Here is a 274,915-nt window from a genome sequence, read left to right as displayed (position 1 = left end):
TGCTAGAGAATGTCCAGTGCTGGTTCTGGAAAATACAGGTGAACCCTACTCATTTTTTCCCCTGTATTTCCAGAACCAGGATCGGCTCAGAGCCCACGTAAAAAAAAATATGTAAATACCGGTGCAGGCCTCACAAACCTGCATCTGCTGCCAGCTACCTCCCCCTGGTCCTACTGCCCACCGCTCGTCCCACTTAGGCCGCTAACGGCAGCCACCTGCTTTCTTCCCCGGGTCTCGGACGTCGCTAACGCCCGCTACCTCCCCTGGTTCCCGGCCCAGCAAATGCCGGCTTTCTCCCCCCCCCCCCCCCCCAGTCCCGACACCCACAGAGGACAGCCATCTTGGTGCACCCAAGTGAAGCCACAGTGAGTACACCTGCCGGAGGTTCCTACTGAGGCTGCGCAAAGAATTGAATCCTCCGATCTCTATAATGGCGCAATTATAGGGTAATAGTTTAAAAACTGCCTGAACACCAAAAGGCCGTACCCTGGAGCAATAGCTACCTAATAAAACAAACACCAAGTCTAAATTTGCCCCCTACCCTGAGTTATGCTTTTCCAAAATTGCCCCATAGAGAACAGCAGGAAAGTGGTCCTAATTGAGAGTGTCAGAAAAAAATGACAGTTGCAAATTGATTAATCCCAAATCCTCATTTTTTTTTTTTTGCCCTGAAATTTGGCATGCAGCACCGAGTGACAGTTCTACCCACCCGTGCCACATTTCAGCTCGGTACTTCCTATAGCTATGAGTTTTAGCCCCTTAAACACCATGCCCTCCCACTCCGGAATTCTCTATGGAGATTTGCGTTGTTTTCAATTCAACCTTAATATAAGGGCACAACTGTGCCCTTAAAATATATATAAAAAATATATATTTTACAATAAAATCCAAACTTGGAGGGCACTCACCACCACAAAAGTAAACAAGTCCTTTATTTGTTACATGCCACCAGTGTCATAATAGTCAGGCTATGTCCAACGTTTTGGTCCCATGTGGGACCTTTTGTTAAGGTAGAAAGATGCCACAGAATACTTAAGCCATCAAGAAAGGTGCAACAAACACAGGTAATCACCACAATTTAAATACCATGAGCACTGCTAACCAGATGAGAGCCATGTAATTGATGTCCAGCGTGCACACCATGCTGGAACGCATGCCCGAGTAGCCCCGTCCACTTAGTGAGGCTTGGCTGCATTTCCTCCTATCAATGGTGTATGTTCTGCAATGTCCATGTGGAATCCAATATGTTGGCCAAACAAAAAGGAAATTGAAAACAAGAGTGGCAAAACATATTTATAACATTAAAAGAGGGTTAAGCATACACAGTATGTCCCAACATTTTGCAGATGTGCACAATAAGGACCCTAAAGGAATAAGGCCCTCATTCAGAGGCGGTCGGAGGATGCAAGCGGTCGCTCAGAAACTGGGCGGCTGCTTGCATCCTGACTGGCCGCCTCTGTTTCGGTCGTTAGGCTGTGGGTTTACACCCACAGCTCTAACGACTGCTAGGGTGATGGTCGCGATAGTCATAGACCATCGCGGCTTACGACGAGACCCAAGGGTAGGGTTTCACTTGTCGTAAGCCCCGGAGAGCTTCTGTCAGAGCCGGAAGCTCTCCACTGACATCACTAGTGATGTCAGTGGGGCCTCCCCCAAACGGCAGGCGTTCCCATGGGAACGCCTCCGTTTGGGCTGCCACCCCCCCGGCCCGCCTTCCTAACGGGGCGAGCTGTCAATCAACATCGACAGCTCGCCCCCTTTGGAAAGAGACCCGCTACGACCGGCGCTGTCGGTCGTAGCGGGTCTCACGCATGCGCACGAAGGAGCCGGCTCCCTCGTGCGCATGCGCACTGGACAAACAACGAGGCCGCCTCTGAATGAAGCCCTGCCCTGATTCAGACCCGGAAGCTAAGCGGCGAACACGCGCTATGGCCGATAATCGCACGTTTGCGCATGCGCGAGTCACTCATTGTGGTCTGGAATTGAACGCTCGTAGGACACAGACTGGACGCTACTTTGAGTGACAGCGCCGTTTGTGGGTGGTAACGGGAAGGTACTTGTGAACGGGGGAGTGGATGTGCGAACGCAGGCGTGTCTGGGCATCTAAACGGCGTTTTAGGAGTGTGCATAATTAGCAAAGAAGCGTCATTGGGCAAGTCACTTGGTTGTATGTTAGCCAGCACTGATCGAAGTGCTTGCGGTGGGGTAGGGTCTACTTCAAGCGCTGCGTGAAGCACCGATGGCTCTCGATGTTACCGATTAATCACACACTGCCTGGAGATGATGTGTGCCAAGAAGGAAAGGTGGGCGGCTTTATACTCCAGCGTGCGTTCACTCTGCTGTCGCTCTCTAAGACATAGAGGGCGTCATTCAACCAGACAGTGCGATCACGGCACTTGCATACTCGGCCTCTTTTAGCTGCGTGAGAGCGCAGCTTAACGTCCGGGTCCGAATGAGCTCCTAAGTTTTTTAGGGATACAAAAAGTAAAACCAGATTGGAGAAGCGGATCTTAAGTAATAGTGTTAAAAAAGAACGACACTAGGTGGATCTACCTACTAAAACACTACAATCACATGGTCTCAATATCGATATAGAACATGGGGTATTGCTATAAATACATTTTAAAGCTCCCACTTTAAACTGGCTTCTTCAAACAATCTTATTCATTTGATTTTATTTTTATTCTTTATTTTTATTATTTTTTATTCATATTTTCTATTCATATTTAGTATTCTCTTTTTTATCTTTTTTTAAAAAAAATATTTCTTTATTGAAGCAAAGTAATTGTGTACATCAATATAACTGTTACACAAACACATATAGCAGTATTAACAATACATCTATAACATATAGACCGATAATATAACATCTTGAAACTGATATAATTAATCAGTATATATTTCCATCAACATAAAAACATTACCAATATAAACAATATTGTTAATAAATTTGAATATTTGCTTTTTATATCTTAATTTTTTTTTTACTATTATATTACATTCAGTACCTATGTATCCTATTATTGAAAGGGACATATGATTCCCACCAAATCGAGGAGATTTTTTGTTTTAACTTCCGTTTTTAAACAAGAACAATAAAGTTTTATACAAGTTTTTCACTATAAATAAGGACCAAGTAACTTCACTAGTTATCTTTGAAAAAGTAGCCAAGTGCTATGAAATGCTTTGGACACATACGGGCAAGCCAAAGCCGAATAATGCTAGGAAACACCAAGCGCACTGCAGCCGAACTACACACGGCATCCAAGAACTTAGCCGCCACGGGGTGGACTGCAGCGTCAGTCTGAAGAACCCGGACCAGGAAGGGTGAGTGATAGGGAAAGTTTTACCGCTATCGATTCTGGGAACAGTTCACCTTTGTCAAAAAGAGGTAAACATTGGCGCTGGAATTTTGTTTATTTCTATTTTATTTACTTTTATTGTTTTATTTGATTTTAAATTGTATTTATTTATTTTTATGTTATTTGTATCCCTCCCTTAGTCCTCCTCTTATTTCTGCTCCTTCCTACCCACTTCTATTTTACACTTCACAATAGCACAAGTACATTTTATCTATCCCTTCCAATGCAAAATACAACGCCCGATCACTGTGTCCAGCAAAATGGGGGACAGATAGGAGCGTAGTTGTTGCCGGAAAGAGGGGCCGGGGACAGAACACTGGCAGCCATGTCAGGGAAGGAAGTGGTGGGAGTGTCCGGGGAAGGAGCTGTAGCCGCCACGCTGCTTATGTAGTTGTGTTATCTCACTTGCAGCCACCCCAGGGAAGGAAGGGGTGGGAGCGGCCAGGAACAGAGCAGCAGTCACAGCTCACAGCCATGCTGGGGAAGGAGGTGGTGGTCCCGCTAGCTGCCTGGGACGGGAAGACAGCAGGGCAGCCACACTGGCAGCAGCCCTGGCTATCAGGAGCCACAGATGCTGCTTGCTTCTATTGAAGACACGGCTACCTGCAGGCGTGCCGGGAGGGGGTCCTGCTGGGTGCCCGATCACTATGGCCAGCAGTGATCGGGACACACTTGCGGGGAATCTGAGGAAGCATAGGGACCAGCAGGTCCCTCTGACATTGGCGGCTGCAGGAAGATTAGCTTCCTGCAGCCGCCAATGCGACCATGTCAGGGAAAGCCCAGTCTGGTGTGGTCGCATTTCATGCCACCATGCCAGGCAAGTGATTAAGGGCAAAAGTAGATCCAACAATGGCCCTGATTCAGAGCCGGACGCTCTGAATCAGGGCCGACCTTCTTGATTTTTAGAGTGGCCTCCTGGACGCAGCTTCCTGGAGCGGCCAGGAAGATGGTCGCTATGGTCAAGACCATCGGGCTTGCGACGAGACCCTTGTGGTAGGGTCTCGTTGCCGCAAGCCCTGGAGAGCTTTCGGCTCAAACAGAGCCGAAAGCACTCCCACTGACATCACTTGTGATATCAGTGGGGCCGGCCCCAGACGGAAGGCGTTCCCATGGGAACGCCTCCGTCTGGGCAGCCACGCCTCCGGCATGCCCACCAAAGGGGGCGTGCTGTCACTCAACATTGACAGCACGCCCCCTTTGGTACGAGACCTGGAGCGATGGTTGCCCATCGTTATCCGGGTCTCGCGCATGTGCACGACGGAGCCGGCTCCGTCGTGCGCATGTGCGAGACCCGGTTAGCTCGTGAGCGGGTCTGAATCGGGCCCAATGTTCTAACCTGGTTGTCGTAATCATTTGGTCACTCAGTGTAGTTTGTCTCATTAACCTTAGAAAGGTTGAAAACAAAGAAATGAGAATCGCACAGGACTGGTGTAATGATATCGGATCCGAAAAAACCCGATTTAATAGATACAATGTCAGCCTGTTGACAATTTCACATTTACCAACTTCAAATATTCATTGCCACACAGTTGACTATGCCAATGTTTGTTGGTGGTGCTCTCCAGAGTCAGGGAAAAGCTCAAAATAAACCAAGAGACAAAAGAAGACTCTTTTTGGGGGCACTACTTAAGTAAGATACATGATCTAATAAAAATTAACCTTTAATAGATAACACTTAAAAAATCGAGAACTAGACACACACACATAAATGGTACAAAACATACATATATATATATACCTAATTCAATAAGAAGATTTTTATCCAGGATAGATATATCCTATACAAGGTCCGATAACCTTGATGTATAAATAGTCTGTGATCAACCCATGCAAATATTTGATATACAAAATAATATATTCAAGTATTCTAGTCCATAATCCAATTTGTCTATAATAATATAGTATAAAGGATATCTAATCATGAACTTACTTGCCTGAACATACACATTCGCACTAACTCTTGTTGGTAACAAAAACTTTAGATTTCTATTTACGTAGCGCTATAGAGATAGGGTGACTTGTATATCTAATTGTCTGTACACCTAATGTATTACCCTTATCACCAATACAAGCAAAGTTGATACAGGACTTGTTGTTTATATGTTCCCATATAAAGATAAGAAGAAGAAGAAAGAGGGGAAAACAAAACAAAATACAATAAAGTTTCTTGTAAACAGAAATACTGCAATACCAAGAAAAAGTTTTCTTCTTCTCATATAAACACACACTTTTTAAAGATGTAACTTGCATCCATAACTATGTCAGTATTAATCAGATTTGCAACATCGTATCAATGTATCTCATATGTTGAAGTTAAGTGGTATAATGAGTTCAAACAATAAACAAAATTGAATTGTATAGTAAGAAAAAAAAGAAAAAAGAAAGGCTATCCGTATATCAAAAAATGAGATACAGTTTGCAACTTATCTTATATTGGTTCTCTGTTTGACACTGCATCCACTATAGCATTCCAATCATCAATGTCTATGCGCATGGAGTATATAGATTCTGGAGGCCAGTGAGAAGTTTCACCTCAGTGAGAGATTTAACCACACGTTATAACCCAGACTACTCCATTATAAGCAAGGTGTATTCAAGCATATGTATAAGTCACAGGCATCGGAGGACGTGGCATCGGCAGCAGGAATATCCCTCTACACTGCACACTAGGAAAATACCCTGCCGCTATCAGTCCTCTACCTGCTGTGTAGTCGGATCGGGGAACACGGCAGAGGCAGCGGGAATGATCCTCCACGCTGCGCTACAGGAAGGTGCCTGGCCGCTTCCAAACTTCTGTCTCGTTAGTGGTCAGGTGTCGGATCGGGGGAACGTGGCAAAGGCAGCGGGAATGACCCTCCACGCTGCGTTACAGGAAGGTGCCTGGCAACTTCCGACCATCCGACCTGTTAGAGGTCAGGTGACGTATGTTTCGCCAAGGCTTGATCACACCTAATGGTGCCTACACACTGGGCGATTAAAGTGGACGACTGAACGATAACGATATCGTTATCGTTCAGTCGTCCATTTTTAACACAAAAAAGATTAACGATGACGACGACGCGCGTTCCCGCGGGTCGTTCGTCATCCTCGTTCATCGGGCTGACATGCAGGCCAACCTGACGACCTCGTCAGGTTGCTGCATGTCAGGGAATGGGTGAGAGAGCCCGGCGCTGAACGATATCGCTAATGATATCGTTCAGCGGCTGTGCTCAATGTCATGAACGACATTGAGCACAGCCTGCCGGGGACACACTAGACGATATCGCTCAGGGAGCATATCGTCTAGTGTGTATGCACCTTAAGTGAGGACCATCGTGAGGAACCTGTAATGGATTCTAATTAGCCGCTAATCACTGTCATCTGTTCTGATGAACATCGTTGTTATATCAATAACGACTTAATTTTAAAATAAAAACTGAGGTTATATGTTATTTGATCAAGCTTCCTAATAAATAAGAATTTACAAAAAAGAGACAGAACAAGGTCATAGGGATCAACAGCAAAAATATCATCATTTTGAATAATAAAATAAATAGATTGAGATGAAGAGAAACTTGCATCTGAGAGCATTAATTATTTCATAATCTTGCAGGCAAGAGAATCCACTTATAATAGGTCTTAACCCCTGCATATGAGTAGAATAGACCTGTAGCAGATATAAACAGGTCGTATAATATTATAAACCATACCATTAAGAATAAAATAATTACGTAACTATGAACAAGGTATGTGACTTGACCATATCACTGCTGTACTCCAGAATATATATATGTATGTATAAAAAGGATTATAATATTCTAAATGAGAGGAAGTACATATCAGAAGTCATTGCCATTCAGATTCATCACTTTTACAAAAATGCCTCAATAGAACACAATATCAATTCAAGAAACAAAACTTACAAGAAATATTGGATACCACATGAGCACAAAATAAAAATACTACCATATAGTCACTTATTATATCCAACATCGAACTAACTATAGTTCCATAATAGATAACCAGACATAGTAAATAAAATAAATTATAATAATAGATAAATACATACTAATACAAATAGCAATAACAATTTAGAAAGAAAAGAAAAAATAAAGAAAAACATACATCATTCGTAGGCATCTTAGTGCCTGTGGTATCCCTACTACTAAATAAAACATCTTCTGTGAATGTATCATTTAAATTAATCAGAGAAAAATTGAGATACATGGTAATTAAATCGTCTCTGAATCATCATGATGTATTAAGGAAGCTACATGATGTGAAACTGGAAGAAGGACAACTACTGGTGAGTCTGGACATAGAGTCTCTGTATACAAGTATCGACCATACCCTAGGAATCCAAGCGGTTGAATATTTTCTCAACATGGAGGGACATGAAAAAGAATTTAGTGAATTTATTTTACAACTATTATATTTTGTATTGCATCATAATTTTTTTACTTTTGATGACAAATTCTTTATTCAGACCAGAGGAACCGCTATGGGTTCAGCTTGCGCTCCCACCTATGCCAACCTGTATCTGGGCTGGTGGGAGCGTGAGCATGTCTTCTATGATGGAAATGAGATTTTCACACAACATGTGATCGTTTGGTATTGATACATCGATGACATCATAATGATCTGGGATGGCGACAAGACCTGACCTGTGTTTATTTAAACTGACAACCCATATTTATTTGTTTATATCTGCTACAGGTCTATTCTACTCATATGCTGGGGTTAAGACCTATTATAAGTGGATTCTCTTGCCTGCAAGATTATGAAATAATTAATGCTCTCAGATGCCAGTTTCTCTTCGTCTCCATCTATTTATTTTATTATTCAAAATTATTATATTTTTGCTGTTGATCCCTAGGACCTTGTTCTGTCTCTTTTTTGTAAATTCTTATTTATTAGGAAGCTTGATCAAATAACATATAACCTCAGTTTTTCTTTTAAAATTAAGTCGTTAATGATATAACAACGATGTTCATCAGAACAGATGACAGTGATTAGCGGCTAATTAGAATCCATTATAGGTTCCTCACGATGGTCCTCACTTAGGTGTGATCAAGCCTTGGCGAAACGTACGTCACCTGACCACTTACGGGACGGAAGTTTGGAAGCGGCCAGGCACCTTCCTGTAGTGCAGCGTGGAGGATCATTCCCGCTGCCTCTGCCGTGTTCCCCGATCTGACTACACAGCAGGTAGAGGACTGATAGCAGCAGGGTATTTTCCTAGTGTGCAGTGTAGAGGGATATTCCTGCTGCCGATGCCGCGTCCCCCGATGCCTTTGACTTATACATATGCCTGAATACACCTTGCTTATAACGGAGTAGTCTGGGTTATAACGTGTGGTTAAATCTCTCACTTAGGTGAAACTTCTCACTGACCTCCGGAATCTATATACTCCATGCGCATAGACATTGACGATTGGAATGCTATAGTGGATGCAGTGTCAAACAGAGAACCAATATAAGATAAGTTGCAAACTGTATCTCATTTTTGATATACGGATAGCCTTTCTTTTTTTTTTCTTACTATACAATTCAATTTTGTTTATTGTTTATACTCATTATACCACTTAACTTCAACATATGAGATACATTGATACGATGTTGTTGCAAATCTGATTAATACTGACATAGTTATGGATGCAAGATACATCTTTAAAAAGTGTGTGTTTATATGAGAAGAATAAAACTTTTTCTTGGTATTGCAGTATTTCTGTTTACAAGAAACTTTATTGTATTTTGTTTTGTTTTATTTTCCCCTCTTTCTTCTTCTTCTTATCTTTATATGGGAACATATTAACAACAAGTCCTGTATCAACTTTGCTTGTATTGGTGATAAGGGTAATACATTAGGTGTACAGACAATTAGATATACAAGTCACCCTATCTCTATACCGCTGTGTCCATAGAAATCTAAAGTTTTTGTTACCAACAAGAGTTAGTGCGAATGTGTATGTTCAGGCAAGTAAGTTCATGATTAGATATCCTTTATACTATATTATTATAGACAAATTGGATTATGGACTAGAATACTTGAATATATTATTTTGTATATCAAATATTTGCATGGGTTGATCACAAACTATTTATACATCAAGGTTATCGGACCTTGTATAGGATATATCTATCCTGGATAAAAATCTTCTTATTGAATTAGGTATATATATATGTATGTTTTGTATCATTTATGTGTGTGTGTCTAGTTCTCGATTTTTTAAGTGTTATCTATTAAAGGTTAATTTTTATTAGATCATGTATCTTACTTAAGTAGTGCCCCCAAAAAGAGTCTTCTTTTGTCTCTTGGTTTATTTTGAACCTTAGAAAGGTTGCAAGGAAATGCCATGGATGGTGACATGAACAGAGGCTAATTGGTAGATATTCTTTTTCTTAGCACCTCTATCTCACTAATAGATGAGGGCTTGCTGAAGGATTTTGTAGATTGAGAAATGGAATGCTGCTAAGAAACTTCATGTTTGGAGAATAGGAGAACCAGTATGGATTATGCTAATCCCAGACCTGCTCCAAAGGTTGGGGCACTAAGTCCAAATCATGATGCTGAAGGATACCTACATGTGAACATACTGATAATGAGAGCAGTATGACATTCAGTTCAGAGTTTCAACGTCTTTTAGGATGGGGGAGTCAAACCTAAAGCAGAAAAGTGGAGTTGTTGCCCATAGCAAACAATCAGCTTGTAGCCATCATTTATTAAGTACATTCTGTAAAATGAAAAGAGCTGATTGGTTGCTAAGTGTACCTTCTTTACCTATCCTCTTTATACATCTCCCTCACAAACTACTCAAGATATTTTCCAGCAACCAGAAAGCTTTCTTGCTTTCATAAATTGCCAAGACAATATGAATACCATTCCAGAAGTTATAACAATTTAATGTCCCGCTCTACAACTGCATGGCTGTTTATCATTGAGCCTCGCTCACATGATCTGGAGCTGGTCAAAGTTTTGGCACCAACATCTGCAAACAGAAAAGCGCTTCTAGCCAATTGACATACAAACTTGTGAAGTACAGGCTCACGGCTCAGATCTTGCCCGCCTTTGGAGATTGAAACACTATACTGACACAGTTTATAGGAGTAACATCACAATTCATACTTGCACCGCTGTGTGCACAATCAATTGATACAAATGAGATCTATAAACACAGTTGGAACATTGATTGGATATATTAATACCAAAGTAATGTAGTATTAGTGTTATCGGGATTACAAGAGTAACTGATCATCTTAAGAAAGTTTGCTATTGCTTATCCACTGGAGCTATATTTCTATATCATGTTAGGCACTTGGCCGGGACTTATGACTGGGGGCTCTTCTAACCATTAATGTATAATAAATACATGCAAATGCTGGCTAGATCAGACAGTACATTAAAACCACTAACTCACCTATAGGTGAATAACATTGATTTTATCGTTACAATGTCAGGAGGTGGGATATATTAGGCAACAAGTAAATACTTGGGGCCTGATTCCGAGTTGGGAATAGAGTACGAAATAGAGTAAGAAAGAGCAAGTAACTGTGCATCTTGGTCAATACCACAATGTAGACTGAAATTACTTCTGCCTTCAGTGATCCATACGGATCAAGTAGGCTTTGTTTTGGGTCGCGAGGTACGAGAAAACACAATTGAAGTGGCTGCGATGTTACTATCAGCTGATGCCGAGAAGACTTTCGATCCCATTAGTTGGGCATTTATGCGCGGTTTGTTAAGCTGGGAACACATATATACAATCATTGGGCCATTCATCCAATATCTAGAGAACGGCCGTTGGATTGTATAGGGGTGTATGCTGTCCGGATGCAGGAGTGTTAGCCGATAAATGGTCGGGATCGGGAGGTCGCATCTTATATACTGTTTAATATTTATCGGCTCAACCTGCCAATCCCATAGAAGCCTGTAACACACTGTGCTACAGTATGTCTGCAAATGACGAAACCAGCCTGGGCTTCAGCTCCCACACTTCCGTACTTATTATGACACAGTTATGCTTGGCAGAATTCTTGACTGGTCCAGGGTAATTTCTGTTAAACAGTGAGTGACTATCGAGGGCTCTTTTTTTACAATCACCCCTGAATGCTGTGCCCTGATTGTCCCGCTTACCTAACATTTTTCATCCGACAATAGGACCTACATTGGGGACTTAGAAACAATTTAGGGGCTTAGACTATATCTCCACGGTTCAGTTCCCTCTAACTCTATTATTTGACAACCCCTGGGGTTTCCAAATTGGCTTTCAAATGTTGGTCGCAGGCTAGATATCTAGGATTGGTCAGTTGTTGGATGCCTCCGGAGTACTGTCTTTTTAAGATACTCAAGCACAATGGTAGTTACCCAACAACCAGATCTGGCGATACCTCCAGGTTAAACATTTTGTTTAAATCATCGATGGTTTATGGCCATTGTCAAATGTTTTTCCCATCGATGGGGAAGAACCAGATGGTCTCCCTCCATCGATGGAAGAACATAACCTTCAAACAAGCTCTCAAGACCCACTACTTAATCAAGGCTTCCAGCTCTCATCCTAACCCACTTCATGCTCTTTCTTTCCTATCTTCCCCTTCTGTGTCACGCCTGTCTGTCTGCCCCTCCCATTTAGAATGTAAGCTCTCATGAGCAGGGACCTCTTCCCTCATGTGCTTCTTTTTACACTTTCTTCTACTCCTTACTCCCCATAAGGGCACCTAACACGTGACTGACAATTCCCTGCTGCTTATTGTGAGTGTTTTAATTGCTATTGCAGCTATGTATATAAACCATGTCCTTGTCCTGCACTGTAATGTACTGTAAGTTACTCGTTTCTTGTTCACTTATTATTTTATGTACTATGTAAGGCGCTGTGGAACACTTGTGGCGCCATATAAATAAAGGCTAATAATAATAACCGAATATTTTTTTTTTTCTCAAGGTGCCGCGATACAGAGCATAGCTCCACAGCCCGACACCCGCAAAGCCGCACCCCCCCCGTTCTGATTATCCCATGGGCCAGTCAGTCATGGAACAGGGATGTCCATCGGTTAGTGAAGCCATCGATGGTCATCCATTGCATAGTTGGGTTCCATCAATGGCATAATAGAAAGTGGCCCTCAATGGAAATCATCGATGGTAATCATCCCGATGGCCATCCCTATTCTTAGATTTGCATATACAGGGCAGTAACTTTGTATATTTAAACTCAGCTGCTGGCACGGAACATTGTCATACAAAATACATACATGTGTATTAACCTTGATGTTGCAGCATTTAAACACTAACCTGACTTCCTAGGACATGATAAACTAGGAGAGTTAACTCATTAATTCTACAATTCTTATTTTGGATACCTTTATTGAAGAGACCACCATATTTGTTTTATTTGTTTTCTTTTTTTTTTTTATATATATATATATATATATATATATCTGTCTATCTTTTTTTTTTAATTTGTTTTCTAATTGTGCATGCACATTTCATATGATTTGTGTGATTCATCTGTATATATAATTCAGTAAATATTTTCTCTTATTACATGTACATATCTCACTGGCATTCTTCCCATACATCCTAGATTGAGCGCAGCAAATTCCCTTTTTTTAATTCATTCTGTCTAGAAAAGCAGGGTTCAGCTTTTTGCCTGCAGCCATCCTAGGTGATACGTGGTGTGTGCTTCCTATACCACTTGTATTTATCAGTGATCAGCTCAGCTGTGCCTGTGGTGGTGAAACAGGATCATGGGAAATGTATTGTATCAGTGTGGAGCTTTACTGAGAAGGAGATACCCCTACATATATGAGTGCTGAACAGTTCACCTTATCAGACCAGACAACGAGCCATACCCAGTTGCTTAGCAGGCAATACCAGGAACTTGCTAGAGAAGAACTATATGACCTAAGTCCGGGGCCCCATAAAGATGGCACCCACTACACCTACGCCAATGCTTGGAACGTTTGGGTGCCTTGCAGAGGATTTCCTCACTAGTTCTGTTTGATAACCTGTAGATTCAATAATAGGTTATCTCTTTACTCATTACCTCTGAGTCCAATACCATTCCTTCTCTGTCACTCTTCACGATTGAACAACCAAACCTAAGTTTAAACAAAAATCTAAAGTGAGGACGAGCTATAGAGTATATTTGTATGGTGATTGTGTTGCCATGAATAATTTTTTTTTTATATATAAGTTTTTATATATTTACAGTATATAGTCCTCATGACCTCTTTATAATATGGTATGACCCATATATCTTGGGTATATTTTGGCATGGGCAAATAATCTCAATGGACACTTTATTAGGAACATCTGTATGCATGTTCGTTAATGCAAATTTCTAATCAGCCAATCATGTGTTAGCAACTTAATGCATAAAAGTGCAGACACGGTCAAGAGGTTGAGTTTTTCAGGCCAACTCCAGAATGGGAATGAAAAGCAATCTATGTGATTTTGACCATGAAATTATTAATAGTGCCAGACAGGGTAGATTGAGTATTTCTGAAACTGTAGATCTCCTGGGATTTTCATGTACAACAGTCTCTAGAAATGACAGAGCATGGGGCATAAAATAAATAACATAATTTGAGCACTAATTCAATAGGTGAAACCATCATGCTAACGAGAAATGTTAAAGGAGAATGGGCAAACTTATTGAAGCTGACTGGAAGGCAACAGTAAGTCAAATAATCGTGGGTTACAATAATCATGGGTTACAACAGTGATATGCCAAAGAGCATATCTGAATGCATAGGAAATCGAACTTTGAATTGGATAGCCTACAGCAACTGGAGACAGGACCTGGATCCAATCTTGTTGGCTAAGAATAGGAAAAAGGTTCCAGTGGTCACAGGCTAATCAAGATTGGACAGTTGGTGAGGTCAGAATTTGGTGTAAACAACATGGAACCATTCTGCCTTGTGTCAACGGTACAGGTGGTGTGATCGTGTGAGGAATGTTTTCTTGGCACACATTGTGGGCCCGATTAAGACCTGGACGCTAAGCCGCGGATGCACGCTATGGGCGATTGTCACCCGACTGCGCATGCGTATGCATCGCAGTGCACGTGCGTGAACCTGTCATTGCAATCGGGAACCGTGCGCTCTTAGCACAAATACTGAGCTCTACTTTGAGTGACAGCGCCGTTTGTGGGTGGTAACAGGGGAAGGTGCTTGTGAACGGGGGAGTGGTGCTGCGAACGCAGGCGTGTCTGGGATTTAAACAGCGTTTTATGGGTGTGCATAATTTGCATGGAGGCGTCATTGTACACGTCACTTGGTTGTATTTCAGCCTGCAGTGCTTGCGGTGGGGTAGGGTCTACCTCAAGCGCTGCGTGCAGCTCCGATGGCTCTCGATGGTTCTGATTAATAATACACTTCCTGGAGATGACGTGTGCTAAGTAAGAAAAGTGGGTATCTTTATACCGGCGTGCATTCACCCTGCTGTCGCTCTCATAGAGGGCATCCTTACACCAGACAGTGCAATCGCGGCATTTGTATACCCAGCCCATTTTGGCAGCGAGAGAGCGCAGCTTAGCGTCTGGGTCTGAATCGACAACTAAGTCCCTTATTGTTTAAATACCAAAGCCAAACTGAGTATTGATGCTGACCATATCCATCACTTTTTGCCCTCAGTCTACCAGGGGCGGAATGGGAATTTAAAATGGCCCTGGAAAAATACCCTGTTAGTGGTCTCACGAAGGCATGCACCTGGAAAAGTGGGTGTGGCCTTGTGGCAAGGTCTGTGGCTTCGTTCGAAATGCCATGCCTGAAAGCCACTCCCCTTGTTTTCATCATGCTGGGGGCATGCCCTCCGCTCTGTGAGCAGATGGATATTCCCCCAGCCCCTCTCTTCAGTGAAAAAAACACAGCGAGCATGTGAATGAGTACTCTCTTACCTTTATCATTTCTCTGCAATGAGGAACATCTGAAGAAATTGATCCTTCCTGTACACGCAGTATTCGCTATTCATGCAGGAAATCACATGGTCTGAAAGCTGCATGTTTGCGTAGGAATAAAGCCAATGTTATCAACATGCAACAGAGGTTCAATCAGATAATACATAGTAACAGGAGTTTTGGTTCAGGGCAAAATAGGAGTTTTCCTGAGCAAACAATATCATCTAAAATATATTTGCTAATTTTGTATCAGTAATACGGTTTCTTTAGAATTGGTGTCTTACTGAAGATTACTGTCCCCAGCCTTTTCTTCTAAACCTACCAGTGGTAGGACCACCTGTGTGTCTCTAGTTTCATCCCCGTGGGTCTCTCTAGTACCATCCCTCATGTGTCTTTCCAGCACCATCCCTGTGTCTCTCTTGCACCATCCCCATGTCTCTCCTCTGTGCCCCCAGCGCCATCTCCCCAGGACCCCAGTGCCATTTTCACAGGGCCTCCAGTGCCCTCTCCTCTGTGTCCGCAGCACCCACTCTGTGACTCCCAACTGCCCTATTATATTACGCTGTGACCCAAAGTCACCTTCTCCAGTATCACCCCATTATACAGTAACCTACCCTGGTATCACCACATTATATACTCGTACATTGTGTCCCACAGTAACTTGCTCCTGTATCACCCACAGTAAGTTCCTCCCCTGCCCCTATATAACCCTCAGTAAGTGCCCCCTGGCCCTATTTCACCTGCAGTAAGTGTCCCCTGCTCCTATATCACCCACAATTAGTGCCCCCTGCTCATGTATCATCCACAAGTATTGCCCCTATGTCCCTGTTTCACCCAATTAGTGCCCCACTGCCCCTGTATCACCAACAATCAGTGCCCCACTGCCCATATATCACCCACAGGAAGTGCCTCCCTCCCCCTGTTTTACCTACAGTTAGTGCCCCCCCTGCCCCTGTTCACCCTCAATTAGTGCCCTCCTGTTATACCACAATTAGTGCCTTCCTGCCCCCCCAATAAGTAAGTGCCCCACTGGATCACCCGCAGTAACAGCCCTCCCCTACGGCCCCTGTATCAGCATGGCCTCAGTAGGCCTTTACCTCCTCCCACAGGAGCCGCTTATCCCAGCTGATGGCTCTATCAGTTTGCGGTCGGGGCTGTCTGTGAGTAGGCAGTGGCCTCTTCATGGATGGCTTCACTGGGTACCCCCTTTTCCTCCTCTCCGGCTTCCTGCTGTACATAGCGGAGGGTTCTTCCACTCCGCCATGATTCTGCTCCTGACTCGGCCCCGCCTACCTCTGACCACTTTCTCGCTGCTACTGGAGCTGGACTGCGCTCGTAGCGCGGCTCCACCTGCATCCCAGACTGTCACCCACGGCCCCACCTCCCATGCTGTCACCAGCGTCCCCACCTCACTCACCTGTTTGTTTGATTTTATTAGGAAGTAAAAAATATAAAAACTGCCTTGACAGGTGGCCCCACAGTGTGTTGGCCCAACAGGAATATTCCCACTGCATTTTATGGCCATTCTGTCTGTGCAGTCTACTTATCTTTCAATGCCCTGTCACAAAGCACAAGTCTCTTCAAGCTGGTTAATACAGCATGAAAATTAGTTCAGTGCACTCCAATTTCCTTCACAGTCACCAGAGTGTAATCATATAGGCCACCTTTGTGATTTGATGCAACGGGAGATTGGCAGAAGGGATGCGCAGCAACTGGGACAAATCTTGAACAGCCTAAGAGAGGGCTTGGATTTGACTTTCCAGAAATTGTACTAGGGATACAGATTCAATAGTGCCAGGTCTAAAATGTCTGTCCTTTTATAATGTCACTAGCTGAAGTACCCGGCGTTACCCGGGTTTAAATCTTCAAGTTATTAAGTTTTATTATGTGATATCATGCAAATCATCTAGTGGAAGGCACAGAACAGGCTCCCTGGGTCAAAGTTCTACACGACGCACTCCATCGTGAGATCCGATCGGGACTCCAACCACTCCATTGGGCATCCCAGACCATTTGTTAAGTTTTCACCCAAATCCATCCGGTGGAAGGCATAGAACAGGCTCCCTGGGTCAAAGTTCTTCCCAACACACTCCGCCGTGAGGTCCAACTGGAACCCCAACCACTCCTTTGGGCATCCCAGACCAATTGTCACCCCTTTAAGTTTTCACCCAAATCCATCCAGTGCAAGGCCCAGAACAGGCTCCCCGAGTCAAAGTTCTGCAGAGCATACACAAACAGGAGGTCTGACTGGGACCTCAAACCCTAGAATGTCTTCTGGGATCCAATGTTACCACTCTGTGAAGTTTTTGTCCAAATCCATCCAGTGGAATGCTCAGAACAGGCTCCCCGGGTCAAAGTTCTGCCCAGCAGACACCAACGGGAGGTCCGACCAGGACCCTAAGCCCCCTAAAACTTGGCCAGGATCCAACTTGCATTAGTTTCATCCCAATCGGTGCAGGGGTGTATCTTCAAGGGGAGGCACGATCACCGGTCCCTGGAGTCAGGTAAGTAAAAAAAAATTTTTACCAATTTTTTTTTCTTTTTTTTAGTAATCAGCTTGCGGTCTGTTTAGACTACAGGTTCTCAAACTCGGTCCTCAGGACCCCAAACAGTGCATGTTTTGCAGGTCTCTTCACATAATTACATAAAAACATGTCAGTGAATAATGAATACACCTGTGCACCTGCTGGGTGACCTGGAAAAAGTGAACTGTGTGGGGTCCTGAGGATCGAGTTTGAGAACCACTGGTTTAGACCACACAGCTGATTACTGGAACCGACTCCCGGCTCTGCTCTCCCCGTTAGAGCAGGGCAGGAGTCCGGTAACCGGGGGAGACCCTAGATAACGCCACCTCCAGGTGGCGTTATTATCACAGGGCTTTCCCCGATATTTTTTTCACATTCATTTTTAGTAACTTTGGTCGGATCACATTTCCCATTACAATTATTGGAAATGCGATCTGATTACTAAAAATAAGTGATACTTAGGGGTTGGAGTAGAATTTTACGAATTCTACTCCAATTGCCCTGTAATAACTATAGGTGATACTAAAATAATGTGAAAAGGGTGTGAAAACACCCCTTTTCACTTTATTTTAGTCAAAATAATGTTAATAAATAGAGCCCCAAATGCTACAATTAAAGTTTGTGTTACAGTAATTCTGTCTGTATTTTGAGATGGTTCAGGGCGTAATGAATGCCTATGCAAAGTGTCAGCTGTGGAGCTAAATCTTAGTGGTGAAAGAACTGTGTAGTAAATAGTGAGTATTAGAAGTCATTTATAGTAGATTAATAATTTTTATAAAAACCAGGTGTTTTGCTCTGATTAAACCTTTCACAGCCACATATCAGCCATGCTCAAGTGAGTGTTAGCATGACAGCACCTGTCTAAAAAGCAGCATTAACTTTACAGGGGATGTAGTCATTAGGATGCCAGTGCCCAGAATGTCGGCATCGGAATCCCGACACCAGTCAGAATCCTGGCGCTGGCAGTAAGTATTGGGGTTAGGGGATAAGGTTAGGCACTAGGGGGGAGGGTTAGCTTTAGGCTGAGGGGAAGGTTAGGTTTAGGCTGTGGGGAGGGAGGGTTAGGGTTTGGGGTAGGGCAAGGGTAATATACTTACCTTCATCTATCGGCATTGTGACCCAGTCAGGATACCGGCGTCGGGATTCTGACCACCGGGATCCTGAGCGCCTACATCCCGTACTCAACTCCTTTACAGCACTTCTCTATGACAAAACTGATAAGAAAAACAGTATGTTAGTCCAATAAACTGCGAGAAAAAAGGGCACTGAACTGGACCTTGGCAGCCTATGATACTTCAAAAATTGTTAAGGGGTTATGCAATTAATTCCTTTTACGATCATCAGACTGAGGGCCTGATTCAGAGCCGCTCGTAAGCGGCCGCTCGTTCGCTCTGAGCGATGTTCGCACAACTGCGCATGCATATGGGTCATAATGCGCATGCGCAAACCAGTCATTGCGGTCGGAAATCGTGCGCTCGCAAAACAACGAGGGGCTGCTAATTTGATTAACAGAATGTACCGTTTGTGGGTTGTAACGGGAAGGTGCTTGAAAACGGGGGAGTGGAGATCCGAACGCAGGCGTGCCTAAAGGTGAAAACGGCGTTTAATGGGAGTGCATAATTAGTAAAGGAGCATCATCGACCACGTCACTTGGTTGTCTTTTAGCCTGAACTGCTCGCAGTGGTAGCGGTAAGAAAAACCTACCACAAGCACTGCGAGCAGTTCAGATGCCTTTCGATGTACCTGAATAATCTAATAAATACCGGAGATGATGTGTGATGCGAACGGCAAAGGGGCGTCTTTACAAAATAGCAAGCGCATTTTTCGTTCGTTCGCTCGCTCAGACATAGAGGCGTCAACAAACCGCAAAGAGTGAGCGCTCAATTTAAATAGCCGGCCCCTTTTTTGGAACGACCGTCCGCAAATAGTGTCCGTCTCTGAATCAGGCCCTGAATACATTGGCAAGTGTGAAGAATTAGCAATTATTACCCTAGACAATATTCAAACCTGATCTAATCCATACAGGAACAAAAATGTCTCTTTGAACCCAGGGCCGCAACTCAGGCTTGAGGGGGCGCTGACAGGGCCAGCTCTACCTACAGTATAAGCATTTTACACAACCAAGTAGGGCACGACGTAGAGGAGGGCACCCTGGCCGTGACATGCTAATTTTAATATACACCGCCGCAGCTGAGTTTGGGCAGACTGTGTCACTGTGACACATCTGCGTGCACAGTGCCACATTCACATTATCACTTTGTTTACACTTTGCCGTAGAGTGCCGGGCAGCCGTCTCCGGGCCTCATTTATCAACGAGTTTTATCATGCACAACGAGTGATAAAACTCATTGTGTATGATAACTGGTGCTGCAGCCAATTAGCTCCCAACTGTCATTTTTCAAATCACTACATTGCCCCGGTTGGCAAAAATCCTAGTTTCGGCCCTGATGTACTACTAGTACTTGTAGTACTTGATTCTGAGAAATTATCTGATTTGATTGCATCTTTATGCACTTCATTATTTATCTCTTACCAGTATATATATATATATATATATATATATATGTAACTAAACGTGCGGCACTCCCTTGTAAAAACCACACAGACCACAAAGGTGATAAGGAATGTTTCAGTGCTTTAAGTACTATCTTCAACCATACAAGACGCAGATACAAATCTTACCTTAAATACACCCATTGCCCAATGTGCATGAAGCGCATCAACCAGACCACGCTAGGCGGGGAATCTCGATGACGTCAGCAAAAAGCGCGTCATCATTACAAGACCCAATTACCTCACCATGGTAACAAATACACAAATCGGACATATGTAGAAATACCAATGCTAGCGATATACTGATAACATAATAATACAATGTACTACCACACACACCTGCATAATCATCATAATACAATATACATCTAATATATAATATTAATTATCATTATCATCAACACAGACAAAGTAAGAAAGCAGAATACACAAAAATAACAGATATAAAATATCACAAACACAAGCATAACAATAATAAATAAAAAAAGACAAATATAAACAAAAGAGTAGCATATTAGAAGCATGATTCATTCAATCCATGTGGTATAACCACATCCAGACGATGAATCCACCTCGCCTCACACTGTAATAACAAATGATTCCTATCTCTAATTCCTACTTCCTAATTCCTAATGTTTCTACTTCAGGGTCCATAGAAGGTCCACAGGAAACCTTGGGATATAGGTGATGACGAAGACATTCGGGCACCATGCAGTTAAATTTTTTCTCCCAGGATGCAACGGGGCCTCCCTCTAAACCCCGCCCCCGGGCAGGAGGCTCCTTAGTTTCGCTTGGTGCCCGGCTGGAGTCAGGTCATTGTATTGCAGTGGGGCTGTTACTAACAGCCCTGAAAATGGCAAGTTTTTTCAAAGTACGGTCAGCATGAACATTCCAGTGGAAGTTTGCACGGCCGCATCATCACCCCGCTGGTGCTGAGACGCCAGTACTGATCCATGCCTCTCGGCGGGCCTCAGGGGTCTTGGCTAGCAGGGACCCCGGAGGATTCCTAGACTGCGGCTAGACGTTATGGGGTGCAGGTAAGCGACACGCAACGCGGTGGTGCATGCCAAGATGCAGTCTTTTTCCTCCAGGGTTGGGGGACACCCTGGGGATGACTGCAAGTGTAGCCAGGCACTGAGTCCTACGTCCACACTAAGCCGCCTGGGACTGGAGTTCTGCGGAACACTCCAGTGTCCCAGGAATTAAACGCTGGCCAGGGGAGGCATTCTTCCCTGTCTAACAGCCGGCTCCTCCCCGCTGCTGAACACGCCTTTCCACTGTGGTCTGGCTTTATCTGTGACAGTTTCCTGTTTCCGGCTCCGCCTCCCCATGAGTTCTTCGACAGTCATTCTCCTGGCTGTGTGTCGCTGATCTCCACAGGCAGTGCGGAGTACGGGTGCCCCTACATACCTCTCCTCTGGTTGGTGGTCAATGTATGTAGCACTTTTGTTCTACTAGACGCTAAGTCTCTGTAGTTGACTTAAGAAAGTGCCATTAAGTGCAGGTATTATTGTTTTCTGCATTTGTTTGCGACTGTATACTAGCACTGTCTGTCTGTTTTCTTTGCTAAAAACTATCATTCTTTTGTTGCTGTCCTTGTACCTATTCTGGGCCATATGCATGGGTGTGGTGCGGATGTGGCACAAGTCGCAGCTGAGACTCAGGACCTCATTCAGAGTCGGTCGTTGCGGCCGCACGGTCGTAGGGGAAAAGGGGCCGGATATGCAAATGATGCACTCGCAAGTAAAAAATACGCCCCCTTCTCGTACGCATTACACGTCATCTCCGGCCATATAAGGATTAATCGAGACCATCGGTAACCATCGGAACTGGTCGTAGAGCTTAAGGTTGACCTTATCCTCTCTTAAGCACTACGATCAGGTCAGTGTACAAACCACCCATGTCACGTGTGCCATGACACTACTTTGTTAATTATGCACTCCCATAAAACGCCGTTCGCATAATTAGGCACGCCTGCGTTCGGGTCTTCACTCCCCCGTTTTCAAGCACCTTCCCCTGTTACCACCCACAAACGCCTCATTCTGTCACTCAAACTACCGACCTGGCTGTGTTCAAGGAGAGAGAAATTTCTGGTCATAGCAGCTAGTTTGCGCACGCGCATTGCGAACTTTATGCATGCGCAGTTTAGCGAACATCGGTGGTGTATGACCGTGCGTCCGCAATGACCGACTCTGAATGAGGTCAGTCTCTGTTAAGTGATCCTCTTTACTATGTCTGGCAGTGAGAGTGATATGACTAAGTTAACCCCTATTAAAACCCCTAATAAATGTACAGCGGTGTTAGGGGCAGGGGACATAGCCTCTGAGGGGTTATGTTTCTGGTGTTACACTGCTCCGGGTCCTTCTGAGACTTCTGCCATTCAGCAGGAGCACTAAAGCACTAACAACCATTGCAGGGCGTTTAGCAGGCCCTCCTATGTGTCCACAGTTCAGTTTTCAACAACAGCACCTTTTGCCAGTGCAAAACCTGCTGCAACCTCCTACACCTTGACAGATGTTGCCCCCTCAATGGGTTAATACAGTTCCTGCTATATTACAGGGTACGACTGACATATGTCAGCAGGACGCACCTATCAGCAGACCAGCTAAAAGGGTCTTGCTATCATCGCAATCTACTGTATGGGATGATTATGATGTGTCATCTGATGATGGACTGCTTCTGGATGAGTCTGACTCTGAGCTACCTCCTCTGGAGGCGGGGGTGAAGTCTAATATATATATTCCAGGGCTAATACAAGCTGTAAAAGCAGCCCTGATCATTGAGGAGGATGAGCCTCCTGCGCCTAAATCTAGGCATGCATATTTCATGGAAGAAAAGGTGACTGAGGCTACATTCCCATTGTCTGACCAATTGGTGAATCACTTGGAGGTAGCATGGAAAACGCCTGGAAAGCAGTATCAACCGCAGAAGCGTCTAGTCTCTGCTTACCCTTTTGCTGAGAATTATTTTTCCAAATGGAAGACTCCACCGGTGGTGGAATCCCATGTCACGCGCTTGGTAAGTAGCGCAACGCTTCCTATACCTTCCATGTCATCCCTGAAAGATGTTACAGATAGGAAGGTAGAGGTATGCCTTAAATCTGTTTATTCCCTTTCGGGGGCTACATGCAGATCAGCTATGGCCATTTGCTGGGTGGCTCGGGCCATGGAATATTGGGCTAATAGCTTTGAAACATCCTTAGCCTCTAATGCTACCAGGGAACAGCTGAATCTGGTGGGAAATCTCAGAGATTCGGCTACCTATATAAATGAGGCAGCTTTGGATATTGGCCTACTAAATGCCAGGGTATCTTCGGCGGCTATTGCGGCTCGCCATTCTCTGTGGCTCCGTTCTTGGACAGCTGATGCGGAATCCAAGAATGGGTGGAATGTTTGCCATATGATGGTAAAGTCTTGTTTGACCCTGATCTGGACAAAATTGTGGATACCTTAGCAGCAGCTAAGTCAGCTTCTCTGCCTTCTGCTCCGGCCTCTTCGGGGGTTCGGACTCCATCCTTTCCGACCTATGGGCCCCAGGTAAGGCTAGAACTCAGTCCTTACCCAGGCCATCCACCACCAAGAACTCTACCAGGCCTAAGAAGCAGCCCTGGAGTACCAGACATCTGGCTGTCAAGCCTGATGACAAGCCCTCTTCTTGACGGGACGGGCCTCCTCCTGGGGGACCCCAGGGTGGGAGGCTGAATTCTTCAGTTCACCCAGTACTGGTGTCAAACTATCACAGATTCCTGGGTGAAGGAAGTGGTCTCTCTGGGGTATGCCCTCTCCTTCTGCAGAAGGCCTCCCCATCAATTCTTTGCACAGGGTAAGAATACTGCCTTTTAACCTCTATATACCCCTGCCTATACATTCTAATATCCTTCCTATAAACTTCTAAGGATGACGCTAATTTGCGTACGCAGTCATCCAGTAAATAAAGACTTCAGACCTAGGACATGTGGTTCCAAAGCACAAAGTATTATTCAAGCAAAAGTACAGCAGTTACACGCTATGATCCTCATATAATCTTAGCGCAAAGAGATTATACAGACCCAAGTACAATTATACATACGCAGCACTCTCTGGTCCAGATGTTAGGCATCAGCAAGAAACCCCTCGTCAATCAGCATTCAGCACAAAGACTAGGAACCCAGGGTCAGAGCACACATATTTGTACCCCCCAGAAATAAACAACACAATAGAGAAGTTTGTTGCTAATACCATTGTTCCTAAAGGAGAGGGCATATGTTACAAGGCATTTAACAGGTTGATTCAAATAGACACAACCCAGCCTCTAACAACTGGGGGTCTCTGGTTTCCTGCCTCATGCAAATCCTAACAGTTGTTCATATAATGTACATTTTGTTGCTTGAAGTCTCTGCGGTCCATAAGTTGAGAATGCATGATGCGATCTCCACACCGATAGTACCAGAATAATGTTGAAAGAGTACGCATCAGTACAATACCAATCACGGCTTACTTATCATGTATAAAACCTTAGTTACCAAATAATCTTTATTTCACAGAATGAACTAACTTAAATCTTATACTTTAAAGCTTATTAAACCTTTTATGTAAATATGTAATGTGTAAGTATACGGGGTGTGATGTAAAGATGCTAGTTAACTTGGGGCAGATGCGTACGCATGAAGCTAATAAACAGCATTTTCATACAGGATCTTATGCATTCGCTAATATGCGATTAGTTAACAGCGCAATTGTGCGTATTAATGTGTGTATGAGAAATGGTGCACTTAAATCTCACTTAAACTAAGTGAACACCTAGCAGTGTGGAATGCTGAGCCTTATAGTTCCATGACTTGCTCATGCCCCAGCAGCCCCCACCCTTTTCAGGCTCCAAAATACTGGTCTTTGTTCTCCCAGGGCCTGTGTGGATGCAAATTAGCACAGCTACAAGACCCAAACCTCAGATAACACTCTTGGCTTTGAAGGTATTTTATTGTAGGAAGCCTGCTAATGTAAGGTGCTACAAACGACCCTCTTGCTGTATTCGAGCAGGGCCACCTGGAGTGAGAGCAGACGTTATGTCCATGAAGCTTGTCTTTACAGGCTAGTTGTCACATGGCCATTTGCTCTGTTTAGCTAATGCAATCCAATTTTGACATACTGTACAGCCATTTCTGAAATATATCCTTTAGGGGAATTATAATAATACACACTTTATCCAGAACACCCAAACTACGTAAAGTCATGAAATGGGCTTTTGATGAATCGCCGTAACTTATGGCGATGGTCACAGATGCAATCGCATGATGCTAATAGTAATATCGCCACATGTACTAAAGTGTGAGTTTATCTAAAATGGCGCTTAGGCGGCCATTCGCAAAATGGCGTCTTGCGATCTCATTCCATGATGGCGTCTTGCGGCCAGTCGCAAGATGGTGTCGCTGTGATTCAATTTTAAACTGATCTTGTCTCAGCCAATAATCCAGCTTCGACAAGGGCTTCCAAAAAACACGGACAAGGCTTTGGCTATTCAACAGGTGGTACAATCCATGCTACAGGCAGGAGTCATTGTACCGGTCCCGATGTCCCAAAGAGGAACAGGGTATTATTCCAGCCTTTTTATAGTCCAGAAGCCAAATGGTTCTTACCATCCTATTCTCAATCTCAGGTCCCTGAACAAATTCCTCAGGGTACCCAGGTTCAGAATGGAGACCCTACGCTCAGTTATACTGGCTATGGAACCTGAGGATTTTATGGTATCCCTGGATATTCAGGGATCCAGGACATAACAATCTACATATTCCGGCTGTTTCAGCTCACCAGTGTTTTCTCAGGTTCGCTGTGTCACAACAACATTTCCAGTTTCAGGCTCTGCCGTTTGGCCTTGCAACTGCACCCCAGGTGTTTACAAAGGTCATGACGGTAATGGCAGCCCATCTGCGGCTGCAGGGGATCCACCTGTTACCATACCTGGATGACCTTTTGCTACTAGCAGGGTCCTTGGAGGTACTTCACCACCACCACCTGCAGCTAACAATATTTGTGCTCCAGGTACACGGGTTCTTGATAAATTGGAAAAAGTCCTCACTGATTCTGTCTCAAAGGATGCTCCATCTGGGAGCCCTGTTGGATTCACAACAGCAAAGGAGAAAAGATCTCCATTTCGCAGATGCGTGTACACAGATGCCTTCACAATCGCTGATTGTCAGTCCACTCAGCAATGCAGTTATTGAGATCCATGGTGTCGACATTTGACATGGTAGAGTAAGCCCAGTTTCATTCCCGTGCTCTGCAGCTATTGATCCTCTCCAAGTGGGACTGATTTTCCCATGATATACGGACTCAAATGATGGTGCTCTCTCCAGAGGTAGGCCTGTTGCTAACCTGGTGGCTACAGATGGCTCACCTCACCAAGGGGCATCCCTTTTGGACCTCGGACTGGGTCCTTCTGATGACGGATGCTAGTCTTCGGGGCTGGGGCGCAGTGATGGGTCCACACTCCTTTCAGGGAAGGTGGACCACAGAGGAATCTGCGCTTCCAATCAATATATTGGAACTGCAGGCAGTCTTCAGGGCTCTGCAGCAAGCCAGACTGTTGCTTCATGGAAAACCCGTGCAAGTACAGTTAGACAGTGCCACGACAGTGGCTTATCTAAACCATCAAGGAGGAACTCGAAGTCAGGCAGAAATGACAGAGGTGTCACGCATACTGACATGGGCGGAAGGCCATCTACCTGCCATATCGGTGGTGTTCCAAGAGTGCTGAATTGGAAAGCGGACTTCCTCAGCCATCACGACGTGCATCCCGTGGAATGGTCTCTTCACAAGGAAGTGTTTCAACTCCTAGTGTACAGGTGGGGCCTTCCAGACATGGACCTCATGGCCTCTCGACTAAATCACAAGCTGCCACAATACGGGTCCAGGACAAGAGACGCCAGTGCTCTCTTGGTGGAGCCTCTGTCAGTCAAGTGGACTTCCCAGTTTGTGTACCTGTTTCCTTCAATCTCCCTCCTTCCTCGAGTAATTCGGAAGTTCAAACAAGAAGGAGTCATGGCCTTGCTGGTGACTCCAGCATGGCCCCGACGTCCATGGTACTCAGATCTTCGGAGTCTCTCCATCCACACTCCGTGGCTGTTGCCTCAATGTCTGGACCTGTTGTCTCAGGGTCCTTGCTTCTACCCAGATCTGAGTCATCTGTCTTTGACGGCGTGGCTCTTGAGACATCCCTCTTAAGGTCCAAGGGTTTTTCCGGTTCTGTAGTTAACACCATGCTCAGAGCATGTAAACCTGCTTCTACTAGAATTTACCACAGGGTATGGAATACCTATTTTGAATTAAGAAATTATTGTGCCAGCCTTTAATTCCTCAGACCTCTCGGCAGGGGAGGCCTCATTGGATGTGGAACGTGCCCTTAGGATTTATGTGGATTGTACCAGTTCTCTTCGGAAATCAGACACCTTGTTTGTTCTTTATGTTTTCCACAAGAGAGGATGGCCAGCCAAGAAACAAACTTTGGCTAGATGGCTTCGCATGACTATCTCTGAGGCTTACATTCATGAGGCCCTTCCAGTCCCGCCCTCTGTTACTGCTCATTCTACTCGGTCTGTAGGCAATTCGTGAGCAGCTAGTCGTGGTGCCTCGCTTGTACAGCTTTGTAAGGCGGCCATGTGGTCTTCTATCCAGACCTTTTTGAGGTATTATGCCTTTGATACCTTTGCCACTCAGGATGCTTCCTTTGGGCGGTGGATTCTCCTTTCTGCACAGGATTGTCCCTGCCCTTGAGGGTACTGCTTTGGGAATCCCCAAGGTTTCCTGTGGACTATGAACCCTGAAGTAGAAAAGTAGAGATATGGTAAGAACTTACCCTTGTTATCTCTTTTTCTACGAGGTCCATAGGGTCCACAGGGCACCTGCCCTGACACACCTGTGCTTCAGATGGGCTTCGCTCTGGTCACCGGTTTTCCATCTCCTTCTGTGTGAGAATGTGATTCTAGTGTGTTCCAGACTTTCTTCTCTCTCTTTTATCCTCCTACAGCCTGTTGGCTTGCTACATAACAGAGGGGCCTTTGGCCCGTGGACGGGGTATACAGGGAGGCCCCATTGCATCCTGGGAGAAAAATTTTACTGCATTGTGCCCGGATGTCTTTGTCATCACCTATACTGCAAGGTTTCCTGTGGACCCTATGGGCCGCGTAGAAAAAGAGATAACAAGGGTAAGTTCTTACCATATCTCTACTTGTATATGTATATATATATATATATGTGTATATATATATATATATACACACACATATATAATATATATATGTATGTGTGTATCCAAACACAATACTTAGTGGGTGCTACCAAATGGAATGTTCTGTACAATTTAATACCAATACAAAATTCACAATGGAGATACCACTGAAAACTTTCAGCTGACAGATATTAGCATTGAAGAATTCTTCTGACTTGGCCACCAAGGTTCTTATTCAATGTGTGAGATGTCCATTAGGTTCTGTGAACATACCCTCTCTTGATTAAATTTAAAAATCATGTTGTCTTGAGAAAAGGGATACGGTCCCCCGAAAATGTTGACCTGAATGTCACATTAAAAGTTACTCCGCAGTGGGTCTTTTGTTCACCATATATTGAAGTCTCTGAGTGCCGCCTCTTTGGATTGTGGACTATATATTGTCATGCTGTTTACATCTGCTGCAATGTCCTGAGGAAGGTCCATTGAGGACCGAAACATTGACCTCTGCATTTTATTTGACTCTATGCACTTTATCTCCATCAAGGAGAGGTAATTAAACAATTATTTTTTGTCAGTAACCTGGTGAGTGCCGAATCTAATTTTATATATATATATATACAGTCAGGTCCATAAATATTGGGACATTGACAGAATTTTCAGATTTTGGCCTCTATTCACCACCACAATGGCTTTGAAATGAAACAAACAAGATGTGATTTAACTGCAGACTTTCAGATTTAATTTGAGGGTAATTACATCCAAATCAGGTGAACAGTGTAGGAATTACAACGGTTTCTATATGTGCCTCCCATTTTTTAAGGGGCCAAAAGTAATGGGACAAACTAAACAATCCTAAATCTAACTTTCACTTTTTAATACTTTGTTGCAAATCCTTTGCAGGCAATTACAGCCTGAAGTCTGGAACGCATAGACATCACCAGACGCTGGGTTTCATCCCTGGTGATGCTCTGCCAGGCCTCTACTGCAAATGTCTTCAGTTCCTGCTTGTTCTTGGGGCATTTTCCCTTCAGTTTTGTCTTCATCAAGTGAACTTCATGCTCATTCGGATTCAGGTCAGGGGATTGACTTGGCCATTGCATAACATTCCACTTTTTAGCCTTAAAAACTCTTTGGTTGCTTTTGCAGTATGCTTCGGGTCATTGTCCATCTGCACTGTGAAGCGCCGTCCAATGAGTTCTGAAGCATTTGACTGAATATGAGCATATAATATTGCCCAAAACATTTCAGAATTCATTCTGCTGCTTTTGTAAGCAGTCACATCATCAATAAATACAAGGGAACCAGTTCCATTGGCAGCCATACATGCCCACGCCATGACACTACCACCACCATGCTTCAATGATGAGGTGGTATGTTTTGGATCATGAGCAGTTCCTTTCCTTCTGCATACTCTTCTCTTCTCATCACTCTGGTACAAGTTGATCTTTGTCTCATCTGTCCCTAGGATGTTGTTCCAGAACTGTAATGGCTTTTTTAGATGTTGTTTGGCAAACTCTAATCTGGTCTTCCTGTTTTTGTGGCTCACCAATGGTTTGCATCTTGTGGTGAACCCTCTATATTCACTCTTGTGAAGTCTTCTCTTGATTGTTGACTTTGACACATATACATCTACCTCCTGGAGAGTGTTCTTGATTTGGCCAACTGTTGTGAAGGGGTTTTTCTTCACCAGGGAAATAATTCTTTTGTCATCCACCACAGTTGTTTTCCGTGGTCTTCCGAGTCTTTTGGTGTTGCTGAGCTCTCCTGTGCGTTCTTTCTTTTTAAGAATGTTCCAAACAGTTGATTTGGCCACACCTAATGTTTTTGATATCTCTCTGATGGGTTTGTTTTGATTTTTCAGCCTAATGATGGCTTGCTTCACTGATAGTGACAGCTCTTTGGATCTCATATTGAGAGTTGACAGCAACTGATTCCAAATGCAAATGTCACACCTAGAATCAACTCCAGACCTTTTACCTGCTTAATTGATAATGAAATAACGAGGGAATAGCCCACACCTGTCCATGAAATAGCTTTTGAGTTGATAGTCCCATTACTTTTGGCCCCTTAAAAAGTGGGAGGCACATATTGAAACTGTTGTAATTCCTACACCGTTCATCCAATTTGGATGTAATTACCCTCAAATTAAATCTGAAAGTCTGCAGTTAAAGCACATCTTGTTTGTTTCATTTCAAAACCATTGTGGTGGTGAATAGAGGCCAAAATCTGAAAATTCTGTCAATGTCCCAATATTTATGGACCTGACTGTATATATATATATATATATATATATATATATATATGTATATATATATAAACAGAAAACCCAGCACTCACCATGTTTAAACACCCACAATGATGTATAAATAAGTAAATAAACAATGGGGATTTGGTTCATGGATTGATCAATGCATTTAAGCCCGCAGCCCACATCATGGGACCCCACTTTCTGCAGGTCCTACACTATCCGTCACACTGATGGAAACCTGGTAGCTGCTATCACATAGTTTAGACTGAAAAAATGTTACCTGGTTTAAAGCTCACCTGCCAGCTAATGGCTTTTAAAGGTAAGGCAGTCACCTGACATAGCTTCTATCACACTACCAAAAAGACAGCTGACACAAGTTAATATAAACGAGTTTGCACATGGGGTGCATGAGAAAGCTATGATCACAAAAGGTTAATAAAAATTAACCGCATAAACAAAGTCAGAAATCCACTGCACTCACCACTCCTAGATTTGGGGTGCAGACCTGCACTCGCCTTTTCCAGGACTGGGGTGCAAGTGGCCTGTGACCACATTGCTTAAATAAATAAAAACAGAAAATCCAGCACTCACCATGTTTAAACACCCACAATGATGTATAAATAAGTAAATAAATAAATACATTTACTTATTCTCTTCATTGTTGACTTTGTGTCAAAGTCAACAATGAAGAGAAGACTTCACAAGAGTGAATATAGAGGGTTTACCACAAGATGCAAACCATTGGTGAGCCACAAAAACATGAAGACCAGATTATAGTTTGCCAAACAACATCTAAAAAAGCCATTACAGTTCTGGAACAACATCCTATGGACAGATGAGACAAAGATCAACTTGTACCAGAGTGATGGGAAGAGAAGAGAAGGAAAGGAACTGCTCAAGATCCAAAACATACCACCTCATCAGTGAAGCATGGTGGTGGTAGTGTCATGGCGTGGGCATGTATGGCTGCCAATGGAACTGGTTCCCTTGTATTTATTGATGATGTGACTGCTGACAAAAGCAGCAGAATGAATTCTGAAGTGTTTCGGGTAATATTATATGCTCATACTCAGTCAAATGCTTCAGAACTCTGTCGAAGCTGAATAATTGAGTAAGACAAGTTCAGTTTAAAATTCAATCACAGTGACGCCATCTTGCGACTGGCCACAAGACTCCATTTTAGAAATGCGATCGCAAGACGCCATTTTGCGAAAGGCCGCCTAAGCGCCATTTTAGATAAACTCACACTTTAGTACATGTGGCGATAATAGCATTAGCATCATGCGAAGGCATCTGTGACCATTATCATATGAAGCAAGTGGCCAGGTGACAACTGGCTTGGGTAGATAAGTTTCCTGCATAGTGTTTGTTCACTACGGGTGGTCTGGCTAGAATAAATAAGCAAGCTTCCTGCAATGACACAGGAAAGGTGGGAGGGCCTGCTGACAGGACATGTAGAACTATCTAACCCAGCATGCCACACTGCTAAAATGTTCACTCAGTTAGAGACAAATGCATTTTCATACACACATTAAATATGTCTTTATACCAAACCCTGAATACCCACACATTTCATATTCATACATAAGGTTCAATAAGCTTTAAAGTGTATGATTCAAGAAGGTTCAGTTAGTTTAAATGCTAAAAAATAAAGATATTTGTGAACTAAGGATTTATGCAAGATAAACACGTCATTCTTGGAGTTGTTCTGATGCATACTCTTTCCACAGTTTCCCGGTGCTATCGGTGAGGAGATTGCATTATGCATTCTCGAGTTATGGACCGCAGAACCTACAAGCAACCAAAATGTATATTTTAGATTCAACTGTTAGGATGCTGAAGAAGGCGTGAGGAGGAAGACCCCTAGCTGTTAGAGGCAGGGAAAGTCTGTTTAAACCAGCCTGTTAGATGCACTGTAATAGATGCTTCACCTCTGAGAACCAATGACATCAGCAATAGACATACCTTTTGTCTTGTTTATACTGGGGGGGTATAAGTATGGGTGCACGGACACTATTTGGGAGTCTTTGTGCTGAATGCTGAATGACGAGGGGTCTCTTGCTGAAGCCTATCTCTGGGTCCAGAAGCGCCTGCGTACATATACTGTACTTGTGGTCTGTATGATTTACTTTTGCGCCTAAATTGTGTCTTGATCAATTGCGTGTAACTGTCTGAACTTTTACCTGAATATCACTTGTGCTTTGGAACCACAGGTTCTATGTCTAAGTCTTTATTTATGGTGTGACTGCGTACGCAAATTAGCGTCATCCTTAGAGGTTTATAGGAAGGATTTTAGAAGGTACAGGCAGGGGTACATAGAGGTTCATTTCTAATATTGTTAGTTGGGGGCTCGTGAAGAAGTCACTTACCTACTCACATGGTACATACGGTCATCGATATTTCAGCAAAGGGTGGAGTGGCCACATGCAGGGTTTGCCTGCAACCGCTTTGTGCTGAAAGATCGCTATCCGTATCCGTGTGAATTAAGGAAGCTGACTAGAATCCAGGGACAAGAGAGGAAAAAGTTTGTTTTCCTCTGTTGATAGAACCTTGTGTTTAGAGGGGTGCCGCAATATTGCGTACGCGGCTAAAACGCATTTTTGCGTACGCAGTTAAAAAGTAATTATACGGTTGTGTCGTAGTCACATAATTGTGTATGCGGCCGTTCGCACAATAGCGTATACGCACTTCCGGTTCTGCAGCCACGTGTTTGAACAAAGCCATTGAGGTTTATATTTTTTTTTCTATTACCAATATCTGGGTTAAACGTGTATTTTTCTGCGCAGGAAAAAGTGTGTAACAGTGAGTGTATTGTTGGTAGGGGTAATTTATTCCCTAAAGTTAAGGGTATCGTATGATCCTTAAGGGCTAGGTGCAAGGGTTAGCCTAGTCGCTCGGTAAGCAGCTTACCGTTCTAAACACAGTAGCAGGTGTACATGTTGTCTTTGTTGTATAGAGGTGCGTGAGAGTGGCCGACATATAAACTCTCATAGGTCTGGAAGTTACCTTACTAAAGCTTATCCGGGTGTGGAAGTGCCCTGCTTCAAATCTTATCCAGGTGTGGAAGTTGCCTTACTAAATCTTATCCAGGTGTGTGGGCGCCGCCAACTTAAATCGTCCACAGGTAAGTGAAAGTGTCTTGATTGTCTTTCACCGGTTTAAATTTTTATTGAAAAGCGTAGGAGTTGTCTCAGAATGGGAGCCACGCAAACAGTAGAGATGTTAGACAATGATGTGCTGCTAATGGAGGCGCCGATCGGATCGGCCCGTCGTATCATGCATACCAAGTACAGTACTTATGCAATAAGGTATTGTGATATATGGTTTAATATGACGAGGAAGAGTGTTAGACCGTTTCCCAGAATTGGTAGTTTTGACAAAAATGTGTTAGATAATGTCCAGGATCACATCATTATGGTGCGATCCCGAGAGAAAAAGATTAAGTATTTTGAATGTTTAAAACTATGGCAGCATGAAGGGGATGCTTGGCTTAAAAATTTGCAAACTAGCGTTGCGAACACAATGTTAGAAAATACATCCACGACGCTGAATTGCAATACGGGCGCGCCGCAAATTGGCGCGCACGTGGGGCAGGGTAGCGTCGTGGAGAGTATTGCCAGCAGTTCACGCTCACCTCCCCCACCTTATGTGGATGGAGGTGCAAGTACAGTTACCAAAAATACCAACAAAAATGTAACAAGTAATTTGTACCCCCTCTTAAGTAACCATAAAGAAAATGTTTATGACGTAGATGATGAGCCTATTGTAATGTCTGCCATTTCCCATGCTGTGCAAATGATAGATGCTGCATCACCACAATCACGGGTGGTGCCGCCATCTCCATCGGTAACAGCAAGGGAAGTGTTAATACACTCTGCACCCATTGAGGAAGTTGTTAAAACCATACGTAGCAGCAGCAGATTAAACCCCCAGCCAGGTAATCAGGTCAGAGGTAGCAACGCTGCCGGTCTGCATCCCATTCGGACAATAACTGTTCCGAATGGAAATGCGGATGCAAACGGTGTAGTGCCCACTAGGGAAGTAGTAATGCATTGTCCATGGACAAGGGCAGAACTAAATTCCATCATAAATGATTTCCCTGATACAAAAAAGGAATTAGCCAAATCTCAAAGATTTTTGAGAAATTTGGGTAGTTCTCATGAGCCCACTAATAAAGATTGGCGTGTAGTGTTAAGGGCCTGTCTACCACGCAATACCGCCATGACAAAATTTATCACGGATTGTGTATTGGATGGCGACGTTCCCTTAACAGACCAAGTAAACCAAGGAAACATTTCCCGCATTGTGACTCAATTGGGTATATTTTTTCGGTAGTAGTTAACTGGAACAAAATCTTCACAATCAAACAAAAGGAGAGTGAAACTGCAGAAGACTATTGCGATCGGGCTCTGCAGGCTATCACCCAGTACACTGGGATAGAAGATATTAAAGATAGCATTCACCACAGGGGAATAATAGTCACGATATTAATGGACGGTTTAAAAGAGAATTTAAAAACTCGGGTTCAGACCTCACAGCCTGGCTGGAGGGGACTTACAATAGATAACCTCATAGAGTCTGCCATAGAACATGACAAAAACATCTCAAAAAAAAGGGAGACCCAGAGCGAAAAATTAATGGCTGTCAGTATACAAGCTCTGGAGGGAATGACGGTAACACCACAGCCAACAGACACGCTTGCACTTGCACACACACTCATGTCAGAACAAGTTGCTCTCAGTAACCCCACTCAACAACAAACACAACTCTATCCTACTAACCCAATGCAACCACAGGTGCCAGGATATCCACCTACTTCTTATCCCCCACAATACCCTTACCCTCCCTATCCTTACCCATATCCACCACCTTTACCCTCTGCTCAAACTCCACAACAACACATGCTTTCACCTGAATCACGGACATGTTTTAATTGCAAACAAACAGGACACTTAAGTAGAAACTGCACAGTAAAAAGAGTATGGACCCCACACCAAGGGAAACCTGGATATCCCCATAAGGGATATGCACAGAGATCAGCAAATATTCAGCAAGCACCAGCTCCAATTGTAGCCGTAAATGCTTTATTGGAGAATGGTAGCCAACGATAGGTGTCAGGTCATACCTGTAGCCTACAGATAGTCAGGTTAACGGGAAGTACTAGGGAAGAACCGGTCTTGATGGTTGATGTAGCTGGTACTGAATATCCTTTTCTTGTAGACACAGGGGCGACCAAGTCAGTGATGAAATCTCCCGTTAATTTACAGGTGACCAACGAGACAATACCAACAATGGGTGTGACAGGTAGAGTGGAACGTTATCCTTTAACAAAGTCCGCAGAGGTTAGTATTGGGCCGTTGCATACCGGACATTCTTTTCTCCTGGCTGCCGCGGCTCCTACTAACCTGCTGGGCAGAGACTTGTTATGTAAAATGGGATGTGTCATATATTGCACCCCTGATGGTGTATATTTAGATATCCCAGAGAGAATGGTATACGAGGTGCGGGATATGTTAGACACTCCTCAAAGGATAATGTATCACTCTACCATTTTAAAAGAAAATCCATCACAAGTAGATGAAATGTTGTCCCAAATTCCAGATTCCCTTTGGACAAAAGATGGACAGGACACTGGATTAATGGCAAACGTAAGCCCGGTAATGGTAAACTTAAAAAGCGGTAGGCAAGCTCCAAAAATTCCCCAGTACCCACTAAAACAGGAAGTAGAACTAGGGGTGTTTCCAATAATCGAGCGATTATTGCAACAGGGAATTTTAGTTCGTACAGCTAGTGTAGCCAACAGTCCCATCTTTCCAGTAAAGAAGAGTGGTGGGAGGGGTTATAGGCTGGTGCAAGACCTTAGAGGTGTTAATAAGGTAGTAGAGAGCCAATTCCCTGTAGTGCCGAATCCAGCTGTCATCCTGATGCAGATCCCACCAAATGCAACCCATTTCACTGTCATTGACCTCTGTTCTGCTTTCTTCTCTGTGCCTCTCCACCCTGACTGTCAGTACCTATTCGCATTCACATACAGAGGTGTGCAATATACATGGACACGATTGCCCCAAGGTTTCATAGACAGCCCCAGTATTTTCTCCCAGGCATTGCATGACTGTTTACAAGCTTTTCAACCTGCCAATGGATCAGTTGTAATTCATTATGTGGACGATTTATTGCTATGTTCTGACTCTTTTATATCATGTGTGAATGATACTAAACTTTTGTTACTTCATCTCTCGCATACAGGACACAAAGTGGCTAAGAATAAGTTACAGCCGTGCCAGCCCAGAGTAAAATATTTGGGACACTGCCGAACCCAGGGGTTACGACATCTCACAAATGATAGAATCCAGGCCATACAAAACATGACACTGCCGCAGAATCAACAGCAAATTCGTACCTTCTTGGGAATGTGTGGATATTGCCGAACGTGGATCCCAGGTTTTTCTATTTTGGCCTTGCCTTTACAGGAACTTCTAGTCTCTTCCTCAAAGCCCAATCGCGTCACACACACTGAGGAATCAGAACAGGCTTTTCTTAATCCTAAGGATAGTCTGACAAAAGCTCCTGCATTGGGAATACCCAATTATGAAAAACCTTTTGATTTATATTGTACGGAAGCCGATGGTTGTGCTGCAGGTGTCCTTACACAAAAACATGTTGATGCCAGTAGGCCCGTAGCATACTACAGTGCCCAATTGGACACAGTAGCAAGATCACTCCCCACCTGTTTGAGAAGTGTACCGCTTTATTGGTGAGTAAAAGTGAGGACGTAGTATTGGGCCATGATATGATTGTCTACACTCCCCATGCTGTATCTGCTCTGTTGAACTCAGCTCAAACCAGACACGTCTCCTTGGCTAGGTTCACCAAATGGGAACTAGCCCTAATCGCTCCTGCAAATATTACTGTTAAACGTTGCAGTACGCTGAATCCAGCAATATACCTACCATATGTACAACATGATGTACAAAGGGTGGAAGGAGAGGAGTTGCTGGCGGGAGGTGAGTTCAGCAGACATGATGACACTCACGATTGTATGACATATCTGAATCAGACCTTTACTGCTAGACCTGACATACATGACACACCTTTAGAGAATGTGAATGTGACTTTCTATACGGATGGGAGTTGTCATAGACAAACAGACACAGGTGAATTATGTACAGGTTATGCTGTTGTAAATTACACAGACATCATGGAAGCTAAACCTCCCGGTCCTCCTCACTCAGCCCAGGTGGCAGAGTTAGTAGCACTGACTAGAGCATGTGAACTGGCAGCAGGCAAATCTGCTAACATTTACACTGACTCGAGGTACGCATTCGGGGTGGTGCACGATTTTGGGGCTCTATGGTGTCTGAGAAATTTTATGACAGCAGCAGGCACACCAGTTGCACACTCCCGACACATAAAACATCTCTTAGAAGCAATCCAACTGCCCAAGGCAGTGGCAGTAATTAAATGCAAAGCCCACACATGTGAGGATGATCCGGTGTCACTGGGCAACAACAGAGCTGATGAAGCTGCAAAATGGGCAGCAGGGTTAAAAATGTCTTCCCCGATTGAAACAATTGTTATTCCAAACCATTGATATGCTGAAATTAATTGAGATGCAAAATTTGTGTTCAATTCAGGAAAAATCCATATGGAAGTCCAAGGGGTGTGGACAAGAGTCCTCTGGGCTCTGGAGGGACGGACATGGTAAGCCAGTAGCCCCCAAGGCATATTACCCCAGCCTGGCTGATGCAGCACACGGTCTGACTCACCTGGGCAAACAGGGTATGTGCAAGTTGGTGAGGGCATACTGGTGCACACCAGGTTTTTCTTCACAAGCAGAGAAGATAGCAATGTCCTGTCTGACCTGCTTGAGAAAGAACATAGGGAAAGCGATCCCTACCGAACCGTCCAACATTCCTCCGACTGATGGACCTTTCCAGGTGATACAAATTGATTTCATCCAATTACCACCCTGCAGGAACCTTAAGTATGTACTAGTGTGCACAGACGTATTTTCTAACTGGGTTGAGGCCTACCCAGCGGCCACTAATACTGCTGCTTTTACTGCCAAGAAAATAGTTCAGGAATTTGTATGCAGGTACGATATCCCTAGAATCATTGAGAGTGATAGGGGTACCCATTTCACAGGTGATGTTTTTCAAAATATGTGTAAGCTGATGGGTATTAATAGCCGACTTCACACCCCCTACCGACCGAAAGCCAGTGCCAAGGTAGAGAGGATGAACGGGACTATTAAAAATAAGCTAAGTAAAATCATGGCAGAGACTGGACTAGGATGGCCAGAAGCGTTACCTTTGGTCCTACATAGCATAAGGACCACCCCTAGGTTTCCTCTGAATCTGTCCCCATTTGAAATACTATTCGGCAGACAATCTCATTTGATTATAAGTCCCCAGGAAGACTTGAAGGGTAACAACGAGGTAACTGTAAAGTATCTTATATCAATGAGTAGGCAGTTAAAGCAACAGCAGCAGAAATTGAAATTGTTGTCTAATGATATGCCTGAAACTAACTGTCATGATGTTGAACCAGGAGAATATGTAATGATCAGAAATTTCTTGCGTTCAGGTTGTTTGACTGATCGGTGGGAAGGTCCATACCAGGTGCTGCTGACGAGTACTACATCGTTGAAGGTGGCCGAGAGAGATACCTGGGTCCATTCCACTCACTGCAAAAAGGTCAATCAACCGGTGGAGAAACAAGGCGGAGACAAGGCTGATAGTGTGGACCTGTCGCTCGCGAACTTGTTCCGGGAGGATTGAAAAGGTTGTAGTGAGATACCTGAACCGAGAGAAATTTTGCAGGACTTGTTGTTAAAATGGACAGGCCTGCTGTGTTCATTCTCATATTCTCTTTTAGAGTGTTCACCATCCTGGTCAGTTCGGGAATATCCAGTGTCTGTGATGGGGGACCGATTGAGGAAACAGGAGCTGATGGCAGTGCTGATGGAGTGGAGAAGGAGGAGTGCAATGCCAATCAGGGGAGTGTCTGACCAATCTTAGTACTGTTATTGTTAAGAGAGCTGTCATTCCGGATACTCGGGGAAGGTGTGGAGGTTTATCGTCTGAAGATTCCTGTATTTGTGAGTTTTGTAGGTCCCTAGTTGATGAGAACTGTATCCAATGGTGCCAACCTAAATATAACCCGTACTGGGGAGGGTATCCTTTAGAGGATTATCACAGCATGGTAGGCAAAGTGTTAAATCAAACTGATTGCTGGGTGTGTTCACATGTTCCACAGGGACAGCATAATGTAGGGTTGTTGCCATTTCCGCTGAATATCACGGAAATTTTAGATTTACAAAAAGGGAAAACTTTGGATGGAAAATTCCTCTCATCCAAACCACCTCATTTCAAACTCTATCAATTCCAAGTAGATAGATCACTTTTGTGTTTAAACATAACCAACCCCTATAAACACGGAAGTTGGGAAGTGACGGGGAATAACCAGACGATGACCTTTTCACAAAGAGCTGATAATAAGTCCATAAACTATGATCTGTTACACTCAATTAAATCAAGTGGGAAACATTTTAGGTACCGGTATACATTGAGTTCCACCAAAGAAATGATTGGTAAAGTACCAGATGGTTATTGTGCTAAAATAATACAACCCGAAACTTGCATATACCAAATGGAAGAGCCTGAGATAGGATTGTTTGCAAGAGAAATGTGTTTAATGATAATGATGCATACTATTCCTTATGTTCTCCCTGATAATGTATATTTTATATGTGGAAGAAAAGCGTATAAATGGCTCTCCCCAAGTTCCGAAGGTTTGTGTTATCTGGGAAGAGTAGTCCCAGAAGTTATGACCCTCACACATGTTGAAATGTTGGGAATACATAAAAACACACCGTCACCATATCTTTACACGCAATATGAACACAGAGGCAAGAGAAATATGATACCTGGTGATATGCATAAAGCCGCACAGTTAATCAGTGAGACAACTGGCTTCCAAGTTTTAGTCGCCCTGGATCCCACCAGAATTGCTAGGGGTACATTAAATTTTAGATATATCCAGGAACTTGCTAAATTAATAGATAATATCACCAAGATGTACGATGACACATTCAGGTACACGGGGAGAGAATTGCAAGCATACAAGAAAGAACTAGTGCAACACAGGCTAGTGTTGAATTATTTAGCCGCTGTTACTGGAGGGTATTGCATAACGTTAGCCACCCAATTTGGAGTAAAATGTTGGACTTATGTCACCAATGACACCAGCGACCCTAAGGAGGTGATAGACCAGAAGATGGATGAGATTCTGCAGCTAAAGTGGGAATTTCGTAAGAACCATAACGCATCAGTGGCTGAAGCAGGGGAAAAGATAGAAGGATGGGTGTCATGGCTGAACCCAGTTAAATGGTTCTCGGGTCTAGGGGAATGGGTCCAGAAAGTGATCACCAGCATAGGCAAATTCTTGATCCTTATACTGATTGTCATCATAATAATTGGCATATGCGTCCGGTGTGTTCCTATTGTGTTGAAGTGTGGAAAATGTAAAAATAGAGTAAAACGAAAGAATGAAATTATGATGGTGGTCAGAAATGATAATATGTATACCAAGGTAGATACAGAACTGCATTACAACCCTGAGCTAGGAAGTACCATCATTTAAATGTATAATATTTAGACATGCATAGAAGATATTATTGAAATGTTATTTATAGAACACCTCAGATAATGTAAAGTCTCAAATTCCCCTTCAAGACTGCTGTTATAAGACTGGTGCATTCCCACACCTGTCACATGATCTCCCAAGATCCGCGGTGTGCTTATAATAGTAGTTTTATGTCCCCACCCAGAGACACATTATTGATGGATTAAGGAACACCTTGTGCCATCCCAGAATAACACTAAATAATATGTAAATGTAAGCCTAAAATAAATTTATATAACAGATTGTGATAGCATGTTGTTTGCTATCAAAGGGTGGACTTTTGAAGCTGAATAATTGAGTAAGACAAGTTCAGTTTAAAATTCAAACGCAGCGATGCCATCTTGCGACTGGCCGCAAGACTCCATTTTAGAAATGCGATCGCAAGACGCCATTTTGCGAATGGCCGCCTAAGCGCCATTTTAGATAAACTCACATTTTAGTACATGTGGCGATAATACCATTAGCATCATGCGAAGGCATCTGTGACCATTATCATATGAAGCAAGTGGCCAGGTGACAACTGGCTTGGGTAGATAAGTTTCCTGCATAGTGTTTGTTCACTACGGGTGGTCTGGCTAGAATAAATAAGCAAGCTTCCTGCAATGACACAGGAAAGGTGGGAGGGCCTGCTGACAGGACATGTAGAACTATCTAACCCAGCATGCCACACTGCTAAAATGTTCACTCAGTTAGAGACAAATGCATTTTCATACACACATTAAATATGTCTTTATACCAAACCCTGAATACCCACACATTTCATATTCATACATAAAGTTCAATAGGCTTTAAAGTGTATGATTCAAGAAGGTTCAGTTAGTTTAAATGCTAAGAAATAAAGATATTTGTGAACTAAGGAATTATACAAGATAAACACGTCATTCTTGGAGTTGTTCTGATGCATACTCTTTCCACAGTTTCCCGGTGCTATCGGTGAGGAGATCGCATTATGCATTCTCGAGTTATGGACCGCAGAACCTACAAGCAACCAAAATGTATATTTTAGATTCAACTGTTAGGATGCTGAAGAAGGCGTGAGGAGGAAGACCCCTAGCTGTTAGAGGCAGGGAAAGTCTGTTTAAACCAGCCTGTTAGATGCACTGTAACAGATGCTTCACCTCTGAGAACCAATGACATCAGCAACAGATATACCTTTTGTCTTGTTTATACTGGGGGGGTATAAGTATGGGTGCACGGACACTATTTGGGAGTCTTTGTGCTGAATGCTGAATGACGAGGGGTCTCTTGCTGAAGCCTATCTCTGGGTCCAGAAGCGCCTGCGTACGTATACTGTACTTGTGGTCTGTATGATTTACTTTTGCGCCTAAATTGTGTCTTGATCAATTGCGTGTAACTGTCTGAACTTTTACCTGAATATCACTTGTGCTTTGGAACCACAGGTTCTATGTCTAAGTCTTTATTTATGGTGTGACTGCGTACGCAAATTAGCGTCATCCTTAGAGGTTTATAGGAAGGATTTTAGAAGGTACAGGCAGGGGTACATAGAGGTTCATTTCTAATATTGTTAACTCATTGGACGGCGCTTCACAGTGCAGATGGAGAATGACCCGAAGCATACTTCAAAAGCAACCAAAGAGGTTTTTAAGGCTAAAAAGTGGAATGTAATGCAATGGCCAAGTCAATCCCCTGACCTGAATCCGATTGAGCATGAATTTCACTTGATGAAGACAAAACTGAAGGGAAAATGCCCCAAGAACAAGCAGGAACTGAAGACATTTGCAGTAGAGGCCTGGCAGAGCATCACCAGGAATGAAACCCGGCGTCTGGTGATGTCTATGCGTTCCAGACTTCAGGCTGTAATTCCCTGCAAAGGATTTGCAACAAAGTATTAAAAAGTGAAAGTTATATTTAGGATAGTTTAGTTTGTCCCATTACTTTTGGCCCCTTAAAAAGTGGGAGGCACATATAGAAACCATTGTAATTCCTACACCGTTCACCTGAGTTGGATGTAATTACCCTCAAATTAAATCTGAAAGTCTGCAGTTAAATCACATCTTGTTTGTTCATTTCAAAGCCGTTGTGGTGGTGAATAGAGGCCAAAATATGAAAATTCTGTCAATGTCCCAATATTTATGGACCTGACTGTAGGTCATGGAGAGCATCCGTGTGTTGTGCTGAAGGTGGATCAGTCAGCGGATGCTCTCCATGATCTATTTACCAGCTGAGATGCATGAGGTCCTTAACGATGACAGATGCGTACTCCCGCTGCCGATAAATTGCATCTATCATCTCTCCAACATGTTGGTCAATTATCACATATAGCTGTACGATATTAGCAATATCGTGCAGTTTATATACGGTAAACGACGAACGGCGAAAGATATTAGCAGCAGCTACAGAGCGCTGCAGAGAAAAAAATCCACTGCCTGAATGATGTCATGAGATATCATTCATCGTTCGTCATTTGCCAAAATCTGTCATGTACATGACAGATATCATTCAGCACAGCCACTGGAATTTTCAAAGGATATCTGTTGTCTTTGATAGTTCAGAAATACATCTGCTAATGGATAGGCCCCTTTACTGCTCCTCCTCAATTAGAGTCTTGATGAACGGAATCTACTCTCCCCTAACATCGAGAGGCAAGACTGCTCCCTCTCAGTCTTGCCTCTTTGTTTAAGTCATAAAGGGGTCTATTTACTAAGCCTTGGAAAGGAGATAAACTGAGATAAAGTACCAGCCAATCAGCTCCTGCCATGTCACAGGCTGTGTTTGAAAAATGTCAGTTAGGAGCTGGTTAACTGGTACTTTATCTCTGTTCACTTTATCTCTATCCAAGTCTTAGTAAATAGACACCCTAGTCATTGGCACTAATCCTGAATCCTGACATCAGTGACATAATACCCAGCCTGTAAAATGACAGTTAGGAGCTAATTGATTGGTACTTTATCTCTCTCCAAGGTTTGATATATCTCCACCGCAGGGGTGTATGTGCCTATTGGCCAGCATGTCACTCACCAGAGGTGCCGGCCAAGGGAAGGGGGGGGAAGGCAGCACCTCTGGTGAGTGACATGCTGGCCAATAGGCACATACGCCCCTGCAGTGGAGATATATAAAACCTTGGAGAGAGATAAAGTACCAACCAATCAGGTCCTAACTGTGGCCAGTTCTGTCTGTGCCGCTATTGAACTCTGAGTCAGAAGCATCAGTGCTAGACGACGGGGAGGGTCGATAGCCGCCTGTACAGCCACAATGGTGACTGTTTACTAACTGCCTGGATCAGATCGCACCCCCCCCCCACTCCCTTGTCACCCAGAGCTGAGGCTTGTGACTGAAAGAGCAGCAGCACAGAGTTTTAGTAGATTGTACTGAGAGCCAGGAGGAAACCGGAGGTGAGGATGTAACAAGCTGCCTCACAGGTGTATCTGACCCATAGGGAGCAAGAACATTTCAATACACCTTTTCTTTTTTAAAAGTGTGTCTAATAGTTATACTTTAGCCAATCAGAGCTGTATCATAGGAGAGTACAAATATACAACTGGATGATATAAAGGCACTGTTGAAAAGGCCAGTATACACATTGCATGCCCAGCCGATAAATGACTGAGGGCCTGATACTGCAAGGATCATAATTGCAAAGCTGCACGCAGGATATAGATATATGATGTGTGCACGCAGGCTATAGATATATGATGTATGCACGCAGGCTATAGATATATGATGTATGCACACAGGCTATAGATATATGATGTATGCACGCAGGTAGCTTTGAAATTGCGATCCTTGCAGATATGGTAATGCAGCAGGGGGCATCACGCCTCCTGTGCATTACTTATCCAAGCTGTGTTGTCCAACGCAGCATCGGATAATCTGCGCACCATCAGCCGGCTGTGGTGACCCATGGGGTCCCACAGCAGGTCTCCGCAGTTTAGAGGAAGAGGCCAGGAAATCTCCATCAGCCGACGTAGATCCTGGCTTCTTCCCTCCCCTGCAACAGCGGCAACCCGAAACGGAGGGCATCGCCGCCCCCAAAGGCAGCAGACTGTCAATCACTGACACACTGCTGCCAGTTTATGGGCAGGCTCGCAGACCCGTTCTGCACATGCGCAGAACGGGTCTGGCACCTGCGCAGATTCTCGAACATTGGGAATCTGCTTTCAGCAGAGCACTAGCTGAATTAGGCCCTGAGAGAGCAGCAGCAGCACAGACTTTTGACAGTCTGTCAAAGCCCTCTCTTCCACTGATCAAGGGTCACATACAGCACCTGTCCCATCCACCAGACATCATACGGGGGGAGGGGGGCGGGCGCCAGTACCTTACCTTGCCAGGGGCACTCTGACGTCTAGATACATCCCTACTCCACTGCAGTCTGTAAAATGACAGGAGCTGACTGGTTGGTACTTTATCTCATTACAATGTTTGATACAGTTCCCCCACAATCTGTAAAATGACAGTTAGGAGCTAATTGGTTGGTACTTTATCTCTCTCCACGTTATGTCTTTCCAAGGCTTGATACATCTCCCCTTTAGTGTCAGTGAAAGGGTGACAGAGTCAGTGTCAAGGCACCTCCTGGTCTTCACCAAGACCCACCGAAAGACGATATGAGCTTCGCTGCCAGGAGCCTGCAGGTCACAGCCCTTAGTAGCTGGAAGGGTAGATCCCGAATGGCAATGTGGAGTGAATTAGATTCTAGAAAATATTCAGGGGAAGTGAAGGTCAGAGTCACAGGCTAAGATTCGTAAATGGTTATTAACTAGAGCCTGAGGTTATGATTACAGACATTAACAGGCAGGGTCTGGTTCATGGAATAGCAAGGCACAAATACAGGAATGCTGGGCAAGTTATAATAAGCCCTAATATTCAAATAGACAATGGTGCGAATAGTACAGTTTAAATAGGCAGGGTGACTTGAAATGCACTCCTAAGTAACGTCAGTGGTTACAGTCACTTTCAGCAGAGGGAGCAAAGGAAGCTAGGACGGATGATCTGCAGCCCAGAAGCTGACAGGCACTGGTGGAACCTGTTGACCTGCGCAAGGGGGGAGACCCAAAGGTCATTGCGAGATATGTCACTGAATGATGTAAGTAGATGCATGGTGACACTGAACACCCCATAAAAGGTGCTAATGTGTTTAAAATGACACCTCTTGTAGCGATAAGAGTATAGAGGAAGAAATATCACTCGATATGTATCTTTAAATCATCTTAGCTGTTCATACGGCACTATGGCCATGTGTCATAATTAACTTCAAAGTTTGAAGTTATTCCATTAACTTGTAACCTTGTAAATGACTGAAAGTATCCTGTCTGTCTTATCATAAAGAGAGGGAAACATTAAAATATAGACTATTACAACGGGGTTAAGCAAATTGGAATCAATTCTAGACTTTCTTAATACCAATAAACCATTTTTCAGCAGCCCTTTGTCCTGTGGGTTCATAGAGATTAATCACACAACTTGCATGAGCTTCAAAAGAATGTCTCCAAACACTGCTGGACATCAACAGGCAAAAGCCTAAGCAAATGTATCTGTCACGCCATACGCAGAGCGAAACTGCTGGATATTTATTCTTTTATTTAAATTAAAATACTATTTTTAATATAGATAGAAATCTCAAAAAGCACAGGAATACATATCAAGAGGGAGATTCAATTGTTTTTTTGGGTGCTCTAAGTAGTGGATGCCCGACAGAGCTATTACCTAACCAGTACTTTAGATGGGTTTAGTCGTTTTATGTGGCTAAACCCGGTGCTTTTATGTGAGACAAACAATTGAATCTCCCCAACTGATGCAATGATGGAGCCCTGGAGTATCTACATACAAACCCATCTTAGAAAAAAATAGTGTGGTAATACAATTTTTCACATGACATCTACCCAAGGGAAGTTATTCCATGTTCTGATTTTAGATTTTAAAACCTAAAAATGTAGCACCTATGAGCAAGATCCAGGGGCGTCGAGAGCCGCGCTGGGCCATGGGAAAAAAATTGTAACATATGCTGGGCTGCTGTGAGATGAGATTGAGGGGGGTAGCGCCGAGCCCCTCTTGCAAGCCCGGGTAATTACCGCATAATGTGTAATCGACAGAGTGCTAAAGTAATTGTAGGTATAATATTAATCTCCACCCTCGTTACATCAGGTCTTGGGGGTCTGTGCGACTACTAGGGATGTGCGCCGACCCCCGTGTTTTGGTTTCGGATCTGTATCTCCTTCAAGGTTTTGAATCTGGATTTGGTTTTACAAAACTACCCTTGCATGTTTTGGTTTTGGTTTTGGATCTGTTTTTTTTTTCCAAAAAATGATAAACAGCTAAAACCACATCATTTGGGCCTGTTTTTGTTCCTACAGTATTATTAACCTTAATAACAATAATTTTCAGGCATTTCCAGGCATTTTTAACCACCTCACAGCTCACAATATTGATTTCACTATTTTTCACCAATACAGGCCAAAGGCTGCAGCGAGCTGGCTGGCTAAAGTAAGCAACAGAGCAGCAGCACAAACGCACGGCCGTTTAAAAAAAATATAGGACATCTGTGAAACATTGCCACACAGCAGTGGCAGACAGGATGGCAGTTTAATAAACTATAATAATGTCAGTCGGCAATGCCCCAAATTGTGCAAGATGTAAATAAAAGAGGTGCAAGATGAAATTGTCCCTCCCACCCACTCTTATGTGAGATATTAAAAAGGACATGCACAGTTTAACAAACCAAGCACTTTAGCGACAAGGACTGACACTTTTGTGACTGAACTCTTTGGTTTGTTTGGGCAAAACATTTTTTGGAAGGACTACCTTCAATTATCAAGGAGGAGGTTGATGATGAGGGTGTTGGTAGTGGAGATTGCATGTGCTGGTCCAAACTGCTGGTAGCTGATACTGGACTACTTGTTATTAATTTGCAAATTATTATAATTTGGTTAAACAAATCGCATGAACTCACTGCAAATGACTTAACAGGGAGGAGGTGTCTAGATGGTTAAGGTCCCTTTCTCTGCTAACTTTGGCTTTACAAATGGAACAGATGCCTTCACAACTGTTGTCAGAATTTAGATTAAAATAATTCCACACCGAAGATGTGACTTTTCTGTCTTTCTTTTTATTACGAGCAAGAACTGCTGCCAATGGTGGCTGATTTACGTAAACCACATCCTCATCATCAACATCCTCAGGTAGAACACAAATTTTCCCCCCATCCTCCTTTTGCACTTCCTCCACACTATCATCCTGATTTTCTATTATTTTACCATCTAATACTAGCACAGCCGTCATGGTGTCAGTGATCCGCTGTGAAACTGGGTGACAGCTGTTATACTTACTTCCTCTATCAAAGGACTGATTAATAGTCAATTTTTTTTTAAATTACTACTAGTAGTAGTCTTCTTGGTCCCTTTCTGGGATGGAGATCCACCCCCAGTAGCAGCAGCAGTAACAGGCGTAGCACTCAAGGATCTTTCTGAGGAATCACGGTCATGCTTACGAAATTGGATGCAGCAGGACTACTTCCGATCACGATTGAGGAGGTTGATGATGCAGGTGTTGGTTGTGGAGATTGCATGTGCTTGGATCTAACAGAGAGACGGAAGCAGCTAGGTGACACTGGACTGATTGTTATGTTTTTAGCCAAAGTTTCTGAATTTTGCAAACACTTTGGAATTTGATGAATGCGCTGCAAGTGACGTAACAGGGAGGAGGTTCCTAGATGGTTAAGGCCTTACCTCTACTCACTTTTGCTTGGCAAACGTTACAGATGGTTTGACAACTGTTCCACACATGAGAAGTGGATTTTTTTGTCTTTTGCCCTGGTATGACAATGGGCTTTTTCATACCATGGGCAACAACTGTTGTCTGATTTACACAAACAACATCCTCGGCATCAACATCCTCATCATCAACATCCTCATCTTCCTTGTTGGCGCCAACTACAGAAATATCCTCCTCATCCTCCTGGTACAATTCCACAGAAGCATCCTCGATTTCTACATCAGCATGTTGACTTGTGCTGCTCATCCCCACATTTGCAGAGAGCACACAAATGGTGGAAGGAGGATCCTCTTCAAATACAGTATTAGAAAGGTCAGGCTCACACATGGCAACCGTGGACACACTTCTCTCCTCGGGGATCCGTGACTTTTTTGAGCACACAGTTGGTTCATGTGCATTAGCGATTTTTATTTTTTTACAGGGAGAAGGGCTTACGTCATCATAGGATGCAGAACCACCAGTCATAAATAAAGGCCAAGGGCTTATCCTTTCCTTGCCACTTCGTGTAGTGAATGGCATATCGACAATTTTTTTGTTTCTCTGCAGCTAACTTAGCCTTTCATTTTTATTCTTTAACACTGTAAAACATCGCTTGTTTGATTTTAAATGCCCTGACTTAAGCCCTTGGGCATCGGCCTTCTTAGAAGACGTTGACACCCTTGCATCGTCATCATCACTGCTGGCAGCAGCTGCAAGACTGGTATGTGGTTCCTGCTCTCCTCTCATTTGATCGTCCTCCATATCAACAATCTTACACTGCAGTCTGACCGGCAGTGTCACTGAACAATATTTTTTTTAACACTGGAGAAGAGCACCTCTGAACGAGGCAGCAGCCCCTTGATGAACAACACAGACAGCACCCCTTCTTTATGGACAACAAAGAAACCCTGCTGAGTGCAGACATACCACCTGCGGAGTCACAAATACGTGGACGATAGACTGCGGTCTGGCCGGCAGTGTCACCATACATTAATAGCGCAGCTAAGTTGCTAACGTACACACACTAAAATATATTTTTTACATTTTTTTGTGAATTGATAATATTAATTTTATTTCACTTTTATTTTTTAACACTGGGGAAGAGCACCCCTGAACAAGCCAGCAGCCCCTTGATGAACAACACAGACATCACTCCTTATTTATGGACAACAAAGAAACCCTGCCTAGTGCGGATAGACCACCTGCAGAGTCACAAATATGTGGACGATAAACTGCGGCAGTGTCACCGAACAATAATAGCGCAACTAAGTTGCTAACGCGCACACACACACAAAAAAAGAAAGTAAGACAAGAAAATATATATATATATATATATATTTACACTGGGGAAGAGCACCCCTAATTGACAGAGCACCCTTTTATGGACTGCAGCCCTAGCCTGATGGACAGGACAAAAACACAGCAGCAGCCACAGTTAATTGACAAGACAAGTGACACAGCAGCTGCAGCACCCACTGAAGGAAGCCCCCTTTATATACTGCAGCCTAAGGACCTCATTCAGAGCCGGACGCTATTTGCGGTCGCTCGTTCAGAAAAAAGGGGTGGCTATTCAAATGAACCGTTCACTCTTTGCGGTCTGTTCATGCCTCTAGGTCTGAATGAGCGAACCAAACATGCGGTCGTTTTTTGGAAAACTACGCCCCCTGGCCGCTCGCATCCTACGTCATGTCCGCTATTTATTAGATTAATCGAGTACATCGACCAGCGTATGAACTGCTCGCTATTCTTGCTCGCAAGATTGCGGTCAGTTCTGACTATAAAATAACCCAGTGACGTGGTCAATGACGCTGCTGTATTAATTATGCACACCCATAAAATGCCCGTTTTGACCTTTAAGCACGCCTGCGTTCGGATCTCCACTCCCCGTTTTCAAGCACATTCCCCTGTTATCACCCACATACGCCTCCTCCTGTCACTCAAAATAGCAGGCATTCGCTATTTAGCGAACAAACGATTTTTGGCCGCACTGACTGGTTCGCGCATGCGTATTACGATCCGTACGCATGCGCAGTTGTGCAAACATCGCTCGGAACGAACGAGAGGCCGCTTACGAGCGGCTCTGAATCAGGCCCTAAGCCCCTTTATGGACAACACAGCAGCAGCCTTCAGCCCAAGACCCCGACTGGACACACACACTGAGTGTTTACACGTCTGCTAGCTTTTCTCTCCACAGCCGGAGTGTCCGTTATGCAGTGCCACCAGAGGTGGTAGTGCCCCTTATGCAGTGGCCCCAGTAGTGGTAGTGTTACTTATGCAGTGCCCTCAATAGTGGTGCCCCTTATGCAGTGCCCCCAGTAGTGGTAGTGCCCATTATGCAGTGCCCACAGTGGTAGTGCCCATTATGCAGTGCCCACAGTGATAGTGCCCCTTATGCAGTGCCCCCAGTAGTGGTAGTGTCCCTTATGCAGTTCCCCCAGTAGTGGTAGTGCCCCTTATGCAGTGGCCCCAGTAGTGGTAGTGTTCCTTATGCAGTGCCCTCAATAGTGGTGCCCCTTATGCAGTGCCCCCAGTAGTGGTATTGCCCATTATGCAGTGCCCACAGTGGTAGTGCCCATTATGCAGTGCCCACAGTGATAGTGCCCCTTATGCAGTGCCCCCAGTAGTGGTAATGTCCCTTATGCAGTGCCCCTTATGCAGTGGCCCCAGTAGTGGTGCCCCCAGTAGTGGTAGTGTCCCTTATGCAATGCTCTCAGTAGTGGTGCCCCTTCTGCAGTGCCCCCAGTAGTGTTAGTGCCCCTCATGCAGTGCCCACAGTGGTAGTGCCCCTTATGCAGTGCCCACAGTGATAGTGCCCCTTATGCAGTGCCCCCAATAGTGGTGCCCCTTATGCAGTGCCCCTAGTAGTGGTAGTGCCCCTTATGCAATGCCCCAGTAGTGGTGCCCCTTATGCAGTGCCCCTAGTAGTGGTGCCCATTATTCAGTGCCCCCATTAGTGGTGGGTGCCCTTTATGCAGAGCTCCCAGGAGTGGTGCCCCTTATGGAGTGTCCCCAGGAGTGATGCCCCCAGTAATAATGCCCCCTATATTAGTGCCCCCAATAGTAATGCCCCCAATAGTAATGCCTTCTATAGTAGTGCCCCCTGTGTAATGCCCCCAGTAGTTATGCCCCCTATAGTGCCGCTTACACACAAAAAAAACAATACTTACCTTAAGCCCCGCTCCTGCTTGCCTTGGGTCTGCCTGGCTGCTCCGAGTACCATGAACTATGGAAGAGACATCAGCGGAGCCGGTAGCCGGAGCTCAAGAGTGAGCTCTAGCCTTTGGCTGCCACTGGCACTGCGGGGAGGGAGCTGGGCACACGCTGGTAACAAAATCTCAGCGGATGTCCGGCAAATGGAGCCTCCCCCTCAGCTCCGAGGTTAGGTGGGTCGGAGGAGGCGGAACTGGTTCTATCTCCAAATAGAAGTGACAGAATGCAGTTCCACCCCACTTTAATCCCTGGGGACAGTCATATATGGAGGGAGAGAGCTATGAATGCTTTATGTTGGCTGAAAGTTGCAGATTCATGGGAAGAAACATAAATCATTTGGCAGTTTTTAATTGCATGTATTTATTACCCATCTCTTTTCCAGACATGCCCAAAACTATCCAGGATTTGGACAAGCACCAACGGAACTTCAAACACCAAGTGGAATGTGCAGTAAGTTGTCAAGGATGCAAGTGCAGGCAGGGTTGCCTTAACAGCAGTGTGGGCCCTGGGCAAAGCAATGCACTGGGGCCCCTACCCACCCATTCACGGGAAAAAATTTAAATGCTCAATAAAATTAAACCGTCCTGCATGCCCATCAGACCTCCCACACATACAGATAGACTCTGGCCCTCATTCAGAGGCGGTCGCTAGGGCGCGATCGATCGTATAATAAAAGAGTGAGAAAATGCAAATCAAGCGCAAAATCGCAGCGCACATCGTAGGCGAGGAAACTCCCATCACAATGAAAACCCACCTCCTGAGTCTCATAAAGGGGTGAGCGAGGACTACAGTTGCAGAAATTTGTCGGTCGCTGGCACCAAGCTATGTGACCATCGTGATTTTTTGTCAAGTTTCCACATCTGCACTTTCGATGGTTCTTTTGCCTATTTCGATGCGGATGCAAGCAGCGTGCAATCGCTTTGTTTTTTGTCTATTCTTCTAATGTAAATTTAGCATGTGTTTTTTGATGTTTGGTTTAAGAAATCTGGCTATGGGCTTTATTATTAAAAAAACAAAGCAAAAACAAAGCATGCTGGGATGTGCAGTACCACAAACCTAAAAAAATATAAATAAAATCTACAAAAACATGTATTTAGCATTTGAACCAAAAAAAGGGAATTATGATTATTAAATGTATTTTAAATGGTTTTGCAAACAAATGTAATATAAATATCACATACCGAGACCAACCAAATGTAATGTTCTTTTAAAAAGAAAACAAAGCCAATTAACGCACCCACTTTGCTGATATACATTGCAATGACAAAAACCTGTTACTTTGTTAATTGACTCCAGACATCGGCAGAGGCAGAAACCATCGCCTGCAGTCGCAGTGCTTGAGGTAGTCCCTGGGCTCACTCAAGCACTACGAGAAGTAGCATCTTAAAGGCTGCGGTATGACGTGTGCGATGACCCGCTCAGTAATTTATGCACGCCTTGAAATCTCTCTTTTTACGACAGACACGTCTGCGTTCGCTGTGCCACGCCCCCGTTCACATGCACTTTCCCCTGTTACCACCCACAAATGGAACTATCTGTCAAACAGAGCTACGACCAAGTAGTGACTGAAGACAGACGCCATTTAGCTCACAAGAACTGGCTTGCGCACGCGCAATGCCGACTACACGCATGTGCACATGACAAAAAAATCACTCGTTGCGTTTGACCGTGCCCTAGCGACCGCCTCTGAATGAGGTCCTCTGTCTGACTGGTCTGAAGCCGGTGGATAAAGTGAAACTGGGACTGAGGTGAGTACTTGTCACGGGGGGGGGGGGGGGGGGATGGGGTGGGAGAGGTTAGATTGGAATACAGTGCACCGGTGGGCAGTTTATAAAAATATCACAAATTTACCAACTGGCTGTGGCTGCAGGGGGGCAGGTTGGTGGTCCCCTACAAGCTTCGGGCCCAACAAGCCCAATGGAAAAGATGGCCCTGAGTGCAGGTACTGTAAATCATAACATGTCTTGGCTTTGTTTATTGTATGTACTTTTTAATGTTGCATGTTTTGTTCTAGTTTTCTTTATAATTTATTGTCAGTTGCTGGTCTGTGGGAGGGGGCTAGAATATTTATTAATTCACTACTTTCTCCCAGCAATGCAAGGAGAGGCCAAGGACCCTTTGCGTCAGCCTATACTCACATCAGATGCGTGGCTAAACACTATGGTCCTAATACAGACCCGTCCGATAAGGAGCGATCACTCGCTGCCAGGCAATTGTTGCTCAGTGCGCATGCGTATAATTCGCAGTGCGCGTGCGCAAGCTAGTCTCAGGGATGGGGAATCATGCGATCGTAGCACACATACTGCCCGCTACTTTGAGTGACAGTGCCATTTGTGGGTGGTAACAAGGGAAGGTGCTTGTAAACGGGGGAGTGGTGTTGCGGACGCAGGCGTATCAGGCCTACAGGCGTGCATAATTAGCAAAGTAGCATCATTGTATACGTCACCTGCATGTATTTCAGCCAGCACTGACCGCAGTGCTTGCATCGGGGTAAGGCAACCCCAAGGGCTGCGAGCAGCTGTGATGGCTCTCGATGTTACCGATCAAACAAACAATTCCAGGAGATGACGTGTGTTGCGAGGGGATAGGGGGTGTCTTTATACACTAGCGAGCGCTCAGTGACGTTGCTCGCTAAGACATAGAGGGCGTCCTTACGCCACGCAGTGGGAGCGTGGACTTTGAATATCGGGCCCCTTTTTGTTAGCGAGTGACCGCATCTTTGCGAGCAGGTCTGAATGAGCTCCTATGCCTCTATCCATACCACTAACCCTCCTGCTTTTGATGGAACAGTCCCACAATTTGGGCACTGTCCCAACATGCCACCCGTGGCCCGCAGGGTCCTATGGGTGGGAGGAGCACTAATCACTGCTGCTTTGCAGAGTAGCAGGTGCAGAGCAGCAACAGCGGATGACAGTCGGTAAGCTGATGCTTAGAATGCTGGTTCAGGAATCCCCACACCTGTCAGAATCCCGGTGCCGGCACCCCGACAGTAAGTACTGGGGTTAGAGTTAGGCACAAGGGGGATTGTTAGGGTTAGGCACTAAGCGGGGAGAGTTAGGTTTAGGGTGCAGGGAGGGGGAGGTTAGGTTTAGGCACTGGTGGGAGGTTAAGTTCAGGCACTGGGGAGGGATGGTTAGGGTAGGGAGATGGGGAGGGTAAGGATACTGACTGACAAGTGTCAGTATCCTAACCCTGTCAGGATGCCAGTTTGGGAGTCTGACCACCGAGTTCTTGAGTGCCGGCATCCTGAACCCTACGAGTAGATGATGTGCACATGTACGGGGTGAGCCTGGGGGCAGCCCAGCAGCATGAAGAGTGCTGGGCACGCCCCCAGAGTGCTGTAAATGGGGGCGTGATGAGAGGCCATGCCCCTTCTAGCAAGACAACGCCCCTTTTCGGACACACGCCTTTGGCATGTGCACGAATGCCCCTACTTCATCCTTGTTAGGATTTGATGCGAGTGTGTCTTTGACCCTATGCCTCGGTCATGTGGGTTTGGACTAGATGAGTGTGAGATGCTGGATGGCTAAATATAGTTCCTTCGCATCAAATAGGATACTCTCAGCTGGGACCACAAGGAGAATGCCAAAAAGATACGATGGGGGGGTACTGTAACTAGTTAGTGTAGGCCCAGAGCAGGGGCGCGGAGTCTTACCCTACCGGTGGTCTTCACCAGGGAAACCAACAGGGGAATTTGGGCTGAGCTGCACCCGATGGGCTGGTTGATGCCCCCTGACTGGGTCACCTGGGCTAGCACTAGACAGTTAGGACTGGGGCAAGTAGAACTAGAGCTGATGGCTGTGAAATATCAGACTTCATCCGATGACTGTGAACTATCTGACTTGAACCATTGACTGTGAACTATCTGACTTGAACCATTGACTGTGGAATATCAGATTTATATAGCGTACGCACACAGTTTCACGAATGTATACTAATCCCTAGCGATCGTAATGCCGCAGCAGCAAAACATAAGGACGCCCACTTCACCTACACGCATATCCGTAATGTTTAGCAAGACTGCGAAAACATCAATCGAGTACCATCGAAGCCTCACGCACAGTTAAGGCAGGTCAGACCTTACTCGGGTGTTCACAGCACTCGCGGAATCTGCGGCGGAGACCACCACTGCCTGGCAAGTCGCACATCTCCTGACAGCCAGAGTATGCCGGCGTCTAACCAGCGGCCGAACTCTGTCATTTTTTCCAGGATCTGCCCCTGCCTTTTCTGGTCAAAGAAAAGTTTTATTCCTTTTTACCCTGTGATTTAATAATTTAAATACTGGGCCCAGACACAAACCTCAGAAGCATGCAAGCTTTCTTCCAATTAAATTTGCAGACTCCATGTGAGAGTAAACTAAAGAAAAAGATAAATGTTCAGCAGCTCAGAGCTTAAACTAGCAGTGGCTAAATTGTATAGTAACCATAAGCGGAATTGGTATGTAATCCCAGCGGCTGAATAGCCGCCAGATCAACTACCGACAGTGGAAGACCGACGGATCAAAATCCCGACTGGGGCTGGTAAGCACCCTAACCCTCCCCTCTCCCTACCCTAACTCTCCCTTTGTGGTGCCTAACCCTAACCTCCCCCGTTGGTACCTAACCCTAACCTCCCCTTCCCGCACTCTAGCCCTAATCCTCCCGGGGGGTGCCTAACCCTAACCTCTCCCTAGTGGTGCCTAAGTCTAACCTCCCCTTCCCCTAGCCTAAGTCTAACCCTCCCGGGGGGTGCATAACCCTAACCTCTCTCTAGTGGCGCCTAAGCCTAACCCCCCTTCCCCTAGCCTAACCCTAACCCTTCCGGGGGGATGCCTAACTCTAAATCCCCCAGGGGTTCCTAAACCTAGTCCTCCATCACCGCGGCTACAACCTAAAACACTCGGCTTACTTTCGTTCGGTATGCCGGGCATTAGGAATTTGTCGTGGGGCTAATGATAGGCGTCGAGATTTCGACGCTGATCTTTAGTCCCATGTCGGGCTTTCAGTGTCGGGATTTCGGCGGCCCCCATAAACAGCTGTGGTATATGCTATCCTCATATACTTTGTGAGAGCTTATTTCTGCAGACAAACTAGAGGTTAATAACCAGCAATGGGATAAGAAAGACAGACAGGCACAAGCAACCATAAGTTTATTAGTTGAAAATGACCAGCTAATTCACTTAGATATGAGACTACAGCAAAAGGCACGAGGGAAGCATTACAGAAGCTGTATAAAATATCCAATTTAAATAGAAGGCTGTTTTCCCTGGGGAAATGATAACATACATGAACATAATAATGAATGCTAATGCAACTTCAATCAATGGGTGAAGATATAAAGTGTAACCACATAGAAGTTATGAAGGAATCAGACACGGTCTACTAATGTGCAGTGGCGTCATGAGGTGACACCAAAATGCGGCTCCTCTGCAGTGACAGGAGCCGAGTGCTGCAGTGTGACATTCTCCTGTAGCACCCAGCTCCTGTCATAGAAGAGGAGCTGACAATGCAGACTACCCAGTCTCTGGGGGCAGCCCAGCATCTCTGGTGATGCTGTGCTGCCCCCGAAGTGATGTTATCAAGATCCCCTACAAGACCACGCCTCTTTCGGCCTGCAGCACCTCCGCTGCACGAGTGGTATTCAGAGTGCACACCAGGTTTCACCAGATCCAGTGACGCCTCTGCTAATGTGCTCTAATACCAACTGGAAAAATCTGGCAATACCAGTATAGGATGTACTGTATGGGCCTGATTCAGAGATGGACACTAATGCGATTGCAGCTGCCATTTCTTACGCAACGCAGCTGTGAAAATACGCTGATTGTAAAGATCAGCCGAGCATTAGGACGCCCACTGCAGCCTTCTTACATGCATACGATGTCGCATACCTGCGTAAATATCGGTAACATTGACACACATCGAGCTGCCATCTTGCACTTGCGGAAGGTCTGACAAGCAGAGCAGCATAGGAGATCGCAAGGGCTAATTTATGCATGGCGCTGTAACAGCGTTTAAATGGTCAGACATGCCTGTGTTTTTTGACCCCCCCCCATTACACCGCCAAACGCTGACTACCTGTCACTCACTTTGCGATGGGTTCCTCTGTGCACCTGTAATCGCAATGCGATCACTGCGTACGTGCAGTGTGACTTATACCATACGTACTGGGAAACAATCGCTCGATCTGTGGGCCTGATTCAGAAAGTAACACACAGGAGAGAACGCACGCACTCGGCCGATGATTATGCACTGCGCATGCCTCACATTGCACGTGCGCAAACTAGTCAGTGCGATCGGGTTACGGTATGCAGACTACACGCAGTGTGTACTCAGACCCCTCTGATATTGATTGACTGGTAGTGCCATTTGTGCATAGAGACAGGGGGGTGGTCAGGCGAATGCAGGCATTATAACACCGTTATAGGGACGTGCATATTTAGGGAAGTGCGGCAGCATGCGCAGCCATACCATGAGCTGTACACAGGAAGAGGGCAAAATCCTGCGGCAGGTCATGTCAACCACTATTATGCTAATGGGTCCGATGGTTCTCGATTTTACCAATGTTTACGCTATCTTGCGTGCTGACCATGCTGTGAGTAAAGGGAGATGGGCGGCATAGTATGGGACTGGGCTTCTGCATCTTGTGCTGCGGTCTCCATGCGTATGATTCATTAGCATATTCTCGCAGCGGACTGGTACGTACATCTGAATCCGTGCGTTTCTTGCTGAATCAGGCCCTTTGTGCGCAATCGCCATTGTGTTCATCTCAGAATCAGGCCCTATGTTCCTTGATTGGAAGGTGGACCCTGATCTGTAAGGTGCTTGGTGGCTAAAGGATTCACCATCAAATTACAAGTGGTAAATTTACTAGTGAGAGTTTTTAGAAGTGGAGATGTTGCCCATAGCAACCAATCAGATTCTAGCTATTATCTTCTAGAAGGTGTTAGTTAAATGTTAAGTAGAATCTGATTGGTTGCTATGGGCAACATCTCCACTTCTAAAAACTCTCACTTTAGTAAATTTACCTTCCAGTTTATTAGGGATGCAGTCAGGAAGCCGACGGTCGCAATGCCGGCAGGGGTCTAATGAAAGGCGTCGGCATCTCGACGCCCGGCATACCGATCGAACGTAAGCCGGGCACAGGGCGCAGATAGCCGTGGGGGGGAGGGTTAGGTTAGGGGCTACCGGGGGAGGTTTGGGATTAGGCACCCCCCCGGGTTAGGCTAGCAGAAGCGGGGGTTAGGGTTAGGCAACCCCGAGGGGAGGTCAGGGTTAGGCACCCCCCCGGGAGGGTTAGGTTTAGGCAGCGGGGAAGGGGGGTTAGAGGGGGGTTAGGGTTAGGCACTAGGGAGGGAGGTTAGGGTTAGGCACCCCTAAAGGAGGGTTAGGGGAGAGGGTTAGGTTAGTTAGTACTACCCTTTAGTGCAGTCGGGATCTTCACTGGTGCCGGGCTTGAGGAGTCGGGATTTGAACCGCCGGACATAGGCAGTATTTCATACCGATCCCATGTATTATCTTGAATGGAAGCTGAATGAATACCAGAGCCAAAGCAGATAAATACCTGCATTATTAACACAACACAGGAACAGGTGAGACTAAGCACACATATACATGATAATTATATGCAGGGCCGTAGTGAGGCATGCCGGGCCATGGTTGTTTTTTTGGGGGGGTGGGGTGGGGGGTGGCCTAATGGCAGTAGGCGTGGCCACGCCTCCTTAATAAAAAGGTTTTTCAAAAAATTGTTTTGCACTCTGTCTTCTTGCACTGAACAGTGGCAGCAGGTTACAGTGGCAGCAGGTTCCCTGGAACCTCCCTCTAGAACTGCCTGTCCATCATGTGATTAGCAGGGATGCTCTTTGCTATCGCGGTACAGATACTCCGTCATAAATGGGAAAAACCTCCCCCTGGAACTGCCTGTCCATCATGTGATTATCAGGGAGAACTTCCAATGGGAAATCACTTCAGGTGGCATATTTTACTGGCAGGGGAGGAGAGGAGGGCTGTAGCCTCGAAGTAGAATCTGCCACTGATCAGACACCTGGCTAAAATGATAAAATAAATGTAACACTTTCCGAATTATCTGAAATTTACTGGAGTAAAGAAGCAATAATTACTACTGTAACACCCCCAATTTGGTGGGATGTCAGTGGGTGGATCGTACCTGCTTGTGACTGTATCGCCAGATGGATCACGGCCGTTCCTCTTCTAGACTCCTCCTACCATGGCAGAGTGACAGGGGACCCCCCAGAACCCAGCGCAGAAACCAGACCAATATAAAGAAATGGGGGTTTATTACTCTGGATCACTTTTCTACTAGGACAATTCTAAATGACCATCAGAACATGTAAAAGGTACACATACAGGATATCACATTAATAAGCTTAGGTTCACTCTATATATACTGTATACTTCTAATAAAACCTCATACTAAACATATGAATGCCAACTTGCTCCCTCTATGTGTTATAGGTAGTTAAACTAAATATACCAAGTTGCAGTTGTAGTTGGCAGAATCTCTAATGGTTCAACTATAAATTCAATAGAAAGCACAATGGGCCTCATTCAGAGGCGGTCCGAGGATGCAAGCGGTCGCTCAGAAACTGGGCGGCCGCTTGCATCCTGACCACCCGCCTCTGTTGCGGTCGTTAGGCTATGGGTTTACACCCACAGCTGTAACGACCGTTCCGGTGATGGAAGAGAGACCATCACGACCATCGGGGCTTACGACGAGACCCTAGGGTAGGGTCTCCCTTGTCGTAAGCCCCGGAGAGCTTCTGGCTCTGTCTGAGCCGGAAGCTCTCCACTGACAACACTAGTGATGTCAGTGGGGCCTCCCCCAAACGGCAGGCGTTCCCATGGGAACGCCTCCGTTTGGGCTGCCACCCCCCCGGCCCGCCTTCCAAACGGGGCGAGCTGTCAATCAATATCGACAGCTCGCCCCCTTTGGATCGAGACCCGCTACGATCGGCGCTGTCGGTCATAGTGGGTCTCACGCATGCGCACGACGGCGCCGGCGTGCGCATGCTCTGTGGGGGGCCATCGACCCTGTCCGAGCGCATCTGCGCTAACGACCGGGTCTGAATGACCCCCAATGTCCCTGGGAGTACTCAGAATTCAGTGTACAGCCTTTCGTTGGTGCACAAACATTATAGATGACGCTGAAGTGTACTACTGGTATCCAAAATAGCGTCACTGTCTTTGCCTGTGGGGTCACTGCACAGTTCTGTGTTATACACTACTGCTGTATATCCTGCTGCAGGCTTGTGTCACTGTACAGCAGTATGCTGGCTGCCCTGAGATCACAGACTTCTATATGCTGGCTGATCTCAGGGCCTGATTCAGAGCCGGACGCTATTTGCGCTCGCTCGTTCACAAAAAGGTGCCGGCTATTTAAATTGAGCTCTCGCTCTTTGCGGTCTGTTGACGCCTCTATGTCTGAGCGAGTGAACGAAACATGCGCTCGCTATTTCGTAAAGACGCCACCTGGCCGCTCGCATCCTACATCATCTCCGCTATTTATTAGATTAATCGAGTACATCGAAAGGCGTCTGAACTGCTCGCAGTGCTTGTGGTTGGATTTTCCTACCGCAATCATGCGAACAGTTCAGGCTAAGAAACAACCAAGTGACGTGGTCGATGACGCTGCTTTGTTAATTATGCACACCCTTAAAACGCCCATTTTGACCATTTGGCACGCCTGCGTTCGGATCTCCACTCCCCGTTTTCAAGCACTTTCCCCTGTTACCACACACAAACGCCTCATCCTGTCACTCAAATTAGCAGGCACTCGCTATTTTGCGAACACACGATTTTCGACCACACTGACTGGTTGGCGCATGAGCATTACGAACCATACACATGCGCAGTTGTGCGAACATCGCTCAGAGCGAACGAGTGGCCGCTTACGAGCGGCTCTGAATCAGGCCCTCAGTCATTACTGTGGTGCTTCTCACATGACATGTGCTGTAATGCTTGGGGTACCTGTGCAGATGCCAGCACTTGTCTTTGTAGCATGCATACTCTCTCCTCTCCCTTGGGCTGCAGCAGCTGTAATAGATGTGAGTCCTGTCAGGTTCTCTTTTCATCAGGGCCGGTTCTCCCGTTACGCATGGTACGCAGCTGCGTAAGGCGCCACATAGTGAAGGGCGCCTCAGCTGCGTACCATGTGGGCCGCGGTGCAGACTGTGTCTCTGTGACACAGCTGCACCGCGTGTGTAGCGCTGACCGGATGGAGTTCGGTCAGCGCTACACAGCACAAACACACAGCCACCGGCGCCGGCAGCTGTGTGTTTGCTTTAGCAGCTGATGAGAGTCAGACAGACTCTCATCGGCTGCTGCTGCTCCCACTGCCAGAGCCGGACATCTTCCGGCTCCCGCAGTGGGTAATGGGAGTGACATCATGACGTGACATCACTCCCATAATGCAAAGTGGTGGACGGAGGAGCTGGTATCGGCGGCGGGACCAGGAGCGGGTTTCAGGTAAGTGTTTTTTTTTTAATTTTCATTACGTCTCTACTGCGGGGGGCGGGGGAAGGTGGAATACTACTGGGGGCACTACAAGGGAGGATTACTAGGGGGGAATACTACTGGGGACACTACAGGGGGTAATACTACTGGGGGGCACTACAAGGGGGGATTACTGGGGGGAATACTACTGGGGACACTACAGTGGGTAATACTATTGGGGATACTACAAGGGGGTAATACTACTGGGGGCACTACAGGGGGTAATACTACTGGGGGCACTACAAGGTGGAGATTACTAGGGGGGATTACTACTGGGGGCACTATAGGGGGTAATACTACTGGGGGCACTACAGGGGGGGAATACTACTGGGGGCACTACAAGGGGGGATTACTACTGGGGGTACTACAAGGGGGGGCTACTAATGGGGCACTATAAGGGGGGCTACTACTGGGAGCACTACAAGGGGAGATTACTACTGGGGGCACTACAGGGGGGAATACTACTGGGGGCACTACAGGGGGGAATACTACTGGGGGCACTACAAGGGGGAGAAATACTACTGGGGGCACTACAAGGGGGGGATTACTACTAAGGGCACTACAAGGGGGGAACCACTACTGGGGGCACTATATAAATGGCACTGCATAGTGGGTACCACTACAGGGGGCACTGCATAGGGGGGGGAGTACTACTGGGGCACTATATAAGGGGAATACTACTTGGGGCACAAGGGGCACTGCACAGGGAGGACCACTACCAGGGGCACTGTAAAAGGGGTACTGCATAGGGGGTACCACTACTGGGGGCACTGCATAGGGGGACTACTACTGGGGGCACTACAGGGGGTAATACTACTGGGGGGCACTACAAGGGGGGATTACTGGGGGAGAATACTACTGGGGACACTACAGTGGGTAATACTACTGGGGATACTACAAGGGGGTAATACTACTGGGGGCACTACAGTGGGTAATACTACTGGGGGCACTACAAGGTGGGGATTACTAGGGGGCGATTACTACTGGGGGCACTATAGGGGGTAATACTACTGGGGACACTACAGGGGGTAATACTACTGGGGGCACTACAGGGGGGGAATACTACTGGGGGCACTACAAGGGGGGGATTACTACTGGGGGTACTACAAGGGGGGGACTACTAATGGGGCACTATAAGGGGGGGCTACTACTGGGAGCACTACAAGGGGGGATTACTACTGGGGGTACTACAAGGGGGGGACTACTAATGGGGCACTATAAGGGGGGGCTACTACTGGGAGCACTACAAGGGGGGATTACTACTGGGTGTACTACAAGGGGGGGACTACTAATGGGGCACTATAAGGGGGGGCTACTACTGGGAGCACTACAAGGGGGAGAAATACTACTGGGGGCACTACAAGGGGGGGATTACTACTAAGGGCACTACAAGGGGGGGACCACTACTGGGGGCACTATATAAATGGCACTGCATAGTGGGTACCACTACAGGGGGCACTGCATAGGGGGGGGAGTACTACTGGGGCACTATATAAGGGGAATACTGCTGGGGGCACAAGGGGCACTGCACAGGGGGGACCACTACCAGGGGCACTGTAAAAGGGGTACTGCATAGGGGGTACCACTACTGGGGGCACTGCATAGGGGGACTACTACTGGGGGCACTATATAAGGGGAATACTACTGGGGGCACAAGGGGCACTGCACAGGGGGGACCACTACCGGTGGCACTGTAAAAGGGGCACTGCATAGGGGGGCACCAAAAAATTTGGGCTAGGGCCGGCCCTGCTTGTACTGCTGCCATACATGGAAGGGGTCTCCTCACAGTCACCCCGACCAGCTGCTGGTCCCTGCTCTCTGTGCCCTCAGTCACAGCACTCTCCAGCACACACCATGGCTCCTGTCACGCTCCTCTCTCTCTTCCCCTCATTTCACTTTCAATCCTGGGCTGTGTAGTGCTGCTCACAGTTGGCTGCTCCTGGGTCCTAGAGTTCCTCCTCACTGCAGATCCAGAACATTCCCAGCACAGGGCAGCACATAAAAGTCCACATAAATGAGATTCTTATGGGGTACCACACTACCTACTTGCGAAACAGATTATTTTCTAACAGTGGAAACAACATTCTATAAACTTTCACATGGTGAGAAACGTAGCATAAAACACATGAATGCCATTGGGTGCAAAGCATTTGTTTGTAATCAAGAAAAAAAGTGCATAGCACGCTACAAAACCAAGCAGTGGAAGGGATTCTTGTTATATACAGTGAAAGTTCCAAAGGATACAGAATCCTAGAACCAAAAATGGTGAGGTAACTGTAAACAGTCAGGGCCAAAACTAGGATTTTTGTAACCCGGGGCAAGGCCATAATTTAGCGCCCCCCCAAAAAAAATACAACATAGAGGACGAAAAGGGTGTGTGGTTTTATGACTCATTAATGACCCTTATAACACATTATGCCACACAGTAATGCCCCTTATAACACATTATGCCACAGTAATGCCCCTTATAACACATTATTCCACACAGTAATGTCCCTTACAACACATTATGCCACAGTAATGCCCCTTATTCATTAAGCCACAGTAAGGCCCCCTATACATTATGCAACAGTAAGGCCTCCTTTACATTATGCCACATTAAGGTCCCCTTACACATTATGCCACAGTAAGGCTCCTTACACACTATGCTACCTTAAGGCTTCTTTTACATTAAGCCACAGTAAGGCCCCATCTCCCTTCTCTTACCTGCCAGGGCCGTGCAGTGGGTGAGTGTGAGACGGTGCGGGACAGGACAGAGCTGCCACATGCTGGGGAGCTGTCAGTACTGCCGTTATTGTAATGTGGCACCGCACGCGAACCAATTGGAGCTCATGGACCGGCAGCCTCTGCTGATTGGCTGCCGGTCCGCGAGCACTGATTGGCTTGCGACTGGCGCCGCATTAGACTGACGGTGTCTCAGTTCCTCTCAAGGCCAGGATGCAGCTCCAAACCCACAAGAGCAGCAACCTAGCCTCCCGGCAGCCTTTCCCCGACACCCCCTCAAGTCCAGCACCTGGGTCACATGCCCCCTTAGGCCCCCTTAGTTACATCCCTGAAGCAGTAGCATGGTTTTATTATTATTATTATTATTATTATTATTATTATTATTATATATAATTGCCCGGGGGTGCGGAGAACTACCCGAAAAAGTAGGCAAAGTGGATTTATAAAGACCAACAATAAGAGTTTGTGGTTACAAGACCATGTGCATATGAAGTAATAAACAATATGACAACAGTAAATATATAACGGAACAGACAATATGCAAGTACAGCTCAACCGAGAACAATTGCAAACATATAGAGAATTAGATAAGATATGTAACAGAAAGTTTAACAGGACATTTGGTAAGGAAGTTTAGCCAATACTATGTTCATCAGATTAAGTAGCCTATTCATAATCACTTAAATTTGCTTTTTCACAATTGTTTCATGCAGTTTTCTCAGTTTTAGGGTACAGAGCCATTCATCATTCCTGTAATGCAGGAGATATCACTCATATCTCCTGGTTACAAATCTGCCCCAGTAATTTCCACAGTCCCCATACTTTAGAATGGGGGGAATGGGATTGTTTTACCGGCCTCCCTTCTCCCCCCCTAACCCTAACCCACCTTTAGGGGTGCTTAACCCTAACCTCCCCCCATAGTGCCTAACCCTAACCCCCCTTCCCCGCTCCCTAACCTAACCCTCCCGGGGGGGTGCCTAACCCTAACCTCCCCCCGGGGGTGCCTAACCCTAACCTCCCCTGTGTGCCGAGAACAGGGGTGTGACATGTGGTCATGCCCCCTAGATTGGCAAACATGAGGGGGCATGGCTTCGCAGCACAAGGCCACGGCATGCAAAAGGTTGCCTGCCAGCCACACCGAGTGTCACCAAGGTCAGTGACGGCACTGTCTCAGCATAACTCGCTGTAAGGCTAAACTGGGCTCCGCGTCCCTTCCGGCTCCAATGTAGCAGCCGCCACTGTCTGTCTGTGTGCAAAATGGGGATATCTCATTGCACCACGGGGGTCTCTCAGCATAACTCACTGCAAGGCTACACTGCCACTTGTAAGTGCTGTTTACCTCAAGCCCTGCATTGTCTGATGACATACTGTGCTTGTGCAAAATGTTAGCTAAATATGCAGACAGTAGGAGGAGAGTGCATCTGAAAACTGATTCCGCAGAAAGAGTAGCTTTTCGGAAGTGATACTTTTGTTAAAGAGGCATGATGAATGCTTCCGAATTCTTCATCGAACTTGCTGTGAGTTTAAACCATAAATATCACTAATGTTATTTTTATCATCATGAATAGGCAGCTATGAGAGGCCAAATGGCCATAAAATGAAAAAGTCAGGGGAGTGAAGGTATAAGGGAAGGGTTGTGAAGGAAGAATAGTAGGTGGGTACAGGAAACTGATAAGGACAGATATAGAAGGGTGAGTGCAACAAAAATTAAGACTTAATGGATCAATTAAAGTCAGGAAGATATTCAGGGGTCTATTTACTAAGCAGTGTTAGGAGACAGAGTGAAAAGTGATAAGGTGCCAGCCAATCCGCTCCCAGCTGTCATTTTTCAAACACAGCCTGTGAGATGACAGTTGGGAGTTGATTGGCTGGCACCTTATCACTTTCTGATCACTTTTCACTATGTCTCCTAACACTGCTTAGTAAATAGACCCCTCATTGTAATATTAATTCCAATGGTTCCAGACGGTGTGGAACTTGTCAACTGAATTTTTTGGAGACTAGACATGTATTCCATTGTAGAGATAAACCAGATTCTATTTGTGAGTTCTTAATAGGTAGATGGATTGGGATTCTTCCACTTATGGGCCAAGTGGTACTTAGCAGCACATGAAATATGAAGTACTGTATCCATTTATTTTGTTTCCCTTTATTTGTGGCAGACTGGGTTACATAGTAGCAAGTTAGCAGGAGAAAGGGGAGTAGTCAGAGGTGTCATGCAGGAAATAATAGACTCGATTGTTGTTCAGAATTGCACAATGTACAGACAAGTACATCAAATGTGAAAGAACATGTGGCAACAACGTCTACAGGACAGGTTGAAGATGTTAGTATAGATCATATGACGCTAAATACCATCTAGTATATACTTTGAAAGAATTATCTAATAGAGACACTGATAGAGTAAGAGACAGATCATCCACAGCGTAGGTGGGGGCAGAACGGAGGGCCACAATCTGTGGGCTTTATAGCAGAGAAACCTAAATGCCCTTATGGGAGTCACTGGTGAAGAATGGGAGTTTGTTGGACTTCACCCCTCAGCTACAATATTTCCAGGTCACACTCAGATTAGTGTAAGTGAAACGTCTAAATGATTCTATTTATATTGTACAATTGTCCACGTTAGTAATGGGAAATTTGGCTTTGGTAACTGCTTTTCCCTGCAGTCACGGCATTGTACTTACTTTTATATCCTAATATATCTAAAAGTACAAGTCTATCCAGCCCACTGTTCTAGCATCAACAGATGCAGCTATCAACCCTAGTATTGGCACTTGCTTCATGCCCCATTCATCTGAAACTGGTGTCCGTGCTTACAGCTCAAGATCACACAGAGATGTACATACACACCCATGACACTCCCATCACAAACAGCCACTCCGTGTGTCTTGATACTTGTTACCCAGTTGCCTCCGAGAAATGCCTGCTTCACACTGGTCTCCATTCCAGGGGCGGAACTAGCGGCGGTGCAGCCGGTGCCTTGCAACGGGGCCCGCTGTGATGCAGGGGCCCATGGCCGCCTGCATCCGACAGTGCCGCTGCCCGCCGACCTGGTCCCCATTACCTAAATGGTTGGAGCTGGAGCGTGCCCGCTTTGGCCGCTCCGGCTCCAACATGAGAGACACCTGCCACGGCCTGGCCCCTTGCTCCAGCAGCCCGGCCCCTTGTTGTGACACAGTGCGCGTGACGTCATGACGTCACGTGCTCCGTGTCATAACAAGGGGCCGGGCTGCTGGAGTAAGAAGATCGAGAGGAGCCACGGATTGAGAGGAGCAGAAGAGAAAGAAATAAGGTAAGTGGCGGTGGTATGGAGGGGGGGAGGGTCAAAGAGGCTGACACATACGCTGGGGGGGAAAGAGGTTGAGACACACGCTGGGGCTGGGAGGGGGGGAGAGGCTGAAACACATGCTGGGGCTGGGGGAAAGATGCTGACACGCTGGGGGGAAAGAGACTGATACGCTGGGGCTGGTGGAGAAAGAGGCTGAGACACATGCTGGGGCTGGGGGGGAAAGAGGCTGACCCCCCCGGTGGCTGGGGGGGAAAGATCCTGACACGCTGGGGCTGGGGGGGAAGGAGGCTGAGACACACGCCGGGGCTGGGGGGGAAAGAGGCTGACACATTCTGGGGCTGAGGGGGAAAGAGGCTGACACACACTGGGGCTGTGGGGGAAAGAGGCTGAGACACACGCTAGGGCTGGGGGGAAAGAGGCTGACACACGCTGGGGCTGTGGGGGAAAGAGGCTGACACATGCTGGGGCTGTGGGGGAAAGAGACTGACACATGCTGGGGCTGGGGGGGAAAGATCCTGACACGCTGGGGCTGGGGGGGAAAGAGGCTGAGACACATGCTGGGGCTGGGGGAGGAAAGAGGCTGACACACGCTGGGGCTGGGGGCGAAAGATCCTGACATGCTGGGGCTGGGGGGGAAAGAGGCTGAGACACATGCTGGGGCTGGGGGGAAAGAGGCTGACACATGCTGGGGCTGGGGGGGAAAGAGGCTGACACACGCTGGGGCTGTGGGGGAAAGAGGCTGAGACACACGCTAGGGCTGGGGGCGAAAGAGGCTGACACATGCTGGGGCTGGAGGGAAAGAGGCTGACACATGCTGGGGCTGTGGGGGAAAGAGGCTGACACATGCTGGGGCTGTGGGGGAAAGAGGCTGACACACGCTGGGGTTGGGGGGGAAAGAGGCTGAAACATGCTGGGGCTGGGGGGGAAAGAGGCTGACACATGCTGGGGCTGGGGGGGAAAGAGGCTGATACATGCTAGGGCTGGGGGGGAAAGAGGCTGACACACGCTGGGGCTGGGGGGAAAGAGGCTGACACATGCTGGGGCTGGGGGGGAAAGAGGCTGACACACGCTGGGGCTGTGGGGGAAAGAGGCTGAGACACACACTAGGGCTGGGGGGAAAAGAGGCTGACACATGCTGGGGCTGGGGGGAAAGAGGCTGACACACGCTGGGGCTGTGGGGGAAAGAGGCTGAGACACACGCTAGGGCTGGGGGGGAAAGAGGCTGACACACGCTGGGGCTGGGGGAAAGAGGCTGACACATGCTGGGGCTGTGGGGGAAAGAGGCTGACACACGCTGGGGCTGTGGGGGAAAGAGGCTGACACACGCTGGGGCTGGGGGGGAAAGAGGCTGATACATGCTGGGGCTGGGGGGGAAAGAGGCTGACACATGCTGGGGCTGGGGGGAAAGAGGCTGACACATGCTGGGGCTGGGGGGGAAAGAGGCTGAAACACGCTGGGGCTGTGGGGGAAAGAGGCTGAGACACACGCTAGGGCTGGGGGGGAAAGAGGCTGACACATGCTGGGGCTGGGGGGAAAGAGGCTGACACACGCTGGGGCTGTGGGGGAAAGAGGCTGACACATGCTGGGGCTGTAGGGGAAAGAGGCTGACACATGCTGGGGTTGGGGGGGAAAGAGGCTGACACACGCTGGGGCTGGGGGGGAAAGAGGCTGACACACGCTGGGGCTGGGGGGGAAAGAGGCTGACACACGCTGGGGCTGGGGGGGAAAGAAGCTGATACATGCTGGGGCTGGGGGAGAAAGAGGCTGACACACACGCTGGGGCTGTGGGGGAAAGAGGCTGACACATGCTGGGGCTGGGGGGGAAAGACACATGCTGGGGCTGGGGATGAAAGAGGCTGACACACGCTGGGGCTGTGGGGGAAAGAGGCTGACACATGCTGGGCTGGGGAGTAAAGAGGCTGAGACATGCTGTGGCTGGGGGGGAAAGAGGCTGAGACATGCTGGGGCTGGGGGGGAAAGAGGCTGACACACTGGGGCTGGGGGGGAAAGAGGCTGATACATGCTGGGGCTGTGGGGGAAAGAGGCTGACACACGCTGGGGCTGGGGGGGAAAGAGGCTGATACATGCTGGGGCTGGGGGGGAAAGAGGCTGACACATGCTGGGGAGGAAAGAGGCTGAGACATGCTGGGGCTGGGGGAAAGAGGCTGACACACGCTGGGGCTGGGGGGAAAAAGGCTGACACACACGCTGGGAGGGAAAGAGGCTGACACACACTGGGGCTGGGGGGAAAAGAGGCTGATACGCTGGCGCTGGGGGGGAAAGAGGCTGACACGCTGGGGTTGGGACACACGCTGGCAGGAAGAACGAGGCAGAGACATGCTGGGGATGGAGGGAGAATGAGGCTGGGGCTTGGGGGGAGAACGAGGCTGACACACTCGGGCTGGACAGACTGAATTTATTGCCGGGGGGGCAGTGAGGGGTGGTGAGAAAACAAGGCTGGGCAGCAGGACAGACACTGTATTTAATTACTGGAAAGGGGTGAGGGGTGGTGAAAAAATGTTGGGGTGCCAGGAATGGGTGGGGTGCGGGGGGCCAGAGCATATTCTTGCACCTGGGCCCACCACTCTCTAGTTCCGCCACTGCTCCATTCGCACACCATGCAGCACTTGTGCACACTGTGTTTAGATACATGCGCAGTTGGCTCGAAAAACGGAGATCTGCCCATTTTCAAAAATGTGTCTGACGCAGAATCAGAGACATCTTTGCATTATCTTGCTCATTGAGTCAGTCCCTTAGTTAGCTTTGGAGGTCTGTATTATGTAAGTTAGAACAGCATATTTGGAACATTAAGTTCCCCTCTATGGGGCATATTCAATTTGAAGCGAAAAGCCTGAGGTCGGACTTTTCGCCATCATCCCCGTTTTTCCAGGGATAAAGTATCGGGCGCGTGCCCACTTATCCCCATATTCAATTAGGATCCGGCGAAAACGGGACCCGGTGGAAAGGTAAGTAGCGAAAAGTCCTGACAGTTTTTGGGGAAATCATGCTGTCACCCCCCAAAAGATTTCCTGACATGGGGGATCACTATGGGTACCCCTGATTTGGCCTGCTGAAGGTAGTCAGAGTTTTTAAATAGCCGCGGCAGGTGCATAAATGCGGCTTTAGAAGAAGTGATGAAGAATAGCACTTAGGTTTTTTTTGGGGGAAAAATAACTAGTCCCATCAAATTTGGGGTACATGAAAATGGGTGCAAGCATATTTTTAAGTCCCTACAGTCATTTTAAAAAATTCTTACAAAATCCACCTGCATACATGGGGACCCCCCTGAGTCAATTTTGCTAGTTTTAAAGTTTGTCCACCAACATTTTTTTTTCACCTCCAAAATGAAAGTATATTTTTTGGGGTGTCCTAAGGATTTTTTTTTTTCATTTGACACAGATTACATTAAGGGGACATTCCAAAGGCTGCTGGCTATTTTTCTTTATTCTGCACCCCCAAACCCCAATTCTGCACTGTTTTTCGCCACCTAAACAGTGGTGAAAACGTATCCCCGTTTTTTAACAAAGACTATTCACACCTGCACATGTATTGTAGGCTGCTGGCCTGATTCAGAGATGTACTCTAACCCGATGGTTAGCATACATCGCAGATGGTGAGGGGTTTGCGCATGCGCAGGACTCATTCTGTGCATGTGCAGAGGGGGTCCTTCAATTTTGCCTGCAGACCCTCCCAAGCTGCACCATGATTAATATGTACGTAGGATGGGGTAAGGGAGACAATGATTACGAGGACAGTTTCTGTTCACAGCAGGCATTTTTTATGTGCAACTCAGAATCAGGCCCTTGTTAATAATATGCAGGGCCGTAACTAGGGTAGTGCGACCACAAAGCACCACAGGGGGCGCTGTTTGGGCCGGTCAGTTATCCTGATTATTATCATTCTCACTTGTAGCTTCCTCTTCTTTTATCCTCAGCATGTCCTGACTTCTCTATCTCTTCCCTTCCCCATGAGGCCATGGCCCTTTTTCAAGTGCAGTATCTTATGCCCCCATTTAAAAAATGCCAATGCCAATGCTTTCTCTGGCACAGGGCACCAAAAAGTCTAATTATGGCTCTGATAATATGGGTAGGTTCTGTATTAGATATAAGAGTTTGGGGAAAGTATTAATTTTTCATTAGGCGTGCCCATCTCGAATATAATAACTGGAGGTGATACCAAGATTCTGCAGCATGACATTGTTAGCGACAGTAGGGCTGTCGGGTGATGTCGCTAGTGATCCGCAGGAGTGCGCATATTATGGGTACACACCAGACCAGTGGTGGCGAACCCTGGCACTCCAGCTGCTGTGGGTCTACATATCCCGGCATGCACTGCTAGGGTTTTGCTATTAGGGAATGTTAAAACTGTGGCAGGGCATGCTGGGATATGTAGTCCCACAGCAGATGGAGTGCCAGGGTTCGCCACCACTGCACTAGACGATGATCCATGTGATCAGATGACACCTTTAGATCTAAAAGGCAGTTTAGCCTACATATGATACTGCACATCTTTTGGCACTCAATCATGACAAATATAGTCTTACTAATTAGGTGTAATGTTTGCCAAAACAGTATGTAACACTGTACATATCTGTTAGTCTATTAGTACTTCAGAAATCACTATGACACAAATAGTGATGACAACTCCAACGTTGAAATAATCTTTGCATATGTCAACTGTATATACTTTATGTCATTATTAACCAGCTACCATTTTGCAAGTAGAGATTAAAAAGATAGCTGTACCACTTTGTACTTTGAAAATGATCCCAAACATTAGACAGTTGATAATATTCTGAGCATATCTACAGTAGCTAAACTAAAAGCATACAGATAATATTTGTATTATACAGCCCACACATAGTATAGTTTTGGGGATGATGCGGAATTTGGACTCTAGTCAGTTTTGCAGATGGATCTTGCATGTTTTCTTAGTTTGCATGCATCTACTGGCAATTCATAGTCATAGGGGCATAACTGGATAGTAACAGGGCCTCTGCATGTAGGTAACGCTTAGCATACTTGCTGACTTCATCTTTCTCCACTCCGGGAGAAGCCTGGAGAGGAGATGCAGCTGATCACTATGTGGACGGGCTCTTCTAGTCATTAGGCCATGATTCCCAGTACTATCTCCCCATGCTGCCCATTTCATTAGTTGAGTAGGTATGTTTAGTGATGGTGAGTGGAGTTATGTGTATGGGCTAGTGAAAGTGTGCACTGATAATGATGACATTTATGAAAACAAGAGGATGTATCAGGGGGAAATGCAGAATTTGCAAGGGGGGAGTTTCCGTATATATGTTATAGGGAGGGGATGAACCCAAAATTATGTGATCAAAAGAATTGTGGCATATTGGCCCTGCCCCCTCTGCAGACACCTGTGAAGAGGGATAAGACATCAAAAGAAAACATCTGTAGTACTGATGTTTTTAACATTGGTCATAAAACATTTTTTAGTTCTAAACATTGGTTTGGGAACACAGATGGTTTCTTATGTTGACCGATGTTTCTAGTTTGAAGTAAACTAGCTACTTTAGAACACTCCAAGCAAGGGGTTTGAACATCAAACCTCCTATACCATATTCATACACTTACCTTATGAGCTACCACTAACAGTGCAAATTGTGTGCGCCTTGTCAATAATAACTTTTAGCTAAATCCCCCTGTATTTAAAACAGATAATACTCAGCACGCCATGCAGGGAACTCAAACTTCCAATCTTGCATACTATAATCAGCCACTTAGGACCAAATGTAATAGGGTGAGAGTTTAGAAAATGTGGGAGTTTAACAATAAAACTCTCACACTAATACATTGATCGAGTTGTATTTTCAATACAGGAAAAACCTGGATCATAAATGCCTACCCTCCCACATCCCGCGGGAGCCTCCCGCTTTAAGGTGGGAGCACACGCTACCCCGGAAAGTATAGTCAATCTCCCGATTTCCCCACTGCCATGTCTAAATCCTTATCTGCGCATGCACGATGAACGGGGCGGGGTTCAGGCATGACGCTTGCCGTCATTACACTTAATATAACTGTAGGCCGGCCACTGCGGGGTTGTGGGAAGCGGTGGCCGGGCCGCCTATCCCATACAGTCTCCGTGTTAAGGTTCTCACAATGTGTTCCAGGGAGCCCGGTGCCAGTGAGTGCGGCTATGTGTCAACACATGCAGTAGCTGGGCGGGTGGTTGGTAGTGCTGTGCTACTGCAGTACAGCCTGTATGGCCACATATCCCTTACCTTTGCTTTCCGATGGCTCCTCCTCACAATGCCAGCGGGACCAGCTTCCTTCTCCACGGCAGCCACACTGTAATTGTCAGAGCATGAGTCATGAGCTGGTGACACACTGGGGAGACTGCACACTGACCGGGATTATACAGATGACTCAGGCAGTGCTAATCATCAACTCCATGAGGTATTATTTTTATTATTTACTATAGAGGGGACTTTATAGTGATATATGAGGGGAGGGGGACACAGCTCCTAGCAAACACTGATATGTGGCATCATTATATAGAGGAGAGGGGATTATAGTAATTATGAGAGGTAATAACACAGCTCCTAGCACACACTATGGGCCCCATTTACAAACGAAGGGAAATACCAGCGGGAATTTTCGTTTAGTATCACTGTGATACAAACGAAAATTTCACTGGTATTTAGTAATACTTACCCCTCCGGTGAGGTCCCGCGAAGTCCAGCGGAATCCTCGTCCTCGACGAGGTCCTCAGCTGGGCTGCTGGCAGCCTAACACTGCCAGCGACGGGGCTCCAGGGCATGCGAGACGGTCCGTCTGCACATGTGCATGACAGGGAGACCTGGCAGTGCCTGGAAGGCTTCGTTGAAGACGGAAAGGCACCGCCGGGTCTCCATTGCCGGCAATGGGGCCCGCATCGCTCTCGCCATCTTTTAGATGGCGAGAGCGATGCTGTACAAACAGTGGTAATCTAAGAATACTGCTGTTTACTAAATACAGCAAGATGGTATAACCCCTTTAGCGAGCGCTAAAGGGGTTATATTTCGTTTGTAAATGGGGCCCTTAATGTGGTATTATTATTATTATATAGAGTTGAGGAAACTACACAATAATATATGACACATCCTCACCACCAACAACAGCAGTGAGACACCAGCCCACACAGCAACTGGACAGCAGTGACTCTTGCCCACAGCCCCCAGGACCTGCATTCCGCAGAATCCAACCCCGATATCCCATTATTTCTGGCGTCCCAACCCTGAGTAGCAATCAGGGTTGCCTACCCTCCCGATTTTAGCGGGAGTCTCCCGGTTTTTAATAAAGCCTCCTGCTCCCCTGCAAACATTTCCTTAACTCCCACTTTCTTTAAATCTTTGGACTGCGCATGCGCAATTCCGGACTGAGGGGGGGGTGGGGCAGAGTCTGCAGGGGGACGTCATGATGTCACATGGCGTGACGCCATAATACTTAAAGGCCGGCCACTGCGGGGTTGTGGGTAGCGGTGGCCAGGCCAGCTAGTGAGCGTTGAGTGCGCACATGGATTGTGCTTGGGCGGTGGCGACAACAACATCAGGCAGAGCCGAGCCTGTTAACAGCAGCGCAGCACTGATCAGGGACATCAGCGCAGGTATATGGTGGCCTTTTCTCCCCCCACGTTGGCCTCAAATATAATTTGAAGTGGCCAATGAGACTTGCGACTGTGTCATATACAGTGATGGTGGCTGGGCTGGGTGCTGAGTGTCACAGGCATTATTAACTGCACTTTGAAAGGACACTCACTGACAGAAAATAAATGGATAGCTGTCACTGACAGAAAATAAATGGATAGCTGTCACTGACAGACAATAAATGGATAGCTGTCAGCGAGTGCCCTTTCAGAGTGCAGTTAATGCTTGTGACTAACTGGATATATCACAATAAGGGAGCTCTGACTAAAAATACAGCTGCCCCCTCTGAGCACATTTCATTTCTTCACACCCAAATCATTGGCAACTATTGTCTGGGGAATAGTCAAGAATGTATTAATATTTGATTTATATATTTTTTTAAACAGGCAGCTGTACTTTCAGGAGCCTCCTGCTAAAATGCTGCTGTTAGTACTAAAGTTTTCACCTGCCACTGCAGAACACGCCCCTAAATGACTAGACACACCCATAGGTGAAGCTAGACACACCCCCTGGGCGGGACATGACACGCCCCCTCAGCGGCATGCCGCGCGGAGCGCGGCACATTATGCTACCACCTGCAATCTCCCTGAAACTAGTTTTCAAAAGTAGGCAAGTATGACCTGGATGAGAGTTTAAATCTTGAGAGTTTTTTAGTCTGAAAAACATGCAAATTTGCATGTTCTGTGACTTTATTACATTGGCTGAGTTTAAAAATGTGAGTGTTTTCTCTCACAGTTTTTAAGCTCTCACCCTATTACATTTGGCCCTTAACATTTGTTAATACAGATGGATTCTCAAACAGCCCCTCTCGTCGTGCCAGGTCTCTGCTAGCGTGGGACGTCTTGTTTTAGCTAAAAATGCATCTAAGTAGCAATGCGATGTGACTAGGGTGCATCAGGAGACACTCAGTAGTACATCAGACAGGGAGAGAGAGGAGACCAGTGAGAAGTACAGCATAATGTGCTATACTACATAAAGGTGCTCCCTGCAAGAGTTACCTGAATCTTATATGGGTCGCCAGCACATTTGGAAGTAACTTTTTTCTGAAGTTCTCCTAGTTTTTCAACACTGGGACCAAAAGTATTACAGCATGCGCAGCCCCTATTGCTTATTGCGAAAGGGGTGTATTGTTTATTTTTGGGGGGATGCAGTCAGGAAGCCGACGGTCGAAATAACAACCGCCGGCTTCCCGACTGTGCAATCCCGACAGGGGACTAATGATAGGCATCGAAATCCCGACACCTATCATTATCCCTACGCGGGGAGCCCTGACGTCCGGCATACCGAACGAAGGTAAGCCAGGCGGTGGGTGCGGACAGCTGTGGGGGGGAGGGTTAGGGCTAGAGCTCCTGGGGGGGACTTAGGGTTAGCACCACCCAGGAGGGTTAGGCTAGGGGAAGGGGGGGTTAGGGTTAGGCACCCCCGGGAGGAGGTTAGGGTCAGGCACCTCTCCCCGGGAGGGTTAGGTTTAGGCTGCGGGGAAGGGGGGTTAGATTTAGGCACTTATGGGGGGGGGGAGGGCTAGGATTAGGCACCCCTAAAGGTGGGTTAGGTAGGGGGGAAAAGTTAGGGATAGTTACTTACCTCGTCGGGATCTTCACTGCTGACAGTCTTCTGGCGTCGGAATTTCAACCATTCATTTGTCATTCATACCGATCCCATTTTTTTGTGTACAGTTTCCTTCTATAGTATTATGATGTAATGTAGACAATCTGGATGCAATACAATAATGAGTATCCTTTATAGCATCAGTGGTGGAACTAGTGAGTGGTGGGCCCAGGTGCAATAATGCAACCCCAACACACACGCCGTAGGCATGCGCCAGAAAAGTAGGCGTTTTCTTGTGGGGAAGGGGGTGTAGCCTCTCAACACACAGGGTATCAGAAGCGCCATATAATGCAGAGTGTTGCAGTGATCTCCATTGCATAAATATACCACCCCCCTAGATGACATTTTCATACCTACACTGGCACTTACCTGTCCAGAAGTAGGTTCTGTGTGGTCCCTGTTGAGCTCCATGGCACAGGAAAGGAGATACAGGTTTAGACTGGAGAGGACGGGACGGGGACTCTGTACTCGGGGCTAAGGGGTGGGGTATCAGGCTGGGATAGGAGGTTGTACACTGTAGAAGGATAGACAGGAGAGGAGGGAGCAGGGACTCGGGGTTAGGGGGCGGGGTCTTGGTCAGGGATAGTAGAGGTAGTACAATATACAGAGGAGAGGAGGGGTGGGGACTCCAGTGAAGGAGCTGAGGGAGACAGAGTATGTAGATAGTCACTCCAGACTAGAGTGACAGGTAGAAGATATGAAGGGGAGAAGCCCCCTCCTTTCCTCTGGCCGCACCACCTCATCCTTCATTAAGGCCCGCGGCCAGCCACAGCGTACTGTAATAAGTCAGTTTGACTCATTATTAGTACTGTACTGCTCTCTTATAAAGCTGCTGTCTGCAGGCCCCTTGATTGTCGCGGGCCCTGGTGCAAACCACTGTCTGCACCGCCGGTAGTTCCGCCCCTGTACAGCATGTATAAGTGCACACAAACTTGTGACTATATATTTAATTTCTCATGTGCTTGTAGGGGATAACTGTCCCCACATCAAGCATATTAAGATAAACTAATAATGCTATTCCTGCCTGATGATGCTGAAGCATGCGAAACACACAGTCTGCATGCTGTCAGCAGACAGTCTCTAGCAGTCAAAACATCCGCCAAGACTTTCAAGTTATGTAAGTACATGAACGAAGAGTGAAAATGTAGACTGAAATCATTGTGTGTGAAGTCCAGCCTTCTAATTATGTCATCTTCTGCTCTGAACAGCTTAGAAGTTTCACATATTATGACATATATTGGCATAATTGTTCATTATTAGTAGTTAAGTTTGCTCAGATAAGATTACGTTTGATTCTTCTCTCACAAGTAACCTTGTTTTTATTTTAATTATCAATAATGTAATGACATTTTTATGGGAAGCCCATCATGCATAGGTATTTGACATGCTAGAATGAAACTGTACAATGCAGTAACCTAATGTGGTAAAATGTCATTGTCTTGTGTTTTTTTATATTATATTAACTTTTGGGAGCTCTAAGACTCTCCCTCACTTTACACTTTGCCATTTTACAGATGTTTTTCTTAGCCCCTTGACAAATGGGACCAAGAAATACTGGAGGTTTGACTCATTTATATTCATATATTTAATATTTAATTATTTAAATAAACATTAAAAGAAAGTGAATGTATTACTTTTATATGTAGTGTCATTTTTCTTATTGAGGAATATTATTGCAGAAATATAACCTGTTTACACTTAGTTTACCCCTAACAATCCCACACAAAGTATATACAATGACAATAATATATTCATTGAAGTGGTCTTCAAATGTAAGATTATATTTGTGATCAGTTAGGCTGCAAAGCCATAGGCTCCTATAGTCAGTATAAAGGTGCCCATCCACTAGAAGACAGGCAAAAGACTGCACGATTACGACATTGTAATCGTGCAGTTGTTTGTCTGTGATGTGCCTACACTGAACTAGCAGTCGTTCATTGAAGGCACATCAATCATCTGCAAACATGTTGAACCTAATGATATCGTCAGGTTGTTCAACATATTTGTACAATGATATATGTCTAAACGACCAGTGTAAGCGCGCATCGCTGGTCGTTTTAGACATTCTTTAAACAATCTGCAAACGATTTTCAAACGATGTTGATACGATTGAACGATATCGTTATCATTCAATTTAATCATCTAGTGGATGTGTGCCTTTAGGATCAAGGTGTTAGATTATAAGTGTAATTACAATTTGATAACTAAAAGGGAGTTACGCCGGAGTTAAGCTGGAGAAAAACTGAAGGAGAACATCCTGAAAACCAGAACTCCTTCTGAAGGACATCATATGACATACTTATGTGAATTAGTTAATTCACCATCACTAAAACCTGCTGTATGTATGTCTAGTAAAACTCCTTACTGCACTCCTGGCTTGGACATTTCAAGTACTTCCCAATCTACGTGCTGTCCTTACTGATTGCTTTTGTTGTTGAAAACACCTCAGACTGGATCGGCTCTATACAATGTCATTTTTGCCTTCATACTACTAAAAATCCTGTTTGTACTGTACTGCCTTTTTTGATAGCATCACATCTAGCTACTTTAAACATTCTTTATTTTAGTAACTAATTCCTGCACACACTACTCACATACTTCTCTTTATATTTCACTTTTGGAGCTGTGCTCATACATTAGCAGCACTGTTCTTTTACCTGTATTTTTGAAAATGTTGCTACATTTATCTACACTGTCTCTATATCACACAGCCTCCACTCATCTCACTTATTACCTCATCCACAGCATGAACACCCTTACTTCAACCACCCCTCTTATTCAGTGCCCACATTATCCTTTACTATACCTACTCTTTCCACCCCTATCCTCCCCATTTAAGCAGGCCATACACGGTGCGATAAAAAGACGTACAATAAATATGTCTTATAAGATTTACCTTGAAATTTTCCATGCGATGTGTTCAAAAGGTGTACGATTTTGCATATGATCGTACGATCCGATGCTTCATTTCATAATTACAAATCGTAAACAAGCGATCTTTTGCACATAAACCATTACGGATGGCATTACCTGCCAAAAGTGATACGATGTACGTGGTAAGATAGGTCGCCCTCGTATGGTTTTCCGGTACAAGAGGCAATCCAATTATACGACTGCAGGGATGCGCATCGCCATCGTATGTACACCAAAATAACATACGATGTGTACGATCGCTCGTTACTATCGATCAAAATTGTACGCATCGTATAAAAAAATCTTACACTGTATGGCTGGCCTTAAGGGGTCATTCAGACCCGTTCGCTCGCAAACGGGTCGATGTTGCCCCACTGCGCATGCGCACGACGGAGGGAGCTCCGTCGTGCGCATGCGCGAGACCCGGACTGCGATAGCCAAGCTGTTGCTCCGGGTCTCGCACCAAAGGGGGCGTGCTGTCGATGTTGATTGCCATGGGAACGCCTACCGTCTGAAGCCGGCCCCACTGACATCACTAGTGATGTCAGTGGGAGTGATTTTGGCTCTGATAGAGCCAAAATCACTCCAGGGCTTGCGGCAGCAAGACCCTACCGCAGGGTCTCCGTTGCAAGCCCGATGGTCGCGATGGTCTTGACCATCGCGACCATCATCATGGACGCTCACTATAGCTGTGGGTGGTCACCCACAGCTATACGAGCGTCCAGGAGGACGCTCCATTTTCATGGAGGAGGGCCCTGATTCAGAGCGAGCGCTCTGGTCAGAGCATCCGGCTCTGAATCAGGCTCTTAGTCTCCTCCACTTGCTGTTCCCACTTTCTTCTCTCCTCAGTCTCTCTTCCAGCTCTCTGCTTCTCTCCCACAACTCTCCTGTTCCTCCACTCTCAACCACCTCCTCATCTCTATTTGGTCAGTTTTGTTCGTATCGTTCAAAAATTAATTGTAGGCTGGATCCTAATATGGAGGAAAGTTATTAGTGGTTAAGTCCCGGAATAATGTCCAGAAATGAATAGAGACGTTACCAATCCTATAGTGGTTTGCAAGGTGTCCTCGCAAAAGTGTCCACAAATGACCACAAAGTTAGTGGAGTCCTCCTCAGGTTAATTCAGCATACAAATGAGTGAAGTCAAATTCTCATGCAGATAGATGGTACCAGATCCAAATGAGTGGTACCAGGCTCAACGCGTTTCCGTGTGGAAGTACCCACACCTTCACCAGGAGCAAGTGTGTAAATGACACTGAGTGTGTCTGATATTTATACCACTTAAATAAGTAAATTGTAAACAGATGTGTGAAAGAAGATTGTACAGCACATATTAGGATCCAACCTACAATTAAGAGTTAAACTCAGTCAATTGGTGCACACCTATACTTTCAAATGCGATTTTATATAAGCGTGAGCTTATACCATTGTTCCTTTTTAGGAAGTGATTTATTGTTAAATTGTGTTTTATACGTCCTATTAAATGTTTTTATTTGAGCCAGATGCCATTATGTTTAATTAACATTTAGCACCTAGGGTTGATTTCTCAAACCCCACCCACTAGATCTAAAGACTCCACACTAGCGCTATTTTTTCTATTTTTCCATACTGGTCTAGTGTGTACCCGGCTTTACAGGAAACTTGAAGGTAATATGCTGTTATTTACTCTATATCATTTAAGACAACATATTTAGAGAGTACAAGAGGGAATAATGAAGTCAAAGTTCAAGAGGTGCAGATTCATCACATTTACAAGACAATAGCTTAATTATATGGAAGATTACAGTGCAAACCTTCTGTTTACTTACCCATGTTATTTGCAGAAATGTTAAGGGTAATATTAGACAATCTACTGACTTCTGGTATTTCATTTTGGAAAATAACAGCAAGAAAGTGATATTATAGTGTGCTAAAAGAAGATAAGATATTTGTCTGGGGGGGAAAGCACTGAATCTGTTTGTAGAATACAATCCTAAGATTAATTTAAACAAATAATGAAAACACTATCTGTGGTTTGGCTACAATAGTGTTTGCACCTCTTTCATTTTAAGATAAGCGATTTGGAAACAACAGAGAAAGTTACTATAAGCCCAAAGTACTGAAACACTATAGATGGGCTTCTTACTGTATCATTCCCCTAGCAGTATCCAATAGGATCCTTCCCAGTGTCACTCGCAGCTCACACATACTCTGGCCAAAGGCTGTGCATGATGCGGAAGGACTCCTGGGTTATAATCCCAGAAGTCCTCACCCCACCAAGGACAGCTCTTATTGCAAGAAGCGTCCTTTGCAGTTTTAAATGAAATAATACAACATGCATACGGCATTACTAAACGGGACTATGCATAGGATACGAGGCTGGATGTATTACATTCAAAATGTGTTGCTTGATGCACCCCACCCAGAAAGAGAAAGTGGAGAAATTGGTCATAGGGCCTGATTCAGAGGCACTGGCAAAAAGCGAGCACTCGCTCTGAATCAGGGCGGGCGCTGGTTTTTTAGGAACGGCCCCCTGGCCCCTCGCATAGCTGTGGGTGACCACCCACAGCTATAGTGAGTGGCCATGATGATGGTTGCGATGGTCAAGACCATCGCGCTTGCGACGAGACCCTCGTGGTAGGGTCTCGTGGCCGCAAGCCCCTGACGTGATGTCAGTGGGGCCGCCCACAAATGGCAGGAGTTCGCTCGGGAACGCCTCCATTTGTGAAGCCACCCCCCGGCCACGCCTACCAAATGGGGCGAGCTGTCAATCACCATCGACAGCTCGCCCCCTTTGGTGCGAGACCCGGAGTGACGCAACACCCGTCGCTAGCCGGGTCTCGTGCATGTTCACGACGGAGCCGGCTCTGTTGTGCGCATGCCCAGTGGGCAAACATCGACCCGGTTGCGAGCGCTCAGCGCTTGCGACCGAGTCTGAATCAGAGGCCCATAATACCAACCAATCAGCTTCTAGATATCATTTATCTAGCACAGTCTATAATATGACAGTTAAAAACTGTGGTTCCAATGAGCAACGTCTCCACTTTCCCTGTCTATAAAGTTTGACAAACCTCATCCCTGTGTCGAAATTTTGACAAACCTCATATTAATCAGATGTCTTTTGCAGAAGAAAAGGAGGCTCTATGAGAAGTCGTGCCTATCAGTGTCACAGTGCTGTATATACTATAATTAAGAACCAGTGCCACCAGCACTGCAGCAGGGCTGTGCCAGTGGCATATGTGAGTGTGGCCCTAGCAGCACCGGACAGGGGACTGGGCAGTGGGACTACTACTACTTCACAGCACCGGACGGAGGGTAGGTCAGAAGCCAGGTGGGCGTCTCCGTGGTGGGCGTAACCTCCACCTCCTACCCATCAGTCAGTCAGTATCCCGGTGGGACAACAAACTGCGGGGGGAGGGGTGCAAGCGCCTCACTCACCTGCAGGTGGGACAGGCTGACTCTCTGTGCTGCTGCTGAGCTGAGTTACATTATTACCCTGGGAACCCGGGCAGGAGACAATACGGTGTAAGTGATAGTCTGTGCTGCCTGGCACAGCCTGCACCTGAAGGTAACAGACACAGCATGTATACCCACAGTAATGTGCAGGCCGAGGTTATTATACAGCAGGAGTCACACACTGCCGCTGTGTAGCTGGGGGAGCGGGAGTCTTACAGAGCAGCCAGGACATTGCTGAGGCTGCTGCACTTAGTAAGTTCTAGGAAAGTTCTATTAAGTGTGAGAGGTGCGTGACTAGTGTGTCATTTCGTGTATTGTGGCTGAGATTCTGCAGCATTAGGCTTTGTGTATCCTGCATGTTCCCCGTGTGACTGTCAGCTCAATGCAAACATTTGTAAAACTCTCCCAGGTTGGCTTTTGTGAAGGCAGTGCATTGTGTATGGGAATTATTAAGTATACTTGTTTAAAAGTAATTTGGAGCTAGTAAATGAGTTCTTTGCAATGTAACATTTTCTTTTATTGTAAAACAAACCTTTTTTTTTTTTTTTTTTTTTTAGGGTAAATTGTTTTCGCTTGTTTGGGATAGGTGGGATGTCAAGTTGCACTTCCAGTTATTCTGGACTGTGAAGTGCCCATTCTCTATGAATGGACACAGTGTTTAATATGTATATCATGCCAGAACCATGAGAACCTTGCTGTGGGCTGCTATTTATTGTATGTAGGTTTCTTGTTTGAGCTTGTAATGTGTTCTAGCATGCAGATGTTAATTTTATGTTTTCACATGCAAAATGTTTGCTTTGTTTGTGAGAACATTGTTATTCAGTCAGTGTATGACTTGGATATATTTTTTTGGTGGGAATCGTTATGAATGACCGGTGGAGGGGATGCCAGCAGTCAGAAGACCGACAGCGGCATCCCGATGTGCAAAATACTGAAGGGCCAGTAAGTAGCCTAACCTTCACCCCCCTAACCCTAACACCCCCTTCCCGCACCCTAAACCTAACCCTCCCCGGTTGGTGTCTAACCCTAATCCACCCCGGGAGGTCCTTAAACATGCCCCCCGCCCCCTCCCATCCCAGGCTACCCATAATGCTAACCCGCATACTTAACTTTGGGATGCCGTATCTTGACCTCTTCAGGATAGCGGCGCCGGCATTCTAATGGACGTAGGGATTCCATTGTCTGAATCCTGACATCCGGCATCCCATCTACTGGCATCTTATGCGGATCCCATTTTGGTGTATTTCTCATTTAGTGTTACGTGCTGGACTTGCATTTTATTCTCATGTGATAACTTTGTGCATTGCTGTGCACAGAATATTTGGGTACAGTCTCCCTGGCATGATGAAGTTGTAATCTGGTGCTTGTAGTACAGTAAAACAGTGGCTTGTTCATGGTCAGAACACTAGCACAATGGTTAGCATTATTGTGGCGCATGATTTCTCCTCTTTAGGTCCATTTATCATTCAATATTTGTGATGTATTCCCTGAAAGCAGCCGCAAATAATAAGTATCCCCCTAATGTATTATGGAGGGATCGCAGCAGATATCTCCGATATTTACTGCTGTCCATCCATTTCCACCGCCACCTCAACCCTCATAGGTTTTTATGGGGGATACAATGCGATCAGATTTATCAAGACACGGAATGTGAGGCATCCCCGGACCTCGAACCCTGCAGCTTAGGTCATCTGAGGATGGTGTAAGACGCTGTAGCCTGTGGGCTGCACATGATAAATCTGTGATGGCCGCAGCGCATTGCAGGGACGAGCTCCTTTTGGAGTCCTTGTCCCTGCAGATGCAAATTGATTCATCTGGGCGGTATGATCACATCCGATCATGGGTGCTAATATGGTGCCCAGATCGCATTGCAAATGCGGTTATTAATAAATGGGCCCCTGGTCTGGGCATTATGTTTAATTGGTATGTCCTCTGTTTGTTTGCCACACTTTCATCCCATTATCCAAACCACACTGGTAGTTATAATATTACTATGGGCTCTATTTACTACAATCCTCATTAAAATGCAGATTGTAGTGTGATATTACCGACTGAATTTGCAATGAGAATTCAGGCAATATCGCATGGATTTATTCAAAACCCCTTGCAGGAACAGAGCTTGCGATAAAGCTCTGTCCCTGCGAATCCCCTCCGCAGCCTTATCACTGTATTTTTCTGAAAAAAATACAGTGACGAGGTGGCTGCGCATGCTCCGACCGGCCGCCGCTACACCACTCCGCATGACAGTGGTTACTGCAACCGCTGTCCATGCGAGTTCCCCTTTGTACATAGCAGGGATATTTTCATTAAAAATATATTCCCTGCGATATGGATAGATAATCGTGGCAGTTCCATGTTTATTGTTACTTATACCTATTTTCCACTGCTGCAATAACCCAGGTTATTGCTGGGTCTTCCCGGGTAGCGGCTCAGTGGAAAAGGGTCCCTGAAAAATAACCTGGTTCAAGTGACCTGGGAATCCAACCTGTAGCTACCAGGGTTGGACCCGGGATTAACCTGGGTAATAGTGCAGTGTAATACTGCTTTTATACCTAAATTCCGGGTCTGACCCGGAGGTTGGAACAAGGTTCCAAACCGTATCAGATCCGGAATTTAGCTTGCGCTGACTCAGGAAATTCCAGAGTCGGCGCCGTTCACACCGGAGCCGGGTCTGCAGTGATCCGGCACTTCCGGTGTGGAACAGTCACCTCCCACTTTTTATAACCTCACAAGTTTAGCAGGGCAGACCCGGGTTCAGTGTGAACGGGGCTGACCCAGGAATAATCCGAATCACAGGTGCAGTGTACTACCCCTTTTACACCAAAGTCCCGGGTCTGACCTGGGATTTGGAACATGTTTCCAACACGGATCAGACCCCCTTTTACAGCCCGTGTCGGCACCGCTTACACCGGAGCCAGGTCAGTACTGATCCGGCTCTCTGGCGCAAGTGAGCAGAGCTTCTTACCCTCCCTCCGCGACCCCTTTACCTTACTCCGCAGCGGTCCAGAGGCAGGGAGGACGGGTGGGATGCGCTGCTCCATTCTGGTCAGACCGGTAGTGGACGCTTGGAGATTGTCCAGCCGCAGTGGCGCTTAGAGATGACAATCAACAAAAAAATCACGATGACCCGGGTCATGCCGTGTACACAGCATGGTGACACAGAAACGACCTGTACTCAACCCTGCAAGCCAGCCAGGTCTGATCCCCAGACCACTGGACCCATCTTGATCAGTTTGAAACGACAAAAATCCCAGGTTGATGCGCGTTCACGTGCATCAACCCGGGATTTTTAAATCTGTGTAAAAGGGGTATTAACGGGGTCTGACCTGGGTTAGAAACATGTCTGAAGACCCAGGTCAGACCCGGGTTTGTGGTGGAAAATGGGTATTAGACTCCTAAAGCATTGTGTAATATGTTGGCAATACTTAAAGAAAGGTTAATATTACTGGACTTGAACCATGGTCTACTGTAAACCTTACAGCCCTTTCATACGTGTATTTTGAAGATTTGGGAACTGTAAACGCACTCACGTAACTAATGTGCATTTGGTCATGTAATCCACAAACTGAAAATATCTGCATCTTTTTAATGTCCTATATGTTGACACTTCCTGGTCCTGAATATAATAAAATATTGGTATAACTTTTAATGTCCTTAATTGGGCAATTCATACTTTCCTCAAGCATATTTATAAACCCACAATTTCTACATAATACACAAGTGATATATGTGTGAAAGGGCTTTGGGCTATATTTATTAAAGATAGGTTTTTCTAAGCTGACTATTTACAGTGGCTTTGTGGTCTGGTTTTAAACAGGCGATAGTAATACATTCAAAACCAGCCTAATTTTGCGTGTTTTGCTTTTGCCTTTTCAACTCCAGCCTTCAAAGTCACCGAGATTTGGCATCTTTGTAAAAAATGATCTTTAGTAAATATAGCCCTTTGTCTCTTTGTTTGTTAACTTAGTGAATTATAATGAGTTATATTTTTCAATAATTAACTCTTCAGTGCATTCACATAAAGTTTACTCTATTATACTTATGCTTCCCTGTGTGTTCCAAACCCAGCAAACTCTTGCTGCTAATTATCCTGAGAGTAAATAATCTCCGTTTAACAATGTGTTTCTATGACATCTTGAACTCTACTATAGGTGCATAAGTGTTATGGCTTGTGTTTTTTCATGTACCTACATTTTAGGTGGGTTTGTAGGTTACAGTAAGTGAATGCCCCCACAGTTCCAGGGGGTATTTAAGCATGTTTATGTTTACTCGTAAAGAATAACTTTTCTAAAAATAAATAAAAATAAGTGGGTTTTTCTAGTTACATAGGCACTGGGTTTACTCTGCTGCTAATTGAACGTGTTGCCGGGTTCAATTAGCTGTTGGAATCCCGTGCACTAAGTCAGAGGGTGGAGTTTTTTTCCTTGCAGCCTTAAGAGGTGCAAGGAAAAAATTGACATTAAATGCACACCTTGCATTTAACATGTGGAGCAACCAATAGATTCTAGCACTTTGCACACAATCTATGGAGAATAATTGAATAGCGGCTTTTCCCTGAGTGGTAAATCCTGTGCCTTTTAGCATGTCACAGGTACAAGGAAGTTGGTGTGGTTCCACGTACATGACATGACAATTATAAATGCTAAATAAGTTTATAATTCATATAGAATAGTGAGAATGCAAAAATCTTCATATGGTTACCAAGTTCCCAAGAGTAATGTTGTCAAGTCTAACATGAAGCACTTCTAAAGTTCTAATTGCTTAGTAAAGAATATGGGCAACAACATTGTAAACAATGTAATCTGTATTCATGTTTGTTGTTTCTTCTTTATCATTGACTGTTCATATTATAGTTTCTGTATTGATTGTTTGCAAAACTGTCAGTGTAATAAACTTGTTATTTCTGATTTCTTTACATCTAAACACATCAATAGAATTTGTTATGCATTTTTGTTTTGATGAAAAGTCATACTTGTTTCTGTTCCTCAGATTACCATGGAGTGGAATGAAAATTCGGAAGTCTCATGCGATTTAGCATTTTCTGAAGCACAGAGATGGGTTGAGGTGAGGCTGTTAATTTACACTTTGCATGTATTTGCAGCAGACAAACATTGAGGTGGATTAGTGAGGGTAGTGGTTAAATTCTGCTGTTCTTTCAAGGCATGATGTGTGAGACACAAATGTATGACAGTTCTTTTATTGGATGCATGTTTCATAATACAGGAATGAAGGCGTTTGTTAGTTTTCAAGGCTCAGCTATGAAAGCTAAACAATATCCATGGCCCTTACAGAACAGTGACAGAAAACTTGAAGTCTGGTGAACTTTTTTTTTTTTTTTTTTGCTGAGTAGTTTTAACTAGCTGCAAAGAAATGTGTGATGGGATGAGACAGTTTACAGCTAAATAATATGAGGCTAATCACCAGATGTTGTAATATCATCTTGGCTCTTAGCCAAACATGATTAAAATTATCCATAAATCAGGAGGCCTTAATATATTGTAATCCACACAAACATTCTTAGAGGTGGGCACCGTGCACGTTGACAATTATTACGTGCCAGCACATGTGCCCCAAAAAGAATTATAGACCTAAAGCTTTGGAACACTATACGATGTGTGTATCCAGCAATGGAGCAACTCGTTGCAACAATATATTGTGCGCACCATACACACTACATGATTCGGTGTACGACTGTGTGATCTATTGTCAAATGCTGCATGTAGCAGCATGACATTGTCCATTACATCATCCCATCTACCATGACATAGTCCATTACATTATCCCATCTCCTATGCAGCACAGCTGATGGGACAATGCAATGAACGACCGCCATGCACGCGCAGTCAGACGTACACACTATACGAGTTGCACGATATATCATTACAATCCCTGATCAGATAACTTATAGCGTATACCCAGCTTAAGATCAGAATGTTTTGCCATAATGACCATCTGTATCTTCAGAGTAGCATTACACACCAGTCAATGGGCGGGATGTACTAAGGTTGCGGTGTACATACCGCCAGTCACCGCGACCTTACTGATTAGTATCGCAAAGGACCGCTATTGCAATAAGAGCTGCCCTTTGCGAAGCACCAGACGCCGAGTGAGAAGGTCTCCGTCTACGAGCCTCGGGAACTTCCTGCTGGTGACCTGTGCAGGAAATCCTTGGCTCCTCCTCCCAGCACCCAGAAGAAGAGAAGGAGGCGGAGGACCCAGGAGGAGCATGGGCTGGCGACCAGGACACTAAGGTGAGTGAGGGCCAGTGCTGGGCGGCGGCAAATCGTCTGGAGCTGGATGCTGTAAGAAGCCCATAGGCTTCTATAGGGTAACGCCAGGTTTTTCTGGCGTTACCCTCTGCAATGATAAAAGGGTAGCCGGGGCTTAGTATATATGGAAATGCGGTAAAAACCCTGAAAGTGAGGTTTTTACCACATTATTCCTTTAGTACATCCTGGCCTTTGGCTCCCCAAAAAGGCATTACGCCTCCCCAAAAAGGCATAACAAACAAACAAAATCTATATTAACTATACTATTCCCACTGGTTACTTCCCTACCCTGTTTCCTGACATCTTAGATCTTCGAAACTTATCATTAGCCATCTTGAAACATTAGTACTATTAACAAGTCCAAAGTGGGGTTTGTGAAGTCTGTGTTTCCAGGAACTTTATATCTCTGGAAAGAATTCCTCTCTGAAAAGAATGCTTACTTCATATACAGTTGGGTTATCTGTATAATATCTCAAGTCTGCAATATACACTCCTATAATGCCGACATCAACCCATGGCCTGAAAGTGTGCTCTGGTGTCAGGAATATAAAGTAGGCTTAATGTTGTGATTCCAATGTTAAGACTGCTTTCTATAGATAGGGCTCATGTTTTCTTTCAGAGGCCAGCTCCTGTGACATTGGGGCTCCATATTTGGTAAAACAGCAGAACTCTTTCTTGTGGTATGCCTAATGAATAGTGGCTTCTTCTCTAACTCACATTTCATGGTCAGTGTAGTTCTGGATATACCATAAGTGCATCCATCACTTCAGAAAATGTGCAGTATGTGCTTATATATAGATAGGTAACTTGTACAACGCCTTTATATAAACTATTGCATTGTGGACGCTCTGTCTTTCTAAATGTTTCCTGACTTCTATCTTGCTTTTTATACTACAACATATTTAAGGGGTAATGTATCAAATCTTAGGGGCATATTCAATTGGCTGTACGATTTTTGCGGTAAAATTTACTGGAGACATTGCAACCAAATTTTTTATTACTGCGGGATGCGCTCTCCCAATACCTGCGGTATCCAATTAAAAGAAAAACATGGTTGCTGTAATTTTTACTGCAAAAAAAAAGTGTGGGAAATATTTTTCATTTGAAAAATTGGGGAACAGCCTGTACCCTATAGAATGTAAAATAAATTGGGTAACAGTAATAATGTAAAGAAAAAAGATGAAAAGCAATCAAATTTAGTTTAGTAAAGGCCCCCATACACTGTGCGATATAACAGCCGATCCGATGGATTGGAACGATATTGCTGCTATATTGTTCAGTGTGTGGGTGTGCTATCGGCCAGTGCGCGATCCTGTGGGATCGTACGTCGCTCCTCCCAGATCTGTTTGCATGTTCAGTTGATCTTGGGGAGCGAAGTACGATCCCATGCAGCTCTGTGGGGGATGGGGGTACCGGCATATTGGCCACCCGATCGCTCCGTGTGTGGGGACCGCCCAATATGTCGGCCGTCAGATCGCAAGTCGCATTGCAAGGTGCATATCGCACCGTGTATAGGGGACCTTAACAAACTAATTGAAAAATGCAAAAAAAAAGTAAGAACAAAGTGATTTTGGTGTAATTTTAAGCCCAGTTTAAAAAAACCCCCTTTTTTTAAATTTAAATACTGTAATTAAATTTGTGGTGCGTAACTTAATGAAACTGTTATTTGGGGTAATTCAAGGCCATTTTTTTTATTTTAACAAGCAACAATGATCTTATTTTATTTTATTTTAACAAGCAACTTGGACTAGTTAAGCTAATTGGAAAATTGCATAATTAATCATTAGGCGGGTGTCTTAAGGGTACTGTGGAAAGGCCAACGTTTTTAACATAAAATTAGGATTTTCATGATATTTTTTTTTTTTTTTTTTTTTTTTGTACCTGCTGGGGGGATGCAAGAAAAAAGCTGAGTGATTTCAGTAGGAATTAAATCAATTGAGTAGGAAACTCCTTGCGGCTGTGTGAAAGCCCACGCAGCGGGAGTTTTCAAATTAAAACTCCCAATTGAATAGGCCCCTTAGAAGCTAATTGGTTGCTTTGGACGACTTCTCCACTTAATCTCTCTCTCTAACTGTTACAGACTGTGCTAGGTAAATGGCAGCTAGATGCGGATTAGTTACTATGGGCAACTTCTCCACCCTCTAAAGGTGCCCATCCACTAGCCGATTTGCACGATTACGACATCATAATCGTGCAATTGCTCAGTAATCAGCCACAAATCGTGCACAAATGTCAGAAACTACCAGCGGGAGCGTGTATCGCTGGTCGTTTTCGACATCAATCATCGGCCGAACATGTAGGCCAATCTGCCAACAACGACAGATTGGCTATGTTCGGGGATGATTGATGTGCCTAGACTGAACGATCAATCATTCGGTGTAGGCACTGTACACCCTAGGGGAACGACTGTACGATTAAGATGTCGTAATAGTATAGTCTTTCCCTGATCTGCTAGTGGATGGGCACCATAAGGGGTAGATTTATAAAGCTTCTAAATGAAAAGTGGTGGTGGTGTCCATAGCAACCAATCAGATTGTAACTATCGTTTCTCTATTGCAGCTTAGAAAATGATAGACAGAATCTGGTTGCTATGGGCAACACCTCCAGTTGTCTCTGTTTTAGAACTTTACTAAATCTACCCCTATGGCTTGATACCTCTTCCCCCTTATAGGGCCCATACATTAGCAATCAATTGGGGCAATTCTCTGTTTTGCAGATTGTGTAAATATATCTGCAATGTATGAGGTTCACAGAGTGTCGATTTTGACAAAAAAAATAAATAAAAATGATCAGAATCTGTGAATCGGATTACCCAACATGTTGGATGTCGCCAACCAATCAGGGCTGTAGCTGCCAGTGTCTGGTACCAATCGGCCAATTTACAGACTGTTACTAGTAAAATGATGAGCCTTTTACCATTGGCAGATTTACATCATTACATCGCTGGCACATATCGGGAGTGTATGGGTGCATTTTGGTGGATTAGAGCATCATTAAATCTGGGGGAAAAAAAAAAGGAAGAATTGGTGAATCGTTATTTGTGATTGCTGATGTATGAGCCCCATTAGCCTGTTATAGGGAAAGTGCTTTACTTGCATTACCCTTTCAGTTTCCCAGTAACAATTCTGGTTGTAATAGGTGGCCAGAAAAATTACAGCCTTATGTTTTATTGAAGCAAGTGAATGGTTTTTGTGTTACCCTCCTTTTTTTAAATTATTTTCTGAACACTTTTTGAAGTTTTTGTCACGCGCAAGGCTGTAAATGAGACAGACAGCTGGAAAATGAATTACATTTGTATCAGGAGATTCTTGTTTAGCCTGTTGGCTTACAGAGATTCAACAGGTTCTTGCCAACCTTGGTGAATTCCAGATGATAGGTCTTGCATCTCAAGCATGTATTATAAATGATCACAATTGTACACTAAGACAATTTAACCTCTGTTCAGTGAGTTGCTCTTGGCTATTTTCACCATAAAGTGCAAGTGGTTTAATTGCTTGTCAGAATGGTGATCAGTAGGCCTGGTGGTGTAGCTCTGTTTGCGGCCATTTTGGTAATGCTTTTTAAGGTTTAAAAATGGTTGTAATTTCAACAATTAATGTTCCTTAGTTTAACCCACAAGCCTATTTTTTTATTTCGGTTTTGCAAAATGTGGTGTGAGTTAAGAATACAGACAAAGGGGTCAATCCAATTACATGCAAAGGGTGCGAGTTGCCATTGCTACGGACTGGCACCTCTCACCCTTCATGGCCCGCTCCAAGCCCAAATTCACATCGTTTTGCTAGGAACCCTATGGGGCTGCGAGCTCTTTTATGTGAATGTGGGCTGCCATAATGTGCAGCCATTGCTGCGATGACTCGCACCCGCTCCTTTCGCATGTAATTAGATTGACCCCAAAGATGCAGTAGGACGGGCTGTATTTACAGGGTGCTGCGTCACTATTTTGCTAATGATTCTTGCCTGGACTTATGTACTGTATGCTTTTATGAATGAAGCTCTATAAAGAACATTAAGGGCCTGATGCCGAGTTGAAGCCAGTTTTCATAGATTGAATGCACAGAAATAAATGTGTATATTTGCCCACTTTCACAGTTGTATGCATCTTTGGTTGCACCCACCCCCATCAGTGTGCTTGGATTGATAATCCTCGTTTGTTTGTTTGAACAATGGTGCTGGTATTATTCTAAAGCAGTGGTTCTCAAACTCTGTCCTCAGGACCCCCACACAGTTCACATTTTGCAGGTCACCCAGCAGGTGCACAGGTGTAATCATTACTCAATGACACATTTTAAAAGGTCCACAGGTGGAGCTAATTATTTCACTTGATTCAGTGTGGAGACATGGAAAACATGCACTGTGTGGGGTCCTGAGGACCGAGTTTGAGAACCTGTGTTCTAAAGTCAGAATTTGATACAAGTGAAGATTTGTCCAGAGTATAGAAGCTACTATAACAGACACTTATTTTACTCATTTCTGAAATTACGTCACTGACTTCTTCCTGTGTCTGGAACCAGTTGTAAGAATGAAAAATTATACCAAGAAAAATGTGTCAGTACTGTGTTGTCAGAATAAATGCTCTTCTCTTCACCATCAGTTAGCACTTGCACCAGCCTATACTTGGTGCAAAACTGTAATTACATATGCTTGGTTCTAGAGCACGCACACTAAGAAAGTACACAAGAATCTCTCCATAAACAGGCTTGCATTCAAATGGGCATCAGGCCCTAAGGGGCCTTTTCACTATCCTTTACTCATGCTGAAACGCTAGTTTCCATATATTTTTAGTAACTGTTCCATTCATTATTAGGGCTCCTATAGGGCTGCCTAGTATTCAACAAACTCTGAAAACAAAGTTTTTGGAGTTTGCTTGTGGGAACCAACTGCAATACAAGAGTACTATACGGCGCAAGGAGTGTAGAAACCTAAAACCTGTGTCTGTGACACAGCTGTAACTAGGCATTCCCTTACTCACCCATCTAGGGAGAGCACATATGCATGTATCTGGGAGGAGCCACAAGGATGTCAAAGATTAATAAAGTGGAACTGGTAACCTCAGTATTAATAACAAGATGTTTATAACATAAGAATAACTCAAACATGTTTAAAAACAAATTATTTATAAATGGCATTTTTATAATACATTATTGTTCTGGACAAAAGTGTTAATATAATAGTTTTCACTATAACAGACAGTATGTATCTAAGTATAACATTTATAAAAAATAAATCCTACAGCATCCAAACATAACATATATAGGCATAAAATCATAAGGTAAAATTTTACATTGAAAAGTAAAACTGACGTGTTTCACGGCTCCTGGCCACCTTCTGAAGCAGCAAAAGAGAAACCCTAATGACCTTCGTAAATTTAAAGAAAGGGAGGAAATAGCTGCACCAGGTCTTATGATATAATAATGAGTGTGCAAATCGTTATATATTTATGTGATTTAATTAAAATGTAAATTTGTTACATGGTACACCCTGAATAGCTGGTCAATGTATAAAGCTGAGCGAAATTCTATCTTAAAATGGGTCACTCGAGAAGATCACCAAGATCAAATGTGGGTGTTTGAAAATGGTTCCTTTAAAAGTTAACCCCCTTTTTTTTTTTCTTTTTTTTTTACTAATAAAAGTTAATTGGTGCAATCAATCATATCAATTATCTTTAATAATTTGCATACACAGATAAGTGAATTAACACATTTACAAGGGTACATGTCAAACATTAATCATAGCACAGCCCTATATCCCAGGTATGTTACAGAAATGTTAATTATAATTCACCTGTATAATCTTAAAAAAAAAAAAAAAAAAACAGGTTGATTTTGCCTTCTAAATGATTGCCCCTTTAAAACATCAGGCAGACTCTCTATATTGCCTGCATTGCGTTTACCCCTTTTTGTAGGTCTGGATGCACTCAGTGAAAATACAAACATGCAACATAGTTTCACATACAAAAATGTGATTCAATACATGAATATATGATATAAGTTGTTGCACAATAACGGCATCACTATATCAAAATTAGGCTGTTTAACAAAAATTAATATAAAATGGAATATTTACATACCAATATGTTCCATTATTTTTTAAGAATACAGTGTAGACATTCAGCACCTTGTAATAAGTGGTAGATGGGGACAATATTCAGGTAACCATTAACTAAAAAAAAATATTGATCTACTTATTCATTACTAGTATGATATGCATTGATTTTGATATACTTTTTGCAAGCCAAATTCTTATCTGACTGGACAACATAGGTCAGCCTATCCCAGTAAGTAGGGACTGACTGTAACATTTCACAGTTGAATTATAATATACAATTCTCTAACACTTGGGGCTCTGTAATAGGATGTGATTTTTGGCGATTAAGGCTGTAGATTAAAAGCTGCAATAATTTAAAAGGCAAAATATATGTTTAGTGATTGACAAATATCCTTTTAAATGTGTTTTCACTTTATAAATTGCAGTTGTGCAGTTCATTAAAGATGATTGATATGATTTCTATAGTTGAGTTGCTTTAACATTTATTATTTATCTTATATAGTGCAACATATTCTATTGCGCTTCACAATTGGAACATTTTAAATTTTGTTGCTTTTAATTGTTAAAAAAAAAATTTTTCATTAAGGAACCATTTTAAAAATCCCACATTTGATCTTGGTGATCTTCTGAGTGCCCCAGTTTATAATGGCATTTAAGTTTCCTTTGTTACATAACTCAGTAAATGTATAATAGAAACAAAAAAACCCCCCAAACTTATTTTGTTTTTCCTTATTCCCTGTGTTTTGTCTGCATTGTAATTGTTTTTTAAACATTATTGAATTTTTTGTTTTGTATAATCTACATTACCATAAGTGTTTTATTTCCTGTAGTCAGGTAGGGTTCCTGAAATACTTTTCCTTTTGAACCTAATCATTAACAGCTTGTGAAGCTTGAAAGCCTTTAGGAATGGCATTCCAGAAAGTGAAGCATGTCCCCTACGGAGCTGCTGTACACACTTCCGTCACACACATGCATGCCATCCTTTGTAGTTGGTAGATTAAAAAAGCAACAACTTGTGTTTTAGCATTTAGTGAATTGCAGTATAACTTCACAGGGTGAAGAGGGGCCAGAATTTGTAAATAGAATAAACCAGCATGGCCAGCAAATCGGAATATGGATGCTATTTGACAGATAATTTAAGCTAGTTGCATTTAAAAAATAAATAAAAATGGGATTTTTCTACAAAAAAATTAACAAATCTAGGTTTTACCAGCAAGTACATTATCACATGTACCATTAAGCATAACACTGGTGCCAGTAAGGTATGTGGGGAAGTCTCTTCTGAGTAATAGGGCCTACACATCTGTATTGTCCCAATTTCCTGTTCTGCCGTGGAATTAAGGAATTTCAACATGTTGAAAATTCTCGATTCACCGATCCCAACAAAAAATTTATCAGGGATTTTTAACATGCAGTTTTTCCCCGATCTGCTGATAAATCATTGATCATCGATGTCCACGGATCGGAATTTTCTATTGACGAACAGAGAATCCGGCATTATATGTATAGCCTGCATAACTGACATCAGAGTTTGAGTAGAGCGAGGCTGGTGGTGACTGGTAGCCAAGAAAAGATCAGATATACCGAGATAAAAAACAATGTACAGATTAAAGCAATTACTATTATTTGTGCTGCTCAATGTATGCATCAAAACTGTACACGTGTGTAAATGTATTTTGTTGACATTGCTGACTTCCTGTGTTCCCTCATGCTCACTATGTTGGTACCTACCTGTTGCTATGGCTATTGGGCAATTGGCAAGATATCGCAGGAAAGTGCAAGCTAAAAAATGGCTATCCAGAGTCATGTGGCTAACTTGTGACTACAGAACAGGCCCATGTTGTCTGCCATTGAATGCTGTAAAGCCAATGTAGGAATGTGCATTGATCTCCGATTTTTTGGAAAGAACAACTTCCATGTCCGATGTTTCATGATTTGTTTTAAACGATTCTTGAGACATGATTACTTTGATCGATCCAAAAATCATAATGCTGCAGCAGCGATCTACTTACCTGGTGCCTGGCATCTCTTGCTGAACTATGCATGTTTTGCCTTTTCAATCATCCTTTTTTTAATTATTTTTTTTTTAAAGCCAATCGGACAGTAATACAGTGCCAGCCCCCACCCTGCTGTATGACCCTGAGTCAGGGGCGTATTTATAATGGGTTCAGGGCACACTGGCCCCTGGGTCCGGGGGGGCCCACATCGCACACCCTGCACCCATAATTATACTTACCTCTCCGGAGTCCCACGTCAGCGCCTGTGTCTGCACTTTCAAGAAACGACTGGAAAATGGCCGCCGCGGCCATTTTCCCGTCGTATGCGCAGTACAGGGAAAATGGCCGCCGCGGCCATTTTCCTGGTGACCTATGCATGCGCTATAGACTCTGGGCACACTCTAGAGCATGGAGTTTATAAGTGCAGCGCTGGTGGTGCACCGCTCAGTGCGCTGCCGGTCGCTGGACAGAGGAGGGGGCCCGTGACGGAGACTGCACATGGGCCCACTCGTCTCTAGAAACGCTCCTGCCCTGAGTACACAGTCTCCGACTATGGGCCCTTCTAACACCTATGATTTACAATGCATCTCTAGCTGTCATATTATTGGCTAGCAGCACAACTCCTTGCTGTAGCATTGACCTGTTAACTAGTCCCAAGCTGTCAGCTGCTCCCAATCATAGCTCAGCTATCATGTTCGAAAATCCTGTTATGTGTCAATTGTCTTTACTTACCCTGGCATTGTTCCCACACTGCCATAGACCACTCATATTAACAGTGTATTACATATTCCCCACCTATTTTAATACTATTTTAATATCTTGTTGTGTGTGTGAACTGTACCTGTGAGTGCTGGTCATTTGATGCCAGAAGATCCTTTTCCTTACGGCGTAGGTGAAGTCCAGTTGCAACACCACTGTTTACAAGACGGTGGGAAAGGAAACTTGAGGTAAGCGTAGCAACACCTTCACCAAGGAATCATTACTAGGAATGGGGTGACTGATATCTTTACCCTAATTGGTGAGTGATCATCACTAGCTCTGAGGCTACAGTTACCCTGTTCCACCACTTATTCCACCTCCGCTGTGTGGAAGCATATAGAATGCATGTATATGTGCGGTGGTAACGGACTTGCCAAAGGGCAGGGAAGAGACACAAATGCAGATTATAACACTCAAGTCATCATCCTTGACACCTTGATGGATGACCTGGACTGCACCTGCAAGTACACCACCTACACACCTACCTTATGAAACCACTGCTATACTGTATATGTCACCCCTCTAAACAGCAACTACAGTAGATCAATACCTAACAATGCTGGCCTTCGCTGACACTGGTAGCTAAGTTGAAACTATAATAAACTTGGGTGTGGTGTACTATTCTGTTCCTTTAAGCAGTTACACATTGACAGTGATCAGTAGGCATATAATACACAAACAACAATCAATATTCATCCTCTATCCCTATGCCGGACGGCATTTCCTTCTTGTCTAGGGGGAACAATAATATAGTTACGGACAGGAACTGGAGACCACATGTGCCTCCTTCTTTGTCTGCTGTTGTGGGTAGGAGGCGGATAACCACTTTACACCTAGTGCCCACTAGGTGGCTCAGCATGGTGCAGGAGCCGGGCAACCCACTTTTCATAGAGAGCCACTAGACTGTCCCTGTCGAACTTTGACCCCTGGTCTTGTCTGGGCCTAGTGCCCAGTGTGTGCAGGAACAGGCCTTACGCCTGAAATCTGGTGGCATGGGCCTAGCGCCCTTCTGGTCCTGCAGTTTTTGACTGAACCAGGCATGGTTCAGCTAGCAGGCCCTCCTCAGCCGGCTCTTCCACAGAGTTTTCTTTCCACAAAGCATCCTGAGGCCTTCTGGAACTCTTCACCTGAGATGTGGCACGCTCCTTGACCTTAAGACATCTGGCGTATTATGTCCATGTCTTTACCTGGTTGGTGGCGTGAACTATTTTGCAATGGCTGCCGCTTTCCCAGGACTTCCAGCATTTTAAACTGCTGCCTTGTCCTTTCTACCGCTCCTGTCGTTATCTTGCTTTGAGACTCCATTCTGGCTCTTCTCTACCTTTCTCCACTGTTTGCAGCCTCCGCGCACTGGCCAATTTAATGAGTATCTATTCTTGGGCCTACGGCATGCCCTGATTGGTTCGCTGGTGGCGCCTTTTTTTAAATTCGCATCTCTGATTGGTGGGGCCTGAGTTCATTCGTACTCAAGCCTGCCACAATTGTAACGGGACAGCAACGGTTATCCATTGCTGGGCAGCACGTGCAACATATGGATTGAACATTCATAGATGTATCTGTATATTATATTTTGCAAAGACACTACAGAGACTGAGATATCATAATAACCTTTAGTAATTCCCTGATTAGATTAGTGTGCATTAGTCTTTGAATACTATTTACTATGCATTATCATTTTGCTGTTCCTGTGAAATCACCATTCCTATTTGTATTTCTAATCTTTAAATGAAGCTTGCAAAAAATATAATAAAAAAATTAGTGTGCACTACTACACAGTTGAAAGTTTTTTGTAAGTTCTAGAACGTCTGTCCAAACCTACCAAGGCTGTGGGTCTCTTGCATATGTGCAAACCATCGTGATGGTTCATACCATCTAAGGTTTGCAAACAGTGGTAACCAACCATTGCATGGGATGATTCAATGGAGAAAATCCACTGTTCATGGCTGGGCTTTCGATGTCCATCCCTATGCCAAATTATTCAATAACGCAGTTTGCTTAGTTCGAGCTGCAGGATCAGACCCCATGTGCCCAAATTACAGGTAGAAAGTTCTATTAGGTGGTACTATGTAAAATGAGAAATCAGGGGGGCAGATCTATTAAACGAATCCTGGGAGCTGTAAGGGTAGCGATGTGACCGTCTGAAGTGTCCGAAGGATGCTCCAGGTAGCACTGCTGCATAGATTCTGGCTGCAGGGTGCCATTCTAGGCACCCTGCTAGCCAGATGAGGCTAGCAGAAAAGCGCCGGGGGTCAGACCAAATGATTCTGCGAGCCTTGTACGGCCCCTGGGCCTGAGGTTCCCCATCCCTAATTTACAGTCATGTATATATGTTGCCGTATTTGTTGCTAACAAAGTTAAATATATTTTAGAAATCTTTATCAATGTTAATTTTATAAACATCTTTCAGAGATTTGGGTAGCATTGACCCGCGTAGGAAGAGCGTTGAGAACTACAAAACCTTGTTTTATGAATAAATTGTACATTTGTATTATGTCTCTTATATATGAGTAGAATTCCTACAAATGCATGCAGAAAGCCTCACATGTATCCCCACATGTGCCATCATACAGTGGGAATGGCCTTGTAGGCCTGTACACAGCACTACATTGTTATTTTTTAAATAGAACTTTTTATTGACTTTTTTTTTTCATACTGTATGAGGATCAATTGTAAGCCTGTTATTTTACCTTTTTTCTAAATAAAGCATGAGTGCTCTTATTTCTCACAGGTTTACAATGCCGCAAGACCTACATGACGCTATAATTACGGTGTAACTCCTAGCCAAATAGCATTTTGTGCTTCTCTTTTCAAGCTGACGAGAAATGACATTAAACTATGCCTCCCTGGAGTGATAATTGTACAGTGTCGCACTGTCCTTGCTTCTTTATTGTCCTATCTGAGTGGCTTTCATTTGACAATAGGTGACAACGTGATATATTGCAGCTCTAAGATTTTCTGAGACTACAGAGAGCATGGCAATGTGTACAGTACTACAGATGGTCGCAGTGGAGGGGGCTATTTTTTATTTGATCCTCTAAACTATTTTCTTATGTCAAGAATTCTTGTTAAAGTATTTTTTGAAATGTATGTATAACTAGGTGTAACCCCCCTTTTTACCACTAAAGGGTAACCAGGTTACTACCACCTTTGTTACTCCTATGTTGTATAATGCACCCACCCATAACCTCTCTAGGTGGTCTACCTTTTATATTATCATTAATCCAGTGCCTCCACCCAAGCTAATTAAATAAGGCTTGCCTGGGTGAGCCATGTGATACACTATAATATTAATAAGGTCCTGATAGTGTAATGTGATGTTTGTGTATGAAGATTGAAATGACATATAATATTACAGTGTAACATCACATACATATCTATATATATGACCTGTTCTTCTTTGTTCACGTAGACCCAAGGACTGACAGACTCCTCCAGGAATAAAATTCACTATAATTATTTGCTTTAACATCTTTATATATAATATGGCAATAAATACTTCCTTTACACTCAATGAAATCATACACAGTTTCATATACATATAGGTATACATAAATATTAACTGAACATTGTAGCAAATTGTACAGTTTTAAGCAGATGCACAGTTTATCGCCATAAATTAAGTTATGCTTGGAATCCGGAAGAATAAAATGTTCCTTTTCCGTTATACTATATGGTGGTAAATGTGCCTTCAACTGTGCTGGAATATACCACTCCTAACAACTTAAATACATTTGGTCCAAGTCATCAATTCGCTGTATCTCCTGTATGAATAGTATCCAAGGTGAACACTCAAAGTATCCCTCTCATATAGGTATCCACTTATATAGCTAAAAGTTCATTAAGGATTAATAGCCTAAGAGCTGGACGCTAACGATACCTCATATGTTCAGCCACGCAGAAGCCAGAGTATAAGGCTGTAAACTTTGACATAGCATAGAATATTCCCTATCTGGCTGCAGCTGAAATAAGTCACTTTTTAGCTTTTGCTCCTCTGTTAGTATAGAAAATATAGAACATGCTCCCCCAAGCTTCAATTATAGCTGTATCCTGATGACAGTACATTGTAATGCAGGGGTATTTTATAACTGTCCCAACTGACAGATCCCTTAGAGCTCTATGTGCCCTCCTGTTTTCTATGTACTGTAGTAGCTGACCAGTCATTGTGTGGTGCTACAGAGTGGGTTAGTTACTCACTGCTGTCAGAATACTCCATGCTGCCTCAGGAATTCCACACTGAAGGATTATCCTCACACTGGCCGAGGTCATCCCTCTCTCCTTATCAGCTGCACATCCCCTTATCACAGCCTGTTAGCTGTGGGGCAGCCAGGAGGCTGCTGGTCCCGTTATACAGCCTCTCTACACAGTTACTACAGAGTAACTGTGGCTACTAAGTGTAAGAGGGGTATTCAATATGAAACGTAAACTTCGCTGTCGAAGTTTACGTTTCATATCGGAGATTTTACCTGCGTTAAAGTATCGGGCGCGCTCCCGCTTATCCCCGTATTCAATTTGGAATAGTCGAAAACAGGACCCGGCGATACTTGGATCGGCGAAAGAAAACTGGAATTTTCTGGAAATAATTGTAGGAGCCCCCTAAAGATGCCCAGACCTCAGGGATCACTGTGGATACCCCCGTTTTTGCCTGCAGAAGAAAGTCGGGGTTTTTAAATAGCCGCGCAGGTGTTTTTTTCCCCGACATTAAAGAAGTGATGCAGAAGAGCACTTAAGTTTTTTTTTCATTTTTTTTAAGTGGTCCCATCAAATTTGGGGTACATGAAAATGGGTACTAGCATAGTAAGTTTTAAAACATTCTGCAAAAATGCACCTGCCACTACTTTGCGCAATGAATAAAACACCTGCCCCATACTTGGGGACCCCACCAGATATAATTTCGTTAGTTTGGTAATTTTTTTTTTAACCGAAATTTTTATTTTTTTCTTAATGGAGTCCCGATTTTTTTGGGGACTTTTTTTTTTTTTTTTTTTTTTTTAAATTTCCTTTTAATGGGACATTCCCAAAACTACAGGCTATTTTTTATAAGCCTACACCCCCCAAACCCCGATTCTGCATTTTTTTTCACTTGCTATAGTGATTTGAAAAATGATCCCAGTTTTTTTTAAAATGACCCTTGACCCCATTTAAGGAAAAAAACGGGAATTTTCGGGAAATATGCCTGGGACCCCCCTAAAGATGTCCAGACATGGGGGATCACTATGGGTAACCCCGTTTTTGCTTGCAAAAGAAAGTCGGGTTTTTAAATAGCTTTGCCAGGTGTTTTTTCCTGCCGCAGTTATTAGAAACCCCGACTTCCTTCAGTAGTTAAAAATGGGGTACCCATAGTGATCCCCCATATCTAGACATCATTAGGGGGGTCCCTAGAATATTTCCCGAAAATTCCAGTTTTTGTTAACCTGTAAAAAAAATCTGTAAAAATGTAGAAAAAAAAAATTACATAAGGTCCCCTCCCCCCCAATAGCCAAACCAGCCCCAGGCTTGCCAGCCAGTGGTGGTTTCTAAAAATACGGTGAACAAAATGTGTAGGGTTCCACCGTATTTTAGAAACCAACACCAGGCTGCAGGGACTAGTGCTGGTTTTAAATATAGGGGGCAAAAACGACGTGGGGTACCCCCTATATTTAAGACCAGACCCAACCGACCGGGGTGTAATGCCACAGCCCGGAGACCCAATCACCGGGGCTCCAGGTCCAAAGCATTACACCCCAAGTCGGTCAGCGCAAGCCGGTGATTTCGGGGGAGTTGGGGACCCCCCAAAAAAGGGTCCCCCCTCTCCCGAGCACCAAAGGCTTACGCTGAAATTGATTATCTTCATGCTTTATTTTTGATGCGTAAACTGTCCCCGTTATCCTTCAGAATCACAGAGCAAGGTTTGTTGGTTTTACTGGCTGCTAAATTAACTGATATGAATTAATTAGAATTGCACAGGCTGTAAAATAATACTAATACTTCATTTAGTTGGATTTTGTGAACAAGAATGAATGTGTTCACCCGTGAGTGCTGTTCTTGGTATTATTATTGTCTTCCTTGTGCTCTATTGGGAATAAAGTATGCTCCTCTGCAACTCCTGCCTTGGCTTGCCAGGGGGTCTGTAATTATGCGAAAGCACATGTTTGCGATGCGCGCATTCGCACAAATGAACAAGTGGACTGGCTTTAGTGATTGCCTCGACAACAAGCGCTAGAAGCTGGGAATGGCTGCCACAATAGCAGGGGCTTCCTAGGTAAACTCCACCTCTACGTATGTTAATTTATCAGCCATGATCCAATCAAGGATTTGCTTATGACTGTTGATTTGATAAAAGGTGTGCATTTATTATTATTATCATCATTATTATTATTATTATTTTTATAGTTTTATTATAAGTGTGTACTGGGACTTAATGCAAAGCAATCGGGCTATTCCATGATGCAGATAATTTCCAGTCCTTGCCAGCAGGGGTCAGAAAATCTCAATACATTCACAATATATCCTGAATGCTCTGTTGCAATAATAAATGCTTCTTCCACGCGTTTTTAGCAATGCTATAAATAACACCACTGTAGACAAAAACGAATAGGGAATTGGTTTGCAAACTACCATACCTGTAATCTAAAGAGGTTCTACATTAATTACTTATGCATTAATACAAACGAGTGGTGTGTATATCTATTTATGTAATCACCACAGTAAAAAAAAAAGAAAAAAACAGATGGCACTACATAAGAAGCGACAACCATTGCCTGCTGACAGTGGAGGCAGCCATTTGCCAGGCTCAGCCGCTATTTCTGTGGAATTCAGCCTATCCATTTGCCGGTAACGGGATGCAGTCGATGCAGTCAGGATGCCAGCGGTCAATATGTTGATTCTGCCATCCCGAAGAGATGACGATACTGATGTCTGCATTCTGACTGCTGGCATCCCGATGGTAGGTATGTGGGTTAGGCTGGGGATGGGGGGGGGGGCTAGGTTTAGGGACCTCTCGGGGAGGAGGGTTAAGTTTAGGCACCATCGGGGGAAGATTAGGGTTGGGGGGGGGAACAGGAGGATGGTTAGGCTACTTACCGGCCCCTGAAGGGATCCTGAACATCTGGATGCCGCTGTCTGTCTTCTGACCGCTGGCATCCCGCCCGCCATTCAATCGAATGTATTCCGCTGGTAACTAGTGGCGTCGGTGTTACTGAATATTGCAACAACATGGCTGCCCCTAATTTGTGAAGGTGGCTCATGCACTTTAATAGCATACTGACCTTTAGTATCCAAATAATATCCATAGCTTTACTTTGTGTAATCTGCTATATGAGCTAATCTTGTAAATTCCAGCTATGCTTATATCGTTAGACAATCTAATCCAGCACCTCATCCATGCAAGCTTTTATTGCGAATTGCTGTACAGAAGTACAAGTAGTCATGTTTTTATTTGTCTCATGTGGCAGATTTTACTTGGCTAATAATGTACTCATTTTTGTTTCAAAATTGTATTGCTGAAGCTTTTAGTGCTGGTAAAGCCATACAATTATTAAAGAGTTAAGACCTTTATCATATAATGGAAGGTGCTTACTTGTGATTTTTGTAATTTTTTTTTTTTTTTTTTATATATTTTTTTTTTATGACGTCATTGTGACTAAATCTGCACATAACAATTGCATTACTTTTAGAATGTCTGTGTCTCCACCCTGACAATGACAAGTGTGTTTGTATTACTACATCATCACAAGTTCCTAATTCCTTTCTTTGTTTATTTTGGGATGTTGTAACCTGCTTATTTTTCAGGAGTTGCTAGGCAAATGTCTAACCTACTTAAGTTCTTCTACATTCCAATAGGCAGGTGATCATGGAAACTGTCATTGTGTCAAGCCAGTGCCTCAGGCATCTAGTTAGAGCAGGCCAAATAATCACAGGACATAAGTACAGTTAATACTTTATTTCTTAGAATGAAGCAGAACTGTTCACTACAATTTGACTGGACATCACTGTTGCAGAATATCACATTAAGTTATTGACGTTTGATGCACATTCTACATTTAACTTCCTATTTGAAAATCATTTCCATTAAATGAGCCTATTTAGCATACATTAGTCCTGTATTAGTATGTATGTCACTTGTGCTGGCATGTGTTTTCAGGTTCTGTGCTACCTTACATCATTCTATGCATATGTCACAATTGATGACTGCTTAATTATTATTAGTATTTTTTTTAAATCCTCATTGCAGGAATCATTTTGTACTTGCCGGCTTTCTAGCTGTTAGGGGTCGGTCAGCCAGGTCGGAAGTATGGAGGGCATGACGGTGTGATCGTGTCATCGCGGCCTTCTCCTTACTATACAATGCAGCTATTACAGGCATTGCAAAGCTAGGGTCGGGCCATGATGGCATTAATCAGCCAGAATTACATCATCAAACCGTCAGGACTGCCCACTTTACTTGGGAAGTGGGTGGTTGTGGTCTGGGAGACTTAGCTACTTAGAGAGCCATCCGAGATTTGGGAGCCTCCCAACCGTCCTGGGAGAGTATGCAAGTGTGGTTTTAAATTAGTTTGAACAAATCAAATTGATGAAAGGCGCAGATGGCGTAGGGTTTGATTCCCACCACGGCCCCATCTGTATGGAGTCAGTCTCCCCGGGTTTGCGTGGGTTTCCACCAGGTGCTCTGGTGGAATCTCACAATCCAAAAACATACTGGTAGATTAATTAGTTTTTAACAAAAATGGACGTGTGTGTGTGTGTATACACATATGGTAGGACTCAACTGGTTCAGGCACTGATGAGAATGACCGAATATTCTCTGTACAGCGCTGTGCAATATTTGTATTTGTGCTGCTGTTTTACATTCAGATATTTTTTTTCTTTGTCACATTGATCTTATTTTTAGTCTGTACTGAAATCCCATTTGCGTTTTTTATAAATGAGTTTGGTTTGCACAGATAGGAGTAATTGTCCATAGAGATCAATGATCCTAGTTGCAGCTAAACTTCAGGTAGTTTGCAGTGTACCGGCAGTATTGATCTGCGAGCATACATTTTAGCATGTATCTGCCTTGGGAGCTCTCCTGACACGCAGAGCTGCGTATGCACTTGCAGTGACTAATTTATGCACGACCATTTAACGACCTCCAAACGGACAGTGACTCCTGTGTTTTTCTGACCACTGCCCCCCGTTAACACCCCCAAACGGTGACCACCTTTATTCTCGTAAATTCAAAAAGCAACTATAATAGCTCTATTAACTAAAATCTGATTATAGAGATTTTGGTTAAAGAGCTATTTGCGGCAAGAAGAAATGTATTAAAAAACACATGCAGGAAGAGGGGATCAGAAAGGAGTTTGTCCTTGCGCTGTGTAAGAAGCTAATGTGATCACCACTTCTTTATTGGGGTGCTGCAGCGCTATTACGCATGTGTGACTGCCATTGTCAGGGAGTGTTCCCATGCACTCCTCTCCTGGTAATTTCAGTGACTAGTAGCCCATAGGCTACAGTGGCTAATGCACATTCCGGAGCTGATATCTGCTGCTGTCCCCTGTATGTAAATGCTGGGGATCCTTAATATTTGTCGGTAGCCCCCGAAATTTATATTTCTTCTTCAGGGGTCCATGGGGTCCACAGCCAATACGTTGGGGTATGAATCCCTTTCACCAAACAGTTAATACAAACGATCTCTCTGCTCCCAGGATGCACCGGGTCCCTCCTCATATAATCCACCCCCTGCCTCGGGTAGCCAGTTCTTCCTGTTTGGTGTGTACACCACATAGACAGTGGGACTGCAGGAGCAGTGCTGCAGACGAGTAACAAAAAAAAAAAAGTGAGTTTACTCTCCATCTAGGCGGGCGGTCTGAGCTGTCCTGGAAGCAGCCTCACGTCTGTTCGGAGTCGTACCGGCCACACGCTGCAACTACCTTGCCCGGCGCCGCACCGCTAGCCTTGGCAGCCTTCTGTCTCGCTGGGACAAGGATCACCTCATGATCAGGTCGCAGTTGCTGCGTCTCTCTCCAGAGGTGCGGCTGTCCCTCTCCTGGTGGTTGCAGACAAAGCATCTCAGGCAGGGTCGCCCCTTTTGGGTGTCGGATTGGACATTGCTCAAAACTGACGCCAGTCTTCAGGGTTGGGGGGCGATGACGGGGTCACACACTTTCCAAGGAAAGTGGTCAGTGGAGGAAAGCCAGCTACCGATAAACATCCTGGAACTAAGAGCTATATTCAAAGCTTTAGTGCAGGCTCGGGAAATCCTAAAGGGCAGGCCGGTGCAGATAGTCAGACAATCGCACCGCAGTTGCCTACCTAAATCATCAAGGGGGCACAAGGAGTCGGGCTGCCTTGGCAGAGGTATCAAAAATCCTGGTGTGGGCAGAGACTCATCTTGCCACGATATCTGCCGTGTTAATTCCAGGGGTCCTGAATTGGGAGGCGACTTTCTCAGTCAGCAGGAGATAGGGCCCTACATCCACAGGTTTTTTGGAACCTCGCGGACAGGTGGGGTCTACCAGAAATCGATCTTGTGGCGTCAAGAAGGAACAACAAGGTTCTCTCCATAGACACTCCATGGTCTCTGACATTGAAACCGGATCTGTTGCTACAGGGTCCCTGCTGGTACCCGGATCTTCATCGGCTATCTTTGACAGCATGGCTCTTGAGGCCTCCGTCTTGAGGAAGAAGGGGTTTTCCGAGTCTGTTATACGGACAATGCTGAAGGCACGGAAACCATCCTCAGCTCGTATATATTATAGAATTTGGCATACTTTCTTTCAGTGGTGTGAACTGAAAGGGTATGACCCAGAGAAATTTCTGATCTCCAGGGTGGTTGATTTTCTTCAAAGCGGTCTGGAAAAAGGGCTCCGCCTGGCCTCTTTGAGAGTACAGGTGTCTGCTCTTTCAGTCTGGTTCCAACATAAAATTGCTCTGAGACCAGATATAAAAGCCTTTTTTCAGGGGTTGTTGAGGATTCAGCCTCCCTTCGTTCCCCCGGTTGTTCCGTGGGATTTTACTCTAGTTCTGAGGGTTTTACAAGCTCCTCCGTTCGAGCCTTTAAATTCAATAGACATCAAGTGGCTAACAGCAAAGACAGTATTTCTTCTTGCTATAGCATCTGCACGCAGTGTCGGATTTAGCTGCACTTTCCTTTCGTGAGCCCTTCTTGGTGTTTCATCAAGATAGAGCAGTACTAAGGAGGGTTACCTTCCGAAAGTAGTGTAAAAATTTCATATTAATGAAGAAATAGTAGTTCCAGCGTTTCAGGGCACTAGTCTCAACAGGAGAAGCTTCCCTGGATGTGGTCTGTGCATTGAGAATTTATGTGAAACGCACGAGCAAATGGAGGAAGTCTGATTCACTTTTTGTGCTTTATGGTTGTCATAAGCGTGGCTGGCCAGCCAATAAACAGACACTGGTCAGGTGGATTTGCATGGCAATTTCATTGGCTTATACACAGGCTGGCATGCGGGTGCCGGATTCAGTAACTGCACATTCTACTAGGGCGGTAGGTCCATCATGGGCGGCCCGCCGGGGTGCTTCTGCTGAGCAATTATGCAGGGCAGCCACATGGTCTTCCATCCATACCTTTGTAAAATTTTAGTCCTTTGACACTTTTGCCTCTCAGGATGCCTCCTTCGGGCGTAGGATTCTCCTCTCTTCCGAGAGTCAGGAGCGTCCCCGCCCGTAGGGTTAGAGCTTTGGGATATCCCCAACATATTGGCTGTGGACCCCATGGACCCCAAAGAAGAAAATAAGAGTCATGGTATGACATACCTTTTGTCAACTCTCTTTCTTCGAGGTCCATGGGGTCTACAGGACCCCCAACCAGACGCACCTGTAGTTCCGGGGGGGGGTTTGGATTTCCGGGAAAATGTATTCTCGAGAGTCTGGCCTCATGAATATGTTTTTTTCTTCTTTCTTACCCTTTGTTTTGTCTCTGCCTGCTTGAGCTTGGTAACGAACTGGCTACCTGAGGCAGGGGGTGGGGTATATGAGGAGGGACCCGGTGCATCCTTGGAGCAGAGAGCTCATTTGTATTAACTGTTTGGTGACCGGGATTCATATCCCAACGTATTGGCTATGAACCTCGAAGAAAAAGAGTTAACAAAGGTATGTCATACCATAACTCATCTTATGGCAGAAATCCCGCAAATATTAATTGATCTTTTTTGTGTTTTTATGTCACGGTTTTAAGCAAAATGAAGTGAACATTTATTTTTTAATACAGGTGTTGTGTTTTTATCTTTTGTGTATTTTTATATTTTGCTTTTAAGAACATAGCTCAAAATTCTATTAGTCCTGCAATGTAAATTTGATATTACTGTGGAGGATTTTCTTATATTTAACAGTGTAGGATGAACTTTTTTTTTTAGAAAGTTTTTAGCTGTACTTATGTAATTTAACACTCACCCTGTACCTTTCCAAGTAAGTGTTTATCAATAACCAGTACAAATCATAATGTATTTTTTTTTTTTCTAAAATGGACGTCAAAGGATTTAATCTGTCTACTCTATAGCTGTATGAATTCAAATGATCCGTCTTTCTTTACATTGTCCATGTGATTATTGATGTAAGCTTTATCATGTGATGAGGGTTCACATGTTCCAACTTCTGCATTAATTTTACACAGCAACTTCCCTATATTTTATTATTTGAGATATGAAATGCTTACCTCATGGTATGAGAACTAGTATCCAGCTAGATTTTTTTACTTTTTTTTTTTTTTTTTTTTATTATCCCAATTGACCATTTATTTTTTGTCCTGGTGCTAACTCTAGACTGATAGCTGTTATTTCCAGATTGTAGGATATTTACGAGCATGCCCTAGTTTTGGGCCTCGCATACAATGTGGTGATCTCAATATAGAATCATAGAATGTGTTGAGTTTTTGATAAAGTAGATTGGGCAGCACAGACTGTGTAATGGTTCGTATTTCTGCCCCACAGCACTGAGGTCATGGGTTCAACTCTCACTACAGCCCTACCTTGTATATTCTCCCTGTGCTTGCGTGGGTTTCCTCGGGGTGCTCCAGTTCCTCTCACACTTAATTGGCTCCCAAGAAAATTTTATTCTAGTGCATGTGAGCATGTGGTAGGGAATATAGATTGTAAGCTCCACTGGGGCAGGGACTGATGTGAATGGCCAAATATTCTCTGTAAAGCGCTGCGGAATATGTGTGCACTATATAAATAACTAGCAATAATAAATACACTTATTTACCATGGTTTACCTAGTATTGTGTGTTGGCAAACTGGTACAAGAAGGTATTTCACGGTTCGTGGAAGAGACACTATTAGAAAGCCATAAAACTTAAACTGGGAACACATGTTACAGTGTGATGTGATGTATCGTTACGTTATATGCTGCATGTAACGCCGCATCACCTGTGGAATCTTTCCATCTGATGTGCAGCACAGCAAATGTGACGATTCAGTGAATGACTGGCTGGGAATACACAAAATACAATGTGTGCGATATATTTCGTGCCGATATATTGGATGATAGATCGTATAGTGTGTATCCAGCTTAATAGTTATAGTCCCTGAGGCTGCCATCACCCTACAAACAACGGGGATGTACTGTAGTATTTTATGGCAATCCCTGAACTCCTTCCTCCTAGTGTCAAATGCACAGCAAGATAGCAGTTGTGGACAGTGGCAATGACCATGGTCTTTGGCAAAGAGTAGTGGGGGAAAAACAGCAGGGCTTACAATTCATAGTGATGCTGTCCCACAACAACTTCTGTTATAGAGGATGTGTTCTTTATGCACTGACATCTAAGCTTATGCTATAGCAATTTAAAATGATAGAGTGTAGTTACTTCCAACCTCAATAGTAAGGGTATAAAGTTGAAAAAAATGTAATCCGTAAAGGGAGAATATTTGTTGTTTTAATTATCATGTAGTTTGCAACCCCCCACACTACATAATCATGGCTGTGTAATTTGTTCCCATGTCTGTTGCCTTTTTTTTTCCCCTTCCCCAACCTGTATAATCCCAAGAATGTTTATTTAAGAGCGGCCAAATACATTTCTATTCACTGGAATATAGATCTTTATTATGGAATACTTTTATTTCCACTTGGACTCATAGGGCTCAATCCAATTAGGTGCAAATTTGCAAATGCGTTTCATGAAACTCTCATACATTGCATGAATGCCAATTCGCATTAGTTACGACGAGGCTGCGTGACTTTTCTACAAACTACGACCTGGGGAAGTGCATTAAAAAAAACGGGGAAAATCAATCTGCACTTCAAAAAAGAGACAATTGAGATAGCGGGGCTATGTAGAAGGCTGTTAGTGGACATAAGGAAAGTACTGGAGGTTTTTAAAAGGTGTCAAATGGAAGTTTCTTTCACTTTTTATTAGTGGTTGAAAAAATAACAAGAAAGTGTTTTACATCATATTAAAGCCGTTCTAGGCCCGTATTCAATTTGAGGCGTTAAGTCCGGATTTGCGGTAATTTACCGCCGATGACGTCATTATCGCCAGTTTTAGTTTTACCCCGTATTCAATTTGAAAGACTTTCCGCCTAGGCGTTAAGTCAATGCAATGTAATAGGCGGTAAAGTAACGCCTATGAATGGCAGGCGTTAAAAAGTGCAGAATTGGAGTTTTGGGGTGCAATGTTTCGGGAACCCCCATGCAGCCTTCAGACAGTCCCCCAAAGGTAGTCTGTGTAAAAAAAAAAAAAAAAAAAATCAAGGACACCCCAAAAATTTACTTTTAAAAAGGGGGCAAAAAAAAAAGTTGGGGTACAAACTTAAAAAATAGCGAACTTGACTCTGGGGGGGACCCCAAGTATGCCCTAAGTGTTTTTTTGATTGCAGGTGTTTGCGGCAGGTGGGTTTTTCACAATTTTTTTTTAAGTCACTTTAGCAACTTTAAAATATGCTGAACCCCATTTTCAAGTACCCCAAATTTGATGGCCATAGTTGTTTTGCCCTAAAAAAACCTTCTAAATGCTCTTCTGCATCACCTTATTCAAAGCCGTATTTATGCACCTGCCGCGGCTATTAGAAACCCTGACTTTCTTCAGTAATTAAAAATGGGGTACCCATAGTGATCCCCCATGTCTACACATCTTTAGGGGGGTCCCTAGAATATTTCCCAAAAATTCCTGTTTTGTTTAACCTGTAAAAAAAAGTAGTAAAAATGTACAAAAAAATGACATAAGGGCCCCCCCAAAAGCCAAACCAGCCCCAGGCTTGCCAGCCAGTGGTGGTTTCTAAAAATATGGGGAACAAAAAGTGTAGGGTTCCACCGTATTTTAGAAACCAACCCAAGGCTGCAGGGACCAGTTCTGGTTTTAAATATAGGGGTAAATAAACCGTGGATCCCCCTATATTTAAGACCAGCACCAGACCCAACCGACCGGGGTGTAATGCCACAGCCTGGAGACCCAATCACTGGGGCTCCAGGTCCAAAGCATTAGCACCCCAAATCGGTCAGCGCAAGCCGGTGATCTCGGGGGAGTCAGGGACCCCCCAAAGAAGGGTTCACCCCCCCCTCCCGAGCACCACAGGCTTACGCTGAAGCCCTGGGCTCTTCCCCATACCCCCTGGCTTGTTGGATATGGAGGTAATGGGGGGGGGGGGGGTCAAATAATGTAAAACTTTTGTGTTTTACAGTGGAACTACAAGTGCCAGCATGCCTGCCATTTTGCACTTGTGGAACAACAAGTGCCAGCTGACATGCGGCACCTGTAACTTCACTGTAAAATACATTGTTAAACAAAAGACAAAACGCACACACCGTGACAGTATAACTTTATTATACACACCTACCCATTCACCCATACTTACCTATATCAGATGAATCTGTCCTCTTCTCCAGTAGAATATCCGAAAACATGGCACTGCAAAGAAGAATTCATACTCTCCTATATCCTGGCGCTGGTCTCCGTAGCATCCCCGGGACTTGGCAAAACAAATAAACGAGTTTACCCGATCCACGCTCTAGCTATCAGTATGTGTGTTGAGACACATACTCATAGCTCCCGAATGGCAGCTGCCGGAACATGCACAGAGCTGGCAGTCCCGAGAGTCAATCAGCGGCCGCGCTGACTGTAGAGCGGCCGCTGATTGGCTCCGGCAACTGACAGTTCCCACGTGGGTGAGTCACACTACTTCTTTTTTTTTTTCTACAGGTACAACACAATGGAAATTTTTGGAAAATATTCTAGGGACCCCCCTAAAGATGTGTAAACATGGGGGATCACTATTGGTACCCCCATTTTTAACTACTGAAGGAAGTCGCGGTTTCAAATAGCCGTGGCAGGTGCATTTTTGCAGAATAAAAAAAAAAATGCATTTTGGGACTTAAAAATATGCTAGTACCCATTTTCATGTACCCCAAATTTGAAAAAAAATAAGCTAAATGCTCTTCTGCATCACTTCTTCAAAGTCGGGGGAAAAAAAAACACCTGCCGCAGCTATTTAAAAACCAGACTTTCTTTTGCAGCCAAAAACTGGGGTACCCATAGTGATACACCCCATGTCTGGACGTCTTCAGGGGGGGTCCTAGGATTATTTCCCGAAAATTCGGGGGATACGCGGGCACGCGCGTGATACTTTAACGCCTGGAAAACAGGCGAAGTTGGCGTTAAGTCCGGGCCGCGTTAAGTTAACGCGGCTTGGCTCAAATTGAATACGGGCCCTGGCATTTTGTGGTACAGAAAAATGTCTGCAGTGTAACTTTGCGGTGTGTTTTTTTTTTTATACAGGTTTTGTAAGAAATTGGAATAAACACTTTTGCATCTAATCTGCAGTTCAAAACCCCGTCCCGCATAATATACACCTCCACATACCTGTCCTAAATAATTTACACCTTCACATACCTGTCCCACATCATTTACACCTTCACATACCTGTCCCTCATCATCATTTACACCTACACACACCTATCCTGCACCATTTACACCTCCACAAACCTGTTCCTCATTATTTATACGTGGAGATATGATTACACTTCGAGGAGATACAGTATAAAATACAATAAAGATTACACACACAATCATCAGTTCCATAAATTGTTTATCCTACCTGCTTGTAAATTCTATTTGCAGCACGAACATGTAGGGTTGAGAAAATTACGGCTTTTCTCCTTGTGACACATTCTAAATGGCTAATTTGTGGATATCTAGGTAACTTGCCTCAAATGGACATTATACGCCTGTGGCATCTCAGTCAAGATATCAAGCATTTGTTTGGTCTCTGGGAACACCAGGGCCTGAACAGTGCATTTGTAAAGTGGGACAAACTGAAAGCATGCCTTTGTATTGTACTCTGTAACTAAAATACTGCTAATCTAATTAACCCAACTGCTATGCCTGGAATAGGTTATATCATCACAGGTCTGGTGAAAAAAGTGTTGCACAGGGGACATTCATTGAATGATGTGTCACAGTATCTCACAATTGCATAATTTAAAACATCGCTCACTCACCCATAAAATTATAAGTGTGATAATTATATTTATGTGTGTATTAGCATTTAGTATTGTAATTTCCAGCCCGAAGCTTGTAGTACATAGGGTTAACTCTTGGGCAGGACTTTGACTTTTTCTCCAGTGAGTTTTGTTTTATTACCAACAGAACAATCTAAGGCATTTTTATGAGGTCTAGCTGCTTTCTCATGAGTATATGTTTCTCTGGTTTGTGTTGTGTTTTATAGCTGATTGTTTTCACCTTTCCATGTGAAAGGTCATCAATCTATTTATTTCTGATACAATGAATTGTGATTTAACTATCCTATGAAGTATACTAGGTATAGGATATAAGTGTGGAATTCTGTTGTCTAGCCTCCGACCTGTACCTGAGGTATGCAATTACAATTTTGATTTAAGAAATGTTTTGATTGTGGGGTATGTTTGGCATTTTGTCTAATGCAGCACTCCACGTGATTAAATTAATAAAGTCAAACTACTGAAGAGTGTGTATAATCCCATTGGGATAAATTAAAATCTCTCTGTATTCAGAAATCTCAATCAAATGGTCAAACGTTTAAAGTTCTATTTATTAAATTGTGAAAAAAAAGCCTATTGTCTGTTTTCACAAGGATTCACCCTGTCATCAAGGTGCCTCTGCCAATGATAATCCTGCTATGGCTGAAGGCAACAAAATTTGGAGATAACCACCTATTTAACAATGATCCCAGTGGTGCAATTCCAGATGGTGGTGATTAAAATTAATTTGAATTTTTTTTTTTTTTTTAATGTATATAGTCAGGTGCATAAATATTGGGACATTGACTGAATTTTCATATTTTGGCCTCTATTCACCACCACAATGGCTTTGAAATGAAAAACAAGATGTGCTTTAACTGCAGACTTTCAGATTTAATTTGAGGGTAATTACATCCAAATCAGGTGAACGGTGTAGGAATTACTTTTGGCCCCTTAAAAAGTGGGAGGCACATATAGAAACCGTTGTAATTCCTACACCGTTCACCTGAATTGGTTGTAATTGCCCTCAAATTAAATCTGAAAGTCTGCAGTTAAAGCACATCTTGTTTGTTTCATTTCAAAGCCATTGTGGTGGTGAATAGAGGCCAAAATATGAAAATTCTGTCAATGTCCCAAAATTTATGCACCTGACTATATCGGCAATTTTAAAAAGAGCGAGAGAGAGAATTAAGTGTTGGAAGTTTTAAAGAAACAAGAAAAACAATACCTTTCTCTTCACCGGTAATGTCTGTGCACTGGTGAGCTATAACATCCACGAGCAGTACAGAAAATGCTTTTCCATCATGCAAGGGGTGAATTGCATTTTGAAAAAAAGGGGGATATTTTGTGAGCACTGCGTAAAAATTAGTGCAAGGGCAGCAAGCTGGCATACCTACAGTAATCTTTTTGAAAATATATTTTTATTGAAGATTATTCAACACAGTAGTATATAGGACAAGGTAAATACCATTAGATTTACACAACAGCATCAAATAAACTGAAGTTACAAATAAACAAAAAAACCACAGGGAACATTGCACATCAAGGCATCTGACGCTGAAAAGAAGAATAAACCAATGCATTTGATATGCAACAAAACGAGCAAGAGGAAAAACGTGTGAATGTGCCCTATGTGAATAGGGGAAATAAAAAAAGATGAGCGCGGGAAAGCAGGGGGAGGTTAGGGGTGTTGCTGCATCTTAATTCAGTAATTCAAAATTAAGCATATTTTAAATGGTTCAGGAACGGCAGCTAAGCCTCAAAATGTGCGTTCCACAGGGACCATAGTTTTACAAAGTGACCAAGAGTATTGGGAAGTGTGGCAATGATGCGCTTGGTACGGTAGACCAAATAGCGTTAATAGTGGCTAGGAAAGAGGGAGGAGCGGGGTTTTTCAAATGTGGAGATTTTTTCGTTTTAGCGGCGTTTAGGGTTCGTTAGATAAGACATGACGTAGATTTAGGGACCTGTGTGATGGGTTGAGTGGGAAGCTAGCATATGATTACTAGTTAGAGACCTAATATAATTGTTATTATCTTTTATTTATATGGCATCACAAGTGTTCCACAGCGCCTTACTAAGTACATAAACAAATTGTTGACAAGTGACTTACAGAACAATACAATACAGGACCAGGACATGGATAATATACATTTCTACATTAGTGACCATAACACCCAGATAAGCAACCAAGTGTTAGGTGCCCTAGTGGTGAGTAAGAAGTAGATGAAACTGAATTAGGGAGAAGCACAAGAGGGTAGGGGGCCCTGCTCTAATAGCATCATGGATGCGTTTCCAGCGGTGGCGCATATTACCTAAGTGATGCAGTCGTCGTCCCCAGCCCCCCCCCACCCCAAGTAAAAAAATCCACCACCCACAGGGACTGCTTAGTAGCGCTATTGACTTCCAATTTAAGTGCTCCTTGCTAATTACAGCTGTACAGGTGTTTTCTCCCCCTGGGACTTTCCAATCCAGTCTGCGATAGAGAGCACTTCACTTGGGAAGCCACTCCCCTGCTATTACAGCAGCCTTATCTGACTTCTAGGGGCTGCAGCCGATGCACGCCGTAGAGGTCGGCCAGTTTACTAATTTGTGCGGGATTGCTATCTTGTGCATGCTCATAATTACAGACCACCCGGCCAGACAGAGAAGGAGCTGCCGCTAGTGTTCAGTATCCTTGGATTTTTGTTCAAAACCTATGAAATGTGCAGCAGGGAGGGACGCTAAGCACAGGAATTCCTATAGAGCTTGGAGGATGCAGGAACGATGGAAGACAAGGCGGGCAAGGCCCAACTACCAACGATAGTATAATTTAAAGGAGTTCTCTTTAATATGTGACAAAATGTTGCTCTTCACTAGCTCCAGTTTGGTTTTCAGCCAGTCCTCAGGGTCCAGTGTCTCTCCCATATCTCTTTCCCAAGCCAGCTCTTGAGCCTCCTTTACTGGCTGATTGTGTGAGGAAGAGGTGATATAGAGAGGATATTAAACCCCTTGATATCTAGCCTCCATGGAAAAATAACTCTTAAGCTGGGTGCAACTTGTGTACCCAGCGATCCAACAGTCGACCCTCACCTGTTGACAGACAGACTAATCAGGTGACCGGTACACATTAGAAGATTCTGTGCCCGACCGCCCGATATATTTGCCCCAGCCGTAACCCTTGGCATGGGGTCGTCAGTCGCATCATCAGATTGAGCTGCATGTAGGGCCAACCTGACAATGCGGCTGACGACCCCACGGGAGTGCGCACCGCCTGACATAGTGGGTACACACTAGACTATTTTGAGGATTTGTCGTTCCGATCCATCAGAATCTGGCAAATCGCTCAAAAATATGTCTAGTGCAGGTGTGGCCAAGAAGTAACCCTCCAGCTGTTGTTGAACTACAGATGCCGGCATGCATTGCAACATTTTTAGCATGGCCAAATAGCAAAACTGTGGCAGGGCATGCTGGGATGTGTAGTTTTACAACATCTGGGTGCAGCTTATTGCTCATCCCCTAGTCTAGTGTGTACCCAGCTTAAGGGAGAGGGCCGGATTAGCGGGGGGGTGGGGTGACAGGCGCGATCGTCCCTGGGCCCCCACACGTTAAGGGCCCCCACCCCCATCGGGGTTAAAGTGTACCGGAGGAGACTGAACCAGTTCCGCCTCCTCCGGCCAGCCTAACTCCGGCGCCGCAGGGAGGCTCTATTTACCAGGCGCACGCTGTAACCAGGGGATGCCCGTCTCCCTCCCCGTAGTGGCACCCGGAGTCGGAGGCTTGAGCTCACGTGAGCTCCAGACTCCGGCTCACGCAGTGCACTATGGGAGAGACGTCATGATGTCTAGAGAGGGAGCAATAGTATTGGAGGCACTAATAGAGGGGCATTTCTACAGAGGGCTCTACTACTGGGGTCACAACTACATGGGTATTACTACTGGGGATTTATACAGGGGGCATTACTATTGGGCACACGCCCAATTACTCCTGGGGGGCATTACTATTTGGGGCACAACTACAGGGGTATTACTACTGGTGGCAGTACTGATTGGAGTATTGCATTTGGGCACTGCATAAGGGACACTACTACTGGGTGCACTGCATACAGGGCACTACCACTGTGGGCACTGACACTACTGGGGGCTCTGCATAAGGTTCCCGTTGCGTATACCCCCAGTTTGTCACATTTAATAGGGGCCCCCACAGACCTTAATCCGGCCCTTGGTGGGATGAGGGACTAAACCCTTTTTAAAATCAGAAAAGGAATGACAAGAGGCCAGATCAAGGGGAAAGAGAAATGCTGGCCATACACTAGCGCGATTTGTGCCGATTGCAGGATTTTAGACGCCTCTTATGGTGCATTGTGTGCAAATCATGCAGTATATAGGTACGATTACGATCCCCGCTCTTATATCGTTTGATCAGACGTGCAGCCCATATTATCCGCTGTAATCGTATGCAGATCGTGCCGTGTATTTGCACATTCGATGCATCGTGTATCTGACCGTCCGAATGATCGTATGTGAGATCGTATGCACATTGTGTGTTAAAAACCACCAAATCGTGCGGCCGGGACTGCCAGGGAGCTGCTGGGGAGTTCAAGGGAAATTGTATGCAAAATAGCATCTTATGCTGGTCGTACTAGTGTATGGCTAGCATTAATTATGACTTTTCTAGGCATGAAATATTTTATGGCCCAGGCAAAGAGTACAATGCTCTTTTGTAAAAACATGTCAAACTTATGCTTCATATGCGATTTTTAATAGTAAAAAAAGGGGCAGAAAAACAATACTGGGCGTGTGGTCTTAGTATCAGAGATTAGTTCAATTTTGGAGATTTAGAGTCTTCAGAGCGTCCAAGTGGACCAGAGGACATAGTGTAGCACATACGGTATTTTAATTAAGTTGTGTTTTTTTATACTTTTGTAAATACTACCCAAAACTATATACCTAGGTCTTTCAGAAATGTAAGCATCCTTCTTTTATTCAGTATTAGAGTGTGTTGTTTTTGTTGTTTGAATGGAAAAAACATTCTGTAATTCTTCACAAGATACGAATGTACTGATTCGTGCAGCTAGCCCACAGTGTAATTCCATACAAGCCCCACTAATTCCCTGCTTTATACACTAATGAGATTAAACAGAACACGGTATAGTATAGCTTTTTACAAGGTGATTACTTTGTAAACTATGTGAGCATTTGTTGGCGTAACAGAAATGTGACCTGACTGGGAGACATCACCTCTTTCACATTCACACCCTGCAGAAAGTAATTAAGTCATAGATGACAGTGAGGACATACGCTCCGAGTCACTAAATACATTTTTTGTTTACAGTACTTGGCCATAGTGCAGTCTTTGAATACTTTAAGAATGCTTAATCCTTTTTTTTTTCTTTGTTTTTTTTGGGCTCACGACCTTATCACTTTTTTTTTTTTTCTCCAAGGGAATATTTAATGGTGACTCTTTGGACCTGGATGTTACAATATATGGCTTGTGGTTGACTGTAAATGTTTTTGTTTTTCAACTGCACTGCTTTCGACACTCCTAACTTTATGAAAGTTATGTCTAAATATGTGTTTTTCCCTCTATCCTCTGCTGTCATGTGAAGGTAATGATTGCAACGCCTTCCAGGATTAGATAAGGAGGTAAAGTAAATAGTTTCACAATTCACATTCATTTCAAACCTTCCCGTGCCCCACCCTCATTTGTTATGTTTGCTGAGCAATTTTACTTTAATAAGTATATTAATGACCACATTGCAGCTGGTCTCTGATTTAATGGGTACAGCTTAAATTAAATGTACAGCTTTACTGTCATATGCACTTTGGTCTCAAGTAGTCAAGACTCAAATGTGAGCTCTTCATTGTATTTTTTTTTAACATAGTATATGCAAATAAAGGGAGAGCGCACTAGTAAATTAAAAGGTAGACAATCGCTTTACTAAATTCAAAGCTCACATAGATTTGAGTTTAAAATAGCGATCCTAGCCATAAACAGTCCTCTGGCTCCAGATGAGATATCACAGCCATCAGACTCACGGACCACCGCCAGCTCTGGTAACAGCGGATGACGTTACACTAGTCCACGTCACAGGCCACACCCAATGCATCTCGCTCGTCAGTGGATGACGTTGTCAGGGTGTGTGTATGTAAAAAATAAATAAATTATAAAAACAAGTGTGTGTGTGTGTGTGTGTATATATATATGTATGTGTGTGTGTGTATGTGTGTGTGTGTGTGTATATATATATATATATATATATGTGTATATATATATATGTATATATATATATTTCTACTTCAGGGTCCATAGGGTATCCACAGGATACCTTGGGGTATAGGTGATGACGTCAGTCTTCAGGCACCACAGAGTTAAAGTTTTCAGCCTCCCAGGATGCATCTGGGTCCCTCTCCTATACCCCGCCCCCGGGCCAAGGCATCTCAGTTTCGTCGGTGCCTGGCCGGAGTCGGAGGCACTGTGCAGAGGGGGGCTATGAAGAGCCCCTGAAGTTTCTTTTAAAGGCAGCGCTGGCTGCACATCTGGGAGTACAGCATGGACAGTCAGTACTGACGTCCATGCCGTCTCCCCTACACCCCGCCGGTACCAGAACGCTGGTACTGATCCGGGGATGCTGGTAGACATCTGGGGTCACGGCTAGCGGTGTCCCCAGATGTTTTGGACCATGGCCGGATCCAAGGGGATGCAGGTAAGCAGCGGGGTCCCGCGGTGGGTCCCTGCTGGTCACATGGTCCTGAGTCTCCAGGCAGGGGGCTCCCTGGGGACTGGCTGCAGCGTGGAGCAAGGCGACCAACCTGCGCTTCCACTACCCCCTGGGACAGCGGGCCGCTGCTGAGCGGCATGCGCTGCGGCGTCCCAGGGGTTAAATGCATGCCAGGGGAGCGCGCTTTCCCTGTCTCACAGCCGGCGCCTCCCCTGCTGCACACAGCCTCTCTGCTCTGCCTGATTGGCCACAGTGTGTCAGCTGTCCTCCCCAGGCCGGCCTCCTTCATCTTCTGCTCCTCGGTGGCCATCTTTAAAGCATGGTGAACACTGCTGGAAGCCTGTGAGCGGTGGCATTGCGGTCTGGGTCCCCCAGCATACCTCTCCTCTGTTTGTCACAGGTCAGTGTATGCAGCGCTGAGTCCTACCAGCCTGAGGGTCTGAGTAGTTGAGAATCAGCGCTAATAGTGCAGGGATTTGTTTCTTCTGCATTGTATGTGACTGAACTGCTAGCCTGCTGTCTGTACTTTCACTTTCTACTGTCAGCTTTATTACTGTCCCTGATCTTGCTCTGCTCAAAGCCCTTGCGGTGCGCGGTGTGCAGGGTGTTATTCACACTATACCAATACGTATAGGTGTGAGTGTCACATACTTACCATCATGTCTGAGACTGATTTTCCTCTCCAGCTCATGTGTACTAAATGTAAGGTACCAATAGCGGAGGGAGAGGGTAACGCGGAGGGGTTATGCCCCCAGTGCCTGGCACTGTCACGGCCGATTATGGTCACGGTCCCGGTACAGGAACCTCCCTGGGCTTGTTTCGCTAAGGCGCTTACAACCCTTGTGGGCCAGCTAGCTCCGCCACCTGCGTTTACCCAGACGGGTTTGTCCCAGCAGTCAGTGGTGTCGTCACCCATGCGGGAGTTCCCGAGACAATTGATGGTACCCCACAGTCTCCCTGTCCCTTCCCAGGTTTCTCCGGAGCCTGCGTGGGTTAATACTCTAACTACATCGGTTCAGCATTTGTCCGATGTTTTACAGGGGGAGTCTGTGTTGCGGCCTCATAACGGCTGGTGGCGTCTTTATCTGCTCCTTATGGGGATGACGATGAGACGTCAGATCATGGGGAGATTCTGGATCTATCTGACCAAGAACCTCTCCGTACCAAAGAGCCGGACGCTAAGTCCAAGGTGTATATCCCTGGTCTTATTCGAGCGGCCCGCTCGGCTTTAGTTATTGAGGATATTGATCCTTTGGTGGCCACATTCATATATGCCTTTTTAAGGATATTAAGGGTGAGGCTACGGTGTTCCCTCTTTCTGATCAATTAGTGGATCATTTAGAGGAGGCGTGGAAAAATCCAGGTAAACGGTTCAGCCCCAGAGACGCTTAGCCGTGGCTTATCCGTTTGCGGTCAATTATTTTTCTAAGCGGGAATCCCCTACGCAAGTGGATTCACATGTCACACGCCTAGTCAAAAGTGCCACATTGCCTATGCCTTCGATGTCATCCTTGAAGGATGTCACTGACCGCAAGGTGGAGATCTGCCTCAAAGCCGTTTATTCCCTTGCAGGGAAGCATCCAGACCGGCTCTGGCCGTGTGTTGGGTAGCCAGAGCTATGGAGCGCTGGGCGGATAATTTGGAGGCGTCTTTGGACTCTGACTGTTCGGCTGAACAGACCGAGTTGGTGGGCAATCTCCGAGACTCGGCCACTTACATTAATGAAGCGGCCTTAGATATTTGTATGCTCACCTCTAGGATCTCCTCTGCAGCCGTGGCTGCTCGTCGCACCTTATGGTTGCGTTCTTGGAAAGCGGACGCGGATTCCAAAAAGGGATTAGAAGGTCTGGACAGGTACTATTTGGTCCAGATCTGGACAAAATTGTAGTTACGTTGGCAGCAGCAAAATCTGCATGTCTTCTGTCTGCTACGATTCTTTCTAGTGCTGGTGGGTCGTCCTTTTGGCCTCACAGGGCCCAAGGTAGGCCTAAAGTACAGTCCTGTCCACGGCAGGCTGGGGCCAAGAAATTGTCCAAGCCCAAGAATCAGGTCTGGAGTACCAGATGTCCGGCTCCTAGGTCAGATAACAAACCTGCGGCCTGACGGTCCAGGCCTCCTTTTGGGGGACCCCAAAGTGGGGGCGCCTGCTTCAGTTCGCCCGGTGCTGGTCGCAGTGCATGTTCCAATTTCCCAGAGGGGCCTGGGTTTCTATTCCATTCTATTTTTGGTGCAGAAACGGTCTTACCGTTCAATACTAAACCTAAAGGCCCTCAGCAAGTCCTTGAGGGTGCCTCTGTTTCGGATAGAGACCCTGCGGTCCATTATTCTGGGGACTACATGGTGTCATTGGACATCCAGGACGCTTACCTGCATATCCCTATTTTTTTGCGCCATCAGCAGTTCCTCAGATTGGCAATCTGCAACGAACATTTCCAGTTCCGGGCACTGCCTTTTGGCCTGGTGACTGCTCCACGGGTATTAACCAAGGTCATGGCGGCTCTCCTGCGGACGCAGGGAGTCCGACTGTTGCCTTATCTGGACGACCTCCTGTTGATAGCGGGGTCTCCAGAGTTTCTTTTACACCATCTGGATCTGACGATTGCGGTACTGCAACGTCACGGCTGGTTGACAAACTGGCAGAGGTCCACTCTCACCCCGTCTCAGAGGATCCTGCACCTCGGGGCCTTATTGGACTCCAGGCAGCAGTGGATCTTTGTGACGGAGGAAAAGATCCTTGCTTTGTAGTTGAGGGTGCGCAGTTGTCTGCAGTGTCGTCGAGTGTCGACACACTTGGCAAAGAGATTATTGGGCTCAATGGTGTCGGTATTCGACATGGTGGAGTACGCCCAATTTCACTCCAAACCTCTGCTGCTATTGATCCGGTCCAGATGGAATGGATTGCCTCAGTGTCTCAAGTCCCAGACGATGGGGCTCACTCCGGATGTTCGCCTGTCTCTAACCTGGTGTTTGCAGACGCCCGTTCTGGGTGGCGAACTGGGTCCTGTTAACAACGGACGCCAGTCTCCGGTGCTGGGGAGCTGTCACGGGTCCACACTTGTTTCAGGGCAGGTGGACTCGGGCGGTAGCGGAGCTTCCAATAAACATTCTGGAGCTCCATGCGGTGTCAAGAGCTCTCCAGCGGGCACAGCCGGTTCTCCAGGGTCACCCTGTGCAGGTCCCGTCGGACAACGCCACCACGGTGGCCTATTTAAACCAGCAAGGAGGAACCGGGAGAGTGGTCTTTATACCAGGACGTCTTTCGGAGTCTGGTGGACAAGTGGGGTCTTCCAGAGATAGACCTCATGGCGTCCCGGCACAACAACAAGTTGCCGGTGTACGGGTCTCGAACATGAGACGAAAAGGCGTCTCTGGTGTATGCCCTGTCCGTCTAGTAGATGTTCCAGTTTGCCTACCTTTTCCCTCCGTTTTCCCTTCTTCCGCGGGTATTACGGAAATTCAAATCAAGAAGGAGGTACGCTACTGTTGATAGCTTCCGAGTGGCCAGACGGCACTGGATCTCCGACCTCCAGAGTCTGTCAGTAGACGTTCCTCTGAGGTTACCATTACGACCGAATCTGCTGTCATAGGGTCCTTGTCTTCACCCGGACCTGACTCGGTGTGGCTGTTGAAACGGTCATGCTAAGGTCCAGAGGGTTTTTCTAGCTCCGTGGTGCAAACCATACTAAGAGCTTGTAAACCTTCCTCGGCAAGAATCTACCATCGTGTGTGGCATACTTTCTTCCGGTGATGTAGACCTAGAGGTTATTCCCTTAGGGAGTTCCGCCTGTCTAGGGTGTTGGCTTTCCTACAGGCTGGACTGGATCATGGGCTTCGCCTGGCTTCTCTGAAAGTGCAGGTGTCTGCCCTGTCAGTCTGGTTTCATCGTAGGATTGCTGCGCTCTCTGATGTGCACACCTTTATGCGAGGTGTTCTTCGCATTCAGCCACCTTTTGTTCCACCGGTGGCGCCTTGGAATTGGGCTGTGGTCCTGAGAGTTCTCTAGGGACCGCCGTTTGAACCACTGGACTCAGTGGACTTTAAATGGCTTACAGCTGAAACCATATTCCTTCTGGCCATTGCCTCGGCCAGACGGATGTCGGATTTAGGGGTTCTCTCTTGTAGACCCCCTTTTCTGAATTTTCATAGGAATAGGGCGGTGCTTCGCACTCGTCCGGGATTCCTTCCCGAAGTGGTATCCAGTTTTCACATCAATGAAGAAATTGTTGTGCCGGCTTTCAATTCACCTGGACTTTCAGTGGGTGAAGCCACTTGGGATGTTGTGCGGGCATTGAGAATTTATGTTGATCGCACTTCTTCTTTTAGGAAGTCGGACGCCTTGTTTGTCCTCTATGGCTTCCGTAAAAAGGGTTGGCCTGCTTCAAAGTAGACTTTGGCAGGCTGGATTCGTATGGCAATTTCAGAAGCTTATCTTCATGAAGGTCTTCCAGTTCCCTCCTTGGTGAGGGCTCATTCCACTAGGTCTGTGGGTCCTTCGTTTGCAGCTAGACGTGGTGCCTCTGCAGTTCAGATCTGCAAGGCTGCTACGTAGTCTTCTGTCAATACCTTTGTGAGGTATTACGCTTTTGACATCTTTGCCTCTCAGGATGCTTCCTTCGGGCGGTGGATTCTCCTCTCAGCACAGGAGCGTCCCCACCCTTAAAGGATACTGCTTTGGGACATCCCCAAGGTATCCTGTGGATACCCTATGGACCCTGAAGTAGAAAATATGAGATATGGTAAGAACTTACCCTTGTTATCTCAATTTCTACGAAGTCCATAGGGTTCCACAGGACTCCCGCCCTGTCGCACCTGTACTGCAGATGGGCTTTATTCTGGTCACCGTTTTTTCCGTCTCCCTATGGTGAGAATGTGATTCTTGTGAGTGTCCAGATTTTTTTCTTCTCTCTCTTTCTTCTCCTCCTCCGGCCTATGGCTTGTGACGTAACTGAGATGCCTTGGCCCGGGGGCGGGGTATAGGAGAGGGACCCAGATGCATCCTGGGAGGCTGAAAACTTTAACTCTGTGGTGCCTGAAGACTGACGTCATCACCTATACCCCAAGGTATCCTGTGGAACCCTATGGACTTCGTAGAAATAGAGATAACAAGGGTAAGTTCTTACCATATCTCATATTATATATATATATATATATATATATATATATACACACACACACACATATATACACAAATCTGGGTGTATTTTATATACTGCAGAGCTGGTCACTGAATGTGAATAGTCAAACATAAAAACAAATCATGCTTAATAATAGTACATACGGTGTTTAGCAAATAATATGACGGGTTAATGCGTAGTATTGTTAAGTGGTGGGTTCACTGGTGGAAGCTTTAAAACTATACATGGAAGTCCAACCTACGCCCACTTTGGAACCATACCAAATATAAACTTTTAGTTTTGTTTCTTTTTTTTTTTTTTTTTCTTACTCGATACAGCCTTACAGTGCCTAGGTTTTTAGTTAATGACCGGAAGGAGAGAATACCATAACTGTCTTTTATTACATGTCATTTTGTGCATTCTGAAACTTTTATTACATTTGTTTGAAATGCAACTGTAAGGTGCATCTCATTATAAGTACAGGGAGGAGCTCCAGGATCTTGAGGTGGAGGAGAGTTCAAGGCATTTTGCTGCAGGAAAAATCTGTATGCCCTCCCTACCCCTTTCTCATTTAGGGGCCTATTTATCAAATAATATTTATAGGATATTTGCCGAAAACACCTGTTCTTGAAGGGATATCCACAAATATTAATGATCCCTCGACTGTATGAAGTAGGGAATGTAGCAGATATCAGAGATTCTGCTGTGGTCCTTCCATTTTCGACAGCCGTTGTAGCCCCCATAGGTTTCGCACTCCGGAGCTTGGCCCCAATATGATAACCCTATAGTAACCGATGCAAAACATTTTTTCGAGGCTCCCTCTCCATCGCTACCCCCAGTGTTGCATGCGACGGCCACGCAAGTGCAGTGTGCGCCTGAGTTCGAATCAGGAAGCAGTGTGTTAGCATAATGCCATCGCACTACTTCCAGCTCTTCATCAGGATGGACTTTTATAAGAGCCCATCTCCCGGTAAGAGGTTTGTAGTAAATTAACGTGAAGATCTTCATCTTCGCTTTGCGAATTTCCGTGAAAAATATTTATCACATCCACATTTTGATATTCTGCAAATTGTGTTTCTGCATTTCTATTTGGGATAAATAACGACCTGTTTGTATTTTATTATGTAGCAGAGTTATGGTTTGGTTATCAGCTGTGTAGGCTCCCTAGATTGCCCTTCTCTAGGCTTTGAAGATGTATAAAAGATTTAAGAATTCTCTATCGAATTTGTAGACCACTGAACATTCATGAATACAATCAGGTTTTTCAATACATTAGAAGTTTTTGCGTACACAGATAGTGATCGTACTCGTGACAATTTTGAATAGCTATGTTTGTATGGCTTTGTAGCACTCCTAGCAGTAGCCTCAATATGATAAAGTAATAGAATAGTGAAAAAAATGTTAAGCTTTTATCAGTAAATTGATGATGATTTTTTTTGTCTCTTAATATATATATTAATCATATTCCTTTTATAATGCAACCTCCAGAGTGCATTAACATGTATTTGTTTCTTTACACGTCACCCTCGCTAGAATAACCTACTCTTTAATATGGTGGTATAAAGCAGGACCACTATACTTGCAGTCATGAAATGTATTCTAATATTTTCAGCAGATGAAGACGTTCATAAGATTGATAATGTACAGATTACTGCTTTTGTTGCCTTTTTTAATTTTCAGTTTGATTTTCTATTGTTTTTGATACCTTGCAGTGCAAATAAGTTTCCACGTACTATCTCTGCCATACTACCCCAGTTCTCTGATGGAAAAAAAAAAAAAGTTTAAAAATGTACTAAATTTTTCTCAAGTTTATTGGAAATTTTATTAGTGAAAGGTGAAAATATTATTTCTGTGATATTTTAAACCAAATCTGATGTACTAATGATAAATTGTATTTCATTTTTGTCCCAAGAAAAACATACATAATCTTTTATGATCAGTCAAATATTGAAATGTATAATGCAATTGAAAGTTTATAATTTTGTACCATTTCGTACATTCATCCAATTTTTTTTAATATGTGTATTTTAGGAAGTTACTGGTAAAAGTTTTGGGAATCAGGATTTTCGCTCTGCTCTTGAAAATGGAGTACTGTTGAGTGAGTAAGTATTAGAGCCAAACATTCACAGAAGTTGCATGTTAGTTATAGGACACACAGGGTTGTGTATATTGTAAAACCTACCACACAACAATAAAATGAGTATGTTGATTTCCCACCAAGCCTATTAGAAGCATGCAGACAATTTTACCTGGCTAGCACACCCTACGGAACGCATGGTACTTTGTCTTTGGAGCCACACCAATAAAACTATGCAGAGCAAAAATGTTCTTCAGTGCACAGAAATTCCATAGGCTTTACTGCTGGTATGATTATACAAGCTTGTCATCTTGTATCTTTTATGGAGTTGAACAAAGAATTTCATTCAATGATTACTTCCACTGGGCTTGTCCTCTTACCCCTAACACTCACTGGGAACTCCACCATTGGCTGTATATTGGTGCTTGTATCCAGGGCAGTTTCTAGGGTCTGAGGCTCCCAGTGCGAGCAGTCAAAATGCACCCCCCCCCCCCCCAAGAAGCAGCAATATTGCGGAGCGGGCATGGCCTCATGGTGAGGAGGTGGTGTATCACAGTAAGGGAGCGTGGTCGCGAAAGACCACAGAATGTCAGCCACTGTGACTACTGAGCCCAGGGGTGGCTAAACTTTAAGAGGCAAAGCGCTGAAAAATATATGTAGTTAAATCAAAACCTGGCAGCATGCGCGCGCCTCAGGCGCGCGCTCAAAAAATGAGGTTTGGCCTAGCTGTCACAAGCCCACGTTGCATTTCTGTGTGCATGCCTTTGGTGTGACATTTGCAGGCGTATGACCTTGTATAACACCCGTTTTTAGTCACGTTGGGGGCAAGCCCAGTACATTGAAAATACAAGCCAGATCCACGTAAAATACACTGAAATAAGCCAGGTCCACGTAAAATACACTGAAATAAGCCAGGTCCACGTAAAATACACTGAAATAAGCCAGGTCCACGTAAAATACACTGAAATAAGCCAGGTCCACGTAAAATACACTGAAATAAGCCAGGTCCACGTAAAATACACTGAAATAAGCCAGGTCCACGTAAAATACACTGAAATAAGCCAGGTCCACGTAAAATACACTGAAATAAGCCAGGTCCACGTAAAATACACTGAAATAAGCCAGGTCCACGGAAAATACACTGAAATAAGCCAGGTCCACGGAAAATACACTGAAATAAGCCAGGTCCACGGAAAATACACTGAAATAAGCCAGGTCCACGGAAAATACACTGAAATAAGCCAGGTCCACGGAAAATACACTGAAATAAGCCAGGTCCACGGAAAATACACTGAAATAAGCCAGGTCCACGGAAAATACACTGAAATAAGCCAGGTCCACGGAAAATACACTGAAATAAGCCAGGTCCACGGAAAATACACTGAAATAAGCCAGGTCCACGGAAAATACACTGAAATAAGCCAGGTCCACGTAAAATACACTGAAATAAGCCAGGTCCACGTAAAATACACTGAAATAAGCCAGGTCCACGTAAAATACACTGAAATAAGCCAGGTCCACGTAAAATACACTGAAATAAGCCAGGTCCACGTAAAATACACTGAAATAAGCCAGGTCCACGTAAAATACACTGAAATAAGCCAGGTCCACGTAAAATACACTGAAATAAGCCAGGTCCACGTAAAATACACTGAAATAAGCCAGGTCCACGTAAAATACACTGAAATAAGCCAGGTCCACGTAAAATACACTGAAATAAGCCAGGTCCACGTAAAATACACTGAAATAAGCCAGGTCCACGTAAACTACGTTTTAAAACCACATCCACCTCAAATACATTATTAAATCCAGAACCACATAAAACACATTGAAAAAGGGCCCAGCATATACATTACTCATCATGCTGCACCCCCCCAATTGATATTACACATGCTGCACCCCCGCCCCCCTATTGATATTACACATGCTGCACCCCTGCCCCCCCCAAATGACATAGCACATGCTGTGCCCCCCCAGGCCCCAACATGCTGCTGCAGACAGCCTGCACAACTGACAGTGACATTTGCAACACGCTGCACACACTTCCCCTTCCCCCCACAGAGGTACAGTTTAGTTACCTGGAACAGGTAAGTTGGGACATGGTGAAGCTGCTGCTGTGCACTTGCCGCACTTCCATCCCATGCCCAGTCAGTGCTGCCCAGTCCGGAGTTCGGGCGCCGCCGCTGCCAACCACCCAGTCACTGACGTCACTCTCAGCCGGCGGGACCAGACAGACTCTTCAGTGCGGCTGATGTGTGGTGTGCGCGGCGCGCCTCCCCCTTCCTGTCATGTGACGCCCAGGAGGAGAGGAGGGAAGGCGGCAATTGGGTGCGTGCCATGTTACTGTAGGTAGGACAGGCTGTCACAGCGCTGATGCAGCCTGCAGGAGGACCCGGCATATTTTACATTGAGGGCGGAGCGCCCCGTGCATTTGCACGGGTCGCACGCCCCTAGAAACGGCCCTGCTTGTATCCTCACCCTTTCAGAGGCTGCTTGAGGAGTGGCAGATCCCAAAGCCATGTAATATATGCTTGCATATTGAGAAACCATTGCAGTACCTTTTTTCAGGCTTTTTTTTATCATATGTCTAGATATTGATGTTTAAAAATGTATATGCACTTTCATTTTTAGTATTTATTGTTTGGAGCTTGCTCAGTTAGTACAAGTCTTTGTGAATTATTCATCTGTCAGTCTAATTCGGTTTTTCAATGAACATCAATGGGCGGCTGTTCGCATCATCATTATTTACGGTAGCCCAGCATCGCAGATTGTTCCACGCACCCCATAGAGGTGCAGGAAAATCTGCAATGTTTGAGGTGCAAAATACTTGGAATACCAGCACCTAACGGTCGTTGCTTAAAATAGTAATTGTCCCCTGATATGTCTAAGGACCGTAGGTGCGAGCCTGAATAAAGGAGCTTGACAAAAAGTGGTACGTGCAAAGAGAGGACGTGACCTTGCAGCAAGGGGTGTGGGATCTGTCCTGCCGAAATCACACATTGGCCCCCACATTAAAAGACACACACATTGGCCCATACAGCAAAAAAACCCAATCACAATGTCCCCCTCCCCATCTGAGTATTTTCTATTCTATGCTCCTCTACTGGAGTTCTTACCTGTTTTTTCCTCCTACAATGTCTCACTCCAGTCCACAGGCAAACATTGTGATGTCTTACATGATGGGGAAAAGGGAGCCACTTTAGAGGGTGGACCAGCCAGGTTCCATCAGGGCAAGGGTCCTGGATGACTGCTCAGTTTGTTAGAACGATAATCTGCTTAGCCGTGTAGGGTACAGATGGCTCCCTGCCCCTGGACTCAGCCAATAAGAATCAGCCTGATTCTTATTGTCTATTGCTGTCACAGTGACAGCCGAGAGAGGCAGCCGTGGCTTAATTTCAGCGCAGCAGCTAATAAGAATCGCACTGATTCTCATTGGCTGCTCATGATACACCTGACTGCAGATAGTACATGTTAGCTGCGGCTTCAGCTTCTGTGCAGCAGCCATAAGAATCTGCCTGACTACTATTAGCTGCTGCTGGCTGCTCCCAGACGTTCACTGCAATCGACCAGTCTCATGTCCGCGCTCGATTGAGATTAACGCTTTGGCCACCCCTGGTCATGTGGCCTTTCAAGCCCTCACCAGCTTCTTCCTGCTTAGTCAGATTTGTTTGTAGCTTGTAATACTTGTTTATCTTCCACTAGCGACCCGCCCCGACTTCACACAGGCGCAATTTCATCTCTCCACAGCCCCCTGCATCTCTCAACAGCCTCCTGTTTCTTACTCCTACCACCTGCATCTCACAAGAGCCTCCTACTTCTCACTCCAGGCAACTGCATTTCACCACAGCATCCTATATACAATAGTGAAAACTGAATCTAATTACGTCCAGTGGTTCTCGAGATTAGCCCGAACATAAAAACACCTACCAGGGACTTTATTTTGTGCTATGTATAGATATAGAGATTAAGATATATGCTGTTGTGATATTACTGATGGATGTCTTTAGCAAACATATTGTTTTAACTTATTGCTGAGATCAATAGCGATGTGCTGCCTTTTTGAAGGTTAGTGGGCTGTCCCCTGCAGTCCTTGAAATGTACCATGTTGCTCATCATTAATTTAGAACAGTGTCTAAAGCTGGCCACACACTAGACCAACTTACATCCAACCAGCCAACTTGTTGATTGGTTGGAATGAAAATCTGGAAACGTATGGGAGTAAAGGATGGTAAGCAATTTGCTCCTAAACGCAAGAAAACAGATGAAAATGGTCGTTCAGACAAGTTTGTTAAATGTTTGAGCTAAACTATTTGTGCAAACAACAGTTTTGGTCCATTTTCCAGCGTTTGGGAGCAAATTGCTGATTGTATACCTTACCAGATTTTCATTCCAACCAATCAACTAGTTGGCTGGTTGGACAGATAATCTTTAGATGTGTGGCCAGCTTTAAACTCTGTCTTCAGGACCCCACACAGTTCACATTTTCCAGGTCAACCAGCAGGTGCACAAGTGTATTCTTTACTCACTGGCGTATTTTAAAAGAGCCACAGGTGAAGCTAATTAATTCACTTGTGATTTTATGAGGAGACCTGGAAAACATGCACTGTTTGGGGTCCTGAGGACCGAGTTTGAGAACCTGTGATTTAGAACATGAGCATATTTTAGTAATCCTTTTTTTGTTGTGTTTTTTTTTTATTTAAAGTTTAAATTTTCTCTTCTACCGAGTCAAAAGAGAACATATTAAACTTAAACAATATAGATTTAGTTATTCAGTAAAGTGTGTTCATGTTTAATTTTTTTTGTTTTTTTTACTATTTATTTTTAGTCTAATTAACAAGATCAAGCCAGGAATAATTAAAAAGATTAATCGCTTGTCCACACCTATTGCTGGTTTGGTAAGTAATATACTACAATTAGTACAAAAAGTAAAGTTAATCTAGTGAATCAATATTTTGTACAATGTGTCCACTTTCCTTCGCCAAACTGCTGTTTTACAGGTTTTGGCCTGCACTTTTATGTACATTGTGGAAGATATTTGTAATATCGCATATATATTCCTACTGTTAAACTTGTGCCTGTTTTCACTTACTTTTAGGATGAACACAACAATTAAATTGGGATTACAAACATACATAGGGCTCTATTTACTACATTCCGCATATTGAATGCAGATTGTAGTGTGTTATTAATGACTGAATTCGCATTGCGAATTCAGGCAATCTCACAGGGATTTACTACTAATTCCTTGCAGGGACAGAGCTTGCGAAAAAGCTCTGTCCCTGCGAATCCCCTTCGGAGCCTTATCACTGTATTTTCACAAAAAATACCGTGACCAAGTGCCCGCGCATGCGCCGACCTGTCGCCACTGCTACCCCCCCCCCCCCCCCCCGGCGCTATGCCTGGACCCCCCCCCCTCTCCTTTAATTACACTTGCCTGCATGCTCCAGGCCTCCGGTGATGTTCTCCATTCCTCCGGTCAGGTGGTCTCCCATACTTCACTGGGACCTGATGACCGGACAGCAGTGTACTATGGGAGACCAGCTGACCGGAGGGGAGTCCTCACCGGAGACCCGATCACCGGTCCCTGGAGTCAGGTAAGTACATTTTTTTTTATTTTTTACTATTTTCTTTTTTTATTTTTTTTACAGTAATCAGCTTGCGGTTTGTTTAGACCACACGGCTGATTACTGGGACCGACTCCCGGCTCTGCTGTCCCCGTTAGAGCAGAGTAGGAGCCCGGTAACCGGGGGAGACCCTGGATAGCGCCACCTCCAGATGGCATTGTTATCACAGGGCTTTCCCCGGTATTTTTTCACATTTTATTTTTAGTAACTCTGGTCGGATCACATTTCCCATTACAGTTATGGGAAATGCAATCTGCTTACTAAAAATAAGTGATACTTAGGGGTTGGAGTAGAATTTTACGAATTCTACTCCAATTGTCCTGTAATAACTATAGGTGATACTAAAATAATGTGAAAAGGGTGTGAAAACACCCTTTTTCACTTTATTTTAGTCAAAATAATGTTAATAAATAGAGCCCATAGACTTAAAGGACCACTTAGCCCAGTTAATTTACGGGGGAGAAAAAGGATGGTAGCCTCTGGCATTAGCGCCTGGGACTGTTTAATTTCAGCCCCTTTTTCACCCAGACCCTTTTTAACACCCGGAAAATTAACGTGCTAACAGGCGTTAACACAGAATCTGTGATAAGTTCATGGGCCTATGCGTTAACAGGGTTGTGGCATCTGTTAACATGTTAGACCCGAAGAAAAATCTGTTAAGGTCAGTCTGCAGGCTGCCTTTGGGGCTTATTGACTAGCCCCGGGGAGCAATTAGCACGCTGTAAATTCGGTTGCACCTGATTGGCTGCCAGTCCACGAGATGTGATCGACTCGCGTCCGGTGCCATTTTTGAAATGCAGACGGCACAGTTTCTAGCTGGCTGCTGGTGCATAACTGCAGCGTTGCCACCTGGGCCCCTGCTCTCTACGGAGCAGCTGAAGGTAGTTTGGTAAGTACATCGGTCCTAATGCAGTTAGCCTTTCACTGCGCGCGCCCCCCAAGTCCAGCCAGCCTTCCCTGCCCTATTCCAGCCAGCCTTCCCCTCCCTATGCCTCACCCCTGCTCTAGCCAGCCTTCCCTGCCCTATGCCTCTCCCCTATTCCAGCCAGCCTTCCCTGCCCTATGCCTCACCCCTGCTCTAGCCAGCCTTCCCTGCCCTATGCCTCTCACCTACTTCGGCCCTGCCCTATGCCTCTCACCCTATGCCCTATGCCTTCCCTGCCCTATGCCTCTCACCTACCTCCCCCTACTCCAGCCTTCCCTACCCTGGGCCCCCCTCCCACAATTAAGGTTCAGCCTCCCTGCCCTGTGCTACCCCCCCCAGGCCCCATAGTTTTTGGTGGTAGCCCTGTGAATTGGACTAGTGTACAGGAAACAACATAGAACTATCTTAAGGTTATTGTAGATGTTTCACTTACATGGTTCACATTGAGAACACCACCTAACTAGACTTCACATTTTGGGGAGCATTGTTTTTAAATGTTTTAGAAAAGATGACCTGCGCTAAAGCTCTGGGTGAATGTTTCTTCTACATCAGACATTGTAAGCGCCATTGTATTTAGGGCAGCCATTTTCTTTCATAGTCCAGAAATGCTGTTACAGATAAAAATGATTTGCTGATTGGCACTTAAATGGAAAGGTAGTCAATAAGCCCTTCTGTCTCTGTCCTATAACATACATAAACGGTGAGCTTCCATCTGAAATGGTTGACCATAGAGAACAATAACATGCTCTATGCTGTTCAGATAATGTGACAAAATTACTGGAGCTGTATTTGTGTGCGTGTGTGTATAAATTTATACAGATGTGTCCTCATAAACTGTTGCTGCGGTCGAGCCTTTCTTGGCGCCCCAGGTCCCGTGCATCTCTGCTCGTTTCAAGTGTCTTTTTTTCACCCAAAAATGTGTCTTAGTGGCATATTCATAATTACCTAATTATCACTTCTGATTATGTTTTAAACTCCGCTTTGAGTTTAAAAAACTGTTCTGAGGCATTCATCATGCCTCACTGCCTAAAGTATCACCTCGGAAAAAGCGGCTCTTTTTGTGGAGTCATCTTTTCAGAAACTGTATACTTTTCCCCTTACACCTGCCATGCCCTATGGATTTCCTCGCCGGTGTCTGTGACCCCCTCCCCCCCCATGTCGCAGCCACCGACGTCTGTGGGCCCCCACTGCTGTGTCTAACTCCCCCTTCCCTCCTCTGTGGCATTTTATTAATAGTTTCTCATATAGAGCAGCATATTCCGTTGCACTTTACAATTAGAAACACTTATAGAACAAAACCGGGTAATAACAGACAGACATAGAGGTAAGAGAGCCCTGCCTGCGAGCTTACAATCTCACCTCCTGCTGCTGTATGCCGCTCCCCAGTGTCCACTCTGTCAGCCACCCGTCCCATTTCCTCTCTCCTCCCTCTGCTCCTGCATCCCTTAGCTTCCCCCCCATGTCTGCTCTGTCCTCACCTCCGCTCACCCCCCCCCCTGCTGTGTTCCTTGCGCCTCCCGTTTCCACTCACCAGTCTTCGCTTGTCATCGAAGTGGCGCATTGGATGGGAAGAGGATTGCAAGCAGCCAGGTGAGTCACACACAGCCCTGTGGTGCCCAGAGTTCTCAGTTCCCGAGGCTCTGCAGTGCAGACACAGCAGAGAGGGATGTGAATAGATACCTCTGCTGACTGCAGTGGCTGCCTTGTAAATCTTAACAGGCTGTCGTGTAAACAGCAGCCTGTGAAGATTACCGGGGGCTGAACGCCATCTCAGTATTGCGTTCAGTAACACCGCCAAGTTCCGGGAAAAAAAAAATGCTTTTTCAGAACTTGATGAATGGCCCTGACACTTCATTTATACAAAAGTGTGTGAAAGTGTTAATTTTCACCTGGTTTTGTATAATTAAGTGATGATGAATAGACCCCTTAGTCACAAATAGATGCCACAAACAGCTTCATGAGGCTGCACTGATTAATTTGATATGCAACATTGTGCTTTGTATACAAATTAAGCTGCACACTTATGAAGCTGTTTATCTCAGACTCATTTTCGGGCAAAAAAGACTCATAAAAGATGCTTGTGCAAGCCAAGTCGTACAGGATCTGGTGGCTCGCTTGTGTCGGGCGTCTCATGCTACATGACTTATTCAGGCTAGGGGGTAAATTTACTAAGAATCGTGTTTGGTTGTGTTTGCAAACTCATGCAAGTTTAGCCTTTTTTTTTCAAACTCGCAAATTTACGAAGACTAAACAGGTGCAAGTTTGGAAGCTAGTTTTCTCTTCTCACTGTTAAAACTCATGCAAGTTTGCAAACTCAACTAAACTCACCATCAGCCAAACCAGGAAGTACTTTACATGGAAAAGATGAAACTCGCAAATTTACTAAGAATCGAGTTTACAATCTCAGGTGTGTTTGTTTAAAACTTCAATTTAACAGTGAATTTGCTACACTCACCTCCTGAGCTGCGAGTTTGGCAAAAACATACACAAATCAGTGTGATTTATGTATGTATCTGGCTGAATACCTAATATATATTTTTTTTATTTGATAAAAAATGACCTAGGGTCCCCCCCCACTCTAACGCTTAACCAGCCCCGGACTTGCCAGCCTGTCCTGGTACCTACAATTACGGGGAACAAAGTGAATAGGGTTCCACCATAAATTAGGCACCAGCACCTGGCTGCAGGACCAGTCCTGGTTTTAATTATAGGGGAAAAAAATTTGCATAGGGGTACCCCTATAATTAAAACCAGCACTGGACCCTTTCTAGCGAGGGGGCTGATGCCAGAGCCTGGGGAGCCCATTCACCGGGCCCCCCAGCCGCAGCATCAGTCCTGACCGCTAGTCAGCCCAGGCCAGGGATCCCTGGGGAGTTGGGGACCCCTCCAATAAAGGACTCCCCCCCCCCCACCCCCCCCTCTCCAGGGCACCCCTGGCCTAGGCTGATGGCCCGGGGCTATCCCCGTCACCCCTGGGCGGTGGGTGGCGGGTTGATAGTGTAGGTGTAGTGTGAAAAATAGAATTAACAACATTGTCTTTACAGTAGAACTGCAGGTCCCAGCAAGCCTCCCCCGCATGCTGGTACTTGGAGAACCACAAGTACCAGCATGTGGGGCATTAAGGGGCCACTGGGACCTGTAGTTCACCTGTAATTAAATGTTTATATTCACGTTGTGTGTGTCGTGTTTTTTTTAAAGTTTTATTACACACATACATACACACACACACATACTCACCTTCTTCCAGATGTTCACGTCCCCTTCTAAAGTAAAGTATCCAATGGTTGTACCTGTAAAAAAAAATCCAATACTCACTGTCCCACGATGTTCTCCACAGTAATCCAAATATGGCCCTGAATACACTGTATCAACACGCTACAGCATGTTGATACAGTAACTCTAATGACAGCTCAGGGTTTGAGCTGTCATTAGTTACCGTGCCGGGGGAGGCTTGCTGGGACCTGCAGTTCTACTGTAATTCTATTTTTCACACTACACCTACACTATCAACCCGCTACCTACCGCCCAGGGGTGGCGGGGATAACCCTGGACTATCAGCCTAGGCCAGGGGTGCCCTGGAGAGGGGGACCCCTTTATTGGAGGGGTCCCCAACTCCCTAGGGATCCCTGGCCTGGTCTGACTAGCCGTCAGGACTGATGCTGCGGCTGGTGGGCCCGGTAAATTTGCTCCCCTGGCTGTGGCATCAGTCCCCCGCTAGAAAGGGTCCAGAGCTGGTTTTAATTATAGGAGTACCCCTACGCAAATTTTTTACCCCTATAATTAAAACCACGACTGGTTCTGTAGCCAGGTGCTGGTTCCTAAATTACGGTGGAACTCTACTCATTTTATTCCCAGTAATTTTTGGTACCAGGACTGGCTGGCAAGTCCGGGGCTGGTTATGCTTTTGGGCGGGGGACCTTGTCATTTTTTTTTCTAACTTTTAACAATTATTTCTACTTCAGGGTCCATAGGGTATCCACAGGATACCTTGGGGTATAGGTGTGACGTCAGTCGCAGGGCACCAAAGAGTTAAGCTTTCAGCCTCCCAGGATGCACTAGGTCCCCGTCCTATACCCCGCCCCCGGGCCAAGGCACCTCAGTTTAGTTTGGTGCCCGGCCGGAGTCGGGTGCACCTGTTGGAGTGGGGGCTAGAAGAGCCCCTGAAGCTTATTCTTCATGCAGCTGTGGCTGCACATCTGGATGAACAGCATGGACAGTCAGTCCTGACGTCCATGCTGTCTTCCCTACACCCCGCCGGTACCAGAACGCCGGTACTGATCCGGGGATGCTGGTGGGCGTTTGGGGTCACAGCTAGCGGTGACCCCAGATGCTCCGGACCATGGCCGGATTCAAGGGGGACAGAGGTAAGCAGCGGGGTCCCGCGGTGGGTCCCCGCTGATCACATGGTCCTAAGTCCCCAGGCAGGGGGCTCCCTGGGGACTGGCTGCAGCGTGGAGCCAGGCGACCAACCTGCGCTTCCACTACCCCCTGGGACAGCGGACCGCAGCAGAGCGGTAACGCTGCGGCGTCCCAGGGGTCAAATGCATGCCAGGGGAGCGCGCCTTCCCTGTCTCACAGCCGGCGCCTCCCCCGCTGCACACAGCCCTCTCTGCACTGTGCTGACTGGTCCTGTGTCAGCGCTCCTCCCCCAGGCCAGCTTCTCTCTGCTCCTCGGCGGCCATCTTCTCCAGAACGCATGGTGAACGCTGCTGGAAACGCTGGACGGAAGCATCGTGGTCTGGGTCCCCCCGCATACCTCTCCTCCGCTGTGGCTCAGGTCTGTGTATGCAGCGCTGTGTCCTACCAGGCCCTGTGTCTGTGTAGTTGAGTGATCAGCGCTGTTAGTGCAGGAATTGTTATTTCTCTGCATTGTATGTGACTGTGCTAGCGCTGCTGCCTGTAACTTTTCTTCTCTAAACTGTCAGCTTTATTACTGTCCCTGTTTTTCTGCTAAAGCCCTTGCGGTGCGGTGCTGCAGGGTGGTCTCTCGCCTATTTAAATACTTAATTGGTGAGAGAGGTCACATACGTGGTGCCATCATGTCTGAAAGTGATTTTCCCCTCCGGCTACAGTGTACCAGGTGCAAAGTACCGTTAGCGGAGGGGGAGGGTAGCGCGGAGGGCCTTTGCCGGCAGTGTTTGTCCATGGCGCGGCCTATTACGGTTACAGCACCGGTACAGGAGCCGCCCTGGGCTTGTTTCGCTCAGGCGTTAACAGCTTTAGTGGGCCAGTTAGCTCCACAGCCCGCGTTTACTCCGAGGGGTTTGTCCCAGCAGTCTGTGGTGTCGTCACCCATGCAGGGGTTCCCACGACAATTGGTGGTACCCCACAGTCTCCCTATTTCCCCGCTCCCGGGTTCTCAGGAGCCAGCGTGGGTTAACTCCCTGACGAGTTCTGTACAGCACTTGTCGGATGTGTTGCAAGGGGAGTCTGTGATGCGGCCTCATAAAAGGCCGGTGGCGTCTCTGTCCGCTCCTTATGAGGATGACGAAGGGACGTCTGATGATGGGGAGATTCTTGATCCTTACGATCAGGAACCTCTCCATACTAAGGACGCTGATGCTAAGTCCAAAGTATATATTCCTGGACTTATTCGGGCGGTCCGCACAGCCTTGGTGATTGAGGACGAAGTTCCCCCAGCGGCTAAATCTAAGTATGCCTTTTTCAAAGATGTGAAGGGCGATGCCACAGTCTTTCCTCTTTCGGGTCAGTTGGTGGACCATTTAGAGGAGGCGTGGAAACAACCTGGCAAAAGATACCAGCCGCAGAGACGCCTGGCGGTGGCTTATCCGTTCGCGGATAATTATTTTGCTAAGTGGGAATCCCCTCCACAGGTGGATTCTCACGTGACCCGTCTTGTCCGTAGTGCCACATTGCCGATGCCATCCATGTCCTCCCTTAAGGATGCTACGGACCGCAAGGTAGAAATCTGCCTGAAGTCCGCTTATTCCCTTGCAGGGGGGGCAGCACGGCCGGCTATGGCCATTTGCTGGGTTGCCAGAGCGATGGAGCGCTGGGCGGATTCATTAGAGGCTTCTTTTGAATCCGACTGTCCGGCCGAACAGGCGGAGTTGATTGGCAATCTCCGTGATTCGGCCACCTACATCAACGAGGCGGCTCTAGACATTAGTACTCTGGTGTCTAGAATTTCTTCAGCAGCGGTAGCTGCTCGTCGCACCTTGTGGCTGCGATCCTGGAAGGCGGACGCAGATTCCAAGAAAGGTCTGGAAGCGTTGCCGTTTACCGGAGAAGTTCTCTTCGGTCCGGATCTGGATAAGATTGTGGCCACGTTGGCGGCAGCCAAATCTGCTTGTCTCCCGTCGGCCGCTGCTCCTTCTGGTTCGGGACCATCGTCCTTTCGGTCATCTAGGGCCCAGGGCAGGCCCAAACCACAGTCGTTTCCTCGACAGGCTGGCCCTAAGAAATCGGTCAAGCCCCGGAAGCAGGCATGGAGTACCAGACGTCCGGCCCCCAAGCCAGATGACAAGCCTGCGGCCTGACGGTCCGGGCCTCCCTTTGGGGGATCCCAGGGTGGGAGGCCGCCTGCTACAGTTCGCCCAGTGTTGGTCGACCACTACGACAGACACTTGGGTTCTGGAGGTGGTTTCCCACGGATACGCCCTCTCCTTCCGGCACAGACCCCCGGCTCGCTTCTTCACCACGGGTCTCCCATCAGACCGGAACAAGGCTACGGAGCTGCGGAAGGTATTGCACACTATGCTCCAGGCTGGAGTTATAGTGGCGGTTCCATTCTCCCAGAGGGGCCAGGGTTTCTATTCAAATCTATTTTTGGTACAGAAACCCAATGGGTCATATCGTCCGATTCTCAACCTCAAAGCACTCAACAAGTCTTTGCGGGTCCCGAAGTTTCGGATGGAGACCCTACGGTCCATCATTCTGGCGCTGGAACCTGGGGACTACTTGGTGTCATTGGACATACAGGACGCTTACCTGCATGTCCCTATTCTTTGGCGCCATCAACAGTTCCTCAGGTTTGCAATCCGCAGCGACCACTTCCAGTTTCGGGCGTTACCTTTTGGCCTGGCAACAGCACCACGTGTTTTCACCAAGGTGATGGCGGTCATGGCGGCTTCTCTGCGGCTGCAGGGAGTCCGCATGTTGCCGTATTTGGACGACCTGTTATTGGTGGCAGGATCTCCAGAGCTCCTGTTACGCCACTTGGACCTGACCATTGCACTGCTGCAACGGCACGGCTGGCTAATCAACTGGCAGAAGTCCACTCTAATCCCGTCTCGGAGGATTCTGCATCTTGGAGCCTTATTGGACTCGGGACAGCAAAGGATCTTCGTGACGGAGGACAAGATCTCTGCTTTACAGTCAAGGGTGCGCAGTTGCCTGCACAGCCGCCGGGTGTCCTTACACTCGGCGATGAGGTTACTGGGCTCCATGGTGTCGGTGTTCGACATGGTGGAATACGCCCAGTTTCACTCCAGACCTCTGCAGCACCTGATCCTGTCCAAGTGGAACGGGCTGACTCAGTCTCTGAAGTCCCAGACGATTGTGCTCACCCAGGAGGTTCGCCTGTCCCTTACGTGGTGGTTACAGACGACCCACCTCAACAAGGGACGTCCGTTCTGGGTTCCAAATTGGGTCCTGTTGACAACGGACGCCAGTCTTCGGGGCTGGGGAGCAGTTTCGGGTCCACACTTGTTCCAGGGCAGGTGGACGCCGACAGAAGCGGAGCTTCCAATAAATATCTTGGAACTCCGTGCGGTCTTCAATGCTCTCCAGCAGGCACAGCGGTTTCTCCAGGGTCGCCCGGTGCAGGTCCAGTCGGACAACGCTACCACCGTGGCCTACATAAACAGGCAAGGAGGAACTCGCAGTCGGGCGGCTCTCGTAGAGGTCTCTCGGATCCTGGTTTGGGCGGAGCGCAATCTTCCGGCCATATCAGCGGTCTTCATCCCGGGAGTGCTCAATTGGGAGGCGGACTTTCTAAGTCGCCAGGACGTTCATCCGGGGGAATGGTCCCTGCACCCGGACGTTTTTCAACTACTGGTGGACAGGTGGGGTCTTCCAGAAATCGACCTCATGGCGTCCCGGCACAACAACAAGTTGCCGGTGTACGGGTCTCGCACAAGAGACGAAGGGGCGTCTCTGGTGGATGCTCTGTCCGTCCGGTGGACGTTCCGGTTCGCATACCTGTTCCCTCCGGTCTCCCTTCTTCCACGGGTAATCCGGAAATTCAAACAGGAAGGAGGGACGCTCCTGTTGATAGCTCCCGCATGGCCCAGACGGCACTGGTTCTCAGACCTTCAGGGTCTGCCCGTGGACATTCCTCTGCGGTTGCCGCTACGACCGGACCTTCTGTCTCAGGGTCCTTGCCTTCACCCGGACCTGACTCGGCTGTCTTTGACGGCGTGGCTGTTGAGACGGCCATGCTGAGGTCCCGGGGGTTTTCCAGCTCTGTGGTGCGTACCATGTTACGAGCTCGGAAACCGTCTTCCGCGAGGATATACCATCGCGTGTGGCATACGTTCTTCCAGTGGTGTCGACCGAGAGGTTATGCACCGCGGGAGTTTCGTCTGTCTCGGATTCTCGCCTTCCTGCAAGCGGGACTAGATCATGGGCTTCGCCTTGCTTCTTTGAAGGTACAGGTTTCGGCCCTATCTGTCTGGTTTCACCGTAGGATTGCTACAATCCCGGATGTGCGCACCTTTATGCAGGGTGTTCTCCGCATTCAGCCGCCCTTTGTTCCACCTGTGGCGCCTTGGGATTTGGCTGTGGTCCTGAGGGCTCTCCAAGGACCGCCGTTTGAACCACTGGGCTCAGTGGATCTTAAATGGCTAACAGCTAAGACTGTTTTCCTTCTGGCCATTGCTTCGGCCAGACGTGTTTCTGAGTTAGGGGCTCTTTCTTGTAGACCCCCTTTCTTGGTTTTTTATGGGAACAGGGCAGTGCTCCGCACTCGGCCCGAGTTTCTTCCCAAAGTTGTTTCCCAGTTTCATGTTAACGAGGAAATAGTTGTTCCGGCCTTTAACTCACCGGGTCTTTCCGTGGGTGAGGCCTCTTTGGATGTTGTGCGGGCCTTAAGGACTTATGTTGACCGCACTTCTTCGTTTAGGAAGTCGGACGCTTTGTTTGTCCTCTATGGCTTCCGTAAAAAGGGTTGGCCTGCTTCAAAGCAAACTTTGGCAGCCTGGATCCGTATGGCTATTTCTGAAGCTTATCTTCATGAAGGCCTACCGGTCCCTCCTTCTCTGAAGGCTCATTCCACTAGGTCTGTGGGTCCTTCGTGGGCAGCTCGACGTGGTGCCTCGGCAGTTCAGATCTGCAAGGCTGCTACGTGGTCTTCTGTCCATACCTTCGTGAGGTATTACAGGTTTGACACCTTCGCCTCTCAGGATGCTTCCTTCGGGCGGCGGATTCTCCTTTCTGCACAGGAGCGTCCCCACCCTTAAAGGATACTGCTTTGGGACATCCCCAAGGTATCCTGTGGATACCCTATGGACCCTGAAGTAGAAAATATGAGATATGGTAAGAACTTACCCTTGTTATCTCTATTTCTACGAAGTCCATAGGGTTCCACAGGACTCCCGCCCTGTCGCACCTGTGCTGCAGATGGGCTTTGCTCTGGTCACCGGTTTTCCGTCTCCCTCTGGTGAGAATGTGATTCTTGTATGTGTCCAGATCTTTGTTCTCTCTCTTCCTTCTCCTCCTCCGGCCTATGGCTTGGTAACTAACTGAGGTGCCTTGGCCCGGGGGCGGGGTATAGGAGGGGGACCTAGTGCATCCTGGGAGGCTGAAAGCTTAACTCTTTGGTGCCCTGCGACTGACGTCACACCTATACCCCAAGGTATCCTGTGGAATCCTATGGACTTCGTAGAAATAGAGATAACAAGGGTAAGTTCTTACCATATCTCATATTTTTACAGGTTCAACACACAAGCAGCCTTCACATATTTCACTGATATGTGCAGGCTTCGAGTAAGTAATCACATCTAAACTCGAATCTAAACTCGCAATTTTGGTGAAAAAAACTCACTTTGCTTCACCATCGGAAAACTCACTTTCAGCTAAGCTCACTTCTTAGTAAATTTGCGAGTTTTAAAAGGGAAAACTCACCCGAGTTTTGGTGAAGCAAAGTGAGTTTAAACGCAACCAAACAGTCAAACTCGATTCTTAGTAAATTTACCCCTAGGTATATGAGGACACATCTGTAATACAAAAAGTCATATTTAGTACCTCATTTACTTAAGACAACTTGTATTTAGTTTTCCTTTTCAAGATCACAACTTGATACCTAATTCTATTGTATGTCTTGCTTGCTTGAGGGAGAATGCTTTAATGTTTGTTTTATGGTTGATTTTTCTGCAGTTAAGTGAGCGGTCATAGATATCAATGTTAATATTGGGTATAAAAGTAAGTAAGGAAGGCTGCAAGCACCATAGCTTAAGAAATTGGGCAAGTATTTATGCCTTTTATTTCTTTAGAGGCTAAATTTACAGTGGCGCAAGGCAGATAACTTTTTCATTATGCATTCTATAGCTGGTAAAAGCTCCAGAAGTACAGAACTAGTAAACAGAAGAGGTACTTCAGCCTAGATAATAGAAAGGGGGAGGAGCTTTTCCGATGACATCTCTGGTACTCTAAGCCTGTTACTTTAATGAGAACAATACTGGGTATAAGTTTGTCTTCCAACTGTTAGCTATTTAACTTCTAATGCATAGCATTTGGCAGAGAAGGGTCAGATGAGCTCTATTGGGAATCCATTTTTCGAAGGTCATTTCAAAAAAGGTCCTGTGTTTAGAAGTGGCCAGAGTTTTATAACTCCTTCTAAAGCAAATTGTATGTTCTGCAAACCTGAATACTGCTACTTCAATACCTCTACAACAGATCTTCCCCTTCATTTCCATATTACTGCTTACATAGATTAACTATTCCTTCATTATTGAAGTCTGGGTGGTTTCCTACTGGCCCAGTATTGGGGTGTTTGCAGCATTCAGTAAGATGGATCTATGTCAGAGGTTCCCAAACATGGTCCTCAAGGCTCCCCAACAGCTCAGGTTTTGGAGATATCCATGGATGAGCACAGGTGGTTAAATCAAATTGACTGAGGTACTAATTAAGTCACATGTGCTCAACCATGGATATCTCCAAAACCTGGACTGTTGGGGAGCCTTGGGGACCGCGTTTGGGAACCTCTGATCTGTGTCCTAGTGTAGAACTGCAAATGCTTGATCTGAGGGTAATATTGGTGGTTTTCCAGGCACAGATCTTCAAATGAAGTGTATTTTGTAATTAGCAAGTCTTAGGGGTCAATTCAATTCGGTGTGAGATGCCTCCTTAACTGGTTGATTATGGGCAAGTAGGAGACAATATAAAAGGGAGATTAAGCCCCTCTATATCCAGGTTCGATGGCAAATATGACTCAAATGAAGAACATGGAGGGATGAGGTGAGGGATATGTAAGAAGTGATAAGTGTTGATGATGCAAATACTGAAAGAAAAACGTACTAGGGAGGCCACATTCGGGAGCTGAGCCCTTCAAAATCAGAAAAGAAACGCAGTGGAGCTAGATTTAAGAGAAAGGGAATGTTATGTCTGGCCCTGTAGTGAAGGTTTTTGTTGTCCAGGTGTGGGGGTGGGGGGTGTAAAGCTGGGTTGTTCCATTTATAGGTTCTGCAAATAAGCCTTCGACAGTACTCATATGGGTGACAGTGACTTTAATAGGATGTATGCCCCTTGGGCTCTGCTCATAGCTGTTTTTTTGTGTTTTTTTTTTTTTCCATTTTAGTATTCCCAAAGTTGTAGAAACTTGATATCTTACAGATTTAGCAATAAGAACCAAAATCGCAATTTATGTATTTTATTGGCCATCCCCTCTTCCTGTTGGCAAACTGGTACTTGAATTAGGCGATGAAGTGAAGATGTTGGTAAGTTTTATGTTCCTGAAAAAAAAAAGAATAAAGACATGAACAATGCCAATTCTCATTCCTCCATGTTTTTGCAAGATTTGTTTGTGGAAGAAGCCAAGTTTGCTTCATGAAGAATATTGGCAAACAGTATGTTAACCAGTGGGGGGCCTTTCAGTGTTAGGACATGCACAGTTACTAGATTGTGCCAACCACAATCAGCAGAAACAAAAATCCAGATTGTTCTTTTTATCTCTTCGGTCTTGAATGGTGGCCAAGTGTTATCTAGAATTAGGCTTGAGGTAAAGTTAGTGTTCTGTGGCTTTTGTTTTCAAAGAAAAAAAAAAAAAGGAAAAGTGACACCCAAAAGCCTCCTTTGTTTCCATTTGTGCCAAAATGTACTGTAGCTTAAGTTAATGACATTTACCTTTTTGCATTAAAGACATAGGGGTCTATTTACTAAACAGTGTTAGGAGACGGAGTGAAAAGTGATAAGGTGCCAGCCAATCAGTTCCCAACTGTCATCTCACAGGCTGTGTTTGAAGAATGACAGTTGGGAGCGGATTGGCTGGCACCTTATCACTTTCTGATCACTTTTCACTGTCTCCCCAAAGTCTGTTTGATTAGCATTTGCCAACCAAAGATGATTCAAATGAAGTTCTGCTTATATTTTCTGTATATTCACGCTATGGATCACACTTACAGAACAGCATTGAATATAGACTGCTAGTTTATGGGCTAGATAAAGAGACAGGTTTACTTTATAGATTGTCAGCCCAAGCAATAGCATGCAGTGGTGGAATAAAACTACGATCACGTCTACTTATTGCTAAAGCCATGGGCTTTTACCCATCAAATCAGTCAAGATCTAAGCTTTATATTTAATTTCAATACAGCACATAAGACAGCAATGCTAACAACTGTGCCACCTATTACATTATCCATCATGCATTAGAAATTATTTAAATGTATTCGACTTTTGTGTGGTATTGGCACATTCCATAGTCAGTTTGTGATTTCTGCTTTATAAATAGTTTACCTGGCTTTCCTTTACCCATAAGCTGTATATGTTTGATCATGTATAGTAAATCACTCACATAATAGTACATAGGACTGGCGTGGCAAATAAAAGGCTAGGCAGAACCTCGTCAACATAGCTGCAGTGGGTGTGTAAAACCCATGCAACATAACTGTCATATCTTTTCCCTAATATGGTTTGCTACGAGCCCTGGAGATTTCATAACACTCTATATATGTATACATGTTTATCTAGATGTGTTGCTAGGAGATTGTATATTGCTGTAACAGTAATAAATTCTGAGATTCTTTGTAAAGTCAATATGATTTTGATTGTAATTTAACTTACTGTCATTATAAAATACACATTCCTTGTGGAAGGCTTTGACACTGTCTTTGAGGTTTTATAGCATATAGTGAGCCTGTAATTTTTTAATTGACAGGTTGGTTTCATGTGTGAGGGGGAAGAGGATTCCCCTCTAGACAGAAATAATGCCTGTATATAGTTTGTCACTTCAATATTCTATCTGTATTGTTGGAGTAGTTCCACATTATTAAATGTTTATGCATAATTAATGTATTGCTCAACATGTGGACCTCCAGCATGCTGGGCATGCCCTGCCACAGTTTTAGCGTTCCCTAAGTAGGGTTGCATGCCCTAATAGGACCGCATGTTGAATACCCCATTATTACTTATACTTTTTGAGGAATGTATACATTTTGATTAAAGCAAGCGATAAGATCAGGGGCATTGCTAGAAATGACTGGTCCATAAGTTCCATCATTAAGTTGCTGCATTGTGTGGATAGAGAGGGATGTTTAGGGTTTCTCCTCATTGATGATTTATGCCTTCAAAATGGTTGGAACTTTAAAAGTAAACCATTTTTAAATTAATAAATTTTCCCGTTATCCATACCCCTGTATTGTGATCTATAAGGTGACCTCTTTTGAATTATTAAAATACTAATTAGCTTAAACTTGCTATCTAGGGCCATTTGTGTGTTTGAAAAAATGCACAGTAAATATTTTTGTAACACTCAACCTACTGAAACCCTCAGCAAGAGTCTTTTAGTGACTCTGTTAATGCGGAGAAGTCGTCAAGCAATATAATAAGTGCAAAGGTGAACACTGACTGTAAATAGATAAACTTGTACCTAAAAATTAGGGATGTGCAGGCTCGGATAGGTTCGAGTTTGCACGTGGAGTTCGGATTTTTCCCTCCAAAAAAACGGAACTCAGAACGAGGCAAAACGTCATCTTACATGGACGAACATCATCATTCCTGGTCTTTTGTCCAGGAATGATGATGTTCGTCCATGTAAGATGACGTTTTGCCTCGTTCTGAGTTCCGTTTTTTTGGAGGGAAAAATCCGAACTCCACGTGCAAACTCGAACCTATCCGAGCCTGCACATCCCTACTAAAAATACATATTTCCACAGGTCTATCTTTCTTGGTAATAACATTCCTATAGATAACAAGCTAGCTTGATACCACGTTGTAAAAGTTTTGTATGTTTTTGTAAAATGTTGATATGTTGGCTTTTAAAAATGTTAAATCAAAATCTTAATGTTTTCTTTTTTTTTTTTTTTTGAGGGGGTGTTAATCCAGTTTACAAATGAATTACCTCATTATGGTTTACCAAATTACAATGCTATGTAATATGTCTGTGCTTTGTAAATGGTTAAAATGCTTTGTTTAACTATCATTCCTCCTTTCACCTCTTTTACTTTTCTAACTTTCTCAAGAAAAGGGTGTGTTGTGTTTGCTTTTAGCATTTTAGTCATATATGCCTATAATGACAGTTTCTGTTAGCTTCCTCCTCACAAGTGAGTTTGTCTGTACGTTAGAAGGCACGGCTTGCTTGTACAAATACGCATATATATATATATCACGACCTTAACTTACAAAAAACTACACAGAGATAGGAAATGGCATTAAAAAAGGTTAGCTATTTATTGAAAAAAAAAATGGTGGTGACAAGAAAGGATGGCTAATGATCACAGCAGCCCAGCAATACACAAACACATAATCATGCATTGTGGGCTGTATCTGCCCTATGCATGCTTTCAATACAAAAACTAATCCAAATTAACGTTGTGACCAGGGCCGGTGCGATACATTCAACAGGCTCTGCATTGCAGGGAGGCGCCGGGCTGCCTTATTCAGTTGCCGGGTGCCCGTTGAGATTTTGTTGCCAACGGGCGTCCTGCAGCCGGAAGCTGGAGCTCACTCCTGAGCTCCGCCTTTCGGCTCCCGCATTGGGTGTAGGGAGAGACCCGAGGAGCTGTCGGACGGCAGGGGGCACAGGAGCATATTGGGCCGGCCATGATTTTGTGTTTACTTAATGTGTGTAACATTATCTGAAGTAATTACTCTAATTGCAGCACCTATGATGTCTGTTATTACACTTTTGTGATTGCTGGACAGTACTGTACCGGATCTCGTGTGTAATGCTATATCGTGCCCGCGTCGGCCAGTGTGTACAGATGATATGTCTGTGAACAACGTCGTTCAGACATATGGCATTTGGCTGGCTGTGCGCCAGACCGGCCAGACCTGCTGCAGCATGCAGATGATGGTCGTTCAGTGTGTATGAACGACCATCATCTGCAGATATATCTGTCAGGTGTGTACCCACCTTAAGGGGTTTGTGCAGTAGATTGTAATCTAGTTATAAAACTCATGCCAGTGCTTCATTTTACAGTTGCCCTCTCTTCCCACTTCATTAGAGTATTTGCTCCGGGACTGGGGAAGTTGCTATTTTTAGTTTTCTTGTGTTGGAAGGAGCTTAAACTTTATTACAAAGTTTTAGCGGATAAGCAGGGTGGGAGATTAGTTTGGTGAATTTGTTACACTGTTATGATGAATTTTTACTTAGGCCTGTTTTGTCATTTGTCTTTTTAAAACTGAAATATATATCACAATATTTGAATAATCATATATCAACTCTTCATTGTCTGTATTGCATTAACATTACTCCACACTGTACAGATAGGAATTAGTCATGCTATGTCTATACAATAAATATCCGGAGGCTGTATTTGCATGTGCAAATAACTCTATAAGGGCAGTACTCTTCTAGCCTCTGATAATGAAAGCTTTGGACACATTGCAGTGACAGCGTCTGCAGTTTGGTCATTGAAAACTTTAACTTATGCCTTAACTTTATCAAATAAATGAAAATTCCCTACTACACTCGAGTCCAAAAATAATGCTAATGGATGCCTCTTTCTAACCTAATACTGGGTTGGGGCACCTGCCATGGGTGCTATTTTTATCTGGAAATAGAATACTTAATTGAAATTGTCTAACTCCCTCCTGAATATTGTCTTTTTCAGTCTCTTTGGCATTCACACTTCAGAAGCTTTCACAGTAGGCCAATAAATTGTATGAGCATAAGAGTTGCCCTTCAAAATATTTCCGTACCGGAGCCCATGGTAGGAATCATACGGGCCTGGTGCTACAGCCCTACCCCTAATTTGTGATCTATTTGTATTATGTGAAAAAAAATGCTAATAATTATTGTCTTTACATACTGTATCTTAATTTTATAAGACAAACACTACGTTTCATCAACAAATCTCCTCATTCTTAAGGGGCCTATCCATTTATAGACTTCAGACCTTCAAGTCGCCGGGTGCTGAGCGGCACTGAAAGACGTTCACTGAACGTCTTTTCAGTGCTGCTGCACGTCCAGCTTCCTATCTCCTAACATGCCGAACCTGACGACTGTCGTCAGGTTGACTGGCATGTTGGAGAGATAGTCGGGGTTGGCACGCGCATCGCTGGTCCTTGACGGCTGTCCACTAGCAGACTTTCTGCACGTTCAGACCAAAACCTCCTGGTTTTGGTCGCATCGTGCAGAAAGTCTGCTAATGGATAGGCCCCTTTAGCCGACCAAAACATTTATTAAAAGATCACTGGTCTAATGTAATCTGCAGCACATAGTATTTATATACCCATTTATGATGGATAAATTGCATTCTATTTCTCTGTATTTGGCGGTTTCAAAATATAATTGTTGATTGCCTGGTGGTTGTGCTGCAGACAGATGGGAATGAGTCCTTTTACTTGGAGCAACCACAATCCCTATTTATACAGGATTCATCGTCCTGTATGTGAAAATTATTTCAATTCTTAACTGCTTTCTATGGCCACAAATGCCCCTAAATTGGTCACTAAATGACTATTTCAAATGGTCTTAAAGTTTTATAGGAACTTATTTCAATGCAGAATACAAAAATAAGTGGTCAGATGTTTATATATATATATATATATATATATATATATATATAATTTTTTTTTTCTTAGTGACTGGTCCTGTTTATGTACTGTTGTGCATATAGCAAAATACAGAATTAGTGGCAATAAATAATCTAAAAGAAAATGTTCTAGTCATACTTAACAGGGTGAATCCAAATCAACTCCATCATTTCTCTCCTATAGCCAACACTAACTGTTCTAGTGAAATTAATCTATTCATTACATATTTGGCAGTTACTAAGGCATTCATTTTTAATACTGCCTGGAGTAATTGATCTAATTGGGCCTCCTGTACAACCCGCTTTCCTCCTTTTCAATAACAAAGTCCTCAGTGCAGTCGGTGTGCAGCGGTTAAAAATCCAGAAACCAAATGGAATGTTTGTTACACTCTCTAGCCCCCAAATAACTAATGTCTGCAGGTAGTGGTGTACACGTGCCTTCTATCAGGGCCACCTTCACAGAAGGGTACTGGTATATAGAGCCTGGACTGAGTAGGGGTCCATCTGATAGGCATGGGCCTCTCATGGAGAAGTAACTAAGACTTGAAAATGCCACACCCCTTGCAGCACATTAAGAGAGCCCCAGTATTTGCACCTTGGTCTGACTATACCATAACACACTAGGCCATGCTCACCAAGGGTCAAGTCCCAACACATCTACCGTCAGCTCTGCCTTCAATAGTGGATGTTTAGAAATGTCCATAAGGACATTTGTCTTTCTACTCTGTAATCAAAGTTTTATAAAATGTATATCTTTCAGCAAGGTGTGTCCATGTTAGTGATTCCAATACCAGGATCCCAGTCAATTTTTGGTTCCTGAATACCTGGGATTTTAAAGATTAAAACTTTTTGTATTATGGCATTCCATAGGTCAATGTTAATGAGTAACTGTCTCTCTCTGGCACGAGTGACTTGCCGGATCAGCCATGTGGCAGCACAGGTCAGCCCAGCACAGAAATGTGCATTCTGGATGTGATCCTTTTTAGACCCAAGTGGCCTCTTAGTATTGTGGACTGACAACTGCACACGAGGTAATATGCAAGAACCGCCTCACTGTGTGTGAATGGTGCAGGCTTGCTCATTCCCCCGGGTGTGGTTTCCTGGCTTTTGACAGTAGCTCTCTCTGGTTACCACATATTTAGGCTACAGAATGAGTTTCCCTCCTCTTCTCCGATTCCACACCATTTTAAGCTTGCTCAAGTAAGTTTGTAACAAATTTACAATACGTTCTCCTGGTGTGCTGTTATGTTGTGGAGTCAAAAAAAAGCACAGAAAACAAAACTTTGCTCCTGCTTGCTTGAACTGGCTTCATTGCTCTCTCTAGTTCTTCTTTTTTTTTTTTTTTTTTTTAATAGCTGTACCCTGATGATATGTGTGTGTCCCATGATGAAATGGGAGGGTTCTGATGACATGCTGAGGGACTGATTGACTTCAGGAGTTTAATTGGGTCTCTTTGAGGTCATGTGTAGGGTCTGATAACCTTGGGGCTACTTGTGTATAAGTGTCCGATAATGTAGGGCAACCAGTACTGTACCAGTGGCACAGTGCACAGCAATTTCATTAAAAATGTTTTACTACTTCTTTTAATGACAATCCTGGGATTGCATCCCAGTAATCCCAAAATCATGGGATTTAAAAAAGTAAAAAATAAAAAATGGGTCTGAGTTTGGAATCCTTAGTTCCATATGTGTGTTTAATCAAACGATGATGAAACACATCTTAAATTATTTTTTTTTTTATTTAGTTTATTGAATATGTTTAATAAGACAGTGAATTATAAAATTGTCACAGTATATAATATTAGCATAGAACATATCAAAAAATAAACGATCAGCAACAATTGTCATAAAATAAAGATCAGGAAAAGAGGCCTGCAAAAAATGAAGCTAGAGGAAGTTTGTGAAGGGGGGGGGGGATAAAACAATAGAAAAGTGGGATAGAGAGAGAGGGGGGGAAAGGGAAGATGAGGGGGGGAGACGGGGAAAAAAAAGAAAATAAAAAAACAAGGGAAAAGGAAATATAAACATTGATGTATGGTTGTGTAAGGGAGAATCGGGTTGAAGCTAACCTAGACCTGGGAGAGGTGATTTATGATAGGCATACCAGGAATTCCACACTGTATGGTTCTTCTGGACATTATTGTTCCATAGACTGGTAATATATAAAATTTTTGCTATGAGCCCAATTCTGTTCAGAAGTTCCTGGCGACTGGGAGTACACAGTACTTTCCAGTTACAGGCAATTTGATACTTGGCAGCGCAAGAGATATGAAGAACTAGTTTATTGGAGGTGTTAGGGATGGAGTCAATTGGAGCACAAAGTAAAAAATTAGCTGGAGTAGGAGAAGTCGGGTTGTTAGTAACTTGAGATAGGAGGGTACGGACCATGTTCCAAAATGGGACAATTAAAGGACACGTCCACCAGATGTGAAAAAATGTTCCCACTTGGCCGCAGCCTCTCCAGCAGGAGTTAGAGGAGCTGGGATAGATCTGGTGTAGACATTCTGGCACTAAATACTATCTGGAATACACCTTATAGGAGTTCTCGCAGATATCCATGCTAATAGAGCATTTAGAGATGGCTAGACATATAGCGTCCCATTTTTTTCTTCCCCAAGGGAGAGGCCAAGATCCATTTCCCAAGCCCTCTTGTGTGTTTCAAGTGGAGGAGACTCCAATGCCAATATAGAGTGATAAAGGTGCGAGATAGTCCCCTTGTCGTTATGGCTGTAAATACATAGTCTCTCTATAGGAGTGGGGGTAGGGGGAGAGTGGGCAGGGAGTATTGAGGTGGTAAAATGTCGGATTTGTAGATATTGATAATGGAGTTTATTGGGTATTCTATGCTGGTCTTGAATGTCTTGAAAAGACCTAGGAGAAGAAGCTTCAATTATATGGTGAAACCTTGTGACATCTGCTAATATCCAGGGACCTGCCATTGTTTGAGATAGACCTGGGGGGAATGCAGGATTGTTCCAAATGGGGGTTAGAGGGGAGGGGCATGTAGAAAGATTTAGTTTTTTGAGTGAGTCCCAATTACTGAGTGTGAGTGCTATAGTGGGAAATAGAAGAGCCTAGGTCTGTTTACGGGACAACCAGGTAGATAAGAGACCAAATGTACATCCACCAAATCACTCTCCAAATCGACCCATCTCTTGACATGGCGAGGTGAATGCCATGCGGTCATTAGACTCAACCAGGTCGCGTTATAGTAGCGGTGTAGAGAGGGTAACCCCAAACCTCCGTCCCAAGAACGTTTGAAAAGTATGTCTCGACGAATCCGGGGTTTTCGATAATTCCAAATAAACAGAGTGATTTGAAGGGAATTGAGTGTGTGAGAAGGGATAGGAACAGGGAGAGTTTGGAAGAGGTATAATAATTTGGGGAGAATGTTCATATTTACGGCGTTGATGTGACCCACCCATGAGAGAAAATGTTTGCCACTGTTGCAGGTCTCTTTGGATTGATCTGATGAGGGGAGGGTAGTTAGTTTTATATAGGTAATTATAGGCTTTATTGATGAGTACCCCTAGATATTTAAGGGAATCTTTTTTTCCAAATAAAATTAAAGTTTGATTGCAACAGCGACTTCATACTGCCAGGTGGGTGAAGAGGAAGAGCTTCGGATTTATTGTGGTTAACTTTGTAACCAGATAGAGAACCGTATATGGAGAGTACTCGAAACAAATTGGGAAGAGATGTGAGTGGTTTTGTCAGTGTGATAAGTATGTCGTCCGCGAATAAGGAAGCGGTGTATTGAGAGTGTTTAACCTTGATTCCACTGATGTCAGGCTTGGCCCGTACACAAGCAGCAAGTGGTTCAATAATAAGGGCAAATATGAATGGTGACAGAGGGCACCCCTGTCTGGTCCCGTTGGTTATTGAAAAGGAGTCTGAAAGCACACCTCCTGCTGAAACAGTAGCCGACGGATTTCTGTAATTTCTGTAAGTTAAGGGCTTGAATAGCTTGTAAGAATTTTCCCTGAAACCCGAATTGACGCAGTGTTTGGAAAAGAAAAGGCCAGGAAACCCTGTCAAAGGCCTTCTCCGCGTCCAGAGCAAGCACCAGAGAAGGCATTTTGTGGGCGTTAATATAATAAACTAGAGCAATTGTGCGTCTAGTGTTAACACGCTTGCCTGGACAGGACAAAGCCCACCTGGTCGGGGTGGATTAATGACGGGAGGAGGGGGTTTAGTCTATTTGTGATTACCTTAGCGAAGAGTTTTAAATCAGTATTTAGTAGCGAAATGGGACGGTAATTAGACACTAGAAGGGGATCCTTATCAGGTTTCGGGATAACGGTTATGGTAGCTTTGGTCGTGTGCGGATGAAATTAGGAACCTTCTAGAATACAATTGAAAGCCACAGTTAAATGTGGTATCAGGGAGGTTTGGAAAGTTTTATAATAGGACATTGGTAGTCCATCGGGGCCGGGTGCCTTTGAAGATTTTTGTGTTTTGAGAGCTGAAACTATTTCTTCTGCAGAGATAGGGTTATTTAGAGCAGTAGATGTGGCGGAGTCAATTTGGGGAAGATTACAGAAAGCCAAATAGTTCGCAATTGAGGGGTCCGTGCTACCATCAGTGGTGGGGGGAGATTGTAGAGGTGTTTGTAGTAATTTTTAAATAGAGAATTGATAGTAATTGGATTATGATGGTTAGTACAACGATCGTCTTTTAATGCTAGAATGCCTGTTCTGGCTATCCAAGCTTTTAACCTATTGGCTAGTAGGGAGTCAGCTTTATTGCTTTTTTTCATAGAATTTTTGGTTAAACCAGCGTAGGGCTTGCTCAGTCTTTTCAGCGTTGAGGGTCGTCCTGTCAGATGTCAATTGGGCATATAAAGAATGGGAGGGTGTACATTTATGAGCGTTTCAAGGTGATGAATCTCTGCGGTTAGGGATGTTATTTGCGACCTGCATTCTTTATTTCTAAAGGAAGCGTAACTATGTCTGACAGCTTTATGCGTCTCCCACACCAAAGGGGTACAAGTAGGGTCATTGTTTAAAGAGAAATAGTCCTCGAGGGCAGATTTGACCTTTTCCTGAAATTTTGGGATGTTAAGTAGAGTTTCATTTAAACGCCACGGTGGACGTGAGGATAGGACATCAAAAAAATCAAGACGCGGTGACGATGGAGTGGTCCGACCAAGGGTTAGACACAATAGAGGCGTCGACAAGGTGTTTGGAAGCTGAAGTTCAACATAGAATAAGATCTATCCTTGAATAGGACTGGTGGGGTATCGAAAAGAAAGTGAAATCCCTAGACGAGGGGTTGAGAGCCCGCCATGTATCGAATAGACCTGCTTCGCACAGGTGTTTGTTTAGGCAGCGAGTTATGGGACAGTGTTGTACACTGGTAAGGGCAGGACCTTTATCAAGTTTGTGGTTAAGGATTGCATTGAAGTTTCCTCCTATAATGAGGCTGCCTATCCTATTTGTTTATTTTAGAAAAAACAGAGTTGAAAAATTACTGACTCGAGTTAGGTGCATATATATTAGCGATTGTGCACTCCAAATTACCCAATTTGCCCGTCAGGATAATATACCTCCCTTCTGAGTCTGTGTGTACCGTGTATAAGGAGAAAGCAATTTTACTATTGATCAGTATAGCCACTCCGTTATGTTCGGACTGGTTAGAAGAGTAATATGCGGTGGGGAATCTCTTGGTATGTAATGAGGGATGCATTTGCGCTTTCAAATTTGGTTTCCTGAATAAGGACTATCCCAGCCTTGAGGTTCTGGAATGGTTCGAAAAGCAATGAGCGCTTCTGAGGGGTATTTAAACCCTTGGCATTAAGGGAAGCAAAGGTCAGCGACATTTGAGTGGGGTGCAGTAATCAATGTAGATAGAAGTGTAGATAGAACCCAACTCGCTGAGGTACAGAAAAAAAAAAGAAATATATATATATATTTCTTTTTTTTTTTTTTTTGCCAATATACCAGGTCTATAAGCGACTGACGTAGGAAATGTGAATATAAAGTGCTACATAAAACATATTAATATAAAATACAATTTATTATGTATGACACCACTGATACAATCAATCACAAATTAATTAGGTTTAACTCATATGATGCCCTTTCTTTGAGAGGGGCTCAATAAGTGTAGCTGGTGAGGTTTTTCAAAGCGCACAGTGCCAATAAAACCTCATTATAAAAATTATACTTATTTAGTAAAAAATTCTTTAACTGCGATCCCCTTATATATTTTATTTATTACCAGTTATTTGTATAGCGCACACCTATTCTTCAGCGCTGTACAGGGAATATTTGGCCATTCACATCAGTCCCTGCCCCAGAAGAGCTTGCAATCTATATTCCCTATCACATGTACACATACATTAGGGTTAATTTTTTGTAGGGAGCCGTTTAACCTACCTATTTTTGGAATGTGGGAGGAAACCCATGCAAGCACAGGGAGAATATACAAACTCCACACAGTTAGAGGTGGTGGGAATTGAACCCACAACCTCAGTACTGTGAGACAGTAATTCTAACCATTGCACCGTCTGTGCTGCTATATGTAGATATAATGTGTATCTGTGTGTATGTTTACGTGTGTGTGTGTATATGTGTGTGTGTTTGTGTGTGTTTGTATACATATGTATGTGTGTGTGTGTATATATATATATATATATATATGTATGTAGAAAAAAGGGGGGGGGTAGCACTCACCAGACTTCTTAAAAACATTTCTTTATTTCATCTCAGTAAAAGTTTTACAGCATATCAAAATCCGACGTTTCGGTCCTGTGCATGGACCTTTGACAAAGGTCCATGCACAGGACCGAAACGTCGGATTTTGATATGCTGTAAAATTTTCACTGAGATGTAATAAAGAAATGTTTTTAAGAAGACTGGTGAGTGCTACCCCCCCCCCCCTTTTTTCTACTTTTGCATGAAGAGGATTATTGTGATCCCATATGGGTCTGTCACCCCAGCAATTTATTATTGAAGACGAGAGTGTGGACCTATTTGGAATATATATATATATATATATATATATATATATATGTGTGGGTGTGTATGGATGTATGTATATCCTTGAATAAAGATGTAGTAAACATCTGAAACGTTGGTGTTGCCAGATGATGTACTATGATTTCTTTCCAAGTCCATATTTTGTCTATTGAAGGGGTCTGCAGAGGGCTTTTGGAGGTGCACCCTGGCTCTATACCCAGGGCCAGTTCTAGACATTGTGGAGCTCAGGGCGAAAGTTTCTATTTGTGCCGACTAAAAAAAAAAAGGTAATTACAGCTTCCGGAAAGGGGGCGTGTCCTTGCGGAACACCCCCCATTCATCACACTTTGAGATGTGCCCAGCACTTACGGAGGTGTAAGGTGCTACAGGTGTATATGGATGTTGCCGAGCCTGCTTCCAGTACTTGCTCCCCCTTGACCGACACCTTAATGCCAGCAGCAGTTACACCCCCTCCCCTTACACCAGCAGCAGTTACACACTCCCTGCCCTACCAACACCCCATCACACTCCACTCCCATCACACTCCACTCCCTTACCAACATCCCAACAGCACAATTCCCCCTTTACCAACACCCCAGCACCAGCCTCCCCCCCCCCCCCCCCCCCAACACCCCAGCAGCACACTCCATAGACATAGACATTTCTAATCTGCTCTTGTTTGTCCTCATTAAAGGGGTATAAATATCAGATGCCATACAGGAGCCCCTATAGTCCTTGAAGTCCAATACATGGACGAAACACGTAGGATGCTCCTGCTCTCTACCCTTTCATGAACTTACCAATTTTTTTACAATCAGATAAGCAAGTTTTATCCTCCATTTTATTTTGAAATAATATATTCTTGTATATGTATGTTTGTTGTGAATTTTAGATATACTATCCTACTTGTATGAGGATAGTTCGTTGGTGTTGAATAAATATTGTTTCACATATTTTATATACTCCTGATTATTGTTTTTTGCACATATTTACAAGTTGGATATATATTGCTATGATTTTGTACATGCTAATGTATTGTGTTTACATATTGCACTTTTTTCGGATTAATTTGTACTAGATGTATACACTTGGCACTGTAGCCAGTTCACTGAGCACTTTCTAATATAAGGTTGATATTGGAGATATACATATATAAGTTCATATTAAAACGTGAGGCGCTCATTACCAGTACCAGTTCTAATAGTTTTTATATAGATGGATAGATATCTATCTCTATCTATGTATGTGTGTGTATATATATGTATATATATAATATATATAATGTGTGTGTGTGTGTGGCTTTCAGGAGTGACTTTAGTAAACTTTATTTTTACGTGTCAGTGTTTTCTATTGTACTGTTTTTCCATACTATATTTGTATTAATAGCAGGGGTGGTGCTGTACAGTAACATTCTACTGGGACCACTAAACTGGCATGTGCCAGGAAGAGCCATATCACTAATAGCGAGGGCCAGCTAGTCTCTTGGATATGGTATGTGAGAGGAAAGAAAGGTATGATGGTGGCTTCTGCTATGACAGGGGAACCCCATGCTTGTAGTCCCCCTGTTTTATTGGGAACCAACTTAAGGTGTGTTCAACTAGCAGATAGTGGAACGACAGTACGATTACAACATTGTAATCGTACAGTCGTTCCTCTTCCCCTGCAGTGCCTACACTGAACGATATGCCATTCAGTGTAGGCACCCTCCCTCATCCCTGAATATGGTCAATTTGTAGTTATCGGCAGATTGTCCAGCATGTTCAGGTGATGATTGATATTGGAAATGACCAGCGGGAGCGCGCATCGCTGGTCGTTTATGACCTTTTCATACACGATTAATGAGCGATTGTACGATAACTATATTGTTATCGTTCAATCGCTCATTTTAATCGGCAAGTGTATACCCGCCTTTAGTCTATCTAATGTAGGTTTGGTTACAGTGACACTCCGGCTGGTTGAAAAATATTTTATTACTAGCAAAGTTTCTTGCATTTGTTTCAATGGGGTTTTTACATTTTGGGCATCCCACTGAAATTTAATTGGTGAAGCTCCATTTGTTTTGTGAATTGTTACATCAGCAAACACTCCAGTGCATATCATCTATGAATGTAATGGATCATACCTCCCTCCACTTAGAATGTAAACACTCACGAGCGGGGCCCTCTTCCCTCACGTGCTGCTTCTTGCATTACTTTCATTTACAATGGCACCTAAAATTTGGTTACTGACACTCTGCTGCTTATTTAGGTGTTATGCAGCATTGTTTATAAATCATGTATTTGTCCTGCATTGTCTGTACTGTTAATAACTGTTGTCTTGTGTGCTCATTTGTTTCTGTACATTGTAAGGCGCTGCGGAACCCTTATGGCGCCATATAAATGATGATGATAATAATACCTATAGTCCCAGGATACTACATAATTTTCAGTGTACTACAGAAAGCTGTCTGGTGGTGGCACATTGTTATATTGTTATATTCTTTATAATGAGAGTTTCTTTGTGATCCATGTGAATGGCTTTTCTGATTCCACTGTGTATGTCTCATAGTTTGGAATGATTGCTGCACATACAGATGTGTCCACATACATCTATTCTCCGTGCGCTATAAGTCACGTCACACAACGCGGGAGCTCTGTGTGCCTTGGTAGCGCAGAGCGTCCTTTTGTGCGACTTTTTACCTTCAAATGTGTCTTGTTTGCACAGTGATGCGAGTAGCTATCACAAGCAGCTTCTGCTGAATAAAATGATATGCAGTATGCCTATGTTCTCTTTGTTTCTGCGGGTGTATCTGCAAGTGAAATGCTACGTTACAGTGTCAGGGGTTGTAACACTGTAACTGAACATTTCACATGCAGATACACTCGGAGACGCACAGACAACATAGGCATGTTGCGTATCATTTTATTCAGCAGAAGCTGCTTGTGATAGTCACACAGTGATGCGAATAGCTAAGACTCATTTTACGGTAAAAAGTTGCACAAAAAGACGCACAGTGCTACAGAGTCACGCCACGGCATGGCGCGATTAAAAGGGCTGTTTAGCGCGCAAGGCGGCTAGATGTATGAGGACACATCTGTATCTGCACCTTCCTGTTATCAGTGTTTTTAGTTTTGTCAAAGGATCTGACAATTTTTTTAACATTTTTATTTTTTATGGAGATGAATTATGATGATTCAAGCCGGCTGTTAAGCTACTACAACCTTTAGTCGAACATAGTTCTAGCTTTCAATAAGAACACATGGGAACTAACATGGGAATTCATAAGAAAACTAATCTAAAAATAAGCAAGTCTTATTTTGTAGTCGTCCACATTGCAATTTGGTTCTTGGCCATTTTCTCATGTGACTGAATGGATTATGGAATTTTACAGTCTAGATCAGCACCTTACCATAGGCCTACTTTGACTCGTGTTATCTAGGTTGACATTCAACTTTGAAATGACAAGAAAATGCTCTTTTATCTTTTATGGCAAGTGATTTTATTTTAATTAAATAGAAAAGTGGTTACTTGGCTCATTTGCTAATGGTGCATGGTGTAGGTCTGTTCATAATTGTTCTTGACTCATGACATACTGCAGTGACACATGACATTACTGCAAAACAATGCTGTCTTAGTTGTCATTGCCATTGAAAATTACTTTTGGTATGAAAAGATTTTCAGAAATGTGAACTCCTGCTATGAAACTACAACAGCATATGCACGAACAATTGCTTGATTAAGGTAGAATCAATCCTTTATCTCCCAGTACTGATTTTTTGGACAGTGCTGTTATGCTGGTGGCTCAGATCCTCAGTATGAATGGGTTTTGAAGTGATTGGGGTCAATCTCCTCTATTAGTTTTTTTTTATATGGAACACAAAATACAGAGACAGAATATTGTACACTGTGTTAGGGCATAAAATTCTTATACACACAGTAATTGCACTCCTCATTCTGCAATGACAAGAATGCTTTGTATAATATTGCACTGTTGTACATTGGTGGTGGTTACCACAACGAAGTGGAATGGGTCTGTGGGAAATCAATTTCCTAGTTCTCCAGTTGATATGGGTTATTGTGGTCAACTCTGATGCCCCAGAAGAGAAGAACAGACTAACAGTGGTGTCAATGGCACGGAATGGGTATGAAATACCCATTCCGATTCCCGATTCCCGTCAGCGGCAGCCTGACAGGAGCAGAGTGCGACGCAGTGGAAGCCCTCCACCCCCCTTGCAGTGCCCCCAGTAGTAGTAGTCCCCTTATAGTGCCCCCAGTAGTAGTAGTCCCCCCCCCCTTTGTAGTGCCCCCAGTAGTGCCAGACACCCCCCTCCCCCAGTAGACAAACGTAATATAAAAGACAAAATTAAAAAAAAACACTTACCTGAATCCCCGCTCCCGCCGCTGCCATCTGCTCCTCCGTCTGTCCTCCCGGGCCTGGTCGCTCTGCATTATGGGAGAGACGTCATATGATGTCATGACGCCTCTCCCATTACCCACTGCAGGAGCCGGAAGATGGAGCGGCTCCTGCAATGGGTCTGACAGACTCTCATTGGCTGCTGCTTACAACAAACACACAGCTACCGGAGCCGGCGGCTGTGTGTTTGTCACTTGTGTAGCGCTGACCGAACTCCGTCCGGTCAGCGCTACACACGCGGTGCAGTCTGTGTCAGTGACATAGACGGCCCGCATGACGCTGCGGCCCGGGGGGCACATGGCACCCTGCCCCCCGGCCCAGCCCGCCACTGGTCGCATGGGACCTGGTGCGCCAAGAACGGCTCTTTGAGCAACTGTATAATATTTAGTGAGCATGTTTGCTTTAGGTTTTCAGAATTATGTGTAAGAAGGTAGCAGGCATTTACTTTCATTTTTGTGTACTAAAGTCACCATTAACCAGATCTCAGTACGTTTCATTGCATAGGCAAAGCAGCAGATCAAATAATTAAACATCCTGTACGGCAAATGCACTGGGTGGGATTACTTTTTACATCCATGTGGTATTTTTTTACTTCCCTATGGGTTACAGTAGGTGTCAGCAATCTGAGTTTGCTAAAAAGGCATGTATAGTAACTGGAGTCTTTATCTCTTGTGTAATGTCTTGAATGGTTTTCCAGGGCTGACACATTGGTGCTTATTTACCCTGTTTTTTTTTATTTTTTTATATTTTGTATTTGATTGTAGTTTAGGAATTCTTTTGTTATTGTCAGACTATTTGTTTTTCAGTTAATATTGGCCTCTTACTCTTATGGTGCGTACACACTGGGCGATAAAGTGGACGACTGAACGATAACGATATCGTTATCGTTCAGTCGTCCACTTTATCGTCCATTTTTAAGCCCAAAAAGATGAACGATGACGACGACGCGCGTTCCCGCGGGTCGTTCGTCGTCATCGTTCATCGGGCTGACATGCAGGCCAACCTGACGATCTTGCCAGGTTGCTGCATGTCAGGGAATGGGGGAGAGAGCCCGGCGCTGAACGATATCGTTAATGATATCGTTCAGCGGCTGTGCTCAATGTCATAAACGACATTGAGCACAGCCTGCCGGGGACACACTAGACGATATCGCTCAGGGAGCATATCGTCTAGTGTGTATGCACCTTTATTGTTGGGACAGCAACTCTTGACTTGATTTTCTGGGAGTTGTAGTTCCATAGAGAGGGGGTATTGGCTGCATAAGTCATTGCTCTTTAATAATACTGTGTGTTTTGCATTTTAAAAACATTGTGCTTGTACAGTATTTGTGTCCTTTGCAACAGCTGACCTGCAGAATAACATCTGAGATGCAATGAGCTTTTTATAGCTGGAGCAAAGTGCTCAACAGGTGCAGCTAATGAGTAATCTACCACTCCTAAATTCTTGTCCCTTTATTTTTAAATGTGCTTTTTTGTCCGTCCCATGCTAATTGTGACATTTTTTCCTTCTGTCTGTGTAGGCTGACATTCTGTAAGGATCTTGCTAAACGGCCAAACCTAGATTCCAGGTGCAGTGTCCCAATCATTCAGTGCTCTATAGAAACAGAATGTCCCTCCTCTTTTTCCCCAGCTTCCTATGCCTGCACTGGCAGTAGTTTCTGGGTGGGTCAATGTCATTAGCTGTAGTTATTTTTAAAGTCCTAAGAGGTGAGGTTTGCCGTGCAAAGGGAGAAAGAGGGCGTTTGCTTGTAGGCCTGACATCAAAGTGTGTACTTTTCTGACAACAGCAGGTAAACTTTGCAGCGTCACTCAGCCACACAAGTTAGAGGCAGCCTACTGTTGTCTATGAAACATTATTACAATACACACTCCCTGCTAGCTGCATTTATCCTATCTCTTGTTTCTTGTGGACTTTGGAATTTTCGATAAGCTGTTTTGATTTTGAACTGCTCAGCTAAGCCATCATTTTTCCCACTTATCTTCACAGGATAATATCAATGTATTCTTGCGGGCGTGCGAGAAACTTGGATTGAAAGAAGCACAACTTTTTCATCCTGGTGATCTTCAGGATTTATCAAATCGTGTTACAGTCAAGTAAGTTGCATTACTATAGTCCTATTGCCTTGTTGCTAATAAATTGCAAGTGACAGTGATAAGTGAGTATTGACTGAATTCTAACTAGTTGATGAGGGAAGCTGCACACTGACAGATGTGGAGCATGTAAGCGTCCCTAATGCTGACTCTAATTGGTTACTACTGTCTGGTGTTCTAAAGTAGCACAGCTAGTCTGACTTGTATTTAACTCTTGCTATACATGTTCAGTCTTGGAAGCACAATACTGAAATGTAGACATGTCACTGTGCAGTACATGCTAATGTACCATTTAAAACTGGTGATGGTCGGCACTCACAAGTTATGATAAGAAATACTAATTTGACGCCTGGAAGCTAATGACCATATACTTCTATAAAGATGGCTGTCCATAAATGAGGAAGAGCAGTCATGTACGCTGGGATCTTATACATAGGCCACAAATTTAACAACATTGTGGTTGTATGAGTGTCCCGAATTGAAGGGATGGTATGGAAAGTGTGTCTTTCCGTACATACATTAGGGCTCCATGTGAAATGTGTGTGATCAAGCATTATGCTTATTCTCATGTGGAAATTCAGGAAATGATGGACAAGCAAGGAGCACGCTGTGATTTCTAAGGCATGTTGCAGTCTATAGCCCTTTAGAATGTGAGCTCTTACGAGCAGGGCCCTCTACTTTCTTGTGCTTCTCCTTACTTTATTTTCATCTACTCCTTACTCCCCACTAGGGCACCTTACACTTTGTTGTTTAGGATTTGCTATTTGTGTGTTATGGTCGCTAATGTAGCAATGTATATTATCCATGTCCTTGTCATGCACTGTACTGTAAGTCACTGGTCACTTATTTGTCTATGTACTGTGTAAGGCACTGCGGAACACTTGTGGCGCCATATATATAAATGATAATAATATAGCATCACCTTAATCCATGTATTGTGCTTCCTAGCTCATAGTTGTTGTTTTATGAATTGAAGAAGTTTACAAATACGTATGTGTAGGTAATGCTGAAAGAAGAGCTAAGATTCATACTGTAGCTGGTTCTATTTTGCTTTACTAGAAATACAAAGCCCAGTGTTTTTATAGTACTGTATGATTATAATACACAGGAATTATACATGTTTTGGCAAGTCGAATAATTAGTGTGTGTTCAATACATTGTTTATTCAGTTTCTGTAGATTGCAGAAATGTTTCCTTTACATATCTGTATGTAGACAATTAATTGAAATAACAGGGTGCAGTGCCTTTTCTATGCTAAAATCCCATTGCTTGGTCTCTGTTTGGAATTTACAGTGCACTGGCATATGGCTCATTTGATTCTTGTCCTGGATTTGGATTAAGGGTCATATGTATCAAAGCTTGATGTGAGATAAAATTGTGAAATATAGATCGCCAACCAATCGGCTCCAAACTATCATTTCGTAAACTCAGCCTGAAAAATGTACATTAGAAGCTGATTGGTTGGTGATATAGATATATATATATTCAAACATTGATACATATGTCCCTAAATGTGGAGCGGTTATGTGCTACTGTAACTTATGTAGAGTTTATTAACTGGCGAGTTTGAGATCTGCTTTATTGCATTCAATTTGTTTTAGGGCTCATTCACACAGACCTATACTATTTTTTTCTAAACACATTTATCATGGATGTTTGCCAAGAAATATGGCTCTTATAAGGATAATTGATCCATATGACAATCTCTACTGCCTGTCCACACCTAACCATAGCTTCACCAGCTGAAGATACCTTAGCAGGCCTTCAAACTAAGGACTTGTTTACACTTTTGCACTTTTTACAATTTATTTTAACACAATGAAAATTTAAGAACACAGCACAGTATATTATTTTTTTACGTGTGAGTAACCTTTTTCCCAAATGATAATGGTGGACGACCTATAAAGCTGGGTAAAAACTTTATTACGTTTTTATTGCTAATTGCTTATGGGGGTTTGAGCATTAGATTCACGACCATACATTTTTATACAACACTGTGCATTTTACAGTTGTACTGTTTAAAAATGTGTATGAAGAGGGTGCCATATGTGCAACAAATGCATGCCTCTAGGTTGACTATTTGAAGTTTTTGCGTGTTTAGTTTCCTATCGTGTTTCAGTGTAATGTTATTTGAATTAGTAAATGGAGTATTAGGCTTGTGTGCAGTTTGTTTTTATGTCTTTTTTTTTTTTTTTTAGATACTGCAGATGTTTTTGATAGTTTAGTCAGCGTATTTTTCCAAAGTTTATGACATTAGATCGGAATCATTACTGTGGCCAGTCATCTGGATAATTGGGTCTTTGCAGTTTCCCAGGATTGCTGGCTTTGCCTGATTTCTAATAACAGCAGTGCTAGATAAATATAGATCCGACGTGAGATATTTTTGAAGTGACACCAAAGGATTGTTTCAGTGACAGATTATACAGATGTCTATGTCCATCAGGAATATGCCTGCTCTGTTTTGTGTACTTGGTTTCATTTCCACTCTTCATTACGATATTTTTGATGATATATAAAGTACCCAAGGGGTGTTTGTGTGTGTGTGTATATGTATGTATATATATATATATATATATATATATATACTAAATTTTGCAGTGTATGTTGCCCTTAAACTATAGTGATCCCCAATAACCATCTTGTTGAAATTAGTAGGATAATTAGATCAGCAAATGTGATATGCAAATGACTGCAGTTGTCCTTTAACTGCCTATGGTATGTGGTTATTTTTCAATCTCAACAACACGCTTTACAGATAACAGAAGTGGGGGACTGATTGTCCAATTTGGTCACCTACCTGTATAACCAGGTTAAACAGATCATGTGTGGCTTTAGGTTAGGTATGAATCCATTCTTATTTTAGTGGACTATTTTTTAAGAGCTTATATCCCATGAAAAGGTGTTTGTTTTTTGTTTTTTTGCAGCATTTAGGGCTTCAGTCTATTTAAGAATGTCCTCCTGCTGCTGACGCCCATCACTGGCATTGGCCAACACCAGGGGCCTCTTGCAATACTTCCCCATGTACCGCAACATTACAAGTACTGCTACTGTCCTCTGATTGGTAATGCCATCTCTGGATGGCATTAGTTGGAGCTGCCTACATGAAAAAGTGAAACCATTAAAATTATGCTTTTTTGTGTAAAAATAAATAAATAAAATGTTAAAAAAAAATTTTTCTTTTTTCGGGTGGTGTGTGTCTGGAAATGGAAGACCAGGTAAGGGCTTCCAGTTTGCATGCAAAAGCCAGCTCATGCATGCGCTAACAGACCACCGACTGGCCTGATGAGTGGGACTACTACTCGAATCGTTACCGACCAGTGTAGCTGGCAGAGGGGATGAAGACTTCTCTGCTGCCGTGATGACTTTTAAATAATACATAGCTTCCATCCGTTCCACTGATGCGATGAGCATCTATAGAAAATCTTTTTTCCATGCTCACCAACGCTGTTAATCGTGGGTAATGGCCCTGATTAGCAGTGTAATTTGGGAGCTGCAGGGATAGAATTAGATCTGAATTCTTTTGAGAATATCAATAATGAAGTACATATAGACCATGCATCAGCAGAATAGTGGACCAAAGGTTCCAGAGATAAATAGCCTATTGAACTCCAGTATGCTATCTTGTGCAGTGGTTCTCAACTCTCCCCAATGGGTCATGTATTCAGGATTTTTGTCTGTGGAAGCAGGTGGTATAATTACTGACCCAGCAAAACAGATTACTCACATGAGCATGATTAAAAGAAATCCAAAAAACATAACCTGTTGGCGGTACTTGAGTACTGGAATTGAGCGCCACTGTACTAGTGAGCATCCCATGCAAAGGAGGAAAATTTATACCATTTTCAGACATATGCCTGGGACTTTTCCTGCTCAGACCTGGGTTTTTGCTTGAGACCCCCTTTCACACTACAACTGAGACCCTGGAAATTCCCGGGTCAACCCCTTTCTGACATAAGGTGGGTCTGCCCTGGTATTCTAACAGCCATGGCTGACAGGCTGCTCTTGTGTCACTCATACACACACGCAGTCACACACACTTTCTCCAGGGGACATAGTTATAATACCACTAGTCGGGATGCCGATGCTTAGAATGCTGGCGCCGGAATCCTGACACCTCTCAGAATCCTGGCGCCGGTGCGACGGCAAGCAGTGGGGTTTTTAGGTTTAGGCTGCGGAGGGGGGAGGGAGAGGGTTAGGATACCTACTGACAGGTGTCTATCATAACCTTCTCAGGATGCCGGCGTCAGGATTCTGACCGCCAGGTTCCCAAGCGCGGGCATCCCATACCCAACTTTTCCAGCCACTAGCCCTTACCACAACTGGCAGCGCCTGTCGCTAATGTGCACCGGCTGTTTCTATACACAGCGGCATGGACCAGCCACAGCTTTCCAATCTATAAGGTACTCTCTTCACCCCTTGTTGTTAGGGCTGTCAAAGCACTGACTTGTCTCCCCAGATCCTGCACTGTTAGTTTATTTGCTATTGCAGGAGGAGGCCCGTCCCGCTCCCTCCAGGCGGCCCCGAATGGCCAGAGTCTTCTAGGTGTGACGAGGGTGTAAGATCCCAGTTTGCATCATTCAGACTTAACCTGGGTTTTCTACACAGACAACTGTGATCCCGAGTTGTTGCCTTTCAGAATTAAGCGAGTCCCGGGTAGTTTGGCCAAGCCCCGGCAAAAACCCGGGATTCTCGATATGCCTGAAAGGGATATTAGTTACAGCAGAATATTTAATTGCTGGTTTTTGTATTTGGAATGCTGATGTAATCTACCCGATTGGACAGCTTTAAAATGTAAGGTTGGTGAAGGTTTAAATTACAAGTACCTTGCTGAGTTGGTTCTTGGTTTGTGGTGCAGCTTCTCATTGAGGGGGCTAGGAGAGGCCAAGTGGATAAGTTTTTGCTTAAAGCAACCAATTAACTTCTAGCTTTCATTTAACAAGTACATTCTATAAAATGAAGAGAAGAATTGAATTAGTTGCTATGGACATTTTCTCTACCTGTTCACTTTAGAATGTTTGATACATCTCCCCCGGAGGGTTTAACTGTGAAGACACGTACAGATAATGCTGTCAGTTTATGATCAGTTTAGTAGGTGAGTTATTAGTTCCCTTGATTCACAAATATTGTATTGCTGCTTAGAGTATTGTAAAGATGTGAATATATAAAGTATGTTTTGATTTTTCGTTATACTTTATATTTTAAAATTAAAATATTCTTTAAAAAATTATCTTGTCCAAATATTTCCCAGTGTGACCTTTTGTGGCCTGTTTTGTTGGGAGTATACTTTACTTAGGGTTGTGGGAACCCCTTCATCGTTTAGGTATTGGTGCTTTTGGGCAAGAGGAGTTCTTGTTGCAACCTTGGGTATGGATAATTGCTCTTGCCACCAAGTAAGTAACCTTCTATAAGCGAACACTGGCTGCCAAGCTGGTCCATAGCACGGTCTATGATGATATATATATTTTAAAGTAGGACTAATCTCCTACAGATAAAACAAATGACAGAGCTCGACAAAGTCATTCTTTCATGCATTTGGTGAGAAGGTTAATACACACCGGCTTCCATCCTGCAATCTCAGCGTTTGCTGGCTGGGAGAGGTTTATCGTCACTAGACAACATTCAATCATGTTTGAAAGTATCCATCCTGATTTGTGAAATGTAAAAGTGCACAAAAATAAAGGAATAAAGTCAGGTGTACAGTGGGAGTGTGTTTTATTTTTATTGTAAACAATATTCTGTGACCAGTAGTCGTATTCAAGCACTAGTGAGCCATGAGAGAAATGAGCATTCATTTCTCACCAATGCCAAAGTTTGGACAGCTCTGTTATAGTCAAATTCTCCTCCTTCCTCTGATCATTCCCTGTAGCAAAGAGCAGAGGGAACTTACGGTATTATATAACGCCAAGTTCCAGTTTTTTGGTAGAAAAATAACTTGAGCTTGTTGTTTAGCCCTAAACGTAAACTGATACCTGCAGCACTTCTGTGGGAATATATGAGGCAACAGTATTTGAACTGTGAGATCTGAATGTGGTGAAATTGTGTACCATGGATTATGGCTGGGATCAAATACCCTTCTCATAGACTTGCACTTTCTGTCATCACCTACTAGTAGCTAATCGTTCTGAGCCATGAGTTGTAAAATAATTATTTTAGTAAATACCCCATGAAAGGCCTATTGATCTTTTCCATACTAATTGGAAGGGGAAAAAAAAGTCCTGAAATATAACTTACTCTTGAATCATAATGTAGTGTTTCTATTAAATGTAACTGAGAGATTGTAATGTGTATATCATCATGATTGCTAAAATGTAATTGTGGTTTAAGATAATTGAGCTTTTCTCATCTTTTTGTATAGCTGTTTTCCTTTTTTGCACATGCAATGACCTGTGTACTACTACATCTTGTTGGTCTAGTTTTGTTGCCTGAATGTTTTTATATAACTGATGACAATTACCTATCATTAAGCGAGTTAAATAAATGTACAAGGATATACAGTATGTGAAACAATTTGTTGCCCAGTACTGGATACAGCCATACGTTTATCCCATTTCAGTTGTGATTGGTTGTCCTTCTAGCATGACCTATTCTCAAATCTGAATTGTTGCATGTGACGATCTATGCAGCCCACAACTAGAGGGACAATAATTAATCAATGTAAGTATCACATTATCAGGACTCTGTGTCCAGCATAACAAAGTAAAGGACCCCAATTTATCTTTGTGCTTAACCAAAGAAGACAGCAATTCATACTAATGCTTATAACGCTGAAGCTGGGCGGTTCATACTTTCTGAAACAATGATAATTGATGATATTGTAGTTATCCATGTAACATTGTAATTATCAGGTAATTGCCCATGTTAAGTAGCATCAGAAGAAGTCGGTACATTTATCAAACTTTAAACCTGTATCACATGAAGTATTTGTTTATACATCTGGGTATTTTGGATGTAACTGTAGGTTGCATAGTAAATAACAAACTGCTCAGGTCCATCAAGTTCTACATTTCATACATTCTGACTGTTTTTTGAACTAATGGAAGGCAAAAAAAGTTTTTTGTTAATAAATTTCCATCACCACTCCACAGTTTCTCTATCCTTACAGGAAATAATCCTTTGCTATGTTGATGGAGTTTTCTTCCATTTGCAACTGACGAGATGTGGTCATAATACCGACCTCGGGGATTCCGGCGCTCAATGTCTGCGACAGAATCCCAGCGTTGAAATCCCGAAGGTAAGTATTGGGGCTAGGGGGAGGGTTAGAGTTAGGCTCTAGGGGGAGGGTTAGGTTTATGGTGTGGGGAGGGGGAGGTTAGGTTTAGGCACTGGGGGGGTTAGGATACAGACAGACAGGTGTCTATCCTAACCCTATGGGGATACTGACCACCGGGATCCCATGCACCGACATCCCGCAACTGACAACCCGTTAGCCCCTGTATGATTCTTGCCATGAATGTTGAATTTTTCCGTCTTTGTATTGGCTGCAGACCATTGGACATTACACATGTTAATGTGATTGTCTGCCAGTAAATCATCCTGTGTTCTCTCCTCCTATGTCCTTACAGGGGACATCCTAAAACTTTGGATGTGGTCTAACTAGTAACCTATTTAATTATTATTAATCTATTCCGTGCATTTATCCACTTTTTTAATATATCTACTTTTATTAGCCATTGTACAAGTTAAGGCCCCCATACATCAGCAATCTGAAAACCACAATTGAACAATTTGAAGATTTATTGCCCTATATTAGGATTTCCCAATCTAGCAATCTGTGCCCATACATTACAGATCTTTTTCAGTGATTTGCAGATCGATTGCAGCAAACACAGATCTGCCAATCTTGAAATGCATTTTACTAGTAACGGTCTGCAAATCTGCTGATCATGTCCATACACTAGCAATCTACAGCCCCAATCCATCTGTGAAATCCAACATGTTGGACAATCTGATTTAACAATTCCAATCACTGTTTGGTTGCAGTCTGCAGATTTTTATACACAATGTATGGGCTTCACAGATCGCAATCGATTGCAAATTGCAGAATTGCCACAATCGATTGCTGATGTATGGGGGCCTTTACTTGCCCTGTTGAATTACGGTACTACTGGGAATTCCCAAATTTAAATTATATTGAAGAAATTGAAATGCCATAGTTTAATCGAAACTGCAAGTTCTCTACCTGTTCTCATGATCAGGTGACTTTTTGGCGATTTGACTGCTAAATACATTTTATCGTGACCAATAGATGTGAGAATGGGAACTACATCAAAATGGGAAATAACTGATTATTCTATCAGAACAATTTCTATCCTTTTGCAGTTATAACCTCCACCCTTCCTATCTTACAGCCCCCATGTTACAACCCATTTTGTTATTTCTCTTCATGTCCTGGCTTTTGGATGACGTGAGAACTCGGAGTACTTTAAGTGATCTGTTTATTTTACGTGTCATAAAAATATAATTTGAGACTTAATTGTCCATTTAACAACCAGTTCTATACCAAAGGTTACATAATCTTACTTAACTCTGTGGTTGAAGGACTATGTATGGGAATGGTAGTTTCATTATTAACTTCATCAATTTGGGCAATTGGTGTTTGCAACGTTTGGCTTTCAGTATGAGACCGTCAGCATTGCGCATATCTGATATGGAAAGCTGCACGGCTCTTTTGTCCATTTTTTTTCTGTGTGTTAAAAGTGGCACTCCTAGTTGTCTGCAGATACTGCATTACTCTTGTGGGTGGTGGAATGGTTTAGAGTTATGCAACATACAATGACCCTGTCATTACTGACAAAGCACATCGTGCAAACCTTCTCTGCTTCCATATATAGTGATCCCACCATTGTGTAACAGCCCAATTAACGTGTCAGGCTGCATTTTCTACAGTTAATTATTTGTAAAGCTTTCCTACATTTTCAGAAGTCCTCAAATAAATTTTTGCATGGTATAATACAGCAATTATCTGTCTGAATATTTAGATAACATATCTTATTATATCATATATGTCGAAACATAATAAGTTGTACTGGCAATATGTAGAACCCTGACATTGTCATGTCCATATAAGCATAATGCACACTTGCTAATTACCTCCTTGCTTGTTGGATGTCATACTCAGTGACTTCACTTACCTGTGCTGTACACAGCATAAGAGCAAAGTGCCATGTGCTGGCAGATTTCACCACAACCTCCATGACCCCTGATCAGCTCATTATGCAGGCTGCTGTGCTCTTTACTCCCATGTGCGAAGTATATTGCCCAGTTACTAGCAGCACTGGTATTGGTACTGCTGGGTTACCTCTACTTCAAGCAACTAAAGAGCTAATTGGACCTCACTCGCCAACCAGCTCTGCAAATGACTGCGGTGTGCCCTTGTCTTAGAGGAGAAGGGAGTCTATTCATCTATTGCAGTTGCTGCTTTAAAAAAGGGGCAAAGGGCTCAGTCCTGCAGTAAGTGTCCACCTAGATAAAAGTTGATTTATCAGGTACCTAGTATTTTTTTTTTTTTTTTTTTCAAATCAATATTTTATTGACTTTTTTTTTTTGTGGGGGTACAGAAAGAAAAAAAGGGAGGGGAAAAGTTCAACTTAAACAATGTACACAATACAAATTTAACAAGCCATATACTGGTCTAGACCAGTGGTTCTCAACTCGGTCCACAGGACCCCACACAGTTCACATTTTCCAGGTCACCCAGCAGGTGCACAGGTGTAGTCATTACTCACTGACACATTTTGAAAAATCCACAGGTGGAGCTAATTATTTCACTTGTGATTCTGTGAAAAGACCTGGAAAACATGCACTATTTGGGGTCCTGAGGACCGAGTTTGAGAACCTGTGGTCTAGACTGATCAGGTACCCAGTATTAATACACCAGTTCAGCAGCAAAGCATCTCTGAATGTGGATTATAGTGTCTACAAGTAAGTGGATCTTGTTCACTTGCCGTAAAACTTAAAGTAAGCTGCTTTTTCTTTGCATTAATCATTTAGCTGTACAGGCAGCATTCTCCTCTGGCATCTTACATTTTTACAATATATAGTTCATTATATTTGAAAACTTAGCAAATACTGTGATGCTACTTGTATTACATGCAAAATACACACGTTAAGTGGGAAGTTATCACTGAACATGTATTTTCAGACTGGGACAATCCCTAAATTGTGTTGTCACACCCTAGACAACACCTGAGATGATGTGAATCATAAGCAAATTATGGGTTTACTAAAGATTGGCAGTATACCGTACATTTAATCACAATTAATATAAAACCATATATGGGAAAATGTGAAGAGAGATTTGATATTGAAGAGTCCAAAAAATCCACTTTTTAAGTAAACTTGTAGTACTAATAAGTGTCAGAAAAACGTATTTGCCCTTGCCTGTATGATGCTTTTAACAGTTCATGAAAGAATATATGAAGGTGAACGCTAGTCTCAAGAAATACTGCACTAAAATAGTGACCCACCACATCCTAATGGTCTTCATTCATTTGTTGTTGTTTTGTTTTATTAAATTGTCAGTTTTTTTTTTTTTTTTTTTTATCAATTCTGTTTTTATGCCCTTTTGCAGCAGCTGCTTTTCCTCTATATGGTGGCACATTTTTGTGTGCCTTTGGGCATTTTAGGCTGGACAGCTGACAGGACTACTGCTCTTACAAGGACTACAGCTCTCCTGTGACTAAAACTCCTATAGAGCAGTGGTTATCCACCTCATCCCTCCAGTTTTAGGTCCTGTTTTGCAGATTTCTGTCTCTGGAAATTAGTGGGATGATTGCTGACTCAGCAAAACACATTATCTCACCAGTGGATGATTAAAGAAATCAATAAAACCTGACCTGTTGGTGATAATGATGACTGGAGTTGAGATCTAGTGTTATAGAATGATGCTGTCAAGATTGCATCTAATTGTAACAGACACTTATGGTCTCGTATTGTTGATTTCACTGGGTCAAGAACCCCCCTCCCCCCCCAGGGTCGCACCCAGGATTTGTGCATGCTTCGATCCTGGGTGCGACACGGCTGAGACCCCTTTCAGACTGGTGGCCCGACCCAGCAAAAATTCCAAAAGCCTGAGGTGGCACTCAGAGACTTCCAAACAGTGAACACTTAGGACCCCATTCAGACCCGCTCACAAGATGCGATCGCTCGCTGGCAAAAAGGGGCCGGATATTGTACTGAAGTGCTTGCACTGCGTCTCGTAAGGACGCCCACTATGTATTAGCGAGCTACAGCAAAGTGCGCTCGCAAGTGTCTAAAGACGCCCCCTTGCCACTCGCAACACGTCATCTCCGGGAAATGTGATTAATCGGGACCATCGTGAGCCATTGGAGCTGCTCGCAGCCCTTGGGTTTGTCTTTCCCCGCCGCAAGCACTGCGATGTGTGCGGGCTGAAATACATGCAGTTGACGTGACCAATGACGCTACTTTGCTAATTATGCACACCCTTTAAACAATGTTTTGGCGGCCTGACACGCCTGCGTTTGCAACAGCACTCCCCCGTTTAAAAGCACCTTCCCCAGTTACCACCCACAAACGGCGCTATCTGTCACTCAAAGCAGCGACCTGAAAGTGGCTTGCGAGCTACCAAAATCAAATCGCAACAAATGACTTGCGCACGCGCAATGCGAGTTATACGTATGCGCAGATGTGCGAAAATCGCTCCCAGCGAGTGTGCCTTAGCGAGTGGGTCTGAATAAGGTCCTTAGTACGGGTCTTTATTCAGTGGTTGACGTTTCACCAGCACTAAGGGTTCACCGTTTGGAAGCCTCTGAGTACCGCCTCGTGCTTTTTGAAATGTATTGAAGATATAGATATATATATATATAAGTACAGATCACAGCGCTGTCCGTAAGCCTGTATTTCCAGTCAAAGAGTCTCTATTCAATCAAATTCACTTTTGACACACTATAATCCCAGTTCTGAAGGTGGCTGCTCAGAGTTTCCCAAAGTTGACCTTTGCTGTACGGTCCTCAGATAACATGGAAAATACAAAGGTGGAAACAAGCGCCCAATAGTGTGATACTATTATAATAAATGTGACACGCACCACACAAATATGTTCTGCGTACCGTATAGACCTAATTCATAGGCATGTGGTATAAGATCTTTCTGGAACCTCACTCCTAGTTTCCCTTTGCTGTGTAGTCCTCAGAATACATGAAAAATACAAAAGGTGGAGACAAACGCCCAATAGTGTGATACTGTTATATAATTGTAACACGCACCACACAGAAATCCTCTGCGTACCTCATTACCTAATTCATAGGCATGTAATATGGGATCTTTTGGGAACCTCACTTTTCTTCCCTCATATAATATGGTCAGATGATGATTGCCAATTGTCACCGGGCCCAGTTAGTACATATAGAGACAAGATAACACTCTCATGGTGTAATACTACGCAAAATTTTAATACACACACACAAAACACATATACACAAAACAATTACTTTAAAAAGAAGTATCAATAGCTTATCTGATGTCTGACTGAAGCTGGCCACACATCTAAAGATTATCTGTCCAACCAGCCAACTAGTTGATTGTATTCCTTACCAGATTTTCATTCCAATCAATCAGCAATTTGCTCCCAAATGCTGGAAAATGGACCAAAACTGTTGTTTGAACAAATAGTTTAAATCAAACATTTAACAAACTTGTTTGAATGAACATTTTCATCTGTTTTCTGGCATTTAGGAGCAAATTGCTGATCATCATTTACTCCCATATGTTACCAGATTTTCATTCCAACCAATCAACTAGTTGACTGGTTGGATGTAAGTTGGTCTAGTGTGTGGCCAGCTTAAGTCAGAAAGCATTGGTCACACTGTCCTCAACGCGTTTCACCTCTGTTGCTCAAAATGGCTGGGCTTCGTCAGGAGGATTTATATATATATATATATATATATATATATATATATAGCCACCACAGATGCTTGGCTAACCATTAGATAAATCTATATGTAATTTCCAGTGGCTGCAACCCCACAGTAAGATCTGCTACTTCAGTGAGCCAGTTGCAGTCAGTGACTGCACTCACTGGCTTCACTGTGACTGGGGGTGGAAACCCATTGGAAGTGCCACCTGCCAGTCACACAAAGGACGGGCATCCCCGGGGTGAGGTTTCTCCTCCTCCTGGGACTGCCAGTCCGGGCTGCGATTAGCAGAGCCACTGCTGTTAGTTTCTATAGAAGGGAACCAAGGGCCTGATTCAGAGCCGCTCGTTCGCTTCGAGCGATGTTCGCACAACTGCGTATGGGTTGTAATATGCATGCGCCAACCAGTCATTGCGGTCGGAAATTGTGTGCTTGCAAAATAGTGAATGCCTGCTAATTTGAGTGACAGAATGAGGCGTTTGTGGGTGGTAACAGGGGAAGGTGCTTGAAAATGGGGAGTGGAGATCCGAACACAGGCGTGCCAAATGGTCAAAACGGGCGTTTTAAGGGTGTGCATAATTAACAAAGCAGCGTCATCGACCACGTCACTTGGTTGTCTTTTAGCCTGAACTGCTCGCATGATTGCGGTAGGAAAATCCAACCACAAGCACTGCGAGCAGTTCATACGCCTTTCGATGTACTCGATTAATCTAATAAATAGCGGAGATGACGTAGGATGCGAGCGGCCAGGGGCGTTTTAAAAAAAATAGCGAGCGCATGTTTTGTTCGCTCGTTCAGACATACAGGCGTCAACAGACCGCAAAGAGCGAGCGCTCCATTTAAATATCCGGACCCTTTTTCTGAACGAGCAAGCGCAAATAGTGTCGGGCTCTGAATCAGGCCCCAAGTACCAATGCAGATCAGTGGTCTTGCTCCACCAGGTAACTGACTGTCTAATAAAGTAACAATCTATAATTTGAGGTCTAGAACCTGACACCTAGCAGGGGCAAACACAGGATTTTTAAGAGGCGGCTTCCATATATCATTTTTTATATATATATATATATATATATACACACACACACACACACACACCCTGAAGGTGCGGCACTCCCTTAAAAAAAAAAAAACACACGGAGCCCAAAGGTTATAGGTACGTTTCAGTACTTTAACTACCATCTTCGTTCCCATCACCTTTGGGCTCCGTGTGGTTTTTTTGAAGGGAGTGCCGCATCTTCAGTTCTTTATCTAACATTTTGCACCTCAGCAGGATCTATTTTATCATCTGGAGTGCTGGACTTTGTGTGTGTGTATATGTATATATGTATGTATATATATATATATATATATATATATATATATAGTGAGACACGCAGCACATACACACTGCATACATACACACACAACATACTTACAAGCACACTCACACACAACATACATACACATAGCATGCTTACACACACTCTATTTGCCAGGCTGCTGCTGCTGGGTGGCCGTGATCTGTATTTTATAATTTCCATACTGTATTTTATATTACTATATCCCACCCTCCTCCCGTCCTGGGACTTTCTCGTTGCAGATGCACAGAACAACTTGGCCAATTGGACCACACCGGCACTGTCTGTGCAGATACTGTATAGTTTTAATTTATATAACCATGGTGCCACCAAACAGCCCCCCCTATTCCCTGGGACTCCTATGTCTCACACACACACATCACAAACACCCCCCCCCCCCCTCTTCCTCCCTGGGACTGCAATGTTACTCACACACGCACACATACATCACACACCCTCCCCCCTTCCTCCCCGGACATTCAATGTCAGACACACGCACATACATCACACACACACATACATCACGAATACACATACATATCGCACACACACATACAAACATCACACACATACCACCTACCCGGCCAACACTAACAAGAGACTGACCTTCCCGCGCCGCGACAAACAGCTCCTCGACCCCTTGTAATTATGCAGTGTGGGAGTCACTTGAGTCACTGGAGAGACGGCATTCAGGCTAGTGCGCCATGTGGGAGCCGGGGGAGGCAGAGCTCACAGCAGGGTTGGGGATAGATCCCCTTCGTAGATGTACCTACTGAAGGGGATCTATACACAACCCTTACAGCAGTGGGACAGCCGGGTGCGCTGCTGATATACATCGCAGTGGGTACCCGGCATATAGAAATTGCAGCAGCAGCAGCCGGGTCCGCCCCCAGGGCATTCTCCACTCTGTGCGGCCACCCTGGTTATGGCCAGAGACTGAGTCAAGGCTGTCTCCGTCTCTGAAAAATAATTTGGTTGGTCAGGGGGGAGTTTCTGAGTACTCAGAAACCCCCCCTGCATGCGCCAGTGCCTAGAGGAGGGGGTTAGGGCCACATGGATTTCCCCTGTACCCTTGTGGGCCAGTCCACCCCTGGCTATATTAATTGCTCTATATTGCATGAATTGTTTGAATAGTTTATACAGTATACTTAGGGGATCTTGGTGAAAGTCCTGTGTCTATGAAACTAAAAAACAAAATAGATGAAGCCACAAACTAAAACAGGCTAGTTAATATTGTACGATTTGGCATGGTTTAATTTAAACCCATGATTTATAAATTAATTTTGTAGTGTAATGAGGAAGTCTTGTCACATTGCTACAGTTCTACTTTAAATGAAGTTACAATGTCCACTTTAATTTTTCTGTTAACCTCTAGTGTATATCTGAATCATTTGCCGCTCTGAGTGCTTGGCAGAGACAGACCTGTCAGATTATGAAGCACTAGCAGGTGTACACATGGTTGTAAATAGCGATCTCTCTTGTGTAACAAAAAAGCCTGTTGATTCAGTCCTAATTTGGTGGAGTATATCTGACTCGCTGTGTTGTGTCACAGCTTTAAATAACCTTCATGTAGTGGTCTATGAACTGAGTGAAAGATGTCTCTGTGTAATAATGCAACTTAGTAGAGCAGTACGTTTTTTGTAACTAGCTTTAAGCTTTGTATGGTGTATGTTATATTTATGGTTGTATTTGCACTGCGGGAGCTGTAGTTCAGACTCAGTTTGATTTATGGGACTTGATTTTGACAAACCTATATGATCATTATGTTAATGTGTTTTTTTTTTTGTTTGTTTTTTGTGGGTCATAATATTTTTCATATATGATGTACATTTATTTTAGCCGTGTTAATGTATTGTGATTTATGTCCTATGTTCTCCTAAGTGTACAATAACGTCAAGGTTCGGTGAAAATCTTTTTTTTGGAAAAAGGTCAAAGTAAACACAATGTTCTTTTCACCTTGTAATTTGTATTCATTCCTCAGAAGTAAGGCTCGAGTTGGTACGTTTACATCCTATTACATTATTGCTTGCTGTTTCCTTTGGGTAAACATTTAGGATACAGTAATTCAATTTTGGCTACCAGTATACTCATTTCAGGCTTCTGAATCTTATTTGTCAATGCTTTTGTCTACATAACCTAGAAACGAATGTTCTTTGCCTGTAAAGAGGAACAATTCATTTTTTTAGCTATTGTTCATCAGGAACAAATTTAGTTTCTTCAATGGAGTGCTGCAAACATGCTCACACAAACTACTACTTGCTTTTTAAATCCAGATTATTTTTGTTTATTGGAAATACCCCAATGAGCTGTATAATATTTAATTGTTCCAATGAGCAGCATTCTTACTGACTGACACTTTTGGATCCAGGCCTCAGAGTCCTGTAGTTCCAAACTGTCCCTATTTTAAGCTGCCACAGAGAGTGCGATCATCGGATCATCATTCTTAAATTGGATTCTTCTTGTATGTATGCATGGGATGTAGTCGGCATCTTGGCGCACTAAATGCCGGCACTCTCAAACTCTGCGCTGGACCCAGCTTGACAATCTCAGCCACTGCGATCCCAAGGTTATGGGTTAGGCACTAGGGTGAGAGTTGGGGTTAGGCTGCGGGAGGGGAGAGTTGGGGTTAGGCAGAGGGGGGGGGGTTTAGAATGCAGGAAAGGTGCGTTAGGTAGGGGAATGGTTAGGGTTAAATTACTTACCTGCAGGCGTATTTCAACCATCGGGATTTTGGTGTCAGGATTCAGTCTGCCGGGATTGCGTACCTAACACGTTTGCACAAGTGATATCCTTTTTAGAACCAGTATTCATTTTTTGTGTTGCACATTGATCTACTACTCACAGTGAAATCAACATTTTCCCAACAGTGTTTATAATACCCACATGTGGGAAATTCTTTAACCTTTTCATACATGTTCACTGTTTTTTTGAAGACTTTTTAAACCATGGCTCATTTTTATAATAATAAAAATATATTTTTTATTAGTAAAGCTGCATACACACACGATTTTTTTTTAATGAACGATTTTAGTAAACGTTTTTTTCCCTTGAAAAAATTAACTAAAATAGTTTACTAAAGTTGTTCATTTACTAAATGTAATGAACGATTTTTATGAACTACGAACGATTTTTGCATATTAACTTAATGAAAATCGTTGAGTTGACAAGTCTGACTGAACTACAAACTACAAACGTGAACGCGCATGAACAATAATCGTTCATTGTTTGACTCAGAAAGTGAACGATTTTTACAAATGATTATCGTTAAACGATATAGTTTAACGATAATCATTAAAAAAATCGTTGTGTGTGTATGCACCTATAGTCCTGCAGTTATGGGGTAACTATTGGATTGGTGGAGCACTGTAGCCTGGGTCTACCAGAAACTTCTTTCAGTCTGTGCTCTTCTGGAACTTATTTGCAGTAACCTGTCTGCCCTCAGGACTTGTTTCACACTGGACACTTTGATGTAGTACTCTTTTTTTCCACACCTGTCTAAATTAAATGGTGCTAGAAAAACTTTTAGCATCAATAAATAAATTCAGTTCAGGTTAATTATTCTGGGAAATTAGCGTGAAAGATGGGATTAGAGTAGTATAGACTGAATTAAATTTTTTATGTTAGCAGGTGTATGATAATAAATGATTGTTACTGGATTTTGTTTAGGCCAGATGTTCCCAAACATGAGCCTCAAGGCACCCTAAATCTGGAGACATATTTGATCATGGGTACACATCAGAATGAGGTAATGAACGACTGAGTGATACCTCGTTCCGTACTTCATTGCCTGCATTGGGGCTGCTTGCGATACCGTTCAGTTGGATGTGCAGCTCGGACGATGTTGCAAGCGGATGCGGGAGCAGGCATATTGGCCGTAAACCCTGAGCGATGCACCCGATATGTCATTCCGATTTCGCAGGAAACGACAGATCGTGCCGACATCTCAGTGTGTACCGTTTAACAGTCCAGGTTTTAAAGAAATATATGCTTGGGCACAGGTGATTTAATTAGTACCTGTCAATCTGATTCAACTGTGCTCAATCATGGATATCTTTAAAACCAGGACTGTTGGGGTGCCTCGAGAACAGAGTTTGGGAACCACTGGTTTAGGCAGCTACAGTGTACTTTAAGGTGACTTTTTAAGAATTAGTTTACGATACATATTCTTATTTATGACCCACATTTCTTTCGCCAGACAGACCTAAGGTATCTTGGCAGTTTTGTTGTTGCAGGCCAGCTAACATGTCACTTCACTCAAGGCCCCCATACATCAGCAATTTGCAATCTATTGTGTATAAAAATCTTTCCCTTTTTCAATCGATTGTAGCAATTCTGCAATCGGTTGAAAAAGGGAAAGATTTTTATACACAATTGATTGCAGATTGCATGATTGCTGCAATCAATTGCTGATGTATGGGGTACTTTACATTTATATCAAGGAAACTGATTTGATGGCTAGCATGAATCTTTTTAAATTGGATCTCTCTGGTTTTATATTGATTTCCAGAACCCAAATATTCATATACAGTGCTTAAATGCTCACGGAGTCCTACACAATTGGGCTTGTCCTGATTGATGGAGTAACACCTTTATGGTAATTATCAGTGTCCAGTGTTGGAATGTGTTGCATGGTAACAAGATATGAAACAAGCCATAACACATTCCACTCTCCCAGCAAGGGACTTTGCTTTAATACACGTTCTAGACTGATTCACTGACTAACCCCAAAGAAAGCTCTTTAGTAATTTCAGGTTAATACACATTTCTTACCATTTGGAAGGAGTGTGAACAATTTGATGCACAATGAGCAAAGCATTTAAGCACTTTTTACAGGTCACTCTTGTCTTGTCCTATAATTATGTAGCTGAAAAATGAGAATACATTTTGTTTTCACCACCTAACATAATTCTTTATCTTTTAAGCTGGGGTGTTTACGTATTTAACCCTAGGGCATGAAATTGCAGGCACTTATCTTGTGTTGGGCTCCACCTTACCTGCACAGTCAAGTGTGTATGTATGCAAATTGACACTGACAGAAACCCATTAGTGAGTCCCTCCTAGCTTCCAGACGAGTGATGGTTGACTTGCAACTTTATCCTAAAAGCTGAGTTTTCACAACACAACAGCGGTACCTGACATAACACTTATGTTTCTACTAGTAGAAGAGTTTGCTCTGCGAGTGGTGATTTTTTTTTTTTTCTACTATTTTTTTTATGTGTGGACAAGGTTCAAAAACTGGATTTACGCGTATTGCTGTGGTTTAGAGCAGTGTTTTAATATGGACTTCATAATGTAGTGAGGCTTTTACCCTCTGTACCTCCTTTTGTATCGCTTTAATTGTGAGCTAACAAAAGGATGTTATGGCTACTCTACTGACCACAAGCAATGAGAAATGGGTTGCGGCTAGATGTCCTTCACCTAACGGACCCTGATGTCATCAGTTACTATCCACGTGGACATAGAGTGGGAATAGTAACCTGTGGCGAGTGTAGCAATCCACCATGCCTGAAGCATGGCAAGTGTACACATTTCTACTATTGGTGGACAGGTGAGTCAGTTGAGGCAAAATAACAGCGCTCTCACTGACCTCACATCCGGGACCTTAAGCCAATCAGAGGAGTCCACTTCTACCAATAGAGTTGGTAGTTAAAGAGCCTCAAGAGTCAAGAATGATGATGGATTAACATGCCAGCTTGATGCCTGACTAGTGTTGTGCATTGTATGGCACATTGCCAGAGGCATGAACCACCGATTCAATGAAGGCATGAAACTGGTTATGCTTCCAGCTGGCCTGCTAACACATTTGTTTACATGATGATTTTTTTGGGACCAATGCTAATAAACTTTCAACATGAGAATGGTGGCTTCCTTTGATCAGCGTGAGAATGGTCACTTCCTTATTCCGTTTCACAGGGTTACACCTTGGCATACTGTAGGTACATATTTTCTGTGGTTGATATTCTGGTTATGACTAAAGGTTATGACTAGGACGAATCAAAGGTTTGCGATTAGTTGTTTGTTTGTTTTTTACACTATATGGCGCTCTACATTTTATATTTGTCTAGCGGAAATAGTTAAAGTAAAGAAGGGATACAACATAATATATAATATTAGTAATGGGACATGTTTTTTTTTTTTTTTTTAATATACATTTGCCGGATTTCATCAACATTCAGAATGTCAACAATCAGAATGTCATAACCAGAATGGCGATCAATTCTGAATGTCCACAATCGGGATGTCAACCTTCTTAGAATGTTGACCGATAAGTCGACATTTACATAATAATGTTGACATGTTCAAAATGTTGGCATGGTGAATGTTGACGGTAACCATCTCGACAGTTAGGATTAGGCTGCAGTTAGGGTTAGTCTTAAGCTAAAATAGTAGCGTCCACATTCATTTACTGGCCATACACTAGCACGATTTTGGGCCGATTGCCCGATTTACGACGCGTCGTAAGATGAATCGTGTAGAAATCGTGTACTTTTTAAGTAGGATACGATCCTATGCGTGGCTCTCACAGCTCCTAAAATGTATCGTATGATCAGATGTGCAGCCCATATGATCCTTCGTATTCGTATGCTGATTGTGCCGTGTTTTTCACCATGCGATGCATCATGCGTCCGACCGCTGTCAATTTAGTGACATTTTGAAGAATGATTATGAGTTTTTCAGCAGGCACACGATCAATCGTAACGTGAGATCGTATGTACATCGTGTGTCCAAAGTGCATTCGGGACTGCCAGGGAGTTCAAGGGAAATCATAAGATGAATCTTATCTTATGCTGGTCGTACTAGTGTATGGACAGCATTACATGTTAACATGCGCAATGTCTACAGCCTGAAAATGGCAACATTAAGACAGTGTCAACATTGTCAATGTCATCTGTCAACACAGGGCCGGCTCTAGGGGTGTTCGACCAGTGCGGTCGCACAGGGGCGCCACCCGTAGAGGGCGCACCCCTCCTCAGCATCCGGATTTCCCGCTGTTCCACCCGCTGGCCGGAGTGGCCAGTGGGTGGTCAAATTGGGAGGCTGGGGATCCCCACCGCCGCAGCTGTGTGGTGGTGCCGGACCCCAGGAGTTGTGAATGGATGCGTGCGCGGCAACCATTCACTGATGGGAGAGGGCTGGGGGAAGCCCAACCAGTGATGGAGTGCTGGGCTTTACCACCAGCCTGACGTTATTTGGAGGCGTGCCTTGCTTCACCACGCGCAATGTATGGGCTCCTTCTCAAGGGCCGGCACAGGGTGCTCCGACGCCTGGAGCCGGCCCTGTGTCAACATTATGAACATGTACACATGCTGAATGTAGACGTTCTGTATGTCGACATATCATACCCGACCCTTTCTGCCTGCTTGCATATTTGTGTATCTGTCATAATTAATATTTACTTAAAAGTATACATACATCGATTGCTTCCTTCTACAATCTTTTGACTATAGCGGGAGCAGATACTTGTTATCGAAAATTGTATACAAATTAGTCCATAGGCAGATAAATATTTTTCTGTTTTACAACACAATTGATACTACGGACTTATGACTCATAAGCTGGGCATCCATTATACAAAAATTGGTCAGATATCTGTCCAATTTGGCTGGTTGGAATGAAACCTGGTAATGTATGGGAGCAAATAAGTCGATCATATGGTTTTAAACACTGAAAAAAGGACAAAACAATTGTTCAGATTTGTGTTTTTAATTTGTCTGAACGACCATTTTTGTCCGTTTTCCAGTGTTTGTGAGCAAATGGACGATTGTCATTTGCTCCCATACATTATCAGGTTTTCAGTCCAACCAGCCAGATTGGACAGATATCTGACAGATAATTGTATAGTGGATGCCCAGCTATAGTTTGTGTCCAAAGATATGTTTTTAAATAAATCCGTTTCTAAAAATTCTGTTAACATATTGGCACTGATTTTTATTTTTATTATTTTTTATTTATTTTTTCATCCAGCGTTTTTTGCATATTTTCAACCATGGCATGGGCCATATGTGTAGCCTAAAACCTATACTTAAAATGTTATAGCATAACCTTATTTTGTACAGAACCTTTTGAGTCAAACAGCAGCCCACTCAGTGCAGTTTTCATTTGTTATGTTATGAAAACCATGCAGGAGGGAAGGGAACATTTGCCAGGTGATAGCTACCTGTGTGTATGGTCCAGGTCTGTGACTTCACTTTAACCTGAACATGAAAGAGACAACCACCAAATCCAGATGACAGGCCTGCTGCTCCCTCACAGTAAAATGGTCTATTCATCTTTCTGGTTATGTTATGGGAAAAAGCTGTACAATTGTTGTGTGGACATGCCTGGATCAAGGTGTGCTGGTCCTTTTTGTAATTTCTCATTAGTGTCAGTAGTGCTATATTTGTCTATGCTAATTTTTTTTAATCTGCTTTCAGGCAGCAAGAGACCGAGAGAAGATTAAAAAATGTAAGTATCAGTGTGATATGTAGGTTTCAGCCTTACATTAGATGAAGTGTCCTAAAACTATGCTCCGTTTCGGTGTAATACTGGGTGTGTCTTGTGTTACATAGTTCATTAGCTGATCTTTCTGCTTTGACTTGCTTTGCTTGAGCTACGTTTACCACTGAGCAGCATGGCGACATATATGTGTTTTAATAGAAGGTCACAGCCCATTGATAGCCAACATTAGTGGGACTAGTATATCAGACAAATGTTGTGCTTGGAGTTCTGAAGCTACTCATGCTTCCCCCTCCCTTCCCAGCATCTCACTGGGCCGTTTCCAGCTGGCTGTGCAGCTGCTTGTAGGACCTGACGTATGACAGAAGGCAGGATGTATGCAGGGCTGTCCGTATTCTCCAGCAGTACTAAAAAAAAAAGAATATTTATAGGTGAAGTAATGGACCTCTTCATATAAATCCATGTGCACACTGTAAATAGTTTTCATACAATTTTAGTATGACATAACTGTTCAGAACGGAGTCTGCAATCTTTATACTTTCTTTTTTTTCTTCTGACACAGAGATGTCCTCATAGACTGTTGCTCAAGTCGCACCAAATGGCCCCTCTCAGCACGCAGGGTACCGGGCGACTCGGCCGCGCCAAGCGTCTTTCTTGCTCACAATATGCATCTTAATTGCATAAATAAAACTACTGGATGTGACAAAAACTTAATTGCTACTTTACAATGATCAATTTGATGTACATTTGTATATCTTTGTGCGTCTGAGACTGAATCTGTGTAAAAAAGGCTCTGATGCAAGTGGCCGGGGTTTATCTCGGGCCAAGTTCTGTTGTGCTTAATCTGCGGCTTTGTACTTGTGTAAAACCAATTTCTGTGCGGTTACTGTCAGAGCCCAGCGTCTCTAGTACACTGTGAGTGGCGCTTCACTGTGTGTAAGATGCAAAATACAACGAAAAGTAGTGTACGCTACTCCTCCCCTAGCATCTCAGTCACGCCGGGCATCTAGCACCGTACAGCATATAGGTGCTAGGTGTATGAGGAGTGGACACATCTGTATGTCTGCCTCTGTGTGCCTCTTTATTGGGGCCGGATTAAGGACCTCATGGTGTCTAGGGCTGTAAATGATCCAGAGCCTATTGTGAGAAGCGGAGGAGCTGTGCTGTGTGGCAGCAGCCAGTGATGGGTGGGCCTGGCCAGTACCAAATAGGTGTGTACATCCCCTAGTAGTCGGTCCCAATAAATACCAAAGAGCATAATAGAAAATGGAAATACAGTTTTATTACTGTACTTACAATTTATGGCTGACTGGGATGCCAGCTGGTGGCTGGTCATCGTCGTGCTGTCATGATGATGGGCCTTTTCTATGTGGAAGCCTGTTCATCTGGCTGTGCTCTTTATAGGTCTGTAAATGTACATTGGCCGGGCACTGAGTCCTCCATGGCACAGTATCAGTTGCCCATATGTATTTTTATGCTTTGAGTGGCTACTGGAACCTGAAACTGATACATTTGGCATAGGTGGTGTTGGGGCTGTTGTTTAAAAGTGCTATAACAAAAGGGAATACATAAGGGCAGGTTATTTTTTTTTAAGCAAAAACTCTGTTTATTGTAATAAATTGTCATCACATTCTAGGGGTGTGGATTAACAGATAGTAAAAAGGTAGACAATTTCTAGATGGACACCAGATGTTAGTCAATAGGTCAACTGGGACCAAAGGCCGTCATGTAATAAGGTCGACATGTACAAATGATCAAAATGTCGACATGGGGTAAGTGCCTAACCCTAATTTTTTTTTTTTAAATGTGTTGACCATTTTCATGTCAACCTTTTGCTCCCAAACTGTGTGCCTAGGCACCCTGGGGTGCCTCGGGACACTTGCAGGGGTGCCTCAGGTTGGTGGTCTAGCACAAAATCTAATTATTTATGGTCAATGTAATTTAAATATGTGGACAAACAGAAGCGCAAACCTGTCCACCACCACATAACTGAGCCTAAGGATGACAGGTCAGCACAGTTACTTTACAACATTTTTTTTCTGAATTTCTCAATAACAAACATTTGGCTTAGGAGTACTGTACCTTGAAAACAATGCTGATACTCTAGGGCGCCGTGATTCAAAAAAGTTTGGGAACCACTGAGCTAGACATTGTCTACCTTTTTACTGTCTATAGTCCGGCACCTACATTTAGCACCTTTCTTAGTTTTTCCCATTTTTTATTTTTGTTTTTTGTCCTGTCATCATTTCTGCATTTTTAGCATTACATTACAAGTCCTACTATGTTTTGCATGAAGAGTATAATATTGTAAAAATTATCTTTTTGACCTTAGGTGTTGATCACTTTATATTGGCTCGGGAGAAAAGCACACAGTTTGCCGTATTATAATGGTTCACAACTTAGCTTAAAGGCATTTGAAGGATTGCTAGGGCAAACGCTGACCAAGGTAAGAATGTACAATAAATGTATTTACAATGTACTGTATGTCACATCACATGCCTGACTGCTAACAATGCCTTAATAAGAGGCCCTCACATTAGGCCACATTCCTACACAGAAGAATGTGGTGATGTATTACTGAGATTTATAAGAAGCATAACTTGACAACTTTGTAAATTACATTGTTATTAAGGAGCTTCTATATGAATGTGTAGACATAATGTATATTATCCACACACATATATATATATGTTCCCCTGTCTTCATTCTTCCCTCCAGTTTCTGTGATCCTGCCTGTTCCCCCGCTTTGTGAGTGCAGGCTCATGGATTGCTGCTTCCTCCATAGCTCCCCTTTTGTGACCTATAATTGTTGCTCTTCCCCCCAAGCCTTAGCGAGTCTCTCCATACTACTTCTATGCCCTCTGTTGCTGTTGTTTTGTATTATGGTTCTCCTTTTGTAGTTTTGCAATATTTGTCATTTTGTTTTCATTGTATGGCGTTGTAGACACTGGATGGTGTCATATATATAAATGTTGATAATACATACACATACATGCAGGGAAATATGAGGTGTCATTATAACCCAGGTAGAGCTTGCATTTACTCTATATGTCATTCAGTTAGAACAGGAAGAATGCTCTCTGCTGCTAGGTGAGAAGGGAGTGGCCATATCTGCTTCATAAGTGTCAAAGTCCAATTCTACTTGACGTACTGTAAATATCTCTTGCCATTTGGAATGCAGGCAGTGATTCATGTCTTGTAATATACTTTTTTTTTTTTTTTAATCTTGTAAATCATGTTTGTCACAGACCCGATTCCAAGATACTTAAATTTCTAACCGCTGTCCATAATTTTGTCAATATCAGCACTCACTTGAATCTGCGTGATGTGGGTCTAACACAGAGATGATAATAATAATAATAATAATAATAAAAAAACAAAAACATTAATACCCTCCCCATAAGCTCTCCCACTCACTATTCATTTTCCACCAATAATTGCCACAACAGAAGTTGATCCAGGAGCAAAACACTTAAGTAGGAAGGTTCTGAACTCCCTACGTGATTACAATTGAGTCCAGTCATCACTAACCAAATAACCTGTAGTAAAGATATCTAGCATGGGGAAGCAGAATCCACAGGCAAAATTAATCCAATAAGATGAGGCCAATCTTCTTAAATTAAGTTTAATATGAAAAAGATACAATGCTTAAAGTACAGTATATACAAAAACAATACAAATGACATACCAATATAGTCTTATGCAAATATAACTTTCTTATAAACAAAAAAAACAAACAAAAAAATTACTTGCATGAATCTGTTTGCGGGGTAGCACAAGAAGAAGAAGTAGCAATTCCCAATATCAGATTGACTCCCAAGAATTATGCAAAGTTGTCCATGTGGGATATTGGTTTATCCCTATATGGGTGTCAGGTTGCCCACTCCTCCTTTCCTTGGCTTTCTGTGTAAATACAAATGAGGTTTTATGGCACTTTGTTCAGAGCATACCGGTCAATCTGAAGTGAGGACTAAATGCATATCTCTGCAGGGTTACATTAGAGAAGAAGAATATGGGATCCAAATAATACAACATCTCATTACCAACAAGCAGACAGATGTGGATACATTATATATAGGGGGTCTTCAAAAGTTATGTTTTTGTTCTCTATTGCCATAGAATAGGAGTATGTAACTTATTTTCCATATTGTAATCAATTGCATTCAGCATGCTTTGCCAGAGATTAGACTCTTGATAAATGTAGTTTGTTAAAAATGTAGACACTAACCACCATCTATATTTTATTTGAAGTAAACAATGAAATATAGTCAAGGTTTGTAATAGGTGTGACAATTCCAGTATGTGAAACCTTGACTTTTCTTTAGAAACTTCTTTACAGTCTAAAGGTTGGGTAATATGTTTGCAGATGGCTGCACTCATGCATTCCTAATTAATTACACATTCAATTTTATTTCATCCTTGCATAATTTCAATAAGTAAGTCAATGGAGAATGATCCTGGGTTCTGAGATTGAGGAAGGAAAACCACAGCTGTAGAGGGCTCTGCTCCTGAGAGGTAGAACTGAGAAAAGAGGAGAGAGTTTGACTCAGGGTTAAGATTGGACAGTAGTGAGAATGTACCAGTGTGAGTAGTTTAGTTAGGAGTAGGAGCACTATTGAGAATGTATCAGTGTAAGTAGTATAGTTAGGAGTAGGAGCACTAGTGAGAATGTACCAGTGTAAGTAGTATAGTTAGGAGTAGGAGCACTAGTAAGAATGTACCAGTGTGAGTAGCATAGTTAGGAGTAGGCAGGGCCGGACTGGCCATCTGGCACTTCTGGCAAATACCAGAAGGACTGATGGCCTGATGGGCCCTCCGGATTGAAACCCTGGCTGAGCAGCTCTACCTCCCGGTATACTACTCGGCTGGGATACTGAGAGAAGGGGGTATGTGATGAGGTCACGCCCCTGTGCTGCCAAACCACACCCCAGTGTGGTGAGGCTATTCCCCGTCCAACAAGGTCACTTCCCCTTTTCGTGAGCATACACCTGCGATGTGCGCACAGGGACTCGTGCTGGGGCTGTTTTGTAGCCCCAGTCCGTCCCTGGGAGTAGGGAGAGTAATGAGAATGTACCTGTAGTATAGTTAGAAGTAGAGTAGCCTCTACTCAGGAGGTGGGGTTTCAGAAAGTATTTAAAGATTTAAAGGCTAGGCGTAGGGAATATGTGATGTAGTGGTGTATGGCAAGGAAGACTTGCTTGTAGGGGGGAGTAAGAGGTGGATATTATAATAGAAAGCATAGATGTAAGAAGATGTGTAGGATAGTATTTTGGGACGAAATTTATCTGTAAGGTTTTTTTTTTTTTTTTGTCATTTCAAATCGACACATGCAAGAGTGTGGAAAATGAAAAAGACCTGACTTTGCTCATTGTGCCTGGCATTTTATGCAAAAAAAACTAATTCTTAGTTGTATTATAAGTGTTTTCTTTAGAATGGGAATATGTTGCAAGAGTGCATCTAAAACTTCAGTAATTCCGACAATTTCCCAAGCCACTTGGATGTAGATTTACACAAGTCCCACCAGGTTTATGGATGTTGGTGTTTTGATCTATAATCCGATATAATTATTTCCCATTGCTATCAAATTGCAGGCGCTAGATGAGTCTGGTAACTTGAAGAGAAGTGGCAGAGATAGTGGTTGCGGTGATTTGTGGTACAGCGAGAAAGGAGAAAATCTCATTCCGGCTCATAAGAGAGACGATTCCTGGGATAGTTTGGACTCTTTCGGTTCCCGGTCTTATACAAGCTTTTCCTCAGAAACAACTCTAAAAGGAAGCAGTGAGGGTAAGTGTTTCAGCATAATGATTTTGCTTACAGATCTGTTCTGTTTCTTCTATTTTATTTTTACTTTGGGAACTATTTTCTCAATATCCTTCTAGTATTGCATTGGAATTGGGTAGAAGAACCATTTGGGCAGCTTGTTTTGCAAGCATTGTAGCAATACAATAAATGTTTCTTTTGTCTTCAAGTTTAACATCTTCTCGACAGCTACTGAATAACTGATGCCAGTAGCGCATGTAATCTTTTGGTTATCACAAAATAGATTTCACATTCCCCCTTTGACACTGGAGAATGTCTTTCTGCCACCCGAATTTGCTGTGATGCTAGGTGACCATGCACTTCCATCAGTCATGTAGACATTGCCATTTTACTCAGACAATTGATATACATAGAACACAAATGACCAATAGAACACCTTTTTATTCTGATGTGACTGTTTCTGCCTTACCAATTTGATGTAATTTTTCCCTTTAGCATGAGTAGGTAAACAAGGGCATAATTTGTTATTGTGGGAAGTTCTGTTTCTAGATTACTTTGGCTTACCATTTCCACATCGAACTCTTCATGTTGGAGCTTGTTGCCAGTGAAAAGTACTGTATCACACGTAAAATCTTCATTAATTTATTGGAACAGCATCATATTAAACTGAAAATCAGAAAATGACATATAACCTATAAAGAGTGTGCTATTCTTACTGAGCTGGCCTTTATATATACATTTTGGTTGTATTAATTGTACTCCTTTTAAAAGAATTTTAAATATGGGGATATTTCACCTTTACCAATTGCCTGGCACTAAAGCATGAGATGTGACCGCAGCGAGGAGTGCGTTACCTGACCAGATTGCATATCAGCTTTGGGGGTTGGGGATGGAGAGGTTATGGTGTCCCAAGTGGGATCAATGTACTGCAGTATGGGCCTGTTTTGTATGTCCACCCATATCTGACTGAGATTTTTGTAAACTATAATCAGGTAAAAATTGTGTGCGTCTTGGATCCATATTATTAGTGTATAATTATAAAAGGATCCACACAGAATATTACTAGTGTCTGATTATATAAGGATACACAGTGTATTACTAGAGTCTAATTATAGAAGGATCCACATGTCATGATATTACTAGTGTTTAATTATAGAAGGATCCACAAAGCATATTAATAGGGTTTAATTAACTCACTGACAGTTGGGTGTAGTTCCCCTATTTGAATTTTGGACTGAGATGCATAATTCGACACTAATTACATAAGGATCCACGTAGCATATTACTAATATCTCATTATATAAGGATCCACGTAGCATATTACTAATATCTCATTATATAAGGATCCACGTAGCATATTACTAATTTCTCATTCTATAAGGATCCACGTAGCATATTACTAGTATCTAATTATATAAGGATCCACATAACATATTACTGGTATCTAATTATATAATGATCCACATAACATATTACTAGTATCTAATTATATAATGATCCACATAACATATTACTGGTATCTAATTATATAATGATCCACATAGCATATTACTGGTATCTAATTATATAATGATCCACATAACATATTACTGGTATCTAATTATATAATGATCCACATAACATATTACTAGTATCTAATTATATAATGATCCACGTAGCATATTACTGGTATCTAATTATATAATGATCCACATAACATATTACTGGTATCTAATTATATAATGATCCACATAGCATATTACTGGTATCTAATTATATAATGATCCACATAACATATTACTGGTATCTAATTATATAATGATCCACATAACATATTACTAGTATCTAATTATATAATGATCCACGTAGCATATTACTAATATCTAATTATATAATGATCCACATAACATATTACTGGTATCTAATTATATAATGATCCACATAACATATTACTGGTATCTAATTATATAATGATCCACATAACATATTACTGGTGTCTAATTATATAATGATCCACATAACATATTACTAGTATCTAATTATATAATGATCCACATAACATATTACTAGTATCTAATTATATAATGATCCACGTAGCATATTACTGGTATCTAATTATATAATGATCCACATAACATATTACTAATATCTAATTATATAATGATCCACATAACATATTACTGGTATCTAATTATATAATGATCCACGTAACATATTACTAGTATCTAATTATATAATGATCCACATAGCATATTACTGGTATCTCATTATATAATGATCCACATAACATATTACTGGTATCTAATTATATAATGATCCACGTAACATATTACTGGTATCTAATTATATAATGATCCACATAGCATATTACTGGTATCTCATTATATAATGATCCACATAACATATTACTGGTATCTAATTATATAATGATCCACATAACATATTACTAGTATCTAATTATATAATGATCCACATAACATATTACTGGTATCTAATTATATAATGATCCAAGTAACATATTACTAGTATCTAATTATATAATGATCCACATAGCATATTACTGGTATCTCATTATATAATGATCCACATAACATATTACTGGTATCTAATTATATAATGATCCACATAACATATTACTAGTATCTAATTATATAATGATCCACATAACATATTACTGGTATCTAATTATATAATGATCCACATAGCATATTACTGGTATCTAATTATATAATGATCCACATAACATATTACTAGTATCTAATTATATAATGATCCACATAACATATTACTGGTATCTAATTATATAATGATCCACGTAACATATTACTAGTATCTAATTATATAATGATCCACATAGCATATTACTGGTATCTCATTATATAATGATCCACATAACATATTACTGGTATCTAATTAATGAAGGCATTGCTGCTGCTCAGCTATTGATTGTTTTGGACTATGTTATGGCCTGATTGCTTGAAGGAGTTCAACCGTCCCTTATACAGATTACAAAAAGCTATGAATGGTTTTAAACAGAAAGGGATATTAAAATTTAAAAGGATAGTAATTTTTAACAAAATCCTTGCAGGTAATTGCGCACAAACTCCATACACTGTGACTGTAAATATAATAATTGTAGCCTTTCTTTTTTTATTTAGTTTGAATTTTGTTGCAGAACAAACATTAGTCTCATGTATGATATTTTGCAGGTGGGGAAAGTGACACTGATTCTGTGACATACAAAATGCAGGACTCAGGCAAACAGGAAAAGACTTATCGAAGGAGTTCTACGCTGGAGCCCAAACCAGTTGCTAATTTCAATCAATTTCTCCCAAGTACAACTAAACAGATAAGTTATATGCCAGCGCCGCTAAGGAAGAAACGCGTGGACAAGAATGAGGACAACAGGAGGAGCTGGGCGAGTCCAATTTACACAGATTCTGATGGAACGTTTTCAAGGTAGGACTGTTTATATACTGGTATGCCATACAAATGAAATATGGCTCATTTTCTCTCCTCAAGTGTGCTGATTCTCAAGATTGTAACGTTTTGTTCACATACAGAATTAACTTGGTAGTACAGTAACATATCTATATTAGCATGCATGTATTAACATTTATTTATATAGAGCCAATATATTCCATTGCACTGTACAATTGGGAACAAAACCATAATAAAATGAAACTGGGTGACAGACAGACGAGACGAGACGAGACGCACGGGTAAAATGTGCTTGGTGCTCTATATGACCCAGTCACACAGTGATGTTTGTTTGGGGTCAGAAGGTTGTTTTGGTATAGAAAAAGAACACATGTAAGTTTTGTATGAACAGTAGTTGGGTTGAATAGCTTTGGGGAGGTTTTATTAAGGCACAATCCTAAAGGACTTGCATTGTTTATGTATATTAATGTGTCATATTATTAAAGATTTTGTTTGCAAACTGTTAAGTGAGAAATTCCACAGTATTTATTGTACTAAATGTTTACTTTTCACTTTGAACCTACCTCACACAGCAGCCATGGCATGGGTCAGTTAGCAGCAGTGGTGGCTCCTTACCTGCCTGGCGGGGGGGTCTGCAGTGCACAACCACCCTTGCCATCCCGGTGATTGATAGTTGATGTCACTGGGAGGTGTGGCCTAAACCAGGGGGCGTAGCTTAAGCCCGGAGCTGCTGCTAGGCTAGCAGACAGGCTGACTTTTAGGCGCTGCATTAGCTGTAACCCCTAAGAACCAAATAGGGCGGCAGTTATAGCAGGAGAGTGGCCTCCCATGGGAAGCCCTCTCTCTGCTATTGCAGTCTGGACTGGCAATCCCAGAGGGAGAAAACACCTCCCACTGCTACTGGCTGCTGGCTGTGATCAGCAGGGAGTGCTTCCAATGAGAAGTCACTACCACTGCTGCTAACCTAGGCAGTCCCTGCGGTTGGGGGATTTTACTGGGGAGCTGCAGTCCCGCAGCCCCTAGGTAAAATCCGCCACTGGTTGGCAGGTTAGGATTACCAGCGTGAGGAGTTTTTTTTTTTATTTTATCTGCTTAATATTTTTCAAGCTGTTCAGATTCTGAAAATGATGGGAAGTTGCCGGATTTGGTGCTCGATGATTTAGCAAAAAGAAAATTTTACAGCAAATCACTTCCAATGTCTTCGGCGTCTGGTCTTCGTGCTCAATCTCCAAAGGACTCACAAAAATCTTTGGAAATTATAAAAGAATTTATTCCAGAAAGTTCACAAAGACAGTGCAGGTCAGAGTCCTGAGGTCGCTGTGTTCATTGCATATTGGGCACATGATAAAGCCTCTTCAATGTGTGCATATATTCAACTAATTTTTTATTTATGATTTCCAAAACTAACCATGCTGTGTGAGGAGTCTTTACTGGTTTAGTGTCCAGAAAACAAGCTACAAGTTTGGCGTGATTGGTTTTATTAAGAGCATGCTGGGAGTTTTGTAATTTAGCATGGAGGTATAGCTAATTTATTGGCTGTTTTGTACAATAGCCAAGACCAAGAACAACTGGATATGAAGAAACAAAATAAAATGCCATTGAAGGGACATGTAGATTATACCAGATTTTCTTCAGATGAAGACGATGACTCTCCTAGACAATTTCCAAATATTATACAGGATGACCTATATGTTAGAAAGGTCAGCCTACCTGCCCCACTGTTGAGGGTCACCTCTGACCATTTGCTTCTGACAACTACTTCACCAGATGATTGTCAGCCTCCTAAAGCTATGTGGACAAAGCCGCTTTCTCGACCTTGGTACAATGAGTTTCAGGGATTCAGGTTTGTGTTCCTGCTTTTACTATATATGTTCTTTGATTTTACAGTGGACATCTTATTTAAGAGTATTGAACATTATTTTTATGTGATGTGGGAAATGTGTTATCCCTCATTTTTCTCAACATTACAACATTTTTGACAATTCAGGAATTTTCTCTAAAGTTGCTTTTTGCACACTACAATATTCTAATTATTTCTGCAAAGGTTTGTCCTATATCCCTGGTCGTGGACTTTATTCAATAAAACTGCCATGATAACCCATTTAAACCTTTAAAGAAAAATATTAATCAGATATGAGAATTTATTGTACTTTCATTTGCTTTCAGTATACACAGCACAGTGACCAATTTGTTTTAAAAGGCTGACAATGCAACACAATTTACGCACCCATATTTAAATGTAAATAGATGCCATGCACTCAAGAATTATAAAATAATTGTTTATTTTCCTTTTATATATTGTTAGTTGCAGTGCATTTTGTAGACAGATACGGCATGTAGGCATGAACGTCACAAAACATTATATTAGAATGATGATTGTGTTAAAATACAAGTCCTATTGTAAAGCCCCCAAACGCAGCAGGAATTAATTTCTCATTTTTTTGAATTTTTTTTTCACAATGGCTGTACAGTAAGCGGCCAGGGGAGGACTGTCAGTGGACATCTGGTCTGGCATCAGTGTTTAAGCTGAAGAGTGAAGTGGAAAAGAAGGAATGCGTTGCAGAATCTGACGCTAAGTTGCACATCAGAAAAGAGGAAAATAAACTAGATGATAAATCGGAGACTCCAAGGTTACTAAAGTGGCATGCTCTGCATGGATAAATATTGGTGTGTTGTGTTGGAATCTATTATGACTTTTTTTTTTTTTTTTTATTCTTCTTTTTTTGTACTTTTTGGATATTAGTCAATTTTTAATACTCCAGGCCCTTCAGAAAATGACATCCGATTTACTCTCTTCTGAAAGCAAAGGAAAAATAGACCCGGCATCTGGTCCTAGACTCATTCACTCTATCCATAATTCAAATACACAAAAATACCCATTGGAAAATTGCATCGGATCACTGCCAAATCTTCAAAATGATGATTTGTTTGCAAGGAAAACTGGAACGTTCCACCTTAACCAAGTGGTGAACCTTGGAACACCTTTAGCACTGGTGTTGGAAATAGAGAAGGATATTGTCCTACAATCAAAGGAAGAGACAGAACATCTCCCTGATCTGGTGAAGGATGATATGATTGTTCGTAGAGCACAGCCTGAAGTAAAGGAAGTTCATGTATCTGGTGCACCAGACAGATATAACGCAGTTCCTTTTCCAGATCCTTGGACTCTTCCAGAAGAGATGCAATCTAAATTTCTTTGTTTGGTAAAGAAGTCCCCAGAATCTAGCAAGACAGATAACCAGGGAAGAGTGGTCAAAGCTTCTGAGAAACCGAAGAAAGATGACATGTTGACAAGAAAGGTTACTTTAGGCCAAGCTTTGCACACTACAAAGCCACAGCATTTCACATCTGGCCCGTGCAGTGAGGAGGACCTCAGAAAGTGGGAGTCCATAAGAGAAGCCAGCAAGATAAGTCACAGGAAACGGCAAATGGTGGAAAGGTTAGACTCTGGGATGCTTGCATGCAATGGTTTAACTCTGTGCTTTGATGTGTAGTATGCATTGAACCAGTGTTTACTATGCATGCCAGACAGTTGGCTACTCCTGCTATGTCCCATTTGTTTTCCAGAATCAGGGAAGCCACAAGGTCCATAAAGTGGTATTAACTGTATTTAAAAATGTACTGTGTATTGCCACCAAAATAAAGATTGGTTGTACATGTCAATTTAAAGCATAAATAAAATTGGGGTTTTATAGCAACATTTTTGTTTATCAGCAGCTGTCTTTGCCGAAGTGTTTATTTCACAGCGTTCTATGGTACATAATAATTTTTATCTTGGTTTCCATAAAGAATTAATAAACCTGTTTTGTATCCTATGAGTTTTTCCCATAACACCCTATTCCTCAACATGTTTTGGCACTAGTGGGTGCTGCTACAGTATGGCCTATGTGACCCATACCTTGCTGCCTTGTTTCATAGAAATGGTGGAGGCAATATTGCTTTCACTCTACCAAGCAGTTAATCTTTGGAAAAACCTATATTGTTAAATAAATCCTTTTTAATTAACGGGCTTTTATGAATACAGTAATTCAACTCTTACTCTGTTCCGTTTATATCTGAGTACATTTTATTTTCAGTATGATATTTTATGTAATTATAATCTAGAGCACAGTGCCCCTTATATCACCATTGTGCCACACTCACCTGGTTCGCTCTCCTGGGTCAGGCGCCTGCTACAGCTGCTTCACACCATGCGTGCGCACACTGTGTGTGGTGTACATGCTGGCTGTGTCTTTATCTGTGTCTGGCCAGTCCAGTGTGTGTCTGGGTCTGGGCCAGTGTCTCTTGCCCGGGCAGGCCAGTGTCAGGTCCCAGCACACTTGTGCACTAATTGTGACACACTGATTGAAAATGACTGATGTGGAGAATCTATTGAGTTGAAAATTACAGCAACAAGTTGTGTTTATGTGGTTTCTTCACCTTATTTGTTACAAACACACAGACATTGTAAAAACTGCAACCTGTCATTTTTGGGTGAAATGCTAGGTATCTGTGCTTATGGAAAGGAGCATAAATATTCTTGCATTCTCCTCCCAACATTTAAACACGTACAGCAGCTACTGTGGGAGCTGGTCAGCATTTTAGAAATGTTATAAAAAAATGCTAAGAGGGTTTGAATATAATGAAACATAAAATTGCAAATTTAAAAAAAAAAAAAAAAAAAAAAAAAAATATATATATATATATATATATGCTTTTTTTTTTTTGTTCCTTGTTTGTGATGTTTGCTGTGTATATATACAGAAGTAGAAATATTCCTTTTGCCCCCATGAAACTAAAAAGGCATTGTGTGGTGTGCATGTGTTACACTGACAAGTAATATGCTAGTTGATAACCTAGAAAATGTACATGCAGCATTACTCTCTCTCTCTGGTTTCTCAGACTGCGGGAAAAGCTTTCCATTGGCAGTGGGTAAGTTTGCTAAGTGTTATGCTATAGGCTACATAGTTGATTTGATCTAGTTCTGTGGTCTTGTGTTGTATGTTCTCATTATTTACTAATTTATAGCAAGTAGTTATGACTTACTAGGGGAAGGGTTGCAAAAGGCGCATGTTGTTTTCAGTTCTGTGCATGAACAGCAGTTCAGTAAAGGATTCCTGGCTTAGCTTTACTTGGCTATTTGTTTTGGCTCTAATAATAAACTTGTGCACTGATGACTAAAATAAATAGAAAGAGAAAATCTGAGTACTCTGTGTTCACTTTGTGTCTGCGTTTTACCCTTTAATGTTTGAAGGGCTTCTAAGATGTTTTAGAACAAACTTATCGTCCAGGGTGGCGCCATGAATGTTTGGAGGGTGTGGAAATAGAGTGTGGGCCTTCTTTTGGGGCCAGACTGTGCTACATTATGGACAAAGTTACTGCCCAAGGTGCAATCCTGGTGGTGGGTGGGGGAGGAGTACCTACAGCGTCACAGATCCTGAGGCTGTGCCCACATCCTGGGAGCAACCAAGAAATGGCCCCATTGGGCTCTAGATTATTCTCAATGGCCTTACCTCGTTCCCCAACCTGTGTGGTTTAAAAACACTAGAAGCATGAACATTGTTTTTTTTTTTTTTATCTTGTTTTCTTTTAGAGAGATTGTGTCTCCACATGTGTGTCTGGTTTGTTGTTTTGACCACAGCACGTAAAACTACTGAAGACTTGATATGAAAGAGACGTTTTCTAAATATATTATACCTTATTCTTACGGCTATAAACATAGAAATGACTGAACAGAATCAGAGCAGTGTTAAATGAAATGAAACACTGCTTAGTATGCTGGGAGATAAGATAGCAAGTGAAGAGCTTTCAAACTTTCATCCAAGCGCAATACTTTATATTGATCTGGCCCAGCTAAAACAACACAGCACACATCATTAATTGCTTCTTGTCCTAGTAATAGTTGATGGATTGCCATGAAGTGGTGTGCAAAACATTGACCAGGGCCATCAATTTGCATCCAATGTCACTACCACTGCTCTCTAAGAAAATATATAATGATGTATCACAATTCACAATTGGGATACATTTTTTTTTTTTTTGCAGTATATACTATATGTGGCGTATTATACCACCTTGTCTATAACTGTTTATATGCAACCACTTGATGATTTTATTTTATTATTTTAATTTTGCTGTTTCATCGCCTTATACACAATCTTCAAGCTCATATACTTATTGAATTTAATTTAACACAAGATTAACACAGATATCTCCTACAGTATTTAGGAATGTGCTATTGTTTTTTTCTCTGCAGTTTTAAATCTAAATATATAATAAGTAGTTAAAGTAAGCAGTAGTTTGTCACAATGGTAAATAATAGGCAGAAGAAAACCACACACACACCTTTTTTTCTTTTAATCTCAAATTCATAATGTTCTACAGTACTAAAGGTGGGTGGACACCTAGCCGATATATCTGCAGATCGAGTGATACACACTTGAACGACCAACATCTTCCAGGCAGCTGCGGGTCCCGCTGGCCGGGGGACGAGTCTGAGGCTAGTCCGCCACCTCCCCGCGGCAGTTGCTGCATGTGTACGGGCGATCGGGTGATCGCCCGTACACGCTTGCCGATGGACAGATATATCTGCAGATATATCTGTCCAACGGCTGTGCAGCACATCCGACGCGATGTGTTTGTGAACGACGTCATTCAGACATATTGCTGGTACACACTGGCCGACGGACACCAGATATATTGGCTGATCAATTGATCGGCCAGTATATCTGTAAGTGTGTGCCCAGCTTTCAAGTGACTGTCAGTATGCAGTTTAGATTTTTCACATTCCTTTTAGATGACCAATGTGCACCTAACATGCATCTTATAACCATAGCTGGAGAAAAGTATGTCCTTAAACTAGGGCTGTTGATTAAACCCAGTATCTCCCTAGTTCTCATATAAGCTTAAATTGTTCACCTACATTGCAATAAAATAAAACTATGGGGCACCTCATCTGAGAATATTTTGTAATTTCTACCTGCGTTATAGAGCATTCTAACTTCTGGCTGATCCGCCCAGTCGCCCCCTGGGATGTAGTGAAGATCCCCTCCCACTGCATTTTGTCATTTTTAGGCTTCGAAACTCAGGTAAACCTTCTCTAGTCTCTGCTTCCATGAATCCAAAGGTACAAAGTCAGCCATGGATTGCAAGACAAGTGAAATCCCTAGTTTGTGTTCTGTTTAGTATACATGTATAGACAATTCTGCATGTTTTTAAGCTGCAACCTGAAGAAGCTTCAGCTTGACAAGTTTTAGCACATCAGTCACTGAGTGATCGGAAATACCAATTTTAACTGTGTAGTTTTTGAGTTCTATTGAAAAATATAATGATGATAAAAACGTGCTGTGTATTGGTCTTACCAAATTTAACAATTACTTCAATGTAATGCCTGTAACCAATCAGAGCATATAGAGTGCCTAATGTAGGACAGATAGTGCTGGACTTGTGAGAAGCAGTGACCTCTCTATGCATTTGATTGTGGTGTCATGTACACATCTATATGAAAGTAAACTCCTACATGCAACTACTTGTTAAAGATCATTTAGACCAGCAATACTTGTTGGATATACTCTATCAGCCCATTTTTTTTTTAACGTCACCTATATAAATAGATCTATATTTTTTATTCTACAGAAGTAAATCTGTAGAAAATTGCAATGCAGAGGAACTTCCGAACCTACATGAAATTCGATTGCAAGAACTGGAAAGTGTAAAGGGTCAGCTGCAGGAGCAGGATCAGAAGTGGCAAGATGTAAGTGTGTACTGGGTATAATGTTTCTAATGCAGTATGTAATGCTGGAGTATTAAGCTGAACTATTACATTTTTGACCTGCTTTGAATATTGTCAATTAAGTATATAAACATGGTAATAAGGACAATATGTGAGCAGTGAAGTGTGAGGAATATGTACTAGTGATTACAGCCTGCATTTCTATACCATCTCACATGCGGGTGTCCTTGGGGTCTATTCATCAACACTAAAGTAACAGTTTTAACGACCTTTTTCCTTAATTTACCATTTTCTGATATTCATGAACACATTTAACCAGGAGATATCAGTGATATCTCTCCTGTGTTAAGTCCATCTGCGTTAATTTCCACACTCCCCATATTTTAGCATGGGGATGTAGAAATTAGGCTATTCATCAAATTAAAAAAATTATGTATTTTTGGAATTTGATGGTGTTACTGTATGCCATCCTCAGATGGTGTACAGCCCCCGCAAGGCTTCACAAGCAGCCGTTTACACAGCAGCTTGTGTAGCAGTGGGATATACTTGCCTGCTTCCAGCGAGAGCAGGTTCCCTGGCTCCCTAGTCCCTCCTCAGACTCTCTCCTCCGGCTCCGGCTGGACTGTGTGTTCTCCCCGACGCTGCATGTTGCTGCTGCCTGGAAGCGTCTCCCCTCTGTTCACCAGTGGCACTTGTAAGTGCTTCTTCAATTAACTGTTTATTTACTATAAACAATTAATTGAAAAGCACTTATAAGTGCCACCAGTGAACAGACGGGAGACTCTTCTTGTCAGCAGCAGCATGCGGCAGCGGGGAGAACAGAGGAAAGTTAAAAAATAATAAGTCTACAGCCCCCTCTTGCTAGCAATGTTACGTACTGAAGGTGTCTGTATGTTTAAAATGTGAAGCTGCTTGCAGAGTCATACTGCTCCTGGGTATGGTGCTATGGAGACTGGGAGGAACTGTTTGCAGAATTATTCTGCCCCTGTGTATGGTACTAGGGAGGCAGGGAAGAATTGTGTCCCTTACCTGTGTTTCCCAAACACCAAATCATGGCAGGAGGGAGAAGTTATGACCACAGCTTGCATTGTTGGAGGAGGAAGGAATGACAGTCGGGGAAGAATTGGAGGAGGGCATAGGGTTGAAGAGTAGAATCACTGTCTTTAAATGTGTCTTATTGTCTGAGCAGATAATCAGTCATATCATACCTATATTAGATTTAATATTCTGGAAAGTGTACTGCAAAGGAATTATATAACTGTGGTTTCAGTTTTGCCAGAAGGGAAAGGGGATTTGCATGAACAAAGGAGTGAAGCTAGCTGCTCATATCAGGATTTGTTACAGGATGCTGGCACTTGGGATCCTGGCGGTCAGCATCCCGATCGGTTAGGATGCCGACACCTGTTGGTCAGTACTCTAACCCACCCACTCTCCCTACCCCTCCCTTCCTGCTGCCTGAACCTAAACCTGCCCCCTCCCTCCCTCTTAGTGTCTAACCCTAGCTCCCCCCCTAAACCCAGTACTTACTGGTGTTCGCATTCCAGCGCCGGCATCCTGACTGTCGGGATTATAACTACATCCCCTTCATACCGTATGTCTGCAGCAGTAAGGCCGCCTCTCACCTGACACCGCAACCAGTGTACATACTTCAATGGTTGACAAGTTTGAGTACACCTCGTGACATCCTTAGTCCCCATACTGTACATCTTGATGTAGTTATATTGCCGGCAGACGGGATGCTGGGCGTCGATATACCGCCGCCGGAATTTCACCGCCCGGCATAATGCTGATGCCGACATCCCGAAGGAGAACAGGACATCCTGAACTGCTGCAATCCCGATCGTCCGGACGTGTAAGTATTGTCCATTTCCCAAGGGGGGGGGGGGGGGGGAGATGGTTAAGTTTAGTGTTAGGCACTCCCCCGTGAGGTGTTGGTTTAGGGTGTGGGAAGGAGGGGTTAGGGACCACCAGGGGGGAGGTTAGCTTTAAGCATCTCTAAGTGAGGGTTAGGGTTAGAGGGGGGAGAGGGGAGGGTTAGGGTACTTACCACCCTCTGTCGGGATCTTCACCTGTCGGGCTTCCGGGGGCGTGATTTGAGCCGACCTGTTCAGCTGCCGGTATTTCATACCCATTCCTGTAGATCACCCTCCTGCTACAATTTGTCCTAAATCAGGTGTGGTTCTTATTTTATTTTTTTTAAATATAAGGTTTTCTCTGCATTCCCTTTGCCGAGTCTGTCATTGTCTGTAATCATTTCATAACTGTATTAATCTTTCAGTTGGTGGACAAAACGTGTCCAGCTAATACTGATACAACACACAGGTTAATGGAATACAGTGTACTTTCTAGAGTTGGCATTTGTAGTGCCAGTCCTACCTGCTTCTCTCCCCTGTGTATCTGTCCTTCCTTGTAAAGCCAGACATCATTATAAACCTGTTTTGAAATAATTGTTTCATACAGGCAAACAACCAGATTACTTAAGTTTTATATTTTAGTCTACAATAATTTGTCATCTGCCCAAAAGCACATATATGTTTAAAAGACATGTATAACCTGATAAACAAATATTCAAGTTGATGTGTAGAAAGTCATACAGACCAATCCAATTTTACAGATTATAACCCCAGAGAATATTTAACCATATGTCCACTATTTATTTATTTTAAAAAGGATTTGGCAAAATGGAAAAATCGTCGGAAAAGCTTTACATCAGATCTTCAGAAGAAAAAGGAAGAGAGGGAAGAAATTGAAAAGATAGCGAGTGAATTGCCAGAGAGGACTTATAAGACGTTCCGAGAAATGCGTCAGGAGAGGTAGGAGGACGTGCCTGCATTCAGTATAATTACAAGTCAATATGTTAGTTTGGGTATGTTAAATACAGTAACCTAAATACGATTACCTCTTTTGTGGCATATGTAAATTTGAGATAAGCGAGATAAACACCATGGTGATTTATAAAGGGCAATGTGCAAGTCTCAAATAAACCTCTTTATATAGAGCAGCCCTGGACAAATCACAGTGTTTTCGCCAAGGCAGCAGACCTTTGGCAAAGAATAAAGTCTATTTCAAAAATAGCAAAATGAAGGTGCAGCCTTTGATAAGGTTTGGAGATCATGTCACAAAGGTCGCCTATTGCATTATAAGCTAATGGAATGCATTGATATTTTCTTTGCTTAAATGTATAATGTGTTTAGCACAGCTGTGGCACGAAGAATGTGTGATGCCGTTCCTCTAATTCTCCTAGTCCCTAAAATATTCACCCACTGATGGATACTTTGCAGCACCAGATTGTAATCTCTTGTAACTCATTGTACAATAAGCATAGAACAGGAACAAGATTTTGTAATCTTTACTTTTGTTTTAAGGGAGGATAGAGAGAATGAGAACCCAAACAATGGGCAGCAAAGATCGGAAATCAGAAGGATGTATTCATCAAGTGATGATGTCTTCAGTGAGCCAAATATCCCATCCAAGCCATCACTAGAGAAGAGTTACACAATAGATGTCCCATACACAAGAACAACAGATGTTACCTTGTATGCTACAAAAAATGCTCACCAGAAGGAAAATGATGGAGATCTAATACAACTTGAAGACAACCCTGATTCTAGTGGTGAAACAGATCCCCAGTACCGGTTTCAGCATGATACCACTTTCACTGTGCAAAACTCTCAGAAGGTAGACAACACAGAGATAAAACCACCCGCTAAGGCACGGATTGAAAAAAGCTTCACAACTGATGTGGATATGCCTTACACAAATAAGAGCAGTACAACCTATTCCATAAAAAGTTATACAAGGCAAGAAAACTCATCACCCCCTGACTCTAGTAATGTGCAGAACCCGCCATTTTCATCCTATACCGTGTCTACAGAAAGCAAACCTACTACTCGTATTTCTTCTTCACTGCCAAGGGGATACCAGAAAACAGATGCTTCCAGACTGTCATCGGTGGTTACCCCAAGACCCTTTGGTAGCCAATCAAGAGCAATCGCCCCATTTAACAAATCGTACACAGTAAGAACATTTTCTTACTTACGTGTTTTTTCTTTTTTCCTCTTGAATCGTTCATAGGGACTCATTCTAAAGTCCATTTTCGGAATTTGTCAATGTTGGACTGAACTTGTAAAATGAAAATGGCTACATTGAAACTGTTTATTATTATACCGTAACACTGCATAGTATACAATGATAGGTAGTTTTGACATATTACACATTATTATTATTTTTTTAGCAAGTTTTTGTTTTCTTTAATACTGACTGCTGCATGTATAGTTACACCTTTTATAAAGGCTAAACCATTACCATACTATTTGTTGACTAAGATGATTAATCCTCCCTTTAAAGTGGTTATTGAAGCTGTAATAAGGGATGCCTTAAGTACTTCACGAAAAGTCACTCATTGACTGACTGGTACAGTCACTTTCCAATAAAGAGAGCGCATACAATGAGCATAAAGCAAATATTTTGACATTAGTTGCTGTAATAAAGTTGTTTTGGTACAATAATTTTATATATCCTGCGCACACCATTCTGTCCAACATTTTAAATGGCCAAAGCGGAAAAAATAACATGTTGTTAAGAAAAACTCCCATTTTCTGAAGCAGGATTGCAACCTTAGGGCCGTATTCAATTAGAAACGACAAGTCCCGTAGTTATCGCATGCTGGACTTTTCACCGACATCGCTGGTTTTGTATGTGAAAAAGTATCGCGCACCTCCCTGCTTATCCCCGTATTGAATTCCAAAGGATGCAAAAACGCGTCCGGGCGAAACTTAAACAGGCAAAGTGATGGCAGATATGGGGAAATCAGCCTGACACACCCCAAAAGATGCACTGACATGGGGGATCGCTATGGATACCCCCGAATAGTCCTCCTGGAGGTATTTGGGGTGCTTAAATGCTCTGAATTGGTGCTATTTTACGTCTTTGCGTAGTGGTGAAGAATAGCATTTTGCAGTTTTTTTTGGCAAAAATAAGTTGTCCCACACAAATTTGGGGTACATGAAAATGGGTGGAAGCATGGTTAAAAATTGCTAACGTAAGGTCTTAAAAAGCGTTAAAAACACACTTTAAGCGATCATCAAAACACCTCCCCCATACTTTCTGCCCCCCCCCTCCCCCCTGTCTATTTTGCTCGTTTTTAAGTTTGTACCCCAACTTTGAACTTTTTTGCCCCCTTTTTCAAAGTCATTTTTTGGGGTGTTCTTTTTTTAATTTTTCTGATGCAGTTTACTTTTGGGGACCTGTCCTAAGGGTACAGGGTTGATTCCCCACCTTTGCACCACAAAACCGCAATTCTGAACTTTTTGCCGCCAGCTATTCATAGGCGAAACTTTTCCTCCGGGTACATTGCATTGCGTTTTCGCACTGGTGAAAAGTCACAACAATTGAATACGGGGATAACTTTCCGCCGGCGAAATGATGTCACCAGCAAAACCTTTTTCGCAAAAAAAACTGCTTTTCTCCGCTAACTGAATATGGTCCTAAAAGTTTTACTGGCAGCAATTAAGGTGACCACAACAATGAACAACATGCCCTCTGGCGCCAATCACATACATTTTTACACCACAGTGTATGAAAACATGGTAGAATGATCCCAAGAGCCAAACCAAACTATTTTGAGAGCCAGTGGATAATGTATCAATACAGCTCTATGCATCAAATATAAAACAAATATTGGAGGATTTTTGGTTTAAGAGACCAAACTATAGATTTGACGAAGGGGGTTTTCTTTGTTTTACTTAAGGTGCATACACACTACACGATATGCTCCCTGAGCGATATCGTGTAGTGTGTCCCCGGCAGGCTGTGCTCAATGTCATTCATGACATTGAGCACAGCCGCTGAACGATATCATTAATGATATCGTTCAGCGCTGGGCTCTCTCCCCCATTCCCCAACATGCAGCAGCCTGACGAGGTCGTCAGATTGTGCTGCATGTTCAGGCAATGGACAATGTCGGAAACGACCAGTGGGAGTGCGCATCGCTGGTCGTTTCCGACATAAAAGTGCATGATTTGTGCACGATTACTGAGCGATTGCACGATTACGATGTCGTAATCGTGCAGTTGCTCATTAATATCGCCCAGTGTGTACCCACCATTACTCTGTTAAAGTTGCCGTTTATGGAAGACTTGAGATTTTTTTCTTGTTTTAGATGGATGATACCCGTAAGTACAATGGTACATCCCAATTCAAGATGGAGGAGAATAAGCCCAGCAGTGTTTTCCAAAGTGAGGATGACTATTCAGAAGATGACCAGAAAGACATTAGAAGAAGTGCTTCCCCTAAAGCTTTTTATATCCAACCGGAGGAGAGTACAGTTTCACAATCTGTTACAGTCACATCTTCCAGCTCTCTGGTAAATGCATAAGTCTTCATGAGAGAGAGTTAATTGTATCTTTTTTACCAGCAGAACATTGTCCCTCGTTTGTCACCTCCATTAATGGGATAGGTTCTCCTTAAACAGAAATAATCAGTTCCTGTATAGCATAAATGGCTGCCTGACTATTTGCCTTTACAATCCATTCAAAATAGGTAATATAGTTCTACACCCCTGACAGAGTTTTAAGACTTCTTAAGCTCCAGGCCCTGGTACCTACAGACTAGTGTACTATAGTACCTGGCTCTTGCAAAATTAAACACATTTATTTTGTATGCATCAATAAGAAATATTTATTTTGTTCTAACAGAATATTGTTTCTAAAATGACGAATACAATATTACCTTGCAGTCCACCAATAACAGGGGCAACGCAGGCTTTTTAGAAGGGGGTTCCCAAATGCTCGATTTTAGAGCAAGTGTGGCCAGTCCATAATTAGGGCATAATTAGCACTTAACCAGCTATAATATACGGGTTGGGGGTGGGAGGCCGGCACTTGTGATGTTGGCTGTCTAAAGACCGGCGGCATCCTGAAGCTGAGAATCCCGACAGGGGACACGCAAGTACTATAACCTGCCCTCCTTCACCCCCTAACCCTCCTGTTCTGCACTCTAACCCCCCCGGTGCTGCCTAACCCCCCTGTCCGTAGCCTAACCCTAACCTCACCCCTTTCCTCCCGCGGCTAGCAGCTAAGGGCATCCACTGTACTTACCATTGGGATGTCAGCTGTCGGGATCCCGGTGTCAGCATTTCCCCTCATGTCGGGATTCCGGCGCCGGTGTCCCGTCTGGTTCAGGATTCCATCGGGATTTCATCAGCAGGCATTCCAATGGTCATCAATTTAACTACATCCTATAATATACATAAAAGTTTAGTGGTATATGTTTTCACATATACGGGACCAACGATCACAGTAAGCCATCATATGAGGCAACCTGCCTGAGCTAAATGTTTTTATTTCAGATGTGGGCTCCATTCCTGATCATTGGAGCAAGTCCGGGAGTCAGGTGGAGCAGCAAAAGAACCTAGCACTGCCCTGTACATATATGTACAGATTGGTATCCTTATGTACTGGATAGTGTTTTCTACAGTATTAACCCTATAGATGGTCTATATCAGTTCAACCCTAACAGTTTCCAGGCAACCGGAAACCCCCATTTGTTTGCCTATAAATAACATTATGCACATTTCTGTGCAATCAGTGGCAGATAAATAAAAAAATGATTGTACCCAATCAGAAACTTGCAGTGGATGGGATAATAACTTTGATGCCTCACACACAAAAAAGGATGTCAGGACAATGTAAAACTACAAAATTCAATTTAACAAGATTCAAACCTGCAGCTCTACAGGATCTTTCCAACTGAGTTTTTAGTTCATCAGCCAATCATCAAAGTGCAATGTGAATAATCTGTCCAAACTCGCATGCTATGTTATTCCCTAAATGAGTGACGAGGTTGGTTTGTTATCAGGCATGTGCAAAATACGGTTAGCATTTGATAACTTTTGTTATGTGCGCAGTCATCTGCTAGCAATGCTACCAGGCTCTCTTGTGATCCAGCTACCCCAACATTGGCAGTTGGTGTATTTGGTAATCTGTGGTGATCTATTTTCACAGTCAGTCTGAATAGAGGACATATCTATCTCTAAACTGGGTCATACACGTGTGGTCATGTCTGAAGAGAACTTCAGGGTGAGCAGCTAGGTACACCCCATATGTCACAAAGGGGCAGAATAAGAAACTCTTTGTGGGGCACTCTTCTGTAGTTTACAGCTTAACTTTTAGTCAATAATAGCTGAAAACTTGCCCCGCAAACACTAAACAAAACAACACATATACATGTACAGTATATGTCATATAATTCCATGTAACATAATTATTTGTGACCTCAATAAGTTCTGGTAGCAAGTTCAATATCAAGTCTCATATATTGTTTACTTCCTTGCTATTCCTGGATAGTGATATTTTAGAAATAGTTAATCCAGCAGGTGGCAAAATATCATCACTAATACAACATTAGTCAGAAAATTGCAATCCATTCAGAAGGTGGGGAAATATCAGCAATAATACAACAATAGCAAGCAATTTGCGTATATCTAAGCATGAATCAGACTAAGGGGTCTATTTACTAAGCAGTGTTAGGAGACAGAGTGAAAAGTGATAAGAAAGTGATAAGGTGCCAGCCAATCAGCTCCCAACTGTCATTTTTCAAACACAACCTGTGAGATGACAGTTGGGAGCTAACTGGCTGGCACCTAATCACTTTCTTATCACTTTTCAATGTCTCCTAACACTGCTTAGTAAATAGACCCCTAAATATAAACTTCTTAATATTATTTATTGTTTATAATATTCCACAAAAGTCTATCACACAGTAGCAGTTAGAGAGCAACATAAATCAGAAAGCGGGAAAGCCAGTACAGTGCTAGGTTAAAAAGGAACTCTACTACATTATAGGAAATCCAAGTGTCTCCATTATTGTAAATGGATTTATAAGTACCGAATACCTGTTGTATTGGTTTATTCATTAGCCTACCTTTTACAGACCTATGTATACTGCAGAAGGGCTGTTAATATGGTGAATAATTTTTAAGTGTTATATGAGAACTGCTTATAGATGTATGTTTGCATTTCCTGGAATTCATGTACACCAGGGATATTCAACATACAGCCCTCCAGCTGCTGTGGAACTACACATCTCAGCAAGCTCTGCCACACGTGTAGAATGCCCTAATCGCAAAGATGTGGTAGGACCTGCTGGGATGTGTAGTTCCACAGTAGCTGTGGAGGGTTTCATATTGAATACCCCTGATTTACATACTTAGACTTTAGAGTACCAAGGTACATGGGCGTAACTACCATAGGTGCTAGGGTACAGCTGCTATGGGGCCCAGAGGTCAGGGGAGCCTATCTTCCTTGTCAAATTTACATGTGTTATATACATTTTTCCCCATTGGGTGGTACATAGGGGCCCTTGCAAAGTTTTGCTATGGGGCCTTTAAATACCTAGTTTCACCCCTGTCGAGGTATATTTAGCCATTCATCAAATACCCTATATGTACAGTATAAAATACATTGAAGAGCTCTTTGCTACCATCTAGTGGTAAACATTTGTAAAGATTCGGCTTTGATTATTAAGTTTTTTTTTTTTGTGTTTGAGAGAATTTACCTGGCACATTGGCCTCAGATCTTTTTCCTGCCTTATGATTGTTCATAAACATATAGGGTGCATATAATTAAATTTTTAAATACCATTATGTGAATAAATATTATATAGACCAGTGGACTCATGTAGTCCTCCAGCTACTGTAGAATTACATATCTCAGCATGCCCTGCCACTGTTTTGCTATAAGTGCATGTTAAAATTGTGGCAGGGTGTGCTGGGATGTGTAGTTCCACAGCAGCTGGGGGTCCGCATGGTGAATACCACTGGTGTAGACTGTAACATGTGCAGTCAGTGAAGGAGGGGTTACTTGATATCTTATTCTTTACAGCTGTTATCAGAAGTATACCTATCAATTTATGGGGATATTATTAGACATATGCCTATCTCAGACATTTTTGTGACTGAACAATCCAGGAACAGCCTGATGTAACATATATATTTGTCGGTTGTAGTGCTACATGAAAAATAATACTGTGCACATATTTCATGCAGTCATTTTACAAGTTGGAGCAAGTAGTACATTTTGTAATTTTTCCATGTAAAACTTAATTTCAATTAGAACTAAGAATTGTATCTGGTCGAGTTTTGCCGATTTGAAATTTGATTTCCATTGCTGAAACTCTGGTGATTTTAGGCTTCTGAAACACTCAAATTTACCAAGAATCATGTTTAGCTGAGATCGTGATTTCCGATGATGTTTGTGATTGAGTTTTGTCACCCGAGTTTTCAGTGTCTGACCACAGCCAAACACTCCCGAACAAGCAGCCTGCACATATCGGTGAGATATGTGCAGGCTGCTTGTGTGTCCTATTAAAAAAAAAAAAAACTAAACAAAAAAAAAAACATAACCAGCCCCGGGCTCCTCAGCTAGTCTCTATTCCAGAAATATGGGGGAAAAACTGGGGAGGGTTCCCCTGTATTTTAGGAACCAGCACTGGGCTGCTGAGCCAGTCCTGGTTTTAAAAATTAAGGGGGGGAAACTGCATAGGGTCCCCCCTATTTATAAAAGCAGCACCGGACTCAATTCCAGCCAGGGTGTAATGCCACAGCCAGGGGACCCTTTCACCGGGTCACCCCAGCCAAAGCATTATCACCCCAAGTCGGTCAGCCCAAGCCGGAGATCTGAGGATTAACCTGAAGCTCAGCGCTCTTCCTTGCAACCCTGGTCGGTAGGTGCAAGGGTAATAGTGGTGACATTAGAATGTAAACTATTGCTTTTTACAGTGGAACTACAGGTGCCAGCGTGCCTGCCCTTTGACACTTATGGAACTACAAGTGCCATCAGGTGGACGGCACCCGTACCCCTGCTGTAAAAAAAAGAAGAAAAAAATTAAGTTTATTTCACACCTACCACACTCACACATATTTACCTGCTGTAGATGTTCTGTCCCCTTCTCCATGTAGAAATCCACAGGCGAGTATAGGATTTTTTATTCACAGGTACATCTAAGTCCTGGCGCTGGTCTCCGTAGCATCCAGGGGTCTTGGCAAAGTAAAACAAGACCCCGGACCATTTTGGACATTTAATGATGCATGTGTGACCAAATAGATCGCTACCCGGCTAATGACAGGCGACCCCACTTCTGTCAGTAGCCGGAAACAGACAGCCAATCAGTGGCCTCTCTCCAATTAGCGGCTGATTGACAGCCACGAGGGTCACAGCCAATCAGCGGCCGCTAATTGGCTGGCGGCTCCGGTTAATAACTAATACTAATAGAATAATGAAGCGCAATCAAATATTTATTGATAATTATATAAAATTGTATGATAAAAATATCACAATGGGAAAAAAATGCCTCCCCTAGACAAATGCTAACTTTGAATCAAAAGATGGATATTGGTTAGACAAAAAAATAAATGTTTTAAAAATATGACAACTGAACTTATTTAATATATAAATTCAGACACAAGAAAGATCAAATATTGAATCCAAAAAATCCGGAATTATTGAGGTAAGATATTTGATAATATCTGTAGATATGGATAATGAATAGACCAGAATATCCGAAGTATAAACACCTTAGATAGTTTGTTGCAATGAACTGTAAGATAGCGAATATCTGTGAATTGTTTCAATGTAGCTAGCTCTTATTTGCGCTATTTTTGCTTCAGTCCCATAATAAGTCAATACATATATATTATAAACATAATCCTCCAGGAGGGTAGGATACTGCACAATCAGTCCATATAGAAAAGGTATACTGTTTACCAACACGTGGTGCACTCACATTTGTAACGAATACCGGGTTTTCCTCTTTCTGTTATCCAGAGGTATGTATACTTGTATTTTTTGCAGCAGCAATAGCCGATGAAAGTGTCAGGTGGACTGAACCTGCATAAAGTGCCGGGTCTATCTCCTCTATCCTCCGGAGGCCTGCACACCTGTAGTCTCCACGGCGGCAATGTATCAGACACCTGTATGTCTGTATTCTCCGCAGCGGCAATGTGCAATACGGAAGTCAGGTTGAATGAGCCGGCACAACAACGGACAGTGTGATCACACGGGCAGTATATAGCTTACTGCCGTCTATTCTTCTACGCGTTTCTCCGCCTGTATAGAGATCAGCGGCTTCATCAGGAAGTAATTTATTCAGTCCACCTGACACTTTCATCGGCTATTGCTGCTGCAAAAAATACAAGTATACATACCTCCGGATAACAGAAAGTGGAAAACCTGGTATTCGTTACAAATGTGAGTGCACCACGTGTTGGTAAACAGTATACCTTTTCTATATGGACTGATTGTGCAGTATCCTACCCTCCTGGAGGATTATGTTTATAATATATATGTATTGACTTATTATGGGACTGAAGCAAAGATAGCGCAAATAAGAGCTAGCTACATTGAAACAATTCACAGATATTCGCTATCTTACAGTTCATTGCAACAAACTATCTAAGGTGTTTATACTTCGGATATTCTGGTCTATTCATTATCCACATCTACAGATATTATCAAATATCTTACCTCAATAATTCCGGATTTTTTGGATTCAATATTTGATCTTTCTTGTGTCTGAATTTTATATATTAAATAAGTTCAGTTGTCATATTTTTAAAACATTTATTTTTTTGTCTAACCAATATCCATCTTTTGATTCAAAGTTAGCATTTGTCTAGGGGAGGCATTTTTTTCCCATTGTGATATTTTTATCATACAATTTTATATGATTATCAATAAATATTTGATTGCGCTTCATTGTTGTATTAGTTGTTGATCATATTGACAGGTAGAGTACAGCCTGTCGTGATATTTGAAGCTGCAGTCTTGTGGTCTTTTTATAAAACAACTGTGTGTTTCATTATATATTAATTTCAGCGCTAGACTGCTTGTTTCTGTGGGCTCCGGTTAATGACTGATGCCACGAGGATTCTCCTGTCATTAGCCGAGTTGTATATTTTTCAGTGAAAGTACTTTCAAGTTTGGCCGATGGTGTATTTAATTGTTTGCAATCTCACCCGAGTTTTTCAGTGTAAATAGAGAGATCTCTCATGAGTTTGTCTTTGGTAAAGTTGCGAGTTGAATCAAAATGCCTAAACACACCCAAAATTGCAATCTCGACCAAACACGATTCTTAGTAAATTTACCCCTAAATATCTAGTTCTTTGTCCAATTTTCACTTAGGCCTAATCTAGCTTCTTGTGTTACTTGGCTTTTACATGGCACATTCTTGGTGTAAACACAAGTGGACAATGGACCAGCTATAACATTATTTAATTTTCCTTTCCAGTCATCTATTCCTACTGTGCCCTGTAGTGACCACCTCTACTTTTTCTCAGTCTGCTGGAGGTGTGTGTCCTAGTGAAGGAATTATCTGACAAATAATTAAAGAGTATATTGTGTACAGCTGCCTTCACTGCTGGGTAGACTTTCCTCTCTGCAGAGGTCAGAGACACCAGATACTGAAGCGGTACATTCTTTTTTTTTTTTTTTACTTTGTTTCCAGGACCAGCATAGTGACATGAGAATCAGCATTAACCAGAAGCCTGGAAGCAGCCATGACTTTGGGTTTAAGACCAACTGGAACACTAAAGGGATTATTGTAACATCTGTTGATGCAGGTACAGTAACCGTTATTAGTGCTCAATAAAGTATCCTATTTCTTTCTTGTAATGTTTGTTTGTGGAAATGTGACAATTTTATGCATTAAAAGAACTACCAGATTTATTTTTCTTACCACGTATATGTGTCTATGCCATAGTATCATGTACACTTTATAGTATAGTAAAATATTTTTCTTTGTCATCATATATACTTTATATAGTTCAGCACTCTAAAATTACCAATACTAGTACAAACACTATTTAAGACTACAGGTTTATTATTCTGTTGTCATGCCTGTACATTTACTTAGCAATGTGGAAAAAAACAATAGGTTTGCAGAGCTTTTCATATTGGTGGATTTTTTTAGTTTGTTTGGGCTTTTTTTTTTTTTTTTTTTTGACTATTCCTACAATAATTATCATTTATTTTGCTACAAGTAGCATATAACCGAACATGTGTGTGTGGTTTGCAGGCAGTCCTGCTGAATTGTCTCAGCTGCAAGTAGATGATGAAATTCTATCTGTCAATGGCATCAAGGTTTCCTCAATGGACTATGATCAGTGGAGTGATGCCATGGACAGTGCTCTGGAAACTGGAAACCTTGCAATAGATGTCAGACGATATGGCAAGAATGGTGAGTTTCACTGACAATATCATTACTGCTGTTGTACCAGCTTATTTCTGTACTAATTGTATAATTTTGCCAGTTCCTACAAGTTTTACAGTTGTTAATGTAGGTGGTTATTTTGAAGTTGGCAACTTTGACATATTTGTTGCATAACCTTGTAGTATTTGCTGATCTTTCAAATAGTCTTGTCTGTAATTAATAGTGATTAAAAAAAAAAAACACTTGAAAGCTGGCAGAATTTGCTTCCTGGGAACATTTTACACAACTATATGGTTGTGTATTATATGCTAGGGTTTGGCATTACTTTTTTTTTTTTTTTTCCTCTTAAAACGTATTTTGAAAGAACTAACACTTGGTACAAATACTGCCTGACTTACTCAGTACTTTCTGGAATGCATTTAAGAGAGCTGAATATTTTTCATGTCTGAAATCACCAAACCATACAGAATTTGACAATTCCGTGCGTTTTTAACTTACTAAATTCAAGACCATTTTATTTAAACAAGCATTAACCATGTGTCACCATCAAGCATCAATAAATAAGTTTACAGAAACCAATATACTATAGTACTGTTTGAGTAAGTTGCATTTACGTGCGTCAGGTATTGTGTAATTTGGTGAGTATCTGTACCAAAAATAATTAGATGCTTGTTTTAACATTTGAAGTACTAATTCCTTCTAAACATAAAGGATGTACCATTATACAGGTTGAGTCTCCCATATCCAAAATGCTCGGGACCAGGGGTATTTTGGATATCGGATTATTTCGTATTTTGGAATATTTGCATACTATAATGAAATATCTTGGGTATAGGACCCAAAACTAAACACAGAATGCATTTATGTTCTATATACACCTTATACACACAGCCTGCAGCTCATTTTATACAATATTTTTTATAATTTTGAGCATCAAAAAAAGTTTGTGTACATACATGAAATTCATTTATGTTTCATATACACCTTATACACACAGCCTGAAGGTTATTGTATACTGTATTTTAATGAAATAGTGCTTTAAAACAAGTTTGTGTACATTGAACCATCAGAAAGCAAAGGTTTCACATTCTCAGTCATACCAAAAATATTCCGTATTTCGGAATATTTGGATATGGGAGACTCAACCTGTAATTTATATTGACCTTGTGAAAGAATAGGAAATATTATATTTTTATACTAAATGTTTTTTATTTAGTGTGTACTTGAGCTGCTGTTATTGTTTACCAGCTATAAGCAGTATATGGTACAACTAGCATTTAATGCTCTTTTTAGGGTGTTAAACTCATTTGTGTAGAACTTTAAAGGATATTTTATGTATCCACTGCTGCATTTGGCTAAGGACACACTTACAATATTAAAATGGAATCTTGACCACAATATAAAGGTAGAAAAAAACCAGCCAATAGCAGGTGTCATTGTTTGCCATTTACAGAAGACACGGTATTTCGCATGCTCCAGTTTGCATTGAATGGCCCTCAATGGTCCTATTTTAGTCTCCATTAAAGCAAACTGAGGCTGTTATGCTGGTGTGTCCGAGCTCTTATAGAGTTGTGTATCTGATTTGTGAGTTAAAGGCACTCTAACAGAATGAAGTAAAGCCTCTGTTAGATTAGTCTGTAGCGAGGCATAGCATAAAGCCATGTCTGTCATATTTTCCTACTCTCTCACTTGGAATGTCCAGGAGACTAATGATTTTCGGGGAGTTCTCCCAGGCGAGCAGCCAACCCTACTGCATCCCGTACCTTCCCTAATAAAGTGGAGAAGGCTTGATGTGGGAATCACATCATGGCCCTGCCCCCTGCAGCAAGTCATGGTACTGCACTTACCCTCTAAAACTCCTTCAGATCTGCTGAATGGGATGTAACAAATGACAGTAAATGTCATCTATGTGCAAAAGTAGAGATATGTATCTGTCACGTCTGAGACTGCTGTTTGTCATATTTTGATCCTATGTATCCAGTCTAAAAGCCCGTACTCCATTAAACCCATATTATCCAGTGTGTCAGCTGCATGGCAATATAAATTCGGGTTGGGTACGGGATGCCGGGGCTTGTGATCCTGGCGGTCAGAATCCCGACACCAGCATCCTGACAGGGTTAGGATACCGATAGCTGTCGGTAAGGATCTTAAGCCCAACCCTCCCTCCTCGCACCCTAAACCTAACCTCCCCTTCCCTAGTGCCTAAACCAACCACCCCCTTCCCAGGGCCTAACCCTATCCCTCCTCCTAGTGCCTAACCCTTCCCCTGACCCCACTACTTACCATGGGGATGCGCCGGCATCGCAACTGCCTCCCATAAATTCCTTATCATGCTTATCATGGTATGCATTAATGTCAACATGTTCAAAATAATGGCTTACAACACATCGACATTCAAAATGTTGACATTGACAATAATGCCAACATTGTGACTGTTGACACATGATTTTAGGGTTAGGCTACAATTAGCGATCGCATTAAATTAGGGTTAGGTTTTACATGTAAAAGCACATTGTTGACATTGTCACACCCCTTATTAATTTTGCTAATTTTTACAGAGTCATTAGAGTGCCTTTATGTTTCTGCAAACTCTTCAGAATGTTGTTGCATGTATAACTGCATGTCTGGGAAGGTGGTCTGTTTTGCGTAAATCTAACCCTCTGTGACACTGCTTTATCTGCTAGCTTCATCACTTTTTTGTGTGTGTTCTTATGTTTGTGTCTTCATTAACTTTCATACTTTGTGTCGCTGCATTCATTACTTACCAATCAGACTGGGGCAGAGATCCACCTTCCCTGCCGTACAAAAGCCATAAAACCCTCAATCTGACCAGTATGGATAACAAACTTGTAGGTTCCCCTGAGAGTAAGTGGATTGATGCAAGTTCTAGAGGCAGTAGCGCTCCCAGATCTCCTACCACATCACTGAGAAGCGATGCCACTGAATCTAGAAAAGTAAGTGGAGTTTAACTGATTTTATGTCTGAAGATTTCAGTATTTCTGTACTTTTCACATTTTACTTGCGCTTGATTCATACTGTATAAAATATTAATACAATTAATGCAGAAATAAATTAGACATTTTGTAAAATGATGGGCAGACGTGGAAAAATATATTTTGTAAAGCCAAGATCCCTAATAAAATGGCTAAGATCCTCAGATAGAGATGGAAACCAAGTGATCAATTTAGTTCAAGAGAAGAAGGTGTCCAGTGAGGAAATCAGAGGTCTGACTACAGAGACTTGTGGTCTGACCGTGAAGATGGCGGAAGGATGTTCCAGAGGTAAAAACACAGAAGAAGTAGTTGAATAGGTAGGAATTGAACAATGGGACTGTCCTCAGTGCCAATGGAATGAAGAGTGTTTAGAGTAGAAGGTGGTCAGAAGTGTTGAAAGTTGCTGACTGGTCCAGGAGAACAAGTATGGATAAGTATAAGAGTAAGTATGTTTTTGCTGCTGGGAGTGGAACCGTTATTTGACACAACCATCATGATGGTACGGCATTACTTGGAATAAAGTATGAATTCGTTTTTTTGTAAAGTTTGTACTTTTACAAATGGCCCAAGGTCAGTATCCGTACTGAGAGTGGGCATGGCCAATCCCACACAGCAGCTGCTGCACCCACAGGATGGCGGGGAAAAGGGGACGTGAGGGTATGTGAACTGAGGAGGTAGTCTCTACATATAGGTTCCGGCTGCTGTGGGTGGGGTGTCCTGCCTCCTGCAGATCACAAAGTCCTGCCCACAGCAGCCAGCACCTATGGGGAGAAACTTCCTCCTGAGTGCACACGCTCCCCACCCTCGCGTCCCCTCCTCCTCGCCGCAGTACAATTGGCACCGGCAGCTGCACACAGAGACAGTATCCCCCTTAGCAGCTGACTTGGGCCCCTCTAACAAGCCTGGGTTATTAGTACCCACTCACCCCCCTTTCGGCGCCCCAGCCCAACAGTTATAGAAAGAACTTTTAAGGCCATAAGTGTTCAGTTTCTTCACCATTGATAGATGGTCACATAGTAGTCATCTATCTCCATAGAAAAGACCTGTGCACTGTGCTTCTGCAACTTTGTGCTGCAGGTGACTGGGGAAGGTAGAACTTGCTGTAATTTTTACACTTTGTAATCTGCCTGGTACTGCAGTGTTGTCTTTCCTTAGAGATCATAGAACCCTATGACTTTCTTGGTCTCCTGGATGAGGAACAGAATGAAATAAATAATACCCATATTCACAGGACCTTACATGTGCTTAGATGGAATTGCTAGTGTCTAAATGAAACTATCAGTCTGTTTTACAGGCATATTTTTGTTTTTGCCCAGTGCCATTTCTGTTTAGTTACATTGTTCTTTAATTGGAAGGTTTTATTAGGTTTCCCTGTGTTGGAAAGTGTACATGTACCTTCATAGTGTGCTGCTCTATTTTCCAGGTGGATTTAATGAGTTTGTAAGCGGTTTAAATAATAAGTTGCCATTTTTTTTGTGTAATCTGGATATTAAAAACTATGTATAATTTGCAAACCATTTTTGTTTTTAGGTGAATGATACAAAACAAATTAATGGAATAAAGGATGATGTGGATGCCAAGCAAAAAGGTAATAACATTTTTAAAGTACTTCTGGTTCCTTCTCTCTTGATTGCATATTCATTCATAGGTGTGGAAACAGTTTCCTATCCTGCGTTCTACAGGTTACCACCTCATTGTAGAAGTAAGATCTGCCTTGGTGCTGTGTGTTTCTGCCCCCTAGTGTCCCATCTGTGGCAGTTTTTAGGGTATTTCAAGTCTCGCTGATGATCTAGAGTTGTGCGACTTTGAGTTGGTACAGGGCAGCTGTTCTTCTCTACAATATTGTTTATTCAATGGTAATGTTGTGATGTGAAAGGCACAAATGATCTACCGAACGTGGGTAGTTTTGGTGCATTCTGGTATTACTGGTGCCATGTTTGATTCATTTAAAAAAAAAAAGTTACTCATTATTTTTTCATGGTGCTAAACCTAGTTTATGGTTTCATATTCTAATATGTGGCTTTTATTTGTATAATACATGGATACCTTTATAACCAATACAGAGTGACCTGTTTGTGGCGGCATGTCAATAATCCGTTGGGCTCATGTCAATGAGTAATATGCATGTCACATCTCAGAGGAACCAATTAGATATTAGCATATTATATAATGGGTTATACTAAATTCTTACTGGTGCTTAACCTAGTTTACGGTTTCATATTATGATCAGTAGCTTTTGGTGGTGCCATGACAACACGTTATATGATGGGTCTCAAAGCTGATGTTTTATCTAATGCTGCATTGGTCACTGTATCAGTGTTGCTAAGAGAATGATTTGTGTGCAAGATGTATCTGCATTTTTGTTAATCTATTAATGGTATATAAGAGAAACTGAGGGAAACAAACTATTTTTAATAACATATTAAAAACAAAATAGCGGTGGGACCTAGTCTTAAAACCTTTATTTTACTTTTCAGGACATTTAAGTTAAGGTTTGTCCTGTCGGCAGAACTGAAAAGACGCTACATAGCTAATTTTAGAAACTGAATGCTCAGGGTAATATTGGGTCTCCTACACCACCTTTTATCTATGAAGCTGAAGGAGTAGATAACCGGCACACATACCAGCTACCAACACTTCAAAACAAATGAGGAACTACAGTATAACACAACACTAGTTTCTCTTAATATACCGTGAACAATGCAATGTTTTTTTCATTAAAGGAAAGCAGAAGGGCTATTTTCTAAGAGTAGCTCAGGCTTTTGTAAATTACAAAATGAAAATGTGTGGCAAAATAACAAGCCACCCTAAACAAAGCATATAATATATTCAAAAGGCAACAATTACCCACTACTTCTGCGTGTCCCTGCATATTTCCTTAGATCTGTCTGAGCCAGGCCTTCACCTATTTAAAGACAGAAATTCTGTATCTGTCTCTCGTGTTTAAATATCTTATGAGAGTGAAGTACAAACATGAGAGACTGCGACAGACAGATCAAGTAGCAGCGAGATGGAATTCAGTCTGTGGAATGCCACTGTCTTATTTATTTACATTCTGCTGCAATAGTTTTTACAAATATAAAACTGACAGTTCATGATGAGTTTTAATTAGTTTGGCTTTAATTGATTGAGCGTATCTGCTTAAAGGCATGTGTATATGTTCTCCGCTGCTATAAATCCACAGTGCTATCTTGTTGCTGATATATTGCATGCTGACTCGCATGTATTTCTGTTAGCTATTAAATAGTATGGCAAGTAAGGAATGGAAGTCACATACTTGGGTAAGCGTGTACATTTGCTTTCCCTTTACTTACATCTTCATTTAATATTTTGGATAAAATGAAGTAGGAAGAAATGTTTCTTTGCACCGAGCTCTGTACAGCTAGTACAGACTGACTGTATTTCCGAGTATTCTTGTATATTATACAGTGTTTCTCAACTCATTGCACATAGCATGGCTGGGGCTGCTCCATGTACAAATTGTCTATTGGGAATACCCAAACTACAAAATAAACAAGAGGTATTCAGACTTACAAGAACTCAAAGCAAATGTAGTAAAGTTATGTTTTATTTCCTACTCTGTTGTGGTCATAACATTTTAGTTTTATTTTTTCTTCCTTTATTTTTGTGTTTTCCAATTAGAGTATGAGCCTATTTCTTTGAGAAACTATAAAAGGAGATCACAATTTTTTGAGCAAGGTAACCCTTGTAAACAAGTATTAGATGCTCTGCTACTGCCAGTCTTTCAAAAGGTTCCTTTAGGACTAACCATGGTGCTGGGTTCTTCTAAGTCTCTACTGCCATCTGCTGATAGCAACATAACCCATTTGTTCTTTCCTTAGGATCATCTGGTTTTTCTTACAGCTCATGGGTCTACTTGTGTGGTAATGGGTGATTTGTTTTTTTTTTGTGTCATGACCTCTTTGTTTTAAACCATGTCCTACAGTATAACTTACACCTTCTTTGGAAGAAAAAGCCTATGACAGCCACATATCAAGCATATATACTGTACATATACATGTTTTTATGAGCTCTTGCATCTTATTTTTTTAGTTTTAATTGTTTGGTTTTATTTGGATTGCAGTATCTTTTAGCAAGGGAAACTTGGAAACATTATATTCCAAAAATATTGTATACATATGATATTAGTGGCAAATATTTTACACTAGTGATCCACCCCGGCTTCGCATGGGAACAATTCTGAGTAATGGCGATAGTCTTTTTTTTTAATTTTTTTTAACTTATATCTTACAAGATCTCCTTGTAGACATTAGTCGTTTTTCCTACTGAAATCGACACAAAAAGATTGTTATGATGTGACATGCAAAATGGCCACTTAAAGTTGTCCAGGATAAAAACAGTCTCCACTTAAATCAACTCCAGCCACGTTATGTGTCTGTCCCTGTGTTTTATATATATATTGTCATGCCAAAGCAGACTTACCGGGAATTGCACTCGTTTGAAATCAAAGAATCGTTTTCTTTATATAAATGAAATGGGAACAGTAAAACTAGAGAAAAACTGAATTTTTTCTGGAGAAACCGGATAATATATATCAATCTTTACATGGTATAAAATAAAGATCATCGTTGTGATATATCTTTAACGGTTTAGGCAATGTTAGACTAAGAAAGTGCTTGGACGGACATTTTTATTGACTTGTTTCACTGAAATAGTCACTGCTAGGCTCCCTTTTGTCATACATTTAATGTTTCATATAATAGTCTTCCCACTGGGCTGTTTTAGCGGGGCGCCGTACCCTGCCCGATTTTAAAAGGGCAAAATGCGCCCTGTCGTTTTAGCAGAAAAAAACGCTTGCCCTGAGCCTTTCCTACACGCGGGCTGCAGTGTCCCACAGGTGGGAAAAGTTGCAGGGAGCTATCACATGCGCACAGCATCTATACACCATGAGGGGAGAGCTTGGGGAGTAGGCCAGGACCTCCATAAGATCTGGGCACATCCTAAAGTGTGACAAATTGGAGTTGTCACATGGGCACGATACTCTTGTCTGGCCACGCCCCCTTTTTGTGACTCCGCCCTGCCGGCACCCCCCAGCGCCCTGCCCTGTCCGCAGTCTAGCAGGGACGCTATACAACTAAACCTCCTTTGACAAATGCACTATAGAATAGTGAAAACTGCATCAAACTCTGTCCAGTGGTGCTTGAGATTAGCCCAAACACACAGACGCTTACCAGGGACTTTATTTTATACTATGTACAGATATTTGGAAATGGTCTGTTGACTTCCAATTAATTAAATTTGGCTTCTGCTTGTGACTAATATTTGTTCTTTTTTTTTATTTAATAAACTTCAAATAAAATATTGTGTAGCCGCAGCTTAATTTATATAGTGCAAAGGCCGTTAGTAACTAGAGCATTACATTTTCATCACCCTGATGTATTTTTTTTTTCTTAAATTCAGTTTCTTCTGTAATTTTGTAGCATTGACTTTTTATTTCCAGAAAGAGGTGTTTTTATTATTTTAGTAGACTGGGAAGCTCACCTCAAAAATAAGATGTATCCTGCATTGTAGTCCAGCATGGAAACTATATAATCTAAACGTAGGAAGAATGAAACAGGAAATTGCTTTAAGGGTGCACAGCCCATAATAAAACTACTGTGATCTATTGCAAATATTATTCCTGTATTAACAAAATGTAACGTTCCAGACAGTATCTTCAAGGTCATACAAATTTCCATATTGCATTACAATCTATAAGATTTGGTGTTATATGAACATACATTTAAGATAAATATTTCAATCTCCTCCTTCAATCTTTCTATATTTTAGAAGTATACTTAGTTTCCATGGAGTGTGTTGTTAACAAGGAATATGCCTTGTAACAATGTATGCTTCACACAGGGGCAGGTATTACATAACCATAGATATGGTTGCATAGCTTTTTCTGTGCCATGCATGTTAAGCCTTCTTCACGTCAACTAACCATCCATGCATGACTGTATTTCTGTTGGTGTTGTGAGTTGCTGTGCCATAATATGAACTGCATTTGGAAAACATTTGCTTATTATTCATGTACGAAATATCAATGAATATCTCTTATTATAGTCAGCTGCAAATACTTAGAAGTGACTCATACCCTATTAGTATGTACTCTTCTCTCTGATGATCTGAGTGTGATAATAGAATTCATTGTTTGTCATAGAAGTGGAAGCTATTTTGGTTGCTCTTTTTGTAAATCTAATAATCAGCAAAAGCTCTACATTCTATATAAAACAATAGCATTGAACATGTCCTCTTTTCATCATAGATTTTATATACCCTCCAGTTCTGACCATGCCCATTCAAAATAATATACATTCTGTATACATATTGCAACTTGTACTTTTTTCATTTTTGTCCATTTATAACTAAAATGTCTTTATATGTTAAGTCCTCATAAGTAGATTTGTGAGAACATGATGTTTTTGTGCCACTACAATAAGTTTGTTATATTTTTCTAGTTTATTGTAATGTGTGTATAAGACAATAAATATATATATATATTTATGATAGTCATTTAGCGAAGGCTGTACAAAATAAAATCATAGTTCCTGTCATTAAAATATAGGCTTGTATTTATTTATAGCAAGCATAAAAAGGCAACCAAATAGCAAATGTAATTCGTTAACGATGTATCATTAGGTTTAGCTTAGTAATTCTGTTTAATTGTATGTATGTGGCTTTTGACCTGTTTGTGTGTATTTTTGTTTTTCTCTAACAGGAAGTTCAGATTCTGCTGTACCAGATGTACGTAACCATTCTCTCCTTGCCTTAGCATATTAATGCAAATTAAGCTGGTTAGTGAATTAATGTATAGAGTAAAATTATCTAGATTTACACATCTGTTTAATTTTTTTTTGTGAGGAAAAAGAAACAAGCTAGGAAAAAGTGGCTGCTAGAGGCTAGAGACCTATTTTAGTCTTCAGTACTTAATTTATTGCGCTCTTTAACTGTAGATGCCAGTTCCATCAATTAATGTTTCATCGCGATGGACTTGGGACCCTGAAGAAGAAAGGAAGAGGCAAGAAAAATGGCATCAAGAGCAAGAACAGATCCTGCAGGTTAGGACTTGAACTGGACTACTTCCATAAATGGACACTAGTTTTAAAGAGAAACTCTTTATTTTAATGGTGTGTACTTGATAGATTAAATACAATGGCACTTCATTTAAGACTTGGTTTATTAATAAATATTGGTTGGATACAGCGACCTTGCAGCGAGATTATCCAACTTTTGCTATTGTTTAAGATGCTCTTTTGTTATGCTTATTAATAGAAGTATCACATTTCTATAGCGTGAAATTATGAACATTTTTTTATTTTATCTGTAGGAAAAATACAGACTGGAGCAGGAGAGACTTAAAGTAGAATGGGAGCAGGCCCAGCAAGAAGCAGAGAAGGGAAAATCTTATATTGATCAGGTTTGAATGTTCATACCCAATGTATGCTGACTGCTGTATTTCATTTACTTAGTTTATTTGGAAGTGCTGTATACTATATAACCTCGTTATGCATTGTGAATTATCTAACTTTGCCAAGGCAAATAAGATTCTACTGTATTAAGCACTAGTAGTGTTCAGCTGTAGTTTGTATTTTTAACAGGAACCAACAATCTCTAAATTCAATACAAGCAGTTCTAGGACTTCACACACCCCCTCTGCATATTGGAGATCCAATGAATCTGATCTGTTGGGAAGTGAAGATGATATTCAAGAAGACGAGAAGAGACAGGAAGAAGAACGTAAAAGAAAAGACGAAGAAATAAGGATAAATTATTTGGAAGCTCGCAGGCGCCAGGCAGAGGAGGAAGCTCGCAGGCGCCAGGCAGAGGAGGAAGCTCGCAGGCGCCAGGCAGAGGAGGAAGCTCGCAGGCGCCAGGCAGAGGAGGAAGCTCGCAGGCGCCAGGCAGAGGAGGAAGCTCGCAGGCGCCAGGCAGAGGAGGAAGCTCGCAGGCGCCAGGCAGAGGAGGAAAGAAAAAAGAAGGATGAAGAAAGGAGACGAAAAGAGGAGGAACAAATGAGACTTAGAGAAGAGGAATGGCAGAGGAAAAAAGATCAAGAGGAGGAACAGCAAAGACTGAGATCACAGAGAACGTCCCTCAGGTCTGTATGGCGCTGTTTTTCTTATCTATTTGTCAATAGCTATAAAAAAAATATCCACACACTTATTATTTTTACTATTTATTATCTTAATTGTGGAATCAATGCATTTATTAGGGAATTTTGATCACTGTTAAATATATTAATATCTGTAATGTAAAAAAAAAGCCTTCACAGATATTTTTAATTACAAATGAAAACAAAACAGACAGTTGGGTACATAAGCATTCACGCTGTTTCCCAAGAAACGCCAAAAAAAAAACCTAGTTACCAAGCAGTTGTCTTTCGAAGATCACCTGAAATTCATTGGAGTCAACTTTTTTTTTAAGTATGTTTTCAAACATTTTTAAAATGAACAAGCCTGTCTATTTAAAGGCTATTGAATGCAAATACTAGAGAAGGTCATTAAAGGACGCTATATAAAAAAGATTTCAAAAACTTTTGTAATATCCCCTAGAACACGTGTGAGCAATAAGCAGCCCCCCCAGCTGTTGGTGAACTGCACATCCCAAGGGGGGGGGGGGGTGTGCACTAAGCCTAAACCTAACCTTCCCCCTAGTGCCTCACCCCTAAACCCAATTCTCCCCCTAACCCTAATACTTGCTTTCGGGGTTCCGGGATGCCAAATACATGCCATCCCAGCATGCCCTGACAGTTTGCTATTTTGCCATGCTTAAACTGTTGCAGGGCATGCTGGGATGTGTAGTTCAACAGCAGTTGTTGAACCGCTTATTGCCCACTCCTGCCCTAGAGCATTATTTCATAGTTCATAAGATACTATGCTACCTTTGTTGATTAGAGCAGGCCATTCTCCAAAATGGAGAACCTTTCAGACAAAGGCACTTGGTAACTCTGACATAGCTACAGTCTTATATGAAATGGGAGAATCTGTTCATAGTAAAACAGTAGCCTGTTGGCTACATAAATCAGCAGGTTATGGTGACAAAAGGAAACATACAGGGTAACTTGCCTAGAAATTTTCAGGAAGCTGGATGAGAGACACACCTAACAAATGAAGATTCTTACTGAGACCTGTATTTGTTGCTATTTTTGGAGCAAGCATACCACTCCGCATTATCCAAGAGTACTATGGGATAGTTTTACTATGTAGCTGTTTGTCAAACCTGCTGATGATTGACAGCTGTGACTGATGGCTTTAAGGTAGCAACAGAAATTTCTGCTAAACCAGCCTGGTTTAACATTTATTTCTGTTGCCTTTTTAAAAAAACTTTTGACCATCAGTAGACTTGACAAACCACTGAATAAGTAAATCTGCCCCTATATATCTACTTGGAAGCATGGAGGTGAGAACTTAATGCTATGGGTATGCTGATCTGTCTCGGTGATCAGTTTTTTGTTTACAAAAGAGAGCAAAGTGTATGGACCAATATATCGAAAGGTCTTGTGGAAAACCTTTCTTTCAGCAAAGAGACTTAGGACTTGGAAGTACATTTGCATTTCAGCAGAACAATAACCCAAAGTCTACAGAGAAACCACATTGGGGTGGCTTTCATAGGGAAAAAAAAAAAATGTATCCTTTTTTGGTTCAGCCATATATAACAGCTCCGTTCCAATGAGAATCTGTTGAATGATCTGAAGATTGCTATTCACCAACAGTCCCAATTCAACTTTGAGGAACTCGAACAATACTGCAAAGAAGAATGGACGTGTCCAGAAGTGCAAAACTGGTGCAGACTTAATCAGATACACCGGAAGTTGCAGTTAAAGTGGCCTAAAACAAGAGGTTGTGGGGAGGGCGTCAATGCTTATGTAATCCGGATTATCTACTGTTTTATATATTTTCCGTTAAGCAGTGGTAGAAATTTCCAAACAAATACATTTTTATTCCACAAAGTAAGATCAATGTGAAAATACCAAAGGTGTGAATTACTTTTATAGCCACTGTATATCTATGCATCTTTCTTACAGTAGCTATATGTTTACATTTAGATTTTTAATTTTTTTTTTATTCATAATGGAATTTTAGGAAGCAAACTATTAATTACACAAAGGTTGTTATACATTATATAGTGTTTTAAATGGGTAAGAAATCCCTGACTCCATCCAAACACAACAGCTGGGAGGTTCCTACCTCTTTAACAGTAATTCTAAATTTTTAATGCATAGTAAAATTATTCATAGTAATATTTGCACATATAAAACAAATTATTTTAAGTATGTAATATATCATGTTCTCATTCCATAATTGCAGTAGCTATAGAGCAGAAGTTATTTGACCATACCAATGTCTAGTAATTATCCACTCAGGGCCTGGTTCATAGGTGGATGAATGTAGAACACCAGACGCAAGCGCCTAATGTTCTACATCAGCGCATACGTCCTAGACCGCAGGTGAACACACATGTAATTGGATGGAGATACATGCAAGTTTGAAAGGCGCTGCTGAGTGGTGACTGGTTGCACTGGCGGGCATGTTAGGAGTGCACTGGTGTCGGGGACTGTGTAAAAAAATCAGTTTTCACTGACATTGGCGCTCATAATGTCCAATGGTGTGACTTATGTCCCACCAATGGATACCACAGTGGATTAGAGCTGAAGCCGGTGGACGTCTCAGAAGACAGTCCATTGTCTGGGGCATTAGCATTAATTTGCAACAGTAGCTGCTATGACAAAGGCCGCAGTCGCTACTGTGTGTCCATCCACCTCTAAAGGCCCCCAGATATCAGCAATCTGAAAACTACAATTGAACAATTTGAAGATTTATTGCCCTATTTTAGGATTTCCCAATCTAGCAATCTGCACCCATACACTACAGATCTTTTTCAGTGATTTGCAGATCATATTTGGCAAACACAGATCTGCCAATCTTGAAAGGCCCATCATTTTACTAGTAACGGTCTGCTGATCATGTCCATACACTAGCAATCTACAGTCCCCATGGATCTGTGAAATCCAACATGGATAATCTGATTTAACAATTCCAATCAATTCTTGGTTGCAATCTGCGATCTGTGAAGCCCATACACTGCAGATTTTTATACACAGTTATCTGCAAATTGCAGAATTGCCACAATCGATTGCTGATGTATGGGGGCCTTAAATCAGGCCCTCATTCTGTTGCCCACCATTTTTAAATCAGATTCACAAAAATAAATCATAATATATATTTTAATTGTTGTCTGATATATCCATTTAATGACATGCCACTTATTATAGACTTGGAATGGGGAACATAGACAAATCGGTAACATGGCATAAATATCTTCTTTCTTACAAGGTTGTCGCACACCTTCTGTCTACAGTATATTAAACTCAGTTCACAGAGAAGCAAGTATAAACCAGTTTGCCTTATTCCCAATCACTTGTTTGTTATGAGTTACTGCAATCATAGTCACCTAATCAATTTGTTTAATGTAAAATAAAAATATATATATACTTTTTTGTGTTAACCACCTTTTGCTGTAACCAAGAAAATATTTAATATCCAGATTTTGTAGTATTTAGATGATTTTTATTGCCAAAGTGTAGATCAGGTTTAGGAGAAATAATAAATGTTTTTTATGTACAACATGGCAACAAGATGATGGCAACAACTAAAACCTAAAATGGCAAAAAATATATTTATTTTAGCCAATGAAATGTATAAACATGTATACAATATTTTGTTCTGCAACACCTTCATTTACATTTGATGGCCCCTGAGCATTTTTCATTAGAATTTGTTACTATGCTCAACTTTTTATGGAAGTCGCATGACTTGCACCTCTCTAGCTATTGAAATCTTCCATCTTTTCAAACTAATTACTAATTGATTCTCAAATCCTATAATTAGTACATCAAAAATATCTTTGTCAGCCATAAGTGAGTCCCTGTACACAAGTCTTTTGGGTGTTGATTTTGTCCTTTACTAAAATGTCTTTTTAGGAATGTTAAAGATCTCTTTATATATTTATCTTGTATTCTGAAAAAGTATGTTTAGCAGGTGTATATGCCAAAAAAGTGTTCTCTGTGGTTTGATGCATTTATTTGTACCTGCAGTGCACCCAGTTCAAGATTATCAAAGACTTTTGATGAATCTGACTATACATCTTACAGCAGGTTCGTTTATTTTATAACCTTTTATATCCCAGAAGCTCGTAAAATTGTTTGCGATATAATTTGTTTGATACTGTGTTTTGTACTGACATACCAGAAACAGTCCTGAGGATAGTGGGTATTCTCTAGCAGTAGAAGTTTATTGGTGGTAAATCTAACTAGATGAAATCTGCAGCATGCCTATATTCTCGCAGCCGCTGACACTGGAATGTAGCATTTTGCATGCAGATACACCTGCAGTCGCACACAGAATATAGACATGTCACATACCATTTTAATCAGCAGGATCTGCTTGTGTGTCCGCATTTTAAGGGAAAAAGTCGCACTAAGATGCTCGAAGCTACTTGTAGAGCACTAAGGATAGATGTATGTGTATGTGGCAGGGGTATCATTGGCATACATTACAAAAAGGAATCCTTACATTTCTAGCCTAGGAACATGGTTATGAAAGTAATTCCCCTTTATGATAAGACACATACAGTGCAGTGTATTTCTTTGCCAATGTAAGCTTACTAGTACTTTGCATCTTGTGTCTCTGAATGTGTGTGGCTTACAAAGAATAATTGCCCCTGGATTTATTTGTCAGCATCGGGTAAACTTGGTTTAACCAAAATGTATTGTATTTAATATTATTGTCATTGTATATTTTGGGATTAAACCCATGTAGAAGGTGTGATTTACAAAAGCTGCAGTATAATAAATGTACCCTCCTGTGTCCTTATGCAGTAGATGACTCCCTCAGGTCCAGATAGTACATTGTTATTCCCATCTAGAAAAGTCTCCATGAGGAATGAAACGTGTTGGGGATTTATTGTAAAAATGTTAGATATGTAATCTAGACTTTAAATGAAAGAACAGGATTTACCAGATTGGATGGATCTGAAAGGTTATGAAATGAGCTTTATATATTTGGCACATACCTTATATGTCCTTGTACAAGTTGGTGTCGTTTGAATAATGCATTACCCGATAGCCCATTTTTTATACTTCTCTACCTAATAATAGCAAAATGGAAATTGGGCACAACCAAAGCAATACAGCTGGTGCCTTAACATTGCCAATAGACCATAAAATACAATGCGGAAGAAGAAAGGCACTTATGGGTAATAAACATCAGGCTTCAGACGTGGAATTTCTGTACAATTACATTATATATTACATTATCTTTTCCAAGATACTGTACGTGGTGTATTTGGTAAAGGCCTTTTTAAATATACAAATAGAACAACCCCTGTGACCTGGAAATGAAGCAGGAAGTGATTCTGCATTAGATAGAAAATGTATTCAATTATGTAATTACGTATTGAACCAACGATCTATATCTTCCAATCATCCCACCAGTGTTGATGGTGCTCCAAGAGCCATGTATAGTTTACATGTAGTGCAACTTAGAAGAAAAAAATACTCTTGGGTGAGAGACTCTTACTAGTTAGTAATTTTTAAAATATAGCTTATTTATAAAAATGTTAAAAAGTGATATCAGTCTCCTACTATATCAAATTATACCAAAATCTAACCCAGTAATGCCAGTTATAATTAGCTCACCAGTATGTAGACAGGGAACTGTCCTCCAATCCTAAGTGAACTAAGACTGGTATTCAGGAAGGAAATATATAAAATCCGTACAGTAAAGGCAAAATAGTAACAATCATATATTGTAGTGTTAATCACTTCAATGAGGTTAATCGTGATTATTGTTTGCTAGCACATGGTATCAATTACCCTTAGTCTTGCATATGTGGAAAACTCAAATATAAAGAGGGAGGAAAAAGAGATTACCTTTTTAAATGCGTCTCTCAGATTACAGAAAGCAAAACCTTTGTCAATGTTGTTACTCTCATCTTTCTTCCATTCGTGTCACATCTATGTATTCAGTAGTTGTATTCAGGCCAAATAGCCAAACAGTAACGAAACCTGCGCTCTGACGAATTCTAACTCTATTGCATAGATTGCTTGTTATAGTGTTATAAGCTTGTTACTCAGTGTCATATAGCAGGAGAATGAAAATTCTTTAATGAGCACACACTGAATGTTAAATTATAGAGTTACTAGCTATAGCAGGAGTAAATAGTATCTGTTCCTGACCTACAAATAAGTCAGTTTGGAAATAGTAATTGTATCAAAATGAGAATGTCCGTTCCCATCAGGTACATTAGTGTAGACCTCAAAAGTTGAAAAAATAGCAGTATTGGCTCTTACAAGTCTATGGGTTATTTCTGACTATAGTTTTAGTATACAAACCATTATTTAACCAATGGCAGTGTCACTGTAATAGCCATATTAATTATGTTGAAAGAAGAACAGTGATTGATAGTATCCAGGTCATATGGATATTCTCCCTGATCTCCTTCTCCCATGTGTACTGTAGCAGTGAATAGGGGAAAAACAGGTACAGAAGATGGGATCTGCTTTTGGGAAGAGCCCCATTACTTACCACTGGTGGGATTTCACATGCAGTGATGAGAAAAACAGGGATCCCCAATTAGTCAGCTGAAAAGCAATGTAATTGAAATAACAATTCCCCTATTGAGAAGGGAAGTAAATAAAGCAAAATAAACCATTTCAGTAAATAACTACAGTATGTATTCCTAAGGGATTAATAACCGCGATATCTGCGTAAGGTACAATGTGATAACGATACCCGGTGCTGCTAACCGGTCTTGTGCACCGGCCGGAACCACCCCGGCATGTATAGAAGCGTAACCTGTAAAATGCAGATTGCTTCATAGAGCTGTTGCTAACATTCACAAATATATCAACTTGTTTTTAGAAGTTTGCCAGGTCTAAAGCTATATTATACAGGGCTTTGTGGGATCACGTTTCTTTTGTACATGACTTGGCATATATTTGAAACAAAATGGGTGTAAATTTCTAAAAATAATCAGAAAAATAGCATATTTCCATCATATGCAGATCTGTACATGTATGAGATGCATACTCTGCTGCATTGGCAACATATGTGCATAGTTTGCGACAAGGTTTGGTACGTGCTAAATGCGTGCGGATCCTAGTAGGCGCACATACGTGCGTTTGCCTTCTAACCATGCACAGAGCAAATTTACACTGCATCACCCCCTCGGTCTTCAAGTCTTCTGAGAGACACTGCAGTGGCCCAGATACAGCAGAAATGAAAATAGCTGTCAAATGTTAAACATTTTAAATACTGTGATTTTTATGTACTTTTCCCATCTTCATGAATTTGATAAACTCTGCTTATATACAGTATGATCAGAATGCACAATGCTGTAATTCCTATATATGATCTCATGTGTTTTCTAGAAGCAAAGTCAGAGATGCTACAGATTCATCAGTATATCAAACTATCAAAGGAAATGGTAAGTGCTCTTATTAGTCTCTCGCTTTCTAGAATGTGGGTGAGGATGCCAAAGGCTCGCTCGCAAATTGCGTAGATTTATTTATTTTCCCATTCAATTAAACAGACTTTTACATTAATGGATGCTTGTTTTTAGTTGTGTGTAGAAATTGCCATAGAAGTGAGGGTGAGACTGGTGCTCCCCCCAGTATTCCTTTCTGCTCTGTATTACTTCCAGCTTTTATGAAGAAATATGCACAACACTGAATATTTATGTTTGTTTTCGCAATAAAATCCAATGTCTTCAGCACTCCATTCACTCTTGTTGTAGCCATAATATCATCGCATGCAACCTCCGCTATAAATAAAATATTGATTTGTTTCCATCCCTATTTGCGTTTAATATTTCAAACTGCCTGAATTGTATCTGAAAAAGCTCATCTTTATTCATCATGTACTTTAGATTAGAAACCACAATCAATGATAGCTGCTTTAGAAAAAATAACCCTTGGCAATGTTATGGATATATGATTAACTTTCTCTGTAGAACCTTTAAAAAGTTACAGGTTAATATTGGTAAGGAGCTCATACATAGGTCATAGGACTGTGGGATAACTTCTAATTTAATATTTTTTTGTTTATTTTACAACAGGGCGTATATTATACTCAATTGCTTTACTACATAATTTCTAGTGTATTAGTTTGCTGCAAATTGGCATAATTTGTCTGTTCCATTAATCTACTCATTAGAGGTTGCCAACCATATTTTGTAAAGCACGACATAGACGTGGTGTAATTTGATGGAGCTAATAAACTTGCACTTTATATTGAAGATTGAGCACTGTAAACTAGATACTTCATTGTAAACTAACTAAACTAAATCCATTCTATCCTTATTACAGAGAGCAACAGAGACTTTGATACTACATGGTCTGTGGGTGACTCACACCAGGGGTCACAGAAGGAGGTCTCTTCAGAGCTGGAGAGGCAGAGAATAATTCAGGATATGAGGAAGAAAGCACCCGTTAATAATGACAACAGCTGGATCCGGCAGCGTAGCTCTAGTGTCACAAGAGACTCGTCGTCTGTTCCAAATTTTATGAGAAGGTGAACTTTTTCTAGTAAAGGGATACAAAGCAATGTTTCCTTGAGGCATTATGATTAGTTGTTGAATTCCATAGCAAATGTGCTGTTTCTAATGATCTATAAATACGTATCTTTGCAGAGGCGAATCATTAGATAACCTAGACTCCAGCCCGGGAGCCCAGATACAGCCACCCTGGGCAAATCATTCATCATCCTATAGTTCGCTGTCATCTAGTCAAGATTTCAGTCGACCTTCTCAAGTGGTATCCACATCTAACCGCACTTACCTGCGCAACCCTTCCCCTGGCTTCACGCAGCCTTCCCAGAGCTCTGTGACATCATCTACTTTGCCTCGGAATCAGTCATCAACACCAGCATCTGGGCAACAGCGCAGCAAGTAAGTAGTTGTGTATGCAGACTTACATCCTGTACCCAACCCGTTTTGGGCAGTTTAAGTTAAATAGGAGTGCAATCCATAAAACTGATCTTATGGATGTAACCAGTGCTCCGTTTATTACATATTGGAACCTGTTTTACTTTGAGATTTGTTTCAGTGAGTAATGGGGGCCAAACATTAGCTCCGCGATTCCCCGCTGTCGATCCAAACTGCGATAAAAGCCACCGATCTGCAGTCATTAATGAATGACGATCTGTTGGTCGATCGGAGAAAAACTGCATGTTGGATTTCCCTAGTACCCTGGCATCGGCAGAACGGGACATTGTGGCATACATTGCAGATGTATGGGTCCCATTACTTAGGGTGGGGAATTTGCACAATAGGAAACACTGTAACATGTACCCCGTTAGTCTTGTATGATAGCAGATATAATGTATATTATTGTTGTTAGTGCCTAAACTGAGCAGAAGACAATGTCGTACATTAGTTTATTATTTTGCTGCCTTAGCAGCCTATATGTCATTTTATATTCATTTACAGCAAATACATCATTGTAACAAGAAAGCCTGGCCATATTTTGTTCCAGTAGCCGTCAGTATAAAAGTACACACAAAACATATTTGCATTGTTTGTTTTCCATTCATTATGATGCAACTGAATGTCTAAGGTGCCATTGAGAGTTAAGCTGCTATATAATGATCTATTTTGCTACTAAAGATATCCTCTTTATTCATCAGCTTGTCAGGTGGTGTTTCAGACCTCTTCATTTTGTCCTAGTGCTGGTTCTCCATAAAAGAAGCGTGATTTTTTTTCTTTCTATTCATCCTCTGACTACTGCATTCCTGAACATTTTACAGGCTTCAGACAAGGGCTCAGTCATATTCTTATTCTGTATCTAGGTCAGTGAGCGGCAAGAAATTGTGCTCTTACTGTAATAACAGTTTGGGCAAAGGAGCAGCCATGATCATCGAAAGTCTGGGTCTTTGTTTTCATTTACAATGTTTTAAGGTGAGACTTTGAGGACATCTGAATGCTCCACAAACATAATTAATCTGCCATGGTTGTGGGTACTAACACTAATCCTGTGTATGTCAGACAAGTTCCATGAAACAAACTGTAGAAAGTATAGAATGGACATGTTTAAAGTGTTTATTTCACGATCACTGGTTTGTTGTATTTTTTTTTTCTTTTTACAGTTTATATAGGGCAAAAATATCAAACTGCTAGTTTATTTCACTTAAACTTTTTTTTTTTTCAAAAAGAGCAGCATATAATGATGTATATTCCCTTTTAAATATTTTTTAAAGGAACAGAACACTACACTTGTTTGAACCATGAGCACAGACAGGGTCAGACGTTACAAAGCAATGGTTTGTGCTGAGTAGATAGGGCGACCTCAGTTCATGCATTTTTAAATTTGATAAGGACTCAAGCAAGCCTCCACATGAGTCAATTTTCTATCGTACCATACAATGGAAGAATACCTAATCCTTCTGGAAAGGATCCAGATAGTTCTCATAAACCAGGTCTGCAAATATGTTGAGAAGTCACATTCTATGCCTAAAGTATGCGATCAGATGGGATGCCGTCAGGATGGCGATGGACGGTATGCCGGACATCAATATACCGATGCCCGAAATCCTGATGCCCGTCAGAATGCCGCCGCCATCCCGAAGAGATCAAGATACCGATGTCTGCATCCCGACCGCCGGCTTCCCAATGGTAAGTATGCGGGTTTGAGTTAGGCCGAGGATGGGGTGAATTGGGTTTAGGAACCTCCCAAGGGGGTGGGTTAGGCACCGACTGGGGAGGGTTAGAGTTAGGCTGCGGGGAGGGAGGGGGGGGGGGTGGTTAGGCACCACCGGGGAGAGGTTAGGGTTAGGCGTCACCCGGGGAGGGTTTGGTTTAGGGTGCGGGAAGGGGGGGGGTTAGAGTTATGCTCCACTGGATCAGGTATTCCACTGTAAACTTTTTTTCATAGGGAGTAATTTTAATACTACCAGCAAGCACTTTGTGCTCCACGTGAAGCAGACTGCACAATTTTACTTCTGCTCACTCTGCCTCAAAATATGTTAAATTAAAGCTAAGCCATTCCATGAATATGCTGTTAGAGCAAAACTATGTAGCACACTGCACATGATAAAATCTCTAATGCAAAGTGCACTGAGGAAATGGTACATCAGTGTGTTATTACAGCACATCAGTGTGTTATTACAGCACATCAGTGTGTTATTACAGCACATCAGTGTGTTATTACAGTACATTAGTGTGTTATGGCAACAGATGTTAATATCTGGCTTAAGCACTATTTCAAAAATGTTATTTGTGCATGGTGTGCAAAAAAACTTACATGTACATCAGGGGTCCTTTGAAACTCCTCCGAATAGTCTTGCATGCACCTACATAGATAATGACTGTAGATAGGCATATGAAAATATATAGTCATTTTGGCTATGTACAGCATATGGTATCAGGGCAATAACTTTCTAAGTCTGTTGCCACCACTCACTTATAGATGCCTCATTGCGCAATGCGGTGCGAGACTCCTTTATGTAAGTGAATCGCACTGAAAGTGTAGCTGCTCTCTTCGTGTCTTTTTCAGCTGAAATGTCTTCACTGATTGATTTCATCTGTGACACTTGTATATCTGTGTGCGACTTACCCTGTATACGAAGCAGAACAGAACTTGTCATAGAAAAAAGCTGTGGTTGCATACTCAGACACACAGATATACAAGTGTTGCATATCAAATTAATCGGTGCAGTCTCGTGAAACTGTTTTGTCACATTGCATTGTGACTAAGGCGATTTTTCTGGAGAAAGACTCAAAAAAATATTCTGCTCGGGGCCTGGTGCACCAAGAAGGGCTTTTTGATGTGGCTGCTGCAAAAGTGTATGAGGACACGAAGATGTAGTTAGGACTTAAGAGCCGGTGATGTCACGTCATGCTCTGCTTGGCCGATAGCCGTTCATTGTATCAATGCCTAACATCTCCATTTACCTGCTACAGACTGTTTAAAATTGTGAGACTCCTGGTTGAACCATAAGACTTGACAGGTCTATAGTATATTTGGGGACCGAACAGTGCATCGCTGGGACCCAGAGCAAAATTTGTGTGGGTCCGGGAACCTCCCGGGCTCCCTGTTCTGCTCCCAAAAGAGCAGAGCTTGGGGGGCTCTATTGACCATGCACTACTGGAGCTTGCAGCCACTGCACGTGTGCCAGTCAAATGAGACTCTGTTCTTTTGAGAGTAGAGGAAGGACCTAAGGCAGGGATTTGGGACATTTGGTGGGGAGCAGGATCTCAAACCAGGAAAGCCACCTGACATTGCTGGACCCCCTCACCTCTTTGCCCTATAGTGGCTGCTTCTCCTGCACAAATTAAGGTTCCACCACTGAGTATGAGATAAAGATAACATAAATATTTTGTCATTGTAGAAACAAAACAAAATTACAAATCCAGGTCATCCACATACATGATGCAGCCAAGTACAAAATATTAGTTACAAATCACCAATCTGGTTCACAGGTTAATAAGTGTGTGTGTATGTATATATGTGTATGTATGTATGTGTATATATATATTTGTAAATAATTTAAAAAGCGATGTTCAGTTAAATCAACTTGTAGATACTTTTGCAAATATACACTATTATATTTTTAAGGTACACTTTTTTTTATTTTTTATGTTTAAGGATTCTTTAATAGTTCCCTTTCCTTATGCGTGAAATACAGCAATTGTTACTAATTAGTAAACCTACTTCTACTGTGTAGGAAAGGTTAACTATCCCCATCAAACCTGACCGTATATATTTCAATAAGCAGCATTGTTCTACTCTAGCATCAGAAAAAATGAGCATAGGCGCGTCTAATCAGAACCCTGACAGGTTTGAAGGAAACCGGAACATTTATGCTTAAGCAGTAATGTGATATATTACCTTGCTTTGTGCTGGCCCTTTAGGAGTTGTGCTGCCCTAGAGCAAATCTTCATTTCCTGTGCGCTATTTAATCTACTGCATCTTACCAGGATGTCATATAGACATGATCTCTGGTTTTACTTTGCATAAACCGTGCCAAAAAAATGAATTCTTGTCTGATTAAATGCAAATGTCACTTTGCAGCTGTAAAACTTTGGATATTTCTACGTTTTGTTGAATATATTGTAATCAAACCAGTAACGAGTTAGAACAGTACAGCTTCTTCTTTACATGATAACGGCTACGCGTAGCAGCGTTATTTATTTTTATTCATGGTTGGTTTTATTTCATGGAATTTGTCTGCATATATCTTGTGCCAAATCAATGCTCCTCCGCCGATGTCTTGTGCTGGATACTGTTTCTCTGCCTGACTTAATCCCCTTTCCATAAAGTAATATCAAAAGTTGATCGCTGCGTCTGGCTGCTGCATAATCTACTAATGATTTCGATTGCTTTGCTGCTTGGTTTAGTCCTTTCAGGCTTTGCGGGATGTTTCCCGTAAAATGGATTTCTGTCCAGATACCTAGCAGTGTTTGGTACTATAAGCTCCTTCTCATTTATTTATTTTATTTTTTCACAGTGTGTTGCTTGTGAAACAGACCTCGGAGGCTCCAACTCTGGAGCAGAAGTTAGAATCCGGAACAACGAGCTGTACTGCAACAAGTGCTACATTATATATAAAAGTAAGTCTGCGGTGATCTGTGTAAGTGTCAGCACACCTATTACTATCTAATATTGAATCTGGGAATTTTTTTAAATTCTAAATGAAGAACAAGACCACGAAAAATACTTAATCCATAACTATACTTTTCACAGGAAGCGGTCAGTGGCATTTCTTTAATGGGTGCAAGGTGTGTAGTGGGGTCAAAGGGCGCCCTGCGCTACACCTGCTGTGCCTGGAAGTTGTTCTTGGTGCTCCACAGAAAATGAATGCGGACAACTGCCCCTACTAAACGGGGAAATTCAGTTGTACATGACTTATACCGACCATTCAATCTCCTTTATATAATCTTATGCCAAAATGAAATCTCCTTTTTGTGTATTAGCGTATACGTAAGCACAATACCATGCCTTGCAAGAAACGTCTGTCCAGGAGTTTGTTGAATTTTGCATCCCTCAGGCACTGCCATCTTGTACTGCAAATCCATGTGCTTCTCTGTTATAGTAAGGGTGCCATGAAAGTATAGGTGCATATGCAGTATGGGAGACACATGTTTAGCACTTTAGGAACTATATAATAAGGTCATATTTCAGCTAATCATTTCAAGCTGCCATAATGACGAAAAAAAGTTTTTCCTTAGCTATTAGTATTTTACTTCTGAGCTACAGAAGTTTGTGTCTTAATGGAGCTGTGGCATACAGTAAGGAGGGCCACATAGCGCCTGCACTAGAGGTAGCCCTGTCCATCTCTGTGTGTCCGCCACAATAAAGGAAGACAGCAATGACTGACCATGGAAGTGCAGGGTCACCCTGGACTTGTGGCCAACATTTCACTTTTAATCAGGGTATCTAGCCCATAAGTTAATGGTTAAGAGGCAAGACAAAAATATTGACCTGGCAAAATATGAGGACTAATGAAAATGTATGCGTGTTCACAGCCGGACAGCCCACCTCGATGTGAAGGTCTAATCGCTGAAGAAACACTTCTAGAGATATCCGAGGAGGAAGGATACTGCAAGGTTGTAAATCTTTAGGCACCCGTTGGATATGTGCTTTATATCTTATGTTATCTGTAAGATATAACATTGCAATTGCCTTTTATTCTTGTATTACCTCTTTAACTAGATTTTTCTGTGATATATTTATGAGAGAATAATCAAAGCTGAGGGGCATGTTGTATTTTGTGTTCTGAATTCTGTATGTAAAAAGACTGCTTTTATTTGTAATTTCAAAATATTTTTGAGATTTTTTTTTTTTCCCGTTCTCTTTTCATTGGTGTCTGAAGAGGGTATTTTCATTAGGAATGTTATTTAACAAGTAATATCAAATTAATGCTAGAGTAATGCTGTCTTTTCCGCTGAACAAAATGAAATCTTAATGCATTTGAATGTATTGTAGTTCCATATTTATGTATGATAATATGAGGTTATATCACAATATGCTTTGTGGTGAGGCGCAGAAGGGATGCTGCAAATTCGATCAGTCTCCCTGCAGGAATTGTGCGGTAACGAGGATTTTCCAATACCAATGCTTTCTTTGTCTATAAATGTTTATTTTCCAAAGAATGTTTCATGTAACTAAATATTTTCTGATTTACTTTTGTAAATAAAATGATGGCTGCATTTAAGTCTGATACTGATTTTATTTTCTTAGTGGTTTATTTATTTAAAAAAAAATTAAGATGTGTATTTTATGTAGCTATGAATTCACTTGTGCTTGCGTGCACAGATATATGTATGCATGTTTTTCTTCTTTATTCCTTTTATATATTGATTATGGTACACAACCCTATGGCACATCCTTAGGAAACTAGTGAAATCCAATGACAATCCCTATATTACATTTGGTGGGATTACTAAAGGAATAAAGATGGGGACATGGCCAGCACAAAAGAGGTCTTGATTATTTATCCCTTTCTCTAAACAGAATGTGTTCCAATTCTGGAATATGCACACGTGTCCTCAATCGTCTTTGCTGCAGTTGCGCCAAACAGCCCCTTTTGGCGCATCTGGTCCCGTGAGACTCTTTACACTGAGCATCTTTTTTGCAATGCGACTAGGATGCACCAGGAGATTACGCTGACTAATTTGATATGCAACACTTGTATATATGTGTGCTGAGTTTCTCAATCAGCATGCAAAGTGCTGCAATGCAGCCCCCGCAGCTTTTTTCCACGCTAAGAACCGTTACAGTCTCCGTTGCATACAGATATATAAGTGTCACATCAAATTAATAGGCAGTCTCTTGGTGCATCATAGTTGCATTGTATTGCGACTTAAGAAGCATTTACGGCAAAAAAAGACACCCAACGCTAGCGGAGTTGCACAGGACCACAAGGCGTATTGAGGCTAGATGAGCAAGGTCACATCTGTATGGTGGGAAATTTAAATAAACTAAAACATACAAAAAATTAATTTCCTCCAGCCCCATACTGTGCTGTGCATTCATTATAGAAGCTCAGTGACCAGGTTGGATACCACTGAATGGATCAAGCCTAATGCTGCATACACACGTAAAGATTTCTGTCCAACCATCCAACTAGATTGATTGGTTGGAATGAAAATCTGGTAACGTATGGGAGTAACTGATTATCAGCAATTTGCTCCTAAATGCCAGAAAACAGATGAAAATGGTCGTCAGACAAGTTTGAACAAATTGTTTAGATCAAACATTTAACAAACAAGTTTTTGTCCATTTTCCGGCGTTTGGGAGCAAATTGCTGATCATCATTTGCTTTCATACCTTACCAGATTTTCATTCCAACCAATCAACTAGTTGGCTGGTTGGACAGAAAATCTTTAAGTGTGTACCCAGCTAAAGGATCACTTTGATGAGAGTTCTCCAACATAAGTAGTGTCAATATTACCACAAATACAAAACCTATCGACCCGAGTCTTCCAACTGCTGAGCGTTAGCATATACTGAAGCCAGCATGTATATAACCTATTGTGCATCTCTTCTATTTTCTCTTTCACTACTAGTTCTTTCACTAGTTCTTTCACAACTAGTTCTTTCACATACTGGTTAAAAAACAAGAACAAAATTCCACTTTAAATCTTGTGGATAGATTTACTAAGAGGGGTATTCAATATGAAAGGTTAACTTCCCTGGCGAAGTTAACGTTTCATATCGGAGTTTTTTTCTGCGTAAAGGTATGGTGCGCACTCCCGCTTATCCCTGTATTCAAAATCAAATTAACGAAAACGGGAAACTCCGAAGTTGGATTTGCGTAAAGTTACGAATTTTTCCTTAAAATAATTGTAAGACCCCCCTAAAGTTGTAAAAACATGGGGGAACACTATGGGTACCCCTGTTTTAGCCTTTAATTGAAAGTCGGGGATTTAAATAGCCGCAGCAGGTGTTTTTTTTCCGACATTGAATAAGTGATGCAGAAGAGCACTTAGGTTATTTTTTTCATTTTTTTAAGTGGTCCCATCAAATTTGGGGTACATGAAAATGGGTACTAGCATATTTTGATGTCCCTAAAGTAATTTTTTAAAATTCTGCATTTGTGCACCTGCCGCTATAATTCTATTCTAGAAAACACCTGCCGCATACTTGCAGAATAGCCCTGAACCTATTTCCCTATTGTTTAACAATTTTTTCACATTTTTTTTTTTTTTTTTTTTGCACCCCAATTTTTTAATTAATTTTTTGGGGTGTCCCTATTTTTTTTTTAAACTTTTTTTTGACAGTTATTTTTTAAATGTCAATCTCAGGGGTGCAGGCTATTTTTTTTAAGCCTGCACCCCTAAACCACAATTCTGCACTTTTTTTCGACACCTATTCAATGGTGAAAAGTTATCACCGCTTTTTGGGGCCTATTCATTAAACGTAAAAATTCAATGGAGATAATTAGTTTTAGAACTCTCATGGAGTTCTAGCTAATTATAGGTGGAATTCATCATTCCACCTCTCCATAAGTATCTATTCCGAAAAGCTCTCATTTTTGCGATGACAGCTTTTCGGGAAATAGATACTTTTCCCTGCCTACACTACCTTATCGCATCTGGAAACAGTGCTGCGCATGTGCTGTTACATCTGTAAAACCAGCGCATGCGCAGCACTGCCTACAGATGCGTTAAGTTTTGTATCCCCCCCCGACTTACCTGTCCGCGCAGCAGCCTCCGGTTCCGTCCTGCTGGTCTGTCATGTGGTTTCCCAGCAGACCACATGACAGATTAGAAAAAAAAAAATTTTTTTTTTCTTTTTCTAAAATTTCTTGTGCTATGCTGTGGAGCACACATGACAGACCAGCCTGAGGACGGAGCAGAGCGCCGGAGGGACTCGTCGGGGGACCTGCACACGCTGATACAGGTAAGTGGATTCTGCTATTCGCCACCTCACAGTGGCGTATAGTAACTGCATCAAATTCCGAAAATTTATAATTTTCGGAATTTGATGAATACCATAATTTCCACATCCCCATACTAATGTATGGGGAGTGTGGAAATTAACGCAGGGGGAACTTAGCAAGGAGATATCTGTGATATCTCCTGTGTTAAGTCTGTTCATGAATACCAAAATAACGTTATTTAAGGAAAATGTCCTTAAAAACGTTATTTTAGTGTTGATGAATAGGCCCCTTTATCAAAGACTTTTCAAAACTGCGATAAGTCTTTGAAATTGAATACGGTGTAAAACTAAAACAAGTGATATTAACGCAAAAACGTTAAGTGCGATATTAACGCAAAAAACGATGTTATCGCACCCATATTGAATACCCCTATAAATCTCTGCACTTTGGGTCAAATTTAGTAGTCTGCAGGATTTGCAAAGTCTGTTATAACAATGCAGCCATACAGAATTACTTAATGGGGACTATTATCATTGTTGTTGTTGTGTGCTAAGAGAAGACAATGATGAAATGAAAGTGTGCTGTCTTAGTTTGCAGAATGGGTTTTTATGTGCAAAAATACTTACTCGCATCGCACATCATACCTAGAAAATGAATAAGCACCAGGATAATTCCAAGCAATAAGAATCTACAGTTATGGTCAGCATGAACCGTAATGCTCCCAGAATGGTAACCTGCATACCCCACACATTCACATTGATGGCCAGTATATAATACAGCCAAATTCCAAGCCTAATGTATAGTTTCATATCAAGTATAGGCTTTGAATAAGTCCTTATAGTCTTCATGGAGTATGAAACATTCATTTACATGCCCAGCAATTAAAATAAAGCACACAAATAACTAATGCAATATCCTCTGATTCCATACAAAAATGTGCAGTCTGAGTTGTCAGGAGAAATATATAATACCACATGATTAGTATACTAACAAACTGTGTATTATTAAAGAGGTGTATATTTAAGTGTGATAATTAGCCACTTCCTGTCATAGGACTGTCCTATTCCATTCTATATTTACATCTACTGGTGCCAGGAAAACCAAACAGGATTGTTCTTCGACTAGGATCCTTAAGGCAATTGTTTGTGTGACAGATATTATGTAAAGGTGTGTGTGTGTGTGTGTGTATTTATTTATTTATTACTAGCTGAAGTACCTGGTGCCGCTGGGTTAAAATCTTCAAGTTAAGTTTTATTTGATTAGGGAATTGTATGTGTGAACATACAACATAATAGACCTGCTCCTGTGTTGCAGCAATAATAATCATAAATAAATGGATATCACAGTAAGCGGTGTTAAATCTAGTTTAATGAATGTATACAAACTGAATAAAATTTGAATTATGTGACTGTTGCTTGGCACAGATTATCAGGGGGACACAGTGCATGCAGTTTTAACCAAAAGTGATGTATAAATAAGAGTGATGGCAGGGTTAAAGAGGTATAAGTGGGCAGAGTCTGTAAGGGCAGGCGTCCCTGTCCCTTACTAAAGTTGCTGATCCGTTGAGCTAAATTGAAAAGTCAAAAACAGAAGTCCTTTTGTAGTAGATGAGGCCTCACCTGTCTTTAGATGTCCTATGTCGGCGTCTTCTTCCTGATGATGGTCCGGGCCTGCTGTCGGTAGGCATACGCATGCGCTAACGACCGGTGTGTCTCTACGGTGTGTACCTACTTCAAAGGACTTCCGTTGGAAGATGGTAACTGCAGATTCAGCGCTCTCATGGATGGTGTAGCTGCTAACTCACAGATTTGTGTGCTCACTGGAATACACTCATGCAGTCTATGCACAAGGTCTGTGCAACTATAAAACACAAATTATAGGCCCACACGCCACTCTGTCTTCTCACACGCACAGCTCTGTTTCCCTCCATTTGCGTCACCCTTTCTTTCTTCCATCAGCACTGCTGTCTCCCCCATCCACGTTTCTCTATCTCCTCCCCATCTGCGCTCCACTGTTCCCCCTATCTGCACTGCTTTTTATCCCCCACATATGCACTGCTCTGCCCCCCCATCCGCACCACTCTCTCCCCCACACAGGGCCGGTGGGACTAATTACCATAGGCCATAGCCCCTAAATGGTGTTATTTGGTGGTGTGTCCGTATGGCATACCTCCCGTTTAACGTCCAGCTGGGGGCTAGCCCAGCACTCTGTCAGTAGCAGCCTTCTCCCTGCACTGCATGGATCCATTCAGCTTCTCCGGAGTCCGACACAGCTGCTGCAGTGGGGGTGCTCAACCTCCTGACCACTTGCGAGACACTTCGGCCCGGGTGAAACAGCAGGACAGTGCCCGAAAAAGTGGGACTGTCTCGCTGAAATCGGGATGGTTGGGAGGGGAGCGCCCTCTATGGGGTGGTGCCCCTGTTTGACCGGATAGGTCGAATGTGCCTCGAGCCGGCGATGCCCCCTCATCTGCATCACTTTCCCCACAGCCACTTACATGTTTTCTATGCAGCATATATAACCTAGCATCCCACCTCCTGGTTTTCTTGAGTACTTTCCATTGTAATGGCATCAATGAATATTACAGATGGAAATTGCAGACTATACTTACCAATAATTCCTTTACTTCAGGAAGTCACTCAAAGATACTGGGAAAGAGGATGAGCTTTTATATATAGTCAGTAACGTGTTGAAAAATACCCACCTCTACTTATCGGGTTGGGTACGGGATCCCGAAGGTCAGGATGTCGACTATCAGAATACCGACAGCGGCATCCTTACAGATTTTAACCTTACCCTAAGTCTCCCCCTAACCCACCCCTCCCGCAGCCTAACCCTCCCGTCCCGTAGCATAACTCTAACCCTCCCCCTAGTGCCTAACCCTAACACCTCTGCAATCTGTTGGTATTCTGATGGGATTTCTGCTAGTGTTATAACCTTACCCTAAGCCTCCCCCTAACCCACCTGTCCTGCAGCCTAACCCTAATACTTACCTCCGCAATCTGCTGGTATTCTGACAGTCAGGATGCCGCTGCTGATATTGTGATTGTTGGCATCCTGAATACATTCCTACTTATTTAGTATGAAGTTAACACAAAGTAATGGTGACATGCAGTATTGGCAAAATACTTCCCCTGATAGTGTTTTGTATAAGAAATGCATAGTGATTGTTGTCAATTAACTTCCTCCATCATATGCTATTCTAGCACTGTGTCTGCATTTTGGAATTGTATATATTTGGAACTTATTAGCATATTGGGATAATTGGGAATTGGGTTAATTTGGCACCCCACACTATCTCAGCAATATCTGTACTTCCCAGCCTTTCAAAGAGATTCTGATCCAGATTTTCCATCCCACCAGACACATTGGACAGATATATCTTTAGGTGTGTACGCAGTCTAAGGTGCAGGTCTGCACTATTCTGAGGGCTCCACTGCATCCAGATAAGCCGTTTTACTCTTTATCTTGTATGTAGTCTGTATATTGTAAACTAATAAAAGGGTAAAATGATACACTGTGTAGATATGCTCTCTTGAGTGTGTACAGTATGTGACATCACCAAAGAGACTCTGTAAGAAGGACCATAAAAGAACAAATAAGTAGTTTGGCCTATATTTATTTGGTATGCAGATTTATTCAAACGTGACCTGTATTTATCAGGCATATACAACATCACACTATTGTACTTTCCTCTCTTCCCCAATTATATACTAGCTGGGATACCCGGCCTGCTCGGGTTCAAGAATGGACCCTGAAGTAACACCTGCAGCCTTTATTTGTTTATATTGTTCTTGCCTATAACATCATTTCATTGATCCTGAAAGCACCCCACTGTTAACATGCATGCAAACCATGGCGTAACTACCGTGGGTGCAATGGGTGGGGCTGCTATGGTGCCCGAGCTCTGTAGACTGACGCTCCCCCTGCACCCCTGCCTCTGTAGACTGAGGCTCCCCCTGCACCCAATTACACATACAAGTTGGGCCATTCCAGTCAGGGCTGCCGAGGCTGGGGCCCGGGTGGCAGCGGTATTGATTTGGTGCTGGCACGCCAGCTGATTACAGCTGGTGCATCGGCAGGGAGAAATGGAGAGACCTACAGCCGGTGGCAAGGGAATCTGAGCTTGCGGACCATCAGCAAATTAGCAGTGGTGGCTCCTGATTGGCTGCCGGTCCACGAGCTCCGATTGGCTCGTGACCGGCGCTAGATTCAAATTGCGCCAGTGCTGTCTGTCCATGTCTGCCACTGCCTGCTGGCGGAACGGCACCACATCCACACATGCTAGCTGCTGATGGCACACAGGGGAAGGCTGCAGACTTTCAGATTTTATTTGAGGGTAATTACATCCAAATCAGGTGAACAGTGTAGGAATTACAACGGTTTCTATATGTCCCTCCCACTTTTTAAGGGGTCAAAAGTAATGGGACAAACTAAACAATCCTAATATAATGACTTGAAATATCTTTCAAGTCATTGGTGGTACAGATCATACCGTGTGTATGCAGTTTAAGGCTGGGTACACACACAAAGATTTTATGTCCAACCATCCAACTAGTTGATTGGTAGGAATGAAAATCTAGTAACGTATGGGAGTAACTGATGATCAGCAATTTGCTCCTAAATACCAGAAAACAGATTAAAATGGTCGTCTGACAACTTTGTTAAATGTTTGATTTAAACAATTTGTTCAAACAAAAGTTTTTGTCCATTTTCCGGCGTTTGGGAGCAAATTGCTGATTGTCATTTGCTTTCATACCTTACCAGATTTTCGTTCCAACCAATCAACTAGTTGGATGGTTGAACAGAAAATCTTTACGTGTGTATGCAGCTTAAAGGGGCCTATCCATTAGCAGATAAATTGACGATATATATTGTTCAATTTATCTGCTATGGATAGGCCTTGAACGATGACAGATGCGCACTCCTGCTGCGGATAAATTGCATCTATCATCTCTCCAACATGTTGGTCAATTATCACATATAGCTGTACGATATTAAAAATATCGTGCAGTTTATATGCAGTAAACAACGAACGATGAACAATATTTTCAGCAGCTACAGAGCGCTGCAGAGAAAAAAACTCCCCTCCCTGAATTAAGTCATGTGATATCGTTCATCGTTTGTCAAAAATTGTCATGTACATGACCGATATCGTTCAGCACAGCCACCGGAATTTTCAAGGGATATCTTTTCTTTCATCGCTCAGAAATACATCTGCTAATGGATAGGCCCCTTAAGACTAATGGAAGACCCATTGCTCCAGCAGACCCACTGATGTGGGTGATCCAAGACACTGATGACACAATTCGCTGCAAATCTTGAACCTGCCCCCTGCATGTTAATGCCAATTCTTCCACTTTTCCATGCCACCTACACTTTTCCCTTGGAAAATGTTGCTAATTTGGCTGAGCCATAATGCTGCCATTTAAAGGTCTCCACTTGCAACCCTTATATGATCAGAAACATTTACGCTGTAAGTGAGTTGTATGCACAATAAAAGACAAGTATTGTCATTTATAAACCTTTCTAGTACCAACATTGCCAAAATGATTTGCCCTTTATTGTGTCTCTTAAAACTTCCTGCAACACTGGGCCTGATTCAGAGGTGGGCACTAATGCATGTGCGGCTGCGATTTATGTCAGATTCTGGTATAATATGTAAATACTAGTGTCAGCCGTCCACTTGTATACTTGTGAGCACTGGAGATTGCAAGCCCTGAGACTCCCACTACCACCGTGGTCACCATCGACACTTTATAACTGTGTGAAGTTGTGCCTAGGGTTTTCCATCATCCATCAACGGTTAGCAACAATCTATGGTTTGATGGTAATGGTCAATGATTTTACAATCGATGGTGGAAGTCTGATGGTGAAAAGTCTATCAATTTCTGTATTGCCATGGACTCAATTGCTCTGCGCATGTGCGACCTGGAACCATCAATGGTATTACATCAATAATTAAAAGTAATTGACGATGTCTGTGAACTGCATTTCCATTGTGGTGTCTGAGGATACATTACCAGGCACTGCCTACAGTGAGGGCTGATTTATATGCAATACGAGTATGTCCTGCTTAACTTTGAGGCTTTACACAACCCGGCAATTTGTAATATGTCATTGGTATTTTATTACAGGTATTGTTTATAAACAAGTATATAATACTGTATCAGGAAGATGGGCCAATTGGAATAAATTAACATGTGATCATCTTAATATGTATTTAGTCTGCTTACACGGCGTGCATACTGGCTAGTTGTACACTAAGTTTTGGGTGAAGCATTTAAAATTTTGGTACCAGATATAATTTTGAGCAAACTATTGAATAAAAACTGTAACCGTTGATATAAAATTATTACTATTTATCATGCGTATTAACATTTCCTTTTGGTCTGCACTTTGGGGAAGCGAGATTAGTCATGGCAAATTTAAAGTTTTAATAAAAATTTTAAAATGCTAAACTGCACAGTTTTTAATCTTACAAAAATCAGCTTTAATGTATAAAGTGTCTGTTTCATACTGTAATGATGTCTCTATTTTGATTAGTTGTTATAAGATACAGTACATGACTGCTTAACATATTTTAATTAGCAGCAAGTAAGTGCGAACATGTGTTCTTAAGCACATATGCTCCTCAAAATGTAATAGATAAATTATTGTTTATACACAGGTGTAGCAAAGTGTATTGCATCTGTATAGTTCATTATGGCTATTTACATATTGTAATGAAAGCTACAGAACTATTGTCAAGTTTATGTATTTATTTTGCATTAAAACATAGAATTGGGAACTAACTTTGTATCATTTGACAAAGAGCGACATTAATTATTACACTTGTACAACAGGATGGGGTCTGATAACTCGATTGTCTAATAGTGACATCCCCAAGTTGTATTTGAAAAGTTGTCTTCTTACGCTGCCCTTGTATCATTGTGGGAGAGGAAATGTTGCTGACACAGAACGAGGAGAAAATGTAATAGGGTCCGGTCCTGGTTTTCTTGCAAGTGCAAACTCGCACTGACTCGCTGTGAGAATGTTCCAAAACTCGCAGTGTGTAATAGCCTGCGAGTTACCAGGTGCCAAAGTATCTCGCATGTGAGATTTCTGGCGGCAGAGCCCACGAAAATCTTGGTAATCGGAATACGAGATTCAGAGGTGGGGCCACAATCAACGGTGATTACAGCAATGCCCGAAGCATCCTGAGGATGCTCCGGGGAGCTGTAAGGGCAGCCGTGTGACCGTCTGAAGGGTCCTAAGGACACTCCAGGTGGCACTGCTGCATAGATTCTGGCTGCAGGGTGCCCTTCTAGGCACAGTGCTAGCCATATGAGGCTAGCAGAAAAAAGCTCCGAAGGCCAGACCAAATGATTCTGCGGACCTTATACGCAGAATCATTTGGTCTGGCCTTCGGAGCTTTTTTCTGCTAGCCTCATATGGCTAGCACTGTGCCTAGACGGTGGGATCGTAAGCGTGCTAGTTTCCCGGGCAACGTACCCGGAACTACTGCTTAGTTTGAGACGCTGTTAGAAAACAGGTTCGTCAGCTGTCGGGTGATGAGAACACGTGACTGTTGGAACACAAGCGTGCTAGTTGCCGGGCAACGAAACCGGAACCACCGCTTAGCTTGAGACGCTAAAATAGGTGGGTACAGTCAATTAAGACAAATAATACCTCTGAATTCAACTTTTTTCCCTTAATATCTATAGATAAGGTTTAGTAGTTATTAGGGGTGAGCGGGTTCGGATTTCTGAAATCCGAACCCCCCCGAGCCGAGGCCGATCCGAGTCAGGCTCGACTTTTCCCGCCTGACTCGGATCTGAAATCGAGGCAAAACGTCATCATCCCGCCTTCCGGGTCTCGCGGGTTTTGGATCCTATATAAGGTACCCGCGTAGGCGCCATTTTCTCACTCGGCTGTGGACAGTGAAGAGGGAGGGTGGGAGTTAGGGCTGGCTGGGCTGTGTAGTGTAGTGTAGTGTAGTGCAGAGTAGTGTTGTGCTGTGCTGCTGTTGTCCATAGGGGCTGTGTCCACTACTTCAAAGTCCATAGGGGCTGGCTGTGTTGTGCTGTGCTGCTGTTGTTAATAGGGGCTGTGTCCACTACTTCAAAGTCCATAGGGGCTGGCTGGACTGTGTTGTGCAGTCAGTTCTCCATAGGGGCTGTGTCCCAGTCCTAAAGGGGTGCTGTAGTGTTGTCCAGGGGGTGCTCTGTCCATCAGGGGTGCTCCCCCCAAGTGCTAAAAAATAATATTTTTTCTGTGTTTGTGAATTGTGTGCGCAGTAGCCACACGTGCATCAACAAAGGAGCAGCGCCAAGCGTGCGCCTGTGTCCCATAAGTAAAGAGCCGGCTGGCTCATTTCTTAAAGGGTGGTGTAACCCACAAAGTGCACTACTCTCCAGCAAAAATAAAAAAATATTTTCTGTGTTTGTGTGCGCCTTAGCCGCACGTATATATCAATATAACATAAATGGAGGACCAAACTTTCTCCGATAAAAATAAAATAGGGAAAGATCAAGAACCACTTCCTCCTAGTGCTGTTGCTGCTGCTGGGAGTTGTTCATCATCCCAGAGAGGAAGTAGGAACACCACTACTTTTACTAAACAATTGACCCTCCAACAGTCCCTAGCGATGAGGATGAAGTACGACAGTAGTCATCCTGAAGCAAAACGTATAACTGAGGCCTTGACTGCTATGTTGGTGTTAGACGTGCGTCCGGTATCCGCCATTAGTGCAGTAGGATTTAGACAGTTGATGGAGATAGTGTGTCCCCGGTTCCAAATCCCGTCTAGATTCCACCTGCATCCTCAAAGCAGCAGCGACAAGCGTGCGTCTGTCTGTTAAAGGGTGGTGTAACCCTCAAAGTGCGCTCCACAAACAATAAAAATATTCTTCTTTTTTCTGTCTTTGTGAAATGTGTGGACTGTAGCCACACCTGCATCCTTAAAGCAGCAGCGACAAGCGTGCGCCTGTCTGTTAAAGGGTGGTGTAACCCTCAAAGTGCTCCAAAAAATAAAAAACTATTTTTTTTATGTGTTTGTGACTTGTGTGCGATGTAGCCGCACGTGCATCAACACAGTAGCAGCGCCAAGCGTGCGCCTGTGTCATAAGTCAAGGGCCGGTTTGGACATCTGGTCCGGACTGAAGGACGTGCCAACAATTTCTGACAAGTCTACTGTCACTGCATATGATACTGTCCTCAAAGCAGCAGCGACAAGCGTGCGTCTGTCTGTTAAAGGGTGGTGTAACCCTCAAAGTGCGCTCCACAAACAATAAAAATATTCTTCTTCTTTTTTCTGTCTTTGTGAAATGTGTGGGCTGTAGCCGCACCTGCATCCTTAAAGCAGCAGCGACAAGCGTGCGTCTGTCTGTTAAAGGATTACATCGGTGACAGCATCCAAGTAGGCATGTTAGACAGTCCGTACCTGTACTGGCAGGAAAAAGAAGCAATTTGGAGGTCCCTGTACAAACTGGCTCTATTTTACCTGAGTTGCCCTCCCTCCAGTGTGTACTCCGAAAGAGTGTTTAGTGCAGCCGGGAATCTTGTCAGCGAAAGGCGTAGGAGGTTGCTTCCACAAAATGTGGAGAAGATGATGTTCATAAAATGAATTATCAACTCTTCCAGGGAGACCAGCCTCCAGAACATTTAGAGGGACCTGTGGTGGTGGATTCCAGCGGGGACGAATTAATACTCTGTGAGGATGAGGATGTACACAACACTGAAGAGAGTGAGGAATCGGTGGATGAGGAGGATGAGGACGACATCTTGCCTCCGTAGAGCCAGTTTGTGCAGGAACAGATTAATTGCCAGCTTGTTTTGTGGGGGCCCAATCGAACCAATCATTTCAGCCACAGTCGTGTGGCAGACCCTGGTGCTGAAATGATTGATTTGTTAAAGTGTGCATGTCCTGTTTATACAACATAATCCCAAGGACAATTCCATCTTGCACCTCTTTTTTTTTCTTTGAATTATGTACTGTTTGGGGCCTAGTTTTTCAAACTGCCATCCTGTCTGCCACTGCAGTGTCACTCCTAGATAGACCACGTGTTTGTGCCGCCCTCTCGTATCTCTTAGCATAGTCATCCAGGCACCTCGGTGTAACCTTTTGGATATAAAAACACTATTGTGAGGTGTGAGGTGTTCAGAATAGACTGGAAATGAGCGGAAATTAAGGTTATTGAGGTTAATGATAGCATAGGAGCAGAAAAACACACAAATTCTGTGATTTTAGCTGTTTTTATGCTTTTTTAAAAAAAAAATACAGATCCAAAACACAAAACCCAGAACCCAAAACACGGAAGGGTGGTTTTGGCAAAACCAATCCAAAACCAAAACACAAAACACGAAAAGTGGCCGGTGCACACCCCTAGTAGTTATATAAGTGACTTCAGGAATTAATAGGAGCGCTATGTAAAGCCTCTAAGGTGTTTTTTTTTCATTTGGTACAGCAATTGCTCTGTAGGAAATGACATCATTCCTGGTCAGGTATATAAGGGAGGTAGCAGTGAACACCTCATTACATTGATAGCCTGGGATCAGTGTGCATCACAGCTCGAGACTTGTCTATAGCTGAATAAGTGAGTATATGGTAATCTTCCAGTACAATCCTGATTATCATTCTATTTGAATGTATTGATATCTAGTGATTTTGCATGTCTTGTTTGGGTAAGATTTGCTTAAGGTTAAGATAAATTTATAATCTAAGCCATGTTTTTGCATTATGGATTGATTATTTTTTAGAACTAATATAAGTCTATAATGTTAGTTATTTTTTAATCTATGATGAATCAATTATGATATATGGAGTTTTTTTCTTGGGCTCCATTTATAAAATCATACAAAACAGATGATAATTATGCAAATGTATTTTGGGAGTATACTGTAAGAAAATCATATCTCAATGTATAGGGCCTGTTTGTGACAATTATTCGCCAGCGGTTTATTGGACCACATGTAGATTGTTTAGGGATAAAGAACATGTATTCCTCTTTAGGGATAACAGTTCAACATCTTCCTATGGGATGTCATAAAAATTGGGTATGTACAATGTTGTAATACCACTATCCTCATTGTAAGCTTCTCTTTTTTTTTTATAAGTAAGTCCAGGGGAGTAGCGAGGGTGGTTCCAGTGGAGCATGAGCTCCGGGCGCCAAAATGGACAGAGGGCGCCATCCAGAGTTCCGGAATTCGTGGGGCGCTACATAGTATGACGACTGCCTGTTAGTTTTATCTTGGTTTGTTTGCTCTATAGCCTAAATAAATTATGGATTTTTTTAAAATATTATTGGGAGACCTGAAATAATAATAATGGTGTTAGACAGAACATGATTAGTAGTGCTCACATTAATATAGGTGCAATGTATATTTGCGAAGTAGGAGCATAGCTGAGAATGGAGCTTCCCATAGGTGTCCCCACTCCAGTGATAGCTGCTTGGGGCAGTAATTGCAGTAATAACCTAGGCACCCTGAGGAATCTCACTTTAGCACATATACTCTGTCAATTTAACTTAAATCATCAGAATATATAATACAATCTCCTCTACTGACTGATAACAATGACACAAAGGAGATAAAAGTCAGATCTAGGTGCTATACATAACTAAAGCAGTGCCAAAGGAGCTACCCCTTAATGTCAGATAGTGTATCACTAAAGCATTCTATTCCCCCAAATGGACCTCAACGCCCAGCATGATACTGCCACTGTTTGCTGTTTTTCTCTTCACTTCAGTATTTCCCCGCATGCCGGCCATACCCTACTGGCACAGTTCAGTAGAGGGAGGAAGGGCGATATGACATGCACTTGCTCCGGGCGCCATGGTTCCACGCTACTCCTCTGAGTAAGACCCTATTAATTTGAACTCACCTTGATTGTTTGCATCTATTTTAAGATATTTATACCCCTGATGAAGTCCTAGCGGATGAAACGCGTTGGGTTTTATGTCTTAGAAATTCATTGGTCAGAAGGGAGAAACCTGTTTGAAATTCACCCTATAAGGGATAAACAGCAGGACAACTGTTACACTGTTACAACCAATGGAATTTCACTGTGTAAGCAATTTTATGTATTCGTGCTGTATGTCAATTTGACATTTAAGTGTTTTAATAAATTGATTATTTATTACATCTAATAGTAGGCCTTTGGGCCATTTTTTGGGTGTTTTTTCTGGTGAGTGGGTCTTTTTTAGATAATTCCTATTTTGGAGCACATGGAATTTATTATCAACCATACTGAAGTTTCCTTGAAAGAAGAAGAATCCTATCTAAAAAGACAATATTGGACTTTTGCCTATTTTAGGCTATTAATTTCAACTATTATTGCGCCCTCTAAGTATTGTCTGTATGTCTATTGTGTTGGGTTCCTGCTAACAGGAGTTCTACTGGAGGTGCAGCAAGTTGTTTGTTACATCACAGCGCAAAATAAGGGCATTATTTCTTTACATATATATATATATATAGCCCCCAGGGATTGGTATGAAATCCTGACGTCGAAAGACCGGCAGCAGTGAGGACCCCGACAGGGGATTAAGGTAAGTAACACTAACCCTATCCCCCCCTAACCCTCCCTTAGGGGTGCCTAACACTAACCTCCCCTCCTAGTTCCCTAACCTAACCCTCCCGGGGGGGCAGCCTAATTCTAACCTCTCCCTGGGGGTGCCTAATCTAACCCCTCCTTCCCCTAGCCTGACTTTAAACCTCACGAGGGGGTGCCTAGCCCTAATTCCCCCGGGAGCCCTTAACCTAAATCCCGTGGCTGTCCGCGCCCGCCGCCCGGCTTACCTTCGTTTGGTATGCTGGGCGTCCGGCTCCCGGTGTAGGAATAATGATAGGCGTCGGGATTTCGACGACTGTCATTAGATCCCTGTCGGGATTGCACAGTCGGGAAGCCGGCAGTCGGCATTTTGACCGTCTGCTTCCTGGCTGCATCCCGGCCCCCGGGCCTGAAGTTCCCCATCCCTGGTTTATGTGAAACTAACATAATGTGAAAAGGGTGTGAAAGCACCCTTTTTCATTTTAGTAAAAATAATGTTAATAAATAGGCCCCATGAAGGGGACTATTGCTATATATAATTGCTATAAATAAACAATGAATTAATATATTTGATTTGTATCAATAATATATTAGCAATTAGAAACATCAATACAATCAAAGTACAGGCTGAGTCTCCCATATCCAAATATTCCAAAATACGGAATATTCCCGAAATACAGAATTTTTTTTAGCATGATTGAGATAGTGTAACCTTTACTTTTTGATGGTTGAATGAGCACTAACTTTGTTTAAGACACAAAATTATTACAAATATTTTATAAAGTTACCTTCAGCTTTGTGTATAAGGTGTATATGAAACATAAATGAATTTCATGTATGTACACAAACTTTGTTTGAGCCACAAAATTATTGAAAATATTGTATAAAATTACTTTCAGGCTGTGTGTATAAGGTGTATATAATACATAAATGCATTCTGTGTTTAGATTTGGGTCTCATTCCCAAGATATCTCATTATGATATGCAAATATTCCAAAATACGAAATATTCCGATATCCAAAATACCCCTGGTCCCAAGCATTTTGGATATGGGAGACTCAACCTGTAATCCTAATTCAACACAGGATTACTTTATTGGTTACTTTTCTAATATATAAAGAACTACTGTTATGTTTTTCTTCCATTTTAAATTATTAATGATTTCTAAAATGTATAACATAATCCGATTACAATCACAAGTATTTACATAGACAGAAGCGTAACAAAATAATTCTTTACAGGTTCTATCCTAGAAGCTTATTGCTCTCGATGTCCAACTGCAGATTATGTTACATTAGCCAAAAATATTTTTGGCAAGGGAAAAAAAGAAAAATAAATAACTTTTTGGGGAGCACACTTTTTGGTAAGAAAAATGTATTGAGTGACAAAATGCAGAATTATGACATAAGTTAAAACATATAGGGCATAAGGGGGCATATTCAAGTAGCCGTGGTTTACCCCGCGGCTAATTGCCGCACCGGACCTATTCAATTACATTCCTCGTGCACAAGTCACTGAGACCCCACGCGCGAGTCCCCGCAGTCAGACTTTACCTCACAGCTCATGGAGGTGCGAGGTAAAATCCACGTAAAAACCACCAAATCGGGCTTGTGCGCGGGGAAAAAAAAACAAGAAGAGACAATATATCATTGGTACAGGTAAAAGTAATAATCTTCATGAGTAAATGGTCATAACTCAGCTCTGCCCAATTGCTCATGAAGATATTGCTTTTACCTGTACTAATGACATATTGGGGGAGATGTAAGAAGTGCAGAAGCGGTATCAGCGCACGTTATGTATGATCGGGGGGGATGCGCGGTAAATGACGGGTGCTTATCGGAACTGCTATCTACAAGATAGCAGCGCCGATCGGCAGGGCATGTATGAACGGTCAGATCGCCTGACCGTTCCACCCGCTGTAGCTGTTGCTATTGACAGCTACAGCCTGGTGATGCCCTATCCCCACAGCAGGGACAGCGCTCTCCCTGCTGCGGCGGCTGCCGGCTCCAGGGCTGCACACGGGACCTCACGATACTTGTGAGATCCCGCGCATGCTCAGTGGAGCCGGTCGGGACTGAGACAGCGCATCAGCACTAGGCTAATGCGCTGTGTACTCAGGCAGGGATCGCCGGAAGTGGGAGTTAACGCTCCCCCACTCCGGCCGATGAGATTTTAATACATCTCATTGTTAGTGCTTCCTGCTTCGCCTTGGTAAAGAGGCATAGCAAGAAGCGTTATAGCAGCACGTTAAGTGCCGCTATAATACATCTCCCCCATTGTCTCTTCTTGCATATGTGATATGGTTTATATTTTCTGCATATGAATTATGTATTTGTATCTAATACGCCAATGTCTATTAGAGATAACAAAATATATTTATCTGTTGAAAATATTGTTTATGGAATGTTGTTCCAGTAAGTAAATTTTTTTTATTATCTTTGGGTGAACTCATCATCCTTAAGAGTCCATATGCCCTATTTTCTTAAAAGTAACAATAATAAAAGGTATGTTTTAACTTATGTCTTAATTCTGAATTTTGTCACTAAATACATTTTTCTTACAAAAAGAGTGCTCCCCAAAAAGGAATTTCTTTTTCTATATTATTAGTTTACATTAGCATAATCTTGTCAAATGAGGGCCCGATTCACTACGGATCGCTATGCCGTCGCAGCACTACACAAGGATGCCACTTTACCTTACACACATCCATAATGTTTAGCAAGACTGCAAAACCATCGGTAACATCGAGTACAATCGCAGCCTCACGCACACTGACGCAAGGTCCGACCTTACTCAGGAATTGCTAACTTCATCGCACACTGAGTACTCAAGCTGCATAAGGCATCGAAGTGGATAATTTATGCACGCCCATACAACTGCGTTCAAACACACTGGTATGCCTGCGTTTTGCCGACCACCTCGTCACCACCCACAAATGGCACTTCCTGTTAATAACTCTGCGATGGGTCTGTGTAGACACTGTGATTGCAATCCCGATTGCAGTGGGCGGTTCGTGCACGTGCATTGTGATGCATACACATGCGCTGACGGAGACAATTGACCGATTGCGTGCATAATCACAGTTGCAATCGGTAAGGAATCAGGCCCTGAGTCCTTAATTGAATCAAGCCTCCTTTTCAAAAGCACCTTGAATTTAGTTCTCTGCTTCAATTGGTTGGCCTATCTCACCACAGATATCCATTTATTAGAAATATTATAGCTGCTGAGGACTTGTGTATGGGCACTGAGGCCTATGAGTGTGTTAGTGGTACCACTTAACAGTCCCATAGATGCAGAAGTGCCGAGTTGGCATGTTTGGTTTGTGTCCTTTTGCTTATACTGGAAGTGATACAGGACATGACGTGGCTAAGGAGCTTACAACGAATCAAAGCTGTGTGTGCTGGGCTACTAACAGGTAAGAGGGAGGGGAGGGCGGCGTCGGACCCAGGCCTCCAACAAGCCTGGGCCCGGATAATTTTTCCTTAAATAAATTGTAGGACCCCCCTAAAGTTGTAAAAACATGGGGGATCACTATGGGTACTCCTGTTTTAGCCTTTAAATGAAAGTCGGGGATTTAAATAGCCGCAGCAGGTGTTTTTTCCCGACATTGAAGAAGTGATGCAGAAGAGCACTTAGGTTATTTTTTTCGTTTTTTTAAGTGGTCCTAACAAATTTGGGGTACATGAAAATTGGTACTAGCATATTTTTAAGTCCCTAAAGTAAGTTTTTAAAAATTCTGCAATTGTGCACCTGCCGCTATAAATCTATTTTAGAATACACCTGCCGCATACTTGCAGAATAGCCCTGAACCTATTTTTAAAAAATTTTTTCCCATTTTTTTTTTTTCACCACAGTTTTTAAATTAATTTTTTGGGGTGTCCCTATTTTTTTTAAAACTTTTTTTGACACAGTTCTTTTTTAAATGTCATTCCCAGGGGTGCAGGCTATTTTTTTTAAGCCTGCACCCCTAAACGCCAATTCTGCACTTTTTTTCGACACCTATTCAATGGTGAAAAGTTATCCCCGTTTTTTATCAAAGACTTTTCGAACCTGCGATAAGTCTTTGAAACTGAATACGGTGTAAAAGTAAAACCTGCGATAATGACGTCATAGGTGCGATATTAACGCAAAAACGATGTTTTCTCTCCCATATTGAATACCCCTATTAGTTCGGTTGGTTTGTCCTTAGTGTTTGTCATGTTTCCTATCACTGTTGTAAATTCCTTTTCATTGCTTATTTTAGTGGTGGGGGGATGAGGTCCTATCTTCGAATATCATTTAGCCACCGTATACATTAAGATTTTGGTCTTGGAATGTCAGGGGAATTAACTTGCCAATAAAACTGAAGTGTATCCTGACATTTTAACAAATTGGAGGGTGATAGAATGTTAATCCAGGAGACCCATCTGACCTCCTTGAAGCATTCACAGAAACAGACAAATCATATGTGCACAACTCCAAATTACTGATTATATAGGTTGAGTCTCCCATATCCAAAATGCTTGGGACCAGGGGTATTTTGGATAACAGAATATTCCGTATTTAGGAATAATTGCATTTCATAATGAAATATCTTGGGAATAGGACCCAAATATACAAACAGAATGCATTTATGTGTTATATACATCTTATACACACACAGCCTGAAGGTAATTTTATACAATATTTTCAATAATTTTGTGGCTCAAACAAAGTTTGTGTACAGAAATGAAATTCATTTATGTTTCATATACACCTTATACACACAGCCTGAAGGTAATTTTATACAATATTTTTAATAATTTGTGCCTTAGACAAAGTTTGTGTACATTGAACTATCAAAAATCAAAGGTTTATCTGAGTCATGCAGAAAAAATTCTGTATTTCAGAATATTTGGGCCTACCCACCATATCCAGGTAACCTCTGTAGGGTAGGTCCCTAACATACTAGGGTTCAAATCCAAAGTGTAGGACACCCCTAAATCGGCACAGCTGAGCCACCCCATGGCATCGCTATAATGAGAAAAGTGAAATGTGAAGTAAGAAAGGTTAAAGCAGCTATGGCTGCATAGAAAGGTGAAAATACAAATATAATAAAAACAAACAGTAAAGTGTTAAAATAGTGCAAAAAAGAAAGAATGTGTTATAATGCGATGCCCTGAAGCAGACCAACCAAAGCAATCCAGGGGACCCACGCCCCAAAAATCAACCCAAAGTTGAACTACAGTATATAACGTGTAGAACTTACCTAAAATTGTGCCTATTACTAGTGTGCATAAACATTACCAGACTTAATGCTTTTAAACCAATAAGGGAAGGGTACTAGTCCAGGCTGAAGGCGTCTCCTTTCCTTCAGGTGTGCAACAAAGCACATTAAATGGAGTGTATAGGAAAGATTTCTGGGCTGCACACCGTGAATATATATAATGGGAGGTGCTACAGACAGGTGCATAAATATTGGGACATTGACAGAATTTTCACATTTTGGCCTCTATTCACCACCACAATGGCTTTGAAATGAAACAAACAAGATGTGCTTTAACTGCAGACTTTCAGATTTAATTTGAGGGTAATACATTCAAATCAGGTGAACGGTGTAGGAATTACAACGGTTTCTATATGTGCCTCCCACTTTTTAAGGGACCAAAAGTAATGGGACAAACTAAACAATCCTAAATCTAACTTTTACTTTTTAATACTTTGTTGCAAATCCTTTGCAGGCAATTACAGCCTGAAGTCTGGAACGCATAGACATCACCAGACGCTGGGTTTCATCCCTGTTGCTGCTCTGCCAGGCCTCTACTGCAAATGTCTTCAGTTCCTGCTTGTTCTTGGGGCATTTTCCCTTCAGTTTTGTCTTCATCAAGTGAAATGCATGCTCAATCGGATTCAGGTCAGGGGATTGACTTGGCCATTGCATAACATTCCACTTTTTAGCCTTAAAAAACTCTTTGGTTGCTTTTGCAGTATGCTTCAGGTCATTGTCCATCTGCACTGTGAAGCGCCGTCCAATGAGTTCTGAAGCATTTGACTGAATATGAGCATATAATATTGCCTGAAACACTTCAGAATTCATTCTGCTGCTTTTGTCAGCAGTCACATCATCAATAAATACAAGGGAACCAGTTCCATTGGCAGCCATACATTCCCATGCCATGACACTACCACCACCATGCTTCACTGATGAGGTGGTATGTTTTGGATAATGAGCAGTTCCTTTCCTTCTCCATACTCTTCTCTTCCCATCACTCTGGTACAAGTTGATCTTTGTCTCATCTGTCCATAGGATGTTGTTCCAGAACTGTGATGGCTTTTTTAGATGTTGTTTGGTAAACTCTAATCTGGTCTTCCTGTTTTTGTGGCTCACCAATGGTTTACATCTTGTGGTGAACCCTCTATATTCACTCTTGTGAAGTCTTTTCTTGATTGTTGACTTTGACACATATACACCTACCTCCTGGAGAGTGTTCTTGATTTGGCCAACTGTTGTGAAGGGGTTTTTCTTTACCAGGGAAATAATTCTTCTGTCATCCACCACAGTTGTTTTCCGTGGTCTTCCGGGTCTTTTGGTGTTGCTGAGCTCTACGGTGCATTCTTTCTTTTTAATAATATTCCAAACAGTTGATTTGGCCACACCTAATGTTTTTGCTATCTCTCGGATGGGTTTGTTTTGATTTTTCAGCCTAATGATGGCTTGCTTCACTGATAGTGACAGCTCTTTGGATCTCATATTGAGAGTCGACAGCAACTGATTCCAAATGCAAATGTCACACCTAGAATCAACTCCAGGCCTTTTACCTGCTTAATTGATAATGAAATAACGAGGGAATAGCCCACACCTGTCCATGAAACAGCTTTTGAGTTGATAGTCCCATTACTTTTGGTCCCTTAAAAAGTGGGAGGCACATATAGAAACCGTTGTAATTCCTACACCGTTCACTTGATTTGGATGTAATTACCCTCAAATTAAATCTGAAAGTTTGCAGTTAAAGCACATCTTGTTTGTTTCATTTCAAAGCCATTGTGGTGGTGAACAGAGGCCAAAATGTGAAAATTCTGTCAATATCCCAATATTTATGCACCTGATTGTACCTGTTGAGACTTATTGCAGGCACAGAAACAGACAAATCACAGGTGCACAACTCCAAATTACTGATTATATATATAAATACATTATGCAATAAAATTTTGCAATCAATAGAGGTTTTTAGCATAATCATGGCCAAGGTTATAAGCCTACCCACCATATCCAGGAAACCTCTATAAGGTAGGTCCCTAACATACTAGGGTTCAAATACAGAGCGCAGGACACCCCTAAATTGGTGCACCATCGGAGCCATGGTGTCAGGAACTGTCTTTACCTTCGGGGTCATGCTGCTCTGTCTTGGCGGGGGGCTTAGCCTATGGGCTCCCAGAGTGCAGTTTTGATGGGTCCTCGGTATGGTGGTGGTTTCGAGCCCGGAGCTCCTCTGGTATTCCTGCCCGCTCTGGACACTGGGCACTGTTGTGGTGGGCCCGGCCAGGTGACAGGCTACCAGTGTGGTGGTCTCACCGGACACTGGGCACTGCTATATTAGTCACGGTCAACTGACTACTAGTCTCCAGTATCAGCCAGGCCGATGTCCACCTGACCGCATCAGCCAATCCCTACAACACTCAGGGTATAAGTTTCCTGCCCTGACAGCACTCTGTGTCTGAGTTTCATCGCCAATACATGTCCTAGTCTCTTCTCCTGGCTTGTTGTCTTAGACTCATTGCAGACTCCGGCTCCAGTGTGTAATCCAAGTCTGGTCCCACTCCGGCTCCAGTCTGTGCTCCAAGTTCAGTTCTACTCCAGCGTATACCACAGTCCGATCCCGCTCCGGCTCCTGTGTAGACTCTAAAGTCCGGTCCCACTCTGGCTCCAGTCAGTACTCCAACTCCGGTCTCACTCCGGCTCTAGTGTATCCACTCAGTCCGGTCTCACTGCAGATCCAGTCTGTGCTCCAAGTTACAAGGTGTCAGCAATTGTACGTATTTGATAAACAGCACTGTTACACAATGATGACAACTGAATCACAGTCAGTAGAACTCTGGCACAGAAGATTTGGTCACATTGGATAAGACAGTGTTCAGAAACTACAAAATGGCATGGTCATAGGAATGGTAGTGAGTGATGCATAGAAACCCGTGTGTGAGAGCTGTATTGTAGAATAACAAAGTAGTCAGCCATTTCCCAAGTCAAGCAAGCAGAGCTACAGCACCAAAATACTTGTAGAGAATCAAACCGGTCACAGACTCAAGACCCTGAGATTTGATAATGGTGGAAAATACCGGTGGAATTCTTCTTGAGAAAATATGGAATAGAGCATCAATTGACCATTGTCTATACTCCTGAGAAAAATGGTGTAAGTGAACGAGCAAATTATTCACTAATGGAGAAAAAAAGATGTATGCTAAAGGATGCAGGTCTGGACATACAGTCAGGTGCATAAATATTGGGACATTGACAGAATTCTCATATTTTGGCCTCTAGTCACCACCACAATGACTTTGAAATGAAACAAACAAGATGTGCTTTAACTGCAGACTTTCAGATTTAATTTGAGGGTAATTACATATAAATCAGGTGAATGGTGTAGGAATTACAATGGTTTCTATATGTGCCTCCCACTTTTTAAGGGGCCAAAAGTAATGGGACTATCAACTCAAAAGCTATTTCATGGACAGGTGTGGGCTATTCCCTCATTATTTCATTATCAATTAAGCAGGTAAAAGGCCTGGAGTTGATTCTAGGTGTGACGTTTGCATTTGGAATCAGTTGCTGTCGACTCTCAATATGAGATCCAAAGAGCTGTCACTATCAGTGAAGCAAGGGATCATTAGGCTGAAAAATCAAAACAAACCCATCAGAGAGATAGCAAAAACATTAGGTGTGGCCAAATCAACTGTTTGGAATATTCTTATAAAAAAAGAACGGACCGGAGAGCTCAGCAGCACCAAAAGACCCGGTAGACCACGGAAAACAACTGTGGTGGATGACAGAAGAATTATTTCCCTGGTGAAGAAAAACCCCTTCACAACAGTTGGCCAAATCAAAAATATACTCCAGGAGGTAGGTGTATATGTGTCAAAGTCAACAATCAAGAAAAGACTTCACAAGAGTGAATATAGAGAGTTCACCACAAGATGTAAACCATTGGTGAGCCTCAAAAACAGGAAGACCAGATTAGAGTTTGCCAAACAACATCTAAAAAAGCCATTACAGTTCTGGAACAACATCCTATGAACAGATGAGACAAAGATCAACTTGTACCAGAGTGATGGGAAGAGAAGAGTATGGAGAAGGAAAGGAACTGCTCATGATCCAAAACATACCACCTCATCAGTGAAGCATGGTGGTGGTAGTGTCATGGCGTGGACATGTATGGCTGCCAATGGATCTGGTTACCTTGTATTCATTGATTATGTGACTGCTGACAAAAGCAGCAGAATGAGTTCTGAAGTGTTTCGGGCAATATTATATGCTCATATTCAGTCAAATGCTTCAGAACTCATTGGACGGCGCTTCACAGTGCAGATGGACAATGACCCGAAGCATACTGCAAAAGCAACCAAAGAGTTTTTTAAGGCTAAAAAGTGGAATGTTATGCAATGGCCAAGTCAATCCCCTGACCTGAATCCGATTGAGCATGCATTTCACTTGATGAAGACAAAACTGAAAGGAAAATGCCCCAAGAACAAGCAGGAACTGAAGACATTTGCAGTAGAGGCCTGGCAGAGCATCACCAGGGATGAAACCCAGCGTCTGGTGATGTCTATGCATTCCAGACTTCAGGCTGTAATTGCCTGCAAAGGATTTGCAATAAAGTATTAAAAAGTAAAAGTTAGATTTAGGATTGTTTAGTTTGTCCCATTACTTTTGGCCCCTTAAAAAGTGTGAGGCACATATAGAAACCGTTGTAATTCCTACACCGTTCACCTGATTTGGATGTAATTACCCTCAAATTAAATCTGAAAGTCTGCAGTTAAAGCACATCTTGTTTGTTTCATTTCAAAGCCATTGTGGTGGTGAATAGGGGCCAAACTATGAAAATTCTGACAATGTCCCAACATTTATGCACCTGACTGTACAGTTTTGGGCAGAAGCTGTGTCCACAGCAATTTATCTCAAAAACAGTTCTCCTACAATTGCCGTAACGGACATAATAACGATTTAAGCTTGGTCAAAGAGAAAACCAAGTGTAAAACATCTCATAGGAGACTGCAGCAGCCTTCTTGGTCCCACCCTAGCCCAGCATACAGCAGCGTGTGCTGGGCTGCTGAGACGCAGTGCTGTAGACAGGTAAGGGGGGGGAGGGGGGGCAGGTTGCAGATCCGTGCCCTTGCAAGGCCTCTCCATCATGGAAATTAGTACCCAGTGGTGTCACAAGGGGGTGCGGGGCCGCATCTGGGTATCACCTGCCGAGGGGTGACACCAAGGTGCAGACTCCCCCTCAGTGACAGGAGCCGGGTGCTGCATTGTATAATAAATGCAGCACTTGGCACCTGACAACTGTGAAGGAGCCAGCTGGCACTGCACACAGGGCAGTCCACACCTCCAGCATCCCCCCTGCCCCGAGTAATAACGGGACTACGGGGGTTCGGTCGCTAGGCCACACCCATTCCTGCATGACCACGTCCTGTCAACGAGGCCACGCCCCCTTTTCGATGGCGTCTATTGTCCCTCCTCGCTCCGGGTGACACTGCAGGAAGGGACGCCACTGTTAGTACCCGCTCCCACCTCGCACCCCTGACGGTCCCCAAGATTTCTGTTGCCATCCATGGTTAGTGCACTTTTTTAAAAGTAGCTTCTTTTTTCTGTGATGTATAGCTTAAAGCAAAAAAATAAATACAATTCTGTCACTAGAGAAAATTTGCAATAAAGGTACCGCCCTTTGCCAAATAGAGTCCTTTGCAATCACAGCACTTACTAGATTTGTTTTAAAGATGAATATGCCTTGGCAGTGGAGAGGTGATTGGTCTTCAGATGCCCTGAAATAAGCAGAATGAGGAGGGAGAGGGATAAGTATAAGAGGGCATTTTGTGGGAACATTTGAAACCGAGCTTCAATTTCCGCACATTTTCTGGGCCTCAAGCAATATAAGAGTGCCTAGGATATTATAATGGTACTGCACATTGCTGAGATAAGACATTTTTAAAAGATTACACTTTTGCTGTAATCAGGGCCGCAACTAGGGGGAGAACTGGAGGTACACGTGCACTGGGTGCGCCACTGCACCCGGTGTCAGTGACCTCCAGCCCGGCGCCGCAGGGAGACTAAGGCGGGCGCCCGCTGAGATGTTATTACCAGCGGGCGCCCGGCTCTTCCCTGCAGCGCCGCGCTAGCCGGAGGCTGGAGTTCTCTCCCGAACTCCAGCTTCCGGCTCTCCCCACAGGCACTATGGGAGAGACGTCATGACGTCTCTCCCATAGTTCCGAGGAGCAGCCGGGTGGACCCGACGGTGGCAGTCACAGGTGCGGGGTTTAAGGTAAGTATTTCTATTTTTTTTTGTGTGTGTAAGCGGCACTACGGGGGCATTACCAAGAGGCACTACAGAAGCATTACCAGGGAGCACTACGGGGGCATTATCAGGGGGCACTACAGGGGGCTCTACATGGTCATTATCAGTGGGCACTACAGGGGCATTAGCAGGGGGCTGTACATGGGCACTACAGGGGCATTACTAAATGGGCACTACAGGGGCATAGCTAGGGGTATTACTACATGGGCACTACAGGGGCATTACCAGGAGGCTCTACAGGGGCATTACTATGGGAACATTACCATATGGCCAC

The 274,915-nt window shown here is 42.9% G+C and overlaps 1 protein-coding gene across 8 annotated transcripts; it reads left to right on the top strand.

Annotated features, from left to right (window-relative positions):
• Nucleotides 1-84,393: 84,393 nt before the first annotated feature.
• On the top strand, nucleotides 84,394-247,921 carry LMO7 (LIM domain 7). Of its 8 annotated transcripts, none has more exons than XM_088459265.1 (34): nucleotides 84,394-84,530; nucleotides 89,451-89,525; nucleotides 130,780-130,850; nucleotides 135,651-135,720; nucleotides 167,871-167,977; nucleotides 190,598-190,628; nucleotides 192,952-193,065; nucleotides 196,211-196,403; nucleotides 199,568-199,817; nucleotides 200,907-201,098; nucleotides 201,352-201,642; nucleotides 202,271-202,429; nucleotides 202,543-203,238; nucleotides 204,681-204,710; nucleotides 207,414-207,531; nucleotides 210,181-210,323; nucleotides 210,876-211,527; nucleotides 213,671-213,874; nucleotides 221,011-221,125; nucleotides 221,581-221,742; nucleotides 224,488-224,669; nucleotides 226,239-226,296; nucleotides 228,351-228,407; nucleotides 231,430-231,455; nucleotides 231,665-231,769; nucleotides 232,039-232,128; nucleotides 232,310-232,809; nucleotides 236,806-236,865; nucleotides 240,142-240,197; nucleotides 241,078-241,282; nucleotides 241,401-241,658; nucleotides 242,558-242,666; nucleotides 246,215-246,317; nucleotides 247,233-247,340. In XM_088459265.1, the coding sequence occupies exons 2-34, from the start codon at nucleotides 89,457-89,459 to the stop codon at nucleotides 247,253-247,255; spliced, it is 5,499 nt and encodes a 1,832-aa protein (XP_088315391.1). In that variant the 5' UTR covers nucleotides 84,394-84,530; nucleotides 89,451-89,456; the 3' UTR covers nucleotides 247,256-247,340. The 8 variants fall into 8 exon arrangements, with proteins under 8 accessions (XP_088315391.1, XP_088315414.1, XP_088315395.1 ...); XM_088459288.1 differs by having other exon boundaries at nucleotides 84,394-84,573; nucleotides 224,569-224,669; XM_088459269.1 differs by lacking the exon at nucleotides 228,351-228,407 and adding an exon at nucleotides 228,551-228,592 and having other exon boundaries at nucleotides 84,394-84,573.
• Nucleotides 247,922-274,915: the final 26,994 nt, after the last annotated feature.

Source organism: Taudactylus pleione, unplaced genomic scaffold, assembly GCF_031769625.1.
Source record: "Taudactylus pleione unplaced genomic scaffold, aTauple2 ptg000041l, whole genome shotgun sequence".
Classification (NCBI taxonomy): Eukaryota; Metazoa; Chordata; class Amphibia; order Anura; family Myobatrachidae; genus Taudactylus; species Taudactylus pleione.
This window is presented reverse-complemented; position numbering and strand designations above follow the sequence as displayed.

What these genes read in the sequence shown, in the direction of transcription:
- LMO7 (XM_088459265.1), top strand. Translation starts at nt 89,457, where the DNA reads ATGGAGTGGAATGAAAATTCGGAAGTCTCATGCGATTTAGCATTTTCT. An exon ending in CCACACCTATTGCTGGTTTG is followed by an intron (nt 135,721 to 167,870) that starts GTAAGTAATATA and finishes TTATCTTCACAG; the next exon opens with GATAATATCAATGTATTCTT. An exon ending in TAGGGCAAACGCTGACCAAG is followed by an intron (nt 193,066 to 196,210) that starts GTAAGAATGTAC and finishes ATCAAATTGCAG; the next exon opens with GCGCTAGATGAGTCTGGTAA.